Here is a 204825-nt window from a genome sequence, read left to right on the forward strand (position 1 = left end):
TTCTCAGAGTCCCAGTTGGTTCATACATGTACCAACTAACATGTCAGAGATGTACTTTGGCCCAGTGAGCAGGCCGTTACAGTAGTCTAACCTGCTGCAGACAAATGCATGGATTAGTCTTTCTAAGTCTGGTTTAGACACTATTCCTTTGATTCTGGCAATGTTTTTTAGATGGTAAAAAGCTGCTGATGTTGTCGATTTAATGTGGCTGTTAAAGAACGCACCTGAATGATACCGTGACCACGAGAAATCAAATCCTCTGATCTAAGGAATAAAGATTTATTTATTTGCCCACAGTTCTCAGCAGTGTGTGTGGAAGAATCAAGGCACTGAGTGTCTCTTTATGAATATCATGCCTACAGTCAAATAGAGTGACAGCTGCATCACGCTGGGTGGATGATTTACTGCAACAGGGACTAAGAGATCAGTCAGGGTAGAGGGAACAGATGGACATAGAAAAACAACCCAAAGCAAACTGCTTTGGTAAAAATCTGTGCCCCAGCCAGTCTGGACCTGAATCTAGTAGAACAGGATCTCTGGAGAGACCAGAAAGTGGCTAACACTTTGTAGGGCAGACCCCCAAGTTAAATCTGTCCTTTTACAGATGGCTTTTCAGAAAAAGAAAACCCTATTTAAAATCTTATTTTCTTATCAATCCTTGCTTCTAGAAAATGATCCTCATAAAAGATAAAGCACTAATGCACAACTAAACAATCTCCAGAAGAGGGAGCTGTATATCAGCAACTGTGTTTCTTTCTTGCTTTATTCACTTATCTTTTTACTGGCCTTTTCTCTAAATACAAGGTTAAAACATGCCTGTAGTCTTGGAGCTCAATGAATTTTGAGTTTTGCTGTAAGGCACCTCACCAAGGACTCCTGCTAACAAGCAAGAGCTCGACCCGTTCTCAGGACATTTCTTTGTTTGAGACTGACTTCAATGCTATGTACCATAATGTCATGAATAAACTCAAACAGGCTGATGAATCAGTTTTCCTTTAAGAGTAAGTTTATGCTAATTATGTACATTAAATAATGCAGGCTGGATCAATCTATCCATCCATTTTCTATACCCGCGTAATCCAATTCAGGGTTGCGTAAGGCTGGCACCCATCCCAGCTGCCATTGGTTAAAAGGCAGTGCACACTCTGGATGGGTCGCCAGTCCATCACAGGGCCCCATAGGGACAAACAAGTATGCACACTCGTGGATTTTTTACATTCACCAGTTAGCCTAACATGCATGGATTTGGATGGTGGGAAGTCGTCAAAGTAACCAGACATACACAAGGAGAACATGCAAACTCCACACAGAAAGGCCCCAGCTGGAATATGAAAAAGAAATCATTTTTCTGTGAGGTGAAAGTGGTAACCACCACATCACCGTGCAGCCCAAGGCTGATCTGGTTTGAGGTTATTGCAGATGTTTCATCATTTCTATATTTTTCAGATTTCGACATGAGAAAAATAAAGGCTGATTTGTCAGCTTTTTCAGATCATTTTGCTTTAGTTAAAGGAGTTACTGAAAGACTCACAAATGTTTTTTTTTCCCCATTATCATTCCAATCATGTTGCTTTACTGCCAACAGTGAAATGCTTGAAACATAACCATCATGGAACAATGGATCTTCTTGACTGTGCCTCAAGGACAAGATAAATAGAAATATGTGTTGGAAAATGCTTTATGTCCAATCTTGAAGGACAGGTCATTGCAATTTTAATGTGGCAACATGTCACTTCAAAGCTGATTTTCAAAATAATTCTTCTGCTCTCCAGTTGCAGCAGTTATCAGTGAGTACTGAATAAAACAAAGAGTTGGCTCTAAAGACTTTTATATGATGTAGTTGTGAGGCTGCAAATAGCATAAAAAACGTACTTCAAAATCAAAAAGAGAACATAGAAACACATCTTTTACTAAAGTTAATACTAAAAACTTAAACAAATTTCATTCCCAGAAAATTAACCTGCTGCAACTCTGATAGAAACTTGATAAATACATTTAGAAATCAGCTTTTAGATCCTAAAATATTGGGATGTGCTGCTGTTTCTTTTGACGATAGGGTTTAGCTCATGAAGTATTTGCTATTGGTCCAAATAATGGAAGCAATCAAAAGAAAGAGAAAAAAGTGTAGTGCCAGTTTTATTAGCAACTGAAGTCACCATAGTATAGATGCAGAAAGAAACAAATTATCATAAAAAAGTCTCCGTCAGAAGTCCATCCACTTTCTATACCAGCTTAATCTAATTAAGGGGAACTGGAGCCTATCCCAGCTGCCATTGGGCGAAACAACAATGCACGCTCACGTTCACTCCGAGGATCAATTTAGAATCAACATTTAACCTGACATGCATGTTTTTGAATGGTGGGAGGAAGCCGGAGTACCTAAAGAGACATGCAGACTCCACACAGACAGGCCCCATCTGGGATTCAAACCAAGAAGCTTGGTTTAAGGTAACACTGTTAACAACTACACCACCATGGAGCCCTTAGGTGATGCAATGTGATGTAATAACATTTCAAAGATAAGCTTTTTCAATGCTTTTCTACAACAAAATATAATATTTCAGAGCGGAGAAAATACCTACACACTTCAGAAAATGGCCCTCTTCGTCACCACTCGACCACTTTATTGCCACTCTTCCCTGTACATTTACTCCTTGCTTTTCTCAGTTTCTTGTCAGATCCTTGTTTTATCTTTTGTGCCAGCTCAGCCTTGCCAGCTTCATGTTTACTTAGTTTTCTGTGCCTGGATTTTCTAGTTTTGGAGAACTTTTGGTTTAGTGTTTTTGTTTAGTAATGTTCCTCTGTTCTTTTCCTTGTTTGGGACTGCTTCTGACTACCCATGAAAAAGGATGAAAAAATGAAAAAACTCAATCAAGTAGGGATAGTTAACCTTGGCCATACCAATATACTGTTCACAGCATTTTGGATTCATTGTAATAGCCCATTGAAACTCATACACCAAATAAACCAGATGTTTCTACAGTAGACTGGAACTTTACAATTTATCCTGAGGGACACTGAAATGACTGTGCCAAATTTCACGACAGTCTATTCAACATTTATCCAGACTTTTCAGTAGAAACCATGATGTTCAGAAAAGATATGTCAGATCAGGGGACTTCTTGGCTTGTCTCCTTTTGAGTTTTTGGCTGTAGTACATACATTAGTATGTGAGGTTGTCTTCAGTTTCCTTTCCCATTAAATCTAATTCAAGTCTGCACACAGGCAGGTTAAGTGCTGCAGAGGGCTGCTTTATCTCACTGGTGGGGGAACTTTAGCTAATAGGATGAGTTGATAAGTGGCAGGAAAAAAACTGCTCTCCCTCTGTGAGAGGGTGGGGTAAAAGCTTGCTGGAATAGGTCAGACCTCATCTCCATTCTTTGTTTTCTTTCACTCCACTTTCCTTTGCGGGGCATCATGATGCCCTTCTGTTTGGACCCCCTAAATTCAACTTTGGACATTGTTGTCCAGAGACAAATTTAATTTGTAGCCAGGGCTTAAAATAATTAAAGCTGAGAGCTCTATATCAAGAACATCTGATGAAAAGGAATCTAAATTATATCTAAAAAACAGAAGCTCAGAGCTCAGAATAAAGGCGCCATTGCTGATGAACTAAGATAATTCAGAGTTGCAGAAGTGCAACAGTAAAAGAGAGTCAAAGTAAAATGTTACACTTTAAAGTACAACCAACCCAGTAGTTTTTTGGAAGATCTTCTGGTATTTTTCCTTTTGGAAAAGCACTTCAGATTAGTAACACTTTACTGAAATACTTTAGTCTTTTTCCTGGTTTGGTTTGGGCAAAAATGTCACTTAGGCTTAGAAAACAAAACTTGGGTTGGGTTAGAAAACAATCATGATTAAGGCTAAAAAACATTCTTTTTACAATGCGACGTGCCGTCATGGATGCTATTTTAATCCTTCAAGTGCTCTTGCTCTCACGGCCACTAGAGGTTGCATATTCTTTGAATGTATAATTTGGCCTTAAATGCCTACATGAACAAAAGCAGTGTGGGCACACTTTGAGGAGGAGGATAGTTTCACCAAAAAACACTTAAATGCGACAAAAACTTCAACAAGCACGTAAGTAAACTCAAGAAATATGAATGGCAAGAATTTAGAGGGGTCGCAAATCATCTATTTATTTCAGACTATCAGACTTTTTGGTGTGAGATGAGGTGCGTAAGACCAGCCTGAAACTGTTTCAATTAAATGCATGTACATTTTAAATGTTCTTCTGAATGATACATTTCATATTGTAGTCAATGATATGTCTAATTGTAAACTCTGTTCCTCACATTTCATAGAAACAGACTTTAAAGAATCATGCAGAACACACGTAAAAAATAATCAGGTCTTACGGGTGACATGTGATAGCTTGTGTCATTTACCCCTATCATAAAAGCCTGTCATGCAGTCTCACATCATTCCGTATTATATTATTACGGCTACATTTAGACTGAATCTTCTCACTGTACTTAAAGATTTGCCTTTTCTTGTTTTCCATGACAACATTTCTGTGTCTATGGAAGAAAAGAAAAAATGATTAAAGGACAAATCAAGAAGGAGGATTGAATCGGGTAGCTGGATGAAGTGTGGGCATGAAATGAGGGATTTGTCTTAAAGAGACAAAGAAGGAGATAAAAAAGGGAGGATAAAGCTCTGAATATGAGAAAAAAGAAAAGTGTGGATCTTAAAAGGACACCAAGATGGATATCGAATGAACTAAAGCAGCTGGATCAAATGAGGAAAGACAAACCCAATGGTTCAGGAAGATCTTAGAAGGTCAGTGCTGCAGGAAGGATGCGGTAATCACAGATATATTGTAACTCCAAAAGCTCAATGTGGACAAGAGACTTTGAAAAGTACTCATGTAAAGGCAGAAAGAAAATTGGGGCTATGAAACACACACACGCACACAAACGCACACACATCTGTTGTAGACTTAAATATTTGTATCAAAATCAATATTTAATTTTTGTAATGCAGTATTATTGAATACCTTCAATCCCAATCCAAACTTTCTTTTAGTCATTGCAATCGATCAAAAAATAGATAAATTAATAAATCACAAACCATCTTAAATGCATATAGATTGAATGTAAAAAGAATTTAGACTTGCAAATGCACTTTTAAGAAGTTTTTATGTTTTATTGACTTGAATACAATATAATGTATCAAATGCACAAAAAGGTATTTAATTTTGTTTTCTTGGTGGACATCTGGAACACGGGTAAAGGAAAAAAATTATTAAAATGGCAAAACACCACATAAAATGAAAAAATACTTTATTTATCCCAACGGGAAATTATGTGCACATTTATGGGTACCATAGCAGGAGATATGCTCGGTTAACAGTCTTGTTTTTTTTATTTTTTTTTATTTTATGGTGACATGTTATGCACCTTTTTTTTTTTTTTACATATAAATACATAACCCAGGTGTTTCTAGAGATCCAGAAAACATCAGACAATTACTTCCCTTCTTTATTTTCTTTCTCTTTCTGTCCGAAAAACAGTGCCTCTGAATGGGAATGAGCCGTTCAGGTTTGCGGCCCTCAGTGACCTCACAGGAAAGGATCCCAGTCCACCCACTATTATTTCCATGCTAATACCACTTATTCTAATTTTAACTTTGAGAAGGTCTCAGCTGCAAACAGTTCACATCAAATGCTCCGCTGTCTGCTTCAGTAGCAAATGTGCACTCTTGTTATTTGAAGAAATGAGAATAAAGTGCATTTTATTTCATTTATGGCCAATGTGGCTAACATAATGATTAGCTCTGATTGCGTGTCTATAGGACAGAGTCATGTTAAAAATGTTATTCTAATAAACAGTCTGAACTTGTTAAAACTTTAATACCTATTTGAGACAGGGAATAGTTTACTGTGCTATCATGTGGTCTTTTGCACTTCAGTACAATCTAAATTCAGCTGGCTTTTAATCAACCTTTCACATCACCTTTTTTCTCTCCTCCTCTCTGTGATTACATACACTTTATCCTAATACAGCCCTGACCCCAACAAAGTCTTTCTCATTTACACATTACTCTTGTTTTGGTTTTCAGGCAATTAGACAAGTGTGAAATACATGCTAACCCTCAGCACCATTTTCTACGTTCATCTCTGCTCTGCTCTGCTAGTTCACGTCTAGAAAGATGTCCCAAGTCTCAGAATTGGATCCTCTCATTTCTCTAGTTTTGTGCCACCTTGTTTCTTCTCTTTTCCTTCCTGGGTGATCTGGATGTTAATCTTAGCATCAATTCTTGAAGGATATATCAAATGCTTTCATACATTTGGAGGAGAGATGCCGCTTGTCATGTAACTATGAGACAGGGTGTGCAGATGTACCCTTAAAGAAGTCTTTTTGTCACCTGTGACTGTGCAACATCGTAAACTTAAATAAAGGTAAAATCACATATGAAATACAGCAAATTATCCTTCACAAAGACTGAAAATATGGTGTGCCACAGATCATGCTGCATTTCATAAATGTTTAAATCTTTAAACTGAGGCTCTGATGCAAGAATATCTCATTCTATCCAAAACTGATGTCACAGCTCCTGTCTTCTTATATCCCTTTCTTGTCTCATCTGCTTGTCTGCTGTCTGATGGAGGGATAAAGATGTAAAAAGAGGAGGGAAATGTTTAAACCATATCTGTGTTAGCGGCCATGCAACCAACTGCAGTTGAGTCTCTGTGCTTTGGCTGCTTCTCTGGAAACAGGTTTGGTTAGCAGCCATGCTAGATTTAAATTTTCTGTGCCAACAGTAAAACAGCACGTTCTTTACTCGTATACCTGGCTGCTGTCTGTATGATATGTCATCATCCCTGTGTGGAGGGATTTCTCTTCCCCTCTGTTGCCAAGCACTACAGAAAAAACAGTGTTGGGTTTCCCTTTGTGCAAAATACCTTGAGATTAGTTTGTGAAGTGCCTCTTAAGTTGAAATGAATTCAGTCAAATACTGTTGCTTCCCAATTACAGAGTGCAAAATAATTAGCAAGTTATAACCTCAGAATAACAATCAATATGTTGCATGCTATTTTTTTTTTTAAATTATGCACAGTGTATCTGGTATCCTGAAAAAAACCCTGCCCACACAGGTGTACAGTGTCATGGTGTCAGCTGGGGCCTTGGCAGTTTTGCCTCCTTTCCCCTCTCTCCTCTCTGTGTGCTTAATTGCAGAGGCAGCTCCTGGTGTGTGGAGCAGGTGCAGCTGCAGCTCATTATCCACACTCTTCATGAGAACCTGTTTACTTCATCCACTCCTAGACAGACTGTTGCACTGCATATACAGTCAATCAGGGCCCCTCATAGATTCTTTGCCTCCAAGTCTTTTTAATTTTTTTTTTCTCTAATCCTGCTTTTGTTGTGTCAGCAGATATCCCAGAACCCTGTCTATTCACTGTCCTACGCTGCCTTGGAGACCATGACTAACTCATAAGTCCAGTTTAACTGAGCTCTGTCTGAGTCTGGTTTTTGGGTTTTTGATCAGCTACACATCCATGACAGCCAATGTTCTCAGCGAGCACCCAACCAAAATCAATGCATAACCCCACCAAACCACAGACAACCAGTCAAAACTGCAACCAGATATTCCTAGAGGGAATTTAAAGCGTGATAAAAATTAGTCTTTCATTTGACGTTATAGCTATTTTACTTGATAAACATGGTTATGTTTAGGGCTGTCAAGCAAAGTAATTTTCAACTGCAATTAAGTACATGACTTGAGTGCAGTTTATAGTCAATCAATATGCTAGAAATAGCCATTTTGTAATATGTTCAATTTTTACCTAAAATTTTATTTTTCAGCGAAGTCTTGCACTTTAAAAATGTTGCATTGTGGTTAACCTGGATGTGATGTTACAGAAAAACATCACAGATAAGGTCCACATAGCACTCAACATGAGTTATAGTACATGACTGACTGACACATTGATACAGATGTGCATTACTGATGCTATTTCTTAACTGCTGTGTATTTCGATTTATCAGTAGTATCCCTTTGGTTGTTTGTTGTTGTTTTTTTTGCAACAGTTCCATTGAGGACAAGCAGGAGACAGTGACCCTCTGATGCTTCTTATGTCCATTTTAGGACCTGGAGAGAACACATGCATGCTCGAGGAGAACATGCAAAGTCCACACAGAAAGGCCCAAGTCGGGATTCAAACCGGGAACCATCTTGCTGTGAAGGGACAGTGCTGCCATTACTTATCTCTTCCTGGTTTTCAGATCCCATTTTCCAGATTCTCTTCACCACCGCATCATACTTTCCTGCCTGATTCTTTGAGATCACCTGTCATATATGATCTCTGCCAGTTTTCTGTAAAACTGGTAATGTCCCTGGAGTTTCTGACCTTTTCAGCTCTTACTGGATTGTGCCTATTTGTTTGCTTTCCTATCTGCTAAGATTGCCTTGCTGATTGCTTACCAGTGATTCGACTATACCATGTTAGATGATCTGGGCTTTCACTTGAGTTTGTGCTCTTCTCTGCCTCTGAGGCTATTCTTGATTCCACACCATAACAAGCATGACAAAAACAAAAGTGTGGTCAGAAAAAAAAGTGCCTGTTAAGAATAACAGACCTAAGAACATGACCTGGATATTAAATATGAGACAGCCTTTCTAAAACAGTCTGGTTTCCCTGTGAAGAAGCTATCTCAAAAAGTTAAAATTTTAACTGCTGTTGTGAAGAAACGAGATCACACAAAAATGAAAAATACCAAATTCTCTTATCTCGTAAGTTAATATGGTAGCAAACTAAGCCTACTGGAAAGGTTTTTATTCAATTTATTCTTGATGATATTGCATAAAAATTTCATTTTATCATCATTTTAGAAGCAAAAACACAGAAAGATTAACCCACTTACACACTGACTCATTTACTGGTACAAAATGAATGATCACAGATCTGGTTCCTTTTCAAGCCGTTGTTGGAGCATTCAGTTATTCAGTCACTCAGTCAATCAGGGTTAGAGCATAAGCACCACACTGACCCAGCAGTATTCACTCATCATCTCCCCGCTGCAGCTTCCTGCCTTACTCTGCTGGCTACTTTACATCAGTCCCACTTCGTGCTGGTATATACAGTACATCTCTGCATTTTAATCTGGCATCATTTTTTCATGCAAGGCACAGTAGCTCCCATTTTGAGTTGTATCAGGATATATGTCATAACAATCAGTGGGTCCACACGCTGATCTGAGCTGACTGTTGTGCAACAGATGGGCATCTTAATCTTCTCATGATCCCTGCCTCCATCAGCACTTCTGCCATATTACTATGGCATCTGTGCAACTTAGCAGAAACAGCAGACTGATGCAGACATTCATTTCTGAGAACACTGATGACAAAATGAGCTAATTAGATGGCAAACCTGTCTAGAGGTTTGATATTTGGTTGTCGATTTTATGAAATCATAAAATAGGCTGTCATTGTACAACTGGGTTACACTTTTTGTACTTTGATGACCCATGAACATTTTATGTAATGTCAGTAAAAGTTATGCCTCTTTCAGAGATCACAGTGGGAGTTTTGCAACAACCTTGGCTTTTATTGCTTCTAATTAGTGATGCCGTGATTGCTTATTCTCTATTGCATTTTATCCAGATGAGCACATTTGTATTGTTACTGTAGGAATGACAGTTTGGTCCATAAAATACAGAAATTTGGCTTGCATCCTATAAAAAAAAGTCACACACCAGTATCTATTTGAATTTCAAAGCCTAGCACTCTTTTGATATGTGGGATGTTTTCTATTGAAACTTACTTTGTTAAATCTATTATTGTGCTATTCTGCAGATACTTTTTGGTTAAATCCATGATCGTGTGTGCATGTGTTCTTGCTTTGTTATATGTAGTAAAACTTCAGATGTCTATTCATTACCTTCAGGACCACATTGTAATGGGGTGATCTCAAACATGTTACATTACAAAATAGGAAATATATGGAATATATAGCGACAGAAGATTTTGACTGCTCATTTTTAAATTATTTTCAAACTGTAGCCAGCAGGGGGAGAGGAAGAGATGAAGAGACACACTGAGCAGGTTAAATGGTCTGTTATTAACCTCAATGACTGCTATTGTTGCTGAGATGGACAGAGAATAGACCAACAGAGTTACGCACACAAAGGCAAACACTTTACTGAATAAGTTTCCTCTTCTTTATGGTCCTTCAGCTTTGAATGGCCTTTAACTTCTGTCCTTATTATCATGACAATGCCCTTCAAAACAAAATGTCTCTGCAATCTTAACCATTTAAGGTTTACTCTACAAGAGGTTCTTTAATAAGCAGAATTGACAAATTAAGAAAATTAGTCATTTTAGCAATCAGGAAGTGCAATTTGGCTTCATATGCTAACATGCTGAATAACACACAGATGGATTTTCATTCTGTGAGTTGGTTTACAAGCAGAAACACACCTCTCTAATCTAACTGTAAGGAATGTTGTTGATATTATGCTTTCTCTGACTTGTACCGTATTGTTGGAAATTAACTCTCTTGATATGAGTTTAGAACTAAGGTTCTAAAAAAGGTTAAGAGAGGGGTTGCAGATGTGGATAGACAAAAAATAAGGGAGAAAAGCTACATTATAAGCTACAATAATAATAAAAAAAGAATTATATGGTTCTTTTTGATGGGTACTAAACTAAAAGCTAAAACACAATCTAGTTTCTACACTTTGGCTTCTGTGAAGTTTTAAAACATGTAGCTCTGATGTTGGGCTTTTTTTTAATCTTTATGTTTAGTAAAAGTCTCCTGGCTGTTCCTTAAAAAACACACAAAAAAGCTCCATACTGTATTAGCCCTGAACACCCCTCCAAACTATTTCTCAAAGCCACTTCTCCACATTTTTATAAAAAAGAAGTCTCTGGTTTAAACCAGATTGGTCATGCAAAAAAAAGAGCACAGACCATGCCAACCTCTGAGTGCGAACAAAGTGAACTCCTTTTTTCCCCCCAAAGTTCTAGATGGCTAAGTTAACAAAGCTGTCGGTTACAGCCCTGTTACATCTTAAGAGGTTGTACGTTCAAAGCTTGGCTGCTTTGCAGAGCAGACTTCCGGCCTGGGGATTTAAAAATGTGTTGATACAATGCTTTTAAAAAAAGGAAAAAACAAGCTTCCAAGCTTTGGAAAGCTAAGTTTCCGCAGACATTTCTGTTTGAAAGGAGACAGAGGCAGATATAAAATGATCAGGCAGTGTTTCCAGACAGTAAAACAGCTGTTGTGTTGGTGGTGCAAAGCAGAATGAGTTTTTTTATGAGATTTTCTTCCAGTGTAGCAGACGGGGGTTGGGCCTTTTGTTCTTCAGATTAAAGGGAAATCATGAGGCTCTATTTTATGACTCAGTAGAAGACAGAGATCTGATATGAAAGAACCAATTTTTCTGTAAGTCTTGATGCATTTGCAGGACGCCACTGATATTATTTTTCTCCTGTTATTATAACCAAAATAAATCACACATAGCCGATAGAACAATCAGTTTGTCCATCCTGTACGTTTTTATATAGCTTTTTTGTGTTTACATTTTATAACTACTATGAAACTCCAACTGCTGATATCTCAAAATTGTAATGGAAATTGAAAAGTAAAGGTAAATGCAATAAAAGTACCTCTGGTGTTCATACTTTTGTATGCATCAATTAAGCTTTTTACAGTAGACAAAACAAAACAGTATCAAAATGTATCTAATGACTTTATCCAGTGTTGTAATGGTGGCTTGCTTCAAACTTATATCCCAGAGATACTCAGACATTTGTTGGCATATATATTGAGACCTTCTGCCGCAGATATTTGCAAATACTCCATCAGCTTTTTTCCCTTGACTTAGATAACCAATGTATTCTGCACACAGTCTGAAATTTTGGTTCCGCGTAATGCTCTATTTGTCTATAGTGCTTATCTGAGTTTGTGTTGCTTGAGAGATTAATCAAGGCTAATGCAAGAGATTACATAAATGTAGACATTTCTAGAGAAACTTAGAAGAGGTATTTCTGTATGTGTGTGTGTTATTGGTTGCCGTCGCTCACTCTCAGATTGAAGGTCTGTGGAACAAGAATAACACTGAAAAAGTCCAATTCAAGACTCAAGAACTTTCTCCTTTTGTGCAAACACAATGAAATTGCAATGATATGAATCTCAAATATTGCATATATGTCAAATATACCAGTCAAATTTTGAACACACCTATTCTTTCTAATTGAATGGGAAGGTGAATACAAATCTGATCGTTTTGATTTTGTCGGTACAAGAAATGAGACAGGACTGAATGTAATAGATGCAAAGATGAAAAAGGCATCAGCACCCACATATAAAATGCAAGTGAAGGTCTTGGTTGATAGTCATGGGTGTAACTTTAACACCAAATCTAGCTGCCTTCCAAACTGATTTTCCCATCCATTGAAATTGTAGCTGATGGGGGTGACTTAAATAAATGTGGTTCCGGATATTCCATGTCTTTATGATGTATTAAGCTCTCCTCATACAACTACAATATTTCCTATGTCTGCAATAGGTTGTTTGTGCCTCAGTCTTTCACCTTATGCCAAAATAAATGTTAGCATGTTAGCTAATAAATGTTAGCATGTACATATATATTCATATATGGACAGCATAACTGCCAGTGACAGGTTTATCTGTCAGTGCACAATCAACCTGTCATCCTTGCAGACAAATACTATTTTCATATGTATCAGGTTATAATTTCAGGATTATTGCACTTTATTAGAGATTGAACAGATGTGTCTCCGTTATGTATATGTACTATACTGTATATGTATATATATTCCAGTGTAAACAGTGTATGTGTATGTATGTATTTTTTACCTGTCCTAGTTTAATGTATGTATTTGAAAGCCTTAATTCAATATCAGACATTAAATTTAGCTGCAAGCAGCGATATGGGGGTCCTAGCAGAATGGCACAATAGGCAAGGCTTGGGCTGCTCAGGAAGGGGCCATGAGTCCATGCACCAAGTTTGGCATCGATACATCAATGCATCGCAGTGATACGGCCAAATGTCCCGTTTGCGCGTCGGCATAGAGTTTGATTGGCTGCCGTGGTTAAACGGAAGTGAAGTAAATAAATCCACATGATAACTTATGTGCGGCTTGGTCTGAAGAAAATATGTGCCAAGTCCCGTGGAGATTGGAAATGCTTTTTTAAGGTTTTCGATTAAATTCAAAATGGCGGAAAATCCAAGATGGCGCAGATGACGTCATTAAGTGCGTTGACCTCGTCAGCATCCAGGGATTCCATTGGTACCTCATTTGTGAGATTTGGACCAAGGGGTCCAAAGATATGAGCAAAAACGCATTTTTGCTACATATAGGGCCACCTATAGGCCAAACGTCACCAAACTTCGTTGGCCTCTTACCGTCCTTGTCATGAGTCTGTGTTAGAAGTTTGACGTCATAACATCAAATGGTTGCCAAGATATGGCCTCACTTCCGGTTTGGCGGCGTCAACCTCGAGTTTGATTGGCTTTTATGGAAAAACGGAAGCCTAATTCAAAATTCCACACTAAAACTTTTGTGCGGCTTAGTCTTAAAGGGGAACTCCGGGGCATTTGAAGCGCATTTCCATTGCTAGAGGTTGTCAAATACTGACGGTAGGACACAGACCGTTGCAAATCGGCGCTCCCTGTGAAGCGATTGCACTGTTTGCGCAGCCTGTCATGCTAATGGAATTGATATCAAGGGAGGCAAAAATAGCACCAAGCAATGTGAGGTCTGACTTTTTCATGCACAACGATTTTGTGACGCAAATGTATTACTCTTTTGAACGCATATTGTTTTGAGAAGCAAGACGCTTTATTTGTTTAGCCCCAGCTAACTAGCCGGACTACCTTCGTCAGCGCCAAAACTCAGCTGGAACTCGGCTCACAGGACGCAGCGGGAGGTAAGTCAATGTTCATAAATGATATTGCTAATATGGGATGTCATACAGCTTCATGTCAAAAGAGGCGAGTTATTCAGTTATTCAGTCACTCAGTCAATCAGGGTTAGAGCATAAGCACCACACTGACCCTGCAGTATTCACTCATCATCTCCCCGCTGCAGCTTCCTGCCTAACTCTGCTGGCTACTTTACATCAGTCCCACTGCGTGCTGGTATATACAGTACATCTCTGCATTTTGATCTGCCATCATTTTTTCATACAAGGCACAGTAGCTCCCAGTTTTCCTATTTGTGCACCCTTTATGCAAGTGCATCCATTTGCAACCAGCAACTCACACACACACATGGGAAATAATGTTCTAACCTCGTGTTATGTCATGCTCGTCATTGGTTAAACACAAAACAAAGGAGGCTTCTTGAGACTTGTGGGTTGAAGGAACAAGTCAAGAGAGAATTAAAAAAAATGTTTAATTAGAGTGCCCCATTAGTGGTACGAAATGCACCATGTCACTGCTTTAATAAACTCAATTGGTCTTGTATCATCTCATCAATATGGAGCAGTCCAATTCTCATCGGTCTTGCTGCCCCCTACCAATATTTCACAGAGTGAAGGAATCATATCAGTGAAATGAGATATTCTTGGAGGCATCCTAAAAAAAATATGTGAGTTACAGTAGTGGTCGTACTTTGATCACTGTACCAGAGTTGTCATGGCCTTGGGGCCTGTTTTCCATTTTATGATTTCAACAGATGATATGGTTTAATTCAACGCGGGAGTATCTAAATGTCAAATTCAGTCATTTCACTGAGATGCACTGGTGCCAACTGAACTGATTTGTATTAATTGCATTTTTTTTTTGTTCCCATTTCATTTCAGCATAATTATTTTCTTCTTTCTCTGGTTGCAAATAAAATGCCCCTGAGCTCCACAATATAAATAGACCTTAACAGAAACATTTCATCCCAATCTGCTGTCACATAAAGGGGATGCTTACACCCAGCAAATAAATGCTTATCTCTTGTAAACATATCTGTTCAGTGTCTGACTTTATTCTTCGCAGTGTGACAAATGAGCATCTCCATGGTGCAGGTGGTGGTGAATATCTCATCAGTCTGTGCGTTGAGGCTCCACAAAGCAAAGGGCAATCACACGTTCTCCCCCTTCTTTGCATCTCTTCTTTATTACCTTGAACTGGATAGGACACAGACTGCTATATAATGTCTGTAAAGCCTGAGCCAGCAGGAAGGAAGTGGTTTAGATAGCTTGTGTTGTAAAGCTGTGAGTGGCTGTTGAAAAAAAAAACGTGTGTGCTGTATTTTCATAAAAGAGCTACCAGAGGCTCAGATAAAAAGAGAAAATTTTGCAATATCTCCGCATTTCAGGCAACTAAAATGATAGACCAAACACATCCTTAATACTTAATACAGATTTATAGATTGATTTTTTTTTTTTAATTTATTCATACCCTTAAATATAATCCATAATGGCATCCTCTAAAGTAACAGCCCTCAAGCAAATGAGAGAAATATGGCTTATATCAGTGTCTCCACATCAGTGCAGACATATGTCTCAGTCCTCACAAGAATATTGAAGAGGTAGTTGAATGGCATGATACAACACTTAGTTACTCGTTGGGTTTAAGAAAAACAGTTGTTGGCTAGGGTTAGACAAATATCATGGTGAGGTCTGAAATACATTTTTACAAAATGGCTGTCATCCTCATGAATGGCTTTTTGCTGGTTGGCTTGGCTACATGTTACAACACGTTACAATGAAACTTTGTTTCTTGGTTGGCTTTAAGCAATAGCATCACTTGTTTTGGGTTAGAAAATGATCATGGTTGGGACTAAAATACATTCTTTTTACAATGTGCCAGCACTTGACATATTCATGTATGCCAATTTTTACAGTTCATATGCAGGTGCTGTCCAGACCAAAACATGTCTCATTTTTATTAAATGTAACTGTAGTCTGTTTCAGTCTTATTTTTCTGGCATGGCTTAGATCTTCTTGTACCCAACAGAGAGGCTCACTGCAATTCACCACGAGGCTGTTCTGAGTGATCAACTTTATTCCCATGATGAATCCTTTCTGTACTGACAGAGTGAGCCTGAATATAGCCTGAATATTGTGTGACTTATAGCTGATCTCAAAATCTATGAATCACTACTTCCCAATTAAACATGTGAGAAAGAGTGGAAATAATACAGCAAGATTAAATGTCATTAAAAATACAGACAGATATATTGTTTTAATTAGTTCCAGGAAAATGAATACATTTACTCTCCTTAGTGTCTCATCCATGAGTTTCTGAATTGTTCCACATCACCTGAATGAACTTTTATGACCCAAAGCGTTGAATAGTTCAAATAGGCTAATAAACAGAATAGGCAGAATAAAAAGTAGTTGCAGGTATTGAGGACTTCCTGTGAAAAGTCCTGCCTGAAAGATGTTCAGATGTTCTTGGCTTTCAAAAAGATACATAAAAATGGGATTTTCAACCTCGTCTTGTTCTGTATTAAAACTGTTGATGATGCTTAGCAGTGCAATAATAAGCAGCAGTGCTAATGTATTATTACACAAATACACAAAATTATCTTGGAATTAGCAACACAGTAGAGCAATTTTTACACAAATGGGTCTCTCCTTGTAACATTTTAAGACTAATTTCTGTCTACAGTAAGCCTGAAAGACTATATTTTCATAACTCATCCTCAATGCGAAACACTCCCAAATGTATGATCTTTAATGCCAACAAATGCTTTACACTAGCACAAGAGGTTGCAAAGGTTAGAAATTTGTTGTGTGGTTGCTGGAAATGAGTGAAGAACATTTTCAGCAGGCTGCTGCTTTTCCAAATCCTTGTTTTAGCAGAAGCCTGTACTTGCGGTTGCTAGAGCAGATTAGACACGCTCTGGTGGCATTGAAACAGAGGATTTATGAAAAAAGAATAAACAAATTCCCTCCGTAAAGAAGAAAAAGACAAAGGCAAGTGCCATGATGAGTGCTAATGTGACAAAATAATGTTTTTGTAGTCTCCCTCAACACCCTTAACTCAAGTGGGAAAATGTTTCATTTTGTTTGAAATGGCACACATGTGTTAGTTTGGATTAAAGCAGAATCTTATTGGTTATTTTTTTATTGTAGGTTTGGAGATTTACAAGATCAAAAAGTAAAATCCCTATGGCATTTTATTACTATAACATGCATGCTCTAATTTTGATTATTTGCAGGTGTATTTTGAATATTTTGCAGATTCTGAGTTTGCTGCTTGCGTTGAGAAGCTATGGGAAAGGCTGCTTTCTAACTTCTATGGTTAATATAGGTCAGCAAATTGAGCTCCAGAAAATGATATGGGACAAATCTCATTGACGTCTGTATCAGCCAGTCAAAGTCATCCTTTCTAAGCAATATGAAATAGATGGTTTTTGAATCACAGGTGTCAGCCACCCAGAAATCTGTGCTGAGTGCTATAGTCTGACAGGGCTTATGGAGATCACACTGTTGTGTCATCACATACAATACACGACCTAGTGACACACACACTGTATGCAGACACACTATTCAGTCAGATTTATCACAGAGGACATCCACAACATTAGAACAGAGACTCAAAGAAAAGCATAATTTGTAATGTCCCCTGTTGCTCATGTTCCCTTCTTTTTAAATACATTAAATTCAATTCTTCAATACAATTCTTTTTTCAACCTTTTTACTGGTGCCTCAGAAAATTAAAGCACTGATCAAAGTCACTGCAATATGAATCATTTCAAAACAAATCTGTGGTTGCAAAAGATATGAAATTAGCGTTTTGGAAATTTTATTTATTCATTTATTGCAGCCTCTGTGGTACTATTCAAGATTTGAGAACGAAGAAGGATGGAGAAAATGATTGTCTACACAACTATTGGCTACACAAATGCTAAAGGTCGCACATTTTGTCAACATTGATATAAGCTTTTATACAGTATTTGTTTGAGCAAACAATACATTGTCTTGTTTTTTGTAGTACATTCACCAATATATTGTCCCTGGTGTACAAGCAATATGCCACCTCAGTATTGAAAACAATCACCAGACAAAAATGGGAACAATAACTGAGTGCACATTGCTTCGACAGAACTTTTTTATAGTTTCATGAACTGTGGCACCTATAGCTGAACATTTTCAATTTGGAACTGAAGTGTAGCAATACAAGTCTGAAAAACATTTATTCAAACAGCCAGGATTTCACACATTCATACTTACACTTTCAGTGTCCTCTCATCCCAGACTAGTAAAGTAAGATGACCGTCCTCATGGAATCTGGTTGGGCTGGAGGTCTCTTCCTGTTAAAAGGGATTTCTTCTACTTCATAGTTGCCCACCACCCCATACATACTCAGCATGGGAAATTAAAACAAAGTAAGTATTTGTTGTGATCTTATGATGTCCTCGGATTGGCTACTTTTTAATAAACTGACATTTTATCAAATAAATTAGTTTCAATTGGATCAAATTGGATTGGATTTGATTTATTTAAACTGAACTGACTTAAACTCTGCAGATTTGGACCAAACTAAATTGTATGCCGGTGGATTTGAATACAGCCTTATCTTTTTTTAATACCTTGACATCTCCTTTGTTGTGAATTGGCTTTATATAGGCAAAACTGAAATTAAGTGATATATTTTCACACTGAGAAGCTGAGCTACATTAAGTGCTAAACAGATGGTTTACTCAGTACACTCAAAGAATTGAGGGCAGATTGATGTGCACTTCTCATTCTCAGTGGCTGCGATCTTGGCTTTAGCAAAAGAGGAGGGAGTACAAACCATTTTTTTCACAGGAGTTTGCAGAACATCCTCTAGCTTTATGCAGCTCCATTTTGTGTTGTTTGTCTGGGTTAAATTGCTGTCTTTAAGCATTATATGTATATTCAGAAGATTGACAAGTTAGGGTGAGATAGAGGTGAGTTGGGGCAAGCTGAAGGAAAGCAGTTGTCATGTTTTGCATTTTCTGATCATGTTTTGTTCTATCAAGATCTGTGTTTCTGTTTAGTTTCTAGTTTAACATTTTAGCCTTGCCATTTCTTCACCTTCCTCAGTCTCTCTCTGGTCTGGTCATCAGTTCCACTCCCTTCACCTGTGTTCATTGTCATCAGCTCCATTCCTTTAACTATTCACCCTCCTCAGTATTTAGTCTCCCAGTTTGTCCATGTTCCTTTGCCAGATCCTCACTGTCATTGATGCCACGTAACAGCAATCCATGGTAAGTCGGGGTTGTACTTGTGTTTTTCACAGTCATAGTCAGGTTTTGTTTTATCAATTTTTTCATAGTCAGGTTTTTTTTGGTATACCAACTAATCTGCGCCTTTTTTTGAATTATTTAAATAAATCAACTTTACTTTGGAATATCTGCATCCGGGTCCTCCTTCACCACCACAGCACACACCACTCGTTCTAACAGCAGTGTGAAATCACATAATGGCTTTTTATGTATACAGATAAAGAAGTTCTTTATTTAGTTGTTTGTCTCTTTGCATAGAAACAACTTCTGGAGGCATATTAATGACAAGCGATATGCTAATGATGTAAAAAAAAAGGAATAGACTGAAGGTAAATGCAATCAATGGTAATTGGTGTGTAAAACCTATAATTACATCCAAAGAATATGCAACCTCTTCTGTTCGTGAGAGCAATAACATGTAAAGTGCAAAATGTTGTCCATGTGGGTGAAGACTGAATTGTGAAAAGAATGTTCTTAGTCCTAACACTGACCCTTTACTAACCCTTCCAAGGTATTTTGAAGTTCTCACCCAACTAATTGATGTTATTGCTTTAAGTCAAGGAAGTTATAAAGTTTTGTTATCACGTGACATCTTTGTGTAACCAAGGCAACCTATAAAATGTTGGCCATGAATGTGACAACCACATTGTGGAAAAAACCTTGTTGGGGTGGTGGTTTAAAGGACACCATTATGGGTGGTATTTCGGAGTATTAACGAACAACTTATTTAGTTGTTTTGATTGGAGGACCTCTTGTCTATCAGGACCTCCTCCCTATAAGAACTTTTCTGTGCCACCTGATTTTCTCAGTTCGTCACAATTCAGCTCGTCATTCTCTATGCATTGCTCCATCCACCCTCCAGAGGTCCTCAGCTTTTCAATCTGTGCACAGTCCACATCTACTCCTTGCAACATTACACAGTGCACTTACCAAGCTCTGAAGGTTTGTTTTCTAGCCTGTTGTTTTGACTTTATAACAATATAACAAAACTGTGGTTAACAATAACCAGACAGATCTCTGGTTTGGTGTTTTTTATTGGGGGAAGAGTGTTTATGTTTGTTCAATCTGAACAAATGGTCACAGCTAGGATTGTCAGACAGTTATATATTTGACCAGACCTGACCTCATGATACTTATAACTAACCTTGTAGGGGCAGTTGTTGCTCATGGGTCACCGGGGCCGGTTTGGTTCCTCAGCTCCAGTTAATAGATGTAATGTCATAAGAGATTAAACTGCATGTGATCCGTAGTGGATCTACCTGGTTGCAATTGTGCATTCAAATATACAAAACCTTCATTTTAAATTGACATGTTTTAACTTTCTTACACACGTCTTTGACATTGCAGTCTGCTGAAATGAAATGCTGTTATGGCAGAATTGTATTAATGGAAATATTTATCATCCACTGTTCCTTTGAAAAAGAATAATTTGGCCGTAACTGCGAGAATATTATCATCTTTTGCTAAATTGAGCTTTAAGTTTGCTGGCAGCTCTTTTTTTTTTGTGTGTGTGTGGGCTAATTGAAGGCTCTCCAGTCCCACAGCGGACTTACAAACTCTGCCTCTCAATTGGTCCACACTCCTCGTCTGCTGAGACAGAGAGAGAGGGAGGAGAGGAGAGATGGTCAGAGGGGGAGCTGTGAGTTTTCAGATGTATTTTACACGCGAACGCAGCCACGCCATCCTCAAATCCTAAAACACTTGGGTCTTGGAAGGATAGAGGATGTTTAAACGACATGCAGCTGAAACAAAGGATAATTAGTGCGGCCAGCGCGCTAGTTTTGCTTGAATTTTGTTTAAATATCGGGAAAAGTGGAAAGGCAACAACATAAAAAGAAAAAAATAGAGAGGGGACTGTGGATTACCCTGCTCAGAGGGGACGATTATGGAGTAAACGTACCCCGCCAGGGGATGGCGAAAACACCCACTGAGGTATGAAGGAATAAATGTGGTGACAGCTGCTCTCATCCGAAAACAACGCGCAAGAAGCGCCGGGATTCCCTTTGTCCCCACGTGTGAATGAGCTGCGAAGAGGACTCAAGGTATTTCTGGGTTACTGAATTTCGTTTACTTTTCTAATATTTCATTTGATGGTTCTGCTTAGTCCTAAAAGCAACAGTGAAGGGAGGGGTTGAATAGAATGGGTGTTAGGATGTGCGGCGGATGTTGTTTGCCGTTGTTGAGCTCCCGTGTGCTTGAATACACCAATAAGTTTAGCCTAACCTCAAGTGTTAAGCTCAGGTGTTTCCTATTCTATTAATTAGCAATGTCAGTCTGCATCCTGTCCTGTACACCCTTTAGACTATTCCTGTTTTTTATATAACGGCACATATTATGCAATTTGTTGCATGCTACTTTGAATTTAAACTGGATTTTGATATTTGCTGGCTCTAAGAGATTAGTTCCAGTAATTTAGATTAGGTATGCAAGGGTCACGTTTCCAGCATTGTTACACATGTCATCCACAACAACCTCGGTAGGCTACTGTACCTAGTAGAAATGTGCTCATTAACCCTAAAAGTCATATGGGTACTGCTTGAGATAAGTGCATTTTATTTTATTCTAAACAATTATTCTGCTATGACCCTTTAAATCTATCATTACTGAACTAAATGGTCCACTTTTACTTTTTATTACCAAATCTATATGTCAAAACATCTGGCAGTCACTGAGCTTGGCCACTTAATTTCCGGCATTACGCTTGATAGCAGCGTTTCTGGTAGAATAATGTGGTCCTATTGTTTATTGAGATGAAATGGAAAGTGTTGTACAAGTGAGTGGACTCTCAGGCATGAAAGATCCAGCAGGGTGTCTGTTAATCTGATGGTGGGCTTGCTTCCTTTTTACACTCCTTAACAAAAAAAAAAAAAAATATATATATATATATTTGACTTGTTTTTTTTTTTTCATGTGACCAGTTACTTTATTGTGTATCTCTCTCTCTTCACCTTATAGATGTCCTGTCTTTTATGTCACCTCTCTTCATGACATCTTCTCTTTTCAATTTGGAGCCCCTTAGCTCCTCTCACACAGCTGCCAGCCTTTGCCAGCCTTTGCCTCTTTCTTTGACTCACTCCCTTACTGGATAGGTGAACTATGTAGCACTGTTATTCCATTTGACTTGCTCCATCCAAATCTGAGTCTATTGATCTGTTGGCTTACACTCAATGTTTAAATGCGGAAATGCATTGATCCATGACCAGTGACTGGAAAGTGTTCAATCCCTTAATATTTGAGTAAATATATCTAACTCTGTCTGGACTGACTTGTAACCCTTAAAGATTTCTACCTGGTATCACTATGCTGCTGAAATATTCTGTACTAACTGACTTTAAGGCTGTAATTAGGCTTCTGTAATATGCCTGCACTGACTGCATTAAAAGTGTGTGTAATGTTGGTTACTCAGCGAGCAGTGCACCCACAATAAACCCTCTGGATATTTTTTTGGAGTAATTGTACATTGTGTGATTTCTCACTCAGCATGCTTGCCAGCCAATCAGCGTGCTTACAATCATGGACTATAAATTCACTCGGCGAGCGGTTACACTGTTAGATTACAATTGATCATTTCTATTGTGTTGAATAATATTTAACTTGGGGCATCTTTCCGGCAGTGATTTTAAAAAAACAAACAAAAAAAAACAACTTCTACTTCTACTCTACAGAAAACAAGCGTCAACAGGATCTAACCATACGGTTTACATACAGTAATTCCAGAGATGTTGCTTGGTTAGTTCTAGGCACTTCCATTCATTTCAAACTTGTTTACCAAGATCATTCATTTCTTACTCAGTGCATAGACAAATACAGCAGTGGGTTACAAAGTCACACTAAAACTTTTAAGCTCCCTTTTTGTTTTGACATGAAGGAATTCTTATGACACAAGGGATCTTGAAACTAAGTCATATCATAAATATCAGTGTTGAACCCTAAATTGAATTTCGTGGGGACTTTAAATCATGAAAGTAGGTCCAATAAATGGAAATTAGGAGTGATTATAAATGGCATGCAACAGTGGTCTTAGATGAGCAAGAATAGGGATAATGCTATTCATGGTTTCTCTTGATATCTCTAAACACTTTGTTTTTCAGAGCATTGAATTATAAATGTATGCAAATTAAATGGTTAATTCATCAAACATAGTTGTTGTTTTTGTCAGTGTTAGGATTCAAGGTGAAGACCATCAGTCATCAAATACATATCCCTAATAACATTGGATTGAAATATATTGCATGGCAAGTCAACCTTTTTATAAGGTATATGTATAATGTTCTCTTGGGCAACACCTCACCTACCACACAATCTTCTACTTGCACCCTTTCCCACCAGGAAACTCCACGCTATTTTTGACATTTTACCCTGTAAAGATTTCCTAACTTCATCCGGTCTTTATCAGCTTTGCGTCTTCTTATTTTCACACATCAGAGAGGTGCATTTATGTTTCTGACAACAAATCTCAATCTATAGGAGATATGACTGTATCTATAAATTGCCATTAAAGCAGTAGAGGAACATGGCTTTTTTTCACCATGACATATATTCAGTCTTTTTACTACCCCCTTTCCAACTGTAAGGCTCTCTTCATACATATTGTATTCAGCACTGAGATATTTCCAATAATATGTTTCAGAGCACGTTTCTTTCTTTCTATGTAGCCCAAACTCCCAAACCCTGCATGTCAGTCATCCAATTACTTCATCCTGCTATTTCAGTTGCAATATGTATGTTCAACTGAAAGCCTTGAGGTGCTGCTGGTTTCATAGAAGATATAATTGCAAGCTATTTTAGTTAGCTTCTCGTTTTTTGTGTGTGTCTGGGGTAAACGAGAGTAGCTGTAGCTAATTTGTCTTTTATGTATTTTCTTAATTGGATGTTGCCAGTTTATTTTTTTTTCTTATTCAGTGTCTGTAATCATGTTTTTTCATTACGCCTGGGGACAAAGAAACAAATTTGTGTTAGTTTGACCAAAACTGAGCTTTTAGAATGCACATGAACATGTCATACTGAAATTCTATAAAATCAAGCTTCTCTAAACTGAATTAACACACAAAGTTTATGCAGTTGGGGAATGAATCACTTCTGCATGTATACACTCAGCACATGCTCCAAAGTTCCATCTTTGTTTTGTATACTGATATAGCCGAAATCCCAATGAAGATTCTCCAGTATATATATATATATGTTCTAGAATGCGCTGCTGAGGGTGGCAGCATGTTGGCGTAGCTCTGTACCTCACATTGAGATTTTTCTTTTTTTTCTAAATTTCATTCCTGTTATTTCTTGGAAGAAATTGCATTTTTTGGACAATTGTTCCTTCCTGCCTTGGATGCTGTGCAGCTGGATTAATTTTTCCCAATACTTTTGTATATTTTACTCTTTTGTCATGATGCATCACCATAGCAACAAGGTGGTTTACAACAGGGAGCAGCTGAATAACATTGGAAAAGCAGAAATAATTCGACAACTGAAGCCAGAAATCCCACTGGAATTGAAAAGGAGGCGTCGTGGATGCAGAGCAGGAGCAAAGAGGAGAGAAAGAAAGAAGAAGTTCAAACCATCTCTGCCATCCTGCATCATGGGAAATGTAAGATCGTTAGCTAACAAGTTGGATGAACTTTTAGCCTTGATAAGGACTCAGCAAGAATATCGGGAATGTAGCATTATGTGTTTTACTGAGACATGGCTACAGGATCATATACCTGACTCCAGCGTCTCTCTGCCGGGCTTCCTGACTGTACGAGCAGATCGAGATTTAAATAGTAGCAGGAAAAGGAAAGGGGGTGGATTGGCAGTGCTTGTCAACAACAGATGGTGTCACCCAGGACATGTTACTGTGAAGAGTCGTATCTGCAGTCCTGACATTGAACTATTGGCAGTAAGTTTTCGTCCATATTATTTGCCAAGAGAGTTCACCAGTGTTGTTTTGGTGGCTGTTTACATTCCACCCTCAGGTGTTGCCGACACTGCATGTGATGTCATCAGTTCCGTTGTTGCTAAGATACAGACTCAACACCCCAATTCTTTTGTGGCAATATCTGGTGATTTTAATCATGCCTCACTCTCTGCTACACTGCCAACTTTTCAACAGTTTGTCAGCTGCTCTACCAGAGAAAACAAGACATTGGATTTGTTTTACACAAATGTCAAGGATTCATACATTTCCAAATCAAGACCTCCCCTGGGAAAATCAGATCACAACCTTGTTTTTCTCTGTTCAGCATATAAACCCCTTGTCCAGAGACTACCTGTCATAAAAAGGACTGTTAGAAAGTGGTCAGAGGAAGCTGAAGAAGCCTTACAGGGTTGTTTTGATGCAACTGATTGGATTTCTCTTTGTAAGCCACATGGAGAGGACATTAATGCCATGACTGAGTGTGTGACTGACTATATAAACTTCTGTGTGGACAACACCATCCCCACCAGAACAGTGAGATGCTTCCCTAATAACAAACCCTGGATCACCAGTGAGCTAAAGGAACTATTGAACAAGAAAAAAAGAGCCTTTAGGGAGCGAGACAAGGAGTTACTGAGGAGTATACAGAAGCAGCTCAAAGTCAAGATAAGAGAGAGCAAGGAGGTGTATAGAAAGAAGCTTGAGAGTAAACTGCAGAGGAACAATATCAGAGATGTGTGGTCAGGAATGAAGAAGATCACAGGCCTCAAGCAGAGGGAGGATCGGATGGATGGAAGTCTGGACAGAGCAAATGAGCTGAACACATTCTTCAACAGGTTCAGTTCAGGAACAAGCTCACCATCCTCCCCTCCTGTTCCCAGCCAAAGAGACATCCCACCCTCCTCTGACCCACAGCTTTCCTGTAACATCTCCACCTCCACCTCAGTCATGGATTCTTCTGCTTCCACTAGTTTGTCATCAACCCAATCAGGAGATGCTGCTGTCCCCTTTGCCTCCCCCTCCCACTTTTCTGTTTCTAGAAGTCAGGTGAAGAGGCAGTTGGAAAGACTGAACCGGAACAAGGCTGCAGGTCCAGATGGTGTCAGCCCCCGAGTCCTGAAGGCCTGTGCAGAGCAGCTCTGTGGGATTCTGCAACACCTTTTCAACCTTAGCTTGACCCAAGAGAAGGTACCACTGTTGTGGAAGACATCCTGTCTGGTTCCGGTACCAAAGAAAACTCACCCTTCAGACATCAATGACTACAGACCTGTTTCCCTGACATCCCACATCATGAAGGTCCTGGAGAGACTCCTGTTGACCCACCTGTGTAAGCAAACCAGCACATATCAGGACCCCCTGCAGTTTGCTTATCGCCATGGAGTTGGAGTTGAAGACGCTATCATACACCTGCTTCAACAAACCCACTGTCATCTGGACAAAGCAGGCAGCACTGTGAGGATCATGTTCTTTGATTTCTCCAGTGCATTTAACACAATCCAGCCTGATCTGCTTAGTCTGAAACTCCAGAAGACTCAGGTGGAGGCCTCAACAATCACCTGGATTAATGACTACCTGACAAACAGACCACAGTTTGTCAGACTGAAGAATTGTGTGTCTAACCAGGTGATCAGCAGCACAGGAGCACCACAGGGGACTGTACTCTCACCATTCCTTTTCACTCTGTACACTTCAGACTTCCAGTACAAGTCAGACTCCTGTCATCTACAGAAATATTCAGATGACTCTGCAGTTGTCGGGTGTATCAGAGATGGACAAGAAGCTGAGTACAGAGAGCTGGTGGACCGCTTTGTGGCATGGTGTGAGAACAATCATCTCATCTTGAATGTTAACAAAACAAAGGAGATGATTGTAGATTTCAGGAGAAACAAGGTCAGATCAAACCCTGTTTCCATCATGGGAGAAGAAGTGGAGGTGGTTGAGGAATATAAATACCTTGGTGTTCATGTGGACAACAGACTGGACTGGAGACACAACAGTGAAGCAATCTACAAGAAAGGACAGAGCAGACTGTACTTCTTGAGGAAGCTAAGGTCCTTCAAGGTTTGCAACAAGATGTTGCAGATCTTCTACAAGTCTGTTGTTGAGAGCGTCATTTCCTCTTGCGTCATCTGTTGGGGCAGCAGCATCAGAACCAGGGACCTAAAAAGACTCAACAACCTGATAAAGAAGGCTGGTTCTGTTCTGGGGACGACTGTGGAACCTCTGGAGACAATAATGCAAAGAAGGATTTTGCATAAAATCAAGAGAATTATGGACAACCCTGAACATCCTCTCCATGAGACTGTTATCAGAAAACAGAGTCTCTTCAGTCAAAGGCTTCTTCAGTTTGGATGCAAAACGGACCGCTACAGGAAATCTTTCCTGCCCACAGCCATCAGCATCTATAATAACTCTTTGATTTAATTTAGCTACATCAACATTTAATTTCCCTCTGGGATAAATAAAGTATTTTGAATTGAATTGAATTGAATATTACATATTTTTTTGCATTTTTTTTTTTGTCAGACTGTTAAATGCGTTCAGGCCATTAAGACTGTGTCAACTCGTAGCCGCCTAAGGTATTTCCTAACTGTTGCTCTGGTCTAATAAAATCCAGAGTTTTTTACTAGCACAGCATCAACTGACAAAATCACCATTTAGTAACATAAAGACAACATATCTTTAGTTAATCAAGCTATACTTACATGCACGATGATCTCATACAGAGAAAGTTAGAAGCGACAGAACGTCTTTAACATTTTTAAGCATAGTCCACAGCGTCCTGGTGTGGTGTTTTGTTTATTTTTTATTCTTTTTGCAAAGTCTCAGAGTTATGTAAGGTTTTATGCATTAATCCTCAGGGGAGAATCTTGTACACATCTTAACATTTACTGCAGATGCGGTGTTTCATTTGTGATGTCTTTTTTCCATTTGCCTCTGCAAAGATTATATTAAAATTGTATAGTTATATATTGAACCAGGAGAAAGTGGGGAGGAATATAGGGTCTAGACAGGGAAAAATCTTGTGTTTCTTATGAAGAGATCCAATTTGGCTTATAATCTGGTCTAGCATGTCTCAAAATCAGCAGGGCAAGAAGAAGTACAGGACAGCTCAGCAAGACCAGGATCTCGAGAGCCAAGAATAACCAGGCTCACATCACCAGGGGAGGCCCTGGCAGTTCTTGGAAGCAGAGGGGCTGGAGGAAACGTGATGGCATGTACTGATTCCCAATTATAGGGAATGCAAAGTTGATGCCACGCGTTGGTTTGTTTCGATGCCATATTGTATTCTCACTTGCTCTGAGGCTGTATTTTGTCTGCACGACCCTGAATTCTGATTTCAGGATCGTGTTGCTCCAACTGTAGGATCTCATATCTCAGTCCATTTCTGATCCTAATAACCAAATGTTAAACATATCATTCCACTGGAAAAACAAAACAATTTTTTATTAGTTTTAGATACAAAATATTTGTTTTTAAATCAATTTTATCAATATAGAGACTCATTATTTTATATGATGAGCACATTTCTCAATCTATTTGGTAAGTTTTTATTTTTATTTTAATTTATTTACTCTAAAAAATTTGCCAAAGATATTAGTCAGACTGCTTTTTGATCATCAGATGTGGCATTCAGTGGTGCAATTCTGTTACTTCTGGTAAGGTCCAACCCCTTTTCCTTTTTTTTTTTTTTAACATCCAAGTCTACAAAATGGCATGACCTATCTTAACACTCTCTATACTGCTCAATAGCGGGGAAGGAAAAAATACAAGTAAGGGCCCCCAAAGTGAGCATATCATTATTACATTAACTTTTGATTTTTCAAAATTGTTTGTCTTTTTCTGTAAATCCTATAGATAAATTAGTCTCTATTGAAAGCTATAGTTGGAAGACAAGATTTCAGTTTCTCGTCTAAGTTCTGGCTACATGCAGATAACCATTATATCAGTAAAAAATTAGGATTTTAGCCAAAATGCAACCTAGAAACTATTGGGTATCAATTAATTTTTTTTATAAACATTATGAAACTTATCTTCATAATTAGATAAGAATATAAGAAACATTTCTTACCAAGGTGTCCATTGTCCACACTGGAAACCCTAAAAAATTGGCTGTTGACCCCAGAGACTAAACCATCAGATTACAGTTCATTATCCCAGATCTCCCCAGGTGGTAGGTTAAGTGGGCACAATTTCCTCTCTTCTTGTAGCACTTGTATATAAACCATTAGAGCCATCATAGCATCATCTTTATTTTTAGGTCTTTATGGGCTTTCACTTGTCAGGTTGACATACAGTACATATGGCAGGATGATTTCCACAGTTCCACTCACTGATATTTGATGATGGATACAAGGATTGATGGGGAAGGCAGAGCAAGTCATGTATGCAAATGTACACATTGTCAAGATATGAAAATGGTAGTGGGAGTTGTCAGATGATTGTAAATGTGACTGAGACTCAGAACTTATTTCAATATAATTGTGTTTTTGATCTCAGAGAATGAAGATGCGTACTCCCATTTATGATTAACTTGGCAATTGCCTAACTTAACATCTCCCAACTTGTATTCTGTCGGGTCACCACTGAAATTCCATTTTGATACACAGTGTAACATTACATATTTGATTGCAATGTCTACAAAATTACTTGGAAGGATGAGCTTCTCATAAGCCTTACACATGTGTGCAGAGATAACTTTTTAAATAACTCTTTAGATGCAGCTATAGTTTGCAAGTTTAAAAAGGCAAGGCCTTCATTTTTCAGAAGACTAGTTTCCATAAGGGCTAAAGTACTGTATGCATCATTTAGGTAAGTGTGGGTAACTTTAGCAGTACTTTCGCTATCAGCCTCTTTTTGTAGATTATTTGCATGTTTATTTTGACACAGTGAACAACCATATTTTCATCTCCTATGTAAAACTACTGCAAAATTGCTCTGGTTGTATTGGCTGCTACTTGTTCCAATTTCCACCTGGTTGGTTTACAATATCTATACATTGAGGTTGAGAGAAAATAGGGTTGTCATAAGTGAAGCCTGCTTTGTTTTACACTAAACTGTTAATCGGTACTCTATATTGTTTGCATATTAGTAATGTGTTGAACCAACTTGTATTTATCCACTCCACTCCACATTATCACTTGCACTGAATGTGACCTGATTTTGGTGAAGTAATCAGAAATTGCTGTTTACATGAGTGTTTTTAATCAGTGTTAGGTCTAAAACGGGTTAATATCAGAATAGGTAGATGATGTTCTACTGAATTCCCTTTTCGATCAATGACAGAGAGGAGTGAGCAGCAGCACCAGTGAATGAGCTGTTAGCAGATGCCCGGTCTGTCACTCAGATGTAAGCTGTGCAAATATGAGTAAAAAAAAATAAGGAAGACATTCTGTTTCTTCCAACTTTATCCCTTTAAAGCCTTGACCCTTATTATGGGGGTGTAACTGTGCACTGTTTTAGCTCAAGGTGAAGTAGGTGTTCCAGAGCTGTCAGTCATGTCACAACCCTAATTTCTAGAGTTGTGGTTTGTTCCGTTGCTATGGAATTGTAGGTATTCAAATTTCCTGTTTTTATTCAGAATTTTTTGTAAAGTAGTTATAAACCTGAGCCTACATGGCCTATGAGGTAAGATGTCTATTATGTTCAGACTTTCAAAAAATGCTTCAGCATTTTATGGAGAAATTTTGTCTTGGCAACCCAAAGCAGGAGACATTAAACTCCAAAACCACCAAATCAAACTATTTCCAAAAGTGAAGAAAATATTTTCTAAAGACTTTAGTTTTTAGGTACTGGCTTTACTGCAGCTGATAAAAGCTTCCTATTGACCTCTATAATGTTATTGTATAGTACGCCATAAACTGTAGGTGGTCCATTTTGTAGCATCCAGTTAAGATGCTATTCAATATTAGCCGAATTCTAGTTGAATACCAGTTGTTTTTCTGACTTTCTTGGTTATTATCTCTGGTCTGACCTCTCTCCCTGACTTAGACATTCCCACTTTGAAAGAATATTAAACAGCAATGTGAATAATCTTGGTTATCAAATGAATGTGTGAATAATCAAAAGACACGCTCCCCTTTATCTCTTAGTGGCTGAATGTGTGTTACTCTGATAGAGCCTGAGAGATGAATAAGATATTCAAAAAGATGAGCAATATAACTTGGAATAACATGCAAAGCAGTCTGCTTGTATATTTCAGCTAAAAGTTCTGAGAAGATTAAAGGATAGGCTTTGTATTGTTTATCTATGTCACAACAGCCAGAAAAATATTACTGTAATTACATGACAAATTATAGTTCATACTTCTGAAGATGCATAACGTAGAAATGCTATGACACCAATCGGTGTAATTTGCTCAAGCGTTTTTTTATTATTATTGTTTTTTTTAATTTACTAAAATGGTTAAGTCAGACCTTATAGTTTCATGCAAAAAACTTTTGTATGTACCGTAGTTTCCAAGAGCTGTAAAGAGTGGTGGCATGGTTTGCCTTGGCTCCTCACAGCAAGAAGTTTTCCTGTTAAAATTTCAGCTCACAGCTGGGTGCTTTCTTTGTGGAATGTCCCCTGTTTGGAAGGGAGGTGGAGAACCCGTATGAAATCCAGAGTCTATGATTAGTCCAAGGTTGATGGATTGATGGTTGATGGTTCATTTTCTTTAGGTGTGAGTATGGGGGATGAATGGTTTTTACACTTATTTGTGTGTGTCTGTGTGCACTTGTCCAGGGTTTACCTCACCTCTTGCCCTGTGACAACTGGAATGGAGTCCAGCCCCTTGCAATTAATGGAAAATGGATGGATTGATGGAAGGTTCCAAAAGCTCCTATTTGTGGTATTTGTAATCGTGCTGACATGGATTATTGTGAAGTCAACAGTGTTTAATTCGATAATACTCATATACAACTGTGACTAATAACAATTAACAGCCATCGAGTAACACTCTTGCTGTTTTACACCAAAAGTAACGTGTTTTAAACATTTTTTCTTTTTCTTTTATGTGGGTACATTAGCCAAAACAAGTCATTCAAACCCGTTCACATTGAGTGTCATTGCCTGTTTACCCGGTAGTCAGAACCAGCACTGAGACTATTACTCACGCCCAGTAGACGAAGCTATAACTACGACAATATGAAGAGTTATAAGACTTGGTTTTATAAACCTTGCCCCTGAATTGAATATAATTAAACAAACTATCTTTAAGAATAAATCCAAGATCCTACCCACACTTGTGATAAAGATGGACAGATTGTGGACTGTTTTTAATGAAGAATTGTCAAAGGTGTTTTCCTGGGTTATTGTAGAAAACATGGTTATGAAACATGATTGCATGAGAAAAGGATAGAACTTCTATATATACACATAGTTATAAGAATGATGCATTTGTACCTATAGATCATCTTAATGTTAGTCACTGGAACTAACATATGTCAGAACCTCGAACTGGGAGAAATACTCTGCATTTTCCTGGCAGCAGATAAAAATGGTGATGTTGTTTTTATTCAGTGATTTAATTATTTATTCATTCGTTGTGTTTTTTGTGGTTTACTTAGAGGCACTGCATCATTTCATTATAGAATCCTGTGTCTCGATTCGATGTAAAATTCTTTCAAGATGTACTTGAGCGCTTAAAAATAGCTTGCAAAACCAAAAAATCTTGACTGGTGATGCAGCACTAGCCATTTTCCCTTTCTTGGACCATTCACCTCTACACATTTTCCATGTAAGCAAACACTTAAAAATAACATGGCAGACTCAGGCTGCAGAATGATTTTTGTAACCCTGCTGACCTTCAGAGATGTTGGAATCCTCCTAGAGGAGGTGGAAGTAGATACTTCATAAAGACATTTCATGTTTCGCACATATTGCACAAAACAACACTCCATGTTATATTTGGTATAAGCCAATAAACATTTTTAAACAAAGAATCCAGTACTTATATTTTCTCTATTGCAATTCTTTGGTGTGTATAGAATTACAGCAACATCTGGGTATTAACCTGTGTGAGCAGTCTGGCATTACAGGGTTAAAAGTAGCTGATGTGTTTAATACAGTGCTAAACTCACAATTCATATTTCTAAGTGTGGATGTGAACTGTATGTATAGTGGGAGAAAGGGCAGTCTGCTTTCTTTTTCTGTTAACATTTAGTTTCCAAAGGTTTAAAAACATGTCTTTTTTTTCACTTAGAAAATAAAACACAACATTTTTTTTTTAAAAATAAGGAAAAAAAACAATGAACGCATGTCTTTTAAGTTGTACTTTTTAAAAAATGAGAAAATCTCTTCGGTAAGTTGGTCCTAATTAGACAAACACAAGCACTCAGAGGCATCTCTAATATGCCCTTTCTTCCTGTGTGTGTTTCTACCAACCCTGTTTTTATGATTAACACTGTGTAAACTAGGCATTCTTTCTCTGTAATGCATAATCGACAGGAATCCCGTCCCCACTTTGATTACTTCCCCTCATTAGAGTGACACCTGTTGAGGCAGTGGATGAAAAGGGACTGCTGGGTTAACAAGTTCTTTTTAATTGTCTAAAATGTTGATTTCAGGCTAGCCTGCAAAGCTGCAGCTTGTTTGTGCATGAAATGACAATATTGACAGGATGGGTGTTGAAAGGGAAAAGAAAAAAAATTGAATTTAGAAGAAATGTTGTGAAGAGAGACTTTGCTCATTAGGAATTCCCTGAGGGCCCATTTTCTGTCTCATGCTGCTGATATCTTTGTGGAGGCAAATTAAGTCCCCAGACAGAGAGAAATTGTCTCCGGAGCCAGCTGTGAAGTTTCTCGATGGCTGGTTCAGACTCTTTATATATGGGAAGGGAAAAACTGTGGTCAAACTGACTTGCCACATAACCATTGAACCAAAAGAAGGTTAAAATGCATTTAAACATCTGTACCATATTATTTGAGATACTGTAATATTTTGTAAATAAGGTTTTGCCAAACAGTAATGTGAAAAAAAAAAACGATTGTAGAAAACGTGGGTGTATTGGATCTATTTCCATTGCTCTCACCCTTCACTCTGAGTTCTCTACTCAACATATTTCTCATGTGGGTGGCTCGCAGAGGATCGTGCGTTGCAGAATGACGTGAAAGGATGGTTTCTCATATAATTAAAGATCTCTTTTTTTTTTTTTTTTCAACTTGCATTCAGATTTGTCGAAGCATTTTACCTTTTATTATGCCCTAGAACAACATGTCATAGTGGATGCTTGGAAATTTTGTTCATGTTTTCTCCATACCAAAGTGCCATAATGTAAAATTCTGTATTTGAAGGGTTTGCCCAAACTACTGTGTAATGTTTGAGGTTTGAGATGTTTTATATGGTGAAAATTGATTCTTCTGTTTCCCCAATCTGAGTAGCTCTTAGTTCTGCTTCCTAGTCAGAATTTCTTCCCGATTCTCAAAAGTGAGAGCGTGCTAAGTAAGTGCCCCGCTTAAAAAACTACAATATCCCCTTTAAAACACTGCTACTGGGGTAATAATAGGTGAGAGTTGGGTAAGATGAGCAAGTGGGTAAGTTGATCCAATCTCTATATCTTGACTACCGTGTACTGTTATTGTCATGTGTGCATTATTTTGGTACCAATCATTTTTGCCATGCTGTAGACAGGAGAATCACACTTTATCTGATCACAGCCATGAGGGCAAATAAGCTAAATGCTTGCAGTTGAGCCAGTTTGGAGATTGGTGGAACTCAAAGGAGGGAGCAGCTTTTCTAATTTCACTGCAACCTCGATTAAAAGAAATGTTAAAAAGTCAATTACAATGATCTTCAAGCTGTTGCTGTTGGTTTGTACAAAGTGTAGAGTGATAAAATACTTTTCTTTCTCTTTAGAGAGAAATACAAACAGTCAAGAATTGAAATTTCAACTTCACTGTGTTTAGTTTTCTGTTGCTTAGCTGTCAGAAGAAATTAATTAATGAAAAGAAAAATTGATTGACTACCTGCTGAGTGGGATCATCTTACTCCTAACCTGGGGCAAAGGGCTTATTAATTTGCTTGTTGGGAAACATCTTAGTACAGAAATGTAGACAGCAAGACTGGTAGGCAGAGCTGCAGACAGCCTGCTGTTCAGATCCTCTTTTTCAGTGTCAGGTGTCCCACTGACTATAAATCAGTCGTCAAGACAAGCAGACAAGGAGCTTGTTATCTCTGCTCTATTAGATTGACGCACAACATGCTCTGCTGAAGCCACCTTAGTCATGGTGTTGTACCATTGTGTAAGAGGTGCAAGATGAGATGTGACAGAACATCCTGTCACATTTCCCAAATGAAGCCTGACATTGTTTCCCTTTAGACACAAATAAAATTAAATACCTGTGAAGTGAAGTCAAGGGAAGCAGGTGTGTTTTTCAGGTTGTGTTGCATGATTCATTTGCTGACTGGTGGCTTAGAGAGATTCTTTCACCTCTGTTTAGCTTTGACAAAGCAGTGACATACTGCTGTCACTTAGAATAGAATCAGTACAAACGATGTTGAATGATAAAACGGATATTCAGCAAGTCAGCACTCTTAAAAAAGGGGCCATCCAGCCATTTATTCACACACATCAGTGTAAGTTACTTAGTAGGTTTTGTTTCTCTTCAATGTATGGGTTGTCATACTGGAGAAATTACCAACATCATGGGAAGTTAGCTTCACAGCTTTGGTTACTAAGATCAGTGCTAAGATTAGCAACCTGTTTAGCTCTTGAGCGAAAACTTTACTTGAAGCATTAAAATATGCGACTCTCAACTTCTATTAATTTAAAAAGAAAAAGCACAGTGTTTGGAAAAGTTACAAAGTACAGTTCATGTTTTATTTGGTGACTTGGTAAACTGTGAAATAATTTACTGGTCAAAGTTAATGTGCAGTTGTATTTATTCTGCTCTAGAGGAAAGGTTTGGCTCCTGCCTTGCATTATGAAAGTGTGCTTCAGAACCTAGATGCAGTGTTCCCAATATGTAGAAGTCATTTAGAAAAGTTTGTGAAACACATCTTCTTTTCCACTGAAATGTGAATACATCTACAAAGATGTATAACAACTAGATGTTGTGACAAGTAGCAAGAGATACTATGGAAGAAGATCGGCTTAGCATTAGGATTTAGAAGGGTCAAATATGTAGATTGGGTTTGTTAGAAGGGGGAAAAAGTTCTCACAGAAGCCAACTTCTACGCCTACCGCTCCACTGGTTCAATGCTTTACACTTTGTAAAGCCACGTGCTGTTTTGCAGTTGTTTTTTTGTATAGATGAAACAAGCCAGATTTGTTTAGGTGAGAGCTTTGGAGGTGCTGCTGACCAGATTTTGTTACTCTCGATACAGTACCATTTAATTATCGGACTTATCTAAACATTTCTAAACTAAACTGGTACTCAACGGCCTTCTATTAAAATTCAGATTTGTAAATATTCAATTTCCACATCACAATTCCAAAGGCAATCATACTTGGGCACAGTAGCAAATAATTTGATCCATTCTTGAAGCACCCTTAGAGGGTCGAGATAGTTTGCCTACTTCAGTAATAAATTCATCATAAAACATGAAGGTGGTTCTTGTCCCATTATTTCACTCTTCTATTCTTCTTAGTTAAGTCTTCCTGATTATCCTTGCTTCTTCTCCTCCCCTCCAATTGTACACCTCATTCTTAAGTCTTTTTATTTAACCTGTGGCCTCTCTGTGTTTCATTAAATCCTTATTTACTTTTTGGAAATTTGTAATTTGCCTAACTACCCTTTCAACTTCATTTCATTCCCTAAATCTCTCTTTGTCTGAGTATGCCTGTCCCTACAAAATCACTGTCTTCACTATTCTTATGTATCTTCCGTCTGTCTCTCTGTATGTTTTTTCTAGCACTGCTATCAAGTCCACATCTCTCCCTATAATGAAGAGATTGTCCTGGGTTACAGGAGGGAATTACAGTATATGAGTCGTTGTGGTGTTTAAATGACCACCTGAATTGGCAAATTTGAGAGAGGCTCAGTGGCTGTGGAGTCAATCTTGTCTGCTTCTTTTAAGTGATTAGTGTGGGGGGCGGTGTGTACAAGAGTGCTAAAACATTAAGGCTGTTTCATAAGCGTGTATTATTGAGAATAAGAATGACAAAAAAGAAGAGGGCATCATTTGTGGAGGCACAAAAGAAGACTCTGAGATAATTGAAATGGCATGACTATTTGAAAGCAGCAGGTGCAGAGCTGTGAGACATGATATAGATACTGATTAGTAGTTTCTGTGAGGGAAATGCTGTGGTTTACGCGTATGCTCACAAATGGTGTACAATATGCCTTTACTTTTGGTTATTTTGGTAATAATTACTATTCATCACACAAAGTATTGCTAAGCTTTTGGATATTGCCAATGCATGTTCAAAGGGAGTCTGCTATTTTTTTTGTAGACTAAGAAATGAGTTGGTGAGTCAAGGAGTGCATTTCAAGTAATGTTACTTATTGTTATTCATACAATAGGCTAAAAGGTTTTTCACTGTAATATCAGGTTATTAGCTGAAAATAAGACTGATGACAGTATGGATTTTTCTAAAAATTACATGTCAATTAGTGTGACTCAGTGTGTGTGACCCAGTTCAGGCACTTCAGAACTTCTACAATGTTCGTGGATAATATGACTATCTACTGAACAGTTCTGTGTCTTTTTGTCGTGCGTTTCATGATGCACCAAACGTTTTTCGTATCTGCAACCTATTATCATTTTGAATATGTTCTTGATTAGTCTTTTTAGCTTTAGACAAGAGCAGTAAATGTGCGTATGTGACAAGTTTGAACTATTGAATTTCTGTTATTTTTGATTTAAAAACTTCTTCGACCGCTGGCTCACTCACAAAGTTTTTGAAATGATTTAAATACTTAGAAGCTTTTCTCATTTGTCATTGGCTATGTGTATATGTGCAGCCATATTCTGACAATATAATCTAAATAAGACAACATTCTGTTTATGATGTCTGCATGAGTTGCAGATATGATATTCCATTCATGTTCCCATTTCTTGGTACATAACGTAGTCTGATTTATTATTTACACTTCTAATACAGTTGCATTATTTGCTCCCATCCAGAGTCTTTATTATATCCATATCCCTGAAAACTGTTGGTGTCAAACCGGGGTCTCTCTCCCAAACCCAAAAACTCATCCTTTTACTTCAGCCCTAATTTTCTATAATGAATTCTGCCAGAGCCAGTGTTGCTAGATGTTGCGACGGAAACGAACAACACTGTCAATGAAAATAAGCCAAAAACAAGAAGTGGTTGTTGAATAATACCACTTTGTAAATTGAAAAGAAAGATAACATGTTGTTGTCTGAGGATGTTGCTGTGCCACGTCATATTCAAATTGATCTCGGTCTAAAAGGATTGGTTCAAAGCAAAAATGTTTATTTTAGTTAAGCCTCTACTCCTCTTTCCTTATTTTTTTCCTTTACCTTCTCTGCTTGCATCCCAGGTGGGAGAGGATGTTCAAACGGAAATGAGAGGGGAGCAGGGTCTGTCTCATCTGACGAGACAGAGAAACACTTGTCATTTTTAGTGGTTGCAGTTTCTTAAGATTTTTTTCCTGAACCATAAGAAAGTAGATTCAGTGTTAAAGATCCAGTCTCAGTTCATTGTCTACCCCAAGGTTTTTTAATCCAGACGAGTCCCAACACCCCTGTTTGAGAGCTATATAACCTGGTACACTGGCTTCAAAGCTGGGTTTTCCACACAAAGTTGCCACTTTTCCAACCTCCTGATGTGGATTTGGATACACATCTTTGCTGGTTGTTGAGGCTTGTGCATGTGCATGTTGTCAGGAGGTTTGTTGAAAAGATTCTATTAACGTTAGGTTTTAAAAATGTTATATAATTTTTCACCCATGGACTGAATATAAAATATGTATGTGGTGTGTGCTGTGATGTCACCAGCTGGTTACTGATTACATGCAAAGTTGACTTGAAGTTACAAATTAATGAGACCAAAACCCTTTTTATGCATCAGGCTCAACATGATGTTTTCTAATGTACAGCTGGGCATTTTAACTACGGGGATTGACTCCCTTTGGGTGCCAGCCCCAAGTGGCGATCTGAGAGCTGCAGTTTCTCCCAGCCTTCCATGTAGTCTTCCTCCCTCAGAGGATAGTGATTGGTTTTACTCTGGCCACAGGGTTTAACTCGTACATTACTCAGGCGAACTTAGACCCGATGATGCATTCATATGTTAAACAAATCCTATGCACCAGTTTCTCAGTTGTAAATAAAGTTGACATACATTACATTAGTTTAAATTTCTAAGTTATGTATTTTAGGGATGGTCCTGAACACCATACAAATATGGAGTTGTAGATTTTTTTTATATCAAATAGATGTGTTTTTGCTGTTTAACAAATACTTTAATCTATGACATATTCAAAGCATATTAACTAGATTACTAGGTAAAGGATCTAATGAATGCAGAAATAATCTGAAAGGAACTTGGACTTGAGCAGTGGAGTTTGTAGAATTGGATTCAGATTATAGAAGAATATTTTTTGATAAGTTGACCACAATAAAATTAAAAATAAAATAATAAAATTTTGGATTTAGATAAAAGTAATGACTATTTAGTAATGACTATTCTCGATCATCCCAAATTTTGATAGAAGCATTTTTTATTACAACACTTTCTTAAAGCTGCAGTCGGCAGGTTTTCAAAATTGCGAGTCTAAAGTCGGAAAATTCGAACTGATACAACCTTCAGGTCCCTCCCCCAACCTCTAACAAGCTCCGAATCGCCCCCCAAACCCCTCCCCCTCTGTGGACGAGGTTGTGCACTGAGTTCACACCAGTGTGAAGCGCACACAAGCTGGGGCAGACTCACGCTCAGCAGCGTGTGCACAAGCTGTGATTGACAGGTAGGATTCCTCCACCCTAACTTGATTGGTTAAAAACAGCCGGGAGCGCTCGGTTTTTGCAAGCATGATTACAGGCTTCAGAGGGAGCTACAGATTTTGTTATTTTTCCTAAACAGCCTATTTAATATTCTACTTCCAGAATCCCATGACAGTTCAAGCTAATATGACTAAAAAAAAGTTGCCGACCGCAGCTTTAATGGAGAGCTAAAATAAACAAAATAACCTTTCTTGTTTTTTGTCTCTTCCAGGTTTGCATGTGAAGCTGCTGTGGTTGGACAGCACCGGAGGTACTTCAGGAAAGATGAGGAAGAGTCGGAGTGTTCTCACAGTGTCTCCTAACAGTGTAAGTCATTGTGTACCCAAAATGTCTCACCAGTTACATAATAGCATAAATATACCACACATTTGCTTCTGAGGACATGTCATCTCAGAAATGTTGAATTGCTTTTCTGTAAAGAACGAGTCTGCACAACTATTCAAGATGGCCGATGAAAGATATTTATCACTCTTTGATTTTTTTTTTTGTTTTGATGGACAAAATTCTCAAGGATACAATGATTTTTCTGAATGAAGATCACTGCAAGTGACAATATCAACACATTCATGTAGCTGTGGCTCTGAGTTGGGATACAGGCTGTTATATTTTAGTGTTTCTGCTCTGTGTCCTTCTGTTTGTGTTTGACAGCTCCTGTCTGCTTTGAATGTCTCTCTCCTTTCTTCTTCCATGACACTCTTCTACAAATTTTCCTTTTGTTACCTCTGTAGCTCCCATTGCGGGCTCCCCCCTCCCCTTGTTTCCATCTCCGATCTTTCTTTCTCTGACTTCACTCCAGCTCACAGGTATTATGAGAACAAGTGCAATTTTGTAGCCTAATACAGCACATCCTGCACTAATGTTTTAGTTTAATTTGCAACCAATCTATGTAAAACTCCTTCTTCACCCCACACTCCATCTGTATTGGAACATAATTGCTTTTGCAAGTCATCTGCATTCATTTGTAGGCCACAGTACACATTTACGACCTGTGTCTTGACACAATATTAGCAGGTCAATGCTGTGGGTGTTTTTTTTTTTCTTTCTATCTTTCTTTTTTGTTGATACGGTGCATAGCTGAAGGTGTTGGTGGACATTACTCAGTCTCTCTTTCCATGTTAGTTTTGCATGCTTTTATATACATTTTTATAAATTGTGGGGCCTTCTTAACTACCTTGTACTTATTACTTCCTGATGTCACATTTGTCACTCGTTACCCTCTAACCTTCACTCATGACTGCTTAGTTTTTCAACCATTCATCATTAAAAAGAAAACTTAAGCTAGACATGATTTAAGATTGATTCACCCTTGCTGTGATCACAGTGGACAACACTCCAACTCATCCTACAGCTTTGGGAGTATGATTCTGTTTAATATTTTCATTACATTTGCTGTGCTGCAGTAGAACTTGCACCATAAAGAAGAGATATAATAAAAAAATATCTTTTCAAAATTGTGCGTTCATGTTTCTGCATTTAGATAATTCAGTAAACTCTGTTAGTATAGTATATACTCCAGAAAAACCATTAAGTGTTTCCAGAATCATTGAGGTTAAGTGTTTTTAGATTTTAGGGCATTCTTATTGGCTTGTTGCTCCAGCAGCAGGGATTTCAAGTGTAATAAGTGTGAGCTGATGTGCCAGGGAGTGTTTGCATAAATGATTTGTCCCATCGTGAAGTGTTTGGACTAGATTGGTTCAATGTGTTGTTTGTGTACAGAGAGTGTGTATGCACATTTGGTATGATTTTGGAGTGCAGGAAGAGTGAATCAAGCTTCATTAAGCTTGTGTGCATTATTGGAGTGTGATGTGCCACGGGGGGGACAGATTAAATAATATTTTGTTGTACAACAGACCTTATGGCATCATTTCAATGCAGATCACAACAAACTAGCTGATCAGCTCCGACTGTGTATGTGTGCATCAGCAAGATACGTTGTTTGTGGATTGAAAGAACTCAAATACAGGCCATTGTATATTAGCATATTTATGTATAATTAAATTTGTATGATTCCATCCAAGTACTCTGAGCTTTTTGCTTCTTTGGTTAAAATCTGTTCCTTTTTGGTTTGCAAGTTGGTATGAATGTGCAAACATAATTCTCATGCAGTATTCCACAGTGGGTAAAATATCAATCTGATATTGGAGCTTTGATTCATTTCTCAGTTTCTTTTATTTGGTCATTTTTCAAAGAGAACATAAAACTTTGTACAGAGACTGAAGACATACAGCTGTATTCCTGTTCCTGGTACAGAGTATCATTTCATCCAACATTGAAAATAAAAAATATACCTGTCCTTACACTTAAGAAGTAAGATAGAAAACATTCCTTCGATTTGTTTTTTTAAAATCAAAAATCAGGTCTCGGATGTCTCACATACTGTATCCACTTTCACCAATGTCATTCAAAAATGTCCATATTTAAGTTTAATGAGAATGTAACCTTTTCCATTATATAAATCTCCTCTGATATATCTATCCAGTTATTCATAGTTGGTCCTGAAGGGATACATGTTTTTAGGCCTTTGATTTCACTTTTAAACGCAGATGTCTTTTATCATTAAGGCCAGTTAGTATTTAGATTTTTTTTTTATTTAGAATTTAAAGCGTGAACCTTAAAGTATATGCTTTTGACTCATTTTGAAGTACAGCAACATTTTTTATGTATATTCCCATTCCTCAAACTGCCCAGGAGGGAGTGAGATGCACAGTTCACAACTTTTGTTTCCTGCCCAGCACCACATGTGCCGACAATTACATGACAACTCTCTTTCAATAATACCTAAAGGTAAGAAAAAGACACTTTCGTCATAATAAATAATGTTCACATTTTCAGCAGAGAAACATGAGACAACGCTGGGTCACTGATACTCGCGAGTTAACAAAGCCTTTTGTTCTTTCTGCTTTTGTGTAGCTAGTTAATAGTCTGGTAGTTTTCCCCTACATCAATCATTTCATACACCTCAGTGTAAGTCTGATCAGATGGATTTGTTATATTTTCTTCAGTTCTGTCCCCTACTTCCGAAGTAAGCTCACAAAAGAACTGAATAAACAGAAATTTGTCTGGTCGCTGTCACTGGTGAAAGGCATTTCACCAGTGACAGCAGTGACACCAGTGACAGACACATTAACATTTGCTGACAAGTTGAGAATATACACGCACATCATTGCTTTCCTCCACTTGGTGTCTTGTGTTTTCCATGACACTAAGCGCACCCTCTTTATTTTAATATCTTCCTATGCTTCCTTTGATGTTATTTTGGAAATAATAGCTACATCCTGGAGAGAATAAGAGGAAATTGAGAGATTCCAGAATTAGCTTTAACCAGTTTCCATCACAGCTAAGCTGATTCATGCTTAAAATGGCTTTTGACTCTGTGTTTGATGCATGTTTTACACCCTCTCTTCCTGTTAGATGAAAAGATGAATTACTACTCTTATAGTACTGTGCTAAAGCCATCCCTTTTATATACTGCCAGAAAAATATGAAATGGTTGCATTATTTATTTATTTTTTTAAACTTTCAAGCATGAAGGAGAATACAGTATATAATTCAAAAACAGTTTGTATAATGTAGATAAATGCACCTTTTATTTCTCAGGCGCAGCTATAACTCTCTCAGACTCAAATTTTTCATGTAATTTCTTTAGGTAGTCTCCAGGAATAGTTTTCTAGGCTTCTTGAATGACATTTCAAAGCTCTTCTTTGGATGGTGGCTGCTTTTTGTTCTGTTCTGGGTCATGGTGATCCCACACTGCTTGAAAAATGTTTTCAAGGGGAGGAGTTATCACTCTGTAATACATGTTACTGCTGACTGAACAGTAAGTGTGTCATCTAAAAGGCAAGCTGCATCTCACAGATCCTGTGTTAAAGAGCACATAACTCTGTGTTTTGTATAGATGCAACACTGAGTTTGGAGCCTTTTTTATGCCGGAATGATTCATAGGCCAGTGTTAAGTGGCTTTACAAACACGAAGCATACTGCTTTTTGACTGAAAATGAGTGGAAAAAGCAGCCTATGAAAAACTTTGAAAGGCTTTCAGAAAGTCTAGAGAACTCTGGCTCAAGATGAGGAGGCATACTAAAAAGACAGGAGAGGAAGCTGAAGACTTTCGGAAAGTACAGTATCTCTGTGTACAAGTCTAGAACAAAGTTTAGTAATTGTTGAAAAACAGCTGGTCTTGTGTTTGTATAAATGAAGAAATTCTCCTAAAAAAAACCTTCATAATATAAGTTTATATTGATTAAAAATAAAAGAGAAATGCAAAAAGGTCTGCGGTGGTTATAATGGGACTTTGCTGCAATATATCAACAGCTCTTTACAGAAAGTCTGTCTGGCTTTCTGGACATGTTACCATGCCTACAATGTTAAGTAAGGTGAAAGGGAGGAAAAAAGATCTGACTTGTTGACCAAGATGTAATTGCAGCACTTTGAGTCTGCTCAAGCTGCTTCCTGTCCTTATGTTGAGCTACACTAAAAGACTGAGCTTTTATAGTAACATGATCGAACACAAGAGTGGTATTTTCCTGAAATGTTGAATTATCCCTTTTACTGGGCAGCTCTCATGTCTAAACCTAACTATACCTTAATCGTTGTGGTGGGAAACTGAAAACAAAAGTCAATAAAATGTCTTAGCAGTCATAGTTGTATAAAACGGTTTTGAAAAGCAATTAATGTTACAATTGGATGCTTGATCAGAAAGGCACGTACAAGCTAGGGATAAATTGTACAGCTTTTTACTGAGCTTTGTCTCCCTTCCAACCTCTTACATAGAAACCTCCTCCTTGGTCATCTCATGGTAACACAGGGTACCATTTGGCATCATTCTTCAAGCAAGGTGTTTCGGTGCCTCAATTTAACCAAACGGGGATCGAGAACAATCTTAGAAAACGAGGATCTCACACATCATTTTCCCATGCACATGTGGCAGCTTGAGCTCCCTGGCACCATGTGAAAATCTCAGTGGACAAAACAACAGCTTCTTTGGGAATGGAAAATGGAATTTATTCCCTCTTTTTAACTTTTGAACATCTCTTTCTTCCTCTCTCTCTCCCTGTCAGTTTTTCTCTCATCTTTTAGCCACCGGCTCCTTCTCGTTCATTTGACAGTCTCTTCCTCTGGCTGCCAATATGGCTGTTGAGCTGTATTTATAGTGAACGTAGGTCAAACCAAACAGCTGTTCATTTACCAATTAGAGACCTTGGAGGCAGAAGCTTGCAGTGTTAGAGAACAAAAGTTTGCTACTTTCTCTCTTCGTTCCTCCTGTCCTTTCTACTGTGACCTGTTCCCTTTTACTTTGCAGCCTTTAAAGAACTTAATCTTCACTATTTCAGTATAGGTTTAAAATATGCTCACATTCCTTCTCCTTCCTCTTTTGTGTCAGGTCAGGAGGAGTTATGCTGGTGACCACATTAACAGTAACTCTTGGGAGTATATGAACTGTGACCACTTACACTTTGCCTGTACCTAGCATTTTAAAACCCATACATCATCACTCCTAATGTCCGTTGGATACATAGCCAATGTTTTTCTCTTAGGTTCTCTCCTTGTGTACTATAAGTACACAACAGTGTGTAAAATCATTTTTATTAAGCTCATAGATCTGCTCTTGCCACACCTCTTATGTCAAATGAGGGTAAAAGTGAGAGAACACTGTCACCAGACGCACCCGTTTGAGGCAGATGGCCTCCCTCCCTGAGTCTGGCTCTGCCCAAGGCTTCTTTGTGTCAAAAGGGACATTTTTTTTCTCCCCACTGTTGATAAGTCCATCATCAAACTGAGTTATTGGCTTTCTACATTAAGTGTCCGGAGATGATATTTGTTAATAAATGGAGCTGAAACAATACATATAAATTTGAAAATTTAATTAATTTTGATTTTGTAGGGCATCTCATAACATCTTTCCCACACAGAGATTATGAAGAGAATTTATATATCTATATATGAAATAAATAGTGGTCTTGACTTTGTGTTTGATTTGATCGAAAAAAAATCCAGTTAATGATTATATTATGTTCACTATGAGTTTAACATGGATCCTTTTCAAAATCAATCGGTTAATATTTTGTTGTGTAAAACTTTGGAAATTATTAAAAATGGCCACATCTATTTCCCAAAGGTCAATGTGAAATATTTCATTAGTTTGGAAAGATTCAAGAAAACAGAAATGTAAATTAATGTTATATCAATATTTGAGGACTTATTTGCAATCAATCTTTTATATTTGCTCAGAAATAGACTTGAACAATGAATGATCAAAATTATTTATTGATATTTTGGTAGCCAATTCAAGTATTTTTTTTATGTCTATAAAGCATTATAAATAATGTATGATTAACCCAATGTTGACAAGTCATCTATACATGAGAATATATATTTTAATTAGAAAAGGTCAAATAGCTTTATTATTTGGAGGATAAAGTCTAGAAGGATTCTTGTAAACAAACCCATGAACAGATGACAAGGATGGATTCCATCTGGATCTCCGTCTGTTTCTCCATCTTTGCTACATCTCCTTGTCCTCTTTGTCTCTCCAATAAACTGTTGTCTGTGCATGCATATTGAATTGATGAAACTGAAATCCTCAAATAAGGCTTTCAACATCCCAAGATGTTTTTGTGCTCAACCCTCTGACTATCTAAATTGATCACGTTACACATTTTGTCGAGGGAAAGTAGGCAATCTATTTTGTGTCTTGTCTCAGACACAGATGTCAGACTATTTCATAGCAATAAAGAAAAGCTGATGATAAAAGAGAGAAAGGAGGGCATTTAATTGAACAATAATTTTTATTAATATCCTGGTCCTCTGTCAACCTCAGAGGAATATTTCATTACTTTTAAGCAGCCTATGAATTGAACCAAATGGAGGTAATAGTCCTGAAATGGCAATTTTATTCCTAGACAAAAACACTCAAGATCAAAATCATAGAAAACATTTGTTTAACTCAGTGATGTTACATTGTTTTATGTTTTTTCTTTCAAAACAGCTGATCCATTTAACTTTTTTAGCTATTATCTTTAGCATAATTAGAAAAATTGCAATTTAGCAATGAATCTATTGTAAATACAGGAAAAGAGAAACGTATTGAAAGCCAGACACGTATCAACCAACAACTGCATCAATCTAAACCCAACAGCAAACAATGTGCTGTGTTTATATGTATTTCATTGAATGCACAAGTGGGTGTTTGTTCTTACATGTGTAGAAAAGGAACAGATGCTTCTGCATATTGCTGGGCACCACCTTCTACATGACTGTCTTATTTCAGATAATACCAATCAGTGTGTCACTCTATCCATCTTTCTTTCATTCTTCTCAGCTATCACTCTCCCATCCTCACACTTTCACTGTCGTATTCCCTCCTCTCAGTGGCTTACACCCACCCATTTAATTTTCATCTTCTCACCTTAATGGCCCCTCTATTTTATCTTTTTGTCTCCCGTCAACCATCAACCCTCCTCCTTTTTTCCTCTGTGTCCCTGTTCCTCTTCCACTTCAACTGATGGGAAGCAGGTGTTGTTTTCTCTGCTCATATCCTCATCTCCTCCCGTCGTTTTGTTGCCTTGGTGTCAAAATGGCAAGAGTGGGGAGTTATGAGTGTTGGTGGGGTGAGTGATGAATGGGAATGATGCCAGAGGTGCCCTGTGATGAACTGTGTCCACAGTCTGAGAAGACGGAAGACAAATAATGCAAGTACATTTTATGAAAGCAATTATTTGAAGAGTAAATTGTTCATTTTTCATTTAGCTCGGAGAGGAAAGCGAGACAGATTAAAATGGCAGGGTCTTCTTGGTGAGTGCTTTATTAGCAGTGATAAGCTAAATGTAGTTTATGTTCTTGTTGTAGAAAAAGTATTACAGTCCAAGGACTTTAAGCTGTATAAAGATATCATGCTCCTCCCTGCATTGTCAAAACAAATTGGTGACTTCCACACATATGGCCATGAGCATAGTGCTGCTAATGGATTTTAGTGCCTCACCCATTCTGGTGTTGGTCCATGCACACACATCACAGCAGTTGAAGGTCACCTGAGGATAGTACATAGCGTATGCGGGGTGAATGATTGATGGCTTATGAACTTAGGTTTACTTAGAACATTAAGCTTAAAGTCAAAGGACAGTAATAAGATAAGATAATCCTTATTGACTTTAAGTCATGCATTTGTGGCAAAGGGACAGTGATTCATACCAATCAGTGTCCCGTGTTGCTGGATTTATGTTTAATGACAGACATCATAAACAAGTCAGCCAACAGAGACCCAGAAGTTTCTTTAACATAATTAATTGACTTGTGCCTTTTTTGTGTATGTGGTCATCAAATATAAAAATACGGTCCAGCATTTTATTTTTTTTGTCTGTGTGTTAGACTGTCATAAAGAGGGTATTTACAAGTACCAAAAGGAAAACAAGTCAATATTAGGAAGCTGGAGGGTGTGGTGGGGAAGTTACTAACATGGCTATCATCCAGGACACCTGAAAGCCATGATGATACACCAAGCTGACAACTGACTTTTAGGAATGTCTCTGAACATCTGTTGCTCTTTTTTTCAGTGTTTACCAGCAATGTCAAACCCTGCCAACTGTTTATTTTTTCTCAGCCAATTCAGAATGGCAAATGTCACCTTGAATGGCTGTTCGGTGTAGCATAGGAGTGCACAAGAAGGGAACTTTGCCATTTGAAGTGAGGGATCTGAGGACCACCTGAGACCCATGATTCAAGAGCAAACACAGCTAACACAGCTAACACCAAGCTGTCAGTTGGATGTGTCTTTGGGACGTGTTTCAGTGCTATTTTTCTGCCCAGATGCTGGCAACGTAAGAGGACGCAGCAGACCACCTTTCAGTGCTTGGTCTGCACTTTTGCAACAATGCTTTTGTGGGTGGAATTTGTTGAATGCCAAAAACCAAAGTTTCCCAGTAAAATCCTGCATTGTAATGGGATGATCAATCTTGTTCATAATTTGGATTCCCAAAATGGGCAAAATTCAAGATTCAAGATTCAAGAGGGTTTATTGTCATTCCAGCCATATACACAGTACACAGTGCAATGAAATAACGTTTCTCGAGAAGTTTTCAGTGCAAACAAACAGCAACAACAAAGAACAGCTGGGACAACAAAGACAATACTAAAAATGCTACAAGTAACTGCAAGTGTGGTGCAAAAAAAAATGTTTGTAAAGTGACTGTATTATTATTTACGTGAGGTGCAGTAGTGCATCAGACAAGTACCAAAAAGTGACTCAGGACAGTATACAACAGAGGTGATCAGATCAGTCCCTGAGCATTGAGGAGCCGTATGGCCTGGGGGAAGAAGCTGTTTTGTAGTCTGGTGGTGACAGACCGTATGTACCTTCTGCCACATGGGAGAGGTGAGAAAAGTCTATGTGAGGGGTGGGTGGGGTCTTTAACAATCCTGGTTGCCTTGCGGATGCAGCGTGTGCCGTGTGGTGTAGATGTCTGAGGTCCAGGTTTAAAAGTAGCAGAATTTCCATTTGTTTTTTGATTGACTGCACTGATGTTGTATCCTGGCAACCCGGTGACACATCATTTAAGCACAGACCTAAGTTGCAAGCAAATTAGATTTTTTTTCATGATGGTTATAAAGTCCTTATCCATTTATCACACAAGTTTATAAGCTGGCTCCAAGGCAAGAATAGAAGATTTAAAGTTTAAAACTTTTTAAAGTAGTTTAAGGTAAATGACTCAAGCTATATTCGTATATTTTTTTACAGACTTTATCCATGACTCCTGATCTTTCTCTCCTTTTGAAACTTGGTCATACCTTCGAGTCTGACTCATCAGAACTTTTGAATTGGTTCAGACTTGCATTTTACACAAAGCTCTGTCTCATTCATCTCAGAATCAAATAACCTGCTACCTCACAATTTTGTGGAAGAGGAAAGACAATTGCTCTTATACATAGAAAATGAGAAGTGACTCATTCATTTATACAACTTTTTCTGCAGTCATGGTGTTCTTCAGGCTATTATTTTTTTAGCTTGTACAGTGGCCATGAGTACAAGATAAATCTGTTTGTGTCCTGCCCATTGTACGAAATCATGCAATTATCAGGATGGGAAATCATTAAAACAATAAAAAGTAAATAAATCCACTGCATGGAAGCTTATCACTTCAAAGTCATCATAAGAGTATAAGCTGGGAGCTAGTCGGTATTTCTGTTCAGCGTCAGTTCAGGTCAGTATCTGGCCAGAAATCAGACTATTGTACTCAAAAAAGTGTTTTATATTTTTTGTCCTTGACTCTGCTCCTCTGGGCTCTATGTTATCTTTCTCTCTGTGTTGCTTTTCTGCATCTAAATTCACCCTCTTCCATCCTACCTTTTATCATCCTCTGCCCCGCAGTGCTGTTCTTATCACCATCATATCTCACTTTGCCTTTGAGTTTCCACATAACACACACCATTTCTTTAATGAGCTGTCATCCATGAGTGCTGTCATCTCCTCCTCCTTACTCATGATCCTTGAGCTCTCTGGGCAAATATCTCTCAACAGAATTAAAAATCACATCTACACTTTCTGTTTTTTTTCTTGGCCATTTCATACTTAAAAGATATCATGACATCAGAGCCTGTTTCAAAATGATAGATTCGTCTTAACTGCCTTGCATGTCTTTACGTTATGCCTCCATCTTTTGACGATTGGGGCACATTTCTTTAACTCTTAACAGCTGTTGCCATACTAACTTGTCTCTCAGCTGTGTTTGCCTTACAGGGAAGTCTGTAGTCCAAATGATTAGTGGTTTCTAATTATTACATTACCTGACTGAAATTTAAGTTTGTTTTTTTTTGTTTGTGTGTTGTTTTTTTTTTTTTTTTTTAAGTAGACATGTATCACCCAGAAGCCAGTCTAACTGTTGGGGGTAGTAGGACTCTTGTTCTTTATACCATTTTGTATAAGTTTATACCTGTAGAAGGAAAGATGGGTTTGTTTTAATACTGGAACTTTGATGAAGTTAATATAATTTTATGCATTTCTAATTTGGCTGTTGTGAAAATATTTTTCTAATTTTATTTTTTTTTTGTGAGATGAGACATGAATAGTTTTAGTGCCATCAACAAAGCTGCCTCTGCAAGACTGCTGGTACAGTAGAAGCAGATGACTGATTAACAGGAAAATTCAAATTTGAAGTGTCGGCATAACTATTGAACAGCATATTGAACAGCATAACTATTGTAGCTATTAAGCTACACTAAAAGACACAGGCCACACAAAAAGCAGACGCCTAATTTACTGTATTTGTTACAGAAGAAGAAAGTGCAACACATAATGCGAAATAGTACCAACTTGTAGCACCTACAAAGTACCAGAAATGTAGTATTAAAAACTAAAGGGATGACATGAACAGTCAGTATAATACCTAACTGAATTGATGAACAGCTGCACTAAACACATCAGAGAATTGTGTACCACCATCAGTGAAGTTGAATGAATTTGTTTTTTACTTGGCTATGTGGAAAACATGGCTTGAGGCATGCATGGGAATCTCCTGTGTTATGACCCTGCTAACATATAAGCGGAATATTTTTCGATATTTTAGTTTGCCATTGGAACTCATTTAACTATCAGAATACGTTGGGCTCTAAAAAGCCCCAAGGACAAGAAACAAGTCAACGCCCACACAACTAAAAGTAAATATAAAATCAAGTGGTTCCATTATGAAGGCTGGCAATGTGTAGTTAGTTTGGAAATGGAAAGTAGCCATTAGTAGGCACTGAAAGGCAACCCTCCAAGAAGAAGATGTAGGCGGCTGTATTTACTTGAATGGTCTTTACTATCTGTAACACAGTAAAAAAAGGAATTACTGCTCATGTTTTTTGTGCGTATTTTGCTGGCACTACAATTCAATCTCTCCAGAAAAGTGCAGTGTAGGTCTGGGAACAGTAGAAATGAAAGGTTGTTTACTGAGGGGTGTTTCAAATACTCAACATGGAGTTCATTAAGAACAAGTGACATTACTGCAGGGCCACATCTGACTAACTTTTTCATTGTACCATCTGAAAATAATTTAGTTTATTTTGACCATAATGTATGACATTTTTATGACTATTTTTCGAGAGTATCCTCAATGTCTTGGTTTGTTTGACCAGCAGCATAAACTGTACCTGTATCCCTGAGTGGCAGAATAATATAAATAAAAAGATAGAATAAAAACATGACAGCAAAACAGAAAACACACACAATAAAACAGATTTCTCAGAAAACACATTTCAGGAAACAGAACACCAAAATGGAAAACGCAGTACAAACAAAAAACATTACAACAGTATTTCAGTATTTCTGCTATGTTTTTCTTAAAGGTTGTTTTTGATGTACTTGTTGGTTTTCACATCTCAGGGCTTGAAATGTGATTTAAACTTTTGATATGTAAAATTTAATTTCTTGTTGAGACTCTGATGCGTGGAATTCTAAAAGCAAAAAGCATCTTCTTAGTATATTTGTCTTAAAGAGTGGCTCATCTTTGTTCAGTCATATGAGACGAACAAAATAGTCCATAATTTGTTGTTGTAGGTTCTCAGTTACTCAGGTCATGGTAATCCAAGCAGCTAGAAACTGGGAAACCTAAAATTTGGCAACATTATAGTATGATTCTTGATCATCTTGGCACTGCAAAAAGTCTTCCAAATGTTCCGGAAAAGTTGTCCTCCACTGGATGTTTCTGATTGGTTGAGCACATGCTGTGGTGTTGCCAGGCACCTATTTAGTCACAGGATTTTAGCTTAGTATAGATCAAACCATGTGCATATTGAAAGAGAGCGAGATAAGCTTGTATTTATAATTGCGATATGTATAAGGGGTTTGTTTTATAGGAAAAAAAAGAAAAAGGAATGACCTAATTGGTTAATGTGAGTTTGAAATGAATGTGGAAAAATGAGAGACAAAAGCTAAGCGGAGATCATAGTGCCTCTTGAGTAAGAGAGGTATTTTTAGTTGTTATCATACAGTGAGCGTGAATTATTACATCTAAGATGCTCAATAAACAAGACGGTGCGTGTTTGGAGTTTGGAGGATCAACTGACCTACCTTTCATGTGGACATACTTTTTTTTCCACTACCTTGCACATTTGCCCCAGTCAGAAAAAACCGCTCCTTTTTTGTCTTTCTGTCTCATGCTCATTTGCACTTGTCAAGATTTATCATGCCCCTCTGACTTAAATGTAAATTAGACTGCAGCTGAGTAATAAACATGGTTATTTATGTCCTGCAATCAGTTGGCTACAGGCAGCACGGACTAATAAGGCAAATTAAGCTGGTAGATAAAGCACAACAGTTGATGATGCTGAAATACAGTAAACTAAACAGCACAATCTAATTTTGAATATGTATTTGCAGTAATGTTGAAATAGAAATTGAGATGTCATTCACTCTTATCATTGTATTATTTACACATTTTGTTTCTGTCTTAAGAGCTGTAAGATTCTGTAGGATTTTCACAGGAATTTAAGGGGGAGAAGGACAGTCCTCTTTTCCCTTTCAGAATATTGACTTTTATTCTAACAGATAATGACAGAAGGGGTGATGGTGTTTTGTAACAATTTAAACAGAAACAAGCATATGGCGCCACTTAGTGGGCAAACGGGTGACAAAGTGGGAGAAATGGCTTTAAAATTAAACACAAATATTTATTTTTAAATGAAGGAAATTTTCAAAATATTAAGTTTTATTTACTCACTTAATGATTTCATGTAAATACTTTCTCTTCATTTCTCTTTTTTTATTTCTTTTTCAGGACAACAAAGAGCCTCCTGACTGCTGCCTTAGTGAATCTTTCACTTCTCCTTCCTGCACTCTGGGCGTTGACTTGCGCCGGGGCCGACGCCGTTTTTCGGGGAACCTTCAGCTACCCCCTCTATCATGGCGTCAGGGGGAGAGGTCACGGACGCCAGAAGAGGAGATCATAGCGAGGCCAACGTCGCTAACGTTTGGAGCTCCTCCAAGGATAGATATCACACCTGTGGATCCAGAATGGTGAGTGGAATATAAGTTACATATGCATACAGACAAGCTATTCCTTTGTTTCTGACTTGACTTCACAGCTGATTAAATATCTTCTTTTTTTTTTAAGTATCTGGGAAATTGACAGATGCCACAAGTTGTTTCAGCAGCAATAAACTATTTAGATTTTTTTTACAGAGTACATTTACAATGCATTTACCTCACTTCTGACATTTTAAAAAGACACATCCAGAACTGTCCAAAAGTTTTGATCACTTCTTATCCATCATGCAAAACCATCTGGCAGGTTTCTGATCATAAAAAGTCATTCTGCAGCTGCAGTTTTTGGTTCATGTGTGAAGGAAGTTCAGGAGGTTCAGATTTACAGTCTGGACCAGAAAGATTTTGGCAAGTTTCAAACCATTTGTTCATTCGTCCATGTATCACTAGTTGGAATACTGTGAAAGGAATGTTTCAAAGTAATGGAAGTGTGTTAGGCTTTTCTTTTTTGTATTGAACTGAAAGACAAGCTTTTCTATAACTAAAGCCATGAGTGCCTTTAAAAGAGTACAGATACAACCACTTGGGAATGGCTGGCAGCTTTATGCATGGACCATTCACTTCTCAGCCATTTTTCGAAATGGTCTATGTCTGAAATTTGCCGGAAACCGACTCGCCTTTGACTATAAGAGGCCATTTTACATGAAATATTTGCATGAAATAAGTTTTTAGTGAAAATTTTCTATGGCCACTTTAAAATTGTTCTAATGCCAGGTAGGTTCCACGTATAATGGGTTTGATATAGCTCTTCTCTGTGAGGATAAAGTTTATGTTAGTGGTTTATCCTGTTTTTAAATGGGGGACTATCACAGTGGGCTAGAGTCTTACCCAGTTGCCATTTACTGAGATGTGAGATGCAGCCGCATGTTTTTAGAATCACCAGTTAGGGTCACCAGTCTCTAGAACATACAGGAAGCAGGATGTCATGCCAAAAGTTTTTCATACCAGGATGCACACTTACTTGCTTGCAGTAAATGCTGGTCCACAGGAAAATTTTCTTTGAAAAGCTTCGGTCTTTCTCTTTTCTGCTGTGCTGCGTTACAAAATTAATTACATGGCAGCATACACAGAATTCCCAACGACAGCAGTTTGTGAGATCCTCTTATACTTCCTGGTAACATTCTGTGCGTAAGTTGCCAAAACCCAATCTCTGTCTGGCACCATTATGTCTGAGATTGCCACAACATCTTCCGTCATCACCTTGACAGAGAACATTCTGATCCTAAATAATATGTGGGGAGAGCAGTGGCAAACCAATAATCAGTCTTGACTGAATGTCTCAAGAGTTGTGATTTGTATTACAACCAGAAGAGAGCAGTGTGACATTGCTTGACTGGATGCACACACACAAACTGTTTTAGATTAAAGAGCGAAGCTTCACTTCAGTTTAGTTTAAGACATGTGAAGCTGATTAAATGAGTGGAGAATGTAAATGTTCCCGTAGAGGGCACACTGAATCGTAAAATTAGTGGGACAGTAATGTAAATTGATATACTGTGGCCATTTCTTTTTTTTTTTCCTTCTTGTTTTATGTGCTAAAAGGTGATCTCCACATAACCATATGCAGTCATAAATTATTTGAAAAAATGTTAAGTCATTCCAGAATAGCTCAGCGTCCACAGGTGCTAGATGCTTGTAGTTGTTGATGCTGTTTTTCTGTTTTATTTCGTGACTAAATAGAGCAAATGCATATTTTGGAATTTGTCTTTATTGAATAGGATCTGTTTTTTTATTTTAATTCTACTAACAGAGTTTATTGCTGAGTACAGTCTACTCTGGCAACCACAGACTTAATAGTGATATGAGTGCATGTCAGTCATTGAAAAACTTGGTGATGGGGGTAAACATGCTTCCCTAGTGTGCTTTTTACTCCTGGAGCACCTCTCTTTTAGTCCATTAAGACCTGATGCAACATTTGAGTGTACCACCACACAAGTGGACACAGTGCCTAAGGCCATAGCAGATTAAAAGCCATCTCACATTGTCCCCTTCAGGCGTCACTGCTGGGAAAACATCTTGGTCAGCAGAACCTTCCTCAAGGCTCTCCAATGTCCAATTACTGTCCACTCCGTGAAACCTTGAACCAGTAGATGTATGCATGTGTATGGGTTTTTATGATATCTGTCTGTAAGATAGTGCCCCTCCTGATCCCCTCTTGTACTTATTCAAGTGGTTTTGTCAATGTTTGCCAGGAGGAGGGAGTAAGTAAGTTATTTTTGGATTCAATTATTTTCCTGCTGATGTATCCAATTGTTTCTGAGCTCAGAGTGCCTCATAGATTGATTATTGGATCTTTGTATGTGGATTTAGACCAGACTGCGGTGTAGCCTTAGGCAAAGATGATGTAACGTTGATGTAGTTTGTGTTTATCAGGTGATATCATGTGTTTATTATCAAACCTTTGCTGACTCATGTTTTCTTAATCATGGAGAGGTTTTCAACGTTTGCCTGAGAAGGAAAAACTGTAGAATGCAGAATGTTGTTAGATATGTGGGGAAAAAACAAACATCTAAACATTTCATGACATGTCTCTTAAAGACAACCTCAAACGAACATCCAGCTTTTAAGCTTGACAACTTCTCTGAATTTGAATATGAGTAAGTAAATTAGCACATTCGCATTTAGATTATTGTTTTCCATTATTTTCCTTTTTTTTTTTTTTTTTTTTTTGGATGAGGTGGATATTTTTGTTGAATGTTATTTGAATCTTTTTTACAATATTCTATGCGAGAGAGGACCAACTTCAACGATGCTGCAATTTTCTTCAAGCAGTAGATAATACAGACTAACACAGCTTTTCTTGTACCCATTTATCTGCATTTTAAGCTTAATCTTTTATTCATGGTATTTGTCTTTATTGAGAAGAGGTTAAATGTGAAAAACACCACCTGAGTAAGCCAATAGTAATGAGCTTGAGCATCAGAAAATCTGTTAATTTAAAAAAAAAAAGAAAAATGAAATCAGCCTTGAAGTCTTTAAAGCAGCTTGTAGCACTCCCCAGTTTTGTCCTCTCCACATTGGCTCCCTGTAAAGTTTAGAATAGACTCTAAAATCCTTTTCATTATATATGCCCTTAATCCCTTAATGGCCAAGCTCCTACCTGAAAGATTTTATTTTTTCCTATCACCCCACAGGAACACATTGTTTTTGGAATGCTGGTCTATTTGTTGTTCTCAGGATTTCTGGGACTGGAATGGGTTGAACAACCTTTAGTTTTCTGGCTGCTCTGCTACCTGCTTGGGTGCAGTACAGTGACACCCTCACTGCTTTTAAAAAGAAGAGCTACTTGTTTTAATGTGCCTTTTTGTTTCCATTTTGTATACTTTTAACCCCTTTGTCTTAATTTTTGTTTTCTTTTCCACATTTTAATTGCTCTTATGGGTGCTCTTTTTTCCATCTTTTTGCCTTGGCTTTTTTTTGTCTACATTTTGCTTTTGCTCTGTAAAACACTTTGGGTTACGCTTGGGTTTGAAAGATGAGTTGAGAGTTCATTTGCCTCTCTTTGTGAAAAGCTTTGTAGCGGAAGAATATGATTTATTCAGTCGAGAGAAAAATTTAGCTCTCTAGGGACTCACATGCACTAATATGCATGTGCAGGCAGACGAGCTGTCACAACGGAGAATGGCGAAGCTTAGATTAAAGCACAAACTGAAGTAAAGTAACTGCTTTCTCTGGCAACAGTATGCCATTACTCCAGAATATTCTCACAACACAGACAATTGTTTTCTGCTTTATTGTGGTCTTGAATTTTATATATATAATATCTGAATACCAACATTGATTGTATTGAGTTTTACATCTACAGCTCAGGCTGTAAAGCACCCGAACCTCATCTGACTGACACGTGGCTGCCTCTCCAAATGACAAATTAATATTTTTTATATGAAGTGTTGTGTATATACTGGTTTGAACACTTCCAAAATAATCAGGCACCCCTGATCATAAGTAAAATAAGGAGGCAAAGCCATGGCTGAGTATTTCCACCTTAAAAAGCATACGAATGAAGGTTTGAAGTTTGGAAAGGCAGGGTTTCATGATAAATTTAACCAAGAAACCAATTCCCTCAACCGGCCACCAGCTCTGACAACTCTAACCCCATTGGATAGATGTGACAGACTGATAACACACATATATATATATACATATATATATATATATATATATATATATATATATATATATATATGAGTCAGTATTGATAGAAGTGGGATTCATTTCCATAATCTTAGATCTGTGCATATTAAAAGAGTCCCAGGGCATCAGAATTACATGTTTGCCATTTTAAAATACAAAATTATTATTTTGTTGGCTAAAATGTTTGAATATGTAACTTCTTTTAACAGAGATTTGATTTTGGTGATTTTATTATTGACTGAAGAATTATCAAAATGACAAATGACAAATTTTCCCCTGCATTGCTGTAATTGTTATGTAAAAATCCAGCTTTTTCCATCTTTTCAGCACAGTTTGATTACAGGTGATGATGCCCGGCCGACCAATTCTAAACAGTTTTCCATCAGTGGCCCCAGGCTTGTGGAGGGCTGGGAGATGGATGCCATGTATGTCTAAATCTAATGCCACCATCCTGCTATATTTGGCTTCTGTTTTATTTCTTAGTGATGGACATGTTCAGGTTCAGGTTGTGAAGGGAGCTGTCTCCTTACCTTCACATAAAGTTCAAATTTGACAGAGCTTACACATATGAAAAGGAAGCGGTGGGACTGAAGCTCTATTAATATTTGCCTTTATTTTCTTATAAACACACAGTAAAAGAATAAAAGCAGCAGAGATGGATGCTGCTGTTTTGCTGTAACAAGTGCAGGTATGAGACTTAAGGCTGGCTTTTTGGAGTGCTGTTGTTTTTTCTATGCCATCTCCTGCTCTTGATGTTCAAAGCTCTTTCCACATCAGTTCCTGTGCTTCCTGCTTTTGGCCACAAATTGAAAATAGTACTTTTTTATTTTTTTTAAATTTTTTTAATGTAGTCAGAAATGCCATACAAAAACCCGTCAAGCAGAAGTTAAAAGAGAGCTAGTGGCAGTGTTGAGGAAAGAGAAAAGGGCAATGCTTCTGTGATTTCAGTCTACTTTTACAAACTCCAGGAACATTGTGTTCTTTAAAGATATTTATCAGAGAAGATGTTTTTCCATTTAGTATTGCAATTTTGACTCCATCTGTAAGAATCAACAAACATGTTGAACTGAGAGCACAGTTCAATGAATGATGAATATGATTGTTATGCACTGCACGTTTTACCAGAGTTTCAGATTAGTTTGGCAATATTACCAGAAATGCATTGCAAAAGCATGATTATGATTTGTTGTAGAAATGCCTGCTTCTGTGTCCTGTATCTTGACTCGCGTCAGAATATCCGTATTCGGGATAGTGCACTGACTGGAGCTCAAAGCAGTGCCCTCTGTAAAAATAAAAGAAATCAGAATGAATTAAATGTGTGATTGATCCCACCAGAATCTGAATGTTAAACAAAATGTGGATGTGTTTTTTTTGTAATCCTGAGTCAGGATGACATCGGCCAGATTATGACTTTGCACTCGGTGTACTTTCTGTTTGTGGTGTGTTGTTGAGCTCTGTCCTCCCCTGGTGTTCCAGGCAGCTTTTGTGTGGGTGTTGGTAATCCACACAGCCAGCAGGAAGATGATGGATCTTACACTTTGCAGTTTATCAGGCACAGAGACAAAGACAGACAAATTACGTACAATGGTTCTTTGCTTTATTGTGGGTATCCACCAATTCATTTACTGCCATTATGTGTGTGCATGAAGTGTCATCGACTATAAGTGCTTCAATTTCTCTGGGTTTTTTGGAGGGGATGATAAGGAAGTGGGGGGTTGTTTCCGAGTCAGAAACAGTCAGCTTATCTTTCAGGTATGTGTATGAAAATCCTCATGTGTGAATGTGAATTAAACCTGAAAGAAGTTTTAATGTGGTAAGCTGTGAGCTCACAGAGGGGCTTTTTAAAGTCTGCATACATTAAAACCCCATCCAGAAATCTAGGACAGTAGGCATCACCTTTTTTCTCCATTTTTTTTTTTTTTTTTCTTTTAACACAATTTACTGGCATAGTTTAAAACCATAATATTCTTAGGCTTGCACCCCCCTTGCTATCTTTTTCTTGTTTTCATCGACTGTTTATTAACTTTGTTAGCTCAAAATCCACACATTTCAAGTCCTCTGCCTCTTTCTAACTCTTGTTCAAACCCATTCTCACTTATCTTCTTTCTTTTTGTGTTTTAGTCACACATTGGACACTTTGTGGCCTTGATTACTGGACCTGAGCTGATTTACGATGTTTGCTTCTCTGAGAGATGAGTTGTGTGACAGAAGAATAGTTTGATTGTTTTGTGTAACGAGAGATACCACATTAAGGGCTCTCATCTAAAGACCTAAATCCATCCTATGCACTCCCCATCACCTTTTTCTGGCCCATGCAGTCGCAATCACAAGCAAGATCGCCTAATTTTGCAGCATACGCTCTAAAGGATGATCTTGTTGCCTGGCTTGAGTTTTTACTGTGAGCATAAGTGAACGCTGCTTTTTGTTCTCTTCTTGTGACATGATGAAATGTGATGGTTAATGTTGGTGGGGCATGTATACTTATGAATTATTAGCTTCATATTATTTGTTGTTAGGCAGGAAAACAACAGAATTATGTCATGATATTGATATTAGGAATGTTGATTAATCAGTTTATTTGTTTTGTAGTGTTGATACAAAGTAGCGCTACTTTCTAAACGGAAATATTCTTTTCGGTGTAAAATTATCACAGAAGCAAATCATACAAGGATCAGTCTTGAGCTACCAGTGCCTAACTGAAAAGCACAGAAGCAAAGCGAAAGAGGCTTAGGGCTGATACTATTTTTATATTTCATTTAATTAATTATTTAGAAGTATCTTACTGTTGGGAAAATGTGATTAAAATGCTTGTCACTGTACCCCAGAAGCCAAAATGTTAACTAGTTCATTTAATGCATAAAAGCCAAAGATGTCCTGTTGATTTTAAAAAAAAAAAAAAAAAAAAAGTGTTTACAGTTCTTACAATTACAATGTTTTGTTTTCAGCCCCAACTTCACATGTTGGTATACCAACATTCAGAAAATGGGACTGTGTTTAAGATAATGAGGGTAACTGTATCATGTTCGTGTGTGATAACTTACTTGCAATGATAATTATTCGTGCCACTTTTTGCTTGCCAATTATGTAACTGAATTTAAATATGTTTTTAATTAATATTCAAGGGAGGTGGTCCAAATGTCTAAAAAGAATACATACAAATGTGTACCTAAATCTGAACATTTGGTTTCACTTGATTGAGGAACATAACACACCAGTGAAGAGCTGTCAAAGTGTCATGGTTAGCTGCAGGGACAGTGGTATATCTGTGATTCCTGTCTGACCATGCGCAGTGTGCTTTCATTCAAGCCCTCTAGGCTGTTAAAATCAAGATGACATAGAATGAAATGGCCTAGCTGCTCTCGAATTCAATCACTTTCTGTCTGTCTATCTTTTGACTTTCCCTCACTGGTTTATGTTTAAAATGTCATTCATCTTTTATCTTCCGCTTTTCTCAATACTGTGAATTTACTAATTACAAAGAGATGGAGAATAATATTTCAAGATTTCTGTGTGAGTGTCTTCAATTTGTTTTTTCAAGATAGGTTTATTACTTGATGTGATGCATGACGAGCTTTAAGAAATCCATACTGGTTATCTTGTCTGAATTTTACCAGCACTGCAGAACATCACCATGTCTCATGGCATTAAAACCTCATGAGAACATGGTGGCTGCAGCCATGACAGGTCGAGCATTGCGGTTGCTTTTCAGTTGCACTGGATAGGAGTCCCATCTGTGACTCACTGTCATGCATGGCTTGTGACACATTGTTAATCTCACAGTATGATCTGTTATCTAACAATAATTTACTCATTCGTGTAATTGTCCAACAGTAGAAGTCGCCTTTTCATCATTGCGGATTTTGCAGTCAAAATTAAGGTGATAGTATGGGGTGATGTAATTTAGAAACTTTTTAATTACTAAAAACAAATGCCTTATGGTTGCAAGAGAGAATGCAAATCCTCCTGATAAATAGTCACACCATCGCACAAGCAAGTAAGCAAGTACACTCAGGTGCCAAATGATGACAGTGGAGCATGCTGCAAAATACACAACAGCTTAGCACAACAAAACTACACTGATTACGTCCGAGTTCACACATAATGAGCACACATACACAAGCCAAGTGTATGTTAAATTAAGCTTATTAAATCCCTGTGACCTTTTATTAAGAAAAATGGCTGTGTCGGTTCAAAGTAACAGTGCATGATGAACTTGGTAATTTGATCACTGTTTAAGAAAAATGACTGTTTTCCCAGCTTTAGTATATCAGAATAAAAACACCTTGCACAGCGACCAACACATTTTTTTATTACTTACCATTTAATGATGGCATTACTTAAAAACTGGTGACAATGGACTGATTTTGGTCAACTTTTATAAATTGGAAAACCCAATTTTCCAAAATGTTAAACAATCCTAGCAGTAAAGCTTAAAATATCCTGTTATTAACGTGTAGGATATGCATAGTTGGTGGTGTCGAAATGTTTCGAGAAAGCATAGGTTTTTCTTTTCTTTTTTTTTTTCTGCACTCAATTCAACTCGTGTAGGTCTTTGTTTAGCGATGAACTTCAGTCTCGAGACCTGCACCACTAATGGCTTGCTAACAATGTCCTACCCAATGTCTCCTGCTACTGCGAGCAACTGGCTAGCTGGCTAGTCTTTTGCTCTTCTGAGTCGTCCTCCTTTTAAAACCTGTACTGAAAAGCCTTCAGGAAGCTTGTGATTTGTGATCCCACACCACTTGGAACTTGTCATACAGTTTGAGTTTACAAGGTCAAACAATCATAGAAAATATATGATTAGTTATTTTAACTGTTATTATAACATATTCCACTTTCTTATACAAGGAAAAAAGTGAACCACAGCCAGCCAAAGTCATGCTTAACATAACAAATGATAGAAAACAATTACTTGCTATGTTAAAATATAGTTGAGAAAATGTGTCCTTTTGTGGCGAGCGCAGCGCTCCACTGTAAAAGGTAATGAGTCCCGTGCTGTCCAGCCATGGATCTCAACTGCAGACAATGGGAAATGGAAAGTGTCCTTGCCCATTCTGAAATTCTAACGCCAATTAACACCAACACGCCTTGCATTACTACAAGTGTTTTCATCTTCATGCACAAGCTTGGAAAGACTATTTTCAAAGGGGTTTCTTGGCAAAAAATTTTGTGAGAAAGCTCTCATCTTCCCATGGCTTCAAATCATCAGTGACTCACTACCAAAACAAATCAGTCCAATAGCAGACAAACAAGTGCTCACATTTCTAATACTCGTCACGCTGCCATCCTCTCATGTTCATTCGGATTATTTTCCATCATCTTTGTGGTCTCTCTACCTTCAGGGCATTACCCGAATTTATTTTTTTTCCCCTCTTTTCTCTTTTTTCATCTCTTCACTCAGAATAGACCAGTGTGCTTGTATCACTCATGTTACTGTCTCACTCTGTTCTGTCTTTATCTTTATGCTCTGAAGCAATTTGATGATTACTCTCATTCACACAGAATTATGGCTCGATGATTCAAATATTCTTGTGTTTGATAGATAAGATATGTTTGCTACGGTAGAACAAGAGAAGACACTTTGAGTAGAGAGCTAATATGTAATTGTTTACTGACAAAATACTTATATTTACCAGAATAAATGCCTGCTTTAGAGATTTAATTTGAATCGGTTGCACCTTGAGCTGTGTTTATGTTTCTCCTCAGTAATCTTCATTAAGCTATTTGCTTTTACCCCCCTTCCAAATTGTCTTTTCTTCTTGGCTTGTCCTAACTACTTGCCAGCTTCACCAAAGGTCAAAATATCATCAGCAACATTACAACAAATCCCAGCTAAACAAAAAATAAATAATAAATCTGACAACCTGTTACTGTGCCTGCCTGGTTGTCGTCACAACAATCACTGGCCAATCCTTATCAGGGGAGGCGTGGCTTGCGTTCTCTGCGTGCCTGCTCTGGACTCCTTGTGTATATTCTGAATGAAACAGCAAGTGAAGCATTTGCCTGCATGCTGTGCTCGGCTACGCGAGTGAAGACAAATCTGACTTAAAGCTCAGCATAGCAGGAGTCACTCTGTGCCACACTGGGAGTGCCTTTGGGAGAGAGGTGGGGGTTGTTTGCAGAGAGAGGAGGTCAGTCAAGCAGTGGTTGATGGAGGGGGAGCAAAACAGGAGGAGGTAGGGAACAGTTTTCAGCCCTTCTGAATCTTTCATAAGGGAGATCCTCCAACATCAAGCCACCTCGATGGACTGAAACAAAGAGTTGGTACTGAGGTGTGCGTTAAGCAGGCACCAACAGTAACGTGGAGTTTCGCAGGGAGAAGAAGAGGGGGACTGGAGTGTACACTTTACAGACAGCAGGACCAGAGGAGAGATGTGAAACAAGCGGAGTTGAGAAGAGACATTTTTCCTGTATATAACTATGCTGTAGAAGCTACTAAGAGCCTGTGATGAACAGAAGATTTGCAGGAAGGCATGGGGCATGAGCCAAATAAAAGGGGAAGGTAGAAGGAGCGACTGCTGGCTGGCTAATCCCTAAACCTGTGAAGAACTGGGCAAGGAGGGAAGAATAGAAAACAGAATAAAACAACACAAGCAGCAAAACTGCATGGGTGAGCTGGCTTTCTCCGGGGTTAATGTCTGCGTTTTAGGTTGCTTCTATATTTGTGCAATATTACAATCCAGTTAAAACTTATGTGTCTGCATACAGCAAGAGGAATCATTTTCACATGACCGGTTGGTGGAGCAGAATTTGGACAGAATTTGGCAGAATTTGACATAGAAATATTAGTCTGCTGTACAGACCTCAATCCCAGTTTACAGACATGTCATCCAACGAGCTGAGTGTTGAGATGGACTCATGCATTCGAACATTCAAGGAGCACATGCACCTGGAGCTTGAGCCCCCCAAGATGGCAGGAGTGGGGGGAGGCAAGAGGGGTGCCACGTCCCCAAAACTGTCACCAAGAAGCTCCCCGCGCCTCTTCCGCAAACTGATGGTGAACAAGAGCATTCGACAGAGGCGGCGCTTCACTGTGGCTCATACCTGGTAAGGCCTGTGGGTGGTCAATAAAAAGAATAATAATAAAAGGGGACAGATGAGGTTGAGACATGCATGCATAAAGAGGGATTGGTAGTAGCTGGGAGAGAATGTGTGGGGTGAAAGGGATGTGATAGAGAATTAAAGAGAGAGAGAAGAAATCCAGGAGAGGGGAGAGAATTTGGATGAGCAGAAGAGAGTAAAGAGATATAATGGGGTAAAATTGTGAGAGAATAAGGAAGAGAGACAGGTTGGAAGAGTAAAAGGAAAAACAAAGGAATAAGAGTGAGAGCTGGGAGTCAGACAGACAGGAATTGATTAAGAATTGAAGTGAAGGGGGTAAACAGTAACTGGAAGAATGATGGAAGGGAAGGAGGAAAGTACTTGTGCAAGGGCAGAAGATGAGGTAGATGGTTAAAGAGCTGGAGCTCTCTGAAAAGGAGGTTGTAAGAGTGGGGGTCAAAAATGACTCATAGGGCTGCTGTGTGGTGATGTTGTCTGTGGGATAGGGGATTACATTATGTAATAAAACCCTATTTCTCCATTTGGCTGTAGTGTCTCCCTGTATTCAGGGAAAATCTGATAGTTCTTGTTTTGGATGGCTGATGTGGTGTTCAGGCAGTGTCGGGTGTATTACACAACCTTACACGCCTCATGGTTCTTAATCTTTTTATTTTTTTGTTCATAAACCCAATGAGCAGATGGATGTCTCCATAACTCAAAACAATAGAATGTCACACAATATGCAGTGTGGCTCCTATGAGCTTTTGCTATTTACACTGATGCACTTTTTGATTCCTACAAAAAAGCCCAAGCTGTAAGTCTGACATTTTCAGTCCAACGTGATCATTGGATTGAGGTCAAGAACATTATAAAGTATATTCACATCTTCATTTTCTACAGACCCCTTTATTTTCTGGTTTGCTCCCCATCCCCCACACATTCCCCAAATCTACCTGTCCATGTGGCAGCAGCTTGGCACTGTTGTACATGTGAATGTTATGCAATGTATAGGTTAGAGAAGGGTAAAAGAGCTTGTGTGACTTGACTGCAGGAGCTCAAGGTCACTCGTTTTGTTTGAGTTCAGCAGCTGAAGATTAGGGATGTTTTTTTGTTTTTTTTTCATTTTCATGACGTTTGTGAGAGTGAAACCCATCCTCCCCAAAAGAAAGAATTACTGTACATTCTTAGACACATACCACACACCTCTGAAATGGGTTACAAATCTGACTGACAAAGCTGGTTTGTCACGGCTTGTATGAGGTAGATTGGGAAAAACATCTGACTTGTGGGACATGAGGGAAACGAAATGAGTCGAGATATTATTTTACTCCTCTGTGCTGTGCCGATTATGTATATAAAGATTATGTGGTCTTTATGATGAAAAAGGGATGTGAGATGTTTTTCACTGTGTGTGTTTATTTGCATCCATATGTGTGTGCATGTGGGTAATTTCTGATCACACACTGTATTTGTTGATGCAGTGGTTTATTTTTCTTCTTTCTCCACAGTATCATTCAGAATAGGGAGTGTTTCCCTCATCTCCCTTTCATCGTATAGCTTATTTCTGTGCAGTTGGAGGCTGGTGGTGGTTGGGTGTGTTGGGGGTAATGGCAATTTTATGTGAAAATCATTAAAGATGTCCTTCGCCTTGTTTGTTCTCATAAATCCACAGCACATGGGCTCAATCCAGGGATCACAACACCTATAACAGCCATTACTGCCATTAACCACCAGTCCAGCCATTCATGATAAAGTATCCTTGAGTAACACTGAGGTCTGTCTGCACACTCATTATGATGCTCAAAGAAACTAGGGGAAACAAAATCAGAAAATGGAAAAGGTGGCAAAAAATAGCAGATTACATTCAGCAAGAAAGCACCAACACAAAAATAATATCTTAAGTTGGTTAAGCGGCAATTAGGAAAGCAAGTAAAAAACATAATAGCAGCTTACAACCAGAACTAGATGTTTTAAACTTATTTTTCAGGCTTTTTTCCTTTTCCTTTTCCTTTTCCTTCTTTTAAAAATATATTTCTGTTTGGATACCGTCAAACATATGGAAGAAAACGGCAAGGCAGCAATATTTGTCAGCATATAAAATACTGTATGGTGCCACGGAGTATCAGTATCCCATTTGCCTTAAGGTAAAAAAAAAAGAAAAAATTCATCTCACCTGGAAATCCCTCAGGTTATCACTGGTCATGCACTCTAACTAATTTTCTCCCCACCTGTGTCAAAGCTTGGGGGATGTAATAAAAAGATAATGATGCATTAGTTATGAGCTTAGTCCATGACCTTTGTCCTGCTAAATCAATCAAACAAAAATTAATTATGTAATCAGGTTTTTGTATTTTGTCTTGCCAAATGTAGCACTACATTAATTATCAGATTTAAACAAAATGACCAAGAACCTTTAATTTTTAGTATATAGTACTTTTCTTAGTATATTATATACTTGTTATTCGACATTCTCAAGTACTTTGGAGGTTGAAGAATGTTTTAGTTTTAAATCACAGTGGACATTGAATCAAATAACAACATGAAAAGGGTTGTTTGTACTGAAAAATGTGAACAGTCACCAGGATCAGCAGCAGCTCTAGAATCTTACTGTCCACAATTTGCCCATCAGCAACCAACAGACACTTACTGTGGCAACTATCTGTGAACAATATTGATGTCTAAAGATCCATATATTTCCACTGAGAGTTGGTTGAAACAGATGACACAGCTAATAAATATTGTACTAGACTCAGATTTACTGGGATGTATGACTTTAAGAGGATCATGATGTTGCTTTGTAACAGCTGGTTGTATTATCACATAGATAAAGAGAGATTCCTGGATGACCTGCTTCATTATTTGCTCAAACATTCTCCTTTCACAGAATGTGGAAAGGCTGGTGCGTCACCGACATGCTACTCAATATTACTTCACTGCTATTTAGGTAGACAGACCAAAATTACACTTTTCTCTCCTTTTTTTTTTTTTACATTTTTTTCCAAGAGTGATGTCATCAGATTTGAATAAAGATCTGTTACTAATCTGAACTTTTCCCATAGATGCAACAATTTTTCAAATTTTCTTGTTTATTTGATCGATTATATTAGGTCATCCTTTATTGTAACATTATCTGGCACTGCTGGACAAAGTGTCTGGTGACCTCCTGACCTGCAGAACTTGTACAATGATTCCTCTGTTGTAACTGTTTTGCTATTCCCCTGTCCCCTCTCTTGGGTTGTCTCTGTCATTTAATGCTTTCTTTGTCCATCTCTAGTCTCTTAAATTTCACTCTTTTTGTCACTTCTTTCTTTGTGTGGCTTCCTCTCTGTCTCTTGTCTGCTCCTCTGCTTTATTGTCTTTCCATGTCTCTCTGCTCAATTTGTAGGCGCCCCTCTCCTTTTCTGTCTGTCTTTCTGTCTCTCCCTTATGCACTCCACAGCACCACATGATATAAATGTTTGATAGCCAGCCGAGGGGTATGACCGCCTTGTTTTCTACTCGCATAAAAAGCACATTAAGGAGAGTGAGGGAGATGAGAGGAATGTAAGAGACTGACATGGGAATAGGAGGACGGGAGAGGACGTAAAAACAGGAACAAAGATGGAAAAAAAGATTCCTTTCTTCAGAGAAACTTTAGATGTTGTGTGAATGCATTTTTACAGTCTATTTGTAACTGCCAGACATCACTGAACAACCAATTAAATATCATCCCACCCACATTTTGGAAAATAAAACATATTTTATCAACAGAAGCAATGTACTTATCCTGAACTTTGCCTCCTTCTGTCTGATGCTTATCGGATGCTTTTGGAGCAAAGGTCGGTTGAGGAGATACTTGAGGGAACTAAAAGGAAAGATAATAAGGTTGAGGGAAGGAAATGTCACATGTTGTGTTTGTATATAGGAAGACAGAGACAGATAAATTGAAAAACAGACGTCATTTATCACAGCCGCGTCAGGCTGGCTTTACACAGAGGGTTATTTACATTAGCTTAAATGTCTACCTAAATATCCATCTTGCTGCACTTTTCTATCCAGCACGCTGTCTGATATTGATTTGTTTCTTTCTCTACTTGCCTCCGTGACTCACCCAAAATCATTTTTATGTGAGCGTCAGGGAAGGCTTGACGTGATTATTGTTACTGCTGCTGCTAGTCTGTTTACGCCAACTGCTCACTTGAGTAAGACACGGGGAGACAGATGGAGAGACAAAAGAGGGAGCATTCATGACGAAGCAAATGGCTCGAAGATTAAATTGAAATATTTTCATATCAAAAAACATTAAATCTTGGTAGATATTGTATCTAGTGTATCTTCTGTTTGTCTCTTAAGAGACTTAATTTGTATATACTGCATTAGTTGGAAATTGTGTAATATCCTGTGGAAATCTTGGCCATTGTGCCATATATCACCCGCAGGAACTGTTCTTGTATTGGCGACTAAAATTTAGGTGAAGTATTAACTAATAGTTAACCACCACAGTAAGTAACAGTCTTTTACAAAGTTTAGTTATGGTGTCCTTGTGACAAATGACAAGGTACCCTGCAGAAAATGATGGGATTGTTATTCCACTCTTTGTTAGACGCAGACAAAGGACTGTCTGTGCATGTAGTGAGTTTGTTCATTTCTGCTTGGTCTCACAGAAATATGTGAACTGACCATGACTTCTTCACACCACATTACGTGGCGGAGGCAACGCTGAGGGTAACAAGCTTCTCCTCTGTTGTCTTGGTTACCAGGGAGATGAATCCTACCCCAGGCAGTGGTTACGACACCACAGCTCCTTTGAAAAGGTCGGACATTTTCCTTCAGAGATTTTTTAAGCATGGCAGCCCACTCCTGTATCTGTCATGTGGTTTTCACCAATGATCCACACCTTTTGAAGACTAGCTGCAGGTCCTGAGATTGTTGGTTCCAGTTGGAGAAGTGAACATTAGCGCAGAGTCGGATGGATTGTTTAGCTTTTTTAGCCTTTCTTTAGTCTTTAGTTTCATCTTTTGAACATTCTCATAATGAACTGACATTTTTCAGATTGACATTTTGGGTTGAAATGGACTTTGTTTAACATCTGTTTCTCAGACCATTCTTATGAGATATAGCAATACATGTACTATATATTATATTATATTATGTATTTCTTAGCAAAGGAAATTATATATCTAATTTCTAAGACTAACATGAATACGTGGACATTTGGTCAATTACTCAGGACCTCTCTTTTCTCCATCAATTAAGATGATATAACTTGCATCCAAATTTACTCCCAATCATTCACACCACAAAACTGTGCCCACCTCTGCAGACTGGAAGTTTAGACCATGTTGTATCATCAGAGCAGCTTGCAGTCCAGACAGTAACAGTTTCACATAGAAATCAAACCACAGTCTCTAGTTTAAAGGCCGTGCAGTTGTGACTCCCCACAAACTTACCTGCTACTTTCATGAACTTTTGTCTCTCTTTGAATAATATAAACTGAAAACTGGTATAATTTTGTTATCATCATCTGCATTCTAAGTTCCAATTGGTTTCTCCTGCCACGTAAGAGTGAAACGGCCACACCAGACCCTTTTGAGTCACTGATGAATTTGGTGATGTGGGCGGTGATTCAGAGGTCTTGAAACGGTCTTCTTCGTCCTCCTCCTCCTCTTCGTTTGTTCACACTTCACGACTCGGTTCAGCACTTCCATCTCTCGCCCTTGTCTCCCTGTACAAACCAGCCGAGCAGAAAGTTAACTATTACGGATGGGTGGACGAATATGAACATTCTCCGTTGTGTATTTGTGCGTGTCCCTGTGCATGTTAGGATGTCTGTGTGCCATTACCTCTGCCAAGACTGGTTTTCAAGGGATGAAAATTATGGGTGACGGGTTTCTCGATAACACACGTGATTTATTCAGTTCTCAGAGTTCTCAGTGCTCATTTTTTATTTCAGATTTGTTCAGTAATAACTTGTTTTTCCAGCTGTTGCTTTACATATTTAGTTACTTTATTCACTTTTAACAACGGAACATTAAGAGCACATTAAGATGAAAGAGATTCTACATTTAAGAAAAACAACTGGCTGATATTGACACAATTTTTTTGGTACTTCAAACATTTAATTAGCTCAAGATGTTTTTAAGTTTGCATGTATGCGATGTCCTAGTGTTTTCTTCAAGCTGCTGTAAAGAACATACTGTACCATGTACTTATACTGCTGTCAGTATGAATTTAACTGATGAACTGTATTACTTGTCATCCTACCACTTTCCCTTTTGTGTTTTACTGTGGCCTACAAATTCAGAATATCATGGAATTTTTTCTCCTTTTATTTATATGCCATGTAAGATTGAATAATTATTAACATTGTATTGCTTCTTTGCACATTGATAAAGCCAGAAGGTATAATAGTGAGCATAGGTTGTACTTGTACTGCAAGATGATACATATTCAATATGAAAATGGGAATTCTTTTTTTTTTTTTTTTTTTAAATAAAGGGTGGTAATGATGATAATGACAGTTTGTTTAGCATCCCTAAAGATCTCAGAATTTTAAAACCAAGCATTATTTTTTTCAAAATAATCGAAACATTAAAAACAATTATTTCCACTGTATTTGCAGTCGTAACATTATTGATAAACCATATACAATTGAATTAACACAAATACTACTTAAAAGTATGTTTTAATGGAAAGTTGTGTGTTTGACTGTGTGGGATTAAAAAGTACTCCACCAGCTTCTCCACCTCTGCTTTAAAACGCCTGTATGGAACATGAATAAAGTTAGTATATCATTTTGATTAAAAGTTATTAAACATCAGACTCACATTTTTTTTTAAACAATATAAAATAATAGGCAAACTAAACAGGATGTCGAGCAAATATTAATTGGTATTCAAGCATTTAGGATCGTGCGGCTCTGTGAATCAGCATTTGTTCTGGAGCTGCAGTTGCTTGAAGGGTTTCTGGAAACCATGGGCTTTGTGCTGGTGTTCAGGAAACATGGGGAAACCTTTTTGTCTTCATTATATGCCATACTCATGCTTTCTCCTCCTCCTTATTGTTCTCTGTCTTTACTCCTCGTCATCGTCAAATTTATTTGTATAGCACATTTCATGTACAAAACAATTCAAAGTGCTTTACATAAAATAAAAGCATTGCAGCAGGGAGTGTAAGAAGCATTAAAAATACATGAAAGAATATAAAGAGAAACAAATAAAATTATTAAAATGAATTTGAAAACAAGCAGCAGTCTAGATAAGTTCAAAGATATTGTGCAGATTTCATGCAGACACATGAGAAAAAAAATGTTTTTAACCTGGATTTAAAAATGTCTCCATTTGGTGAAAGTTTAATCGCCACTGGCAGTTTGTTCCACTTGTTTGCAGCATAACAGCTAAATGCTGCTTCTCCATGAAACTTTTAATTTTGAGTAGAATTAAGATTGTCTTTTTTTAAATTTTCTTTTTCTAAAATTCACATTGCTGCACAGAAGCAGAAAAAAAGAAAGAAGAGCACTTAGTTAGAATTTCTGTTCAGTGACAGAATAGCGTTGTGTGCTGTGTAGAAGGACCATATATCTATTGATTGGGGCAGAAACAACTGAATTTGGTTTTTCTCATATTACTCACTGTATGATTGAACAAGCATGTGCACAGTTTCGATGCACACATACTTCTTGGCCTGTGTACGTCATACTTGAAGAGAAAACAGCTGTGTCATTAACCCACGAGTCACAGTGGAGTGTGTGCGCGCCTTTGTGCTTGTGAGTGTGCAAAGTACCAGCTGAATACTCTTTTCAGCCCATTGAGAATAGCAGAAGCATTCAATATTAACATGAGCTCTGGAGCTCCATTTGTGTAAGTTGAAGTAAGCAGAACCCAGCAGTGCATTTCCTTTCTACCTTGTCCTCCTTCTGTCTGCTTGAAGAAAGAAGGAGCCATTATTCACAACACTTGATATCAGCCTATCACACTGACTGAAAGCAATTATGGCAGCAGCCTTTTTTTTTTTTTTTTTTTTCCGAACATGCGATAATGTGCTGCTAGGCTGAGCTGCACTGTTTATTTTATCCAAAAGTGCCAGCTTGCAGCTTTTGAAACCAAAAGTTGTTATACCAGAAATTACCCTGAAGTTATTTCATGGATTGAGCATGGATTAACTAAAGGAATAGTTAAGAGGACATTTGTCATCACTTAAACTAGGAAACCATTAAAATCCGGCACACATTTTTGCTTGTCACGTTCAGCCTTGTGAAACAAAGTGAAACAATGTAGCATCAGCTAAACTTAATCTTGGAGTGTGTTACAATCATTAAATTGAGTTATTTTCCTCCTTTTTTTTAATGAAAAAAAAAAGATCTTCAATTATTCACAATGGAGCCACAAGAAATAGATCTAGTTTATCACTGTTGGAGCATATCTGCTGTAAATCAACATCATATCAGAAATCTTTCTTTAAGACTTAATAATCCCTTGAAGGCTGTTGCTTGTGGTTTTGTTGAGCTGTATTATTATTGTCATACTGAGAGATGTTTCCAATATTTAGTCAGCCCTCAATAAGAAACAACTCTCGCATTTTATGTTGCCCTGAGTGAATTCTTAGTAAATTTGTTGGAAGACTAAAAGAAGAAAACTGTGGCTGCAAAAAGCTTTTAAATGATGTCTCACAGTTGCAACCATGTGAAAAGAGCAAGTGTTTATGTAAGAGATGAACAGCACTTTGCTTGAAGAATGTGCTTCAAGAAATGGTAAAACTCTTTCCTTGAAATATTAATGCGTGAGTCCTGCAGATGAAGGTTGTCAAGGCTAAAGACATTTCTTAGTCAGATATCTTCTTAGCCAGGGGAAACGATTGCACAAAGCTATGACTAATAAAGGGCATTTCTGTTATGACGACTTGCACATTAATGCCTATCCACACTTAAAAAACAGCAAATCTTATTCATATTAGATTAAAACAGCAAATCTGATGGTGATGGTATTTCATTCAATCTTGACAATAACGGTTCAAATTTCCGAAAGTTCATCAAAACCAGAGGGGAAATAGTGTCTGCTGACAGTCTGCCTGCAAGGCATCCAGTCTGAATCATCATCATCTGGTACTAAAACCAGATTCTCTGTGCAGCTATCTGATAAACACAGCACTGCACGGTCACACATTGTCACATTTTTATCATCATCTTTATCCTGCTTGTTGTCACTACTGTCATTATCACCATGGTCCTTGTAGGGCTCTAGTGTTTCACAGTGCAGATAGACTGCAGTAATGTGTGTGCACATTTAAACCGCAAACTTGATGCATGTAGACTGTCTAAATTTGTCTAAGGTTTCCATATGTGGATGTGTGTGTGTATCTCTCCTGTCTCCTCCACTCATTGTCAACACTGGCCTATGGGGAAGTCACCACCCACATACTCTCTGATATGCAGCGTGAGATGTATTGTGTATATCCGTGCATTATTGTACTACTCGTGTTCTCGGATATAAGTGTGTTCACACATTATGGGCTTCAGCCTCCCTTTTGGGAACACAAAGCCATTCCCCGAAAACAATGAATGTTAAAATTTTGAATGAGGGTAGGTTAAAGGTCAGGATAGGGTTAGACTCCTAAGGAGGAATGTTGGAGCACTATATTAGAAGAGATGTGAATGTGTGTTTAGGCATGCGAATTAATGTTGAACAGATGTTGAATGATGTTGTGTGAACTTGCTCACGGATAAATGAATTGGTGTGCATAGTTTTCATGGCCTTCTTGAGATTTCATGTTTCCCTGAATCAGTTCTTATTTTGGGACATTTTGCATCACTGGAAATTGTTGAGTCCTTGTTGAGCTTACTGTGCCCACCTTAAATGTTTACCTAGTCCAGTTTAGATACACACAAGCGAGACCGTGTGTGTTAGACATCATTCTTTCAGTTATGAGCAGGGTTTTTAAGTCTTACGGTTTTGCATTTGTTTATCAAGTCCTGACTTCAAAGATCTACAACACACATGAATATTAAGTTACTGCTACATTTTTTATGAGTTTCTTATTGATACTTATGGATTTTTTACGAGTTTCTTATTGATACTTATGGATTTTTTACGAGTGTCTTATTGATACTTATGGGTTTTTTATGAGTTTCTTATTGATACTGATTACCTGAGCAGGCATGCAAAGTGATGAAACAGGACCATGGTGAGAAATGATGATTAGAAACTGAGTTTGAAAGAAAAAAAAAGAAAAAACTAATTGCAGGTTTTGAAGTTAATAAAAGGTTTTTGAAGTTGTGTATGGCTGCTGTCTTGGACTACATAAACTTCTGCACAGAGACTGTACTGCCCACCAAAACCGTCAGGGTGTTTCCAAACCAGAAACCCTGGTTCACTGGAAATGTACAGTTTCTGCTCAAAGACAGAGATGCCGCCTACAGGTCAGGGGATCAGCTTGCCTACAGAGCTGCACAAAAGAACTTGGCAAAGGGCATCAGGGACGCCAAGAGCGGATACAGTTAGCAAATAGAGGATCACTTTCATAACAACGACCCTCGCAGCATGTGGAGAGGTATCAAATCCCTGACAGACTACAAGAGCAACACCACGCAGGTCAGTCAGGATATTGATCATCCCGACACCCTGAACCTCTTCTTTGCTCGCTTCGACAAGTAGCAGGGAAGAGCCCAGCCTGATGTGAGAATCCAGTCCGAGGAGGAGCCAACACTCACCCTCCTGCAGCACCAGGTGAGATCCACCCTGAGGAAGATCAACACCACCAAGGCAGCCAGAGCGGATGGAGTGACAGGCCGCCTCCTGAAGACCTGTGCTGGTCAGCTGGCTGTCGTGTTCACGGACATTTTCAACCTCTCCTTACAACAAGCTGCTGTCCCCACCTGCAGTAAAACCATGACCATTGTTCCTGTGCCCAAAAAGTCTGCTGTCACACCCTTCAATGACTATCGCCCAGTCGCCCTCACCCCTGTCATCATGAAGTTCTTTGAGAGGATGGTGCTAGCACACATCAAGACCAGCATCCCTGCAGACCTGGGCAGCCATCAGTTCGCGTACCGAGCAAACAGATCGACAGAGGAGGAGGATCTCCATTGCACTTTACACAGCCTTGGAGCACCTAGAGCAGCCTAAAGCTTACGTCAGGATGCCCTTTGTGGACTTCAGCAGTGCATTCAACACTGTAGTGCCCCACAAACTGGTCCACAAACTCAGAAACCTCGGACTATCCAGCTCACTCTGTTCATGGATTATGGACTTCCTGACCAACAGACCTCAGAATGTCAGGATGGGGAGCCTGACATCTGACACCGTAAACATGAACACTGGCATTCCACAGGGCTGTGTGCTCAGTCCGGCCCTCTTCACCCAGGACTGTGTCCCCACCCACTCCTCCAACACTGTAGTTAAACTTGCAGATGACACTACAGTGGTTGGCCTCATTGCGAATAATGACGAGACCTGGTACAGACAGGAAGTCCAACATCTGTAGGGGTGGTGTGCTGACAACGACCTGGTCCTCAACACCTCCAAGACTAAAGAGGTGAATAAATTTTCATTGTAGGAATACATTGACAAATAAAAATCCTTGAATCCTTGAATCCTAAGCTCCAAAAATCACCATGCCCATTAATGTAACAGCAAAGCTCATGTAATGTAATGTAACTATCAAAGCTATGCTCCTCTGAATGATGGGCTTGTAGTATGATGGAGCACACATGTCTTAAGTTTTGGAGTAAAGTACAAAATTAAGTGAAGGTAATTAGTTGGGTCCCATTACTCTCATCTGTCAACTTATTTACCCAGATACCACAATTTAAAGGTTTATTTTTCAACTTTTTTTCTTGTGTTTTCTTGTGTTTTATTGTATTTCATAGATTTTTGTTTCTTACTCACTTTCAACCTCTAATTACTACTGATTTGTGAACATATTTGGACAGGGGGGGGTCTTTAAATAAAAAGTAGGATGACATGATTTCTAGAAAGCTGCGGTACACTCTGGAATGCTTCCTTTTTTTGTGCAAGTTTTACATCGTAATTCTTCTGAGTTATGTTACTCTGAAATCTAATAGGGTTTCACCCAGTTTGTTTTGGTTTTCCTCCAAGCCCCCTTCCGTATTTCCTTGCTTACAACTGAAGGAAATTGCTCCTCAAAAGTGTTTATTGAACAGACTCTTGGAACAAGTATTCATCTTGAGAGCAAATATTACCTAACTATAGTAAACAGATGTTGTATGTCCTACTCCTGCACTGTTTGTTTGCTCTTTGCACCAATCTAGTATTGTTAGATGGCCACAAAGGTGATGCTGTTATTTTAACATTCTGGATAGCAATCTGGCTGTTTGCCTGTTTGTTTGCTGCATCTGCAGTGGCCTGATGCGTGTGGTTGTTTGTGCCTGTGGAATTCTTTATCCCCTGCCTACATGCTATAATGTCTCTTTCAGTCTAAAAGCATGGATTCAAAAGATCAAACTAATTTGCGCCAAATTGCTCCTTTAGCTGCATTGTCTATGTACTGTACTTTAAATACCTGAGGGGTCACAGAGTCCTATGTAGTCAGTATTTCCACACTGGGATGTTGGTAATGAAATACTGGCGCCACACTTTTGTCCAAAAGCCTACCTCCCTCCCCTGCCTCTTTGGTCTTAATTTGCAGACAAGTTTGCACAGTGAATGACTGTGTACCCATGGGTGTGTTAATTTTGTCAAATCACCTGTGGCTACTTTCAAATTTGCAACTGTCCCACTTAACAGTGACCCACCAAAAGCCTTTTTTGTCTCCAAAGGCAACTATTTGTGCTGATATTCATGTTTCAGTTTGAGATAAAATCTGGAAATCATGCTGCCTTTGAACTGATCAAATATAGAGTCTTGTGTCTTTTCACAGGCCTCCAGAGGCTAATTTCACAAAAATTTCAGTCCAACATGAAGAGATGTTATTTTTTTACAAAGATGTGCTGTGTGTAACATTTTAAACATCTGTTCTGTTTGTGTTTCAAGCAATTTTCCACCTGCTTTCTCGCCTGTTCTGCTTGTTCCATCATGTCTGTCCCATGATTAAGACTCACCTTGCCTTCAGTCCTTCTCTGTTCATTATCCCTGCTCTCCAGCAGCGCCTGTTTAGTTAGTGTCACATTGATTTATACACGGACAAACTGTGAGAGGCCTTTTTCATGTGTACTGCACACACTTCTTTGATGACCGTGTTGCCTCAAAATAAGAATTTAAGTATTTAGAATAGCTATTTATTTTAAAAGCAACTCTGCTGACTGATATCCTTTAAAACCCCAGTGACTTTATTTTTTATTCTATATAATGTGTTTTTCCACTAAATATAACTTTTACATTGATATCTGTGTCACAACTATTATTTTGTTGGTATTGTTAATGCTAGTATGTAGTTTGTCAATTACTGGAAAATAATGAAAATATGTTGATGACTCATCTTTTAAGTTGACTGGTATACTTCTTTTATACCAGTCCAATTATGTTTTTCTCGAATTTAAGCAGCACAGATGTGGGCACTTCGTGCTCAGACTATTGTGGAGTTAACATCTAGGATCACACAGGTTTGTTGAGGACCTTGTGGCAATGGCAATTTTATTTATATAGCATATTTTATTACATCTAGATTGAATATGCTCAACACCGAAAGGACATGAGAAAAACAAGAAATGTATGATATCCATACAAACACACACCAAACAGCCAAAACTCTTAAACCACTAAAAGGTAAAGTATCAGTGCTCATCTGTCTGCAATGTAATGTTTTGCTGGGAAAACCTGAACGCTACTTTGACACTGGACACTGACCAAAGAATGCTTGCAGACCAGTCACTACTCCCACATGGTAACAGCAGTGCCCTGCAGTAGCCCCCAGTGTCCTCTGGCAGGACAACAGTAAGCCCCCCAAAAAAAGATCTTAGGACGGACTCAAAGAACAGGACTAAGAATCTGATATTTTCATCCAATTTCAAAACTTTCAAGCAGCCAATCTGATGGGATGTGTATCATCAACATCAACAGAATCAACGGGAGCAAGTCTAAAACTACAGAGCCCAAAAGATCTATTGCGAATGTCCAGATGGCAGATACTCTAGGACACCTTAACATGTTTTTGTCCATACCCTTACTGGTCAGAGCTATTCTGATGACTTAAAAATACTAGGCAGGTGTTAATGTTCTGACTGATTTGTGTGCATATCGATTTACATATATATCTATATAGATATATATATATATATATATATATATATATATATATATATATATATATAGGTCCTGTTTCATATATATATATATATATATATATATATATATATATATATATATAACATATACAGTAAATACATATGAATACAAAAAAAGAAAAGTTAATTAGATTTGCTACTCCTGAACAGCCTGAGCCTCAGTGGGATGTTTCTCTTTCATTACTTATCTGCATCACTATGGAATGCAATTGCATAATGTCTTATTTAGTGGCTAAGACACATGGACACATCTTAAAACAAAGAATGTTCTGCTGCTTTGTGCTTTGACATTTTGGAAACAAGCCGACCAATTAGAGCTAGCTCTTGCCTTTTGAAAGAAGGGTCTCAACAACACAGTTTGACTGGTGATAAGATTTGCTGCAGATACTGTCATTTTTTAAAATTTATTTTCATTTAACTTTGGGGTCTCATCCAGTAGTCCCCCAAAATAAAGGTATCAACCTGTAAAAGAACATGATATAGTTCATCTGTAGTGTGGGAAAATCTTTTAGCAATAACATTTCTAGGTTACACAAGAAATGTGGCAGACTCCCTGGAAATTATGAGTTTCTAATAATAACAGGGTGATGCATGGCAGTAATTCAGGTATTCACAGATCTGGATCATTGTAAGTACTATCAGGGGAGACACAAGGATGAACTATGCTCTCCCCAAGGTCTTTCTTTATTGGTTGCTATTAGAATTACTTGAATCTTGTGGAAAAGGAGTCGGCCACCTCAGCTTAGAGGACGTTAGCTCAAGTTCCAAGGGTTTGTAGTTGGATTGTATATTAGATGTACAACAAGTAGGATCATCATGTTTACTGGGTGTTGTAGTTTATAAGCAATAATGCAACAGTGTCAGTGCTTAAAAAACCAACAGATAGCTTTGAAATTCCTCACCTAGTGGCTACAGCGAATTACAGTTTACAGTTTGTATACTTACAGAATTGCTTTCTTGGCCATTTTGTTTTTATTTACATCACAAAACTGAAACTTTTTAGACTCATCCTATTTCCAGCCATTTGTCATGAGGTACTGAGGTGAATTTTTTTCACAGTAGTTGTGTACAAGTAAGTGTACAAGCTCAGTAGAGCCAGGTGTGGGCTTTTCTGTCTACTTTTCTGTTCTCTAATTGATGGAATAATCATAACTCAGTGGCATGTGGGAGAGATTTGATATAGGAAAACATTCCAGCCAGAAGGTGGAAACGCACACAGAGATACGCAGTCATACATAAACACACTCATATAGAGGTATACTGTACACAGAGACAAACACACAAACGCACACCAAAAGTACACAGAGATTGATGGTTATGAGGTAAATATATAGATTAGGAAAATATATTTTCAGCTTCATAGAGAAGTTAATGACTAGCACATTCCAGTGGAGCAGTGAAAACACACACACACACACTCTCCCTCACACACCACCATTACTTTAATTGGTATGACAAATGGCTGGCTGAAATAATATTTCACAACATGTGGCCTTTAAATTCAGGTGGGAAGTACGACCTTCTTGTATCTGGATTTGTACGGAAGACAGATGCTTTCTGTCTCACACTGTTAAAAATCCAAAGTGTGCTTGTTTAAAGTGCATACTTGGCCTCTTGACATCAGCATCATGGTGGTAAATTTGAAAAACTCCACTTTTTTTTTTTTCGGTAAAAAAAACTAAAAAAAACTCCACATTAGCCAAGGTTGCCCCAATATACAGTACCAGTAAAGAGTTTAAACACACCTACCCATTCGTTTTTTATGAAGAAAAAGATTGAAACCTTTGACTGGTACTGTATTTGGCATTAGTTTTGGTCTCTGTCTGTAGCAGATCACTTTTTGTATCTGGATGTAGAAATTGAGTTCAAAATCTTTGCAGTCAGACCCATATTGAGACATAATAGTATGTGGCTGTCACACAAGCCTAAATAAAGTGTAATTTGTGACAGTCATAAAGAGTTACTATCTCCAGGTTGTGGAAGTTCACACTTTACAATAACTAGTTCAAATTTTAGTTCACACAGATTTAAACTGGATTTGTTAAAGTTTATGGTTCATCATTTGAAATTCGGAACTAAGTCCACAGTCCTAAAATGAACTAGTATATGTTCATCTCTCATTTTCTTTATAAGCTCCTCTGAATTATCATCCTTCTATCAAATTCTGGAACATAAGCACTACAGCCATCTGACCAAAATCAAGCTTGGCGTTAAAGATAAATGACTCAAAATGAAATATGTTTTTAGTGCATAGACTACTTTATTTGATCAAGTTTGACAGAGTGTATTTGAGCACTGACTTTGCTCTCAGAGGTCATTTTCATAATACCATTTTTATTACAGAAATTCTGCCACGTTATAATAATAAATAAAACTAAATGATCATAATCTGTGGAGCTGAAACCAGTTTATATTTATCATACATCAGTTAAATTGATTTCTTTTTAAGGATGTAGTTTGGTGTCATTGAGCTAAGGAAGCATCACCATGCTCCACTAAATGATGATCAAAGCAGGCCCTGCCTATTACAATGCATCCAATGTATGCAAGCTTACTATTTAGTCCACAGCATGTCTTTTGTCTTGTCTCTTGTCCCATTAATTGCAATTTGACATTTTTGAACACTGATTAAAGCATATTAGCCAGCAGCAGATAACTTCAACAGCAGATGAACTACACATCTGTAATGTTCTAATGCATTTGTATTAGTTGTGTATATAGTAGTTAGTTAGACCTTTATCAGGTTCAGAAATTATAGCAAAGGCTGGTAGCTTTTGCTGGAGCAACCATCCTCTGGTTGCGTTCAGGTAAACGTCATCATAAGACCTTTGATATGGACAAGAAATTCGATCAGAGCAGCAAGCGAGAACTTCACTCTCTTCACAGTGGTCAATCAAAAATAGTATTGTTCAGTTCAAATTATTGGAACATATGAAATATGACATGAGGACGTTCATTTTAAAGCATTTATGCAACAACAATGACTGTTCAGAACAAAAGTACAGAAAGAATGCCTGCAGAGATTGATGCTTTTCTTCTGGTCTTGGATGTGTTTTCCCTTTGAATGCCTGTATTGTCTTTTCAGGGCATGTTACAGGATGTTTACCAAAGAAGATGTCATGCGGATTCTAATCTAAATTGGTCATTTATTTTCACGATCATAGCAGTGGGTATAGAGTAACTAATCTACAACAGCCATTCATTTTCCTTTGCTGACAAAGATGTCAATCATGAAAATGTACAGTTTTACCCTGAGCTATGAAAAAGTCTATGGTGGGAGAATTTTATATCAAAATACTGCTTTTATTTATTTAGTCTTATCAAATTTTGAATCACTATTCAAAAGATAGACCTGCTGATAATCATCAAAATAACATTCTCTGTTTTCTTTGAATATTACATTTAAATTTGACAACATTTCATTTATCCCTGTAGTTAGTATTCAGAAGTGGTATGTTCACATTTAATGAACTGTTTGCATTGTAAGGGTTTATTTATTCATTTATTTCTGAACAATTAATTGGTGGCAGTCTGTTGAAGTAATGGCATTTCTAGTAATGTTGAATACCTCATAGGAGCATGTATGACAACTGACAGATAATGAGTCCTCAATTATATGTACAACAACCTAAAGTACATTCATTACAATGAATGTTTATGTAGAGCTTATAAATGCAGGGGGACTTAACATTTTACTATGAACGTAAAGCTCAGATTGTAGTGGGTTTTCTTGCACTAGAGACGGATAAAACTGTAGGTGGGGCTCTAAATCTTCCCTTTTTATTGATTTTTGTTGCAGCCTCTACTGTGCAACTGTGAATATATTCCTTTATTATCTTCTTCTTTATCATCCTGCCCGACTTGAGTCCCTATTATCTTATTGTCTGTGAGTCTTCTAGGAATCCTCCCACTCGCTTTGTTTCTTCTCTCATCTGGAACCTTTTTACAGGTTTATTTCAGGAGGCACCAAGCTCTGATCCGGGCATTTGAAGGTCAGTCACACAGAACCACAGAAGAGCCATGAGCCAGTGATCAGACTGCAAAGCTTTCACAAATTAATGCAGAGATTGGCAACATATTATTTTGCGAGTTACTTGTGAAAATAATTCAAACACTTTTATTCATTTACACTCCTTTTTAAGATATTTGTTTCTGTGCCAACGTTCTGAAAAAAAAATTGTTTCTCTTTCCTGGTGAGTTAATAAAAAACATGATAAAAACCACATATTTGTATGACTTATAAACTTTAGGTTTCTTAGTGAGCATCACATTTATAATTTTCTTACAGAAGCACAAAGCAGACACTTTGTCTCAAGAAATAAAATGTTGACAGAATGGCATTTATTTTGTCATTCGGCTTTTGTGTGTAAGCGTTGTGTTGTATTCTACGTCAGACGCCATTGAGAAGCCCTCGGAGCCCCTAAATCTGCCACTTAGTGTCGTCTCAAGGTTGCTGACAAAGTGGCAAAACGGATCAGTATATTAGCAAGAGCAGGAGTTTTGTTGAGAAGCATGCCTTGTTTTTGTCATACAATCTACAGCTGTGTATATTTTGGTTTTCTGTCACTCTCTCCCTCTCATCATGTAGCATCTTATTTTTTTTTATCAGTGCCTCAGACTGTTATGAACTTTCTCAATCTGCTGGCAACAACAAAGTCACAGCCATAGGGAAGCTGTGGCTCATTCTGCTCTGTGTATTATTGTAGATTCATAAATGTTTTACTTTGACTATCTTCTGACATCCCCTTCACCAGAGTTGTAACTCCAGATCATAGTGTTGCCAGAGAACTGTTGAATAAATGCATGTGTATAACCATACTTATGCAGTATGTGTATGTAAGTATGTCACTTTAAGGTCTGATTTTACAGACTGCTGCTTTGGCTTAGCTTTGTTGGGCTCCTTGCTTTACTGTAGTTGAGGTTATACTGCTAGTCTAATTTTCCTAGAGAGAGCTAACCCCCACCCCCCCAAAAAACGAGACGTTTCTTTGAGGGGGAAAAAATATGTAATTTGTGACAGCAGCTTGTCAACTGTAGCTTAGTACCATGTGAAGTAACGGGATATGCCAGCCTAACTTCAGCCAAAGGCCACAGATTTACCTAGATTAAGCTTTTTGAGTTGTCTCAACATTTTATATCTCTCTTTATTTCAATTGTAAAAATAACACAGGACTTTTTTTAACGAGACTCCACGGCTCATTATACTGACACTAATGAAATTGTTGTGTCCCTTGTTGTATATATGTATCGTTGTATGATTATTCCTGTGTGTGTTTGTCTATGCAGACACTGATCCAGGCCATTATGGTGGATTTACCCAGCCATAAATGACTGGGATAATGCAATCCTTTCCCTCTCCTTTTCCTCTCCTCACTTGTTATTCTTTCTGACACTCCTCCTCCGCTCTTGTCTGTTTGTGTTATACCCATTGCTTCCTTTTCTCCTCACCCCAGTACTTGCTTGCGGTTGACTCCCTCTTTATTCCTCTGCTGTTCATGTGTTACATGCAGCGCAGGGGGGACCTGCATGTTAATCATCACTAATTCAAAGCAAACATTGAACCTTTATTTTCTTTGCTGATGTATGATCCATCCGTTATTCACATGTCTTCACAAAGATGTTCCTAAAGGCCTGCTTAAACAAAAAGAAAGCCCTGTGTGTAATACTGAAGTAATATAACTGGACTTTTACCAGATTATCTATAAAGGAAAAAAGTCCTTATTTCCATCTTTTATGGAAAATAGTGAAACAGAAAAGTCGCATAAATGCACAAAATGCACCTCTGATCCTATTGCTGATGACGTGCTCCCCTCATTACGCTACTTTTCTCTCCAATCCATCAGTACAATACATTTTCTCAATCTGTTCATTGACTTCTTGTCTTGCATGCTGCCCAATAACAGTTATCTTAATTGAAATAAATGGCGAGTCATAGCATTGACTGTGGCCTAGGGGAACTGGGTGGTGGCAGCAATCCTGCTCCTCTTCAGGTTTTCAACTTACTCATCCATCTCACATTGAGTGTAATGGCTAAATGATACATTTGAGTCAGAAATATTTAAAAAAGATCGTATTGTTAATCGATTGAGCCATTTGTTTTTTGGCTTATTGACTAGCATGAAGATTCTTTTTTTATTTTCTTTTTTCCCCATTTTCTTTCTTTTTTTTCTTTTTTTTTTTTTTTTTTTACTCAGTGCTTCTGTTGTCTTGGGTAGTCGACAGAAGAGACAGACAGGAAAGATGGGAGAGAGGCGTGATGACATGTGATAAAGGTTGCATGCCAGATTGGCGGGTACACAGTATGCGCCTGAGTCATCTGAGCTGCCACAACACCATCAATCCCCACGGTTTATAGCACTTATTCTCATTCCAGGAAGAATTATTCAAGTTGTCCTGCAGGATGGATGCAACTCCGCAGCGACTCTTTTCTTTAAAAAATGTATTTATTTATTCCTTTTAAAACCACCACTACTTTCTTTTTATTTTAGTTAGGTAATTTAAGTCATGATGCAAATTTGGTCGTATGATTTGTTATTTTCTTAACTCACAAATGCGGGCTTTCACTTTGAATATCTGGTTTGGCAATGTCCAAAAGCTTTTTAAATGTTCATCAGATATTTTTTTTACTTTTTTAGGTCAGTATGTATATAACACAGTAACATGTTTGAGAAAACGGGAACGGTGCTAATTGCACATTTAATTCGCAAATATGTGCTGTGTTTTCTGCCCGAGTGTGATGGGGTTGGAATATAAATCAGCACCATCAACACTGAGGCCATGGTTCTTTCTTGGAAAAGGATGACAAACTCTCCTTAGGGGGAGAAGTAATCTATCTTAGGTATTTCAGGATCTTGCTGTGAGAAGGGATCATGGGATCCACTGCATGTTGGGACGTTGTCACTGGTAATGGTATTGTTGTGGTGAAGAAAGAGCTGAGCTAAAAGGCAAAGCTCTTGATTCTTCTGTCTGTCTACATCCTTATACCTGTGGCCATGAATTCTGGGTAATGACAAAAATAACACGATTGTGAAAGCAAACAGCTCAAAATGAGTTTGCTCTGCAGTGGGTTGAGCTGTGGGTCCATTTGACCAATGATATTTTGATGCACTGTTGATTCTGTGGAAAATTTTTACTTTCAGAAAACCTGTGAATGTCTATTCCTAGTTTAAATCACGTCATGTTGTGCAGTGCAGTTTTTCAACAGTCAAGTTTGTGTTCTCGAGACAAAAATCTACATGAACACTGACCAGGCAGTATCAATTGTTGGGAGAAGTCCTAAATGGATAAACAGATCATGTGGAAGTAAGGTCAAACAAATTGAATTATTGAGGTTTAACATTCAAGGTTGTGTGAGCACACTGCAGAGTGTCTGCTGCTGTGTGGTAGATGGTGATGACTGCAGGGTGGCAGTGCTCTGCCAGCAAGCTGGAACCACCTGGAAGGCAAGCAGAGTGGTGGTGACGGTAGAATGTGTAACTAAGCTCAAGGACTGAGCTCAGTGCTTACCTTTGCAGTCAAATAAACAGGAAACAACCCCATTGACATGTGTGAAATTAAGTGTATAATCCCTTCCTGGTAAAGCTGTGACAGTGACGTTGACGGTTTTCTTTTTTTTCTTCTCTTTTTTATGATTGTCAACATGGATTTAGGGACACAGATCCAAGTTGAAAGGGTGCTATACAAGCTGTGAAAGTCTCAGCAAAACACATTATCCTAAGCTTGTCAGATCTGACAGGCCAGCCAAGAAGCATACAAACACGGTTATCTTTTTTTGATCAACGCTACAATCTTACACCCACCACTAATTACAAGATAGTAGTTTCAAGCTGCTTCTCATAATTTCTGGTCTTTCTCTCTGGCCCAAACCTATAATTTGCATCTTTCTTTCTGTGTCTTCATGAACTGCATTAATTAAGTTTCTACATCAGCCTTGGTATTGCTGTCAGCGTGACAGCAGAGGATTTCAAAAGCCATTTAATTCAATGCATGGTTTCTGAGAGTATGTGCTTTTTATTAAGTAAAGGGAGCTTGCATAGTATGATGTCAGTGGGAGGTAATGTGACAGTGGGATGGAGTCTTGATCTCCAGTTAGATATCACAGCTGTCGCACACGTTAACAGATTACTGCTACATTATAGAAGACAAGCTATACAGTAATCCTGTTACTATGACTTATGAAATACTGTGTATACTGAAAGTCACTGAAATGAATGAAGCTCAGTTTTTAACCGTTAAAAGTAATGATCTAGACATAACTGACAATGCTTCTTTTAAAATGTATTCATTTATTTGTTTTGTGGTATGAGGTCAGGGTTTGGGCTCGGAAGAAGAACATTAAATTGGAGAGGAAGATGTAATGTGGCTTTAAATGTCTTTTATTAATTTTCTATCGAATTCTAAATTGCCAAATTGATATATATACAGTTAAAGATCGTACATGTTTGCAGTGTTCATGTCAAGTGTTGAAATTGTTTGCCACCCTTGATGAGTGTGCATGTTTGTGTAAACAATATACTTGTATTGTTAATTGTATAAGCTTTATTCATACAAAGAGCACAGCTGCCAGCTGTTGCTGAAAGGTCGGCGTCCTATTTACATAATGACTGAAGTCAGACAGGTCAGAGTTTTATTAGAAACCTGGTTACAGCAGAGATTAAATGCATTTGTTGTGCGACTGTCGTCTGCTTTTATCACATTGCATGGAGGAGTGTTGACTCTATTGTAGCGAAAACAATGTTAAGTGTAATTCTTCATTTATGAGATCCAGTCCTCCTCAACTCTTCTGTCTGTCTGTTCCAGACAGTTTGGATGGGGGTGAGTCTCTATAACCGAGTGTTGAGATGCAAAGGGAAACTCTCAGCCTCTCTTTTTAATGTTTCTCTATCTGGATGTGTTTTTTGTATCTTGAGAGAAAATACATCCTCTACCAGAAGTGATACAGAATGTAATTTGCTCAAAGTAAAGTTTTAGGGATGCAGTTCTAAAAGCATTAGTTGAATATTCTGCATAAAAAAAACACATACTTATAGATTAACAGGGTTATTGGGTTGTGTGGTTTTATCATGTTGCAGACTACTTGCAATTCTTTTTTTGGGAGGATTTAGTAAGCCATGTGCATATTAATACTGTCACTGTGTGTACAGTATGTTATATTCACACTATGGTTCACAGTTTTTAATTTCTTTGGAACATGTTCCATGGTTTCAGTTAGAGACTGTGCTTTTTTCATGTTAGAATGTTTATTGCTATGTGTTTGCCATTGTTCAACTACACAGGACCATTAACTGATCCATCTCTGATCCCTCTAAACAGATTAGTTGTCAGCCTCAATCAATTTGAACACTTTTACAAATAGAGAAAGTGTCAATTCAGCAGTAAACATAATCACAGTGTAGTTGTTTCTATGCACCTTTATAATGATAAATTAAACTATTGGATATATCATAGATAGGTCCCTATGTCCATGTAATTTACTTTGACCCATTTCAGGATTGATGGATAATCTTTGAAAGAAACTTTCAGCTTCGTTTTTTGACTTTGGATCCTTGAAGTAAATGGAGGAATGTAACAGTGGCAGCAAATTGCATTGCATTGCATTCTCCCTAAATGATATTAGCCCAGTTCTATGCTTTTTTTTATCACACATTTAGGCTCCCCTCCACTGATGTCTGCATGCTTTTCCTTTGTAACATCCTTACATCGCATCATGCCCACACATCCATATTTACATCATTGATGAATTAACTGACATAAGCCACATGTTATTCATAATAAATGTCTTGGTCATCCAGTGTGTCTGGTTACTTATTTGTCATAGTCTGAGAGCCTGGATGTGACAACTTAATCTTTTTACAACCCCAGCACTTTAATGGTTTAATGGTTCCTGAGTGGTGACTCAGCAACACCACCGACTTTATATCCTAAGCACTTAACTTCTAATATTGGAACAACTGCCTTCTATTGCAGTCACAAATGTTATAGGTTTAGTTGGAAAGCCAAACCACACAACATCGATGTGGGAACCTTTTCATTTTAGGCCAAAATTAGAAAAAGAGACCATTAATTTGGAGGATGCAATTTGTTGGTTTTGCAGTAAATAGTGGCATAACATCAACCTAAAAACATTAGTAAAGCATCAATCAGTGGGGTTACATTTCGGATTATTGGCTATTGTTTCAGTGCCATATGACCCCACTGAATGTTAATTTTTTTTCTAAGACTGTTCGTAGCTAAATTTTTTACAATTAGGATTGCCCCAGGGATTTTACTGATAATATTAAACGTGACACCGTCATTTTATTGTAGTGTTAACCTTTATATTGGTGATGTGGATAGAAGTAGGGAAATAAGATGAAATTTTTTTGTACTAATTTATAAAGTTTGCTCATATGTTGCTCTGGAGCACAGTTAGTTTAAACTTTTAAACTTGTTTTATTAATTTATTTTACTTGATTTATTTATTTTTCATTAGGCTCTTCTTAAAATTTAAAATAATTTGGTCTTGAAAAGATCTAAATATTTTTAAAAAAAGTTATTTATTTACATTCATAGTAATTGGACAATTTGCACGTGATTTTTAGGCATATTCTACAATTCAAATATGACAGCAACTTTCTATGCCAGTTAATTTTCTCTCTTTTGACTGTTCAGTGTAGTTGACAAACTAAAGAAAATATCCTTGATGTTATAGTAATGATTCGCTCATATCATGCTGTATAGCTGTATAGTGCTGTGTAATGGAAAAAACACAAATTAAATACTTGCAGCTTCTTTTTACATCACTGCACATGTTATTCACATAAAATGGTTGAGAGATTTTACCGGAAGACCCCTGGTATCAAATTAGTCACGAGTATCTGCCACTTCTCTGGATCTAGGTGTTGGAAAAGTGGAATTAATGTATCCCTGATCTTTTCATGCATGACTCCTGACCATATTTATCTTTCCATCTCAGTGTATTTGCCAGCATATTTGACTCCATATTGTGTACTGTGTGTGTGTACATGTGTTAAAGGGGTAATGAGGCATGAAATCGGACACGGCTGGTCCTGAGTGGTAATGAATGAAGGCTTGGTTGTGCCACACAGGACCTATAGACTATTCAAACAGTAACCACTCTGTCATTGTTTGTCACCAGCACATGAATGCATACACACACAGACACACCCTCCTTCTCTTTCCATCGCTCCCTTCTGTCCATTTGTGTGACAGGTGACAGTGATGTATGGTCGCCAAGGAGTCTGGCAGTGATGTGGTGAAGGTGAGGGGACTGATTCTTTCCTGCCTGCTCATGCTTCTCCTCGTGACATTTTCCCCTGGGGGAATAATTACTGAATAGCATCACTGTGTGTGTCCATGTGAAGAAAGAGCTCTGTGTGAGCGCTTTGTGTGTTTGCCTTGGCGACAGACATGGATATCTTTGTGCGTCTTTCTACGATGGTGAAATGCCAAGGGTGGGGCTACCTCTTTTTTCAATTCTGTCCACGGAGGCTGCTGCTTGGTCTCCATGGTAACGAAAGGAGCAGGAACCATGGGGATCAACCTCTGTGTGTGTGTGTGTGTGGGGGGGATTTAAAAAGATGAAGGGTGAGCAAGCGATGTGTCATGATAACAGGTTTCCAGAAGTAATATCTCCCAGCTTTAAGTTAATCTTGTATATTCGTCTTGAGCAGATTGCAAGTGTTATTTATAGCTGCTTACATAGCAAGGCTCTTTAAATCAAACTGAAATAAAGTCATTTTTAGCATTAAACTGTTTTATACAGTGCATAAAACATTGGTATTCTAAGGCCTGTGTACTTGCCCAAATAAAACTTTCTTTAACCTCACCACACAAATGTTACTCAAAGATGTGGATTTGATTAATTCTCCATTGTCATTTGTTACGAGTTTTTAATGTACAAATTTTCTAAGCTATTATTTTGTTATTTGTTGGCACAAAATGTTTTAATTTAACTTGCGGTGAAGTATAATAAAAGTAAAAGACATTCATATAAATAGACAACAAACATGCTGGGCAGTCGCAATGTCAGTCAAGAATAAAATAAACTTAGTAAATTTGCAGACTCACATTCTGCAAAAGATTAATTTTCTTGACAAGGCTACTCTCATGCACACTCAGACATAATTTCCTGCCTCCCCCTCCAATCTATCCTCCCCTGCCAATGCACAATCTTCTGACATTTTAACCATCAGAGGAAATTGCGTTGACTCTTAGTTTTTCAACCTTTGTGTCATGTCCAAACTAAATGGCCCAAGTTATTTTTCCAGCGTAAGCTACAAAATGATTGATTAGTGATCTTATTGATGGTGTTAAGAGTAAAATCCAACACATTTTTGAAGGAAATATTATCCCTGTTACTTACATTGATGAAAAGCAGATGGGTCATTTCTGCCTTTCTTGTTAAATTCAAGAAAAGACTGTAGCATTTATGACAGGACAGACTGCAAATACCGTTTAATCCTTTAATCTTCTACATGTCAAAAGGAAATACTGCACTTTTTAGCTATGACGCAATGTGCAGGATATGTATCGGATGAAATATGAGGTGCTATTAAAGCTGAAACTATCCAACAGTATATAAAGTAGTTCAGATTTATCCCACCTCATCCACCCTAAACATCATCAGGTTAATGCATCACTAAAAATGGATTAGAATATGAAATTCATAATGCAACCTTGATGAAGTGTATTATTGATGAACTCGAAGAACTATTTCATGGAGTGTTTTTTTTTTTCAGCTAGTAGTTATTTTTAGATTAGTCATTTGAGATTGAAAATGCTTCCACCACCAGAAAGGGCAAATAATAGCTCATTTTCACAATTGTTTTTATTCCCCCATTTTATTTATTTATTTTTTTTTTACTTTTTTGGTAAAACTTAAACCATTAATAACTATCATGTTACATGATCATGATGCAGAACTCTAAACAATCCTGCATTAGGACAGGATGTTCCACTTTACATTTTCCACTTTGTGATAAACAAACAGCCCACAATACTCAAACCAACACAGCGCAATACTTTGCTCTATGCTTGAGGTGGTTTGCTATGATTAATTCATTGTAAGCTGTGTATTGCTCATTTTGTTAGAGAACCTTTCTGCCTTCTATTTACCCCTAGCAGATCCCAGACTCATTCACAACTCCTGGCCTAAAAAGGTCACACCACTTCCAAAATTAATTATGACTCTAAAAGTCTTGGCCATCTCACAATCTGGGCTTCCGTTTGTCTACTTTTGTGGTGATGAATGGGGGCCTGCATGTCTTTCTAATGGCCTCTGCTGTGTGTTATGGCCTGACCTGTGTGCCAGCACCTTGTGTCAAGTGTGCGTGGCCTAAAAAGACTTGCTGTAGCTATGTACCGCTATACCTGCTGGCAGACAGGTCCAGTGCCAGAGTCCTGACAACACCTGCCTGCCATTGTTCCTCATGAGGATTCCAGGCAGTGTTGATTAATAAAAAATGGAACACAGTGGTGAAGATATAAATCACAAACCAACATACACTGGTTCATCTCATCGACACCTTCTCACACCTACTGCTCATAAACATTCAGCGACTGTCAAGGGTGACAGAATTAGTGAGGGCACAGATGATATTTCAGGGGACTGAACGGTTTTAATGGTCCAACTGTGGGCAATGATGACATTTACAGCAATACTGGAGGCATGGAGAATGACAATGATAGACACCAGTTTGATTAAGCACTCTTTGATTTCATTGCATTTAAGAAGCTCAACTCGCTTTTTCGTGAAGTTTAGACTGACCTTACTCCATGAAGCCCACGTTATTTCAACAGAAGACAAACTCTAATCATCAATGTTGAACCTCAGCCAATTCTATATTAAACACAGCAGATAGATTTAGCAAATAGTTCCCCTCATCTGCTGTCAATAGCTGAAAATGTTTGTGGTTCTGTAGCCCCAGGGGTAAATTATTAGGAGTAAGCAATCCACTTCCTGCTACAAGGGAGACAAAAAGTGATGAGCTTTTAATTACAGACTTGTTTACTAATGTCATTTTTATCACCTTAACATGTCCCTGAAGGGTTATCTGCCTGACTCTGTCTCATCTGTCTTTACAAACCACTCATCTGGGCTTAGTGCTGTACCTGGGTGGCGGCAGCAGACACAAGTAATTTGACTTGCATCTGGGTTGTGCTATAAAGTCTAGGTTGTATCAGACACATTTTTGCTCAAAATAATAAACGAATATGCAACAGAACCTCATAAAAAGGGAAGATGGCAAACAGTGAGACCATCTGCACTGGAGCCCATAATCCTTATGCTCAGTCACCAAAGTGAAAAATTGAACTTTCTGTCTTGTTTGGTTATGTGAGCACAAGAAAAGCTTGCCAACCACCTGCAGGATTGGTGATTCATATTCCTGCAATGACAGATTTGTCATGAATATACAACCTAATTCCCAAAAACGTTGGACGCTGTGTAAAATGTAATTAAAAACAGAATGCAATGATTTATATATCTCAGAAACCAATTTTGTATTTACAATTAATTTCTTATCTTGAATTTGATGGCAGCAGTACATTGGGACAGGGCCAAAATGTCCTTTTTCTTTTTACAACAGTCTGTAAACATCTGGGAACTGAGGAGACCAGTTGCTGGACCTCTGGAAGAGGAATATGGTCTCATTCTTCACTGATATAGGATTCTAGCAACTCAACTAGGTCTTTTTTGTGTTTTCCATTTCATGTTACATGCACCAAATGTTTATTATTTATATAAAGACTGCTGTCAGACCAGTCCAGCACCTGGACTCTTACACTACAAACCTTATTGTTGTAATAGATGCTGTTTAGCATTGTTTTGCTGAAATAGACGTGACAATTCCACAGAAAAAGATATAATCTGGATGGTTGTATAGGGTGCTCTAAACTCTGTATTTACATTTACATTGATGGTGCTTTTATAGATGTGTACGTTGCTAATTTCATAGGCACTAATGGGGTGCATTAATGCCTATACTATCAGAGATGTATTTAACTGAGCACTCTTTAACCTGGGGGATATGGTGGTTTCAATGGAATTATAATTTCATACTGTCCCTTTGTTGCATTATAGAGCTAAAACCTGTGTTTGTGGATTACGTGGTGAACTGATGACAAAGATTTTTGGAAGTGTTTTTTAGCTCATGCAGGAATTTCCACGAGAGATTCATGTCTGTTTTTATTACCATGCTGCCTGAGGGCCTGATGATCACAGGCACCCAGTATTCATTTTGGCAGTGTCCCTTTCTGACTGTGATGTTTCATGATTTTGTTAATCTTTTGATGTTAAAATGTAAGGTGGGTGATGGAATATTTAAAGTTTCTGAACTTTTGCTGAACCTCTGCCCATATTAACTTTTGAGAGGCCCCTTTCTATCCCCGATCATGTTATTGACCTGTTATCAGTTAACCTAAATAGTTGTAAAATGAACCATACATTGTTTCGTTTTCGTACTACTTAGGCCTACTTTGTTGCCCCTGTCCCAATATTTTTTAGGTGAATTTCTGCCATAGGATTAAAGATGAGTTTATGTTTTTAATTAAATAATACAATTTATCCCTTTAAACATTTAAAGCGGCGCTATGCAACTTTCAGTAATACAGGGTTTGTTTACCATGCAATACACACCCCAAAGCTGTAGGGGGAAATCCGTAGAAAATAAGGCGACAGTCTAGCCAGACTGTCGTAAACCCACCAGAGGCAATTTACGGTTTATTTTTCAAGACACTGGCAGAGAGTTGGAGAGCCGTCGACAGCTAATGGAGAGAGGGTTTGTCTTATCAGGCTACCTGGCTCGGCTCAGAGCCCTTTACGACCTGCCGTGAAGCAGTAGTTCTCGGCTCTCGTGTGTCGCGAGACTTCCAGAGGTAAACAAAGCACGCGGCGCCACAGGCAAAGTTGCAAGCGCTGTTTCGGCCTAGGGCCACCAGATGGAGATGGAAATGTCACCGTTTTCATCAGAACGGGTCAGCCAAGCAATCTGATGATTGCCAAGCAATTTTATGCCCATGAAAAAGTTGCATAGTGCCGCTTTAAGTTCTCCCTCTGTTGTGAATAAAACATTGTTTTATGAGATCTGCAAATCATTGCATTCTGTTATTCAAATTTTACAGCGGGTTCCATCTAACTTGGGCTTTTATATTCTTAGCATTTGGTTTTAAATATTTCATCAATGATGATATTGGACCTACAAGTCTTCTGACAGATGGAGAGGCATGCATTATAAAGTGGAAGGATAACAAGTGATAACTTATATTTAAAGTTTCTGGGTGTAAGGATTAAGAATATACTGTATCTAGTGGCATAAATACCAAGTTTCAGCTAATAGAAAAAACACAATGTCACTCCACTTATCAAAGAAGTACCTGTTCTGAATAACAAACTACAGTGGCTGGTAAAAGAAAAAAAGAAAACATTTTATAGATCTTAAATGGGCTGAAGACATTTCAGTTGGGAGACTCATCTGTGAAATTCCTGTGAAGTACAGCTTTTGTATAAAACTCACACAAACGCAACATGCAGTATGAACCACTCACAACCCTTACACTCCTAAGTGGTGTCAGAAGAAGAGAAGGGCATAGCACTCGTTGATAAAACCTCATGTTATTCAGTACTTATGATGTCCTCACAAGTGAGACACCAGCAGCATAAAGCTGTGCTTTATATGTTCTCATCCAATTTTACTAAGTATTTCTGTTTTTGTCTGTTGTATCCTTTAGTGTGAGGTATTATTGCACTGACATACACATTTGCCTTGGGCAGGACTAAGTTACTCCAGTATTTCCTCCCCAGGACACTCTCAGCCTGATATAATGGCTGTTATTACATTTGTTACCATTACAGCCAGTAAAGTGCTGCTGGACCTCGCCTTTTTAGCCTCAAAGTAACCAGCCATTCTGAGCTCCACATCCAGATAATCAAATCAAACACCCCTGCGGCAGATAAAGCTTTGAGGCCATTTTCAACCTGCCATGCTTATTCCCTTAACTCCCTAATGTCATGGATACAAGTGATGGTGAGAGGCAGTGAAAGTGTGTCAAGCTGGCACTACTAGTTGGATGAATTGTGTTTAGGTTGTACAATGCTACATCTTTTACATTTAATGTTTCTGCATTGCCCTCACACTGCATGCATTTAAGCAAAAAACAAGAGATTTTCGAGATATTTCAGATAAAGATGGTCGAAACATGCTCTTGGACCCTGTTGATCTGTACTAAAAGCAATTTTCCTCAGCAGTTGTATGTCTTCCCTCCCTTTAAGTGGAACAAACCAAACATTAAGACAACGTTTTTATGTACTACTGCTGGAGATATGTGCTTATTAATGAGGAGGGTAGATTGTCAAAGAGACCACAAGTCCCATGGCAGGAATTTGGCTGTTTGGACTGTTAATCAAGCACTACTTCATTAAAGCCGGGAGACAGAACAGAAATAAACATTTACACAGTTACAGCCTATTAAGTAGTATTTTGTGTTCTGTTGTCTGAACATTTTTATCTAATTTGTGCAAATGAGCTGTTGATTTAAAAGTCAGCAAGAGTTTGATTTCATCCTCTTAAAGCCAGTTTATGCATTCACTGAGGTATCAGTCTGTGTTGCTCTCAGCCCCCTCAGGCGACCAGTTTTACAATGCAGACGAACAGTTCTGCAGTACTCCAAAAAGCTAACAGCACATAGGCCCAGATGGCACTACGTGTTGATCAAATGCTGATTAGTTGCAAGCTAGCTTAAGCTGTCTAGAGCCAGATGAGGCCAATAACAATCAAAGTGACAAAAAAGAGGATGAAGCACCAAAAACCATAAATGGCAAAGAAGCACAGGTAAAAAGCACAAATTGAATTTAGTGTTTTCCACAGCAGAGCAAAGCCAACTGTGCTGAAATAACTAAGAGCAGCCCATGGTTCAGATTGTTCCACATATTTGAGACCAAGGCAGCAGCAAAACTTATAACTTAAAACTTAACATATAAATGTCTATTTGCGAGGCACCATTAGAGAGTGTATGGAGATCCATGTTCAGCCCTTAAGTGCTGCCCACAGACGCGCTGTATCAGTCAATAGCTGTGGGTTTCAGATAATTCATTAGAGCTCATGGGATTGTTAAATGAAGAAAGTCATTATTCATGAGTTTCTTATGCCTCAAAGCTTTTTTTTTCTTTTAGCATGTGGTGATTTTCTGGTATAAGTAAATTATGAGTGATTTTTTTTTTTTTTTTTTTTTTTTTTTTTTTTTTTTTTTTTTTTTTTTTTTTTAGATACTTTGAAAATTATTAATCTGTGTTTGAGCATAAATTACTGCTACTAGATCATATGTATTTCAATTTTACTGACATTTTTTTGATCAGACAGCTTGGCATGCTAGGATTATTCAAAGAAAGAAAGACAAGAAACTATCAAATTTTAATTCAAAATTTGCATTCAAACCTTGCTATGGAGCTTAGACATCTGCCCCACTCAGTTCTATGACATGCTAATCCAGAATGTCACATTAGCATGTTCCACTGTATCAATTTCAGCTTGTTAAACAGTGGTGGCACAGCCAGCCTTGCAGCTGCCGTAGTGACTGTGACTGTGCTTGTTTGATCATTTATCAGATTCTGTGCTGTGAAATGAATGCAGGGCTGATGAGCAGTGGCTCAGCTCTGCAGTCACTCTGCAGTGAAGGGACTCAGCTAGACCAATTTTAAAGAAGATGATGAATGTTTTTTTTTTGTTTGTTTGTTTTTCTTGAACACCTTCTTTAGATCATTCAAATGCCTTTTAGTCTGTTCTGGATAATTTTGCCATCCTTGCTCATCTGAAACTCCCCTGTTTTCTTTTTCACATGTCTATCACATTTAATCTCCTGCATTCTTTCCTCTCCTTTTCTGTCTTTTATTTTCCTTTTCCTTTTTTCAACCTACATTCCCTCAAACCACTGATCCCTTACCATGCAAGGCTTAAGACTTTTATGCAAACTGTGTTCTGTCAGAGAATGTGTATGCTGCTGCCAAGCTTGCAGACTTACAGGCAGCAGCAAAAGACTGAAACAACCCTGTTACGCCTACAGAAAGTTGTTCCACTACTGAGCTTATTGAGCTCATCCTCTCTCACAGCCTCCCCTTGTCCTCAAGATGACTAGGTGTAAATTCTTGCCTCATGGTTGGGACCACCTGGGATGTGCCATACTGTAAGCAACCATTATCAGATACAATGATTCAGCCATGGTGCAAGTGAATTTCCTGCAAGTCAGGAGCACCTTTTAAATTCCATCTTTGAAGCTATTAAATATTTTATCTCATATCTATAGCACCCATCTTTTGGCTTTCAGAGGAACATTTGATCTTAGCATTTGTAGAAACGACACACAAATTACCTCTGTCCTTTTAAATAATACAGCATGAGAAATGCTGGAGGGTAAGGTGACAGGACAGAGTCACTCAGTGAGTGACATAGGCATCACGAGAAAAGTGAATGGTAGTGCAGGACCAATATGAGAAATACAGAGGAAGACAATGTGCTTCTTCTTTGTGCTGAATCTGTCAAAAGACTGAACTTCTTTTGTCATTTGTGAGTCAGTGTGATGTGGGTTTCTCTTAAATCTGCCTCTGAAGTGGTCCTGGTGTCACGTAAATTATATGGCTCTCCATCAGGTCTATTGTAAGTCGAAGGCTTGTGCATGAGAAAGAGAGAGATGTAGAGACTCTGTATTAGAGTGAGAGCCTGGAATTTGATTCCTCCACTCAGGTTGCAGACCAAATGGTGTGCGTGCGTGCGTGCGTGCGTGCGTGCGTGCGTGTGTGCGTGCGTGCGTGCGTGTGTGTGTGTGGGTCTGTGTCTGTGTCCATGCACCTGCAAGGGTTGTGAGGAACTGCCTACATTAACAATGGTCACACAGGCCCTCGTACACACAGGATGTACAAACAAACAAACATTGGTGTCACTAGTGATGTCACTGGTCCATGATACAGGATACCGTAGTACATCCTGGGTACCCTGACCTGGAGTGCCACCGAAGTCCACGGCTTCTAATTACATCTACTAACCTGCACTCCTGTAAGCTAAGGTATGTTCACGGCTGCTTAATTGTTAATGTACAAATGCAACAGCACCGCAGTTAACAAAAACAAAATGGAGAGTTGTTTTTACTTCTGTTCACCTGGTCACTGTTAAACCCTTTAGTCTCAGCTAAACATATTTTAGTGTGACTATAATCTGAACATAAAATTTGACTGTCACATGATCAGATTCCTTATTTTGCTTTGAATAACGAATCTGAAGGGATGCTTTGTGACTGGAACATTGTTCGTGATAACCTGAGAGCACAACAGTCTGAGGGAGTTTAATGGACTTGTGAAGAGAGGCAAGAATCCACGAGGACAGAAGTAATGTACTTCCTGATCTGAAAGACTAAAGCCTGGTTTGAAACCATAGAGACACACTCAGGGAGGTGAGCTGAGCTGTTGCCAAGACACTGATCTTAGCAGATATTGCTGACCTAAACAAGAAAATGTTATCAGAGTGCAGATATTGACAGTTATTCCTGAAAGTCAAATTCTTATCCAACTTTGCAGCATTAACTTTAAGGACCCACGGGATACTTTGCCCATTTCCATGATAAAAGTTAGTCCAAAAGCAACAAGGCATCCTACCTGGCTGGGTATGGTGATTACAAAAACATGCAAGCCATAGCACTCAAGTTCTTTAATGTCTCACTTCTTAAAGAGGGAGAGGAGCAATAAGTCACAACTCCCAGAGCTTTTGGCCCAGTTTATTGAAAGTATTTAATTTGTGTGTATGTAGCTCTTACTTTATTGTGCCCAGCTTAAAATAGTTGACACAAAGAGATAGATAGCGAGAGCTGCATGAAATTTCACTAAGTGTTCCCCCATTTTCAATGAAGGACTGGAATTAACAGGCCATCATGCTATTTTCTATTATATTCTTTTGATGGCCAAATCATCCCTCTCTCCTCCTCAGTCACAAATCTGGGAGTTCGGTTTGATCCCCATCTGACTTTCAATGACCATATCAAGCACCTGTGCGAGACCTCATTCCACCACTTTTGCAAGATTTCGAGGCTCCGCCCCACTTTAACCTTGCCAGATGCTGAGAAGCTTGTCCATGCCTTTATCTCCTCGAGACTGGACTAGTGCATATGGAACAGTCTCCCTAACCAACTGAGGGCTGCACAGAGTCTGGACTCTTTTTAAAGCTGGCCTAAAAACCCTTTCATTCAAAAAGGTCTTTGACTGCTGACATGATCTGTGTATTTCATTATTATTTCTTTGTATTGCTTTTATGTTTATGTGTTTATGTTTTTACATTACATCTAATATAAAAGCTAACAACAAGCTACATAGAGGGGAACTACTAGTAAGACTCTGTCAGAGGTGACAGGGGGGCAGTGTAGAGATAGAGTGCAGGCATAGAGGGAAGTACAGAAAGATAAAGTGCAGTTGAAGGAGTAGGGAAGAGCTGGGTCTTCAACAGTTTCTTGAAGATATTCAGGGACGCCACTGTTCTGGTAGCACTTGGTAGGTCATTCCACCATCGTGGAACGACACATGAAAAGAGTCTGGATTGTTTTAAGTGTGTTTTATGCTTTTACCTTATAGCACTCTGAGATCCCTGATGAAGAGTGCATTATAAATAAAATCTATTATAATTATTATTATCATTATAAAAGCCTGCCTTTACATTGTATATGGGAATTATTTTAGGCATGTACAGGATATATACAACTGATTAATGGGTGGAAACAAATATAGCTACAAAAAAGATAACTGAATTAACCATCAAAACCATGAGCATAAGCACACCCGTATGTTTAATCAGGTCCTAGTGAATTAAGAGAGACATCTACATCCAGTGGTCACTGAAATCGGCCAAGGTGTCTCAGATCACTGCGGTAATCATTCTCCTCTCTTCTCTGTTTAAACAGAGCAAACAAAACATCAAAGTAGCCTCACAAGAAGGAAACAAAATCCCAAGTGGCCTTAGTTGTTGTTCTTTGTGGGAGACAAACTCAGAGGAGACAAAAATAGGAATACAGCCTTGGTATGAGGCTCACATTTTCATCTTAAAGAGTAAAAAAAACACAGGTGAAGAGCTGCACACAGAAACTGATGAGTAATGTGATACTGATATATAATTACAGGAAATAAGGAAATGACGTTGGAGGGAATCTGCGAATAAGCAAACAATGGACTGAGGGCAAAAGGAACAAAAAGACAATGAGAGTATACTGTAGAAATATAAAAGGTAAGACTAATAGAATAAAAAAAAAAAAAGAAGAAGCTTTCTGTAACTAACAACAAAAATGGGGCACGGATATGGGAAGAAGATACTGTACAGGAAGATATTTGAAGTATTGCTTTGTTGAAACCTTCAGTTATGGCAACCAAGCAGCTATGTTTGCTGGTATCTATGTGCGTCACATTGGCATATGCACACACCTTTTGAAAACACACGCCACAAACATAGATGTCCAGAGGTGTTACATGTAAGGTGAGACGGACCCAGGAAATAACATAGTAATCTCAGTGGTGGCCTTTGTGGCATTCTGTACATGAGTGCTTTATGTCTGCTTTGTGTGTCAAGGACAAAATCCATCATGGCTTGTCTGTAACAGGCTGGATCGGTCAGATCATAGTAGTCTCTTTCTTTAGGACTCAAACTGAATCCTCTTTTTTTAGACGTTCATTTGTTTGCATTTCTTCTTCTGATTTGGATGAAAAGAAAAGTTGGATCAATAACGGATTTGCATCGGTTCACTTTAAGAAACTGAATGCATTGCACACAGCCATTTAACATATTGATCAAGAACATTTTAATTGGATAGGAGCGAGTTTATAGATTTTGTTTTGGTGTTGAGGCCAAAGGTTTCGTGTTGCTCCCTACGAAGCATAATTTAAAAACAGCAAAAGTGGGCACCAGAAGAGATCAATGTGGGCCCCCTGTGAGGAAGCATGAAGAATCAAAGCCCACAGGTCCATGGTGGGGTGGTGACATGCGCTGGCAGCCACAGCGGTGTTGGTGGCAGCAAGTAGAGCAGCATGTTTTTCTTCTTTTTTCTTTTAGTGTGTGACCTGACAGCAGAAATGTGAGGAGAGTCATCTATTATAAATAATATTCTTGGCTCCAAGTCAAATAATTTCCCATTTTAAACATGCTTAATATCCAAGTTATGCTCTGGCCTTAATGAAGCAATAATAAACAGTAAAAATAGTTTGGTCAGAAAATATCTCTCTTCAATATATGTTGCCACTTGATAATGACCAAAAATACTTTCTACCTTTATATTTTTCATACAAATGGGCTTTTTTGAGGTTCAGAAAAAAATTTGAGGCTTCTGTCATGTTCTAAATTGACCATGTATACTCACAAATGGAAAGAAAATAGTCAGTGTGTAATGCCTCATTTAAAGTTTCACAATTACCATATGATTTCCAAAACGGATTGAATTGTAATGTGAGTTTATTTTCAGAGAAATTTCCTGAAAATATAAACTATCCATTATTCATTTTTTATTTTAAGATCTGCCACAAACTGCATAAGTCTAATTGATAAAGAATGTATCGTAGTGAAAAAAAACTACTACAAAAGACTTCTCCTCTCTTCTCTTTTCTATCCTATTACTCATTCACACCAGTGATTTCACATCTTTTATCACATCACTCCTCCAGGTTTATCCTTTATTGCGCACAGACCTCTCACATGGTCAGCCAGCACATACTCCTAAGATATGGCCTGATGTCCTCAATTGCCCAGAAATGCTGAGGAATTTGTCAGATTTTAGGACAAGGCAGTCCCAGAGAATTTTGTTCTGCAGTTAATTTGAGTTTTCCAAGAAATGTATGTTGAATAGAACTAGTTATGTGAACTTGATGTAAATTTGGATTAATATAGTCTCCAAATGAACTTAAGTTGCAATGTTTTTGGTTGTAGAGGTGAATCAATTTCACAATAGAATCTTTGATCGCTTTTGACCTGCATTGAGGTTGAGTTGCTTTTAGTTCCCCGTAATATATTTGAATGGAACAGATCATTTTAAATATAAAATTTATTATGCATACATACTATATAATAGCGCAACTTGTCAAAGTCAAATGTTGAACAGTTTTGAAGGAAGAAATTTTGTCCCAACATTGCCTCATGTGTGCAATGAACTGTGTGGCATACAACAGAACTTTGGTGCGTGTTTTCAGTTTCCCAGTTCATGGCTATTTTTTTTATTTTTTTTTCTGTGAACACTATGACAGTAAAGTCATTTTTATTTTCGTTTGCAGTCTTTGTTTTAAGATGAAGTGTGTATGTGTTTGTGTGCTGGAGAGCGACTGCATGTTTGCACATGAGTTCGCTGAACTCTGAATCACACTCCATCTGTGAGACTTTAGCTAATAAGTAGGAGGTGCAGCTCTCAGCTCTCAGAGGAAAGAGAGTTTTGATTTGGTTTGTAATTTGGGTCTAGTGGCTGGTTTTATGCGAGTTGTAAATATATAAAGCAGGATCATCAAAGTACTAAGGTAGAGTGGAAATGTATTATGTAATTATTGAATCCTGCAGTACCATGTTGCCCTTTGAAAGACGTGTCACCCTTTTACCTTTCATGTTTATCTCTGTGCCAAGTGATTAGTTTATGATTTTTAAAGTTTTCTGATGCTGTGTTTGTGTAACCCATTTTATGGGCCAAAGCTGCAGTCTAAGCACTTGACTGGCAGCTTAATATTAGATGACTAATGAATAGTTTGATATTGAGGTAGAAAGATTAATGACAGAGCATGCAATACTCTCCATTACACACCTCTTTGATTCCAAGCTTTAATCATGGTGTGAAAATGGCTTCAGCTTTAATAATAATCCCCCCTCCATCAGTCATATCATATTAGAAAAAAAGCTAAGTTTATCTATTGAAGTTTTTGCAAAAAGTCATTTCCTGAGTAAAACACCTACTGAGTCTAATGAAAAGCACCAGATTTCAAAGCAAACAATTCCCGACCACACAGAGCCACGAGTCAAGTGCTTTTGAACCTTCTCTGCGTGCTGTTGTATAGAGGCACTTTGCATGGACATGTAACGTGGGCAGCAAAGCAAAAACATTTTTTTTTTTATTTCAACTTGCAGGTGTTTGTGCTTGCTTGAGCGACATTTGATATACAGCATGCAGTCTCGAGTGTCAAGCTGCACATCAGCCAGTGGCTTTTTAAACGCACAGTTCTTAGTGCATTCTGCATGCTGCTTTCAAAGGTGGGGCCTGGGTTCTTCAATGCGGCCTAGAGTTGTTGCTGCTATCCTTATTGGTTCAAACTGTACTGTTGTGTGAAATCAGACCTTGATGGGGGTAATTCGTAATGTTCAGGGAGACGTATGTGACTGTTGTGACACAGAGAGTGCTACAGCATGAAAGAACTCAGGTAATACAAAAAGGGAAACTAATGAAGAGTGAATGTTTTATCATGTTGCTAAATGATTTGATGCTTTTATCGATAAGATGTTGTTTCATTAAAAAGAAGGCTAACGTTATACATTTAATTTAGTAAACTACAGTGGGATAGGTATTGTAGGTGAAGGCCTGTGCGGATGTAGCCATTTAAAAATGGATAATACATTCTTGCTCTTTCTTACAGTCCAACTTGGCAAAACATCAAGTTTTAACTACACCATCATTAAATGTACAGCCATGTATCTTTTACTGTTCCAGACTACACTAAAGTTGTTGCTATTCCATGGCGTGTTTTCAAGCTAAATGAAAAATAACAAACTTAATGATATTTTATGGAAACTAAGTTTAAAACTATTAGCTGGATTTCAAAATCAGGATTGTGTAAATGTCCCATGGAAACATATGGTTGCTGTGGGCTGGAGATCATAGACCATCCATGAAATGTGACCTGTATGTGGTCCTGCAGGCCTGAACTGATGCAGAGACTTGAAAGTGGAACAGCATCAATTTCATCAGGACAGGAACAGGCAGGGACTTGAAACACAGCTCAGGATGCTTAGGGAAAGCTGTAATGGAATAAATGCTCTGACTAACATTTAACTATGGGATTTTAGTGTTTAACATTTTTATTTTTATCACTTTTTTTTTACCTTTTAACTATCAGGACTTTAAAAATACATTGACAGCACTAAAAATATCCATTAGCAATATCTGCCTGCTGTGACAGAATGAGGATTGTGCCTTTAACCCACTTTTTTTGTCTATTTTTAAGCGTATGACCTGAGAGGTGATAACTATGAACATGAAGGAGGGTTTTGTGTGACCAGTTACTAAAACGGACAGATTCTGAGTTTTTGACATCTTAAACTATCCTCTGACCATCCATGGTGGGGCTCCAGGATGAGACAATTGTGGATTTGCTGCAACTGAAGAAAATTTGTTCAGCAAAACCAGTCTCTGGCTTTCATCCTCGATGAATCAAATCAAGTAAGTAATTGAATTAAGACTTGTGGAGAATATTAAACAAACAAGAAACAATTATTTTTACTTTTTTTCATCATAAATGAGTTATGATGACATCATCCAGGCTCGAAGTTCCCATCATCCCATTCTGCATTCGGCCCCACTCGTGGGTTTGCTATGTAAAAGTGTTGGAATAGTTGGAGATACATTTTTTTCATTTCATTTCATTTTTTTACATTCATGTCTAGGTTTCAACAGCTTTTTTCCATATTCATGTTCGTAGCTCTTAACAGGGCTCTAACACATTTATAGCGTGTTGTGCTGCTCTGGATGTAGTGTACAGTAAGATAGCTTAAAGCCTAGAGTAAATAAGCTTCTGCTCCTCAGGTTGTCACAGTGAAACGTGATACTTCAGGGTTTCATCGACATGAGAAACATTCCCTCTTTGGGAAATTAAGAGGCACCCAATCTAATTTTGTAATTCTGTAAAGTAGAATAATTAACCTAAATAAAGTCTAAAGCAGAATTAATTATAACTTAGTAATCACTAAAATGTTAAGAGCAACTTTGTTTATGTTCAAGCTTAAAAGTGAAGCTCTTGCACATGTTCTGAATTACTGAAGTGTGTGCAGCATCGCCAGAGTAGAACATTATATCATTTATTCTCCTTGATTTATGAAGCTAAAGTGAATCTTTGTGCTGAACCACAGCCACTTTATGGATTACCTCTCCCCAGATCCTGAAACCTGACAGGTGGAGATAAGCTGATAAAACATTGTGTTTGGAAGTAGAAAGAAAGGATCCAAAGAGAAGAACTGTCACATGAAGGGCTCGTTACCCGATTCCCTGCTCATATGTAAGGAGGAGCCCTCTTATACAACCTACAAGCCATCCATCATCATCTTAGGTTTATATATTGTCATTACAACACACAAATAAGAATGTTGCTGGTAAAATAACTAACAGGAGGGAGACAGTCCCATAGGAAATATTTTACATCACAGATAATCAAATGCTGACATCACTACCACGTATAACTATCACACAAAAATAGCCAGTTTCAACAGGTTGCTTAAAAAAATTCATTATTTCATCAGTTAACTGGGTGTTGACTCCTTTTGTTACTCTGTAAATCAGTTGGAGTCAAAACCTTGATAACAACATGCTGCTGAATTTGATACAAACAACAACAAAATAGTTTCACCAAACAGCAACCATGTTGTTTGAGCAATGACAGATATTCAATGACTAGCCTTATATAAGCTCTTAGCTTCTATTAGCTATCCAGAAAAGAAAAAAAAAAGTCCTCACAGTACAGTTCTTCAACTCTGGTCAGCTTAGATGTTACATGCACATTTCACAATTTTACATTTATCTGGAAGTGCAGTTCTCATATTGTCGAAGCTAAACTCCTCACAACACCTTGGGATCTTGCTGAATGTAAAATCAGCAGTTTCTCCTCTGAATGAAATCAAACTGACATCAAGTCTCCATCAAACTCTCAGTAACAAGCGCTCAACATGATAGGAATTAGAGAAAGGATCCACTTGAGCAGGTGAGATAACTTTGTGTTCGAACAAAGCATTGGTCATTTGCAAACCTCTTCTTTTTTCTTTTTGAGAAACTTTTTCATTGGTCAGCAAGCTAATTTGTTTTATGACTGACTGTTAACTTTTTTTTTTTTTTAGCTTGGAAAGCATTATTTTCCCTCTTCATAGACCTCCTTTGAACAAAATTGTGCATTACATCAGGGGGACGTAAACCTATGTAAACAGTAAATGGTATGAACTGATTGTTGGTTTGCCACATGCAGCAATTCCTCAACTAGCTGCACGAGTAACCATCACAAAGCTCCCAGGGCCACCTGTTTTGCTTCTACCACCAGATGGCATTTATGCCAAGTGTTATGTAAATGGAAACTTAAGAATTAGCTGTTTCAAGGGTGAAGAACAGATTTTAATCTCGACCTTTGTGCCATCATTGAGAAATCCCAGAAATCCTCTTCAGATTGAATCTGATAGTTCCATAAATGCCAGACATCTGACAACACTATGCAATATATGGAAATGTCGTAAAGCTTATTTTCAATATATGAGATTTGAAAAATAACACAAGCAAAAATGTGTTTTTACTTCCACATTTTGGGAGAAATAGACAGCCTCAGAAAGGCTCACACACATGGAAAGAAAAGGAAAAAAATGTTTCTCAGCTTCAAGTCAAATTTGATGCAGCAAAAATAAGACACAACAAATGAGAAGTACAAGGTGGCTTATTCAGAGAATGTGCCATCCTTTGAAAAATGGTCCAGGCTACCTCTTAATACCAGATACAGTTTAATCTTCCTACAGGAGCCTCCATGATGATGTATTTTTATGAATTTGAACTGACAACCATAAATAATTCTTGCGACCTTTCCTGTCAGTGTCTGCTTGATATTTATGTGTGTGCGTGGGATTTTTATACTTCATAGGGCTTGAAAAACCTCAGACGTTGTAGATTACAAATACACTTCACTTCATTTTCTTTGAGTCATGTAGAAAACAAACTGTCAGGAAAATCTAGTTTCTTTTTTTATCAACTTACTCACTATGATAAAGTATTTATTATTACATATGAAATACAGATATTTCTAGTTTTATCGGACTTTGGGATCTTTACTCAAGTATCAATGTACTTAATGTCAAGCTATGGTGTATGAGATCTCTATTTTAAGGTTTTCACCGGCAATATGTGATGGTAATGGCATTACACTCCATGCTGCTTAAAATTCACACGTTTTTTTCTGAGCATTCCCCAGGTTATCATAGCATAAGTGCACATGACGTCAAACATATTATGGTGTACCTACTGAGAGGAGCCCTACTCTGCAAAGGGATTAGGTTAATCACAGCAGGGAATGACTGCAGTGCCCTTTTTTCAGAGAGGGGAATTAGTTTTATGCTGAGAGAGATGGAGAAGGGGGAGGGAGCCCTGGGTAGCGATGTTTTGGCAAAACCGGCAAGACAAAAAACTGTATCTTTTTATCTGACAGTCAAATCTAGTGCCATAATAAGAACTTAAAAACTTCTTCTGACCATGCCTGCTACTTCTGTTTTTCTTCTCAACATGGACGGATGCTGCTGGAAGCTATCAGAGATATGTCAGTGGATGAATGAATTGTCCAGAGTCATGTTCGAGCTGGAGCCAGAGCTCAGAGATCTGTGTGTTTTTGTGCTGCTCTCTCTTCACACGTCAAGGTGAGGTTTCCATGGTAACTCAATAATTGCGTTATCTGTGATGGAGAAGTGAAAATGCATGACCATGAACAAATCCAAAGTAAGTGAGGTAATCTTGAGGGCAGTGGAGGAGATAATGGTAGTCGTAAAAATACTACACTATTGTCATTCAATGGGAAGACTCATCTGTGGAGGACACTCCTTTTAAAGTGGAAGGTTATGAATGATAAACTGTTTGAATAAACCCCACCACTTGATCAGATGCAGAAAATAAGCAGCCATCACAGTGTTTACGAAAAGACAATTTAGTTTATTAATCCATTTTTTTTTAGCTGTTAACTTTGAACATACTAGATCTGTAGTTCCCAACCTTACATTCCCAGCCTTGCCACCTTACACTGTGGCAAGTTTGGATTCTCATTCTATTGTTTTTAATTCTGTACCTGAATGATCTTCAAGTATCACACACTTTCATCAAATTAATGTGTAATTCTATGTCTGAAAAACTAATTAGAATGAGCCATATGAGTGGATGCATGACATATCGTTCCAGTGCATATGCAGTTTAGAATGCTGTGCTGTATTACTCTATTGCCCTTTCTCAATTTATATTTTCACACATGCTGTTTACGCCACAAACAAATGGCCACACAGATTCCCAATTGAATGGTATATTTTTCGCAATCCTTGGCTTACATTATATGTATTTCGAGTTCCTACATTTAGATAATGGAATAATGGAACAAGCCCTCCACCAGTTCCACCATTTTTCTCATAATTTTCCCGATTATTCTTGTATATAATGTAAGTTTCTATGTTCAAAAAGCTTTTACAATACAACTTCTACTCTCTATCAATGGCCGCATTAATGTCATGAAGAACAAGAGTGGTAGTTTGAATAAAGATCCCTTTCCACTAATTTTATCACGTTTTTTTTAATGGGGTAAAAAAGAACAAAAGAAGCAATTAAGACTGGCAGCACAGCTAATAGAGATAAAATCCCCTTGATCCCCATGGTCCCTTTAGAGGTTACGTTTTTTGCGTGGATCGTTTACAGATTGGTTTCCAAAGATGTCAAAGATGGGATATTTAGATCACATGGAATCTAAATGAAACCAAGAGGAATCCCATGTAAGATTTTGCTTGTTGAATTTGTCATGTCCTCCTATATTGTCCTTGTGCTTTCATTTTTCAAGATAAGAACACTCGGTGAGGATGTTATGATGTTATCAGAGTTTAAAAAAAATCTATATTTTGAATTTTTTTGAGCTAATTCAAAACATTACACATGGAGGATGGAAGATTTGATTGTTATCTGGATCAGATTGTTGCCATTAGCAAATATCCCTTGATGTCTTTCCACCCTTTGATAAACGGTTAACCTTCCCCTATGAACTCTGATTATATAGCTATCTAAAAATAAACTTTTTTTTTCAAAGTTTATTTTTAGATAGCTTTCAGGGATCCTGCAAGTTGTTTGATCCTGATTTGATATAATTGTGTCTGTTTGAGTGAGCAAAGAAAGTGTTCATATCAGAGAGGATGTTCTGCCTTTCTGGTCCTGTCAAATACAGCTGCGATTCTATTAGCAGCCTCTGCTAATAGAATCTGCTTCCCCCTCTGTTGCATGATTGCAAGTCAAATGAAGAGGTCAAGTCAGAGGCATGATACTTTAACAGGCAACTTTTAAACTGTCAAGAGGACATCTGATCAGTGTTTACTTATATTTCTGCCTTTTTAAAGGAATGCTGTTAAAGCTACAGATTTAAAAAAATAAAAATAAATTGGTGTTTTGGACAAGAGCTTAGTCGCTGTTATACAAATTACATGCATCATCTCCTAACGCAAAAAAAAGGTTCCAGTTGAATCACAATGAGTTAATTGGAGCTACAGTCATCATTATGTAGATTCCTGTGGAGTAATGATGGGTTGGCAAACGTATATTGCTTTCCCCTTCCATGTAGATCTTGATATTCAGAGCACACTCTCCTATCAGCCTAATTCATAATTATGATCGTTGTAGGGTGGAGGGATTACAGGGTCCTATCACTTTGCTGCAGATTCTGCAGGACAGCTCAGAAGCATTATCACTGTCATTTTGGTCCAACACGAAATAACATTTGAATGAGCTATGTTCACGTTGTGTGTAATGCAGGCTCTCAGTGCTTTCAATAGGGCTTGACTCATCCTGTAGCACATCTTGGACGCCACATCCTGTAAATGTGAGTTGCATGGCTTGTCAGTTCCAACTCTGGGCAAAACACTGTTAAAACACTGCCATCTTGTGAATGCTGGTGCTTGCAGGATGCAGCCACTGGCTCTTTCTCTGTGAAAATAAATGGTGCCCTCTCGTGTTCAGAGAAGGGACCTACGTGATTTTGTCAAAAAAAAAATGTTTTGCCTGTCATTTCAGGGAGTGAAAGGCCAGAATTATCTGATAATGTGTGATGTTGTTGAAAGGTGTGAGAATGACGGCCATGGTAACTGGGTTATTCACTGTTTATCTATAATTAGAACTGGTGCTAAATACAAGAGTATGCTGCCAAGGTTTATTTTCATAGTGCCACTGTTGGCGCATGCTATTTATTTAAAAGGATGGACAAATGAAAAGGAACAGAGCTCGGCTAATAAACACAATGAGTCATTTTTGTCTGTGGCTGCTGTTTTATTCAGCTTTTTTCACCGCAAGGCTTTTGTTTAACCTGCCAAATTACAGAGCTCTGGATTTGCTGTTTATGTATTTATTGCTTCTTGAACGTTGGGGTTCTATGACAAACTTGAGCAGCAGTGACAGAGCCGTTTAATGTTAGCAGCAACATGGCACGTTACATGATTGATTTCATAAATATAAGGCCTTTCAAACTTGAATTACACATATTATATCACAAGTACAAGGCAAATGTCTTCTACAGTTGTAGTGATTGGACTGTTTGACGTCTAAGTTATGTAAGATCTCAGAATTAGTTTAACCCACTAAGACCTGTAAACATGGGAATGGGTCACTCATATATTTTGGTATGTTTGTTCAAGTTTGATGACAACATGAGATCCAAAACCAATATTTTCCTCACATTTTAACAGCAAAATATTCCAACTGTCTTCTTTCTATATCTTTTTCACCTAAAGTTATCCTTACATAGATTATAAAGGAGGACTGCTGTTTGTGTTTGTTGTAGAGGATACATGCAGGCCTGTGACAACCGCATATTTTGTCTCCCACCATTGTTTTTTTTTTGAGAAGCAGCGAGCTGCAGTGTGGGAACGTAGTAGCAATTAAGGTTTTGCATTCTATGATGCAACTCCTCCCCTTATATGGTTTTGCAAGTACTTGTCTCATGTGTTTTCTTTCTGAGTCATGTTCAAATTAATGATGGGGGTACTTACTTGTCCTGTCATGCAAGTAGATTTTAGATAAGCCTCCAGTTGTAAGTCAGGAAAGTTTGGCTGTCAAGTTTCAATTGACTGTTAGAAGAAGTGAAACTCAAGACTGATTTACTCATACAAGCAATATCAAGTTCAATTTTAGACATTTCATATTTCCTGTTGTCTTTCTTTATCGTTTAAAGGTAAATATAGACATGTTCAGAAGATTGTATTTCTACAACTTCATCAATCCAAATCTATTAGCAATATCTAATCTTGTTATATTTAAGATTTATGCTAAAAAGATAAAGCTAAAATAAAGTTCCTTTCATCATTAATAAATATCACTTCATGATTACCTCAAGTGTCAATTCATGTGTTATTGAAAAGAGAATGACCATATCAGTTCTATCCAAGACTCCTGTTTTTCTCTTTTACACACTTTTAAATGTCTTCTTCTGTTGTTCTTGTAGTTATTGGATTTATTGATTTTTATGTAGACAAATCAGTAGAAAAAGAAGGGAAAAAACAACTATAGATATGTTTATAAGGCTTCTAGTTGTGGCTGATTTGCAGACCTTGTCTTTTGATCATACTGTTTAAAATCAGTCTGATGTCTCATTAAGACATTTAGATATACTGCTGTACTGCTTTACATGTGTGCAATCTGCTGTGCACACTTCTGGGAATTTCAGTGCTGGCTTTAACAGATGGTGTGATCTTTTACTTTGTGTAAATTGGAGAACTGCATGCAGCACTATGGTGGTAAGAAGAATATAGTCGTAACAAGTGACCAAAATATCAGCAAATAAAACAATGATTATTTTCATTTGTCAAAACGACAAATAAATGGCCATTGCCACCTTTTTTTTTACTATCAAAAACTTGGCTTTCTTCACTGGTGCACAATTAAAAACATTCCATAGCATTCCTGCCCTTTTAACCATTCTTTCTAATGCCTTCAGAAAATGTTGTATATGCTGTTATTCATCACAAATCTGTCATCACAGCTGTTATAGAAAGGAGGGCTTGAATGTCAGTATACTTTACTGTGTCAGCAGGCACTACGGCCCCCTGAGATGATACCAGATGCCACCTCTCTCTCTCCCACAGCAGGCACACACACTGATATTTAAGGTAGACCTGGCTACTGAATCAAAGCCCTCTCTTTGATTCCAAACAAACACTACAAAGCCTTTTAAAATCAAATATTACTTTAAAATGATTAATTCAACACTCAAGCATAAACATTTTATGAATAGTTTATACATTAGCTGTATGCATATATGTATATATATTCAAATTTGAAGAAAAATAATTGTCAGCAGTCGGAGCCATGAAAACATCATCATTACACCCGTGTTTAACGTTAACATTTGTTATCTGTTAAAACACCAGCCTCAAGACAAGGGAGCCGACGGAAGAAGTAGTTTTGGAGTGTTTGAAGCCTTTTATTAAATGTTTATATAATGCTTAGAAATCGTAATAGGGGACTTCACCCAGCAACAACGACAACAACCCATAGTCTGCATGCGTTTATAAGACACAGTGTAAAGATGTAGCCAGACTACTGTTTATACATTCCCTACCAGTGTAGTAAAAAAGCAGAAAGTTAATTAATCAGATTTTACATTTTCAATCTTGTTGTGTCATTGTTTTGTTGGGCCATTTCATGGAAAAATGAACTCAACACAGTTTGCTCAGTTTATCTTTTGGGTAGCTGCTTGCGTGTGTTGTATGTCTCTGTGTGTTTTCCATAGACACACGGTTAATTAAAGCTAACAAGGCGGTCAGTGATGAATATGCTCCAACTCCACTCCAGTGACTCCACTCCAGAATTTAAATCTTCCTTCCAACTCTGCTTGGCTGCCCTGAAGGGAACAGAGCCTTACAGACACACACAGACACATACTACACACACTCACGCACAGCATGGAGAGGAAGTATAGTCTGTGACGAGAAGAGTCCACAAAGAGAGCGCATAGTGTGTCAGAGTGTGAACTAGGGCTGAAAGAGTTCCGTGATGTTACGTGCGGACTGCTGCTGCTGAGCAACATGAGATCGAGTGTGTGGAGAAGGTGTCCGGATGCCTTTTTGCTGTTTTTATTTGCACCACAGAGACGGTGGCTTGTGAATAACCTGCTGAGTAACTTTTCTTTAACAGAGGTTTTATAGGGACTTTTATTTTTAAATAGCCTAAATTGGCCATGCATTGTTGTACAGATGAAAGGACAGTAGTAACTGTTTGTGTGATAAAGTGTGTATGAGTTTTGTTATGATGAGCATATGAGACGGGTGTTTGCTGTGTAGCACTGTGCTGTTACTACTTATGATGCTGTGTATGGTAGTGTGTGACATTCATATGTGAGGTGCGTATTGGATGCTTCGGTTTTGACACCAACACTTTTAGATTGTTTGTGATGCGTTTGTGGTTACACATGTGATGGTGTATGCCAGGTAGTGTGTGCATGAGTGCGTGTGTGTGTTGGGGAAATGTACCGGCGTTCACCCTGTGCCAGAGGAAGGGTTCATTTTGACTTCAGTGAGGAGGTCGTCAGGAGACTCCATGCTGCCAATCATGGCCATACTCACAGGTTAGGACACACACACTCACACACACATGCTTTTCATGTTGCCATGCTGTATCACATCTGAGCTAAGATTTCTGTTCTTTTGTTCATGTCCGTCTTTATCAATTTTATGTGAGTTACACCAACAGCTGAACTAACTCACATCATTTAAAAAAGTTTCACGAGATCTTCAATTGTTTAGAGCTTAAATCACTGGTGTAGTTTTGAGCCTTACTTCCCTTTTCAGAATTGAGCTGTCCACTCATGCATTTCTCATCATCACATTTATCCTCAGCTGGTATGGGGTTAGATTCTCACATGTGAACTGGACTGTTTTAGGGGACAACAGTTTTTGCAGGGTGATGTTTAGAATATGGTCGTCTGCTGTGTTTGTGCAGTTCAGGGAGTCAAGTTGACTGTAATGCAAATTAGTCTGGAAGTGTTGCACTGGATTTGTTTATTACCATTACTTTTTTTAGCTGCTGCATAAATATAGTCTGGTCTATTTGGCAAAGTAGCGGCGAGATGACCTGAAGGATATAACCACAAAAAGAAGGACACATCATGACATTGAGGGGTCTGAGATGCCCACAGCCTTTAGCGACTGTCACATATTTGACTGTTGCCATGAAGCATTTCTCGTCTTCCTTCATTATATTTTCTCTTGAGCCCTCACACACACCAGTGTCCAAATCTTCCTGTGGAGACATCAAAGAAGTGGTTAACAGTTGTACAGTTACACTTTCTTAAAGCTTTTTCATGTGAGATACTGGACTCTGACTTGAAGCATACAACTGAAGAGTCTCTGAAGGACATGGATCACAAGCCAAAACAGTTGATGCGTAATAGATAAGCTCACCCATACCTCATTTTCCCCAAATGTTGCTGTATCAAACATGAATAAACTTTGTACAATTTTGAAGAACAGAAGAAAGGGTACTAATTGTGATACTTCAGCACCCCAATCTTTCAGAAATATGATGATAATGATAGTGTTTTATAAGATTTAAACTTGCAATCTGAGGAGCTGTGTTTGGAATTTGTCCAGCTCAGAACAGTGGGTTGTGTTCAGGTTTACTATAAACATACAATCAGGAACTAAAAAGAAAAGACAATTAAATGCAACTCTGTGAAAAAAATGGTGTGAAAGAGGTTATTTGTCAAATTATCAAAAATTCATCAGACATGTACATAATCTATTTGTCTCACATATTATATATATATTATTATATAAATAGGAATATGATCATTGTTATCTACGATTTGAACCTTATATGAAAAAATAGCCCCTTCCCCCTGCATTGATATTTCTATTGAAGGATGAGTTATCATTTGGATATTCTGTTTATTTCCCTGTTTAATCAGTAACAATATAAAAGTTTAGTTCAGCCACACACTCCTTTCTTACATTAAATGATTGAATTTGTTTGTGTCTCTGTCCTGTCCTCTCAACCCCCAACCGGTTGAGGCAGATGGCCACCCTCTCTGAGTCTAGTTCTGCTGGAGGTCTCTTTCTATTAAAAGCGTGTTCTTCCTCTTTGTGACACTCCATCCATGCTCAAGACAGGGGATTGAATCAAGCTAAAGATCGGTGCAGTCGGACGCTTTTCATTTGCTGGGCTACTTTTTAAGAATTGACAAATAGATACAAATGTATTAAATTGGAATTAATGGGACTGTATTGTTTTTTATGTAATGGGACGAGAATTTAACTTGTTTGCTTTCTTTATGAAGGACTAGGCTCAACCTAAGAGGACTATAGGTATTCTGTCTCAGCTGGAGACACGTGAGGCCAGCGGGTTTGGACCTTTGCAGTACAATTTTAGTGGAAATCATACAATTAAATAAAAAATGCTTTGAAAGAAGTGACATTGAAATGAACTCTTAAGTGTGGATGCCTTAATGAAGCTGGAAGATATTCTTCAGGATGACTTCAAAGTATGACGCTCAATTGGGCCTGTACCTATGATGTTTTCCCTTTGTGTGTGGACACAAAATGCTACAAGTATATTTCTTTAGTCTTTTAAAACAAAAAAGACTGAATTTAATGTATATTAATAGTTGTTTGGAGATGTTAAGGTCTGGAGGCATCAAGCATCCACCTCTTGTTGGGTTGGTTCCACTTATGTGAATTACTGCTTCCTGTGGAAAGTACTGTTTTTTACTAAAAAAAGGAGAAGTACAGACATTGTACACTGTACTCTGCTGCACGTCTGAATCATTAGACAGGTGTAGCCACATGAGCTTTGGGGAATAATTACTCCATAACTGCTCCCTTACATGGCAGTGTGCACTGTGTGTGTATGTGCCTTTGTTTGTTTATAACATATTCGTACACATACCACTACCCTTTGTGCATGCATTGGCCCACATAGTGTATATCCCAGGGATTGTTTCCCACATATCAAGCCAGAACAGATTATATCCTGGAGAGATGGGTTTAGCCAAATATTTGGTCAGTGACCCGGATGCCTGTGGCATAATAACAAAGATTACGGCTTGTTTTATCTATATAGGAGGTTTTGTGGGTGCTGGCTCCCATTCATATTCTCATCATGAAATGCTAGTTACATCACATCTCAGAACAGTATCTGTTAAGAAATCACATTCTGGCTTTTAACCATTTATGAGCTCTAAATTGGTAAGTTTTGAAAAAAGCACAGTTGCATTAGATGCGATTCTCTACATTTAGGAGCCTTTTGGGTTGAAAGATATGTGCAATATTGAATGTAAATTGAATGGTTATTAGTCTGGAATTGCATATTTTTTAAGTATCAGCTGTTGGTAGAACTATCCTCAGATGCTCTGAGTTTACAATTCAACACTATACATGCTCTTTAATTTAATCTTTTATTATTTTCTACGTTGAATAGCTGTCAGCATTTAAAGACGGATTTATTTTCTGTTTGGTGACCCTTTTTTTTCTTCCAGGCAGGACTTTGAATAGCAGTGTTGTGTGCTTGCATGCCCATGGGTGGAGTGCAACACTGTGTTGTAGAGTTTTGTGGTTTAGAAGTATTTTATTTGCAGTGCACTTTACTTACAGTATAATATGTTGCTATGGAGATGCATATACAGAAAAACATGAAAAGGACTCTGCTGTGGTTATGTGGTCTTGGCTTTTGATTTCTGGATGACTGGCCAACGCTGGAATTAGGTGCTGCTGCTATGAAGTGGGCTGGATGATGATGATGATGGTGATTACGTCAATTAAGATAATGGCAAGTTGATAATAACAAGTGATAAAAATAATGATGGCTGGGAGGATCACAAGAATTAAAACAATGATGACTCTGTGACTGGTGAAGATGATTATGATTATAAGGGTCGAGAGCACAATGCCAAGGGTAAAGACGATGGTTCTAAGCAGAAAAAAAGCTGTCCAGAAGTAGCAGAAAGGCTTCAATCCTTTTTTTAAATGAGCACCTGTTCAAGAACGTAAAATGCTCCATTACTGTTTAAAGTCCAATTTCAAACTTATAGTTGCACTAGCAGCCATATGCAAAAACATTCAAATGATTTTATCATGAATAATTGTTAATACATCTAATTTTTAGCATCAGTGCATGCAATAAAAGAGTGTTTGACTGAGGCTAGATGCAGTTGGGATTAGTTTATATAGTTCCCAGTAGCTGTAAACCAAAGGGAACCAAAAGTCACAATACAGGTCTGGCAAGTTTTGAGAAGATTCATGAAGGAGAGAGAAATGTTTTGGGTCATTTTAATGAAATGTTCACTATTTGGCCTTTAATGAAACCATATCAAAAGTTGCAAGGGGAAATGTTTCTTTGATGGATAGATATATATATTTTTTTAAACAATGAATTCCAGTTTCTTCTTTTTTTTTTTTTCTTGTGCCAAAGAGACAATTCCTTTGGGGATGCTGTGGAGCAGGGGGTAGTTGTATTAAAGAAGTTCCATTAAATAAAAAAAGCTGAAGTATATTACAAATAACCCAAGATTAAGTAGAGCATTTGAATGTTGACTAACTTTCTACTGTTGATCGGCTGCCCCGCCCTCTCCAAATAACATCTCTTGAAAGTTATGAGTTCGCATGTCTTACAAGGAGGGTGAGGAACTGTGACTGTGGGCAGCCTGATTGGGAATATAGGTGAAGTGAGCTTCTACACTGCAATTTACCAACCCTGGAATGTTTTTTAATGTGACATTTTATTAGATTTTTTCCCCTGTTCTCCACTCAGTCTCTGCTGTCAGTTTTTACACATGTTCACTTCGTCTCATCCCCTCAAGCATCTACTTCAATGTTTCTTTTTCTTTTTTTCAGTTCCGCCATTTAATTTGAATTGCCGACCACTCTCACCCTCTACTGTATATAACACATTATCTTCCTTCGCTGATGCTTGTACACAACACACACCAAAGCCCTCTGCTTTTATCATGTCTGCTGCCATCAAACCTTCGGTCAGCACTGTTTTGTGTTTCCTCTTGTGACATGAGGGCTGTGTATTTAGACAGTAAATGATTCTGGATGAGAACATCTGCTGGATGACTTTGTACCTAAATGTGCATGCATAATGATTTGGTACAGACCTTGATTACGTTAGTGGCCTCATTTCTATTAATACATCTTGTATCTAGTTTAACTCCTGAGTTGTCTACTCTTTTTGGATAAAGAGGACAAAAGGTTGTAGAACATTTAATTTTGACTTTTTTTATGAAGTAGAAGCTAAAAGCAACAGTGATTGTGGGTGCAATTCAGGTGGCTCATTTGGGCTTTTTTGCAGAGGTGGAGAGTAGGTTCTTAATTTTATAATGCATGCTTTTGTAAAGTTGTCATACTCAAAAATAGATACTGTCCATTTTTAGATATAAATAGTTGAGAAATATTGAGAGAGTCTTCAGACCAGTCTTCAGCTGTGTTTCCTGTGTTTTTTCCATAAGGTTTTTGATGGTAGATGGTAGAGAGTGTTGTAATGAAAGATGTTGTAAGATTAAGAAGCATTCAGCTCTCTGCAAACATTGTGAAGCATACTGTCAGCTCAGACCATCTGTTCGTTGTGAATGAATGGATGTAAAGTTGCCTTGTTGGTCTGACCATGAGGAAATGCAAAATTACTTTTCCTCCATGTAAGTCCCTCATAAATTTGTGGTGCAAAGGGAATAACAGGCTGTAAGCACAGATATGTTAATTCTATGTAGCAAAACCATGTGCTGATGTGTGGTTTAGTATTTTATAATAAGTGGCAGAAAGTAATAAAGTAACTTTACTTTAGCGCAATACTTCAACACAATGTTTATCGACTTTAATTTGAATAATTTCGTTTTAAGTTACTTAATACATTCCCTCCTAAATTTCAGAAGGGAAATATTGTTATCTCAACACCCCTTTGTCAGCTGACATCCAAAAATAAAGTTTGCGATCTTCTCAAAACCGGACTAACCGGACAGTTAGTTAATGCAGTTGGAGTAAAAATCACCCTGCATACTTCACCAAACTCAAATGGGCCGAGGCGCTCTGTACAAACTTCAAAGTCTTTTAGCATCTTTAGTATTTAACATCTTCTTATTTACTTCTTTTTTTTAAAACAGTAAAATATAAGTGTATTTTAATGCAACCAAATTCCCAATAACGTTGCTCTCATTTGGATGTTTTTTTTTGTCAGATGGTTTGAAAATCTGCCAATTAAGACTATATGTCTATTAAAATCCTGATTTATAACCTCAGTGTTTATCTGATAAAATTACCATTCAAGTTGTGATCTCAGCTGTATTTACATGTTCGATGATCTCCCATGGAGAAAGTTAGAAGTGACAGAATGTCTTCAATGTTTTCTCACACAATCCACCTGGTCACTGTATTGGCATACTTCAGGAAATAACTCGATTCCCGTTGTGTGCATGTATACTGCGACATGGGTGTTGGTCCAGTTCAATCAAACAGTTGAGCTGTATCTGTAGCTCGAATCAACTGCGCATGCTAAAATCAACAAGAAAGCTCTTGCTCAAATCACTATAAAATTTGAGGTTTTAGTTGATTTATATGCCAAAAAATGTAATTTCCTGGTGGCCCTATTCTGAATAGCTTTTAGCTTGAGCTCGTACATCAGGAAACCATCAGATTATCCAAACTAAGAGTGCTGCAGATAAGACACTGACTGCTCATAAGTACTTCACACAACCTTGCTTCAAATAAACTGAAATACCCTGTTTAAGTGTGACTCCTACGAGGAGCACATGTTTCACATGGTCAGCTGACAATGTGGTGCTGATCAATTCATCATCTTGTTTGAGTGGCCAGGATGCAAAATGATCATAATGCATTGTTTAGAGTGAGGCATGAGTTGAGCAGCATGGAGAGAAAACAAAGGGGAATCGACCTATAGGTGTTGTCAGTGTTAAAACGGCTGAAACTGGTGACCAAATGAAAGGTCATTTAACATTTTGGTTTCATGAGTCCTGCGGTGATCAAGTGGAACCCTTTCGATGCTGTAGAATTGAAATGATTCATGTGTTTGAAATGTCTGCATCAGGATGTGTATTTTAAGCAAACTCGGTTCATTTTGGTGTTTCTGTAGCAAATTCATGTAAGGGAAATCTGTCTGAGATCTTTGGACCGTGAAATAGAGCTTCTATTTTTGCTCTGTTCGACTCACTCAGCTCATCAGTCCTTTTGGGGTATTTCAGAGCTCTGGCACATTTCACTGAGCCAGTTGGTGGGATGAAAAAGTTCCTCTTTTAAAGGGTCTACTGCATGTGTGTTTCTGCTTATTCTTCAGAGCCAAACTATCTTTTAGTGATGGCAAGTTCCACTAGTGGTGCAGTACAACAGACATTTTCAAGACACTTGATATTGTTTACACTATCACTATAGTCATTTAATGGCAGAAGAAAACCCACTTTATCTTTGATTTGAAGAAATGATATGTAAAGTTGACTAACACTAGGAAAAACAGGAGGTGTAACCATAGCACCTCTGTTTGCTCAACCCGGCAGACAAATGGTCACTGGTTTCCCGTCACTATAACACACAGGAAGGAAGAGATTAATTCAAAGAGTAAGAATGTTTTCTCTCCCTGTCTGTGACACTTTAAGCCTCACTCTTTTACGAAACAGAAGTGTCTGTGTCCTCTCAACAGACTCTGGCCAAGTTAGAGCTGTAGTCATTACCATTTTTTTAAATCTATTTTAGTTTAAGCTGTGGAAGAATTTAGATGCTCCTGCAAACATATGAAAGTCATTCCACCCTCCTGTCGAGCAGAAAAAGAGAACCTATATGTTTGAAAGTTAGTATTTTTTCATCAGTACCTGAAAGACTGCTGTATTCTTAAGTGCATCCTAGATCTGGATTTCACATTGTCACCTGCACTTATGATTAACTTACTTTTGTAATGCTTTATTGGCTAACAAACACGAACTGAAGCAGCAGTGATGGTATATTTTATTGAAGGTCCCAATATGTAACGTTCCTCCAATGCTCCACAGTTTTTCTCTTTGAGGTCTTGAAATTTATTGGAATTAACATCCTACCGTTTACTTGTTTGGCCTGTTTTTGCTCACTGCTACCTAGTGTAATCTGTTGCATAATTTACAGAAGCAGCACAAAGTATATTTTAAGGAACAACAAAGCATGTGTGGCATGTGAGAGACCAGCACTGAGAGACCAGCTGGTGATCATGATGAAGCACATACACTTGCACTTTAAAAGTCAGCCATTTCCCTCTGAAACTGGTAGCCAAAAACAGGACTAAACAAGAGAGAACATTTGAATTACATTTGCCACATGGCCAGACACAATAATCAATTTAATCCATTTTTTTGTAACTGCTGGCTGTGTGAATAGTACTGTTTGATCACATGATCTATGTCTTACTTAAAATAGTATTAATATATCACCTAACATTCACCCTAACAGACATAGTTCATTTGAGTAGCTTGTCCCAAGATGAAGTACACTTTCAAAATACTACAATGTAAAGCTGTCCTGTTAAAGTTTAGTAATTAGTCTGACCACACCTATTTAGTTTTACAGCTAATATTTTGACACATAACGGAACTCATATCTATCACTGGCACTTATTTGACAAAGTTGAGATCTAAAGACTAAATACAAAAGATTAAATGGCATTTTGATGGTCTAATCATCCAAGTCCTCGCTAAGCCTCCCAGATCATTAAATGTTGCTTTTTTCCCCTTATAGAACAGTAAACTGACTTGGCTTAGGTTTTGGAGAGTGGTTTAGAGAAAAAAATGAATGATTGAAGAAATCTCGAGGGTGTTTTTCTTTTCTTTCTTTTTTTTTTTTTTAGCAGAATTTCACTCAACTTCTTAGTTTGCTGCAGCAGCACCTTGGAAGGTCAAAGAGAGAGGATGAGGAGGAGCCTCTTTCCTCGAGCCATATAGCTGTTTAATGAGACCATTGTCCACTGACTCTCACACATCCTGGTGCACAGCACATACTGTCTCATTTTCAAATAAGCATCTTGTTACAGCTTCTATGCCCACTTATTCCCCTTCAGGTTGCACCTGCACAATTGAGTGCTCTCTATTTTGATAACGTACTGTTACTACTGTTCTGTATACACAATACATGTAAGTACCATACACTTTAACTGTAATAGCATAATACACATATTCTATTTTTACAGTAAATATACATCCTAAATAGTAAATTTACATTTCGTTTTTAAATGTATAGTTTATTTTTACAAGACAAGTTCTCAAAGAATTTCACCACAAATTGTATGAATGTTTTTGTGAAGAAATAGATCATTTTTACAATTTAATTTAGCATCTTCTGCTAATAAAATCTGTTTGTTTTTTTTTAACCACATAAGCTGGCGAAGAACGGCCCTGATATAGTGTTTTCCTCAGTGCTTTAAACCCCCTCTCTAGTTCTTAAGGATGTCATGTCATTTGCTTTGAAGTAGGGTGACTTTATGCTGACATGCACTAGTCACATCTGCTTTGTTTTGTCATATACAGACTCGACAAGCGATAGATGACCTGGATCTCTGACTCAGTCACATCTTTATCCCACAAATAATCAGGAGAAACAATGTCAACACCAACATTACAGTAACTAACAACAAAAACCTTAATGTAATATTTCCTATTTAAGAGCTTATAAATGAGGTAAAACTTGCTCTCTGTGCTTTGCTGATTTGGAGGTATTGCCCTTTTTTCACTTAACTAATTTGCTTTCATTTGTTTTGTTTATTTCCTCTACTTATCCTGGTAATATCCAGCCAGGGCAACGTAGCCAAGACAGCAGCCCTTTATATTAAAATACAACGTAAAAAATTAGTATGCAGATTGGGGCATTGTAACTCCCACACTGGTGAATTAATTATTCAGACAGGAATAAAAGTGCGTCACTCTTGAGTGTCACCTCCTCTTACATGCTTGTATGGTGCAGTAGTAAACACAAACTGGTCATTTTACTGTGGGTATGAGCCAGTTTTCAGATGCAATAATTTCAACCGTGGAATAACTGGCTCTCAGATGTGTTATACATGTGTTACTAACATAACATTGACATTCTACTTTTCAAATACTGTGGTTATAATCAATATTAGTATGTCTTCAAACCCACAAAGGTGTAAAATATGAAAAAGATTGTATTTGTAACCAAAATGCGGTTATATTTGATATTAGATGATGGCAGGTGGTTGAAAATCATTACTGACAGTACTTTATCCCACAGCGTGTCAGATAGAAAGGTTGTGGATTCAATTTACTGAATAAAGTATTTTTCTATTCTATTCTATTCTATTCTATAGTTGTATCAATGCTATATCACGCTCAGTCGCCGTCAGATTCAGCAAACAGGATACTGAGTACAACACCATTGTCTCACAGCTGGAAAAGTGGAGGAGTCATTTCCTTTTGGGAATAAAAAGAAAAACAAATTCTACGTATGTGTGTATTTAAGACATATTATGAGACATGTCTTTATAGGTCACTTCATTTCCAGATTTTCAGTTTATTGTCCAAAAAGTGTCTTTCAGGTTCTGAAGTAACTGGTATAACTGGTTAATGATTTTGTTTATTGATTGCTATAAGGATCAGCTACAAAAAAAGTTGCCTTTTTATTTTTCTAAACTGTCTTTAGTCTAGATCTGTTCTTCTTGTAGTAGTTTTGCTTGGACCAATCTTGAATTTATTAACGGTGAAAAGCCTCACTGCTTCTGTCAATGTGTCATCCTTTCAAGGACTGTCACACAGTTAATGAACTTATCAGTCAGACAGATGCAGCTGGATCATGGGAAAGGGATTTTGTGTCATTCTTCCAGATAATTCTGAGGTCAGAGGGAGCACTTCCTGATTCTTTTAGTGAAACATGATGGCAAAATTCATGACTGACTTACTTGGCTACATAATGATTATGACTGGTTAGAAAACGCCCATTATCAAGGAGATTCCATGTTCTTTTGTTTTTTTTAATTCGACTGGAAAGATATCACAATTGTGTGTCATGAATCCCGGTGACAGTGTGATGCTTTTAATTCCTGTTAACGCATTGTCTGATTCCTTAAGGTCATGTTGGTTTGACTTATTTCCTCTCTACCTTGGAAGATCATAATCAGAATAGAGCAGCTGAACTGTGATTGTCTTGTTCTCATCCTCTGTGACCTAGTGGCCTGCTTTAGGTTGACAGAGTAAAGCTTAAGAGATTTTTTTTCAACACTTTAAATTGTTTACATATAAGATCCAAGCGCTGACGTTTATTTTGGTCAGTACTTGAACAAGAGAAAGCATGAGTGAAAAGTGCAAGAGCAGTTTCCCCAGACAAAAACAACAGGATATGCCCATATTTCAGAGAGAAAGATCTTCATTTCCAAGGTTTGTCTTTGGGTTGTTTTTTCGGACAGCTAAAGTCTTGGGTATCCCCTCTTTGTCTAACTGGTTTTGCCCACTATTGTTTAGATTAGTTTATAGTTAGTTATTCGTCTAAGCTTTAAGGTATGATTTGCATTTCTGCGTTTTCAAATGCATCTCTGTTATCATTCTGTAAATGCAGCTGTAGAATGGGATGTGTTGAAAGCCAGCAAGTGGATGTTGGAGTTCCCAAAGGTCTCGAGTGATCTTTTAGGATGAGATATATTTAGTTTTTCTCCACGGCCTCATCAGTTAGAGGGGGGGGGGGTTGACGTCAGTGCCATCTAGGGATCAACAAGACACCAAAATTGGTATTTGCCTCTCATGAGAGAGTCAATACAATTTGTTGTAAAATGATGTTTTCACAGAACAGTTAGGGAGCCCTCAAATGTAGATTTTTGAGCTACAGTTAATTGAAGAGCTACCCTGTAGTGTGAATAAGCTGATAAGGAGTCTTATTTTTGAATAATATTTAAAGTTCTGTATTTTTCTTCTTATGTTTTACTCAGATGGGTGTTGCTGTTTCTAACATGACACATTAATCATCAGTCATCTGTCTGTAACAGCGTGTTATAACACTGACATAATTCACGTAACGCATGAGAGACATGGATGACTTGGATTATGGTCTGCATCACTGATCTGCTGATTCCGTTGTAGTAGAAGAAGAGGGCAAAAAATGGACACATGATGGGTTATTTAGTTAAAACATACAGTTTTGTGAAACATGAACTTTTTTACTCTTCCAGCCCTCACTGGATACATTTTGAATCATTTGATGCTTAAATTACATTTATCTTTCAATTGTTGATTCCTTTTTTTTTTTTTAAATACAGGGTGTTTACTTGAATTTGATTCCTTTTACACTGTGTTATTACAACACTGTAGTAAAATAAAATCAGTCTGAATACTTCTAGCACTGACAGTGTATTTGTGTTTTTGAGTTTAAAGTTTACTCTAACTTGTAGACCTCTTTCCATCTCACTGCTTCTCTTCCCAGTGCATGTGGATGCTAAGAAAAATTCTTTGAGGCCAGACCTGGCAAAAAAAAATAGCGACTAATGGATTTTTGCTGATTTATCCGAAAGCCTTTTTGGACAGTTGGGTCTTTGGAGGCATATCCTGACCTTGTGAAAATGTTGTGCCTTTTAGTTTCCTCTTGTACTTCTTCTTCCTAGACTAGAGTCTGTGAAACTTTCGATTTTGTGTTGGAAAATTAAGGAAGAGTGTACAGTTGTGAGACCTGTTTAAAGAAGGGTTGACTGTAATTCGAGGGCAGAGCTCAATGCAATGCACAGAAAATAATGGAGCCATCCAATTAAATTTATGTTTAAGCCACACCAACATTTTTTTATTTACTTTTAAACTTGTCTGGTTATTGATTTTGTTTATTTTTTATACATATACATGTGTATATATCTATCTATATATATCTATATATAGATAGATATATATATCTATCTATATATAAACTACTCCAGTGCATTACTGTGATTTGATTAGCTGCAGGAATTTATGTTTGCAGAAATATGTATCAAAATGAGCAGTTAAATAGCTGTGCACTGAGCTACCACTTCTTGTCACCTACTGTGGGAAAGTCTTTGCAGACAGAAGAGAGGCATTAACTTAAAAAAGCATAGTTTTCATAGTCTTGTATCAGTGTTTTGAATAGGTGTATCTGGACTTAATTAGTTTACTACTAAAGCTATGATTTGGGAACATCAGTCACTGGTGCTCTTTTGAAATGGATCTTTTTTAGTAATTTTAACCTTTGGAAAAAACTTCAATATAAACAGCAGTCTTCAAGTAATGGAAAGCAAATATTTCTGTCTGTGCTCTGATTCTCGGTTCTCGTTTAGTGTTTATCTGATGGCGTAGAACAGTGTCTCTCAAACCTGGTCCTCAAGGCACCCAGCCCTGTATGTTTCCATGTGTCCTCCTCCAACACATCTGATTCAAATATATGGGTCAGCTCTCCAGCTCCTTAGGCTTTGCAGAAACCAATCATTTGAATCAGGTTTTGCTAGAGCAGGGAAACAGGGAAAACATGCAAAGCTGTGTACCTTGAGGACTGGGGTTGGGAAACACTAGCAAAGAAGATGGCGTCATCAGCAATTGTGGCCAAAGAAGTAGGGAGCAAGGGACTGAACCGATCACATCCCGATCACATTCAGTGTTGTTCTTAACACTGAATGACCTATTTGTCTACTGTGTGTGTCATATAAAATATTGTGTTATTTCTGCAATAAACTGCTTTCCTTCTTCTTACTACCTCTTACCATCTGTTTGAAAGGGCCATTTCACAGTTTTTTGTTGCTTCCCAAACAAAAACCTTAACTCTACCTGTAAAGACAAAATTCAGGTTTACCGTTTTTGACTTTATAGGTCCCGTGTTGCTGATTCATCATCACTGACCTAAAAAAGCTCTCTTCTCTTTTTTTCCTCTGACACATAGTTGATTTAGTTGTGATGTTTATTCATTTGATTCACTTCTCAAGTTGTCTGAAAGAAACCAAATATCTGCATGTTTTTAAAAGCAGCCCAACATGTATATATTTAAGCTTTTTTTTAAGCTGGCATTGATGTTGATCTAATTACTTAATATTGGGGTTGTCTATTTCCATTATCTTGTCTCATTTACTTCCTGTATCTCTTTCCACTTTGGAGTAATCCATTTAGTGTATTTGGGCCCAGAAACCACATAAAAATGATTTTTTTTTTTTTTTTAAATTAAGCCCCAAATGTCCGACAAATGATCAGACTTCATGAGTTTACTCAGGAGCATGTTTATGTGCTGCAATATTTGATATGAACATGAAGCTATTTTTATTACAGCAAAAGCCTTTTTCAATCCTTTTAATCACAGTCTATTAAAATGATTGTTTTGCAGTTGCAGACAGTTTGATATCTTTATGTCTGGTAATTTTGTCCTCCGGAAAATCATCCTGCATAAATAAACTAATGCATTTTTCCATTCCCTCACAAACACTGAGTTTGTAGTGTAACCAGTGTCTTTTTATCTTGTCTATGTACAATACAAAAGGTGTAATAGGGGAAGAACAAAATAAAAGAATATGCCGACTTTTTGAAACTCAAACTAGAGTGAGAATAAGCAAAAAAGTAAATGTCATACGGTTTGTAATGTATCTTTGAAGGTGCATCAGAGCCAGTTTAAATAAACAAAGGGGGGGAAAAAAGGAAAAAAAAGCCGACACACCCTTCCCCCATCCCTCCACTTTCTCTTTCTTGTGTATGTGCGAGCCTCATTCTCTCTAATTCTTATTAGTAAATGAACACTGCTCACTCAAGCATGTCAACATACCCTTTCTGGGCCGGTCATACCAAGTCTTTTCATAAACATGAATGTGTGTGTGCGAATGCAGCTTATCTTTTAAGGAGATGTTGATATGTGAAATAATAATCATAAATAGCAAATCTTTCCTCCTCCTTCAAGCTCAGTCATTAAAACCTAATCAAGTCCATACAGTGCTTGAAAGTGACAACAAAAGGTAATCAGCTGAAATTACAGGAAGGCTCGAGGCACTTGCTATAGACTGATCTCCAAGCCTGATAACTTATGTCGTTGCTTGAATGTTTTCTTTTTGGACTTCAGAGCTGAGAACCTTTAAGCAGTTTGTTATGCAAGTTAAGCTTGAGTCTACCTACTTTTGTTTCCCTGAACAGCCTAAAGCCAATTCCAGTGTTCTTCTTACTTGAAAAAAACATTTATATTTATCCCTTGTTTTTTCCCCCCACACATACCATTACTGAAAAAAACATTAACCTCTTAACAACATTGTGCTTATCTGTTCTCAGCTTCGATGTGGAGAATGGCCCGTCTGCCAGCTGCAGCCCTCTGGACCCCCAGGCCTCCCCCGGCTCTGGTCTGGTCCTCCACACCAATTTTCCAGGACACAACCAGCGCAGAGAATCCTTCCTCTACCGCTCTGACAGTGATTATGAACTGTCCCCCAAGTCCATGTCACGAAACTCCTCCATCGCCTCTGAACTGTAAGTGGAAACTGATGGAAAATAAGGACAAGTGACACAAATAGTTTCATGTTTGGAAGGCCTGCACAGATACATTTACAGAGCATGACAAATAATGAGTTGAGATAAATGATTAAATATAAACAATAAACTAATTCCTGAATATGACATTTGATTACTTTACTTTAACTTACGAGGGAGATGTTTTAAAAAAAAAAATAAAATTTGACAGTATTTGGGTATCTAAATTATATAACTCTATCGTTTGTCTGAAAATACATACAGTTTTTAGAATTTGTAAGCAAATTCAGTGGACTTTTACAATAACATGAGCTTTGCACACAAACTGCTTTGTTGTTAGCTGCTCAGCGTGCAACACTGATAGTGGTTGCTGTGCTACTTTACAGTACAACTAAAACATTTAAAAAATGCTTTGACATTAGAAATCATGAGGTTTCATTAACTGAAACAAATCTCTCAATGCTTTATGGGTCTGGTGACTGAAGAATGGGTCAAAACAATCGAACACAGCAGAACTGTCTGTGGGAAACATATTATCCTGTCCCCTAAAAAAAGCATAGTTTTAATTAAAGACGTATCGCATGGCCAAAGTTGGCATGTGAATGAGCGCCCTAGCCTGTCTCTGCTGAGTGGCCTGTACGTGTATTCCCAAACATGAAAGTCAGGTTGATTATTCTCTCAAACACTAAATATTGAGGCCTAATATTACAAACCTAAAATTAGTCCTGCTTTATGTCTGATTGATGTGTCCGAAGCAACTAGATAAAGTCTTTTCTAGTATGTTAGTTATAGTCTTGGATACATTTATTTAGTTGCTATGTTATGTGTTGTGTGTTATAATAACATATTTCTATGAAAGTCCTTCCTGTTTATAGACTATAAATTTGTATGCAGTCTAAAAGCAGAGAGTGTTGTCGTTAGTATCAGGTATTTTATTTCAAACACACAGCAGTCATAATACACTTAATATTAATCTTGTATTTGTAAAACTACTATTAGTTAGAATCAGCCTTATAATTTATGACTAAACTCTCCCATATTTTATTTTACTACCCTGTTGGAGTTGAAGTTGCACTGTTTAGAGACACTGAACCAGAAACTCATGATGTTTTCTCCAGTAATACTTGGCTATGTTGACTGTTTTGCATATGTTTTTAAATGTTATTGAACATTACAATAACACGAAAGAAATTGGCTGGTTTATTTTTCTTGGACTCTCCCTAGAGTTAGATATAACACCCCTATCATAAAAGCACATCTCTGTGTGAATTCGTATAACACATAAATTTGTTATCATGTTGAAGAAGGCCTCAAAGAAGCCGTTAAACCCACATAAATGTCAAACAACTGTAAAGCAAAAGGACATGCTGCAGGGCTGGAAAATGTTTTGAGCTGTTATTTCAGCCCCCAGGGACTTTAGGGCAGTTTCAGGTCTGGGAATGTGCAGAACAAAAGTTACTTTACTTCAAAACTAGTCAGAAGTAAATAGTTTTTTATGAATCACAAACTTTTCCAGAGTTGATTTAAGACACACCAAGCTGAGGAATTGTACTTCTCAATGTGCAAATCTACATACAGCTGATATGAATGACATTTATGTGACATGAACATATCTTTTTCCACCCCCAATTGGACAAAAGTTAGAATACTAGGCTTAATGTAAATAAAAAGAGAATTTGACTAAGCTGATTTATCATCAGATCATTGGATTCCATTTCTGTTTACACTTCACACAGCGTCCCAAGATTAAAATAATGTTCACTGTGGTTTAGCTGCTTCCCTTGCGATGCAATATTGAAAACATAACGTAAAATATTGAAAGCTTGCACAACTCATTCAATTATCTATTTTCATTATTATGGTTTACGTGCACTCATAAGCAATTATAATTGTGCAACTCAGTTAAGACAGTCATATTCTGATCAAATTTAAACTGGAGTAATTGAAACAGTGCCTGATGAACGTTATAGAAAGTGTGTGTTATACATGGACAAACATAAAAACTGTATTTTATTTTATACATGTACAAGTATATAAGTAAAGTGCATCACTGGATCTCATGCAGCTTGCACAACTGCACTGCCACCTATTGGAAGGTCTGGTTGTGGTGCGCCCTATAACAGGGCTGGGTTAAATGACTGTTAAAGAGTTCCTCACTGACTGTATGATTTCAAATGCAATAGAACCTAATACTAGTTTGACACTTAGAGAGGAGTAGTTTATCTCAAACACCACAAATGTTTTCAGTGGTAATACTCCTGTTTTTGACCCATGACTCTGTCCTTGGACTACTCCTTCATTTAATTATAGGAATGAAGTTGCCAGGGTCGGTGTTAAATTCTGCTTATTGGCATTACTTCACTCATAAATTACACTTTACACAATAGTTAAAATTCATGTCATTATGCATTTATACATGGTAAAGAAAAATATAGGGAAGAGAAAAATTACGTTAATCCCTTAGTATTTCTTCACAAATAGAAATTTGGATCTAAGCAAACCTTTTTTTTGCCTGTAGCTTAACTTTGTCTGAGGTCATTGTTCTGTTAAACTGAACAAGGGAGTTTTTGTGTATGTGAAACATAGTCAAACATTACACTTGATGCACAGCACAAACAGCTTATATTACTTTATGTGAATATAAAAATTTACACTTGATTTGATGATTGTCCCTCTTCTTTTGGACAAGTGAACCCTTTTCAAGCTCAGTGTTTGGTATTTGCAGCATTTAAACACCCCCCCCCCCCCCCAACAATGTGTATTATTATTTTTCTTAATCATTAAAAACTTTGTTCTCTTTAGAATAAAGGGAACCCTAAAGATAAATCACGTAAAACCTGAAATTGTTCCAGAAGACTGAGCTGGAATGATTTTTCAGTGATAGCCATGTTGTTTGAACTTTGACTGTCTTATATCTTAGAATACTAAATTATACCAGCAAAAACTGTGTCTACATCACTCAAAGACTGTAGGTATGGAAAATAGTGTTGCGTTTTTCATCTTTTGGCTAAGGAGCCAACTGTAAACTCTTGTATTTGGTGTGCATTGTGTTTGCAGACATGGTGATGACCTGATCGTGACTCCCTTCGCTCAGGTAAAGATCTCAGCTTCTCTCAGACAAAAATCTACTCTGGCTTTACTGAGCTCTATTCTGTAGGAAAAACAAAATGGAAAGTTAGGAAACTGTGATTTAGACTAAATGTGCAAATGTCCAGAGTTAAAATGAGCATGCAAATGTAATCATTGCACTGTGCTCAAAAAACAGCATTCTCAAGGAAAAAGATGAAGGCTGCTAAGTCAGTAATGCCCTAAGAATGTTATAGATCATCTCTCTCTTCCTTTCTAGGTTTTGGCAAGCCTTCGAAGTGTAAGAAATAACTTCACTGTACTGACCAATGTCCAGTGTGCCTCCAGCAAGTAAGTATCACTGAATCAAGAACAGAAAACAAACATATTTCTTTGCCTTTTTGCAGCCTCGTTTATGAAAATACTTCTTTCTGATGCAGGCCACTTTTATGATCTCGGGGGTCACTTTTAAATTCTGCTTTGTAAAGGTCTCTTCTCCTTTATGCGTGTATGAATTGTTGTGTTTTCTAAGATAAAAGCCAAAAGAAAAGGCAAATTATCCACCCTTGTTAGAATTGGTCAGAATGTGAACTCACGTTGTAATTCCAGTATTTTACCACAAGATGGAAGTATTGAGCTGTAAAATTACTGAGGCAGGACTTGTGACATCACAGCTGTTCAACCTCTCACAGCTGAGCAGCTACAGCTTCCAGCAATAAAAACCCACCTGCACATCACCAGCGTCATACAGCCCACCAGTACACACATGCAAGCCATCAACAGGGGTTTAAATATTTCAAAATTTCATAAAGAATATTATGCTGCAGTGGAAATAGAAGCAGGGATTCTTGGATTTCTTGACTATTTTCTTTATGTATATCACACTTTTAAATGCTCTGGAAGTGCTCTGTTGTGGTGAAGCAAACACAGAACTACTCGCATAGATGGAACACCTCACTGGTATGCTTTAAAGTGTAGAATTTCAGTGTCCATTGCATAATGTGTGAAATTATCTGCAGTCTCTCTTATTGTATTCAAAACCAAAGTCCTTTATTTTTTATAAATTGTAGCAAGGTGGCACAGTTCTTTTCTAGGTGCAATTCCAGAGGATTTGTGACTGCAGATCCAGATATTCTGGAAATTTATATCACTGCCTCCTTTCGGTCTATTCTTCCATCAAAGGGCTTAAGACCCTATCTCAATTTCCAGAGATGCTGAGAACAGTCCGCCTACCACATACTGTATTAACACTCAGTTTGCCGTATTGACTGTCTGAAGGTGGTCTGACCTACATTCAGATCTGACACCCCCACATGGAGAAGGGGGGGACGTGAGACGCACAGAAGTGTGGGAACACATGGGCCAGTGTTTGTGTTCACAAAAAGTATATGTTTTTTTATTCTACACCCAAGATTGGTGAAGGAATTTTTAGTGATTTGATGTCAGCAGACAATCGCACACAAAAACAAAAAACATGAACAGTCTTTTGTCACTTCTGAGGACAAATTTTCATTCAAATTATATTGACTTGGGTGAATGATTTAACATTTTTGGAAGATGGTGCAGAGGATTGACCAGTGTCACATACTGTAGTGGGATCTACTCATAGTAAAAGCTAGCTTTGATTAATTTTTTCTCCTTTGAGTGTGCTTTTATACAAGTGTTTTGACTTTTTCATCAAATATATTTCTGTTCAACATTGTGATAAAAGAGGGGGGTTACTTCCAAAAGTACTTCCTCCAGAACAAGTTTGATATAGACTGTAGTTGAGATCAGAAATTCATATTGTACCTATTGATACAAAACATGTTATTAACGTATCTCAAAAGCAGTATTGTTACACTACAAAATGTTAATGCAAAAGGGGGCAGATAGGTTATGTGAAGTTAGTTTGCTAAAAAATTGCCATTCAGATTTTGGTTGCTGTATGCAAACAGACATTAAATCCACACCTATCTATGATAGAAAGTTCAGTTACAATAAACAAGTAGACCCTAACCCTAACCCCTCTAAAATGTAATAAAAGGTACTATATGACTTCTAGAAGCATAATCCACTTAGAATTGTCTAGTTCTTTTTTTAGGAGTAATTGGTAAATAATGGAATTAGTTATCTTATGGATTAGATCTAATTATTTATAAATAAATAAAAAAGAATTATCTCTGTGTTGTGTGTAACCACATAAGTGAAGGGGAAATTTATGGTTTTTCATTCACAGGGTTAACTTTAAGGAAGTGTCATGCCTAAACATAACCTTGTGCATATCTCAGAGACGCTACTAGCTTTGATTAAAAATGCCAAATACCCAAGGAAAGTAGACAGAAGAAGAACTACTCTGGCTCCATTAAAACACCAGCTTCTCTAAAGTTCCCAAATTTAAATTACTTTACAGTTATTTAGGAATTTCTGCATGTGTCAACCCAGGTGTTGTTCAGGACAGTGAAACACAAGAGAAAGATCTTTAATGCAGCCTTGCTGGCTGTCTCTGAAAACTTGTAGCTTTTGAGCGAAGTTAACTTTCCTCTGACTGTAGCTTAACTTTTTTATATAGAGTCAAACGAGTGGCCTCAGTCATTTTTACAAAAACCTCTACAACAGATTTAGTGGCTGTATTCTCTAAGGTATTCACTGCAATGATTGAACTCTTACCTTAAATGAGGAGTGAAAAGTGTTTGGAATTTAACAGAGCTGACTCATAAAAGAAGAAATGATATACAGTGTGGAAAGGAGGTATATTTAGTTTTGTAACATCTATTTTTTTCTGTTTCTCTTCTGTTCATCCAGGAGGTCTCCCGCAGCATCAACTCAGCCTCCAATCACCAGAGTTTGTCTCCCAGGTAAGAAGCTCTCAGGAATGTCTTGCTACGCGTTTGGCTTCTGTAAATCTTTAACTTATCTGTTTTACACCTGGCTTGGACATTCGTCTACCGCAGTCTTTCCTTGCACTCATTACTCTCTCCCTCCCTCACTTCTACCTTTTGTCTTGTCTTCTTCTTCATGAATTTGCCTACGTGACGACTTTCCCTTTTTTCACCATCTGTCTGCAGCTCCAACATTGTAGTCCGGACTGCTTTGTCATCAAGCTCATTAACCCTGTTCAAACACAATTAAACTGGCAGTTCAGGCAAACACCCGTGCACATGCAGACTCACACACAGCGGGGTCTATTAAAGCAGCTCACTCAAAGATAACAGCAAGCCTCCCCTTTGGTCTTTCATCGGGTTTGATTTTAAACAGCTGTGAGTGCTTTTCTGTGCTGTACTATGTGTGCGTGTACACGTCTACGCCAGTAAGACGAAGTGTGTGTGGATGAGGGGTCAAGCTTTGATGGCTTTATGAACACTTTTCAGCGAATGTGAGTGTGTGTGTGCTAAAAGTATATTACTTGTCAATATTCCTACATGTACATATGTTAGTTAGCTGGTTCAGTTGGGGACATTTGTTACCATGACACACATCAAAATAATGATAACGACCAACTGAAACTGATGAAGAAAAAATGGCTTTATTTCATATCAAAGCTGTATCTGAATTGTGATCAGTGATGCATCCACAAACATTTGTGCTAAAAACAGATTATTTTGTAGAATTTTCACCAGCATAATTCAAATGCAGCTTTTATCATTCTCCTCTACCCATGGTATATCAGTATGTCTGATCACCTCAGTTTAGATCAGTTATTGCATTTATTGCCATTTTCACAGCAATAAGAACTCATGAAACACTAGAAAGGCTTCAAGAGGCTTTAGTTCCTAATATGCATAAAGTACTGCTTTAGAATTATTGTAAAGGCCTAGTCACTGTTTATGTTCAATAAAATACAGTGATTTTACTGCAAGAAGGATGAGTGTGACGAGGTTAAAATGAAATGAAACACTTAGTACCTAAGTTTGTATGTCACATGTGATCACCTTTGTTGGGTACAGCCATGGTTCAGGTGTTGAAGTGTTCTCGAGCAGAACAATTAGCCTCAGCATGTGCATCAGTGTGTTACGATATGAGAATAAAGCACCGCATATGTAATATATATGGAAATATGGATGAGCGTTGTTGTGAATTGGTCAATGAGAGAGACATAGTAAAGAGTTATGTTTTAACCCAAATAAGGTTAAAAGGCAATATACAGTGTTGAGTATGAGTAAGTATGGATAATTTACCATTTAAACATTGTGTTTTGTGCTTTTTCCAAGAAGCGTTTAATGTTTTTTTTATCAAGAAAGCAGAAATAAAAAATTGTTAGTTCTTGTGCTAAAACCATGAAGTGTGAAGTCTTTCATTTCACACCTGTAGGCAGATGTTTCAACACTCTTTCGTCAGAACATTAAAAACGGCAATAACAAGCGTGTTGTGTACTAAAAAAAAAAGGGACCAGGATGAGCAAAAATGAAACTGAGAACCATGAGTGTAGTTAACCATTAAACAACTAAGATGTTTTACATGAAACTAGTTGAGTCAGATATGACATCAAAGATGAGTGAAAATGGAGCCTGAGGCAGTTTGGTTAAGGTTGTCTTACTTCTCCTTTTCCTCAAATGTGTCGCTCGATCCTAGTTGTCTCATATAACACCCATGCTAGATTTCTATCTGTAATATAGTCTGTTTAGACTCTATCTATTTACAATCCCAAATAATAATTTCATTTTTGGGTAATAATTTTTATTGCTTCTTTTCAGTGTATGAGCTTGTACTATTTAAACTATTTAGCACATTACACTGTTTACATGGTGTATTTGTGTGATATTTTTAATTGTCACCTAACTTACTGTTATACAGGAAAGTAGATGCTTTTAATAGTTAATAGCATATAAACTTTGCTACATGCAATCTTGCAATTGTGCAATGAGGCATCTGATATAAAGGAGTGTTTATCATGGCATATATGCATCATTGTGAGTAATGTGTGTAGGGTTGTGTGTGTGTGTGTGTGCTGTGGCTGTGTTCCTGTGGCTCTGATTGACGTCAGCATGGCTGTATGCGGCTTCTGTTGACTTCCTGTCAAAGCAGATGGACTGAGTTTTCACTTCCTTCTTCAAAACCACAGCTCATCAGGTGCTTTGAGTTTGTGTAAGCGTGTAGGGGGTGTGTATGTGTGAGCCTTTTAAAAGCAGCTCTATTATGTGTATTGTGACCTTTTATGGTAGGTTTGCCACTTAATTACCAGTACAATACGTGTGACGATCAACTTTGTTTTGGCAAGTTGTACAACAGGCTGTGTGGTCTTTGTCTGAACTATACTGTATGGAAATATTTTCAAATGTTTTAACACATGGCCTGCTTTCATATTTTTTGTGCATTTTACTGTAAAACTTAACGATCATTGAATAATTGTTATTATTAAGATACTATAATTAAGACCAAACATAAACATATCCTTCTAACAACCACTGCCAGCTTAACCTTATACTGTTCAGTACACTACGGTTCAAACATTAAGAAACGCTTTAAAAAGCCATACTGCAGCATTTTTTTCCATCGTTTCCATAAGGGTTAGTTTGGTTCAACAAAGGTCTCAATTAGTCTCAATTTGTGTTGAACACTGAAGCTGAAACAGCTCATTTATCGCTTGATTTATAGTAGATATATTTTCTATCTATACTTTTATCATATAAACTTGTGAACTTTTTTTTTCCCAAGTTGTAATTAATGCCATTACATTTATTTTGGATAGCACCTTGAACAAAACTAATAAAATCCTGATATTTGAAAGAACAAGTGCATCATTTAGAAAAGATTCTATGAAGAGAATAGTAAAACAATTTGTTAATTCTAGCTTTGATATTAGTGAATGTACAGTCGCAACTCCTGACTGGTGCTGTATGTGTAATATAAACATGCCGAATGAAAGTGTTGAATTAGGATAACTTCACTACCTTATTGCAACGGTATTTGTTAAATGATGATTATTCAAATACAAACGTTATCTTCAAAAAAGTACTCCACAGAGTAACTTCAAGTAATGATACAGAATTTCACAGGCAAAACATCAACACACATAACCTCCCCTCATTCTTATTGTGTTCGCATGATCTTTGGCCGCATCCTCACTGCACACTAACCACATTCACACAAACGTAGACACACATGTACATCTACAATGCAGCCATATCGGTCTCCCCCTCTGCCAGCAGCCCCAGCTCTTCTCGAATTCATATTGGCCTTTGTCTTTATTTTTCCTTTTCATTCATCTGTTTGCTTCTCTCTCTTTATTGGGGGGAAGTTTGGGGGTGGGGTGGGGGGCAGGAAATATGAGGCAGGAAGAGAATATCAGATTGTTCCTGTTTTGCTGTCTCTGAACTGTTGTAACTTGACGGAAGCCAGGAGGAACTGTGTGTAGATGAGGTGTGTGCGTGTGTGTTTGTGTGTGTGTCCGCACACAGGAGAAAAATAGGATGCGGAGAGACAAAGGCCTATTGTCTGTGCCCACACACTGCACAAACACGCACATGCTGACACAATGATATAATACACAAATACCGACGGCACACTGCATTACATGCAGGTGAACTTGTTTCACCTTCTCGTAGGACACATAATTAATCATTTTAATTATTTATTCCAGAACTGAATAACTTGCATATTTTGAATACCACTCTGGAGTGAAATCAAATGCATGTTAAGTCATGAGAGTCTAAACAGGTGTCCCTCATCTCTGTAAAAACATGTGCTTTATTAACAACAAAGGTTCAAATTTCTCCCATTTGCCTTTTATTAATGTAGCTTTTTACTAATTAATTATATAGATGCTTGATATGATTATTGATAATTGTCTTTGAGTGTAGTAATCTCATTTTGTTCTCCTTTAAAGCCTTTGATGTTCACTGTGTTGAACATTTAATTTTACAGCCTAACGCTTTTATTCAAAATGATGTAGGAAATATCTGCAAATATCTACAAAAAAAAAAAAACTTTGTGACGTCCAGACTGAGTGAGATTAGGGAGAACCACATCTGGGACTATTTTCTACAGGAATGACACACAGCTTCACAATTTAAAAGACTGGCAAACTGTTCTATGAGAGATTAATCTTGTCATGAAAAGAATTCAGGGGAAAGAGATCTGACAATAGACTTTGATCAGGTGAAATGGCTGAATATGGTGGCAGACTGTAGGAAATATCTAAGGGCAGCATGAGGAATGTTCACGTAAAATAATAGACAGGTGTTGCCACACCCTGGCAAGACTCCACAGAATGAAACTAATGAAGGTAATTTATGTTTGTGGTGTAAAACTCAGGTGGGAACTTGGCTGCATTGCATATGGAATGTTGGTATGTCTGGGTTAAAGTTGTGGAGGTCATGAATGGTGGGAGTCAGGCTCTCTCTGAGGCTCCAGCCCCCTGCGACTTTCTATTGCAGTCTCTTTTTTTTTTTTTTTTTTGCATTTTGCCTTTCAATTGCACACATATACATACACTTACTGACCAGACCACCAGAAAAAAATTTAGGTTCCAGCATCTCACTCAAGAGTTCTCAGATATAAAGAAAGAAGGGGCTCAGGACTGAGCATCTATACTCTGCAATGTTGATAAAAACAGTCAAGTTTGTAGCGTTTATGATGACAAGTTTCTATTACTGTTGCTATACTTGTTATATGTTCTTGTCAGCATAGTGTAGTTATTCAGTCTGAATCTGTTAAAAAACAGATTCAGGGGGTTAGGCATTCAGCTGTGAGGGTAAGACCAAGGGGCAAGGGAATGATCTGTGTCAATGGGAAATACCCATGGGGACATAAAAACAAATGCATCTGTGTGCGTGTGTTGAGGGCGTGTTATGCCCCCTGGACCGGCACTTTATCAGATCCCAATAATAACCTTACTTTGTTTAGTAGTGAGTGGAAATATCCACAGAATGCTATGTTGTCAGGACCTTGTGTTCTTAAGTTTGCTGTCACAGTTTTAAAACATGTTGTACACACTGTAATGTTGTCAGGGCACATGCTAAGACTTATCTGTGAGATTTATCGTGCTTCAGTTATGGCCAGTGGCTTTCCCAACACAGTGAATCATTGGCATACTAGGTAGGAAAACTACAACCTCTTTTTTTCTCACGAGATAAAGGTGGTGATGCTGTAGATAACCTGCAGCAGATCGGATCAGGATGGAGACATTACATAAGTGACATCTGACCTTTGTTGAGACTACAGGCTTCGGCAGGAAGTATTATTAAATATTATTAAGTAACCAAACTTATAATTCATGTTGAATTGTTGAATAACTGTTGAATAACAGTTTTAATGCATATTCTGCAGCTATAATTACTGTATAAAATTAAGATACTCTGGCTTTCAACATGGCAAATATTGAATACAATAATGAAAACCGCTAACAAGAAGGTTTTTTGTTTTTACAGAGCCATCATCATGTCAGTCATAAACTGGAGGTCTTTTTGCACATGTGTTGAAAATTTCCACAAAACAGACAGCCACAGATCCAAAGCAGCTGTTTGGTATCATGGCAACAGAGTCAGGAAATATTCTGTCCATTTCTACAGCATAAAGCTGTGAGAATCCCACCAAGGTATGACCTGACTTCCTGGTCAAGTCGACCCCTGTGATAAAAGCTGTCATACAGGATATATGTGATGCAAAGGGCTCTTGAACTCTCCAGACTTTAGTCATATCCAGATTCTCTGTGTGTGTATGTGTTCGCCTGACTTGTATGTGGAAAGGTGTCAATGAGTTGGCTTTTTAAATGCCATTGTGCCTTTCCATTGTGTAGGTGTTTTCATATGAGGCCAGCTGGCCTCCCAAGATATTCTCTCAAAAAGAAGTCGTCAGTCCTCATTGTTTGGTCATCGCTACACATGAAGTATGACTTAACTCTATCAGTAAAAGGTGTTTGAACAATATGGGTAAGTTATGCAACATGGTATGGAAAAGAAAGAAAAAAAAACACACCACATACTTCTGTTATGTATGGTCTAGTCAAGGGTTTCCAGCAACCTTCTCTTTGTTTTTTTGCAGGAAATTCTCATTTGTGTTGGAGGGAAAAGCTTGTTGTAAAAACACAATGGTGGATTAAGATAGTGCTGCTATATTGGGTAATCAAAGTGTTGTTTGTACACAGGATTAATTTTACATATAAACACAGCTAAATGTGTTTTTTAAAACTTAAGAAGTATCAAATCTCCCTCAGGAAATAGACACTGCCAAAGAACAATTGATAATAAATAAAATCATTTTCAAGCTGCTGCTTGAAAAAACATCCTCCGTAACAGTTCTAAGGCCAGACTGAACAACTCTGGACTATATGCATAAGAAGCACTTGAGATAATTATGAAATGTATGCAAGTTGACTCGTCTTCTGACACCAGTCAGATTGGATTTGTCAACCTTTATAAAAAAATTATATATTTATTTCTTCCTAATCCAAAATATAAATTGGAGAGAATGAAATCTTCATACCAGTAAGTCAGCTGCTGGTCTACCACGTTTCTTCTGTCAAAAATTTAATACAATTATATTGCATTGCTACATCAATTATAAATGTATTAATACTTGGCAGCCTCTGAAATCTGAATGTGTCATGCCTGGAAACCTTCAAAAAATGACACTGGTTGTGTTTTTACAACAAATACAGCCAGACAAAGTACAGGGGGACCTTAGGAGGAAGAGACATTTCACACAGTACATCTGTTTTTCAAAATCACCAACCAATCTCAACTAGATCAGGAGATAAATCATAAAATGCTTTTTCTCTTGAGCTACAAATCAAATCCAACAAATCCTACTTTTCTAGGATGAACACAACCCAAACCCATAACTTTTAAGAATGCATGTCCTCGGTTCAACATCAGATAAAGCTGACACTTTTTCTGTGTTGTTCTTGCCTGAAGTTCAGAAGAGCGGAAACAAAATCTCTGGCACAATTTTAATAAGTAATGGAAATGTGTGAAAGATTTGTTTAATTTAAGCCCCTCTATGTGCCGGCAGAGTAAAGGCCCATAAAGGAAGAGCAGCCCGTCAGTCTCCTTATGAATGTTATTCCTCTGGAGCTTAAGACATCCCCACCCTCCCTTCACCAAACAGTGGCCCAGTGCGTGCAGGAATGCACTGCAGAGGTCACAGTGAGGAGGACAAGAGAGACAGAACAGGAGGAGAGATGAATGGAGGAGTGATGAGGTGAGAGGACATGAGAGATAAGGGTCATCTTGAGAAAGGAGGAAAGGTAAACATGAAAATGCCGGAGAAGATATATTGCAGGAGAGACAGAAAAAAGATGAGGAGCTGAGAGTCAAAGCTTTAAACAGAACTAGTTGTACTTAGAAATAGTTGTCACTGATTGGTTTGTTGACTTTCGTTGACATTCATGTGAATATACATCAGACCAAGCTGACAGCAAGAACAGCCTAACCTGGACTAATTCTGCTGCTCGAGCAAAAATCAGCCGATGAGTAGTGAACTAGCTAGAAAATCAGCCTTTGCAATAATGCTGGTAATGCATGTTTTAACCTTAAACCGACATTGTGGTTTCTGCTAGCTTTTCATGTATTTGTTGTATCTTTTCCAGAGGAGACCGTCACTAATCAGGATGTTAAAATATTTGTCTTGAAATGTGAACTTTCTCATCGAATGCATAAAAGCAAAATTCAACATTATATTGGCAAACTGATTTTATAAGGTTTATTTTTCTTTGTGGAGAGTCTTTTGGCTGTAAGCAAACTGCATCAATTTCTGTTAACACTTTTTCTTTGATGTTGGCAAGTGTAAATGAGGACATAACGATGGTTTACTTTGATGAAAACATAGGTGTCTACGAACTGTTTCATTTCTTTATTTTACATGCATACAGCCACAAAAAAAAATCACACACAAAACCGCTACTTTCAGGTCTGCCAAGCTGATTTTTGTACAGGAAATGTAGCGGATTATGTGGAGCCCCATATGCAAAACACTGAGAAGTAGTGCACATTTATCATCTGTCTGGTTTTATATGCAGTCTCATAAAAGCATGGAAATAAGCATTTTTGTAATAAGGACAAGAGAAAGATCTTGTGGACTATATAGTTGTTGTTGTTGAATCTAATAAAAACATCTCATTAGATGTGTGTCTTTTAAGATTGAACCTTCACCTGCAGTGCCACATCCAAACAACATTTTCTTTGAGGGGCTACGTGCCATCAGTCAGTGTTTTTTGTTGTTTGTAGAAACATACATGGCACCATATGGTAACAAGTGTGTATGTTCCAGATAAGAACATCCGCTTGATTCTATGTGTGAGTCTAGTTTTCTATATTCAGACATTCGCAAGGTCTTCTTAATAATTAGCTATGTAACACACGCAGTTAAAGCTGGATGCTGCAGTAGCAATAGTGCTTCACAGCGATGCACCCGTTGGGGGCTTCTCAAAGACACAGACCTCAGCTTCTAACGATGAACGCCACGGTGACTGGTGTGCTCGTCACAATACCACAAAAGTGTAAATAGGCAAAACAGCAGTGTGTTTTTAGGCTTTTAGGATGAAGTTATCGATAATTTAAAATCCTCTCAATCAGAAAAGATTTAATGTGGGTAAACTAAATGATTTAATTAGAAGTGAAAATATCATGTGTTTATTTGTTTTGGGTTGCCCAAAGATGAGCTCCAGATCTTTTTTTTAATCATTTAATGCACAAAGTGGCATTTAGTGCAGGACTTATGTAGGCTGTATCATTCATTGAGTCATCTTTCTCATGGTCTGTAGGAATTTCTATAGACTAGTCTTATGGAACCTCAGTAAATATTTTTCCTTAAAGAAATTATTGGAATCACTCTTATTTGGATTTTATTTTAAAAAAAAATTTTTACCTAAAAAATGTTGTCCCGTTAGAACTATAAAACCATCTCTGTTTAGTTGGGTAACACTGGATCAGAGTCGAGCTGTCCATATGGCATTGGTTCAGTAGGGGATAGTATGGTGGAGCGAGCATGTCTAAATGTCATAGATACAGTATCCACAAACCTATCATTCCATTTGTCAGCTCACACACCAACGTGCACGTCCACAACACGAGCTGTTGCCATGGCAGCAACATGCTTTACCTCCACACTCTCTTCTAGTCTTTCTCAGCTTTCTCCAGGTGTCCAAGTATTGGGAAATCTATACTCTTGGTCCCATTTCATTGTTTGTTAGTAACTAATATGGCCTGGTATTTATGTCTGGAAATCTTGTGTTAGCTGCGCCCTTTACTACTTCCCACTCCTGGCTATTTTAATTGGCTCAGTGGGAATCCCACAGCAGTTTTGACTACTGTACAGACTCCCATATATTACATTATAGAAGAGAACTATCGGCTGATCCCGTTTGTGTCTGAAATTTTGAGGCTTATGTTGAAATCATAATTGGAATGAACACAGGCAAATAAACTAAATGATTTCAGATTTTAGAAATGTTCTTATCAATGCTCCCTTAGACTGCTGCAGGTATCCAGGCAGAGTTGTCCCATTGCTGGGCAGGTTCCAGGACTTGAAACCTTAGAGACACAACTTATTTCAGGGTGAGAAGGTTTGGATTTCTCATACGGGAACTATTTAGACAACTGACTGGAAAGTGAGTGATATCTGAAGAATACATTTCCCCCTCTAATTTACTGCAACTGCTCTTTAGATGTGTGTTTAGATCAGGCAGTAAGTTTTGTTTATCCATTCCTGACTGTTAAAAGGTCAGTCTAGAGAGAGAGACCTAGGTGGACAGCATGTGTATTTGTGTGTTGTTGTCAACATGTATTGTAGCACATGCATGCAATGGCTGTTGACAGTACCTAAATAGTGATTGTCCATGAAGTTCAACACAGGTTATGTTAAAGAAGGTTAATAAAATTAGCAGCTGTTGATATCCATACACGGAAATGATCCATCCAAAGATTGGAATCATTATTTGGATAGACACTTGTTTTAACCATTTCAATCCAGTTTTATAAGGACAATTTTGATAAATTTTAAGGAACTAAAAAATTATTGTTCAATTATTGTTGGTATGTAAATGATGAAATGTCAAAGTTGGTTCAAAAAGGAGCAGTTTGTATGCATCTGTAGACTGCATAATACAAATGGTGTGTGCATGCAAGTGAGTGTGACTAATACATGAATGCACACAAATCAGGCTTGTTTTTCTCACACAGACACCTTTCTGTCCATGCTGGTCAGAATTACAACACTAATGAGGAAACAGGCCTCTGGGATGATTGTGACTTCCTCAAAAACTCCCACAGAAACAGACACAATTGTAAACAAAGACCCTCCTCCAGGTGTAGACATCAACCATGAGTGCTTTTTTTACAAAAGATCGCCCATCTTTCTTTAGGGACAAATGTTTCTTTTGGTGTGACAGGGAGACAAAAAGCAGGCAGACTGACCTGCGTCACAAATCTCACCATGAAAACACTCCTTCATTACTCCATTTTCTACTCATTCTTTCTACTAATTATATACACAAGTTGTGCACTCACCAGAAATGACAGAACTGTTGAACAAACTGCCATATTTGTTGAGTTTTTACAATTTGTGTCCAAATACGCATCTGATACAAAATTCTCCCACTGAAAAGATACAATCTAACATGCCTTCACCCAACAACAGCACAACACACGTAACATCAGTGTTGTTAATTGTTATCTATGGCTTGTTAAATGACATCCCCATTGGTGCTGGCAAAATGTCCACCTCCAACTAGCTGAATTTGGTTTCTGGTGTCTCCCTTTCTGTTAAATGCAGCCAAAATGCAAAATCCACTAGATTTTTTTTCAAATGCTTTTCCCAAATTTTTCAATCCTTCATCTGAATCTTTTTTTTGTTCTGATAAGTTTTTCATGAAAGAGGACTGCCTGCTGTGAAGCTTCATCTTTAATTCCATGTTTTGCTCAGAGATTTAGTCTCTTTGTCATTAACCAACAGGAAATATGATTTTTAAACTATATCACACTAGATCATTTTAGACATTTTCTATATTATTTTAATGTATTGAAAGACTGCTGGCATTGGAGGACTTTTTTAAAGCTGGTACAGCATCTCTGAGCTACAATATAAAGGATTTGATCCTTAATAGAGTTTAATAGGGCAGTTATATCCCTTTAGTAAAGTTGAATTTTAGGTTGGGGATATAGTAGGAGGGTTCAAGATCTGTTAATAATATTCAATAAAATTATCAAAGTGAATTATGGGGCACTACCCGATGAATCAGAAACTAATGCCTAAACTTTAGTATCAGTGCAATTTTAATTGCAAACTTTTCATTCGTTGCCCTCAATGATTCATTCTATAATGGGAATCATTCAATGTCAGGCAGATCTGATTTATCCAAATTTCTTTGTCTTGTTTTGTTTTTTTCATTTCTCTGTGACATGTTGTAGAGCTTGGAATTTACAGACACAACGAGAACAGTTTTATTCTGAATTTTTCCAGGTGATGATTTTTGCCCAGATTAGAAACTGGTACAGTCTTTTTTAAAAGTTCTGAGATTTTTATCTAGGTGCTCAAAAAAAGTTGCTTATCCTCCAGAAAAAAAGGCTATTTTACTTTATTTCAGCTAAAGGGGAAAACCAGTGATGTCGTCATTAGGTTTTACTTCCTTTTTGCAATGAAATCTCTGGTTTTAGTTCTTATCGGGTACTAAAACCTTTCAAATTTCTTTGGTTAAACTTTTGTCATGTTCTGCAAGTTTTAACCCTCACAGGAAAATGTATTCAGTCATTTATTAGGTGTAGATATGAAGTCCACTTACATTGGACTGTTCAAACATTGTTTCATTGTTTAGAGAACAATTAGGATGACAAATGAGTTTAGACATGGTCAGATGATACATCATATCCTTCTCTAAATGGAAAAGAAGAGCACTTAGCCTGTCTGGCTTTTATAACTCATCGTCTCTCAGATGTTCAAATCAGCACATGCAGTAAAGTACAAAATGTGCACAATGTTGACCAAGCCTATACTAACAGTTAACATTTTCATACCTGTGTAAATACTTCAGTCACAGTTTAAACAGCTTAAGTGCTAAGTGTCATACAGCATCTAGTACTGGGTTGTGCAAGGTGTTCTCCTGGTCACATAGAAAGTGATTTTGTTCAATATGGCTGTGAGAAGAGTCTGTTCTTGGCGATGGCAGATAATGCTGTTTACCTTCAGTCTCTTCTCACTGAGAAAAAGACAGACCTTCAGTGTTTGCTCTACACTGGAATGTGTATATTGTACCCATGCACCACTTCTTAATGCCTGTCTGTACAATGTGTTTCTCTGTAGATATTCATCAGTAACACTCTGATGCTCTTTTGGAAAGGGAAAGATCCACAAAGCTGTTGTTTTTGTCTGTGTCCGCTATGTTGGTGTGTGTGAAAGGTGACATTATGGCAGATTGAGGCCACTGACTTGATCACACAATGTTTTGTGTTTTTGCTCTCTGAAAGATGCAAGCTGCACAGTAATTAACTTAATTGTCATGATGTTCCACATGTATTTCAGGGAAAAAGTTACTTTGTGCTGGAGCACATAAACTGGGAGGGTTAAAATGGAACAAATAAGATTTGAGTCACATCCTATTTTAATGGAAGTGACCTCATGAGATGCTGGATTTATGCAGATCAGGACCACAACATATTTTCCCCTCTCACTCAGCATCAAACTATTTTGTGCATTCTGTATTAAAGACAATAGTTAGCATAGCATTTGCCTCAATTCACCAAAATCTTACCAGTGTATACTCTCAGAATGTGAATTTAGATATATGTGGTTTCACAACACCTGGCCAAACAATATTTTCAAAGGGAGCTCATATGGCGTGATAAAAAGATCTTTAATGTTTTGCCAGCAGCCACTACTGACCAAAAACAATGCCCCTGTTTCTCTGAAAGATCTTGACATGGGTTCAGCTCCATTTCAGTGAAAATGCTTTCCAAAGAAGATGCAGTCCCTTAAAATCCCTTTAACTGTTTACACTGATCTGCACATTATTTCTAAAGGATAGGCAGAAAACTTCAGGAGGAATGTTACAGCAATGTCTGCAAAGATGCTCCAAGACGAGGAGTAAATTAACATTTATTCCTTTGCTTAGATGTTATAAATGTAATGCATGTACAATGCTTACGACCCAGTCTCCCCAATCACCGATGAATGCTTCTTCCAAGCGAGCTTATTGTTAGACTTTTTTTCCCTCTCTAATTAAAAGGGTTGAGGTTAATTAGTTTATTTATCATGGACATTGTATCTCTTTTAGGAAGGGGACAGTGTGGAGCTCATTATAAAGACCCTGTTTTTTCAGTGGTGCTTGACCCCGGGTCATGTATTATCCCCTTCAGCTGTCCATTGAATGCTCTTCTCTCATTCTCACTCCCCTGCTACATAGCTGGTTTATGCCCAAATGGACACTTGTGCCTTGAGTGTTCCGCTCCAAGTTTACAATTTTGATTCAGGACAATGATTCTTTCATCGACGTGTTCCAAGATAATGCCTATGTTCTGTGGCACCAGACTGCAAAGCGCATGACTAATGGGGAGGGCACCTGATTGGGCTTCACTGTGCGTGAACAATCGCAAGTTACAATGCATCACTTACATAAAGAGCTGATCTGTAATTGGCTGCAAAAGAATTGAAGATGAAAGCAATTAATACTGCCCAATTACAAAATGGTTGAGTAAAAAGACTGAAAAGATCTGAATATTATATACACTGTTTATTTGTGCAAAGATGAGATGCTCATTCTAGAAGCAATCATGATTATACTTACCGTCCATGTCTGACCTTTACTAAGTTACTTTTGTTTATTTGATGTAATCAAATATTATTTACTTAGAAGAGCAAACATTTTTTTCAAGCAATGCCTTAGTCGAGGATGTTTATGCTGTAGAGCTGTAATTTAAGGTGGTGCCTTTCAATTGTGATGATGATTAAACTAGATTATATTGTGCCACAAACTTAATTTTCTTGTTTTCAAGGTCCTGCCACTTTACTTTGAGATAGAGGCTTGAAGCTGTCATGCCAAACTGGGATGTGGTACACAGACAGGCAGTACTTGATTTATTTCTTAATAACACAATCTACCCATTACACAAAGTGCAATGAATGTCTCATTTGTGTTGTGGCATCTCCCATAAATCTGATCATGAAATCATCAGACATCTCTTTGATGTGTGGATGAAACACTGCATGAGTCACTGTTTGGTAGGAAAAACATAAACACTTTGTAGGTCTTATGAGGCAGTGAAAGACTTATTTTGTTATATTACTGCTTTATTGTATCTTAGAATTGTTGATTAGCTGAAGAACAAGCCTTATCAATGAAGTAAAATCTGGTAGTTTGCTGGCTCTATACTAGAAGTATTCATGTGCATACACAGCAGGCATGACCACCACAACCTACAACACAGTGGCTCTGATTACAACACACAACACAGGAGGAGAGGGACTTCCTTCTGTGCAGAGGGAACCATTAGGTCCTTATTTATCCCATGTCCATTTTGATTTTAGAAATAATCATTACACATCTTAAATAAGTGTATTTTATAATCATTCACTGCCCTTAACCAAAAAACTTTTGTACCAAAACCTCATCAAGGGCAGTTACATAAAACATTAGATCATTACCAATCATCTTGTTTATTTTTAAGGAAGCAAAAATAATGCGTCATCTGTTTAGGAAGACTTACTGGTTTTCATTGTTTGCAGTAACACTTTTGTGCAGTGGCCTGTGGCACTGCGTGCCGAAAAAAGAAATAGACATGACGAAAGAGTTGGCTACTTTTACTTGATTTCCTGCTATCACAATCATTCAGGGTAGCCACACCGCCTGTCTAAACATTACCATCATCCTCTCCAATATGTGGTACACACAAAGAAGTGTCCTGGAAACATGAACAACATTCAAAAGATGAGCGGGAACCACAGCACACTATTAAATCATGCCAGTCATCTAGCTGTCCTCTTGTTGACTGCTCTTTGCCAATAGCACTGACTCGCTACTTTTGAAGTGTAATGTGTATACAACCATGGGTACTCTGACAAATGCACGTCCATCTGTGTGTTCAAGTCCACAAGTTTGTGTATTTACTGAATCCATGCTTACCTCATCAGCACCTTTCATCATCAGGTGAGGTTACCAGCATTTGTGCTGTATGTAAGTGTGAGCCTGAAATCAGTGCTTGTACACTTTATTACAGATGTGGGTATCTGTATGTTTGCTCTCAGAGAGTAGGTGAGGAATATCACAACTCTCCACCAAACCGCCTGCTCTCCAGCTCTACTCTGATCTAACCGTTGTTTGTATGATGTGACTCTTAGAGACAAGGTGACGTCATCAATAATATTTTCTATCACAAATTCTATATCAGACAGGTTACAGTAAACATGTGTCTGTGAATGCATTACTGTCTAAAGTCTATGCAATATTATTCCCCTTACTCACAACATACCACTGATATGTTAAAGGAAGTGTAATAAGCTTGTTTTCACTTGTTGTGGAGACCAGATTGTCATGAAAAATTCAGTTCTTCCCCACAACTAAGGGCAGTTAGAGAGTCGATAAGAGATGCTTGTCTGCTCGTTTGGTCCCAGATCTGTGAAAAGGCAGAACATAACAAGAGCGTTAACATGACTCTCAGCAAGAACAGACACCTGCAATGCTAACAAAACCGTTACCATAACTATTTACCTGAAATTAAAGAAATTGTGACTGTAAAATGTACCCACTACATAGTTGGAAAACATAATCTTGTATCCTTTCTACAAACTTGAACAGGTCTGTTATTTCACTGTTTACACTGTTGAATGCTTTTAACTGGATTTTGTTACAACAACTAGGGGAAATATTATGGTCTCAAAGGATTCCTCTAGAATTACTCAGGTTTATTTCAACCTGGCATATTTACCATTATGGATATTCTGACTGCGAGCTGCAATCAGAAAGTTCTGGGCAGTTTGGGCCCGAAGAACATTGTTGCACATGGATATTGCAAATCAGTGACAAAAAGTTTAATCTTGCAGATATAAAAATGCTCTTTTAAATGAAATGATCATTCATCTGTTTGGTGGATTTTGTGCTGTGAACTGTAAATATATGTATGTATGCACTCATTTCTGCCTTTGTAATTTTTAGGACAATCATTGGTATTTAAAAAAAAAAAAACCCTTTTTTGTTTTTGAAACAACATATTTGGGTGTATTATGTCAGTTGCAGCCCAGATGAACTTTTAGATTGCTGACTATTGGCTGTCTGATGTTCTCTTGGACTTTCTTCTAGTGATGTTACTTTGTCCTGATATATAGTCCTTACTATAGAAATCCTGGTAAACTAACAAAAATAAAGACAAACTTGTAATTAGCTTGTGTTTTCCGACAAAATATTCAGTGTACCTGCATGTCTCTACTATTTTGCAACACACAGAGTTGTATTTGTGTTAACAGTAATGTTGCCTCAGACCAGATATAAAATGGTGACAGCAAAATGCCATGCTTCGTCTCGCTTCAGATCACATTTCAACCTCCCCGCCCGCCCGCCTGCCCTCAGACACTCAGGTGTCAGTCAGGTGTTTTAGGAGTGACTAATGTCGTGACAGTTTCAGAATAGCTGGTGTAGCTCTCTGATGAATTAGTCTCTCTTTGCGTGTGTTTTTAAAGCAGGTATTTCACTTTTATTGTGCTAATCTCTAGCTAATGGTTTATCAGAAATGAATCCCAGTGCTGAAAAACGGAGACTGGGCTTGTCATTTCACATTTCAAGTTTCCAATACCATAAACAAGCTGCTGTGCCAAGCATTTAACCTACTCAAAGCACTCTATAACTGTTGGCACAGGCTCCTGCAGCTCCCAGCCAGGGGAGATCCACAGCTTAGTTTTGGGAGAAGACTCAGTTGCTTGAGTGTGTGTGCATTTGTATTTACAGGCCAAGTGCAAGGGTTGATCGATTTCACTTCAAATTTGGTTCTGCTGTTGGTTTGCATCTTGTCATTTATTTAAACAGACAGTCTGACAGTATCTCTTTGTCTCAAGGCCAAAAAGAAAATGTAAAACCCACAAATATCGGTTCAACATTGAAAGTTTTACAAACACCTGATCTCAGAGCAGTCGGCTTCCTGCTTTTGTTAACACATGAAACACAACAAGCTGCATGTCTGAAGACTGGACAATGTGCACCACATTACGAACTACAAATCTTTCTAAAATACTGTGATGAGCTGCTAGTTTTTAGGTTTAGAGGGATGGTAGTCATTATCTTTCATTTCTTTAGGGTTATGGTTGACTTGATGGGGAATTCGAAATCATTTTAGATTTCTGCTATTTTCTCTTTGTCTTGCAGTTACAGAATTTACCTCAGCTTTATTGTGTCCTCTCTGACTGGTCAACACTTTTTACCCTCGTGAGAGCAGAACGTAGTTTAAGACTTTCTGTCAATTTCTCTGTGGTCATCCATAGCTTCATACAATAATGTCATCCTCTCTTCTTCCACAGTCATCCCATAAGTTACAAATGTATCTATACTCTGAAAAACAATACCTCATCATCCAAATCGGAATCAAGTCATTTTAGGCTCACAGACCAGAAGTGCCATTAACTTTGTATGGCATTTGCCCACAAAAAGTCATATTTGTCAACAAAAAATGTTCTAATCTCTTATTCATTAACTCAATCAACATTTTTGCTTCAATATTAATCTTTGACTTGCTTGCAAATACATCTTCCATTGGTTTTAAAATGTGGGTCTGAAATAAAGGGTTTAATTAATTAATCTGCATGTTTTTTATCTCTCAATTCTTACAAAAGCTTACAAGAGTGGACATTTTGCAATCTCTCAACCTGAGAACTGGAACGAGAGAGCATTTCCTCTCAATGTAAATCTTAACACAACATTTGTACATAGTGTGATGCCTTCAAGTATTTGTTGGGTGTGTTGGATTTCACCCAAAGTCACTTCCCTGTTTCAGTAACAGAGAATAGTTCTTCAAAGAAAATGATTTAATTTATTTCAGTTTGGTTTCCTTCTTCCTGTTTCACCTACAAAAAAACTAAACATACACACACGGTTCTTCCTAAAATGATTACTTTCCTCAAACAGTTTTAAGTATTGACATGGTGTGCAAAAATAATTCTTTAATCTGTGGAAGCAAATGTAGATTGGATTTTCAAAGGTGTGTCATACTGTCGCTCCTTGTGACAACTGTAAGCAAAACAAATTGATGCCAATTTGACTGGACATTAATCCATTCCAGTTCTTGAATTCTTGTTTTGTTTTACAATGATCCAGTTCCACTCCAGGTTTTAGTTGCAGCCTACCACAGAAAGAGAGAGCAGGTTTAGAAAGCTGGAAGCATGCACTCTGCAAGTATTTGAATTATGCCATTGACGTCAGCAGAGTCATAAAGTAGACGGCTGCCCTTCCCCTGAAGTATTCCCTTGCCAGCAGGCCTGTTCAGCTCTGTGCAGATGGATTCAAACGCTCTCTGCTTCACAGACAGGCCCTTTTGTTTGGGTATTTGGGAAGCTTTTGGACTCCCCCTGCCAAAAAAACACCACCACTACTGTGTCCTCTTTGTACAACAACACAGAACGCCGTCTTTTCAAAATCAGGTCGACAGCAAAACTACCCTCTGATGATTATCAACAAAGAAACAACACAGCCAAATGGTAGTTTGGTGATCATTAATCTACAGTAATGGGGTTGATTTATTTAAGCTTCTTTATTTATTTATTTTAGAATCCAGATATCTTTTGTCTGTTTTGAAATTGCTGTTGATTTAGCTAAATAGCCATAAATGTTGCATGCTTGTTTTGCTGAATCTTGGAGAAAACTTGCATTTAATCTTGATTCAATCAGGAAGTTTCATTTAGCCAATATGGATGAACACAATCAATTATGTCTTGCATGCTCACCAGTGCCAATAGTACTTATTGGCTCTATTGGATTTTGTGATGTGGTTAAGAAAGGCAGGCACATAAACAAACACATGAATGGAGATATGCTGGACTTGGACGGACACACATACCAAGCCTACCCATCATAAGAAGGCATGCTGTCTGAGGTCATTTGAGGTTTGTTTCAGCTGCTTTTCATATGCTGCTACAGACAGTGATCCTCCGTCGCTGCACGCAAACCCCTCTGGTGTCTTTCTTTCTCCGCTCATCAAATCTTCTCCATCCATGACTCATTTTCAAGACGTACACACTAAATATAATCAAGATAATGTTGATGAGATAGTCATGTTTTTCTTGACATTTCTAAAAAAATGTCTCGACAAGAACGTTTTCTTGCTTGGCCTCAGTCAAAATGTATGCAAATAGAAAAGCCTGAGGACAGAAGACAGTCCCAAATAGTACGTCTAACGAAGTTGTCTGTCTTATGTGCAGTGCAGGTGTAGCCAGGTAAAAGATGCATGAATAGTCTGAATACATCAAAAGTTTATTGAAGCAAAAGTTGAAATATGATGATACCTCTGTTGATTTCTTAATATGACAAAACATTAAAGCAGCTCTGGGTCATTCCTTATGTCCTCTGCTCTTTGATGTATTTGACAGTATGCAAGAGAGTAAAGCATCGTGTCTCATGGGAATATAAAGTATAAAGCGGTGTAATACTGTGCCCCACATTGTGGCACATTCCTAATCATTCTCAAAGCCTCTCATCACCCCTGAATTCAGATAAACCAGCACACCCACAGGAACCCTCTGTAATTCTAATTCTTGAAGCTACTTTGAAGCCTAAATGGAAAAAACAACATCAACAGTGACAGAAGTTTGGCTGACTGGGGTTCAGCGCTCTTCTGATCCATGCTAATCAACTCGAGGGACAAATGCCAGTCAGCATGACAATAAGGTCCATTCAGTCCACTCAGTGGTGTCACTCCCAGTGTGGGAGTTCAGACCAGGTAATACAGACAGAGCCCAGTCTGTTGGCATGTTTGTGTGTATGTTTTAGTGTCCATACACATGTTTGAGGGTATAAATGTTGAGGAAAAAATAAGCGTGAAAAAATACTGTTGAGATGGAACTAAAGTGTGTGTGTGGGGGGGTTTGTATGTGGAAGTTCGTAAGACTGGAAGCAGATGGAGAAAGAAGTGACGCAGAGTGCAGCTCAAGGACAGCGTTGAACTCACAGGTCCAATGAGCAGACCTGTTGATAGGATGAAAAGCCTCATTGACGTCTTTCTGTTTTATCAGAGAGGAAGAAATGGCAAACCGAAACTGATTTTTACATCAGAACATGATGACCGAATGATGACCGGTCAGACTTGGTGGGGATGAATAGTCTTTTACAGATAAGGAAACTTGAGCTCAAGGTAAAGATTGTGGTGTAGTCTCTGGATGCTGGTTTCAGTTTTTCTGTAAATCATAAGAAACTAAGACATCTTTAAGTTTATTACTTTGGGTTAAGACATTTGAAGACTTGACCTTAGGCTAAAGGAAAGCACATGAGACATTTTGCACCATTACATGTACAAACAGTTGATTAAATATCTAAGCTCAATGAAAATAAACTTTCTTTTTTTTTCTTTTGTAATTTCCTTCTTGATTTGCAATCGGTGGCTGATTGTGAGTAGTTTCCTTTGTGTGAACTAGATTAATATTTTCTCACCTGATTTTTAATCATTTTTAGTCAGTGCTGTACAGTTGTATGACATATTGGAATACAAAAATTGTGTCCAGGTTGGACCTAAATTAATGGAAGTTGAGGTTCAAAACATTTCCAGCTAATTCGAGCAGAGATTGATACTGTGAGAAAAGAAAATGGCTGAGGAAGTATCAACGCAAACCATCACCAAACAACAATCCCATACCACCTGAATAGTTTAATTAACTCAGCAGAGCCTTTCTACTTTTATTTCAACAATCTGTCAAAGACTGGTATTGCTGTCCATCCTTTGTGAGTCTTTGCGTCCTGCTCAGCTTTATAGTTATTCTTCCTTCCCATTGAAATTTTTTCTTGTCAAACAAGAAGGTTTGTCTGTATAGAGGACAGGGAAACTACATCCCATGAGAGAGGGGGAGAATAGGCATTAAAAGGTTTGACATTCCCTCACACATGGTTTTTACATGTGACCTAGTCAAAGCACTTTTTATTAAGTGGTTGGTGGTCGTGAATATCTTACTATCAGTATAAACACAGGCAGAGAGGCCTCAAGTGAGACTCAGTCATATCTGCCTGAGTGATAACCTCCCAGGTCAAACTAATATTAAATCCCCCCCTTTTGCTACACTAGGCAAGTGGCTGCAGTGGACACATTGAAAGCTTTGTCTCCCGTCCTGGTATTACGGACAGAGGGCTAATAAACAAACTGGTTGCTTTGTCAAGCTATAAAAACATTACTATTGCAACACATCAGAATTCTTTATGTGTGAGTCAGCATCTTAATAGTGTCTCAGTGCTGTTTTTGGAGGGTCACCGCATGAAAAAGGCACAAGCATGTTTTACCCGCAGTGCACCCCAGAACAATAAAATGACCCATTAGTGGCTCTATTAAACCCGTTTATTCCTTTGCAACAGAACATGCGGTCAGCATTTCTCTCCCTCATGTTTATAATTCACAACCACAAGGCAAGAAAATTGTAATAACATCTAAGGAGACACTGTTTGTATTCCGCCTCCTTTTAAATCAAATGAGTTAACTCTGAGGAAACCGACTCATGATGTCATTTTTTCATATCTCAGAACCCGTAAATGTTCAATCAACAAATGTTTGAGGGTCAAGTGAAAATCTAAAAACCACAAATTTCGCCACCCTTCTTCGTCACTTTTGAAATGTTTTGTCAGCGACAGATCTGCACAGGCCAAGTCATAATTGAGCCGGTAAGAAGCATTGCTGCAGCAGCCCTCTGCCTCACCATAATATCTCTGGTCTTTGTTAAGAAGTGTTGTGTAACCACATGGAGGGTTTCAGTTCAACCCCTTCTCTGTTTCTGGTAAAAAGCAGCAGATGCAGTTTAAGAATGGCTCCCTCATACTCTCTTTGGCACCACAGCCAGTCAGCCCACGTCAAAGTTTGGCTTCTCTTTATGTGTGTGTGGTCTGTTTATGCCAGTTCACTGGAAATGTGGCACGTCATCCTTCAAAACCTCGATGATGAACGATCGGCCAATAAATTAAAAGCAGAAATTAGTTAGCGGGCTGATGAACGGAGAGACTGTCCCCTACCGACCCCAGTAACCTTCATGTTTGTGAGTGTATTTGTCTGCACGTGTAAATACCTGTATATCATGGGCACGTGTTTGAATTATAGATTTTGGCTGCAGCTCTCGTCTGGTAGGCTGCATCGACCTTCACATCACAGGCAGGAAACTCTTTCTATCTGTATCACGATGGGGTGACCGATCAGATTCACATGCACATATTGAAACGTAGTTTTAACTGCTCCGGTCTGAGAGCTTGTGGGCACAATAGTCCTTCAATAATCCTCTGCTTTGTGCATCTGCTGCAGAGAAAAGTCCATAAAGGTCAGATTCAGTAAATAAATTAAATGCTGTCCATTTTTAAAGGTAGTGAGTTAATTAAAGATATTTTGGGAAAAATGTATTAAATAAAATGAATATACTAAAATAAAATAAATCTCTAAAGGGAACTAGATATATTATAATTGAAATTAAAATGCACCTAGCTTTCAGCTGCTTGAAGAGGGCATATGTTGAATTAGGGTCATAGTTTGCTCTACAAGAAAAGGTTTTAATGCCTCGATGTATTAAATGAGACATAATATGCCCTTTTTCACATAATGAAAATGCTTTATTCAGTATAAGACAGAGAGACAGTACAGCAACTCTTTCTTTAGCTGATTTAAGCCTCTATTCAAATGGATGATTTAAGGGTGTGGGGCGACTCCATTTCCTCAGGATTAGTCTCTTCTGAGATCCGTAACTTAATAAATGACCCTTGGAGCATGTTATTACAGTATGAAAGAGCAAGTAAGTGGTCTAATTGCTCAGAGCAGACCATGACTGGCAATTTTGATTTCAAATACTTATATTCCCCTCATCTGCATTTGGACAATGGACAGCTAGTAGGCTACCAATCCTTCGTTTAGGTAAAAACTTTCTCACATTTTAATTCCCCTTTTACCTGTTGGCTCAATAAACTCAAGCGTTTTAAGTTTTTTTAGAAGCTAATTTTAAGAACTGTTGCTTACGTGCAATATTTTACCGATGTTTGTATTTGTAATGCCATTACTGCTGCTGTACTGATGGTGCGTTCCATGACAAATGGGAAATCATAATCTATATATTTCAAACTCTAAATTTTCTGAATTTGCTAAGATTTCCTTTTCAGGATATAAGATATTTAGCAAAGTACTGGTTGAGCATTATTAGCTCATGTTTTTCTTATGTTAAGTGCACTTTCGAATGAAGAAACTTGTTGCTATATGCTAATATATATATTATATATGCTATATGCTAATATATATATATATGCTAAAATATATATATATATATATTTATATATATATAAAAAGGGAAAGTATAAAAATTTTAGCTTCCCACTTCGGAGGTGCAGCAGCAACATGGTCTGAAGTTGAAGCTAGAGAGAGATAACAAGGAAGAAGGCTGGATGTAAAGTGATGCATATTTAAACTGCGAGTCTGACTTTCTCACTGACTGACACATTCTGAGATATATAGGGCTTAAACAAAATGTCGGGGTTGTGGTTTTAGCTATTTTAGCTAAGTTAGCTATTCATTCTTTGTTTGAGCCTTGCGATACAAGCCAGTGGACAGGAAATATGCAAATGTATTTTATGATAATGTAGGCAACCAAAGTAAAAAGACTACAGAAAAGACAGTTTTGGTTGCTAAAGAGCTTTTTAGGATAGAAAGACTTTCTTCAGTGTGGATTTTGGGCTTTGTAATCTTGAAGGCATTTTAAATTCACATAAAGCTATAGAACACAGACAGAAAAGGAGAGGAAAGGAAAGGAAAAATATCAAGAGACATAATATTGCATTTTAACCTGAGATACGACAACAGTGTTTCCATCCAGTGGTGAAAAAAATTTGAAGTAAACATTTGAAATGTCTTCATATACAGAATATGCATTAGGCTTTTACCCAACAACTGGCTTGGAGAAAATAAACTAGGCTCCGTAGTGCCGTAAGCAGGCGGCAGTGCGGCCAATATTACACATGGTAACTGTATTTAACAGAGAAGTAGTCGCTAACTGGAAAACTTGGAGACTGAAGACACGAACAAAATGAGTCACCTTGGGCATATAGAAGAGATAAATGGAAAGAGGTCTTCAGGAATCACTTTCAAGTGAGCATGTTGTATTTATTCTCTCATGTCCAGGAGTGTTAACCAGGTTTAATTTTTTCTCTAGTTTTGCTTTCCAATAACAAATAAGGTTGATAAAGTTGGACTATAGAGAGAAAACTGTGCAAACCTGTAAATGTAGCTCATTCAGCCCATTGACATCATTTTGCCATTTTTCAATTTCTTTATGTGTTTTTGAAAAATCCACTTCTGTTCTTCCACTGCTGTGACTGTAGGTTACCAAACATCTACAATATTTTTCATTGATACGACAGACGGAATTTCAATTTTAAAGTGTGTATGTGTGTGTGCTTGTTTGGTTATTTAGTGTAGTTTAATCATGTAGGCATTATGCCTGTGAAACAAACTGAAGTTTGTGTTGAAACAGAGACGGAGAGCGCTGACCTCATATCCCTCCAAACTCTCCCTGCCTCAACAGACTGTTGGTTCTGCCTCTCTCAGCTGGAAAGTGCATGTGTTGATGGATGTTTGTGTGGAAACGCAGTAATGAGACCTTTCAGCATATGTGCTGGTGTGTGTGTGTGTCTGGACTGTACATGTGTTGCTGTATGTGTGTGTTTCCTGTCTGCTCCTGTGGGACACTCACTGTAGGTCTGAGTGCTGATCAGAAAGGACCTTGTCTCCGGGTGGAGGCGGTGGAAATCCCCTCCTCTATCGTAGCTTTAGTGTTTGTGTGTGTGTTAGACATTTAAATGTTATTTCCCTCAGTCCATCTGTCTGCAGCAAATACTGCAAATATATAAGCATTTATTTGTCACCCACTGTCAGGGGTTATGTGAGAATAAAATGAATAATCAGTATGATCTTTATAGAAGAATGGTTGCCTAAAAACAAAACATCTTCATAGGGACTTAAAGCACAGCACTCAAATTTATCCCTCAAATTCTGGAAAATACCCTCTCATCTTTAATCACCATATACTGTTTATTCTTGTAATTCCACGGATCAAAGAATATCTCTTTCTGACCTGTTTTACTCTATGGGATTAAGTGACTATTGGATTGGATATGGGATTATTCTTTTATCTTTACTTCTATACGTAAATCAAATTATAACAAGAACATCTCCCAAAGTATGGCTAAAAAAGTTGTTTTTGTTCTCCTCTTTTACACACAGTTGTGGAATTGTATTATGATTTAATTTGCCCAAGGTTTGGTCAGAAAAAAAACATACCAGCATTTTCTTATTAAGTTTTGTCCTTATTTTTCAAAGGTACTGGAGCTATTGCTTAAATAACTGGGAGACCATATCAAAAGCGTCAATTCTTTGCACATAAATCTCTTTTTAAAGTGAGTGGTTATAAACTGGGTCCAGTGGTATTGACGTTGCTTGCCAGCAGGCCAAAGATCAGAGTAAAACTGTTATACAAGCGTTACAGTTAAGTGAATCTGGAACCAGCCTAGAAACTGGATGCAGTATGCAGGGACCCACAAGAAGTTGGCCTTGTGATCCCTTTTTCGGTCCTTACTCTCTGGACCAGATTTTAAGACCCACATTTGTGTGTTTTGAAATCAAACCTCTCAAAGTGATTAACAGCTCAATCTAGCAGTTGAATTTTCAAAGTCAAAGTCTCACTTCAACAGGCTCATATGTATTTCCTCTACTTGAGTGACTCTCTGTTGATCATATCAGCACACACCTGCCCAGGTCTGGGAGCTGTAACAGATTACTTAACGTAATTAGAAGTCATGTTAGGAGTCATGTTTTTTAGTATTACTTACAACTGAGGTAAATAACAAGGGGAGGAAAAAGATGGATGGTTTTAGTTTCTGCAGAAGAAGACAAACAAAATGACACATTTTTTTCTACAGTCAAAAGTGCCAGTATTTTTCTTGCAGTTTAAAAGTTCAAATGAGAAAATTGTTTTAGGGAAAAGCCTCAAAAAAGGTGTGAATCATTTCTACATCACACGCTTTTGGTGTTAAGCACACAAACATACACACACACACACACACACACGTCTTTCTTTCAGACCACTCTTCAGACTTGAGGGAGAACTGTGGGCATAGCGCCAGGTGCCTCTCATGTTTGGGAGAGCAAATAGGCTCGAGTCTTTGATGGCGATGAGATCAGAGCAGGACACAGATTCTACGTGGCCACGCTAAGGTCGCCGCAGTGCAACCCTTTTGCCATGTTATGCTCTGCAGCTAGGAGACCCAGAGTATACACAATGCTGGAGTAGCAGATGTGTGTGTGTGCGTGTTGGTTCAGTCCTACTAGCCAACTCTTTGCACACCTTCTTTGCTTTCCACGAGAGCCTCACTCCATCTTTGACGTAGAAATGCAGTTGTCTCAAAGACAGCAAAATCAAAATAACAGCGTTAGATCGACATGCAAGAATGTTTCAACAATGGTTCCAGTACACTCCATGTCTAGTTATTTTTGTCTTTCATCTTCAGAGTTGGATACTGTAGATTTTTAGTAACATTTCTCTTTATTTTTTTTATAGATATTTCTTTGTCCATGATGTAAATTTAATTTTAAAAAAAAAACTCCTTCAATACGCAGATTTTAATACGCGTTTCAATCAGATTAGGACAGTTTTACTTTATTATTGTTTTACTTGTTTTACTTTACTGTTTTTTAAATGAGAGGCAAAGTACACATTTATGATTGATGTGAAAATTATAAAGAGTGGGTCATAAATTATAAAAAGACATCAAATCAAAAATGCCAAACAAAAGCTTTTCTTTGTCATTTTTTCACTTGCAAACAACATCTGATGTAAATGATTATGAGATAGAGAATACATTCAGATTAGATGATAATGAAAATGCAAAAAAGTTCTGTATACTTAGTGTGCGTATAACGTTAAAACTATGTTTTAAAAAAAATCAAGACAAGCCAACATAAAAACGTACAAATGGTAAATACAGAGGAGAGGATAAATTCTTTTGTTTTGCATTGATTAATACCTACCACCTGCTCTGATTTAATCTAATCGGTTCTGTTTGTGTCTTTGTTGTGGTGGGGCTTTCGGCTTCCTGCATGCAAACTGCAAAACAACTCAAACATGTGTCTTCATAGAAGCTTTTTAAAACATCCTGCATTTCTGTGGGTGGGATCCCACCAGATACAGTCACATTATTAAATTTAGTCTCTACTCATCAGTGATTCAAAAGATTGTCATTATTTGTCAAATTTTCAGCCTATTTTGAATAATTGGAAATGATTACACTAATTGCATGCTATTACTTCATCTTTGTTTCTTGTTTACCAGTATGTATGTGTCCAAAAAAATGACAAATGAATAAAAATGGGTTTTGACAATGTGGTTCTATGTGTGTAATTTACATGTGTTTGTTGCATGTGTGGCTTCCTGTGCGTTGGGGTAAAGTGTGACTGTGTAGAAATGGGACAGGGAGGGTATATCTGGTTTCCTGCAATGAGGGTCTGACTTTATGTAAATGAGTTTAGGAGTTTGGGGGGGCTCACACGTATGTGCTGGAAGACAAGTTCAGTGTGACAGTGTGGTCAGGTCCTAGCTTTCTTCCGCTCTGCTGGCAGCTGCGACTTCGAACAGGTTGCTACATCTCCTCATGATGAAGGAGCACTGCAGCCGTGTGCCACCACGAGTGATTCCTCCACTTCAGCAGCACACGCAGCAGAAACCTACCGCGGGGCCTGCGGGTGGATGTTACCTGGGAGTGGCCAGGCAGCACTCAGGCTCCATGTGCACCGTCTGTTCTGACTGTGTGTCTCTGTGTGCCGGCTGTTTGACAGATGAGGCGTACCAAAAGCTGGCCATGGAGACAATGGAGGAGTTGGACTGGTGTCTGGACCAGCTGGAGACCATTCAGACGTACCGCTCTGTTAGTGACATGGCCTCCAACAAGGTAGGAAAGGGCACAGCTTTCAATGCACATACTCTATCTTTATTATTATTATTTTGTTGTTTTTATAGTTCGTTAGGTACACAAGCTTGCTGTTATTTATCTCAAACAGGACAAAAAAAAAACTTGCTGATGCTCTTGAAGAAAAGGCTCTGCACTTTGAGGAAGCGCTAAATCTGAGCAGGGAGGGATTTTGCAGAGAGCATATATTCTTCAGCATAATAAACACATGAACAGTAGTGTGCAAAATCTAAAGATACTCTAGCTGAACTTAGCATGACCTAAGCAAAGTCAACAGAATTCTGTCAGGTCTGAACCTGTCCAGCACACTGGGTAGGAGGAGACTGGTTTGGCAGAGGGAGCTGCAGCAAGCGCTGACTTATTTAAAGCTGCCTGCACACTTGCATGTGATTGCTTGTTACTCATCAGCTCGTTTTTCTCCTAAACCAACATGAAGCTTTATTCATTTCTGTAGTTTTTTCTCTGTTTGTGCAAAGACAGTCTCACAACAGGAAGTGCATGTTTTTCATCTTGGCCTGCTGTAGCTCTAGTTTCGTGTTTCCTGTCAAGTGTGTTTTCATTGTCCACTGCTTTGTCTGTCACTGATTTTTTTATTTTTTATTTTTTTTATTTTATTATCTGCACCAAGATTCAGTTCCTGCTTCTTTGCATAAGAAACCCCCTGACTTGACTAATGCACAAGGATAGGTAATTTTATAAGCTTTTCACTTATTACATTAAACATATGGCTTGATTTATGGAACTATCCACATAATTTACCTGTGATATCTAGGAGTAGCTCAGATATTCTCATCCTTTTATCTAGTTGTCAATACCTGATTCTGCAGGTTTCAAATGTATGTTATCATAATAATTACAAAAATGTAAGACTACTTTAGAAAATACCGCTTGTTTTAGGATGGATCTCCTCTACCAAAATCAAAACAAAGCTATGAGAACTCATCGTGTCATGGTGGTCCTGGAAAGGTTATTCAAGCTGGTCAAAAACTTAGTTTTGAATTTAATAAAACCTAAACTATTCTCAAAATTATAAGCCCACAATATAAAAAGTTCTGCTCTGTGTACAGTATTATATTTCTTGTGCACTTTTTTGCTTCATGGATGATTGGTCTACTGGAAACCAAAAAAAAAAGAAAAAAGTGCAGCATCTCTTGGTTATTCAGCTCAGACACAAACACACATTAACTTAACCAAAAGGCTTTTCTGTGTCACCAGTTAACTGGTTTGTTTTGTGTCGGTAATTACGTGGTGTAAAGCAAGATTCGGGCTGTTATGTAAAGAACCAAGAAGTTCACAAAGAATGTTGCCAAGTTTTATTCAGCTTTTACATTTCAGCTTGGGGATTTATTGATTTTTTTTTTTTTTTTTTTTTTTTTTTTAAACTTTGCTACAATTCTTCAACTTTCTAAGATTTAATGAGTTGCTTTGTATATGAAACTTGAATAACGTGTGATTTTTTTTCTTTGTTGGGCACTTATATTTTTGTTATCATTAGGACCATATCTGTGGTGACAGCTGTGTTGAAAGGTGCATGAACCATAAGGTTCTCTCTTCCATGCTTCAGTCCACTGTTTGGGTGGCCCACAAAACATGTATATGGTTGTCTTACAGTAAGCTCCTTTCAACCTACAGACATTGAGATAATGTTGTGCATGTCTAAATGCAGCCTCCTGGCAGTGATAACATTTTGCATATATTAATTTTAGTGGTTACTGACCTTGTCTAAAGCTTGAGGCCTTGTATCAGTTTATAGATAACTATTTTCTTATGGAGGTAGACAGTTGATTCCTTTTTGGGCTGCAGTGCTTTGGCTGAGTTCTGGGGAAATTCCATAAAATGAGCAATTACATTTTGAGTGAGATTGGAAACTAAAAGGTGGATTCATGTTTAATCTTTTTTGCTGATTTAAAACCTTTTCTAGATTTAACAAGCAGAGTGCCAGAAATGGTATGTCGCATGAGCTGAGAGGAAAAGCTTGTTATTTCTCATAAAACTGGACAACAGGATGTGAGGGATCCCACAGTAGGTCAAACACAATAAACTAAAAAGGAAGAGGGAGAACATTTGTATGTGTGAGAGTATGAGTGTGTGAGGTATCTGTGCAGACCCCTGGGCAGAGTGACTCTCTCTTCCTGTCTCCTTCCTGATCCCCTGCTCTCTATTCAGACGACAATAGGCATCCCATCATACCCGTTTGGATGCTTAATGGCTGTGTTTGTTTATCCTATTGCATTCGTCATCTGCACATGTATCCAGCACTGATAGTCCGCTGGACTGGTCTCACATTACAGCGACTGAATCACAGGGGAAACATTTAGAACTTTGGTGTAAGGCTCCAGGATGACAGCAACATAGACAAAGAGTAGAGAGTACAACAGAATGATACAGGTATACTGGAAAAAAAAGTTGCTCTCCATTATCCCTCCCTTTTGATAAGATGTATTCTTATCTAACATGTGAGATTTTAGCACTTTTGCAATCACAGAAACTTTGGCAGGGTCGAGCCAAACACTGTACTGTAAGTGGGAACAGATTTCAGGAGCCTAACCAACTTGAGAAATTCCCAAATATCCTAATAAGGGAATAATGAAGGTATAGCATCCTGTCTTTTTAGAGAAAACATCAGATATACCCCATGAGCTGCCATGATAATCACACGGGAGAACAATGAAACAACATGGAATGCTAAAACCAGTTCCACTTGAGCAGATCTTCATGTTATCACTAATTAAGTTGTGTGTCGTGAATTGGTTGTATGAATAGTGTTGATAGTGTTGTCTGTTTCTTTTTTGGGGCCAGCAATATATTGAAAAAGTGGTCATTATGTCCCTTTGAACAGTGAGATTTTGTGAAGAGCAAACAAGAGTGTAAGTCATGACTGAGACAGCCCTGCTCGACTGTGCAGCATATCAGGTGGCACAATGTGCTCATTGTGTGTTATGACCCTCTTTCATAGCTTTGACTTTGGTGAGAAAGTGAATCTGTCCTTACACGTAACACTCTGTGTGGAAGAAGTCCTCCATCAACCACGCTTGCGTCGTACGTATGTGTTTACTGTTTGTATCTACGTGTGTGTATGTGTGTACGTGGCAGTTTGTTTGTACTAACAGTGGCTAAATCTCGCTCATATCTCAGCCATCTCAGTCTGTGCCTTGTTTTTACAGTAAACTAAAACATTACACAACTCCAGCCCCTTTTGAAATGTGGGCCGCTGCACTCAGCCTACTTTAGTTGAAGTGCCAATCAGCAAATGTGACCCGCGTACATCTGTTGTATTGAGGATGGAAAACCTGTAACTCAAGCTGTGGCAGAGTATGAAACATGAGTATGAAGGAAGCGAAATACAAGAGGCTGCTGCTGTACCTCCAAGGTGAAGCGCAGGGGCTGCTGCAGCTGGGGACTCACAGTACGTGACTGTCTTCTTTGTTATGTATGGTTGACATAGACGGGTCAAGGTCTGTTGTGTGTTGGAATATTCTCCTTGTCAAGGCTGCAGACCCCCTGTTACGTGACTATTGGACTTCAGTAAACCATCTCGAATTTAGGTCGTTAAATCGCTGAAAAAAAATTCAAGAAACTATGATGGACAATTATTAATGATAACTTGATAAACCAACTCCTCTTTTTCTAGCTTTCAAAAAGAGAGGATTAGCTGTTTTCCTTAGTTTATATCCATGTAACTGAATGTCTTTTAGGGCTGGAACTAAAAGTTACTTTCACTTTCAAAAAATTTCCACAAATTTTGTAATGTACAATTCATTAAGTCATTGGGAAAGTTTTTCACCCTTAAGCACATGGTGAGATCATCTCATGTCTTTCGGCCAAACAAAACTCCCTCCCAGAATTGAGGACACTGTAATGCAAGACAGAAAAGAAGCCCATTTTCACATGAATTAGTTTGTCATTGTTTGAAATTTTTCATCTAGCAAAAATGATTTCGGTCAACAAGTTGTGCCAAAATTCTTTACAATCCATTTGAATCAACTGACATTCACAAGCTGAGTTTACATCCAAATGTAATGGAAATTACAAGCAAATATATAGAAAACTGGCTGAATCTAATTTGTGTCCGTTTCAGTACACTACTGTTACGTGATCAAGTCAGGAAAGGTAACCTAAATAAGTAGTAGGTGGTTCTAATTCCCCTACCAGAACTGCACAGGAACATCATGTAAAGACAGATTGTAGAAGACAATGGAATTGAGACTTTGGACTCTTGCATATGTCCTCTTGAAAGATTTCTGATCACAACCTGCATGAAGTCATATTACTTCACCATTTATTTGCTAAATTAATTTCCACTATCTTTAATCTGTCCAAGCCTGACAATTATTCATCAAGTTGTTTTTTTTATTTATTTATATCTGCTACTTCTTATGTGAAGAGGAATTAATCCAAAAAGGACCATTATGTCTAATTCATAAGAAATTTTCAAAAAAGGTAGACTAATTAAAAACAATGCAACATAGATATCTTTACAGTCTAGTTTATATGTGGATCTCTAGCAGAGGCATGTTTGGCACTGATGGCCTCCAAAGTGCATGTCACTGAAAACTGCGCGTTTGCGTCACGTAGACACAACTTGTATAGCCATAGATGGAGAGGTGGAGCTGCAAACCTTCTGTTTGTTAAGTTGGCATGGTGTAAAGATGTTGGTCACTTGTGTAGATTTTTACTTTGAGGGAGAAAGAACAACACATTTCATTTCTCTGGAAAATCAACTGTTCATGTAAAAAAGGAAGTATTCTATTCATCAGAATTATCAGTAAGATATTGAACAAAGTGAGGTAAAAACATCAGAGCTATGACTGCCAGCTGCAGGAGACTAAACAGCCAGCAAGAGGAGCAAAGAGGCGGGTCTACCCCCATGAGGGAGTGTGTATGAAGCAGATCTTTCTCAACCACACACACTTAAACACATTCAGTCATTGCTCCACATGCACAGGCTGTGAGGTGAAAACTAGTCAGACTTCGCAGCCCAAAGTGATTCACTAGAGCTGTAGTATTTCCCAGCGTCAGAGAGCACTGGCTTGGTCCTTTAGCCCATGCTGTAGTCAGACTGGGACAGACTCTTTAACGGACGGAAGCCCCGCTCTGCTCTACACTCAGCAATAATGGGTGCCTGCTGCTTTGATAGGAAAGACAAGAAATTAGGAAAACTAAATGTTTGGAAAAAGGTGAGTTTCCTTGTTTTTTTTTATGCCGTGAGTTAATAATTACTCTGTAACTGTTTTGATTGTGAGTTTCTTTCTTGTGAAGAATTTGAGAGCAGACTTGTTGCTGGTTCCACGTTTATGTCTTTTCATCCTTTGGTGGTATTTGAGACACACAAAGAAGCAGTCATACCTGTTGATCTAAGAATCCTTGTACATCCTTTCGCATGTTGCTGATTTTAGATGCGACTCTAATAAAAACACATATTGATTGTGACTATTGTGTAACGGATAGACCTTTTTACTTTTCCTTTGCATTTACCTTTACTCTTTGAACTCTAAGATAGGAGTGTATTTGGTGCTGATCACAACTGGAAGATCTTTCACAAAGTTTTAAAAGGGGTCTTTTTGACATATTATTTAGATGTTGTTTTTTCTGATGAAATTACTTTACTTTTACTCCCAGGGTGGCCACATCAGATGAATCTTTAGATCCAGTTTTCTTTGTCCTGCCACACTGTTGATTTCCTAAGTTATCTGGCCTAAAGGTGACCATATTTAGTGGAAGTGTGTACTGTTTCAAAAAAGTGTGTTTGTTTCTGGTGTCTGAGACAGTCTAGTGTTATCTAAACTGAGGGAAGGGGGTGACTTAATGAGCCAAATTTCCAAGAATTTAAATCACAGGAAGCCCAGGTAGATTGAAAGTAGTTTATCTAAGCATGGTAAGACAGCCTGGAGACTGTTTTTGTGATGAACACAAAAGTCATTTTAGGTAGAAGGAAGAAAGTGCCGGCAATAATGTCATATTGTGCTCAGTGGTTGATTAAACAATGAATGGACAGAATTTTTAGACGAGGTCATGATGTACGTTGGAGATCATTTCTTGGTGTAATACCGTCAATGTGGTTCGCTTTCTGCTTTCGAAAAAAGCGTCACGCCACTCGAGTGCAGTTCTGCAGCCTGTTAACAGTTTGCCTCTAACCAAAAATGATGCAGCAAACCACATCTGTCTCTATGTAGGCCACGATCAATAGAATTGACGGGAGTCCACTCAGTAATTACCCTCTCCCTCCATTTTGCCTTATGCTTTTAGATCTGACTGTATTCTAATATATCATACAGTAAAGTATGGGTTCAGAGACACACAAGTAAACTCTGTCTCATACACTGTGGCTTGTGTGAGTCAGAGGAAGTGAGAGGAACTTAGGCTGTCTCTCAGATGTCTTTATCTATACTCGACAGACGCACAACTCATACGTAAGAAAATTCCCCCGATCTTTACAGAGTTATGTTACTGTCAGTCTTTGCTATAATGCCAATGTTACCATCATGCGTGATGCTAAAGTTAGAAGGGTAATAAACTATAACCTCTGCAAATATGCTGGTTAAGAAATTAAGACATATTAGACAATTAGTGAAATTTGTAAGACAAGTCATATCATGGAAATCATATTTTACTTTAGGTAAGAGCTTGTAAGAAATGTTTTCATTGAATTGTTTTTTTCCAGTAAATTGCAGTAATTGCTTTGCTCATCAAAACTTTTAAGTCTCCAGTCACTGAAAGAATTGGAAAGTAACATTTGTTTGTATGTTTCTACATTTGATACAAAATCAGAGTCATCCATAAGTTGTATAATACCTCTAAAGTTGAGTACTCAGTAACCTTTCATTACACTGAGGGGTTTCTCTACAGCAGAACGAGTATAGTGCACCCACTAGTGGCTCTGAGCACAAACTCACAAACTTCAAAGCAGAGAACATAGCGGGGAAAAAAGACCAAAAAAACTTAAGGGTGGAATTTAGACCTGATTTAATATTCTAATCAATTTCACATGTTTTTTACAGTCAGAATAAATTGGTCATGTCCTGAACATTTTTCATCCAAAATAACTCGGTGTACTTTAGTAGTTTTTATTGGGTAAGATGTTACCAACAGAAGGGAAATGCATCAGAAACTATTGTCGTTTAGTGCCAGATCAGATAGTGGAGGCAGTGAGTGTGCAGCCTCAGTCTCGTGTCAGGGGGAGACTCCGTGTCTGCCTTCCTGCCTGCCTACCTGTCCGCCTGGCTGCCCTGCACAGTGAGCTGTCCAATGGGATCAATTCTAAATGGAGGAGTTCAGCTTTATGTGTCCCCCTCCCAACTGAAATGCCACAGGCTCCCTTCACCTTCTTTGCCTCTGCTAGAGCAGCTCTGTGCTGAATCAACCCAGCCCCTGTAAGCAGAAAAAGAGGGAGCGAGACGTTAGAGCAAATGGTTTGAAAAGGGAGATATGGAGATGAAAGCTGGTGGAATTAAATGATGAAGATGAAAGAATTGGAAAACAGGGAGAAATAAAGAGAAAACCATGAGTCAGATTAACGAACAAAGACAGAGTTAGAAAGAGAAGAATAAAATAGTAGAAAAAAGACACCCACAGAGCTCTGAGAGGTTAATCTTCCTCCAGTGTCACGGTGTCAGTTGGCAGTAAAAAGGATTCCCCTATGCTCCTAAATGAGCTAAGTCAAAGATATGCTGGTAATAATGCACCCTTATAAAATAAAATAAACATAAAAGCATGAGTGTGTAAAACATACATGTGACATGTCAGCATAAACTGTGTTAAATGTAGATAAAGGCACTATACTGTGGCATTAAGGCAGGCACAGCTCCTAAACACGTTGCAAAGAGACATCCCCCATTGTTATTCCTGGTTTCCTTACATATTATGCAGTGCGCTATTATATAAAGAGCTGCCTCGTCTCTTTTTTTTCTTCCTTTTTCTTTTCTTGCCTTCTACCTCCTCACTTCTGGTTCTTTCCCTCAGTGGGAGGATAATCCGGAATCCTCTAGGGAAAGCTTTGATCTCCCACACATCTTCCCCAACATGTGCAAACAACATCAGCCTTAAAGGCTCTCTGGGAACCTCTGTTTAGTTCCCAATGGTTTGGGACATGTGACAATAACTTCTCATTCGTTAAGTATGCCACCCACCATCAAGAACTCCACAAAAAGAGCCTTGACAAAATTGACAAAAGCACAAACACACCTTGAAATTGACCAGTGGTACTGATGTAACAGTATATTCCAGTCAGGTGGCCTGAGCCTTGTATATTGCAGCAGTAGCGACACCTGCTCCAAGGACAGCCCATTGATTCTGCCAGTGAGGCAGACAAACACAGAAATTGATGACTGTGTTGGCAAGTGGCAGCCAGGAAAGAAATTGACACGTAAATGGTTGAGAGTGAGGGATGGATGATGCAGAGGGAGGGAATGGGGGGGCTTTTTTCAGTGGATCCATCGGTGGATGTGAGCAGAGGCGATGTGTGTGGTGTGTCCTCGTGACAACTCAGCAACTACACCACATGTCTGTCCTGTGAAGGAAAGGGGAAGCCTCTCTCCTCCCGCCTCCTCTCCTTTCCTATCCTCCTTTTCTAATGCCACCTAATGCTGTTGCCATAGCATTGGGGTGTTCTGCTAATTGACATACACACAAACACACACTGTCACTTGGCAGACAGAGAACCCATGGGCTGATGCCCCCTAAATTGGGGAAGGATGCAATTATTTGCCATCTCTTCTTTTTTGTCATCTTTCTCACTCTGCTTGTTAAAAATAGCCCCCTGCAGACACCCGGTTGGCATCCAATATTATTATGGGATGCGAATAATGAACAGGCTTATGAGGTCTCCCCAATGGTTGTCAAGAGACACAGAAGACTCAAAAGAGGGAGTGGAAGAGAGGCAGTTGATAATAGAGATAATGGCGATGAAAATGCAGTCGATTCACAATCACATTCCTCAAAACGTGTCATTCTCAATTGTTAGTGTTTTACTGTTGAGGGGGCGTGTTGTTTTTCAGCTCAATGACATTCCTGCACAATGGCTGACTTCATAAAATGGCTTAAAGAGGGGCTTGAAAATTAAAAGGTTGGAAATTATTACGAAAAAGAGAATTTATATCCCAGTCCAAATATTTTACCTTACTGATACACTCCTTCAAAACTTCAGTTATACATCATCTGTAATTAGGGCTCCCCCTTCTCCCCGTTTTTTTGTCAAATCATGTGTTTTGACTACAATGTGTTGCTGGGGCTAGCAGAATGTAGCAGGGGAAAAAGAGACAGGAGGGAGAGAAAGGGGGGAAAAACATGGAGAGAAAGACAGAGAAGCAGGGAGGGAGGGGAAGTGAGAGCAGCGAAGCGAGACAAATCCAGTGGAGGAACCCCCCCTCCAGTCAGATGAACATCGCTGCCTCGCTCCCTCCTCCTTCTCCACCTCCTCCTGTCTCCATCGCTGTGTTTTTCCCCTCCTCCCTTCCCTGCTTCCTCTCCTTTATTCATCAGTACACTGAGAGTCCCCAGCTCACGGCTCCAGCTGCTGCTGCTCCAGCCGCTCCACCGAGCCCACTGGATCTCCTAGTCTGGCTGCTGCAACCTAATTTTCAACACAGCCATCCGCCCCAACGTCTGCAAGCATGGATACTCAGAGCGGGCCCTTTTCTACAGCTAAGAGGGAGAGTGAGCCATCATCAAACTGCTCTCTTTGCTGCTAAAAAGAGAAAAACAAGAGGGGAGAAGAGGGGATTTTTTTGGTGGTGAAAGAATCCTGTTTGTCTTCCTCGATTTTTTTCCTTTTGGATTACAGTTCTGGCTTTATATAGGAACGAGACAACGGGGTCCAAAATGCCTGAAGCTAATTACCTGCTGTCGGTGTCTTGGGGTTACATTAAGGTGTGTGGCGCTTACCTACGTAGCTTGTTGGGATACCACACTCATTTCATCGTGCCTTTCTGTGCTGTGTTGCTGTGGTATTTGTGTCTTATTTGAAAGAAATGTCAATAATATCAGCTACATTTAAGAATATCTTTGGGATACTGTGCTAGCCTCATTGCACCAAAAGATATTTTCATCATCAGGGGTAGGGGTGGAGGGGGTGGGGGGGTTCTGACAGAATGGTGTTTTGAGGCTCAGGCTCCATCTTGAGCCCTCTGCAGAGCTGTGTGTCTGTATTTGTGCATGCTCGTGCACGCGCATTCATCAGTCTGTCATAAACATCTGCTGCTGCAGTGCCCGGGTCCCTGAGCACTGTCACATGCATCTGTTTATTGTGTCCGTTTCATCTATTTGAAATTGTTCAGAAAATATGAAAAAAACACTAAAGGATGTTGTGAGCAGTGTGCAGATTTTCCTCTCATCATTAAAATTCCTGTACACTGATGTCAGCCAAACAACCACATGGGCCGCAAAAATGTGATTCTATGTAATCAGAGTTAAAATTGTTTCCTGTGGGTAATTTTAAGGGTATTAAAAACTGATGGCCTTTTTACTGGAAACACAAATAATGATCTCCATCGTAATTAAGCCCAGGGCAAATGGATGGGGCAAACATACTGTGTCCCCCACTGACTGTGCACTGTAATTAAATTATATTCTTGACCGGATGAAATAAGACTGGGAACTGCTTTATTTTCCATTGAATTTTTCCCAGGTTTTCCCCCTAAGTGGAAAATGACGACATATTTCTCTCTCCCCCTCTTCTCTTTCTCCCCTGCAGTTCAAGAGAATGTTGAATCGGGAGTTGACGCACCTATCCGAGATGAGTCGGTCTGGGAATCAGGTTTCCGAATTCATCTCCAACACTTTCTTGGGTAAATGTTCTCCAAAAAATGATCTCCCAAAAATAAATAAATATTGATAGTAATAAATATTTTTTTACTTATTCGTACTTTATTATCCACCTTTATTCCCTGCAGATAATAAATATGACATGTATGTTCACCATACATGAAAATATCCAAATATTAGGTGGCTCACACAGATTCCTGTTTTTCTAATGCTTTGCTGCAATATTTTGTGGAGGTTGAGTCTTTCTCATGCTGTTGAGCTGTGCAAGTTGTTCTGCCTGGCTCTACTGTGGGGGCGTACCTTGAAAAAAATACTGCGCCATGAAGCTTTGTCAAGATGTTTACAGGATCTGGTTTAAAATGTTTTAAAGATTGAAGGAAAAAAATGTGTATTTCTTTGACATTTCAGAAATAAGTGTATTATATAGTGTATTGTATCAGTCATTTTTTAAAAGGGGCAATTCAATTAAAAGAAAGGGAGCTTCTTAACCAGAATTGGATTGTGCAAATTGCCTGGATTGCACCTTCAAGATCTGAGAATAGATGGCAAGCTGAATTTACATATAATTACATCAGCTCCAGACACATTGCTTGTGGGTTTTTTTGCCACCCATACATAGCGCATCATGAGGATGGCACCAAACCACAGTTTTAAGTTAAAACAAATAACTTTAAGTAGATTTTTTTTTTTTAGTAAATGTGAAAGAACAGCTAGAGTCAGATACATTAAGCTCAAGAGTAGACAAGAAAATATTCTGAAGTTGCTGTAATATACGAGTAAGTTAATAGATTCCCGACAAGCGAGTGAGGGAGGGAGCTGACGGCAGAGACGGGGAGAAAAAAAAAGAGGTACAGAGGAACCCCCTTCACTGGCAGTGAGATAAGCTTTCCAGATTGGGTGACTCATCCTCATCTTAATGCATCCCTGTCAGCAGGGACACCTTGTTCTCCCTTTACATCTCCCTCTCCCTCTTGCTGACCCGTGTATCCCGCCGGAGATGGTCATTGCTTTGATAAAGAAATTAGGATTACCCCGCTGGTAGAAGAAAAAAAAGAAAGAGCAGGTAAACATTAATGAGAATTGCAAAAATGGCTGAAGCAGCACAGCTGGCCTGGTATGGCCTCAGCTGACCAGCAGGACTGTTTAACCTTTCCAGCCATGCATTGAAATTACTGTCACTTCTCTCTATATTCTTCACTTGATGATGAGAGCAACTGGTAAAACAGTTCTCATGGAAATATATTATTTTCCTGGATAAATTAACATCCCAGAGTTTTAATCATGGGTTTTATGACTTAAAACAGCTGGTCAACAACATCCAGGCCGCTGTCTTCACAGACATAATTTCTTTTGATCGGCCCAGGAGAAAAACACACCTTGCTTAAAACATACTGAAGTGTAAAAAATCAGATGAAATCAAAACAAACGTAGGAGGTGACGGGATAGGGAACAGAACAGCGTAAGATACAATAGATATTTCCATAATCTCCTTAATGTTTCCATGTTTTCTTTTACTTTTTAACATTAGAAAAGAATTCAAATGAAAATTTCTCTGGCACAATACCCATGGTCATAAGAGGAACTATCCATGTGACTTGCTGAGACTCTTATGTCAAAAAGAACAGACATGGATAAAAGTTGTCTTGTGCATATTGTATATAGGTCAGATACACAAATGCCACACAGTAGTGTTGATGATCATGAGTTGTAATAAATTAGAGGGTGATATATTGCTTTTCCCCTGGTTTCCCATACAACACATGTGAGAGTGCTTAATTGCCCATTCTCAATTACAAGTGCAGAACAGAGCAGACAGCGGTGCGAGAGAGAGGGAGAGCATGAGTGAAAGTGATTATTTGAATTACAGCTGGTAATTGAATAACTCTCCACAGGGGAAGGCTGATAGGCCGGCGATGAGCCGAGTCGAGGCTTGATAGATGAGTCCGCAGCTCACATACATGCTGATAGCCAGTCCCTGCAGGATCTCTATCAATTCTACCGACTGCAGTAAACACAACCCTGTGTGGTTATTGACAAGATACTTAGCATGTGTTGTGTTTATTTATAGTGGGAAGACTGACATTTGGTATATTAAAAATTAAAGTCTTGCATGATTTTAGTGTTTTTTTTTCAAATTGTTTATTTGACGCTAGTCCAAATGTAGTAAAAAGACCTTTAAATAACCCCTAGCTTTCAGTCTGTCATTGGACTGACCAACTGTATGAACGTGAAGAGAAAGGTAGATGAGATATGAGCCACCTGCTAAGAGACTGGGGGGGGGGGGGGGGGGGGGTAGTGCAGCGAGGGAGGGAGACGAATGAACAGAGGGAGCTCAGATAAACACTGCAGGTGGATGAGCATGACTAAAAAAAAGAATGAAAGGACATATGATGAATGAACAATTGAGAGAATCAATAGATCCCTCAGAAACTAACTTCTGCAGGTGTTTCTGCAGTGCACCTGGGTTCTCAGATAGCCTACATATCTCACCTAGATTTTATTGTAAAGAGCCCAGATTCAGACTTTATGATGAATGCAGAATTTCTAAGAGAAAAAAAACTCAAAACATCTATTTTCCACTCCCACAGACAAACAGAATGAGGTGGAGATGCCATCGCCAACATCTAAGACACGAGAGAAGAAGAAGCAGCAGCAGAGGCAGCAGCTGATGACACAGATCAGCGGGGTCAAGAAGGTTTCTCACGGGCCCTCGCTCTCCAGCAGCAGCATCTCTCGCTTCGGGGTCAAGACCGATAAGGAGGAGCTGTTGTCCAAGGAGCTGGAGGACCTGAACAAGTGGGGCCTGAACATTTTCACTGTTTCAGAGTATTCCAACAACCGACCTCTCACCTGTATCATGTACGCCATCTTCCAGGTATGGAGCATCCTACTTTCATCTGTATTATATAATGTGCATGAAAAGAAATTTGCATTGTGTCCTTGCTTATATAATTATTTCCCTTGTTTTTAAAAAAAACTTTCAGCATTACATACATGTTCCATAATTGTTGTAAAACCAGAGTCGTGTCCTTTTTCCCAGGAGAGAGACCTGTTAAAGACATTTAAGATTCCCACGGATACGTTTGTGGCCTACATGATGACGTTGGAAGATCACTACCATTCAGATGTGGCCTACCATAACAGTCTGCATGCTGCTGACGTAGCCCAGTCTACTCACATCCTTCTCTCCACTCCTGCCCTGGATGTAAGTATGTCTAAAGAGATATATTTAGTCTTTGGAATACTCAGTTTGCGGTATAAGTAATTAGTATTATAGTGCATCCAGAGAAATAGGGGAAAACTAAATCAGAGGAGTAAGCCTCTAAGTCACCCTTTTTGATTTCTACGATAGCTTTGAAAATCTCCATATTCTTCGATTGGACAAGTTTTTTCAGCGCTTCCTTCGTCCAGTAGTTACGGCTTCATTTCTGTTTTTCCCTGCAGGTATTTTGTAACAGCTTGTGCAATACAGTTAGCTTGATAAAAAGATTTCTGCCAATCAACAGATATAATGCATATACAGTATGTATCACTTTGTCTTTTCTGATGCTATTTTTTAGTTGTTTAAACTTTTTTCCCATCTCTTTCACAGGCGGTCTTCACAGATCTTGAGATCCTTGCAGCCATCTTTGCTGCAGCTATCCATGATGTTGATCATCCTGGAGTATCAAACCAATTTCTTATCAATACCAGTAAGTCCAAAATATTTGTTTACACAGAAAGGGTAAAGTTAATTGGTGATCCCCTGTGAGAGAAATAAAAGCATTTAAACACATAACAGCTCACTTCATGAAATTTATATTTTTTCACTGTGCAGACTCTGAACTAGCCCTGATGTACAACGACGAGTCTGTGCTGGAAAACCATCATTTGGCTGTGGGCTTCAAGCTGCTACAGGAAGACAACTGTGATATCTTCCAGAACCTCACAAAGAAGCAGCGACAGTCCCTGCGCAAGATGGTCATTGATATGGTAACATATCTGGCAATGCAATTTAATCTATTCTTCATTTAAAAAAGGAAAAACTTGGATCATCTTTTCAAATTGCCCTCACAATGCTAACCATGCTTGTTGTCCTCCCCCTCTTTAATGCAGGTTTTGGCCACTGATATGTCCAAACACATGAGTCTGCTGGCTGATCTGAAGACAATGGTGGAGACGAAGAAGGTGACGAGCTCTGGAGTACTGCTGCTAGACAATTACACCGACAGGATACAGGTATGTGTTACTTCTAGATGAAGGGTGATAAAATGAATACCTTAAACGTTAATATTTGGTCTTCAACAATCTACTTTTGCAAAATGACATCACACTCTGCAGTACCATTTCAGTTTGTGGTGTATCCCAAAGGTCTCGATAAATCCTAAATTTGTTGTACTTTGAGAAGATAAAGATAGCAATGCAAACAACTTGTAAGAAAGTTCAAAAGAAGATTCCCACTAGAAAAGTATAACTATTTTGAAACTCAGTAATTGTGTGACACAAATGTGTCTATCACTAAAAATCCAATATGCAACATTTACAGGTTCTGCGTAACATGGTGCACTGTGCCGATCTGAGCAACCCCACAAAGTCTTTGGAGTTGTATCGTCAGTGGACTGACCGGATAATGGAGGAGTTCTTCCACCAGGGAGACAGAGAGAGGGAGAGGGGTATGGAAATCAGCCCCATGTGCGATAAACACACAGCCTCTGTGGAGAAGAGCCAGGTATGCAACAGAAGACAGAACAACTGCTGTGGTTAGGGAGAAATGTGAAAATGACCACACATGTTCCAAAACTTACGACGAAACATTTAACACTCTTTTGTCTTTTCCAGGTGGGTTTTATTGACTACATCGTGCATCCTCTGTGGGAGACCTGGGCTGACCTGGTACACCCTGATGCCCAGGACATTCTGGATACATTAGAGGATAACAGGAACTGGTACCAGAGCATGATTCCTCAGAGTCCCTCCCCACCCTTCTATGACCAGGGCACACATGGACACAGTGGAGGCACAGGAGGACAGGGCGGAGGGGAGAAGTTTCAGTTTGACTTGACCTTGGAGGAGGAGGACTTGGATGGAATAGAGAAAGATGGGGAAGGGGAGGAAGAAGAAGACGTAGAAGAGTTAGAGGAGGAGGAGGACAGTCTTGAAGAATTTTGCTCTCCTCCCCCCGGCTATTTGGACAGTCAGGAGCCTGAGGACGGCACCATGATTGAACCCACAACGGCAATAGAGATTGTGACCCACGAGGCATCGCCTACAGACACATAGGGCTTCCATTACCAGGCTCACATGGTGATTTGAAAGTTTTTTGGAAAAGAGGCAATATCCTCTTGCAGCTGTGCTTTTTATTCGGCCCACAGAAGCAAGGGCTTAGTTTTAGCCCACATGGGGGCATCTTGCACTTGGGTGTTTGAAGCCAGACGCGGACGGACAGTTTCAGAGTTCTAGAGGCGGCTTCAGAGTTCTCAGGAATTAATTACTGCGAACATTTGAGTCTCGATGGACAGGCGAGGAGAGTGGAACTTGAAGGATTTCAGCCAGTTTAGAAAACAGTTCCTTTTCTTTTCTGGACTGGCATTAAATGGACATTGACACTACTGAAAGAAGTTTTGTACCTTAAGACTTTTTTTTACAGATATATGATCTAGAAGTAGCATAGAGTAAAATCTACTGATGGATACACATTTGTATAGCAAGAGAAAGTGTTTACTTTTTTTCTGTACCATTTGTCAAAGGACTTTTGTGTGCCTTTTTTTACTATCGTCTTTATATAGTTTTTTATTTATTGAACACTCTAGTGTCTGTGAAATGTTTTTCTTTTCTTCAACGAAAATTACAAAAAAAAAAGATATTTTTTGTACGTCAGAAAGATAAGTCTTCCATCTATTGGGCAATAGAGAAATCCAAACAAATGTCGACAAACTCATCTACAGTAAATGGGAAGCATGTACACATGCATTACTCAAATTTCTTTTTCAATCTGAGCACAAGTTTGTCTTTACATGTGGAATTCAAACATTCATGTTCAGTCAAGGTTCATGTTCCATGTTTATTTTGTTGCTCTCTGTATCAGACATCAGTCAGTGAAGGTCACCTACATTTTTATTGGACTGCAAACCATTGGACTTTCCTACAGTATCACACCAAATTAATCTCAACTCACTTTACTGTGACATGTTCAGAAGACATATAGAACCGTACGTTTCAACTTCATTGTCAGGTATTTCTGCCAATGATCTGCATTTATTGGGACATTTGACATTGATTTAGTCTGCAAATGTATCCATTCATTTGGGTGTGAAAACAAAGCTAGAATGCAAGTGGGACTGAAACATATACATCATGATGTCAGGCTTCTTAGGTCAATGATAAAAGAAATCAAGTTGGCCAAGGACAAAATGCACAACGGCAGTAAGTCTATTTTTAGCCCACAAGTATGCTACACTCCTAATAATACTGTTAGTTGGAGCAGATTCTGACCCCAGATCTGTCTGATATAAAGCCCCCCTGCCCCTCTGCAATCAGGCCCAGACCAGATGATTAAAGGTGCTCTTACAGTGGCCTGTCTGAAAGGAGCTCTCAGACCTTCATCAATGCCAGTATTCACATGGTTAACAAAACCCTCAGGGCTCCACGATCCCAAAACAATCAGGCTTGCCATTTCTTTCTTCACGATAAAAATCCCTAAAGTGCTGCTTCTGCTCATTGACGTCAAATGAAATTTTTCCCTCGGCCACTGCTGTATCAGGTTTCCAGGTCAGTCTGGTTATTACGATTTAGCAAAGGCAGAATTGCTGGATTCAGCATGGAAGACGGTTCTCTTAAAAGAGGAAAAGAAAAGAGAAATAATTAGGTGCTCTCGCTCTAGCCTCTTTTTGTTTTGTCACTAATACGCTGCAGAGCATAGTTTAAAAATGGTTTGCAGACCTCTGGCTTTCATACAAGTTTACTGATACTCAAAGGTACTTCACTGAATTTCTCGAAAACATGCTTAAGTGGCAATCATTTGTGATTAGTATGTGTGTTTCTTATTGAAGTACGCCTCTTTGTGTGCGTGTCAGGCCTTATCCAACATCACTTCACACCTTTGTCTTCACTGTTTGTCGCTAGGAGCTCAAGTTGGTCCTTTTTGCTGTTTATAACAGTGTGTATTTATTCTATACTTTAAGCTTGTAAATAAGATATACTGGTTCAGTGTAAAATCTATTTTAATTTATATGCACTTGCATTACCTGGAAGTGGTGGTGTCTAATGTGTAGAAGACTCTGGATTAGAGTCTTTTTTTATAAATGTATTATATATGGTTTTTATATAAATATATACAAGTATATATTCGCACAACATTTTGAGTGCCCAGCAGAGCAGCAGCTAGAGACATGTTGTCATTTGAAAACCTTGTAACTCCAAAACAACCTATTTTTTAGATAAAAAAAAGTGGAACATTTTTAATCTAATTTCACAGAGAGGGAAAAACTTAAATATTAGCTTGACACATCAACATTAAACCAAAAAGTTGTCATCTTTGTCTTCTGACCATCACTTCATTTATATTTCTTGAATAATAGCCAGACTTCTACAGAGGACTTTAAATATCTATTTTTCCTTCTAATTAAAAACAAAGTTTCAACAAACTGACTACAAGGTTTTCATCTGACATCAGCATTTTGCTAACCCAAGGGCGACACAGAGGACAAATTAAACGGCATAGGCTTGGATATAGGATCTATACAAGTTAGCGAAGGAACACTGAAGCTTAGTCGATGCTTAGTTTCCAAGTAAACAAATAGCTTAATTTTCTCTGAGCAGCTTGTCTTAACTTAAGCTTCTCTATTCAACATTGGAATGAATATTGTTGATATACCAGTCCAGAAACAAGTATGACCAACAAACACCAAAAGATGGTCTCCTTTTACACTTAACGCACTTCATGTAAAATTAGGGGACAGTATTGGTAGCATGCTACATTAACGCCCAGCACTGACGTGAATTTTTCAGAGTTGACAATAAAACATGATATTATGTAACTGATTGTGCTGTGTTAAAAATCTTCTGACCAAACTTGTTAGCAGTTTTGAAATTCAAATTTGTCAGTATTAACATTGTCAATGTTCAAGCTTTTTTAGGTCCTTGTTGTGTCCAATTGGTTAGCCAGATTTAGCACTATCTGCATGAAAGAATTTTTTTTTTTTCCTTTTTCTGTTTTTTAAGTTGTCAAAAATGTTCAAGTCCACCACTTGATGTAAGTGGGTTATTAAATGTTTTACACAATGTATGGTATTGTAAATTGTGTTCAAAAGTAAATCTGAAATACTTTTTCTATGAAGTGATTAAAAGAAAAGCATGAATATATTACATTTGCGTCTGCTCCTCCCTTATGGCTTTCTTCCCTCACAATAAGTGTGAAAAATAAACTGTGTCAAAGTCATGCTTTCTGGTGGGTTCACACATGTTTGTCATGTTTCATTAGGCTATCTCTCCATTCACACAAACACAAAAAAAGATCTACAATTACAGAGCACCTGGGTCCTATTCCATTATAAAAGCTTGCATGCAAAACTGTATTGACAGTTGTCTAAAAGTCCTGCTAGAGGTCCCTGTAGGCATGTGTTGCTCTAACACCACAGATGACTGACCAGTTATTAATAACTTGCAACATAACCTAATAATAATGATAATAATAACAGTAATAGTAGTAATAATACTATTTGTCGGCACAACATAGATGTGTCTTACGCCTTTTTACTGACAATAAGAACGAGATCTGGTTTAAATGAACCACATTTAGCAAACAAATAAATGTCTGTTGAAGCTAGTTGAAAGTTTGTTAGCCCAAAATATTAATAGATAAATGTAAACTAAGACAGGTCAGAGGACCTCAGTCCAAATTTGAGAAAAAAGATAAAACATCATCTTTAAACTTAAGGACAGTGCTTATCCCCATTAGAATGGGTTTTGACATCAACCATGCAACTCTTCCTTCTCTTTGATGTTGCTGTGTTTGCTGCATCATCACAGAGCTTTGGCTGTAATGTGCTGAGATGGGAACACGGTGTGACACAGACTCAGCACTACAGCCCACATACAGTCTGACAGGGTTGTCCTGATGTGACGTAAAGCCGTGTCGTACATACACACACAAGGTGTTGGCAAACATAGAACAGATGTGTGTTGTATGTTTTAGGTTTTTTCCCAACATGCATGTCACCAATTAGTGACGACCACTAAAACATAAAACTTCCAGTCCATCTATTTTGACATGTTTTTTCCCCCCTTTTCAATAATTAGAAGACAGTTGTGATTAAAAGATTAGACTACTGTAACGGCCTGCTCACTGGGCTCTAAACGGGCTGTAAGACAGCTGCAGTACATCCAGAATGCTGCTGCTCGAGTCCTGACTAGAACCAGGAAATACGACCATATTAGTCCAGTGCTCAGGTCTCTGCACTGGCTTCCTGTCGCTCAGAGAATAGACTTTAAAACAGCTCTGCTTGTGTAAAAGTCTCTTCATGGTCAAGCGCCAAAGTACATCTCTGACATGTTAGATGTCAGAGATGTACCAACTCGGGCTCTGAGAACCTCAGGGCGGGGTCTCCTGCTGGTGCCCAGAGTCAGGACTAAACAAGGTGAGGCTGCGTTTCAGTTTTATGCCCCTAAAATCTGGAACAGCCTTCCAGAAGATGTGAGACAGGCCTCAACTCTGACAATGTTTAAATCCAGGCTGAAAACAGTTCTATTTAGCTGTGCATATGACACCTGAAAGTATTTTTATCTGCACTCTTCACTTTTAATTTGATTAATTAATGAGTTTTTTGGAATGGTTTTATTTGCCTTCTTGTGATTTTATGTAAATGTAAAGCACTTTGAATTGCCTTGTGTACGAATTGTGCTCTCCAAATAAAATTGCCTTGCCTTGCCTAAAAAAAACGATTGTTATCTGTCACCTTATTTTCCCTCCACATCTCATCATTTTTTTTTCCATTTTCAAATTAGCTCACATCCTCGAATCTTCCTGCGCAGGCGCCTGCTTTAAGATTGTCCAATCTCTTCCTATTTCTTGCACCTCTTTGTTGAACTTGCCTACTTCTCATTGAGAAAGTCTTTCCTCTCCTTGCCTCTGACATAACCTACTAAAAAGAAGAGATCCGATTTGATGAAAGCTACTTGCGTACATCTTTCACATATGGGACAGGAGCCCTCTCCTGTCACTCCTTTACACAGGCCTTCTGGGATGACCTGAGTTACAGAATAAAGCTAAAAAAAGAGCAAACCATCTCTCTGCAGTCTACATAAATTACACTCAATTTCTCCCTGAAGAGGCCCAAAGGAAAGATATTAAGAAAATACATTTTCAGCTTAGAAAAGGAAATGGTTTTCATGGGCGGTAATAGGAAATTGGCTCAAGGCCTCAGAACTCCCAATTGTAACTTCAACTTGTAAATGAATAAGAATGACTGAATGACCAAGATGGAAAATAGAAAGGGTAGTGTTATGTGGGCACATTCCAACCTTAACCAATTAGACCAATGGCCAAAATAAAATGTTGAACCTCATGCATGTATTGTAATATCAAAGATTAGGAACCAAAAGAGGCTTTCTCGTCCCTGAACCCTTTACAGACTGATTCTTGGTCAAGAATGTGCAGAGTTGTGAGCAGGTGTTTGTTTTCATGTTCCCAAACCCTAATAAAGTAACTTTGGTGCCAATACCTAACCAAATCATGAGTGGGAATGACACAAAATTGATAAAATTAGTCTCACTGAGGCTCACTAGAAGAACAGTCTCATGATGGACTCTAACCAAGCGTCTCTACAACTCCATTGCTCCAACAGTGTGGCCTGTTTGTTGTCATATGAGCATTTGCTGACTTTAATTGGGTTTACATTTACTGGAGAAGCAAATCTGAAGTGATCTTTAAAAAACTTCTGATTACTCAGATACTGTATGTCTTTTTCTGAACAGGCCAAATTTCTGCACACAAGCCTGAGGACCATAACTTCAAAGCCACGAACATAAACATGTTGATATCGTACGAGTTCTTCACTTAAAGAGAAACAAACAGTTACAGTTTCTTTTCCAGTAAAATTTGCATGCAAGCTAAGTGCAATGCGTTTCTCAGATTTAAACTTTCAGGATCCACAACTCACATGTTAAATATTGTTTAAGCACCACTTGTGAGTCTTTCTGGATTGATAAAGGTAGAAAGAGCAACAACCTTTTTGGGACAGCGAAAGCAGATCCTGCAACCTGGAGCAGTTTTGTAGTCATTCAACAGTTAAAGTTTTGACCTGATGCTGTGATCTTTTTTGGATCCTGTCAAATAGAGCTTTTAGAAGGGAAGAGAATTTGAATTTATGAATAACTGAACCGTTCAAGAACATTTGATGCATCTTTTAATCTTAATCGGTATCAATGGCTGATTAAAAAGAGAAAATACTTTAATAATACAGAGCAAAAAAAAAACATTTTTCACATGCACAGAGGAGATAGCAGCTAATATATCTCCTTTGAGCTGAATACTGTAGACCAAGGCTGCGTTGAAATGTCACATAATTACAATTAAGACCTCAAAGCCCATCTAATGTTGATTCACAATGATGAGATAAATATGGACTTCTCTATCTCTTAGACTTTTCTATAAACAACTGTTCAGTTTTTTTTCACAGCAGTCTGAAAGAGATGTTAGAACAATTCTATTTTTCTTATTATGCCCTCCAAATAAAGTATTTTGCAAATCAACTGTTTTCTTCAACTAAAAAAGAATCAGTCAAATCCCTGAAATCAGATGTAGCATAAGGAGTTAACAATAACAGCATTACATAAGACTTTTTTCATCAGTAGGAATTCAAGTGAATTATAATGGAAAAAAGACTGGCGCTGAACACTGCATAAGAGTCTCAGTCTAATGTAGGAACATTTAATTGATCTGGCCTTTAATGTTAGGTCACCGGGCGTCCAAATTAATGGACTGTCTGGTCTTGCTAATGGACAGAAATGTCTTGGTATGGAGAAAATTGTGAATTCACATGAAGTACGGCATGGGTTTGTTTATCAGGTATGTCCAGGGACAAGAGCAGCCCACTTCAGTGTGAGGGACAGTGTTTTGTTTTCTTTATACAAAGAGTTTGCACTTAACATTCATTTTCTTTATACTGACTTGGCACAGACAGGCTATATAAATTATTCTGAACTAAACGAAAGATCACACATGCATATATATATATATATATATATATATATGTACATTCAACACAAGTGTTTTGGGTTTTTTTATTTCAGAATTGGCCATACAGCAACAACCAGTTCTGGATATAGAGGGTTAACCACCTTCTGTTTTAATGCAAATTATGCGTCTGTATTGTGGTTTTACAGCTGGCTGTAGGGCCAGCTGTTAAACACTGCTGCTCTCAGAGGAATACAGAGTGATTATTTGCATGAAGCAAATTAACCATCTTATGGAGATTATTTTCTAAAAAGAAAAACTGAATAAGGCCTGAGTTCTGTAAAAACAATTTGAAAAAAGAATCAATAGCTACAGTATTGTCAGTGTTTGGCCCAGTGGTTTTTAAGAAAAAAGGAGATGATTCTCCTGTTGGGTCCCATGAGGCTGTTTTCACCTTGAAAGTGAAGTGATACATGTGGCTATATACACATACATACAAACATATATATATGTCTCTTAATCTAATTTATGGAGAGATTATGAATTAGATATGGGTGTACACCAGTGGCAGCCTGTTTAAAGAACTTCAGCAAGTCTTCATATCAGGGCACCACACTGCAACTGACTACAGACAAAATGCTATAATTCTTAACCCAAATCCATAGTTTGAATAATTTGCATAAGGACAAAGGCAGACAGATTTACTCATTCTTAATGTTACTTTGGAAATATTGCTACAAATCACATTATGTGCAGTTACAATCTATTTTGATGCTTTCTGTTTGCTTTCACAAAAAAAATGAAAGAGACCAAGATAAATTTTTCAAGCAGCCTTTGTCTCGTTATTTGGTCCATATGAGAGTACAGTTGAGTTTACTCACTAGTTTGTTTTAACAGAACCAAACACATTAGACAAGGAAGCAACCAACATCACTTTGGAAATAAGATCCATCTGCCTGAAGTACTTATCATTTGTAGGTCATTTGGATTTAATGAACAATAATACATAACATTTTCTCATATTCTATAGAGTTACGTACGTTGCCCAATTTGTTGTCATATAGCCATGCCTGTGGGGAGTTAAAAACAAGAGGTTATCGTTTGACATAACCCTGTCATTGTTCACACTAAGCTGCATTGCCACAAAAACAAGCTTCACAGCTGACTTGACCTGGTCCCACATAAATATGAGTAAATGAGACACAACACTCTCTACTCGTATCCTAAAGTACCAGATACGTCAAATCCAGTTGCAAAAAATGTCTTTTTTACAATTTTCTTTTATTGGCCACAGTCCCAATGTCTCCATCCAAAAGAGGCACAGTAAAGGTGAAACACAAAAGGCATACAGTAAGAGTCGACAGGCGCAGTGAAAGGTCTAGCTGCCTTGAACTACTTCACCACACAAAATGGCAAATTCATTATAACTCTTTTAACACTCAAATGAATGGATATAAGCACCTAATCAACTGCCTTAAATGTTGACACCAGTGTTTATGTAGAAGAGTGAGTTCCTGAGTCAGAACTAGAAAGACAAATATGCTTGTAAAGTGGTTTCTGTTTCCATTTTCCTAGTCACAGCTGTGTCACCGAACCCTTTGGCTCTAAACTTGATAATCATTTGTTGCTCTCACGCACTCTTGCCAAATCACAAAGATCTGCAGCACATGGGAACAATTCTTTCAGTTGCGTGAGAGCTTTTAAGATGACATGAGTGTGCGTGTCTCTTACTCAATGTTCTCATGCAACGCCAATCCTTACACTAAAATCCTGTTTCAGAACATTTACAGTCAATGGCAGACATGCACAGGTCAACTGCAAAGCGTGAACAAGGGTTATGTTGTTTGAGAACTTATCCTCTCACTATGCAGCCATACAGTCAGATAAGATATTTTCATGCCCTGTGCTGCTTACAGCATTATCCTCATGCTATGAACCCCAGGAACATTTTTCCAGATTTTTTCAAAACTAAAATTCCATTCAGTCGATCTGTTTATGTGCTTAGTTAAATATTATGTTTTTATTTAGCTGATGAGATTTTAACTAATTCTTCCTTTATGTATTAATTCATATCTCATTAGTATTCATTACATTTAAAAACGTACTTTTTTAAACATATTATTTAATTTTTTGTCACGTGGATGAACTGCTCAGATAAATTTTTTCTAAAGAAATTTGATGTTTTTTCCCCCTGAATCCCCTGAATGAATGAATACCTAATGATAAACAATTTATGTGTTTACCGTAGTCTGATTATGTCCATCTTCAATATGTGGGTTATCTTGACTCACTTGTGAAGCAAACCAAGATATCCACAAGCTGCTGAGGAACAGTAGTCTTGCTCTGTATGTTCACTCACTTCAACAACAACAAACTGTTCTTATGATGCTATAGGTATTCCAGGAATCTATGAATATAAGGGTGTCCATATGTGCACTTGGCACCAGGACACCCTAGGCCGCAGCTCGATGATCGACTTTGTGGTTGTATCGTCGGACTTGCGGCCGTATGTCCTGGACACTCGGGTGAAGAGAGGGGCGGAGCTGTCAACTGATCACCACCTGGTGGTGAGTTGGCTCCGCTGGTGGGGGAGGAAGCCGGTCAGACCTGGCAGGCCCAAACGTATTGTGAGGGTCTGTTGGGAACGGCTGGCGGAATCCCCTGTAAGGAGGAGTTTCAACTCCCACCTCCGGCAGAGCTTCAACCATGTCCCGGGGGAGGTGGGGGACATTGAGCCCGAATGGGCCATGTTCCGTACCTCCATTGTTGAGGCGGCCGACCGGAGCTGTGGCCGTAAGGTGGTCGGTGCCTGTCGTGGCGGCAATCCCCGAACCCGCTGGTGGACACCAGTGGTGAGGGAAGCCGTCAAGCTGAAGAAGGAGTCCTATCGGGCCTTTTTGGCCAGTGGGACTCTGGAAGCAGCTGATGGGTACCGACAGGCCAAGCGGAACGCGGCCTCGGCGGTTGTTGAGCCAAAAACTCGGGCTTGGGAGGAGTTCGGGGAGGCCATGGAGAACGACTTCCGGACGGCCTCGAGGAGATTCTGGTCCACCATCCAGCGGCTCAGGGGGGGAAAGCGGTGCACCGTCAACACCGTGTATGGTGGGGGCGGGGCTCTGCTGACCTCAACTAGGGACGTCGTGAGTCGGTGGGGGGAATACTTCGAGGGCCTCCTCAATTCTACCGACACGCCTTCCGATGAGGAAGCAGAGTTGGGGAGCTCGGACGTGGGACCTCCCATCTCTGGGGCTGAGGTCGCCGAGGTGGTCAAAAAACTCCTCGGTGGCAAGGCCACGGGGGTGGATGAGGTCCCTCCTGAGTTCCTCAAGGCTCTGGATGTTGTGGGGCTGTCTTGGTTGACACGCCTCTGCAGCATCGCATGGACATCGGGGGCAGTGCCTCTGGACTGGCAGATCGGGGTGGTGGTCCCCCTCTTTAAAAAGGGGGACCGGAGGGTGTGTTCCAACTATAGGGGGATCACACTCCTCAGCCTCCCTGGTAAGGTCTTTTCGGGGGTACTGGAGAGGAGGATGAGACGGATAGTCGAATCTCGGATTCAGGAGGTGCAGTGTGGTTTTCGTCCTGGCCGTGGAACAGTGGACCAGCTCTATACCCTCCGCAGGATCCTGGAGGGAGCATGGGAGTTCGCCCAACCGGTCTACATGTGTTTTGTGGACTTGGAGAAGGCGTTCGACCGTGTCCCTCGGGGACTCTTGTGGGAGGTATTCCGGGAGTATGGAGTGCCGGACTCCTTGATATGGGCTGTTCGGTCTCTGTATGACCGGTGTCAGAGTTTGGTCTGCATTGCCGGCAGTAAGTCGGACATGTTTCCTGTGAGGGTTGGACTCCGTCAGGGCTGCCCTTTGTCACCGATTCTGTTCATAATTTTTATGGACAGAATTTCTAGGCGCAGCCAGGGCGTTGAGGGGGTCCGGTTTGGCGACCTCAGAATCGGGTCTCTGCTTTTTGCGGACGATTTGGTTCTGTTGGCGTCCTCAGGCCGTGACCTTCAGCTTTCACTGGAGCGGTTTGCAGCCGAGTGTGAAGCGGCTGGGATGAGAATCAGCGCCTCCAAATCCGAGACCATGGTCTTCGGCCGGAAAAGGGTGGAATGCTCTCTCCGGGTCGGGAATGAGATCCTTCCCCAAGTGGAGGAGTTCAAGTATCTCGGGGTCTTGTTCACGAGTGAGGGACGAATGGAGCAGGAGATTGACAGGCGGATCGGTGCGGCGTCTGCAGTGATACGGGCTCTGCACCGGCCCGTCGTGGTGAAGAAGGAGCTGAGCCAGAAGGCGAAGCTCTCGATTTACCGGTCAATCTATGTTCCTATCCTCACCTTTGGTCACGAGCTGTGGGTAGTGACCGAAAGAACGAGATCGCGAATACAAGCGGCCGAAATGAGTTTCCTCCACAGGGTGTCTGGGCTCTCCCTTAGAGATAGGGTGAGAAGCTCGGTCATCCGGGAGGGGCTCGGAGTAGAACCGCTGCTCCTCCGCATCGAGAGGAGTCAGATGAGGTGGCTCGGGCATCTGGTGAGAATGCCTCCTGGACGCCTCCCCGGTGTGGTGTTCCGGGCCCGTCCCACTGGGAGGAGGCCCCGGGGAAGACTCGGCTGGCCTGGGAACGCCTCGGGGTCCCCCCAGAAGGGCTGGAGGAAGTGGCCGGGGACAGGGACGTCTGGGTCTCTTTGCTCAAGCTGCTGCCCCCACGACCCGATCCCCGGACCAGCGGAAGATGATGGATGGATGGATGGATATGAATATAAAATACAGAAAAAGTTCTCACAGAAAAACCCAAGAGGAGCAAGCTGAAGCCCATTAGGAACTGTTGAAGGAAAGTTTGCAGTATCAATAAGTACAGTATTAAAGCCAAAACTCAAAACAAAAGCACACCTCAAAATGGACCTTATTGTTGAACAAACCAGTTGTCAGTTGCAGAAGCATGGCAGAAAAAGGGAGCCAAGAACAAAGATTTCACCAAGATTAATAACTAAATAATAGGATTTCCGTCTTGTGGAGTTCATCTTTGTTTGTACAAATGTACCCGTTTTTCTACGTGGGAGTATTGAGCTATCTTACTGGGAATATTCTGTCCTCGTGGATAAGCAATGTTCCCTGCACGTTGAATGGGATGTGTTCACGAGTCTGTGCAAGAGTCTGTAAGTGAATGAGCGCACGTGCAGAGTGAAGGTGAGTGTAACACAGAGCCAGACAAGAGATGCAGTGAACTAGGATTTTAATGGGGCTTTTCCTCTCACATCGTATCACAGAGATGACCAAGACTTCTCTGTCGATCAGGTTTCCACAGCAACAGTTCCTTGAATAGAAAGACACATTCTCAAGTGGGATAACATCATCACAGTCACATGCTGGCAATGTCTCGCACAGCACGTACCAATAAAGATAAACAGAGATACACATTCATACCTGCATGTTCAGATACCAACAGACTATAAATCAAACACGGACAAATTACAAGACAATTATTAAGATAATTACTCTTTCAGATCCTGACTGTGCTTAAAAACAATTAGATCTTTGAATCTGTCTTTTCCAGTGAGTTGACTTCAAAGAGTCTAATGAGTTGACAATTCTAATATAAGACAACAAATGTGCAGCAATCCAGAGGCGTTTTTTTTCATGCAAATGTGGTACATAACCAGGGCTCTAAATTAACTTTTTTGATCACCAGCCAATGTGGCTAGTAAGTTTCTGAAGTTACCAGCCAATCAGAATTTCCACTAGCCACATATTTTTCCGTGCAAAAAAGACAGATGAGAGCCACTGAATTAATTTGATCAATTTATTAAAGCAATACTATGTACCATTTCTACCTTAAAATAACAGCTTGAAAAAATTTGTGCGGCTAGAATGAGTTTTAATATTACGATTGGCCTGTCTCCTATGCCCTTCGGGGGTCTGAGTTGGAAAAACTGCGCTATGTAACTTTGCTGGACCAGCCCGGTAGCGGCCCGGGAGCTGAGCGGAAGTACTTTGACTTGCTTCCTGGCACACCTACCGCAAAAACAAATAGACCCCTCTCACGCTCCCAGGTACATTTGATTACTCTTACCTTCTCGGTCGACATAGCTTGCACCTTCTAACTCCTCGCCGGTTCGTCAACAAACGTGAAAAGTGAAAGTGAAAGGGTGTTGTATTTACGACAGTGTAACCGTACATTACCTCCAAGCCTGTAGGGGGAGCTCCAGAGTGAGCTTTTTGAGAAGTTACATTGTATCGCTTTAACTAAAGCTTTAAATTAATTTTACAGTGAAATTGGGAATGTATATCCAATTAAAATAATTACAATAATTAAACTTATGTACATACAAAACTTATTCTAACATTTCATTACTCCTCAACCCTCACATAGCCTACTATTCAGGGTCACATTTTTTGTACATAAAAAAATAAAAAAATAACTTTAAAACTGATTTATATTCATGTGAACCCTGAATCTACAAAAATGGAAATATTTAACAAATTTCTAACCATGTTTTAGTGCAGATAATGCACAAAATTAAACACAAACTATGTGCAGAGACTAATTATGGAATTATGGATACTGTGAAATGCTTAAACATCGTCCGAGCTCTCTGAACTGTCTTCGGATCCATCTAAATCAGTTCCATTTTTCCCTTTTCTCACAAAGTGTGGCCGGCGTGTGCGCAAACTGTCACCATGCCAGATTCAATATATTCAAAATATCCTCCTCCTCCCCTCCTTTGGCAGGCATATCTTTTCTCTTCACGGCCGGCTGTCCCAACCATCGCCACATTTTGTTAGTGTTTGTGTCTGTATTTGTACCAATAACACGCTGTCAAATAATGCTCCCCCTTCTCAATGCATTCATTCACAATGATGGAGCAGAGTCACCTAAATAAAGACAGAAGTGTCCCAAATACAAAAATCAAAAGGTGAATGACACCCCATTTGTGCATGTTAAGCTAACTGCTTGTTAATACGATAAGTGTTTTATTATTACTTTGCTTGTCTTCCTAAAGAGAAAATAATCAGACGCAGGGTAGCAAAACATTATGGGCGTGAAAACGAAACTTAGAAAATCAGCTCGGCGCATGCGCAAAGTAGCAATTCTCGACAAGCAGGAGAAATCGACGGAACACCGGCGTCTATCGTATTTCCAAACCAAGAGTGACCCGCTCCCCTAGAACGGCAGCCTCGGCAGATGCGTTCCCATAGAAACTGCGCTCGTGTGTCCCGTGCATAGACTGTTTATAATAATTTCGCGTCCCGCGAAATAGATGGTAAAGTTCCTCATTTATCATCGGCCAAACCGGCTAGTGAGTTTTTTTTAATACACGCCAAAAATAACTTTCACCCGCATTTGGCGGGTTGGCGTGTGTTAATTTAGAGCCCTGTACATAACTATCAGTCATTGAGGTGAGAACATCTTGTCACGTCAGAAAGAACAACTTAGAAACACAGAGCTGTTGTTGTTGAGTTTAAAGGGGAACTCCGGGGCATTTGAAGCACGTTTCCATTGCTAGAGGTTGTCAAATACTGATAGTAGGACACAGAGAGGTGCAAATCTGCGCTCCCTGTATGGAGATCGCGCTGTTCGCACAGCGTGTCATGCGAGGCTAATACGTGGTGGCTAAGGGGCAACTGCTAACCCTTCCACATAAAACAACAACTTGCACACAGCAGAAACGTCACACCACTTTATAAACCATCCGACAATAAAGTCACAAGCCTTACCATCAAAACCAAATGCATGGTTCTCACATTACTGGCATGGGGACGTTACAAAACAACTTTATAAACAGCATGTAACTCACCGGCTGGTTGTAGGCTCGCGCATGTGAAAGCCCAAAAGAGTCGATGGACGATAATCCCATATACAAAACAATTATTTTCTCTAGAAAAACTGCGTTCAAGTATTTAAAACATTACAACAATACATGCCCAGTAATATTGTTGTATTGTTTTAAATGCTGTTAAAACATTACAACTAAATATCAACACGCAAAATTTCTGCTCAGGTAAACCGGTGTCATGCTGTAATTTGAAAAAATCGAAAATGATTGAGCAGGGAAATGCATCCTTGTTATGCAACATCATTGAACTGCATTTCAAAATATTGGCATTTGCCTGAGGAAATTACTCCTTATTAATTATTAGCCAACAGTTTGGGTTAGTGGAGAGGCTGCTGCCAACCAGGTGTTAAGATCAGCCCAATCAGTGAGACAGGACTGCAGACATTACAATATTTCCTTGCAGACATTTAAGTACCAAATATATTTAAGTAGAAGGGTCAGTATGTTAATAACTCCCATACTAATGAACAAATATCCTGTAGTAGCTTATGAAGAAAATATTTCCTTACTGTGTGCATCTACACGCTACACATGCATTTTTCAAAGTGATGGAGGTGCACGTTGATTGACCAATGCTTCATACAGTATTCTTCTAAATATCAACAGTTACAGTAATAATTAACAATGAAAATTCCAACTACAAAGTATCTCACATTTCCCAAAATCTTCGCAAATCTTTTCCCAAAAAATGAATGGTATAGTGGCCAGAAGTGAAAACTCACCTTTATGATATATATATATTTTTTTATTTTTCTTATAAAAACAGAATATGATTATTATCATTATAGGATTTTGACTTATTTAAGAATAATACAAAATAATTGGTGACAGCGAACCAGGAGATGTGTCACTTCCGGTGGCCATATTGGATCGACTTGCCGGAAAAAAAACTCGTTGAACGTCTGCACCTTGGTGTAAAAGACTAAAGAAGAAAGAATATAGAGGACGAGTTTACAAGGGTTAACTTACAAACAAACGTAAGTATTAAAATAATCTCCCAAAAATTTCCTGCTTTACAACTACTTCTTGTTAACGTTTCTTCAAGGTTTCTTTAAAACGTAAACATGAGTGCAAATCTTAAAAATCGCTAAGTGAACGTAATTTAAATTGAGAACTTTTACTAGCTTGCGTTTCAATTTAAAATTTTGCAGCCCAGCTGTCTTAAAATAATGCAAACTTGTATATTAGGGAGCTTAATCATAACAGCTCCAAAAATAAGCTAGCTGGATCTAATAATATAGCATAATGTGTTGCAGATGGTAGAATCCTGATTACTTGACAAAAAGGCACAACCCGGTATTGTGATTCACACTACAGTTCTGTATTGCAGTAAGGCTTTCTGCAGACACAAAAGCATCCCAGTTACTGCATAAAAATTTCATAGATGATAGGATAAATAAGGTATACCAATGACTTTATTTGGCAAGGTAGTAGACTGCAAGAGGCTACTATATAGAGGAGTTAAGACATGGGAAGCTGTAAACATTTAAATAGAAAGTGGGACTCCTGCTCTATGTGGTCATTTACTGTAAAAGATTATCTTCCTGCCACAGGGCTGGCCTGTGTATTTTAAGATTCAAGTTATTGTTCTCATAACTATTGAGATTGTGCAGAACGTCATACTTCCTGAAAATAAATTGGATCTATTATTTCTAATAGCAGAAATCATAATTTTAAATTTTTCAAATCTCAGTTGCACCCAAGACTGCTGTCACTTGATCTGAACTCACAGGTTAAAGTTGTGAGTTAACATCGTTTACATTTAGAATGTGGGCAAATTCAGGCTGTGTCGGCTGTATTTTATTATCACATCCAAAGTGTCAAGCCAGAGTCAGTTTGGTGTTTTGGTTACATGTTGAAGTACTTGAATACTAATATTTGGATTTTATTCCTACAGATTAAGTTGACTCTGTGGGTTGTTTGCGCTTAGCCAGTGGTAGTTTTTTTGTTTGTTTGTTTTTTAGGAGCCAAAATCCAATTGATTAGCTAGGACTAGCTTTCAAATCAAGTATGCAAATGTGCAAATTTGAACTGGGATTAAAACTTTTCTGATGACCGAAAATTACAAAAGCGATTGCTCTTGTAGATACGTAAAGTATGTTTTGTATATACATATTTACTGTGCAAATAGAAGCAATGAACTACTCTTCTGGGTTTTGTTAAAGTGAAGAGAGTCCCTTCGGCTGTAAAAAACTGCTCCCGGATTGACCTGGTCTGGTCATTACATTACATTAGATACCAATAGTCTTGAAAAAGCACAATTAGACAGTACTTAGTACACAATGTAAACAGTTAGCAGCTAGTTAATGATAAATAATCAGTGTTGCAATTCAAAACACAATATAGGGCTGGAGTCCAGATACAACAGGGGGACATGAGTGGTCCTGCTGCGTTAGTAATTATGTTCTTTCAGCAATGTACTGGTGTCGATTTGTTCAAGTCGATTAGCCAAGCTCCCTTTTTTTGTGAGATTTGGCTCAACTGAAAGATATTTAACATTTGTTTGGACATTGATAATTTCATGATTAATTAGTGGTGCTTATTTCTTGAAATGACTGAATCAAACTATTAGGAACTAGACGCCATCAGCATCAGCAGATGGTATTTCTGTCCAGTCAATGTGCAAACAATTTGAGCGTGCAGTCTTTCATTTTGTCATTTCAACCAAACAGGTGTTGCTTCATGTGATGGCTCACATGGAGGTACACTTGAGTTATGGCCCTCCAATCCAGCACTTCCAACCTGATTCCACTTCCACAGCCTCATTCATGCACTCTCATTTAGCACGTGTTTTCTGCCCGATGGCTCATAAACGGTAGGACTCTAAAGTACATGTGATTTGATCTCAAATATGAACGCTGACTCTCTTGGTGAAAATTTGACAAAGCTTCAAACATCAAACAAAGTATATTAATGTTTGTCAGAAAAATTAAGACATGTAAAGTATGTCTTGAAAAAAAATCTTCAGGGCAGTTATCCGCTGTAGCTCCGAGTCTGTAATATATCCAAGAGACCAACTGCATGTGAGAATGTTTAAGTAGAGTTTAAATAGAGGTTAGTGGTATGTTAGAGCTGTGGGAGAGTGACAGGATTTCCAAGCTTGAACATGAAGAATGAGGTTTCAGTTTGGGGTGTACCCTGCCTGGGAATTCAGCCTGGGAAAGTTTCTGATCCCTGTTTCCTGTGTTGTTCAGTGAAACCCCCCAAAAGCAGCCCTATCATTCAATGGATTTTGGTTTCGGTCTGTAAAGACAAGACTCAGCCCCTATAGTTCACTGCAGTAAGGCGACAAAATAATTTTAAAAGATTGTGTGAGCTTTGCAGAGCCTAGCAGTGCAGTGTCATGATGTAAATATTCCACATTTACAGTACATTTAACATGTATGATCACTCTGAAGCCCAAATTGTATAGTTGTACAACATATCAGTAAGTCTTTGATTTTCATAGTCCCCAGTAGATTATGACTATCACTAGAAAAGAGGTGTACTGGTAAAGTAAATTGTAACAGTGTGTGTGTTTGTGAGCGCCTTAGCGAGTCATTGAGTGTGATAGTTTTCTTCCAGATTTCTGAAGGTTTAAGCAAATAAGAATGTCTCCCCTGCTGACGTGCATAAATACTGAAAGTGTTGTTACTGCTTCCGGAGAAGGGGTGAGTCATGTGTGCTTCCCTTGGTGTAGTTTTTCATGGGGAATTACTTGTGCTTTAGTGTAAATGAGGAAAGACTTTCCAGAGTGTCAGTCATTCAGACGTATCTCTTGGAGGTTCATTTTAAAAGTTTAGTTTACTGTAAAATAGTAGCTTGCTGAGAAGAATTTTAGTTTCCACTTTGAGGTAGGTGTTTTTGATGGTAATAGTCAGTGGGAGAATTAGAAGCACAGTATGCCTAGTATTTGTTTGTTTGTGAACATCATCAGTTCTGGTCCTTTTAAGGCTGAAAATTCACCGGAAGTGTTGCTGAGGGGTTTGGGTGAGCACTGTGTGCGTGGGTGAGCTGGGGTTTTCTGTGAGGAAAAGAGCAGAGCGTATGCCTCATTATTTGACACTCAAGAGTTCCTGTGAAACAACCCAGAGATGAGTAAGACAGAGCAAGGCATGCTGTACCTTCAAGGTAGAAGTGCCTTTGTATGCATGTGTCTGCCAGTGCTCATGGTGATTGCAGGAAGTGCAGAGTTTCAATTTCCTAAAATAATAATCATATACTTCCAGAATTACCCTGCCACTCTCTTCTATTACATAAATACAAATCCCATCTCTCTTAATTTAAAGTAGGAGACTCCCCCAGTGGTGCTGATAATCTTTATTTCTCTGCCATGACTCAGGAAATTATTATTATTATTATTTTTTATTTTTTTCCAATTTTTTTTGCTTTGTCGGTTTGGTAAGTTAAGAGTGGGAGTAGAGGAGCACCACCATGATCACTTGCCAGTTTTTGAGTGTACTCTTTCTGCATCTTGTCCTTGAGTCCGCCTGATGTCATACTATCGTAAGTCAGTAGGCAGGTTCATTCTGCTCCAGCTACTCCAAAGGGCCGTCAGATCCATTTTTTGCCTTTTTAATCTATACTCCTATTTTAAGATATCTCATGAGTTATGGGTCCTGTTAAATGCGTCATTGGGAGGCCTTGGCTGGCTCCTATCAGCACGTAACAGTGTCTACACACACACACGCACACACATAACCTATATTAGCAACATTTATGTGGGTGTCCAGCCAAGCTAGTGAGCCAATAAGGCTAAGATAAGTTTTTTCTTTTTTACAACTGTAATTCAGCTAAAGACTTTGGGTTTTTCTTGGTTGTATTGTCTGAGACAGCTTTATATGATTTAATTTTCTCACTTTAACTTTAGACAAAGAGATAATTTAGCTCAATGTCTTCTTAATGAGGACAGACCACCATTTAAACTTACCAGAACCTTCCATATCTAATTGATGTTAGTTTAATATTAATTGTTTTCCATTTGAATTACGCAAATATGCTATTTGTGAATACAGAACTCATGTCTGTTCTATATCAGTTGCCTTTAAGATACTTTTTTGAAACTCCCTGCAGTGAGTTCATCCGGCTCCATTCTGTCATGCTAGCCAGCCTGTCCAAGCAAAGTACAGTGCTCTCGGGAGTGGCCTAATTTAAACTGCCCCACTGTTTATAGATATAGGCTGATTGTATAACAAGTTTAGTCTGTGTTTATTTAGGACTTGGCCCTGTGTGGAAATGGTAATTGGTGTGAGTAAGAGGGACATACTGGACTAGTGTTGACATTAGCACAACCACAGAGCAGACCGGTGCAGTATCTCGAAGATGAGCTCATCTTTTCCATCCCCTGCTTGGAGGCTACAGGGGAGAACTGGGGTTTCACTGGGGGCGTGTAAAAGAAGGCCGACTCTGGAAGGGGTTTTGGGTTGGAGAATTGACGAAGCTTGACCTAACCGTGTTTGTTTTCATACTGGAACTTCAGGAAAGGAAGGTCATGGGAAGTCTAAAATTCAACTTTATGGTCTAAATCTCCATTGGTTTTTCATTTAGTCCTGAATCGACCATTGTCACTGTTGAATAAGGGATAACACATAGACTTATTAACAAGCCGATCAGCTGAACACTGTTTGATCCATGAGCCTAGCTCCTAAAAATGTTCAGTGTCTGCCGAAGAAAGAGCTAACTCCCAACTCTCCCAATAGGAACTTTAAACTTAAATGAAATAGGACCCCTTAGCTCATCAGATCAAACAAGACAGGGTTACATATGAGTTGGCAGTTAGCCTCCTCAGCATCATCAGGTAATCAGGAAGAGGATGCTAATTACACAGAAAGCCTTGCTGCTTGATGTGTAAGTGTGCGTGCTTGTGTGTGCGCCTCCCCTCCTAGACGGGGCTTCAAGTGGGGTAATGATAGAGAAGTGTGTCTGTCTGACCCTACTGACAGACAGAAAACATTGTGTGTGGCTGAATGGCACGTAGACACACAATATGGCACCCTGCCATTGCCACGCCTTATCGCCCTACATGCCTTCCACTGCCTCTGAATGGAATGTTGTTATGGTTCGACTGCTCTCACTGCTGCCTAATCGGCGGGTGAGTGTTTGCCTGTGTACATTTAATGACTGCTGCCTAATCATCGTCCCTCATCAGGGCACTTTGGCTGTGGGGAGACAGAGCGGGGTGGAGGTTAGCAGGGATGTTTCTTCAGCAGTGTTCAGGAAATTGCGAGAGATCTGGGGACTTGAGATGTGACAGTTGCTACATGAGCTCAGGGAAATCCCAGTATAGAGATGACATTAACTGACTGGCATTGTATCCGTTAAAGTCCTTCTCTGTGTTGACAATTGACTTACCTCAGGTGTACTCCAGGTACAGTAGGTAGAAAGTGGTTGTGTTATATGCAGAATGTGAACAGTACAATATCTGTAAATTAAATCTTTCAAAAATATAAAAGTTAAACATAAAAAAGAATGAAAAAGAAGCTTGAGTAAATGTTAATTATTGCCATTATTGCTAACTTGGCCTTTAATCGCATATCTGCCTGAAGGGCCATGTGCAGATGACTTTTAATTATTTTAAGGATCAATCATTGAGCCATTAAACTCTCACCAGGTACAAATGTCCAACCTCATATAAGCCCAAATTAATTTATTCAGACAATTTCATCCTGCCTCCAGAAAACCTTAAATTACAATTTACCAAAAGAGGAATTCATATTCAAACATTTTTAAAGGATATCTTCTGTATTTAAATTTACTGAATGATTGTTGTTATAGTACCTGCTATGTATTTTATTTTTATATTTGACTGACAGCTTATCCTAATGCAAAAGGACAAGCACATCATGTGCAAGGTGGTTTGGTTTTATGCGGAAACTGAGGATGGAACTGGAACACATTTGATGAATGTTCATGAATTGAGGGACCTGAAATGGTATATCCATACCTCATCCTCAGCTCCCTATAGTTTCATACTTTCCATATTAAGAGAGTGATGCTCTGCTAAATGCAACTTTCCTTGTGTGACTGTATTCATGCAGTGCAAGTGTTGACCCATTTGCACTTGTCTTGTGGGTTTTAGACCTGCAAAGAGATGCAGAACTTTGTTTCTGAAAAAGAGTTAGACAAGAGCAACACTGCACTCTACAGGCAAAACGCATGAGCAAAGGTGGAGACAAAGTAGGTCAGGGGAAGGGTTGGTGGAGGATGTTTATTGGTGGATGGAGGTGAGCAGAGAGGGATACAAAGTAGATTGTGGGAGAGATGGAGCAAAGGAATAGGGTTGGGTAGGGATCAAAATAATTCAGTGTTTCTTTTGTATCTTCTGTGTTTTAAGTAAACATGCTAAAGCTCCTGCCATTTGTGAGAAAAATGAAATATTCTAGAAATGAGAGCATTCTTGCCCATAGTCTATATCTGAGTTGTAAATGCAGTCTGTCTGAGTTCCACAGAAACAGCTCTGCTCTCAGGAGAGTGTCTCACTGTGATAAGGACCCGGGAATGTACAGCACTGTGCTCGAATGTGACAATGGTATGAAATGTCATCGCTGTCACTGCAGATATCAAGCTCATAGTATAATACTAAATTATTGTCATCCATCTGTAATGCCACTCTATACTTTCAGGAGTTTGCTGGTTAGGTGTGAATGTGAGCATACATGGCTGTTTGTATCTATACACACGTAGCTGGAATACTGAAAACCAGATTGTTCTTTTAGCAAGAATGTAGTTATAGATATCCAAAACTGACAACTGAGCACATATGACTTGCAAAAGTATGTCATTTGTAATTGGAAAAACTGTTCTGAACATATGGTTTTAAATTTTTGTGGTGGGAAAAGTATTTTGTTTACTTAGATAAAGGTGAGCATGTAGAATTACATGTAGGATAAAGTAATAATCTAAGGGGAAATAGTCTTTTTCAATATTCTTATTGCTTTACCTACTGTTATTACTTCCAGTTTATTGATTTATTTTTTGTATTTTCTCAAAAAGGAACATAGCTCATGTTTTGCCATTCCGGAAAACCTCTTTGAAGAAAGTAATGAATAATTTGAAAAAGTATGACTTCCTGGCTAGTTTCTCAAACATTATTTCAAATAAAAGAATAAACAGAAACATCTTTCTTTAGAAAAAAGATTTTTATTTGTAGTTTAGAGACAAGAGGAATGAACCTCCAGAGAAGTTACCCAAAGAATATCAGTATGAGCAGTTGATATTGCACTCACTGGCTTTTGCTCTGAGCTACTCGAATTGGGAGATTCTTGCCTACTGCATTGGTTAAAGTGCTTAAATATTCCTAAACCGGCAGGTAAACGTAGTAATACACACACTGGAGTTTCAGCTCAAACTGACAGAATAACTGGAGCAGAGTCTTATCTTCATCATCAAACAGAAGAAGCATGATTCCAGTGTATAATTCTATTTTTGTTTTTGCTCTTAAACTGCTCCTCTCTTTGTGTTGTGTGAAAAGTACAAAAGTGGATGAGGGTTTGAGTCATCTGATGGAGAATAAAGCACTGTGCTTGAGAGGACAGCAGATGGCGCCAGTTGCATGTGTATGTTCTTTTGCCTTGTTGAATTAAAATGATCCATTTTGTGCCTGTTAACCAGTAACTGCCATGCTGCATTTGTGTAGTGTCATTATGAATGCGCCTTTTTTTCCTGCACATCTTTCAGCTATGTGCAGATGTATCAAGTGCTTTACAAAGAGAAGACGTCAAGCTTGAGGGTGAAAAAGACTTCACATATATATATATATATATATATATATATATATATATATATATATATATATATATATATATATATATATATGTATAACTCAATGGTTAGCCTTTTAACTTTAGATCATGGCGTCTTACATGTGACTCGTTCCAATTTTAAATCAAAAGGTGAAAGATTGTCGCCACAAAACTTGCATCAGTTCTGCTAAGTCCCTGGTTTGTTTCAAACGTATACAAAAGGCTAATGTCCACTAGTTTACTTTTTTCATAAATTCCTCTACAAGTTCTTATTTGATCATTTAGTCATATGCTTTAAAACTCTGATTTTATATCGTGTTAATTTTGACTTCTAGCTTTACTTTGCTTGGTTGCATGTTCACATTTGCTCATACACGTGTACATTTGTACGTGTGCAAAAACTAAATCATGAAAAAACTAGGGAAGATGTTCTTCTGCGAATACCACAGATTTTGTGCATGATTGCTAAAGGGATTCACAGCCCTTTACTGCATTATAAGCAGTGTTGACCTTCAGTGCCTGAAATCTGGAGTCTAAGCCTAGTGTCCCACATTACTATTCTCTACAGGCAGGTTGTGTATGCCTTTGCCGATGCACTTGCAGTTTTTGGCTTTTTTTTTTTTGTTGCCTCTACAGGCTGCAGCATACATCCGTGTCCTGTGAGCTAAGTCTTCTAGTTAGTTCTCAGTCATTGATAACCGCTCATTCTCTTCTCTCCTTTTTTTTTTTTTTTTTTTATTCTTGTGAATTGTTTTGTCCTTCATTTCTTCTTCTCTCTTCTCATTCCTACATCTGATTGGGGTGCAGAGGGTCCAAGAAGAGAGCTGTAAATGGCTGAGGAGCTATGCACTGGCTGGTTCCGTATCGTTGCAGGTACAGTAGGAAAGCACCTTTTGTTTTACAGCAGCACATTCTGTTCTAGTAAACATGACTTACATTTAAGCTCGGGTGTGTTTTATTCACTTTCTTCACCGACCTGACAGATATGTTATTGCCATAGTTTGTGGATGTCTGTGTGTACAATGTGGCTGTGTGTGCAATGTAAAGGGTGTTGTTACTTTTCAGCAGGGAAATAGAAACATTATGTCCAGAAAACAAATATATGTAGTAATTTCATTGGTTGGAAATCTGAACGGTGGAGTGAAGGCAGAGTTCATTCAAATGTTCCCTGCCAATAAAGCACACTATTAATTTTTCTACTGCAGCATTATCAATTGCTTTTCTATACTTAATCTTTGTTTTTGTTACATTTCACTCCATAACACTTCCAGATTTCGGTCTGTCAATTAGTTTGCAAGTCTGCCACTTTACTTTCATCTCAATGTAATCAACTGAATATTAGATGTCATTGTTTCTTTAAAGTTGGAACACTTATAGTACATAGATGTTCGCTATCACCTAAGTGACAAGAAAAATATTTTACACTATTTTTATATGTATTTTGTATGTTTTAATCATCTGCTTCATGATAATGGCACATGACATGCA

At 38.3% G+C, this 204825-nt stretch overlaps 1 protein-coding gene across 5 annotated transcripts; it reads left to right on the plus strand.

Annotated features, from left to right (window-relative positions):
- The first annotated feature begins 40201 nt into the window (after positions 1–40201).
- pde4ba (phosphodiesterase 4B, cAMP-specific a) lies at positions 40202–182972 on the plus strand. 5 transcript variants are annotated; one of them, XM_075485766.1, is made up of 15 exons: positions 40202–40258; positions 53698–53936; positions 129551–129745; positions 132803–132839; positions 133092–133162; positions 135596–135648; positions 163741–163853; positions 174559–174652; positions 177218–177504; positions 177670–177834; positions 178222–178321; positions 178447–178601; positions 178725–178847; positions 179155–179337; positions 179448–182972. In XM_075485766.1, the coding sequence occupies exons 1-15, from the start codon at positions 40217–40219 to the stop codon at positions 179886–179888; spliced, it is 2298 nt and encodes a 765-aa protein (XP_075341881.1). In that variant the 5' UTR covers positions 40202–40216; the 3' UTR covers positions 179889–182972. The 5 variants fall into 5 exon arrangements, with proteins under 5 accessions (XP_075341881.1, XP_075341882.1, XP_075341883.1 ...); XM_075485767.1 differs by lacking the exons at positions 40202–40258; positions 53698–53936 and adding an exon at positions 64878–65144; XM_075485768.1 differs by lacking the exons at positions 40202–40258; positions 53698–53936 and adding an exon at positions 114269–114919.
- Positions 182973–204825: the final 21853 nt, after the last annotated feature.

The sequence above is a fragment of the Odontesthes bonariensis genome, chromosome 15, assembly GCF_027942865.1.
Source record: "Odontesthes bonariensis isolate fOdoBon6 chromosome 15, fOdoBon6.hap1, whole genome shotgun sequence".
NCBI lineage: Eukaryota > Metazoa > Chordata > Actinopteri > Atheriniformes > Atherinopsidae > Odontesthes > Odontesthes bonariensis.

Excerpts from the sequence above, each read along its gene's own strand:
- pde4ba (XM_075485766.1), top strand. The coding sequence starts at position 40,217 with ATGAGGAAGAGTCGGAGTGTTCTCACAGTGTCTCCTAACAGT. Across the intron at positions 178,848-179,154 it reads ATTACACCGACAGGATACAG|GTTCTGCGTAACATGGTGCA; the intron begins GTATGTGTTACT and ends CAACATTTACAG. Across the intron at positions 179,338-179,447 it reads CCTCTGTGGAGAAGAGCCAG|GTGGGTTTTATTGACTACAT; the intron begins GTATGCAACAGA and ends TGTCTTTTCCAG.